At 44.0% G+C, this 273,843-nt stretch overlaps 4 protein-coding genes across 5 annotated transcripts; all 4 read left to right on the forward strand.

Moving 5' to 3' along the window:
• Positions 1–24,641: 24,641 nt before the first annotated feature.
• Positions 24,642–95,144, forward strand: SNX9 (sorting nexin 9). Of its 2 annotated transcripts, none has more exons than XM_069954453.1 (18): positions 24,642–24,750; positions 58,882–58,968; positions 67,869–67,943; positions 68,640–68,744; positions 71,115–71,265; positions 72,434–72,587; positions 74,751–74,835; positions 75,561–75,686; positions 77,199–77,316; positions 81,995–82,125; positions 83,582–83,685; positions 86,168–86,271; positions 90,118–90,195; positions 90,351–90,427; positions 91,186–91,275; positions 93,173–93,287; positions 93,427–93,518; positions 94,534–95,144. In XM_069954453.1, exons 1-18 carry the CDS (start codon positions 24,739–24,741, stop codon positions 94,579–94,581), a joined length of 1,752 nt encoding a protein of 583 aa, XP_069810554.1. In that variant the 5' UTR covers positions 24,642–24,738; the 3' UTR covers positions 94,582–95,144. The 2 variants fall into 2 exon arrangements, with proteins under 2 accessions (XP_069810554.1, XP_069810553.1); XM_069954452.1 differs by lacking the exon at positions 24,642–24,750 and adding an exon at positions 43,177–43,475.
• Positions 95,145–110,381: 15,237 nt separating this feature from the next.
• Positions 110,382–177,848, forward strand: SYNJ2 (synaptojanin 2). The gene is made up of 27 exons (XM_069954598.1): positions 110,382–110,831; positions 124,643–124,729; positions 130,335–130,608; positions 134,387–134,612; positions 138,251–138,334; positions 142,481–142,542; positions 145,494–145,590; positions 147,896–148,068; positions 151,737–151,818; positions 152,817–152,969; positions 154,423–154,588; positions 155,095–155,286; positions 156,446–156,530; positions 157,587–157,727; positions 159,957–160,149; positions 160,529–160,687; positions 163,007–163,163; positions 163,754–163,871; positions 165,281–165,499; positions 167,564–167,642; positions 169,197–169,365; positions 170,257–170,424; positions 171,106–171,237; positions 173,092–173,156; positions 174,601–174,709; positions 175,914–176,110; positions 176,853–177,848. The coding sequence occupies exons 1-27, from the start codon at positions 110,708–110,710 to the stop codon at positions 177,846–177,848; spliced, it is 4,707 nt and encodes a 1,568-aa protein (XP_069810699.1). The 5' UTR covers positions 110,382–110,707.
• Positions 177,849–188,077: 10,229 nt separating this feature from the next.
• SERAC1 (serine active site containing 1) lies at positions 188,078–228,891 on the forward strand. The gene is made up of 17 exons (XM_069954968.1): positions 188,078–188,431; positions 199,586–199,683; positions 200,562–200,598; positions 201,876–202,012; positions 202,363–202,455; positions 206,044–206,175; positions 207,054–207,175; positions 207,691–207,819; positions 209,785–209,898; positions 210,323–210,485; positions 211,772–211,922; positions 215,843–215,978; positions 220,596–220,696; positions 222,186–222,283; positions 222,978–223,160; positions 225,951–226,094; positions 228,697–228,891. Exons 2-17 carry the CDS (start codon positions 199,593–199,595, stop codon positions 228,837–228,839), a joined length of 1,974 nt encoding a protein of 657 aa, XP_069811069.1. The 5' UTR covers positions 188,078–188,431; positions 199,586–199,592; the 3' UTR covers positions 228,840–228,891.
• Positions 188,598–194,213, forward strand: GTF2H5 (general transcription factor IIH subunit 5). Its single transcript, XM_069954969.1, has 3 exons — positions 188,598–188,698; positions 190,808–190,943; positions 193,799–194,213. Exons 1-3 carry the CDS (start codon positions 188,632–188,634, stop codon positions 193,977–193,979), a joined length of 384 nt encoding a protein of 127 aa, XP_069811070.1. The 5' UTR covers positions 188,598–188,631; the 3' UTR covers positions 193,980–194,213.
• Positions 228,892–273,843: the final 44,952 nt, after the last annotated feature.

The raw sequence follows: 273,843 nt of genomic DNA on the forward strand, positions 1-273,843 counted from the left end.
AGGCGACTGGACCTGGATACAGTAAGTATAGCTGTTATATAGCAGCCTTCAGGGTACTGGATCTGGATACAGTAAGTATTGCAGTTATATAGCTGCCTTCAGGAGACTGGACCTGGATACAGTAAGTATAGCTGTTATATAGCTGCCTTCAGGAGACTGGACCTGGATACAGTAAGTATAGCTGTTATATAGCAGCCTTCAGGGTACTGGATCTGGATACAGTAAGTATTGCAGTTATATAGCTGCCTTCAGGAGACTGGACCTGGATACAGTAAGTATAGCTGTTATATAGCTGCCTTCAGGCGACTGGACCTGGATACAGTAAGTATAGCTGTTATATAGCAGCCTTCAGGGTACTGGATCTGGATACAGTAAGTATTGCAGTTATATAGCTGCCTTCAGGAGACTGGACCTGGATACAGTAAGTATAGCTGTTATATAGCTGCCTTCAGGAGACTGGACCTGGATACAGTAAGTATAGCTGTTATAGCTGCCTTCAGGAGACTGGATCTGGATACAGTAAGTATAGCTGTTATATAGCAGCCTTCAGGCGACTGGATCTGGATACTGTAAGTATTGCAGTTATATAGCTGCCTTCAGGAGACTGGACCTGGATACAGTAAGTATAGCTGTTATATAGCTGCCTTCAGGAGACTGGACCTGGATACAGTAAGTATAGCTTTGTTATATAGCTGCCTTCAGGAGACTGGACCTGGATACAGTAAGTATAGCTGTTATATAGCTGCCTTCAGGAGACTGGACCTGGATACAGTAAGTATAGCTTTGTTATATAGCTGCCTTCAGGAGACTGGACCTGGATACAGTAAGTATAGCTGTTATATAGCTGCCTTCAGGAGACTGGACCTGGAAACAGTAAGTATAGCTGTTATATAGCTGCCTTCAGGACACTGGACCTGCATACAGTAAGTATAGCTGTTATATAGCAGCCTTCAGGAGACTGGACCTGGATACAGTAAGTATAGCTGTTATATAGCAACCTTCAGGAGACTGGACCTGGATACAGTAAGTATAGCTGTTATATAGCAACCTTCAGGAGACTGGACCTGGATACAGTAAGTATAGCTGTTATATAGCTGCCTTCAGGAGACTGGACCTGGATACAGTAAGTATAGCTGTTATATAGCAGCCTTCAGGAGATTGGACCTGGATACAGTAAGTATAGTTTTGTTATATAGCTGCCTTCAGGAGACTGGACCTGGATACAGTAAGTATAGCTGTTATATAGCTGCCTTCAGGAGACTGGACCTGGATACAGTACATATAGCTGTTATATAGCAGCTTTCAGGAGACTAGACCTGGATACAGTAAGTATAGCTGTTATGTATTGGCCTGCAGGAGACTGGACCTGGAAACAGTAAGTATAGCTGGTATATAGCTGCCTTCAGGAGACTGGACCTGGATACAGTAAGTATAGCTGTTATATAGCAGCCTTCAGGAGACTGGACCTGGATACAGTAAGTATAGCTTTGTTATATAGCTGCCTTCAGGAGACTGGACCTGGATACAGTAAGTATAGCTGTAATATAGCAGCCTTTAGCAGACTGGACCTGGATACAGTAAGTATAGCTGTTATATAGCAGCCTTTAGCAGACTGGACCTGGATACAGTAAGTATAGCTGTTATATAGCTGATGTTGTGAGACTGGACCTGGATACAGTAAGTATAGCTGTTATATAGCTGCCTTCAGGAGACTGGACCTGAATACAGTAAGTATAGCTGTTATATAGCTGCCTTCAGGAGACTGGACCTGGACACAGTAAGTATAGCTGTTATATAGCTGCCTTCAGGAGACTGGACCTGGGTACAGTAAGCATAGCTTTGTTATAGCTAAATAACGGGGGGGGGGGGGGACAAAAAACAAAAAAAAGTTAATTGCAAACTTTCTTTATATCACATCCCCTGCTGATTTAGATCTTGAAAGTTAAAACTGCAGTGACACTTTAAAACATTGACTGGGGATCTATGCCAACCCAAACAATCTCTCCGAAAGGAAAGACTTCCCATCTGTAGACAGCTGTTTTGGGGTTGGTGCAGAGCAGGGTGTTGGCTGGCTAGGGAGAGGCCTATCGACCCCAGTCAAAGGGATAGTAATTCTCCTTAAGGAGAATCTGTCATCAGGTTGGGGGCAGACAGTTTACGGGCACTGTAATTGCTGCACACACGTACTCCTATAAGGGTATGTTACGTGAGAATTAATCTAAATAGTTTAGAAATTCACTTTTTAAAAAATTTTATAAAGCACGGTCTCTGTTGCGTGGGAATCTAATGAAATGTGCTCAGGAAAGAACAGGAAACATGTCCCAGCTCTGAAATCTGAGTTCTAGTAAAGCAAGACAAATCTCAGCATCTGTGAGCAATATGCTTGTACTCACTACACGAATAAATCAGTTGTCGAAGAAGAATTTTTTTGTTAATCCACAAACGTAATGAATGTCTGAACGCCATGCGATTTCCTTCTAAAAAAGATAGTATCCTATTACACACAAGCTGGCTATATAGCGATCACTAAACACCCTGTATATCATTCTGCAGTCCGGAGGATTTATTAGCCCCTTTTATTCATCATGTTAATGGCGCCATCATGCCATAAAACGGCCATTAGAATCCTATGCTATCGATATAAACGGATTTTACTGTACAAGCTGAAATCTAAGCTCTTCCTACATAGGTTTCCAAACACAAATATTTAGCTTCTTCCGTACTAGAATTCCGGGAATGGGAATTTCCCCTTCATACGTTTCTAATTTGGAGTCTTGTACATGCCTTTGGCTACAGCCTTCTAAAGGAACAAGTTTCCGAAGTGCCTGTGTGGACATCGGCTCCAGATTATGACCTAATAAGTGGCATCAGTGCCTGCGATGACACAATTATACACCGGACAAGATTCTAAAGATCAGTGCCTACAGCGGAAGATTTATGTGAGTCATTGTACTCCACCAACATATGCAATGGAGCACTGAAAAACAACAGGTCCCAACAGCGGCGCCGAGAAGTCAAAGATTAAGTAGCTGGACTGCAGGAACCGATCTGAAAATAAGTCCTAAAGCGGTGATCGTTGTGCTTAAAGGGAACCAATCACTGTAAAATTGGGCATAAAGGTAAGGAAACGTGCTGGTACATCAGCGAGCACACTTCCTAACCATCCCCCTGTCCCCCCCGTCCCATGAACATTCAGCCCGCAAAGTTAGTTTAATCGTGTCCCGCGCTCTATGCAAATTACCATACAAGTAGTCACGGTGGGCGGGACGGCTGTTCGAGTAGTCACGGTGGGCGGGGTCTTCGTTAAGTAGTCACTGGGTCCTGGGCCGGCTCCGGCGCTGTAATCACGCCCCTCCGGGCGTGTTGTAAAGCAGCGCCTGGTGACGTCACTCGGGGGGGGGGGGGGGGGGGGGCGGCATTGCACGTCGGCCACGCCGACGTCTTTACTAAGCTGCGCATGCGCAGTACAGTGGGTGAAGCCGCTGCTGTACTATGTCGCGCAAGCGCAGTACAGCAGCATCTTCTCAGGCTGGGTCACTGGTCACTGGTGACGTCACCCGGGGGGGCAGCATTGCACGTCGGCCACGCCGACGTCTTTAATAAGCTGCGCATGCGCAGTGCAGCCTGAGAAGATGCTGCTGTACTGCGCTTGCGCGACATAGTACAGCAGCGGCTTCACCCACTGTACTGCGCATGCGCAGCTTAGTAAAGACGTCGACGTGGCCGACGTGCAATGTCGCCCCCCCCCCCCCCCCCGAGTGACGTCACCAGGCGCTGCTTTACAACACGCCCAGAGGGGCGTGATTACAGCGCCGGAGCCGGCCCAGGACCCAGTGACTACTTGACGAAGACCCCGCCTACCGTGACTACTCGAACAGCTGCCCCCCCCACCGTGACTACTTGTATGGTAATTTGCATAGAGCGCGGGACACGATTAAACTAACTTTGCGGGGCTGAATGTTCATGGGACGGGGGGGACAGGGGGATGGTTAGGAAGCGTGCTGGCTGATGTACCTTTATGCCCAATTTTACTGTGATTGGTTCCCTTTAAAGGGGTTATCCAGCGCTACAAAACATGGCCACTTTCTTCCAGAGACAGCACCGCTCTTGTCTCCAGGTCAGGTGCAGTTTGCAAGTAGGCTCCATTCACTTCAATGGAACTGAGTTAAAAAAAAAAAAACCTGCACCCAAACTGGAGGCAAGAGTGGTGCTGTCTCTGGAGTGGCCATGTTTTTGTAGCGCTAAAGAATATAATGGAGAGGACAACTTAGACTCCTTTGTTAGTGGGTTTATAGCAACATAAAAAGATAAAAATTTCAGATATAGAATCAATTTTGTTAAATCTATCAACTGATACCTTAAGTTTAGGAAGAGTTTTGAAGGGGAAAGAGTCCCTTTAAGCTCTAGTAATGTCCTTAAAGGGGTAGTTCACAAAAAAATCTTTCACATTAACAGGTGCCAGAAATTTGTAATTTACTTCTGTTAAAAAAAATCTAAAATCTTAATTAGCTGCTGTATATCCTGCAGGAAGTGGTGTATTCTTTCCAGTCTGACACAGCGCTCTCTGCTGCCACCTCTGTCCATGTCAGGAACTGTCCAGAGCAGCAGCAAATCCCCATAGAAAACCTCTCCTGCTCTGGACAGTTCCTGACATGGACAGAGGTGGCAGCAGAGGGCACTGTGTAAGACTGGAAAGAATACACCACTTTCTGCTGGACATACAGCAGCGGATAAGTACTGGAAGACAAGATTTTTATTTTTTTTTTATAGAAGTAAATTATAAATCTTGCTGGGACCACTTAGTTTTTTTTTTCATGAACTACCCCTTTAAATACTGAGTAATGAGAGAATAAAGCATATCCTCGTTTTCCTAGACTCCCTAGGGCTGCATCCAGCTTCTCCAGCCACCGGTATTCAAACGACACTCAGACTTGAGTATGCTCCTGTTGTGCTAATCTTTATTAGCTTCCATGGGGGACATTAATCAAGGGCTTTGCACCTATTTTTAGGTGAATCATTTTTTCATCCCTTTTGCGTCTAAATTCTAGTTATGAAGCAGTATTTTTCAGATGCGACTCATTTATATCTGCCAGTTTTGAGTATTCACCCAAAAATTCGCATAATTCGGGATTTGCGCCCAATTTGTCATTTGCGACTTTTTAAAAGTGGTGAATGCCTACATATGTTCAGTAGCAGGTGAATTTGCGTGCGTAATTTTTTTGCAAATATTCTATTCACAAATTTATAAAAAGTTTGTTAAATTAGTCCTAATCGGCTGGGTAAAAAACAGACAAATAATCTCTAGGAAAATTGCACGTTTTTGACTCATTACCCTAACGCAGATTTCTAAGCATGTTCTGTGACCTTTGTGGTCTGTGCAGAAGTTATTATATAGGGGAACAGTGGATGAGCTCCTCTTGGCTTCTCTATATACTGGTTTTGCAGAGTTTGCTGGAATCCTTTTTGACCGCCATGAGCACTTGCAGGGACATTGAGGTTCAAAATTGCGCAAACCCCTTGAAAGGGACCCCATTACAAAAACTGCACTCCAGGGGTGCAGTGAGCGTTTAGACCCTACAGATGGAAATTTTTTACCATTTGTCTGTGAAAATAAGTTTTTGCACACAGTAGGATGTAGCAGGAAACATGCGCCATATTTAGTAGAGATATTGCTAGAATATTTTTGAGGAACAATGTCACATATGTACGATCCCTCACAAGTTAACACATTTTAGAAACACCCCTTTAAGAATTTATCCTGGGGTTTTTATATTCTGGTATCACCTTTACTGTTATTCTGTACAGATCGCTTTCCAGCATCTTCCTTATCATCACAGACAGAACAGGAAGTCTTAGCTTAGTTTTAGGCTTAGTGGTAAGAATAAATACTGCATGCTTTAGGGATTAATTTAAAATAAAATCAATAAAAATAGTTTGACTCTCAAAACTTGATTTAGATAGCAGATTTTTTTTGATGCGTTGAACCAGCAAGCTCCACAATACCTGGTCAAGCTCTTTTTCCATCTCCCTGTTCTAATAATCCATTTAATATATGGTTCCCAGATTTGTCAGATATTAAACTGATAAGAACAGATAAAAATTGTAGATAATTTTTTGAAGACACATTCTTTTTAAAAAGATTCATGAAGTGCTTGACCTGAAATCCTACACGGCTATAGGTTACCCTATACAAGAACTATGAACTATGCAGCCAAGTAGGATTAATATGGCTTTCCTGTTCTTTTCAGTCAGACATAAGAGGAAACATTCCAGCAGATGCTTCTTTTTTATTTATTTTTCACCTAATACAGTAAAATTAGCAGATATTTGCTCTTTAGTTTGACCCTCCAATTTGTTCAAGCAAAATAGTGTTCCTTTCTCAGCCATTTTTTTTTCCTTTTTTCAATTTTGGCCTTAATTTTGTACACATTTTGGGGCTACAGATCTATTTTTACATATAAAAAGCAAATAAAAATTGTTATCTAGCATAAAAAAGCAGCTTCTATGTTTTCTACTTTTCTTTTTTACTTCTAATGGTAGGCCACCTATTTTAACAGTTTGGAAACAAAAAGCCATTTTCCTGTATAAATATAGTTCTAAATAGGCACTGGTGTTTCAACAAACTTTATATAGATCAATACTACAAGCATATATAAAAAAAACGTAGCAATATATCTTAGCAGACAAAAATGCTTGCGTCTCCTGTTTTAAAGTATCTTATTCCACCCACTTCAAAACTGTCTTCCATTCTGGGAAATCAGCTGAGTAGTGCCCTGTAGTTAGCTCAGGGATCATGTTACAAGCCAAGCAACTGTATAGATGTGGGAGGAAGGAGAAGGCATTGTGGGGTGGGATTGCCTACACAGACGCAGGCTAATTGAGCATGTAAATGTAGCTGTCAAAACTGAAAGCTGCTTTTAAATGCTCTCCAAAGGCAATCCCTGGTGGTCTAGTGGACAGATTGCCCCACCACCATGCAGTTGCAGAGGGGCGATCCCTTCCTGTTGCCGAAATGTTTTTTTTTTTCATTTATAAAAAAAAATCCCATCCCACAATAAAAGTTAGAATCCCCCCTCCCCCCGGCATTTTAAAAATAAAAATATTTTAATATAATATAATAAAAAAATCGCCTGAACAATTAAATTATTACATTCCTGATCTCACACGGTAAACGCAAAAAAAAGGCCAAAGTGCAAAATTGCAGATTTTTGGTCACATAAAATCCAGAAAAATTGTTATAAAAAGTGATATATCACATAAGTGGAAGCAAGTTATGCATAGAAAGAACAGATCATGGTGGAAAAAAATGACACCTGCCGCCTCTCAGATTTCTTACAGGGCTGGACTTCTTTAACCCATAGGCGACCCTGGACGTACCCGTACGTCCAGGGCCGCCTCCACGCGTTCAGAGCGGGGCCGCGCTCTGAACCGCAGTGGTCCCGGGTGCCGCTCGTAGCCCGGGACTATTAGCGGCTATTAGCGGGCATGGTCCAATCGCCGTGCCCACTAATAAAGTAGTCAGATGCAGCTGTCAAAGTTAACAGCTGCATCCGATTATTTCATGTAGCCGTTCCCTGGTGTCTAGTGGGGAGGATCGCTCCTCCGGGACGATGTCCAGGAGGAGCGATCCACGCATCTTACCTCGTCTGGGGTCAGCGCCGTAATGGCACCGATCCTGGCTCGGCACTCCCGGCTCTGCAGCAGCCGGAAGCAATCATTGTGCCTATCTCATCGATCAATGCTGCATATCTATGCAGCATAGATCTCAATGAGAGATCAGTGCACTTATACTAGAAGTCCCCCAGGGGGAATAACCCTAACCCCAGGGGGGAATAACCCTATCCCCAGGGGGAATAACCCTAACCCCAGGGGGGAATAACCCTATCCCCAGGGGGGAATAACCCTAACCCCAGGGGGGAATAACCCTAACCCCAGGGGGGAATAACCCTAACCCCAGGGGGGAATAACCCTAACCCCAGGGGGGAATAACCCTATCCCCAGGGGGAATAACCCTAACCCCAGGGGGGAATAACCCTAACCCCAGGGGGAATAACCCTAACCCCAGGGGGGCTTCTAGTATAAGTGTAAAAGTAAAAATAAAAGTATTGTTATTAGTAAAAAGCCCCCTCCCCTAATAAAAGTCAGAATCACCCCCCTTTTCCCAGGTTATTAATAAAAATAAATAAACATATTTGGTATCGCCGCATGCATAATCGCCCAAACTATTAATTAATCACATTCCTGATCTCGCACGGTAAACAGAGTAAACGCCAAAAAATCCCAAAGTGCAAAATTGCGCATTTTTGGTCACACCAAATCCAGAAAAATTTTAATAAAAAGTGATCAAAAAGTTGCATATGCGCAATCAAGGTACCGATAGAAAGATCACATCATGGCGCAACAAATGACACCTGACACAGCCCCATAGACCAAAGGATAAAAGCGCTATAAGCCTGGGAATGGAGGGATTTTTAGGAACATATATATGTTAACAATGGTTTGACTTTTTACAGGCCATCAGATACAATATAAGTTATACATGTTACATATCGTTGTAATCGTAACGACTTGAGGAACATATATAACAAGTCAGTTTTACCCCAGGGCGAACGGCGTAAAAACGAAAAAATTAAATAAAAGAAATGGGTTTGTTTGTTTTCAATTTCACCACACTTTGAATTTTTTTCTGGTTTCGCAGTGTACTTTATAAAAAAATTCAGCCTGTCATTGCAAAGTACAATTAGTGACGCAAAAAATAAGGGCTCATGTGGGTCTCTAGGTGAAAAAAATGCAAGTGCTATGGCCTTTTAAGCACAAGGAGGAAAAAACGAAAACGCAAAAATTGAAATTGGCCCGGTCCTCTAAGGGTTAAGTACCTTGATAATTGTTGCAATTAAAATAACGTCCATTTTTGCCGCGAATTAACTGACTGCAATGGCAATACATTGAAGTCAATGGGAAGACGGACGTCCAATGCGCACAGTGTACTGAATAACAGACGTTTTTGCAGCGGACGTCACAATAATGAACATGATCGTTATTTTTCGGACGTCTTTTGCAAACAGCGGCCGTTTTTTATTAGTTGTTCACACTCAGTTTTCCTTTTGTCATCGTTCTTTCTGTCTTTACTATTAAATTAAATGGACTTTTCAATTTAGCCGCATCCAAAGGGCAATCAGTAACCAAACTAGAATAATGTACAAACAGCCGTCATTGCACTAAGGGGAGGCCAGGCTGCTAAATAACGTCCGTTATTTTAGGCTCAAAATAACAGACGTCATTTTAAACGGAGCTGAAAAAACATTGTGTGAACATAGCCTAAATCAGCCAAAAAAGGTGGCTAATCTGAAACCACGCTCCCAACTGCAAAAACTACTGAGAAATTATAAATGTGGCATAAACGGGAGAATTTGCGCTAAATTGCATTGATGAATGCTGCACAACAAAAAAAATACACTGGATGTAAAAACAAAAAAAAAAAAGTGCAAACATGTTACATATGTATCTAAAAGTTAGATGAATGAATGGAAAATAAAAGTAATAATAAAAGTTGTTAGTAAGTGCAGCGGCTCAGCCAGTGCGCGCAGGGAAGTAGCGGGACGTCGCAGCTTCTGGGGAGAAGCATTGTTTTCTTTTTTAAGAGCTGCAGATAAATTGTTAGTTTTGCTGTTTCTGTTCGTGCGGTAATTATGATGCCGCCATCACCCAGGCATAAAAATACATCAAATTACAGTGTTCCAAAAGCGAAAAATGTCAGGAATAATTTTTGTTTTGTCAAATATTGAAAAAGTAGATTATTGAATCTATTATAAAGTACAAAATAAAATAGACCAGTCATCCTTTCACTTTTAAGCTGAAGCCCCCCCCCCCCTTTTTTTTCTTTCTTTCTTTTTTTAGGTTATATGGGTCCGAAATTCCGCTATTTGCTCTTTACGTTTAGCAATATACGGTGGTACCTTGGTTTAAGAGCGTTTTGGTTTAAGAGCTCACAGTTTTTCAAAATTGTGACTTGGTTTAAGAGCATTGCTTTGGTTTAAGAGCTCCCTGTACTGGGTGGAAGGGGGAGGGGCATGGTCTGCATAGCGGGGTCTACAGCCCTGTAATCTGACCCAGGAAGTCTCTCTCACCTTCCAAATCATAGCAGATCCACCTCAGGCTGGGGCTTGCATCAGGGGACAGGACTGTGGAGGTAATCTCTCCATAGCTGTAACCCCTCTCTCCCCGGACAGAGAGTGCTGCATGTATGTGCCCCCATCTGTCCTGCTCATTCCTTCATGCTCCCTGCAGTCTCTGTCCGCCCTTGTGTTTCCCATCCTCTCCATTACTGTACAGTAACTTATAATATCACATAATCTGCTGTTTCTGAATGTTTGTTTCATCTGTTTTACATGTTATTCAGAATAATAAATCATTATTTTGAGGTGCGGAACCAATTGTCTGAATTTCTATGATTTCTTATGGGAAAATTTGCTTTGGTTTAAGAGTGGATTTGGATTACAAGCGCCGTCCTGGAACAAATTCTGCTCGTAATCCAAGGCACCACTGTATATATATATATATATATATATATATATATAAATATATGCATTATAGTTCAATGAGAGTCAGTGCTTAGGAAAAGTAATGAGTGGAGATGCCGCACTGTTCAGGTTCAGCAATGTTAACCAAACCCAAACATTCGGCATTTGACTCCCGGCAGCTGGAGATGTTGGATGCCGCCCTAGGGCTGCCAGGAAAACAGCCTATGGCCTATAATTATATCCATGTTTTCCAAGACTCCTTAGAGCTGCACCCAACCTCTGCAGCTGCGAGGAGGTGAGTGCCGAGCATTTTGGGTTCGGAGAATATTGCCAAACCCAGAACAGTTCGGCCTCTCCGCTTATTACTATTTAGGAACCTTCCTGGTGTACTGAGGCAGAAAGAAGTTCCTGATTTATTTTTTATTTAGTTTATTCACAAACACAAAACCAAGAGACATGTTTCGGTGCAGTACTTGCGCCTTCCTCAGGCTCCTATCATCTATCCTATATCCTTCTTATACTAGGGGTAGTTCACCAATTTTTTTTTTCCTTTATGAACTGGTGGCAGAAAGTACCAGAGATTTGTAAATTACTTCTATTAAAAAGAGCTCAAGTCTTACAGTACTTATGAGCTGCTGTATGTCCTGCAGGAAGTGGTGTATTCTTTCCAGTCTGGAGAGCAGGGGAGGTTTTCTATGGGGATTTGCTGCTGCTCTGGACAGTTCCTGACATGGACAGAGGTGGCAGCAGAGAGCACTGTGCCAGACTGGAAAGAATACACCACTTCCTGCAGGATATACAGCAGCTGATAAGTACTGGAAGACTAGAGATTTTTTTTTTTATTAAAAGTAATTTACAAATCTCTTATTATAAATCATGTTATTACTTAATATTTCATACAGCTCCATCTTTAAAGGGGTATTCCACACAAACGTTTGATATGTTGCTGCCCATGGTGAGACTAACCATTCCTTCCATACTGGTTATTATCTATTCAGTCTTCTTCCCCCAGTTCTGAGCTGCTGCTTTCTGCTGAAGATTTTGTCCCCCTTCCCTTCTGAGACGGCTGATGTAAACAATTCCCTGGCAGGCTTTATCTGCAAATTTGTGGCTTCTTTGTGAGGCTGTAAGGGTTATTCTGAGGTCAAGTTGCTGATAAACTCCCTGTGATTAATCCTCCTGGCATTACAAAGAAGGTACAAAGTTGCAGATAAAGCCAGCCAGTTAGGGACTTGTTTACAGCTGTCAGCTGTCCCAGAAGGGAAGGGGGTAGGAGAGGGAGACAGAGAGAAAAGCTCACACACAGATTTTTGTGTCTTCAGCAGAAAGCAGCAGCTGAGATCTGGGGGAAGGAGACTGAAGAGATAATAACAAGCATGGGAGGAATTGTTAGTCTCACCATGGGCAGCAACATATCAAACGTTATGTTTGAGCAGAATACCCCTTTAAGTAACAATAAAGTACAATTCGGTTACAGCCAGAAGGTTTTTAAATGAAAAGAACAGCTGAAGCAGATGCTGAATATAATTTTGGCATCTTGCAGAATTGTGTGGGAACAGATGTTAAACTGCTTATTTTTATATCACAGAAAACAATAATAATCCTGTCAGTTGTATAGCTATTATTCTAGTTATATCACATTAGTAATATTACAAAAGGTTTTTTTTGCAATTTTGTTTTCAATCTTTAAGTTACATTACATAATTGTTCATGGTCCATTGATTATTTATTGCGTCTCGGGTCATAAACAGAATATCTGTCACTAGAATGTTCTGTCTGTAAGTTTCCATCTACATGATGCAACTGTATCTGTTCACTTATGTTATTAGACTAAAGATAACCATACAATAAACAGCTGGAGTCCAAGTGCTTAAAGAGACAGTGTCACAATTTTTAAAAAAGAAATCACAGGGTTGTGATCACAAGCAGTTTTGCAATGTATAAAAGTTTTCTGTTTATGTTCTACGTATGGCCACTAGGTGTCACCCTCACTGCACATGCGTACAGCTGCTGCACATCAGCAATCCTGGAGGTGCTTGCATTGTATGGTCGGCTCTCCTGTCACACAGCACTAAAAGCTCTGTAATCACACAGTGACATTATACATAACACAGAGCGTTGTCTCCTGGAAAGCTGATAATAGAATTAGCAAAAGTTAATAATATAATTAGTCTAAGGTAATTGCCCTCAGCTGATATACAACCTGCATGATGGACAAGTGTCTTACCTTGTGTGAGTGCATAAAGGACGGGGACTTCCTGTGTTTGGTCTCTTTTTTTAACAGAGAAAAGACCAAATATCAGCACGGAGGAAGCATGGAGCAGTTTGGCCGCATGTATAACGTTCTAATAAACAGAAGACTGAAAAAAAAAGCAAGTATCACAACCCCTGTTGAATTCTTTAAATAAAAAAAAAAGAAAATATAACTTTTGATATGTTGCCCCCATGGCAAGACTAACAATTCTTTCCATATTTGTTATCTATTCAGTCTCCTTCCTCCAGTTCTGATCCTGCTGCTTTGTGCTAAAGACAAATAAATCTGTGTCTGAGCTGTTTTCTCCATCTCTGCTCTGAACCCCTTCTTTCTGAGAAGGCTCATATAAACAAGTCCCTGGCAGGCTGTATCTGCAACTTTGTACCAATCTATAATGCCGGGTTAATCACAGTTTATCAGCAACTTAACCTCAGATTAACCCTCCAAACATTACAAAGTTACTACAAAGTTGCAGATACAGCCTGCCAGGGACTTACACAAACCGTTTAGTGAGGGAGAGGGCAGGAGATGGAGAGAACCGCTCAGACAGATTTCTTCAGCACAAAGCAGCAGGATCAGAAAAGAGACTGAGCAGATAATAAGTACCATGGGCAGCAACATATGAAAAGTTGTGTTTGAGCGGAATACCCCTTTAAGTATGCAAGGAACATTTTGTTCAGAAAAAAACAAACACATCCGACAGTGTGAAATGTCGGGTTTAGGAGGGAATTGGCAATCTGAAAGGACAGTAAGAGGTGCGATTGGGTCAATATTCTTCTTCACGGAAAATAAATTTCATGCAGAGAAACAAGTTTTCCCTCATAAAAATAATGAGCCGTTCACTAACAAAGTACAGACTGTGCTACAGATACAGCACAAAGTTCATGCAGAAGAACAGCTGTAATACAAAAGAGCAACTCATCATCACGTTTTCTGAGAAGATTCCTCACTTATAAACCTCCATACTAGTCCAGAACCTAAAATGGAAATTATGAATCATTTAAAGGGAAACTTCAGCAATTTGTTTTTCTTTTCAATCATCTGGTGTCAGAAAATTATAAAGATTTGTAATTTACTTCTATTTAAAAAAAAAAAAAATCCAGTCTTCCGGTACTAATCAGCTGCTGTTTGTCCTGCAGGAAGTGGTGTATTGTCTCCAGTCTGACACAGTGCTCTCTGCTGCCACCTCTGTCCATGTCAGGAACTGTCCAGAGTAGTGGAAGTTTTCTATGGGGATTTTCTAAAGGACAATTCCTGTCACCAATTAATTTGAAAGAATTTTCTTTTTCTGGAGTTCCCCTTTAAGCCTTTTAGCTTTATATGAGGAAACTGAATTGGCAAATGTGCCCATTTTGCCAAGCATCACCACCTTAACTATCAACTAGGCCATGGGTCCTCAACTGGCGGACCGTGGTCCGAACGCAGACCGCGTGGACCAACTGTCCAGACCCTCGCTACAGCTCAGTACACAGGGGGGCTATATGGGAGGGGGAGTACACCGGGGGTCTATATACTACTGGGGGCGCGCACAGGGGGGGTATATACAACTGGGGAGTGCACAGGGGGGCTGTATACTACTGGGGGAGCGCACAGGGGGGGTATATACAACTGGAGAGCACAAAGCGGGGGTCTATATACTACTGGGGGCGCGTATGGGGGGGTATACACTACTGGGGAGTGCAGAGGTGGGCTGTATACTACTAGGGAAGCGCACTGGGTGGCTATATACTACGGGGGAGCACAAAGCGGGGATCCATATACTACTGGGGGCGTGCACAGGGGGGCTATATACTACTGGGAGAGCGCACAGGAGTCAATATACTACTGGGGGAGCACAACACATTGTTGGGTACCCCTGAACTAGGCAATGGCCATGGGAGGTCAAACACTTGTGAGTATAAACTTACACTAGAAGGTCGGAGGCTATATTCTGACATTTGATACAGTACCTGGGGGGAAGCTGCCCAGCACTATGGCTGTGTGCGGCAGCCTCTCTACCGAGCCGGACTGCTATCAGCTATCACTCTGCTAGCACAATGACTGGTGATACCAATACTGCTGACTGTATAGCGGCTGCTGCTCAAAGTGATAGTGTTACAGCACACGGGGGGAACAAGACCCCGCTCTGTATAGCGCTGCACCCGGCTCTCCCCATAGAGAATGAATAGAGCCGCAGGTCACGTGCCGACCCCATGGCTGTATTCAAAACAAAGAAGCCAGGGGGCGATCTGGAGAGGGGGGGGGGGGTAGCGGTTGGACCCCCTCAAATCTCTTAATTGTCCCTATCCTGTCAATAGAGGACAAGTACATTTTATTGGAGAACCCCTTTAAGGGAGGACATAATGATAGAGATGGCGGACAGACAGTCACTGGTGTTTTGTAGGAGTGCGGGGGTGATGTCACAGGAGGAGGTATACAGCTGGGGGTCAGCAATGTATAAGCCCCAACCCAGTCTGTGTGTTAATGCCACTTATGCCGACCACTGACGCCTGAAGGAAAGAAGGATCAGGAATCTAAACTATTACCCAATACCGGCCGATACATGCGGGATACGGCTGATGTATAATGGGACCATTGTACGACAGATTAGGGGGATTTGCAGAACATTTGTTGCTGTATTAACAGAATGATGAAATATGTTATAGGATTAGGAATTAAAGGGGTGTCGCGTCTCAGCATGTGCGGATTGGGGATAATATGATCAGAGGGGGGGTTAACAGCTGGGACCCCCACCAATCCTTAAAACAGAGGGGAAATGTCCTCTAAGTAAATGCACAATACATGCAAGGCCAGTGCTTTATTAAATTGTAATAAATTAATAATTTGTCTACAAGCACATGCTAATACATGTGCTTCTAGGGAAGGGACAGAGAACCTACAACTCATCAGCTGGTGCAAAACTACATCCCCATCATGCTGTATCTTGGCTATCCTGGCATGGAGCAACAACCAGAGGATGCAGCTTCCCCAGTCCTGTTCTAGGGAGAGAACCAGCTGCACTATCTCTGTTGTCATTCATCGCCATCTGGTGTTAAATTTGGAAAATGCATGCTGTCACAGTCACGAGAAGTAAGGCTATGTTCACACTATGTAAAACTACAGCCATAGTTATCGCCACAGAACTACGGCCGTAGTTTTGAGGGTGGAACATAGCCTTATTTTTAATGGGATCCCGGCCGGAGCGTACACACATCGTATGCACTCCGGCCGGGATCCCATGCAGCGCCGGGAAAAACTGACATGTCAGTTTTCTGCGGCCGGAATTCAGTGAAATCCGGCCGCAGAAAGCCCTGTCAGTTCACACAGTGAACGTGCTATGGGAAGCTCTGATGCGGGCACGCGCTGATGCGCCTGCATCAGAGCTCCGCGGCCGGAAAGATCACCCGGCCGTGATCCGGGTCACGGAACTGCCGGTCTCACACGCCGTCTCCAGGTCAGGTGTGGTTTGCAATTAAATTTTTATTAAAGTATTGTATTTCCCCCCAAAAGTTATACAAATCAGCAATATACACTTATTACGGGAAATGCTTATAAAAAAAAAATTCCCTGCACTTACTACTGCATCAAGACTTCACTTCCTGGATAACATGGTGATGTCACTTCCTGGATAACATGGTGATGTCACTTCCTGGATAACATGGTGATGTCACTTCCTGGATAACATGGTGATGTCACTTCCTGGATAACATGGTGATGTCACTTCCTGGATAACATGGTGATGTCACTTCCTGGATAACATGGTGATGTCACTTCCTGGATAACATGGTGATGTCACGATCCAACTCCCTGAGCTGTGCGGGCTGTGGCTGCTGGAGAGGATGATGGCAGGGGGACACTGAGGGACACAGGGCACTGGAGGGACATCACCCTCTCCAGCAGCCACAGCCCGCACAGCTCTGGGAGTCGGGTCGTTACATCACCATGTTATCCAGGAAGTGACATCACCATGTTATCCAGAAAGTGAAGCCTTGATGCAAGGGACAAGGACTAAGGTCAGGAACAACAGGGAGCTGGGCCAAACGCTATGGGAAGCATATAGAGGCTCCAACACCTGTAGTGGGGCAGGGTAGGAATTTATAGGGAGTGGTTGAGTGCAACACCAATTAGGGGCGGACTGGCCCTTTAAATCTGAGACAGCCGGCGCGCGCGCGCCCTAGGAGGCGGGGACGCGCGCGCCGGCCGGCACAGACGGAGACAGGAGCGGGGCCAAGTAAGGCGCCCCCCGGGGCCGAACATGTAGCAGCGCCGGGTCCCTGCACAAGGACCCCGGCAGCTGCATGGGACAGAGGGAGGTCGCGGCGGCGGCCCGGAGCACGGGACGCCGCCGCGGCCGTGACACCTGTCTCGGCCAGAGTTGTCAGCAGAGAGCACTGTCAAACAAAAAAAAAGAGAAAGCGGCTAGACTAACAAGAAGTAATGCACACTCAATAGATTAAATAGTGAAAAATAGTTTATTGACAACCAACAACAGCAGAAATGTTAAAACCACTTAAAAAGGCCTAATAGACCGTAATGAAACTACACAAGTGCCCTCACAATACACAGGGCAACAAGTAATGTGCCAGGTGGGGGAAACCCTCACAATAGATGTCCTGCCAATACTGCACTACACATTTCAGAAAACATAATAGAGGAAAGAAAAGATCAAAGTATATAAATCAAATAGTCAACAATCAAGTAATACAATAATAATCTATTCCATAATAAGAGCAATAGCCGCAGTTGCAGGACTATCCTGGCACACAGCACCTACACCCCACGCGTTCCGTTATGCCACCATAACTTCATCATACTTACTGTATCCAGGTCCAGTCTCCTGAAGGCAGCTATATAACAGTTATACTTACTGTATCCAGGTCCAGTCACCTGAAGACTGCTAAATAACAGCTATACTTACTGTATCCAGGTCCAGTCTCCTGAAGGCTGCTATATAACAGCTATACTTACCAGAAATCCAGGTCCAGTCTCCTGAAAGCTGCTATATAACAGCTATACTTACTGTATCCAGGTCCAGTCTCCTGAAGGCAGCTATATAACAGCTATACTTACTGTATCCAGGTCCAGTCTCCTGAAGGTTGCTATATAAGTTATACTTACTGTATCCAGGTCCAGTCTCCTAAAGACTGCTAAATAACAGCTATACTTATTGTATCCAGGCCCAGTCTCCTGAAGGATGCTATATAACAGCTATACTTACTGTATCCAGGTCCAGTCTCCTGAAGGCTGCTATATAACAGCTATACTTACCAGAAATCCAGGTCCAGTCTCCTGAAGGCAGCTATATAACAGCTATACTTACTGTATCCAGGTCCAGTCTCCTGAAGGCAGCTATATAACAGCTATACTTACTGTATCCAGATCCAGTCTCCTGAAGGCTGCTATATAACAGCTTTACTTACTGTATCCAGAGGTCCAGTCTCCTGAAGGCTGCTATATAACAGCTATGCTTACTGTATCCAGGTCCAGTCTCCTGAAGGCAGCTATATAACAGCTATACTTACTGTATCCAGGTCCAGTCTCCTGAAGGCAGCTATATAACAGCTATACTTACTGTATCCAGGTCCAGTCTCCTGAAGGCTGCTATATAACAGCTATACTTACTGTATCCAGGGCCAGTCTCCTGAAGGCTGCTATATAACAGCTATACTTACTTATCCAGGTCCAGTCTCCTGAAGGCGGCTATATAACAGCTATACTTACTGTATCCAGGTCCAGTCTCCTGAAGCTTTTTAGTCCTGTGCTGGTTAAAAAAAAGGGGCTAAACACATGAAGTCCTGTTCAGTACAGAGTCATGACTCACTGTGTCTATTAATCACATGACTGCCTTCTCTGTGAGTGTGCAGATTACCCAGCCTTCTTGTGTTTAGTCTTTTTTTTAGAGAGAAGTGCCATATTTTCCATGAGAACTAAATTAAAAATAGTGAATGTAAACTGCAAACTTGCCCTTACAATCAATCTGCAGAATAACTGACCCTATGTAATATATATACACTACATGGGTTCCTGAGGAATCAATGTAGTGTATAATGTTGCCCCCTAGTGGAGCAATAAGTGTAATGCAGTAAAAAAAAAAAAAAAAGTTGTTTAATAATTAAAAACTCCTTCCCATATTGGAAATTTGAATCAACCCCCTTTTCCAAATTTTTAAATATAAATAAATAAACATATTCAGTACTGCCGTGTACATAATCGCCTGAACTATTAAATTATCACATTTCGGATAATGCACGGTAAATAGCGTAAGCGCCAAAAAAATTCCAAAGTACAAAATTGCTGATTTTGTGTCACATCAAATCCAGAAAAATTGATCACAAAGTTGCATATATGCAATCAAGGTACCGATAGAGAGTACAGATCATGGCGCAAAAAATGACACCTCCCACAGCCCCATAGACCAAAGGATAAAAGCGCTATAAGCCTGGGAAGAGAGCAGTTTGAAGGAACATTTAGTTTTTTTAGGTTTTTATATTTTATAAGTAGTCAAATAAAATAAAAGTGATACAAGTTACATATCGCTGTAATCGTACTGACTTGAGGAACATATATAACATGTCAGTTTTGCTATAGGACCAACGGCGTAAACGCGGAATCCCCCAAAAATGAAAACAAATTGCCTTATTTTTATTATTTCACTGCGCAAATACTTTTTTTCTGGTTTCACAGCATATGGTATGGAAAAATGAAGTCTGGAATTTGGAAGGTACAATTGGTGTCGCAAATAATAAGTGATCCCATCCATGTAGGCATCTCTCCTGGTGCTTTGAAACCTCCTACCTCCACCATGTTATCCAGGAAGTGACATCACCATGTTATCCAGGAAGTGACATCACCGTGTTATCCAGGAAGTGACATCACCATGTTATCCAGGAAGTGACATCACCATGTTATCCAGGAAGTGACATCCCCATGTTATCCAGGAAGTGACATCACCATGTTATCCAGGAAGTGACATCACCATGTTATCCAGGAAGTGACATCACCATGTTATCCAGGAAGTGACATCACCATGTTATCCAGAAAGTGAAGCCTTGATGCAGTAGTAAATGCAGGAAAAAAGCACTTTCTAAGCATTTCCCATAATAAGTGTATATTGGTGATTTGTATAACTTTTGGGAGGCAATACAATACTTTATTAAAAATTTTCGCCGGACTTCTCCTTGCTTTGTCAGTGTAACTGGGAGCTGCATTTAACTGCGAGTGCTAATCAGGAGCGCTCCCAGTTAAAAGGTTACTTGAAGCACCCAGTACAGGAATAGCGGGACACATGGGGGGGGGGGGGGAGGTCCCAGGACATCACCCCAAAATTGTGAATCTCCATTAAGATCCAAGGCTGTTGGAAGATTTGGGTAACTGGTCCATCACTTAATCCCTTTGATCTCAGCCAATACTCAGTTTTGAAATATAGTTGTGACTGTTCCTGAGGTGTAATTTATAAAATAAAATAAAAAATCTAACAGATAAACTGCCCTTGTTACCCATAACAACCATTTAATTACATTTTTTTTTAATTTTCAAATTTAAGCCGTGCTCTCGTTGCTATGGGTAATAAAGTCAGTTGTTCCTATGTTTTTATGGAATGGCCCAATTGTTTCCGAGCTTCTGACTTCCTCTGATGGATTATGTGATTCCATAGAAGCAGAACGTTTTTTTTCCTTCTCCGCCTGGCGCTCTGAGGAGCTGTTTAGTTAATGTAAATACATTCACTGATATAATTATATGAGGGTATCGCCCCCAGGGCTGTATTAACAACTGCTGCTGCCCTAGGCACTAAACCTGAAGACGCCCCATCTTCACACACCTATTGGCGATACCAGACCTGACCAATACCACCATACCCCCCACCCCCCTGGAAAAGACACCAGATTTACTGGCAAGTCTGAACGGGAGGAGGGAAACTAAAAAAATAAAAACAAAAAAATTGTTATTTCTGTCCCCCTGCTCCCTGGTGCTGCCCTAGGCACCGGGCCACGGGTGCCTAGTGGTAAATACGGCCCTGATCGCCCTGCAATATTACTCACTAGTTTACTATTAGTGTTGTCTAGTGATATACTTGTCTAGTCGTATACTAGTCATATACAATAATAAATGATGGACATATGAAGAACAAGCAGGGTTTGTAATTTTTTATTAATTAAACATTTTTTTTCCCCGGGAAATCACTTCTTCAGGATGGAGATAGAGTGAACACGTAGCGAGCACACACGTCTCCTTCCCTCCTTGAGGTGATTTGTGAGCTCCAGTTTATTCTGGGTAGCAGCTGGTGACACCTGATAGCGCTTATCATAACTTTTTCTTTACAAGTTTGGCGTTTAGTCACGTTTAAAGCGGATCTGTCAGCTTAATATGCCGCTCTATGCAAGGATGGGAAATTACACATACGGGTTCTTACTAACAGTGTAGCAGACATAACGGCAGATAAGAAGCATACAACGGACTTATAAGTCCTCTGTATTCACGAGAGGTCCCATGCTATTCTGCAGCGGCTGCTGTGTAAGCATGTATACACCTGTCAATCACTGCAGAGGGGGGGAGAGAAGTGAGGGAACCCTGCCCTCACACTGGGCTTTTTTTTTTCTAGGAGTACAGACCTATAGATATACTGGAATATCCTGCCCTTACATTGGAACCAGTCCCTTAAAGGATAGCGTGATATCAGAGGTTTGTATCGGTGGGGGTCCAGGTGCTGAGATCCCTGCTGATTGTTAGAATGAAGGGGCAGCGGGTCTGCCCCTTCATTCTAATCATCGGCGGGGGTCTCAGCAACCAGACCCCAACTGATACAAACTAGCAGTTTGATTATATGATTGGTAACCTTTAAAGGGGATCTCCAGCGATCCCATAAACAAATTAAAATGCACAAAAAAAAAGCATATAGGTGCACTTATCCACCCACATGTCTATGGTGTTCCTAGCTTCAGAGTCAAACTTTTACAAATGATTCTAGTTTTGCATTATGGCACCTGCAGCTACATTTCCCAGCATGCATTACACCTCAGAGTCAGCTGCCGGCTACCCACCCCTGTCTAGTATCTGTCCACCACTGGCTCCATCTGCTATCTATCTATCTATCTATCTATCTATCTATCTATCTATCTATCTATCTATCTATCTATCTATCTATCAAGAGATGAAACAACAATGTCTCCTTTCCCCTATACTACTCAGGAGGCTGTTGTTTCACCTCCCTGACATCACTATGTGATGTCAGTGGTGGGCAGGGTTACAGATACGTTGTTACAGCTTGCCTGGCAACAGAAGAGACAAAGATCATGTTAACTCTGTCTCAGAAGGGAGGGGGAGGACAGAGGAGTGGAGACAGAGTAGAGCAGGCAGAGAGGATTTTCAGCAGCTTCAGTCTGTGAGTCAGGATGTGCTGCAGGAAAATGGCCCAATACATGTTATAGAAGCCTATTACACACAAGCTTAGATTATGGGTGGGGATTGGACAGAGTTAAATCTTTCTTAACCAGAGTTCCCCTTTAACTTAAAAAACTAAATGCAGTTTAAGATGTTGTCAAATAGTAAAAGAAGTAGTATTGGCCTTAGTAATCCCCTGCGACGGCCAGGGGGGTATCGTGAATGAAGTGGCAATGTCCTTGTGTGACCATTGCTCCATTCACTGCTATAAGAATGATGGAGAGTGTACCTACCAATTTCAGGCAGTCCCGCAGCAGGCATAGAGGGGCACTTCCACTTAATTTTCTATAGATCATCAGAAATCCCAGAAGTTGTACCCCCAGAGGCACTTCTATAATGTATTCTGTAAACTCCATCAATAAAAACTGTATAAATTTGTTATCGCTGTAATCGTACTGAAATGCAGAACAAGCTCAGTATCTTTCAAAATGAACTACGGGCGGAGGAAATGGGCCAAATGTAGTCACTATCTATCTAACTCAATGGGCCCACTGCCAGTACACCTTGATATACGTCAGTATCCCTTTTTGAGAAGCTTTTGACATATCCCTGTGCTGTCACAACAAGTAAGTCTAACCTGGTACGCCACTGGCAACAGAATCGTCGGACCATAACTCAACCCATTTACTTACAGGTAAAAGAAGAGGGCAAGGAACTGCTGGCTAGTCGCTCCATCACTTACCCTGTAGGCCATAGGCTGCCATGAGCTGGTGGTCTACAGAAAGCTGGGAGCAACACAAGACATGATAACATCACTTGGCATAAGGGGGTGGCATCTGGCTACCTACAGGGGACAACTACATACTAGGGGAGGCATTGCAATTTGGGGCACAGGAGGAGGCATTATTACAATTTGGAAGGCAGAGGGAGGGGATTATTGTTACTTTGGGGCACAGGAGGGGAATTATTGCTACTTGGAGGGCACAGGAGTGGGATTATTGCTATTTGAGGCAAAGAAGTTGGCATTGTTATAAATTAGAGGGGGCATTAAACTAGTGCCTAAGGGATTTTACATGCCGAAGGGATTTTATTAAATGTCAGGGCAAAAAGGCAGTGGTAACATGGTCAGGATTTAGCAGGAGAGGTTTTCTATGGGGATTTGCGTCGCCATTTGCCTTATCTGCCCAGGGCACCAACATGCCATGTCCCAGTCCTAGTGCCCATGTCCCAGCCCTAGTGTCCATGTCCCAGCCCTAGTGCCCATGTCCCAGCCCTAGTGTCCATGTCCCAGCCCTAGTGTCCATGTCCCAGCCCTTGTGTCCATGCCCCAGCCCTAGTGTCCATGCCCCGGCCCTAGTGTCCATGTCCCAGCCCTAGTGTCCATGCTCCAGCCCTAGTGCCCATGTCCCAGCCCTAGTGTCCATGTCCCAGTCCTAGTGCCCATGTCCCAGCCCTAGTGTCCATGCTCCAGCCCTAGTGCCCATGTCCCAGCCCTAGTGTCCATGTCCCAGTCCTAGTGCCCATGTCCCAGCCCTTGTGTCCATGTCCCAGCCCTAGTGTCCATGCTCCAGCCCTAGTGTCCATGTCCCAGCCCTAGTGTCCATGTCCCAGCCCTAGTGTACATGACCCAGCCCTAATGCCCATGCCCCAGCCCTAGTGTCCTTGCCCCGGCCCTAGTGTCCATGTCCCGCTGTCTGTGTCGGGGTGAGTGACCTGCCTGATCTCCAGTAATGTACAGTGTGCAATCATGGAGATGATATAATATTGCACATATGGTAACCGAGCATCGGCCTTTTCTCCTGGATGGTGAAGGTCATAAATTACTGCACACATATCACCATATACCACACTGCACACATATCACCATATACCATACTATATACTGTACATATCACCTTATACCATACTATATACATATTACCACACTGTATACATATCACCATATACCATACTGTATTCTGTTCACATATCACCATATACTATACTGTCCACATATTACCATATACCATACTGTACATATCACCGTATACTGTATACATATCACCATATACCATACTGTACATATCAACATATCTCATACTGTACACATATCATTATATAACATAATGTACACATATCACAACATTCCATATTATATTCTGTATACCATACTGTATACTGCACATATCACCGTATACCACACCATACACATATTACCATATACCATACTGTACACTGTACATATCACCATATACCATACTGTACACTGTACATATCACCATATACCATACTGTATACATATCACCATATACCATACTATACATATATATCACCATATACCATACTATATACTGTACATATCACCATATACCATACTATATACATATTACCATACTGTATACTGTACATATCACCATATTACCATACTGTATACTTATATATCACCATATACTATATACACATCAGTGAGCGGCAGCGGTAATAGCGCCGTGCTGCCGCTAGGGGGAGTCCGCGGTAGGCGCAGGCCCGTCCACACATCACAGGAGAGGCTGGGACAGGAAGAGGTAGTGCTGGCTGAGCTGCTCTGTGTCTGGCTCCCGGGGTGCAAGTGATCTGGAGGGGCACAGCATGGCCACAAAGGTAAGAGGAGCGGGCACAGGAGCGGGCAGGGCTGGGGGGCAGTGGGCAGGAGATCCGGGTGGGCAGGGAGCCGCCTGTGGACCCCACGAGGAGGCTGACAGGGCGGCACAATGAGGGGCACTGACACTGACAGAAGCCGAGGTGGTCACCCACAAACATAACACCCAGCTGGCAGTGCCCGGGCACCGTGTGAGGAGGCGAGGAGGGGGCTGCACCACAACTAATGGAGGAAGTGGAGGGGGAAAGTTCCCGGTGCAGCCAGGTGGGCGGCGGGCACCGAGCTGTCATGTCCCCCGAGTAACCATGCCAGCCGTGCCCACACCTCTGCCCCCCACTGTGTGTGCCAGGGTCACACACTGGTCAGGAGCCCGGAGGTGGGAGGGGCCAGGGCAAAGGGCAGCTCTGGGGTGGGTGCTGCCCCTGTGTGGGGTCCTGAGGAGGGTGCTGCCCCTGTCTGGGGGTCCTGAGGAGGGTGCTGCCCCTGTCTGGGGGTCCTGAGGAGGGTGCTGCCCCTGTGTGGGGTCCTGAGGAGGGTGCTGCCCCTGTGTGGGGTCCTGAGGAGGGTGCTGCCCCTGTCTGGGGGTCCTGAGGAGGGTGCTGCCCCTGTCTGGGGTCCTGAGGAGGGTGCTGCCCCTGTCTGGGGGTCCTGAGGAGGGTGCTGCCCCTGTCTGGGGGTCCTGAGGAGGGTGCTGCCCCTGTGTGGGGTCCTGAGGAGGGTGCTGCCCCTGTGTGGGGTCCTGAGGAGGGTGCTGCCCCTGTGTGGGGTCCTGAGGAGGGTGCTGCCCCTGTCTGGGGTCCTGAGGAGGGTGCTGCCCCTGTCTGGGGGTCCTGAGGAGGGTGCTGCCCCTGTGTGGGGTCCTGAGGAGGGTGCTGCCCCTGTCTGGGGGTCCTGAGGAGGGTGCTGCCCCTGTCTGGGGGTCCTGAGGAGGGTGCTGCCCCTGTCTGGGGGTCCTGAGGAGGGTGCTGCCCCTGTCTGGGGGTCCTGAGGAGGGTGCTGCCCCTGTCTGGGGGTCCTGAGGAGGGTGCTGCCCCTGTCTGGGGGTCCTGAGGAGGGTGCTGCCCCTGTCTGGGGGTCCTGAGGAGGGTGCTGCCCCTGTCTGGGGGTCCTGAGGAGGGTGCTGCCCCTGTCTGGGGGTCCTGAGGAGGGTGCTGCCCCTGTGTGGGGTCCTGAGGAGGGTGCTGCCCCTGTCTGGGGGTCCTGAGGAGGGTGCTGCCCCTGTGTGGGGTCCTGAGGAGGGTGCTACCCCTGTCTGGGGGTCCTGAGGAGGGTGCTGCCCCTGTCTGGGGGTCCTGAGGAGGGTGCTGCCCCTGTCTGGGGGTCCTGAGGAGGGTGCTGCCCCTGTCTGGGGGTCCTGAGGAGGGTGCTGCCCCTGTCTGGGGGTCCTGAGGAGGGTGCTGCCCCTGTCTGGGGGTCCTGAGGAGGGTGCTGCCCCTGTCTGGGGGTCCTGAGGAGGGTGCTGCCCCTGTCTGGGGGTCCTGAGGAGGGTGCTGCCCCTGTCTGGGGGTCCTGAGGAGGGTGCTGCCCCTGTCTGGGGGTCCTGAGGAGGGTGCTGCCCCTGTCTGGGGGTCCTGAGGAGGGTGCTGCCCCTGTCTGGGGGTCCTGAGGAGGGTGCTGCCCCTGTCTGGGGGTCCTGAGGAGGGTGCTGCCCCTGTCTGGGGGTCCTGAGGAGGGTGCTGCCCCTGTCTGGGGGTCCTGAGGAGGGTGCTGCCCCTGCCTGGGGTCCTGAGGAGGGTGCTGCCCCTGTCTGGGGGTCCTGAGGAGGGTGCTGCCCCTGTCTGGGGGTCCTGAGGAGGGTGCTGCCCCTGCGTGGGGTCCTGAGGAGGGTGCTGCCCCTGCCTGGGGTTCTGAGGAGGGTGCTGCCCCTGTCTGGGGGTCCTGAGGAGGGTGCTGCCCCTGTGTGGGGTCCTGAGCAGGGTGCTGCCCCTGTACAGGATCTTAAAGGGTGTGCGTTACTGTGTAGGACCCTGGGGGGGGGGGGGTCACTATAATAGGTGGTAACAGAATGAAGAGCAGTGGACGGCTCCATCCCCCCTCTGTGGTCCCTGGGCTCATATAGAGAACTGTGCACACAGGCACTGGGGGGGAGGGGGGTAGATGTCTCAGGTACCGCAGGTCTGCTGCACGGACACCATGACGGTAACTGATTCTGCCATGTAATATGTGATCACCGTCTCATCTTCTTCAGACCTCAGTAGTAGCTGTAGTGTAATAATAAGTCTGTGACCAGCTGTGGATGGGGGGCTCTGTGACCTGGTGGCACAGGTGGCACAGGGCTGGATACCTGGACGTCCTGTGTCCCATCCTCTAAGGGTCAGTAGTGTCACCTGGAAGCTGTGACCTTGCACGTCGATCATAGGATACGAGGACGCGGCTTATTTATTATTCATTGGCACCAACAAACTCTGCAGATGTCATCAGTCATGTCAGAGAAAACTGCCGAGATCTCACAAAAATGCGTCGGAGGTTGTGAGTGGTGAGGGTCCCACTCCTTAGGGTCACCATCCGTTGTCCCATTCCCGAGGACCACCATTCCTAGTCCCACTCCCAAGAGTCACCATCCCTAGTCCCATTCCCGAGGGCCACCGTCCCATTCCCGAGGGCCACCGTCCATTGTCCCATTCCCGAGGGCCACCGTCCATTGTCCCACTCCCGAGGGCCACCGTCCATTGTCCCATTCCCGAGGGCCACCGTCCATTGTCCCAATCCTGAGGGCCACCATCCCTTGTCCTATTCCCGAGCGCCACCAACCCTTGTCCCATTCCCGAGGGCCACCATCTATTGGCTGGACACCATGCCCCCTTGGCCCTTAGCTTTATTTGGCGATGAAGGTGACTATACACTTTTACAAGTGTTTGACACATTTTTGCACGTCATCCATGGGCTCTGTCAGCAGTTTTGACCCCTTAAATGTAAGTCTTCATAAGGTTAGGGCTACACCGCCATTCCCAGTCGCGCCACCAGGAAGCGCCATTTTGGCATCTGTTGCCGACTCCATCACATTTACAAGGGAACGGGGTTGCATTGTCAGTCAGTAGCCTGAATAGATCTTGTGTGACTGCGAGGGTCACAGTTGTGAGTTGCGGCGTGATCCCAATCACTTGTATGGTAGTTTCTGGTCACGGTGGCACAAGGCAGCGCTGTGTAGCCCAGGTCACCCACATGTTACTGCTGCTTCCAGGAGACTTCCGTGTTCCCAGTAATGTGGACATGGTTCTCGGCCGCCCATTAGGAGAGCTGGAGATTGTGTGTAAATAAGGGAAGCTGTCATGTCCGTGGGGCCTCACACACCAGGACTAGAGCGGTCAGAAGGACGATGTTCCAGCCCTTATAGCTTCTCTGTAATGCCGCTGAGAGCAGGAGGGGGGCGCTGCAGGTGTGCCGGTAACCTCTCTCTGTGGTGTAAATCCAGCGGCAGCTGTCAGGTATAGTCATCCTCCTCACTGGCATCACCGGTTTCCCTGACCTCACCGGTTCCATCTAGCAGTGTGCCAGGTGTATAGTTATACAGAGAATACACAGCTACAGGTGCTTAGTATGAGTTTGTAGGTTTTGCTGTACAACTACTAGAGGTTAAAGGGGCTCTCTGGCTTTATTCTGGCATTGATCCTGTGGATGGGCCATTAACGTATTGATCAGCAGGGTCTACCACCGCTGATCGGGGAAGCTGCTACATTGCAACCTTACACACTGAACATGAATCCCTAATCGCCATCCATTCCGTAGTGGTGTTGGGGGTTACTGCAACTCAGTTACCATTCAGTTTAAAGGGGTACTCCGACAAAAATTCTTTCAAATCAACTGGTGTCAGAAAGTTATATAGATTTGTAATTTTCTTCTATTTAAAAATCTCAAGCCTTCCAGTACTTACCAGCTGCTGTATGTCCTGCAGGAAGTGGTGTATACACTCCAGTGTCACACAGTGCTCTCTGCTGCCATCTCTGTCCATGTCAGGAACTGTCCAGAGCAGGAGAGGTTTTCGGAATTTGCTGCTGCTCTGGACAGTTCCTGACATGGACAGAGATGGCAGCAGAGAGCACTGTGTCAGACTGGCGAGTATACACCACTTCCTGCAGGACATACAGCAGCTGATAAGTACTGGAAGTTTTAAGATTTTTAAACAGAAGTAAATTTCAAATCTATATAACTTTCTGACCCAAGTTGATTTGAAAGAATTGTTTTGCCGGAGTTCTTCTTTAATAGAAGCTCAACTGTGCAGGGTGTTTGTCAATGTTTGCTGTGTATTGGCGTCGGAGCTGCGCCCCCCCCAATCATCTGATCAGTAGGGGTGTTATAATCCTGGAAACCCCCCCCTTTAAGGGCTTCCTTGTAATGGACATGCTTGTTTACCATGGATAGAGGGAGACTTGTGTAGGGTTGTAGTAGGGTGAATTCTGCTACGGGCTGTGTGTTATCACTGTGCACGGACTGCGGGCTGATGGTTGTGTGTTATCACTGTACACGGACTGCGGGCTGATGGTTGTGTGTTATCACTGTGCACGGACTGCTGGCTGGTGGTTGTGTGTTATCACTGTACACGGACTGCGGGCTGATGGTTGTGTGTTATCACTGTGCACGGACTGCGGGCTGATGGTTGTGTGTTATCACTGTGCACGGACTGCGGGCTGATGGTTGTGTGTTATCACTGTGCACGGACTGCGGGCTGATGGTTGTGTGTTATCACTGTGCACGGACTGCGGGCTGATGGTTGTGTGTTATCACTGTGCACGGACTGCTGGCTGGTGGTTGTGTGTTATCACTGTACAAGGACTGCCGGCTGATGGTTGTGTGTTATCACTGTACACGGACTGCCGGCTGATGGTTGTGTGTTATCACTGGCCGTGCGCTGTACATGGACTGCGGGCTGACGGTTGTGTGTTATCACTGTACACGGACTGCGGGCTGATGGTTGTGTGTTATCACTGTACACGGACTGCGGGCTGATGGTTGTGTGTTATCACTGTACACGGACTGCGGGCTGACGGTTGTGTGTTATCACTGATCGCACGCTGTACACGGACTGCGGGCTGATGGTTGTGTGTTATCACTGTACACGGACTGCAGGCTGATGGTTGTGTGTTATCACTGTACACGGACTGCGGGCTGATGGTTGTGTGTTATCACTGGCCGTGCACTGTACACGGACTGCGGGCTGATGGTTGTGTGTTATCACTGGCCGTGCACTGTACACGGACTGCGGGCTGATGGTTGTGTGTTATCACTGTACACGGACTGCGGGCTGATGGTTGTGTGTTATCACTGTACACGGACTGCGGGCTGATGGTTGTGTGTTATCACTGTACACGGACTGCGGGCTGACGGTTGTGTGTTATCACTGATCGCACGCTGTACACGGACTGCGGGCTGATGGTTGTGTGTTATCACTGTACACGGACTGCAGGCTGATGGTTGTGTGTTATCACTGTACACGGACTGCAGGCTGATGGTTGTATGTTATCACTGGCCGTGCACTGTACACGGACTGCGGGCTGATGGTTGTGTGTTATCACTGGCCGTGCACTGTACACGGACTGCGGGCTGATGGTTGTGTGTTATCACTGTACACGGACTGCGGGCTGACGGTTGTGTGTTATCACTGATCGCACGCTGTACACGGACTGCGGGCTGATGGTTGTGTGTTATCACTGTACACGGACTGCAGGCTGATGGTTGTGTGTTATCACTGTACACGGACTGCAGGCTGATGGTTGTGTGTTATCACTGGCCGTGCACTGTACACGGACTGCGGGCTGATGGTTGTGTGTTATCACTGGCCGTGCACTGTACACGGACTGCGGGCTGATGGTTGTGTGTTATCACTGTACACGGACTGCGGGCTGATGGTTGTGTGTTATCACTGTACACGGACTGCGGGCTGATGGTTGTGTGTTATCACTGTACACGGACTGCGGGCTGACGGTTGTGTGTTATCACTGATCGCACGCTGTACACGGACTGCGGGCTGATGGTTGTGTGTTATCACTGTACACGGACTGCAGGCTGATGGTTGTGTGTTATCACTGTACACGGACTGCAGGCTGATGGTTGTGTGTTATCACTGGCCGTGCACTGTACACGGACTGCGGGCTGATGGTTGTGTGTTATCACTGGCCGTGCACTGTACACGGACTGCGGGCTGATGGTTGTGTGTTATCACTGTACACGGACTGCGGGCTGATGGTTGTGTGTCATCACTGGCCGTGCACTGTACACGGACTGCGGGCTGATGGTTGTGTGTTATCACTGTACACGGACTGCGGGCTGATGGTTGTGTGTCATCACTGGCCGTGCACTGTACACGGACTGCGGGCTGATGGTTGTGTGTCATCACTGGCCGTGCACTGTACACGGACTGCGGGCTGATGGTTGTGTGTTATCACTGTACACGGACTGCGGGCTGATGGTTGTGTGTTATCACTGTACACGGACTGCGGGCTGATGGTTGTGTGTTATCACTGGCCGTGCACTGTACACGGACTGCGGGCTGATGGTTGTGTGTTATCACTGGCCGTGCACTGTACACGGACTGCGGGCAGAAGGTGGAATTCCTGCTGTTAGGGTGAATAATTCACAGAGATGCAGAATGTAAAGGCCCTGCTGGGTGTGGGATTGGTCAGGCCTCAGTCATGCCGGGGTTAACGCTTCATTCGCCTCGTTCACACGTGACTGGTACATGGATTGTTGTGTCTGTATCAGGCTCATTGCCTCCGGATAAGTAAAGATCCACAAAGTCCATCAGCAAAGTGAAATGTGACCCTGCACCCATCAACCTAAAGAAAATATAATGGGGGGAATTGTTGTGCTGTCTTATAATTAATTTTCTTCATTGCCCATAGTGACCAATCACAGCTCAGCTTTCATTTCATCACAGCAATATTAAACATAATTGTCTTCCAGTACTTATCAGCTGCTGTATGTCCTGCAGGAAGTGGTGTATTCTCCCCAGTCTGACACAGTACTCTCTGCTGCCACCTCTGTCCATGTCAGGAACTGTCCAGAGCAGTAGAGGTTTTCTATAGGGATTTGCTGCTGCTCTGGACAGTTCCTGACATGGACAGAGGTGGCAGCAGAGAGCAGTACGCGCCCATTGTTTTCCATTGGAATACATGCTGCAGGTGCTGATATTTATTTTACAGACACATTTCAAATACACTGGAATATGTTACATGTCATTTATACTGAGTGTATCAGTAACAGTCGACAAACGCGATCCAGACCGTCAAAATACACTGCAAAAATCCAAAGCTACTATTGGAATATCTGCTGTGTATTTTTTGTGCTGTCTGAACATATACATAGGAGCATTGCCTCCTCTGTCATACAGCAGGACCATAGCATGTGTGCATGGGGTCCGATGCCGCCTGTAGTTAGGAAAGGGAAGAGATCTGTCCTGCTGTACAGAACGTAGGCGGAGAGGTATCAGAACCAGTGCCAAGGAAAAGTTGCAATATCACTTCAACTGGACAATGTCATTTTAGCAACAAGTCCTAGAAGTTTTGAACAGTCGGGATCTGGGTATTAAGACCCCTCTTATGGTTAGATAAGGCCGGGAGAAGCGCTCGGGTAAGTGCTTCACTGCTCTTCTTGCTGCCCGCTTTTTTGACTATTTCTTCTGCCAAACTGATGCATTTCTGTCTGTAATACAAATAGGGATGGAAACCCGTCCTGTGCAGTTATCCTGTGTATGGCCGTGTAACGCCACATAGACATATGTGACTTATCTTTGTCTGACAGATTTTGGGTGGTAAAAGTGACGGCATTTCTAGCCGCCATTATAGGGAGCATATAGAAGAAGCCAGCGAGACTCCTCTCATTTATTTGATAACACATATAAGTATGTTTGGATAGATAGATAGATAGGTAGTAGATAGATAGATAGATAAAGGTACATATAGTTTGTGTGTATAGATGGATACCATATAGGCAGATATATAGGCACATATAGTATGTAAGTGTGGATCGATATTGTATAGGTCATGTAGTATGTGACTGTGAAGATAGAAATGATATAATCACATATAGTATGTGTGTGTTAATAGATGTCATAGTATCTAAGTATTTTTAACACCAGAAGTGTGTAGTAGTGTGTATTGTTGTAGTGTGTAGTAATGTGTAGTTGTGTGTTGTAGTGTGTAGTAGTAGGGTAGTAATAGTGTGTAGTAGTAGGGTAGTAATAGTGTATAGTAATGTGTAGTACTAGTAGTAGTAGGGTAGTAATAGTGTGTAGTTGTGTGTTGTAGTGTGTAGTAGTAGTAGGGTAATAGTGTGTAGTAGTGTGCAGTAGTATAGTTGTGTGTTGTAGTGTGTAGTTGTGTGTTGTAGTGTGTAGTAATGTGTAGTAGTAGTAGTAGGGTAATAGTGTGTTGTAGTGTGTAGTAATGTGTAGTAGTAGTAGTAGTAGTAGTAGGGTAATAGTGTGTTGTAGTGTGTAGTTGTGTGTTGTAGTGTGTAGGCATGTGTAGTAGTAGTAGGGTAGTAATAGTGTGTAGTAGTGTGCAGTAGTGTAGTTGTGTGTTGTGGTGTGTAGTAGTAGGGTAGTAATAGTGTGTAGTAGTGTGCAGTAGTGTGTTGTAGCTGTGTATAGTAATGTGTAGTAGTAGGGTAGTAATAGTGTGTAGTAGTGTGCAGTAGTGTGTTGTAGCTGTGTATAGTAATGTGTAGTAGTAGGGTAGTAGTAGTGTGCAGTAGTGTGTTGCTGGTTGCAGCCTCGTACAGCTGAGTTTCCTATATACACGGCCGCTGTTATGACAACATCCATTAAAAAGAAAAAAGCGTCAGGGCTAATAATCCACTTAGTCCGTCTGTCTTTGGATAAACATAATACAATACAGAGAAGAGCGCGACTCATGTGACTTCCGGCATTCTGTGTGTCACCTCAGACATGTCCCTGTGTGTCTCCAGGACTGTAAGGGCCTATTACACCGAGCCATAAGTGACCGAATGTGGACGATTATCGCTCTATGTAATGAGACTATCATCGGCCGCCGACCGTGCATCGCTACGTGTAATGGCAATGTGCGGCCTATGGCTGACAAACAGTGAGTACATCACCTGTCCATGCTCTCAGTCTTCTCCTGCGCTCAGTTTTCTCCCCAGTCCCGCGCGCTGTGGCTTCAGAGCGTCCTGTATGAGCTGACTGGCCACTCCGCAAATCACTGGCCGTGGCGGCCTCAACCACATCGGCTGAGTGACCTATTAGCTTAGACTGACCACTCTGAAGCCAGAGCGAACGGGACTGGGGAGAAAACTGAGCGCAGGAGAAAACCGCGAACGTGGAGAGGCAATGTATTAACATTCCTAACGATGTCCGTGCAACCCTTGCTAAACAGTTATTGGGCCATGTGATAGGCCCGGTAAATGAGCGCTGATTTGCCAATCTACAATATTGATCGAACCTTCATCGGCCCGTGTAATAGTACCCTAAGAGCTGTTACTACTGCGGGTGACGGCCAGGCCCATAGGCCAGGTGCTATTTGCTATCTGTCTGTATTGTGGATGACCATATGGCCACTCGCCTGTAGTCTGTGCTTTCCTCTCTGCATCCACTGTTCTTAATCGTATTTATATTTTCTTTAAGGGTTTGTTCACACTTACCGGATGCGCTGCAAATTAGCAGTGAGATCCGCTGCGGATCCCTGCCCAGTAAACTTGAATGGCAGAAAAACTCGCAGAAGGATGCACATTCCGCTGTGAGTATGTCCGCAGCCCGCCTGTTACCCCCATGGCCCCCCCCCCCCCCCCTGGCCGCTGGAGCCTATACTTCACCTGCTCTCCACTCCGGATTGCATCAGGCCTTACAGTGTCTTCATGTCCCGCTCAGCCAATCAGTGCGCTGCTGCAGGGCAGCGCACTGATTGGCCAAGCGGGACGTGCCGGGAACCCCCGAAGCAAGCCGGAGCGGGGACCAGGTGAAGTATAAGCTCTGGCAGCTGGGGGGGGGGGGTTAACGGGGCGGGCTGCTGACATACTCACAGTGGGATGTGCATCCTGCTGCGAGTTTGTCTGCCCAATCGAGTTTAGTGGACAGGGATCCGCAGTGGATCTCACTGCTAATTCGCAGCGAGATATCTGGTACGTGTGAACATACCCTAAAGGGGTATTCCCATTTCAAGTAACATATTTAAAGAGGACCTGTCACCCCCCGTGCCGGGGTGACAGGCTCCCGACCCCCAGCTAGATCCCCTTATACTGACCTCATCTGGCCGAGTCCCACTCTCCCGGAGCCGGTCCCGGGCTTCTGACCAGGATATCTCCGTCCCAGAACCGGCTCCATGAGCGGGACTCAGCCAGATGAGGTTTGTATAAGGGGATCTAGCTGGGGGTCGGGAGCCTGTTACCCCGGCACGGGGGTGACAGGTCTCCTTTAAGCTTATAGGATAATTTTGCTCATATCTGAATTCACCAAACTTGTCTCCTTCTCCTGATATGCCCCCCCCCCCCCATTTGTGACTGTTGTCTGGATAGCTGTAGTATACAAACTGATACAGTATATATTATGCAGTGTATACACTATATCTCTATACATAACACATCTCTACATAATAACTATATACACACACACACCAGCCAGACCACTGCTTTTCGAGCAGAGCAGTGGTCTGTAACCTAGACAGCGAGCTGTCAAGAATGAGACGGAAAAGAGCAGCATATCAGGAGAAGGGAACAAGTTTGGTTAATGAATGTATGCGTAAAAATGTTTATCTTGATCAATCCTACAAGTATTAGCTGAAATGGGAATATCCCTTTAGGGTACAAACCCACACACCGTATACGCAGCAAATACGCAACAAATACGCAGCAAATACGCAGCAGTTTGATGGTGAAGATTTAATGCTGAGTTCAGTTATTTAGATATAATCTGCTGCATATTTGCTGCGTGTTTGCTGCGTATTTGCTGCGTATCGCAGCAGTAAATACGCTGCTTATACGGTGTGTGGGTTTATACCCTAAAGGCCAGTTTCACAGGTATAGTATTGCAGCGTATTTCACACTGCAAGTTCCGTTCACACTGCTGGGGGGCATCTGTTATTTATTGGAGACAAGCATAGGAACACTTGTGATGGGCCGCCTGTAAATAAAATAGCAGATATCTGGCCACAGCATCTTTATTTATTTTATGTTACTGGTGTCTGAGAACCTCTTTAAAAGTACTGGCTAATATACTTATATGTATATGTGTATACATTTTTTTGTTGTTTTTTTTTAATGGCTTTTTAGGCTGCGTTCACACTACGTATATTTCAGTCAGTATATTTCAGTCAGTATTGCAACCAAAACCAGGAGTGGATTAAAAACACAGAAAGGATCTGTTCACACAATGGTGAAAATGAGTGGATGGCCGCCATATAACAGTAAATAACGGCCATTATTTCAATATAACAGCCGTTGTTTTAAAATAACAGCAAATATTTGCCATTAAATGGCGGCCATCCACTAAATTTCAACATTGTGTGAACAGAGCCTTTCTGTGTTTTTAATCCACTCCTGGTTTTGGTTGCAATACTGACTGAAATATACTGACTGAAATACACATATACTGACTGAAATATACGTTGTGTGAACGCAGCCTTAAAGTGATTTTAATGTTCTAGGTTTTGATATTAGTGTTGTGTGTTTGGGAATAATAATGTGACGATACAGGAGTGGTGTGCTAAACTGTTCCACTTCTCTTTTTCAGGCCAAATATTTGCATGTGTCTTTAATGTGAATTGTTTGTACTCTTAAATAGAAATTACTGCAAATTATAAATACACATTGGCTAATGAGTCCCCTTAAAGGGGAACTCCAGCGGGGGAAAAAAATACTTTCAAATCAGCTGATGTCAGAACATTATATGGATTTGTAATTTACTATTTAAAAATGTCAACTCTTCCAGTACTTATTAGCTGCTGTATATCCTGCAGGAAGTGGTGTATTCTTTCCAGTGTGACACAGTGCTCTCTGCTGCCACCTCTGTCCATGTCAGGAACTGTCCGGAGCAGAAGAGGTTTTCTATGGGTATTTGTTGCTGCTCTGGACAGTTCCTGACATGGACAGAGGTGGCAGCAGAGAGCACTGTGTCAGACTGAAAACAAAACATCACCGTATCTCCCCTTTAACTAGCTAAGGTAATAGAGTATGCCTGACAGGTTCTGTTCGGGGTATGGTGGCAGTTTTTTCTTTTTTTCTGTATTCTGTATATTATTTTAAATTTTTATTCAGGGATGTTGTGTAGTACAAAAAGGTAGTGTAGGATTTATAGCAGGTTACAGTAACTATTTGTACGATTTCTTACTAAATGGGATGGAAGCTTTGTGGGGCCCCTAATAATAGGGAATCGGCCCCATGTCTATCAGTTGTAGTTGTTCTGCAAGTGGAAGAATACAAGTAACTCGGCCTCATATTTTTCTCTTGCAACATAATGTTCCTCCCTTTGTGTTGTCATCAATAATTGATAGATGAGAACAATTTACCAACCATTCTAAGAGCCGGGTTGGATTCAGTTTCTATTACGTTTTTTTCTTGTTTATTGGACATTACGTTCTATTCACTATTTTATGGTTTTATAAAGACACGGTCCATAGGGGGGATCCCATTCCCATCTCATACTTGTAGGATTCGTCAAGTTAAATGTTTTTGCAAATACATTCATTTACGAGTGAACGGTGACCGACAGGCAGCCACAACTCCGAAGTCACAAAAAAAAAATTGCAGTGTGATTCCATTCACTTATAGGAGGGATGGGGGTCACATGACTGGGAGACTGGGAATCGCTGTGTATCCCCAGTCTAGCTTATTTTGCAGGTTTTTTTTCGGACTTTTTTTTTGTCTTTTGGCTTTCTTGAGACATTTAGAAGAATTTCCATTGAACTCTATGGGAGAGAAACACCACAGTTTGCAGAAAAATACATGAAAGCTTCAGCATGCTGTGTTTTGGATAAATTGTCAAAGAGAAAATGGAAAAAAACAAAATATTAAGTATGTAAGGCATTTTTCATAAAATTCCATTGACTTCCAACTAACATCTGGCTGCGGGCATTTTTACTCAAAGAGTTTCCTTCTGTACTTGAAAAGCTGTTTTCCTACCTCCCTCCTCACTTCAGGAAAAGCAGGATTTATGTGTCCATTATGGTCTATGGAGAGAGGAGGGGTCAGGGGGATGAGTGAGCATGGAAAGGAGAAAAGGCAGCCCTGCAAAACACTAGATCCTGTAATCTTCTCTCACCAAGTTCCCAGATAAGCACTGACCTTTCTGATGTGTGAGTCTAGCGTTTTATGTGCCCAGACAGTCTTCAAACTGAACAGCTGCTTCTCTGCTCTCCCTGCTCATTCATCCCCCTAGGCCCCTCCCCCTCCATAGGTTATAATAGTTACAGCAAACCAGTCTTCACTTTGCCCCTCTAATGAATACGGCTTTGCCTGATAATGCACAGATAAGAAGTGTGTGTGTTTGTGTGTGTTTGTGTGTGTGTGTGGGGGGGGGGGGGGGTAGGAAAACTGCTTTTTAAGTTCAGAAAAAGGCTTTTTTTGCCTAATAAAACCTATTACACAGTTTTTTTTTAAATCGCTTGTACTAATGATTTCTGGAAAAATATTTCAAATGACAGCTACACTTGAAGGATTAAAGGTGACCTGTTAATATTTTCATGCTGCCTGAATCACAGATAATCGGGTTTGGCACTTACCAGTGTCTGCTCAAGAAGACCAAATCTAATATTTTTTGCTTTTTTTTTTCTCATTTGGTTCTTGTTATATACTATAAAATCTGATGTAGTTGTAAGTCACATTTATGCACAAAGATTTGTGAAATACTTCTATTTACAAATCTCCAGTCTTCCAGTACTTACCAGCTGCTGTATGTCCTGCATGAAGCGGTGTATTCTCTCCAGTCTCATACAGTGCTCTCTGCTGCCCCCTTTGTCCATGTCAGGAACTGTCCAGAGCAGAAGAGGTTTTCTAAGGGGATTTGCTGCTGCTTTGGACAATTCCTGACATGGACAGAGGCAGCAGCAGAGAGCACTGTGTCAGACTGGAAACAATACACCACTTCCTGAAGGACATATAGCAGCTGATATTTACTAGAAGGCTGGCAATAGAAGTAAATTACAGATCTATATAACTTTCTGAAACCAATCAACTTAAAAGAAAAAGAGTACCCCTTTAAATTAATAAGAATTGTGACCTAGGTTTGTATGAAGGGCATCGTATAGCGTCATCAAGAAGAGGAAGGAAGTTAGAAGCCTAATATTAATAGTGGGGTCATAATGTTTAATAAACACTGTTAAAGGAGGCACTTTTTTGCTGGGACCGGGGAGGAGGTGGCAGAGGGAAAAGACGTCCACTCACCTCCCCGATTCCAGCGACGTTACATCTCAGGTCCGCTCAGCCACTCAGTGAAGGAGGCGGGATCTGAGCGGACTTGAAACGGATCCCGCCTCCTTCACTGAGTGGCTGAGCGGACCTGAGATGTCACGTCTCGGCCCGCGTCAGACACCCGGAAGCGGCCGGGAACCGGGCACCGGAGCACCGCGATGCAGGACCCGCCGCTGGAACCGGTCCCAGCAAAAAGTGCTTTATGCTTTTTTCCTACATTTTCCTTTCCCTGATACATTTGGGTATGCAGCATCAGTGCAGATCTATGTTGTAGAGAGACTGAATTGTAGTTTCAGTGGTATCCAGTATATAGTAAGCTTCTTGGCACTAAGCTTAGAACTATTCATACTTTTCGGAAAAGATTTCTTGGCAAAAAAAAAAGAAAGAAAATCAAGATTTTGCTGTAGCTGACTGTGACCTTCCCAATTTCCCATCTGGAGCGTTCACAGTCATTGTTCTCGCTGCCGTTTGCGTCTGTGACCTGTTTATTACATTACAGCCCTCTAAAAGCCCTGAAATGTCCTATTGCATCCAAGCAGAATCACCAGCAGGAAACCACAGTCTACTGAATATGTCAGGAAAATATTTCTTTGTAATATCGCTGTTAAAAATAAAAGGCAGCCAATATATGTTAGTCTGGTTCAGCTTAAAGGGGCAGTGTCATCAGAAAATGACTTTTGCATTTTTGGTGATTTTTTTTTTTAATTTTCCATTTATGTATCTATATTATAAAATAATCCTGATATCTTGCAGTTTTTATTCTCACCACTGGGGCTAAAACTCCACGGAATGATTATTGTTCGGAATGAAGCGATAATCGTTCGGTTTAATAACAGTTAACAATTAAACGAAGAACGAGAAATCGTTGATCGCTTAATAAGACTATTTTTATTATTGCTCGTTCGCAAATTGTTCCGTGTAAATAGGTGAACAGTTTCAGGTCGTTCGCAATAGCGGTCGTTTGAGATCGTTTATTGTTAACGATTATGCGAATGATAATAGTTCCGTGCAATAGGGCCCTAAGCCGAGACTTCCTGTTGTGTCTGTGGTGATAAGAGGAGTCTGCTGTAAAGGGATCTGTACAGAATTGCAGCGTCATGTGACACCAGTAGGTAGAGGAGAAAATAGCAGCTCCCTGTGGAATGATTTCTTCACAGGTCACAGAGCGCGCTTAGTAATATTTTACATTTATCTCAAGAGAACAGACCCTGTCTATTGTCGTCTATGTTCGTGAGGCTTGCTGTAAGGGCCCTATTACACAGGACGATTATCATTGCGAAAAACTGTTAAATCGTTTGAATTTAAACGATAATCGCTCTGTGTAATTGCAGGCAACGATCGAAAAATCGTTCTTATGTCGTTGATCGTTTATTTAGATCTGAACCTAAAATTATCGTTAATCGTTCGCTGTAATTCCACGTTCGTTCGCTCAAGTTCCGCGTTTTTGCACTAATCATAATAATAGCACATTGTTAATTGTTTTTCTGGAATCAGAAAGAATAAACGATCATAGTAACGATCGCAATAACTATTATAGTAACGATCGTAACTAACGATTATCGTTCTGTGTAATATGGTGAACAATTTTAGGTTAATGGTGCGTTTACACAGACAGATTTATCTGACAGATCTTTGAAGCCCAAACCAGGAACAGACTATAAACAGGGAACAGGTCATAAAGGAAAGACTGGGATCTATCCTCTTTTCAAATCCATTCCTGGTTTTGGCTTCCAAAATCTGTCTGTGTAAACGCAGCATTACGATAAACAATCTCGTTTGCAATCATTTATCGTTAGTCGTTAATTGTTAAAAATCGCTCAGGACCCTAAAGCATGACACTAAATGCTGTTAAAAACAGCCCAGGCAAGATGGCCGCTCTAAAAACAATGTACATAAAAGGAAATAAAAAAATTACAATCAGAAAATAGAAAGAGATTAGAATAAAAAAAACAAGTTTTAGCATCTGACTTTAATCAGTAAAATAAAATGTAGGTCACACCTTCCCTTTAAATAGTTATAATTTCATTATCTGACACTTTTTTCCTTAAAGGGGTATTCCAGGAGATATTTAGGTTCAGGCTGGTGTAAGATATAAAGAAAATGTATACTCCCCTTCCTTCTTCTCACACTATGGATCCCAGTCCCACTGCCTGGGGTCAGGGCTGCCTTAAGGAATTACCCACTCCCACCAGTCACTGACTGAGACGGGACACCCCTGTGGCCAATGTTTGGCTGAGTGTGCTATTCCTAGTGCCAACACTAATAAATGTGCCTAAAATTGCTCTATTCTGATCCTTATAACGTTCTTGTTGTTTGGTCTATAGGGCTGTGTGAGGCGTAATTTTTTGGGCAATAATGTGTAGTTTTTATCAATACCTCACTTGTCTATATGCGACTTTTTGATTTAGTTTTTTTAAAAAATGTTTCTGAATGTCATGTAACAAAAAACAGCAGTGTTGCACAGTGTTGGAGGTTTTTTGCACTTAGCCGTTTACAGTTCAAGGTCAGGGTTGTGATTAAACACTTTCCTCCTGAACCTTATTTATTTTTTATCAATATTTAATTTAAGAATTTTTTATTACATTTAGTATCACAATTATGTAACTTGTACATAGAAGAAGAAGTATCATGAGAATACATAAGTTGAATTTAGAATTCTGAAATAGATTCTTAGTAACAGAATGTTATAAGTGAGGAAACAGTGACAGGGTGTATCATTATACACTAGATACTAGATAAAGGGCAACTGCTAAGTTATATAACTTTGTAATGTGTGTTAATCAGCTATCTGGAGCTGTTCTGCCTCTTTTAGTCCATCTTCTATTTTACCAGTATCTTTCTGTAGGTGAGGTCTCCAGAACTGGACACAGTATTCCAGATGTGATGTCACTAGGGCTCTATACCGCGGGATCACAATCTCCCTCTTCCTACTGGTTATACCTACAGCTATACAGCCCAGCATACCATTATATATAAAGGCCAACACACCATAATATATATATATATATATATATATATATATATATATATTTATTATACAGCTGAGCATACCGTTATACAGTATATACAGCCCAGCATACCATTATATATACAGGCCAGCATACCAATATATATATATATATATATATATATATATATATATATATATATATACAGCCCAGCATACCATTATACACACACACATATATATACACAGCCCAGAATACCATTATATATACAGCCCAGCATACCATTATATGTCCAGTATACAGCCCAGCATACCATTATATTTATATATACAGCCCGGAACATCGTATGTGACTTCACACCTGAGCTGCCATCAGGGCACATCAGAGTGGTTCCAAAGACCAGAAAACCCTCTAAACATTTATAAATTTGCACATTATATATATATATATATATATATATAGGTACCTTGGATTACGAGCATAATTTGTTCCAGGACGGCGCTTATAATCCAAATCCACTCTTAAACCAAAGCAAGTTTTCCTATAAGAAATCACTGATATTTAGACAATTAGTTCCACACCCCAAAAATAATGATTTATTATTCTGAATAACATGTAAAACAAATGAAACAGCTGAATATGTGATATTATAGGTTACTGTACAGTAATGGAGAGGATGGGAAACACAAGGGCTGACAGAGACTGCAGGGAGCATGAAGGAATGAGCAGGACAGATGTGGGTAAATACATGCAGCACTCTCTGTCCGGGGAGAGAGGGGTTACAGCTATGGAGAGATTACCTCCACAGTCCTGTCCCCTGATGCAAGCCCCAGCCTGAAGTAAATCTGCTATGATTTGGAAGGTGAGGGAGACTTCCTGGGTCAGAGTACAGGGCTGTAGACCCCGCTATGCAGGCCATGCCCCTCCCCCACTCGCCATCCCACTCAGTACAGGGAGCTCTTATAGCAAAGCAATGCTCTTAAACCAAGTCACAGTTTTGAAAAATGTTAAGCTCTTAAACCAAGTTACTCTTAAACCAAGGTACCACTGTGTATATGTATATGAATATATATTTCCGCACTTGTCCGTCCTTATAAAAGGAAACTCTCTTATCTCGTTCGTAGAACACAACACATCCGATGCAGATGCAGGACGGATCTGTGTCTTACATTTTTTCTTTCCAGAGCTTTGCAGCTCTTGGTCTCCTGATCTTGCATATATCTGGGGAGCAGCCATTAAAAATAGCACCAGTGAAGGACGGGCTTGGCAGCACTTTACTAGGAAGAGGCACTTTCGTAATTTTCCTGAGCGAAGGATACACCTATGTAATGTTTAGTTTTCAGGCACTGCAAGGGTTTGTCTACAGTCACTTGGAATTGGTTGCTTGCCTAGTATCCTCGGAGCACCTACTTCCTGAACTGTACATGGTGAGTAACATTGTATCCTCCCCCCCCCCCCTTTTTCTTAATATGTTTACCTACATATGTTGGATGTTATAATTGGGTTATTTCCTGTAGTAAAATCTATGTAACAATGGTCATGAAGCATGTACGGATATGTTAAGCCTGTAAGTTTCCAGTATTAATCTTGTAATTGCCTTATGTCATTTAATAAAGACCTTACGACTCTGCATCTTTGCTGCGGGAGTGTTCCCAGCTAAGCCACACTTCTCTGCTGACAGAGATGTCCTCTGAATGTAACATAAAGGGAATTGTTTTTGAAGCTAGTCCCCAGAATGTTCCAAAAAGTAGTCTATACTTTGCCACTATACCTTTTAGTTCAGGGGAGTCAAACTCAGGCCCTTCAGCTGTTGCAAAACTACAATTCCCATCATGCCTGGACAGCCAAAGCTTTAGTGGTTAAAGTTTAAAAAAAAAAAAAATAACTGTGTAAAATAAATGTAATAAAATCCATCTATACACTACTCCAAAAGAGGTAAGGGATATTTGGCTTGTGGATAAAATTTCAGGATGAAGCTAAAAATGTGCTCTAAGCTTTACAGGTGAGCTTAAAGGGGTTATCCAACGCTACAAAAACACGGCCACTTTCTTCCAGGGACAGCACTGTCTCCAGTTTGGGTGTAAGTTTTGCTACTCGGTTCTATTGAAGTGAATGGAGCTTAATTGCAGACTACACCTGAACTGGAGACAAGAATGGCGCTGTCTCTGGAATAAAAACTATAGATCATGGCGCAAAAAACAGTCTTGTAGATGGGAAAATTAAAGTGTTATGGCTCTTAGAAGGCGAGGAGGAGAACACTGCTTCAATGGGACCTTGACATTGATGACATTTGGGTTAAAAATTAAAATTTGTTATGCAAAAAAACAAGCCCTGATATGGCTACATCTGCAAAAATAAATTAAAGGTATTGCTCTTTGAGGGCGACAATGGACAAAAAAAAAATAAGAAAAATGATTGGTTACTAAGGGGTTAACTGCAGTATTGTCCTATATTCTAAACAGCATAATGTATGTATGGATCAGGCCTAATACTGTATGTACAGATCAGGCCTTATCACTGTATGTACGGATCAGGCCTTATTAATTTATGTACGGTTTAGGTTTTTGTGCGGATCAGGCCTTATTACTGTATGTGCGGATCAGGCCTTATTACTGTATGTACGGATCAGGCCTTAGTACGGATCAGTCCTTAGTACTGTTTGTAAAGATCTGGCCTTATTACTGTATGTAGGGATCAGGCCTTATTATATTACTGTATGTACGGATCTGGCCTTATTACTGTATGTACGGATCTGGCCTTATTACTGTATGTACGGATCTGGCCTTATTACTGTATGTGCGGATCAGGCCTTATTACTGTATGTATGGATCAGGCCTTATTACTCTATGTACGGATCAGACCTTATTATATTACTGTATGTACGGCTCAGACCTTATTATATTACTGTATGTACGGATCAGGCCTTATATTACTGTATGTAGGGATCAGGCCTTATTACTGTATGTAGGGATCAGGCCTTATTACTGTATGTACGGATCAGGCCTTATTACTGTATGTACGGATCAGGCCTTATTATATTACTGTATGTACGGATCTGGCCTTATTACTGTATGTATGGATCAGGCCTTATTATATTACTGTATGTACGGATCTGGCCTTATTACTGTATGTACGGATCTGGCCTTATTACTGTATGTACGGATCTGGCCTTATTACTGTATGTGCGGATCAGGCCTTATTACTGTATGTATGGATCAGGCCTTATTACTCTATGTACGGATCAGACCTTATTATATTACTGTATGTACGGCTCAGACCTTATTATATTACTGTATGTACGGATCAGGCCTTATATTACTGTATGTAGGGATCAGGCCTTATTACTGTATGTATGGATCAGGCCTTATTACTGTATGTACGGATCAGGCCTTATTACTGTATGTACGGATCAGGCCTTATTATATTACTGTATGTACGGATCTGGCCTTATTACTGTATGTATGGATCAGGCCTTATTACTGTATGTATGGATCAGGCCTTATTACTGTATGTATGGATCAAGCCTTATTACTGTATGTATGGATCAGGCCTTATTACTGTATATACGGATCAAGCCTTATTACTGTATATACGGATCAAGCCTTATTACTGTATGTACAGATCAGGCCTTATTACTGTATGTATGGATCAGGCCTTATTACTGTATGTACGGATCAGGCCTTATTACTGTATGTATGGATCAGGCCTTATTACTGTATGTACGGATCTGGCCTTATTACTGTATGTACGGATCTGGCCTTATTACTGTATGTACGGATCAGGCCTTATTAATGTATGTACGGATCAGGCCTCATTACTGTATGTACGGATCAGGCCTTATTATATTACTGTATGTACGGATCAGGCCTTATTACTGTATGTATGGATCAGGCCTTATTACTGTATGTACGGATCAGGCCTTATTACTGTATGTATGGATCAGGCCTTAATCCTGTATGTATGGATCAGGCCTTAATCCTGTATGTATGGATCAGGCCTTATTACTGTATGTACGGATCAGGCCTTATTACTGTATATAGGGATCAGGCCTTATTACTGTATGTACGGATCAGACCTTATTACTGTATGTACGGATCAGGCCTTATTACTGTATGTACGGATCAGGCCTTATATTACTGTATGTAGGGATCAGGCCTTATTACTGTATGTAGGGATCAGGCCTTATTACTGTATGTACGGATCAGGCCTTATTACTGTATGTACGGATCAGGCCTTATTATATTACTGTATGTACGGATCTGGCCTTATTACTGTATGTATGGATCAGGCCTTATTACTGTATGTATGGATCAGGCCTTATTACTGTATGTATGGATCAAGCCTTATTACTGTATGTATGGATCAGGCCTTATTACTGTATATACGGATCAAGCCTTATTACTGTATATACGGATCAAGCCTTATTACTGTATGTACAGATCAGGCCTTATTACTGTATGTATGGATCAGGCCTTATTACTGTATGTACGGATCAGGCCTTATTACTGTATGTATGGATCAGGCCTTATTACTGTATGTACGGATCAGGCCTTATTACTGTATGTATGGATCAGGCCTTAATCCTGTATGTATGGATCAGGCCTTAATCCTGTATGTATGGATCAGGCCTTATTACTGTATGTACGGATCAGGCCTTATTACTGTATATAGGGATCAGGCCTTATTACTGTATGTACGGATCAGGCCTTATTACTGTATATAGGGATCAGGCCTTATTACTGTATGTATGGATCAGGCCTTATTACTGTATGTACGGATCAGGCCTTATTACTGTATGTATGGATCAGGCCTTAATCCTGTATGTATGGATTAGGCCTTAATCCTGTATGTATGGATCAGGCCTTATTACTGTATGTACGGATCAGGCCTTATTACTGTATATAGGGATCAGGCCTTATTATTGTATGTACGGATCAGACCTTATTACTGTATGTACGGATCAGGCCTTATTACTGTATGTATGGATCAGGCCTTAGTATGGATCAGGCCTTATTACTGTATGTACGGATCAGGCCTTATTACTGTATGTACTGATCAGGCCTTACTGTATGTACGGATCAGGCCTTATTACTGTATGTACGGATCAGACCTTATTACTGTATGTACGGATCAGGCCTTATTACTGTATGTACGGATCAGGCCTTAGTATGGATCAGACCTTATTACTGTATGTACGGATCAGGCCTTATTAATGTATGTACGGATCAGGCCTTATTAATGTATGTACGGATCTGGCCTTATTACTGTATGTACGGATCAGGCCTTAGTATGGATCAGACCTTATTACTGTATGTACGGATCAGGCCTTAGTATGGATCAGACCTTATTACTGTATGTACGGATCAGGCCTTATTACTGTATGTATGGATCAGGCCTTATTACTCTATGTACGGATCAGACCTTATTATATTACTGTATGTACGGCTCAGACCTTATTATATTACTGTATGTACGGATCAGGCCTTATATTACTGTATGTAGGGATCAGGCCTTATTACTGTATGTAGGGATCAGGCCTTATTACTGTATGTAGGGATCAGGCCTTATTACTGTATGTACGGATCAGGCCTTATTACTGTATGTACGGATCAGGCCTTATTATATTACTGTATGTACGGATCTGGCCTTATTACTGTATGTATGGATCAGGCCTTATTACTGTATGTATGGATCAGGCCTTATTACTGTATGTATGGATCAGGCCTTATTACTGTATGTATGGATCAAGCCTTATTACTGTATGTATGGATCAGGCCTTATTACTGTATATACGGATCAAGCCTTATTACTGTATATACGGATCAAGCCTTATTACTGTATGTACGGATCAGGCCTTATTACTGTATGTACGGATCAGGCCTTATTACTGTATGTACGGATCTGGCCTTATTACTGTATGTACGGATCTGGCCTTATTACTGTATGTACGGATCAGGCCTTATTAATGTATGTACGGATCAGGCCTCATTACTGTATGTACGGATCAGGCCTTATTATATTACTGTATGTACGGATCAGGCCTTATTACTGTATGTATGGATCAGGCCTTATTACTGTATGTACGGATCAGGCCTTATTACTGTATGTATGGATCAGGCCTTAATCCTGTATGTATGGATTAGGCCTTAATCCTGTATGTATGGATCAGGCCTTATTACTGTATGTACGGATCAGGCCTTATTACTGTATGTATGGATCAGGCCTTATTACTGTATGTACGGATCAGGCCTTATTACTGTATGTATGGATCAGGCCTTAATCCTGTATGTATGGATCAGGCCTTAATCCTGTATGTATGGATCAGGCCTTATTACTGTATGTACGGATCAGGCCTTATTACTGTATATAGGGATCAGGCCTTATTACTGTATGTACGGATCAGGCCTTATTACTGTATATAGGGATCAGGCCTTATTACTGTATGTATGGATCAGGCCTTATTACTGTATGTACGGATCAGGCCTTATTACTGTATGTATGGATCAGGCCTTAATCCTGTATGTATGGATTAGGCCTTAATCCTGTATGTATGGATCAGGCCTTATTACTGTATGTACGGATCAGGCCTTATTACTGTATATAGGGATCAGGCCTTATTATTGTATGTACGAATCAGACCTTATTACTGTATGTACGGATCAGGCCTTATTACTGTATGTATGGATCAGGCCTTAGTATGGATCAGGCCTTATTACTGTATGTACGGATCAGGCCTTATTACTGTATGTACGGATCAGGCCTTACTGTATGTACGGATCAGGCCTTATTACTGTATGTACGGATCAGGCCTTAGTATGGATCAGACCTTATTACTGTATGTACGGATCAGGCCTTATTAATGTATGTACGGATCAGGCCTTATTAATGTATGTACGGATCTGGCCTTATTACTGTATGTACGGATCAGGCCTTAGTATGGATCAGACCTTATTACTGTATGTACGGATCAGGCCTTATTAATGTATGTACGGATCAGGCCTTATTACTGTATGTACGGATCAGACCTTATTACTGTATGTACGGATCAGGCCTTATTACTGTATGTACGGATCAGACCTTATTACTGTATGTACGGATCAGGCCTTATTACTGTATGTACGGCTCAGGCCTTATTACTGTATGTACGGATCAGGCCTTATTACTGTATGTACGGATCAGGCCTTGATCCTGTATGTACGGATCAGGCCTTATTACTGTATGTGCGGATCTGGCCTTATTACTGTATGTATGGATCAGACCTTATTACTGTATGTACGGATCAGGCCTTATTACTGTATGTACGGATCAGGCCTTATTACTGTATGTACGGATCAGGCCTTAATCATGTATGTACGGATCAGGCCTTAATCATGTATGTACGGATCAGGCCTTATTACTGTATGTACGGATCAGGCCTTATTACTGTATGTACGGATCAGACCTTATTACTGTATGTACGGATCAGACCTTATTACTGTATGTACAGATCAGACCTTATTACTGTATGTATAGATCAGGCCTTATTATTCTAGCTTGAACGACTTGTGGTTTGTGCCTGGGATGTCCTCACACAGTTAACGTAAAATGTCAGACTGCTGACTGAAGAAAAAAGTTTGAAAACAAGTTATCATTGTGTAAGCGGGCACGTGATTCTGCCCGCTGCCGTCCTATGTGAGCACTAATAGTTTCCAGAATGAAAGTAACATTCTGTCTGAGGACGGCTTCTCTCTCCTGTTTGCGATGCTTTTCCTTTTTGAAGTTTCACAGTCGGGCATCTGTCTTTCATTGGAGCGCTGCTACACTGCTCTTCTGTAACTAAAGGATTGAGTAATCCCAACATACTCCATAACATACTCCATAACATACTCCATAGCGTACTCCATAACACCGAGCTGTATAGAAAGCTTGATCTTCAGAATACAGGCTAATATCTCCCCTTTCACTTCAGATCACTGGCAAAGACAGGTCAGTGATTGGCTAAGCAGGTATTTCATGTGTGTCCACAGAACTTGTGGGGGGGGATCAGCTTCAGGTGAGTACATTTTTTTTTTTGTGCCACTAAGGCTAATAAAAAAAAAAATAAATTATATCACTTGGTCGGCACCACTGTGCTGGTTCCTGCCATCTGTGCCAGTTTCTTCATATGCAATGAGCCTGACAGCCCAAAGTGCACCAGATATCTCCTCCCCTCTGTGATACATCTCCTTGAGAACCAATCTGGCTGCGTCACGGAGGGGACAGGATATTGGTACACTGGGGGCCTCCAGTGCATAGAGCTGCCCTATTTGTGTATGAAGAAACCAGGGAAGATGGCAGGGAGCAGGCAGTGATTTGAAAAATAGACTTCACCACCGGGATCTTCACACCAGCACTGACAAGGCCATATAAATTAAGGCTAAATTAATTAGCCTTATGCTGCGTTTACACGGAACGATAATTCGCCCGATCGTATGATTAACGATTTCGAAGTAACGAATTTTTTTTATAACGATCAACGTTTAGACGGAACGATATATCGTACGGAAAATTCGTTTTGCGATCGTTTTGCAATTGCTTAAGCATATCTCGCACATAGGTAAAATCGGTGAACGACTGTTTACACGGAACGATCTGCGAATTTTTTTGCGAACGACGATTTAAGAACATGTTGTAAGATCAAAATGAACGATTTCTCGCTCGTTGTTTGATCGTTGGCTGCGTTTACACGTACGATTATCGTTCGAATTCGATCGTTATTCGCACAATAATCGTTCCGTGTAAACTCAGCATAAGTGGTACATTCACTTTAAATATGAAAGTAACTCCCCAGACCACCCCTGCATTCTTTCCAGTCTGGAGAGCAGGAGAGGTTTTCTATGGGGATTTGCTGCTGCTCTGGACAGTTCCTGACATGGACAGAGGTGGCAGCAGGGAGCACTGTGTCAGAATGGAAAGAATACACCACTTCCTGCAGGACATACAGCAGCTTATATGTATTGGAAGACTTGAGATTTTTTAATAGAAGTAAATTAAAAATCTCTGGCTCTTTCTGCCACCAGTTCATTTAAAAGAAAAAAAAATTGTGAACAGACTTGTCTGTGTCTTCTATGTGCTCAAAAATCACTTCATTTCATCGGTGAACCTGGACGGAGCTTCACAATAGTTGGGCCCCCCTCTCCCCAGGAGAAAGGGGGCCTAACTACCTTAAGCTTAGCCCAGGTGACACTGTCTACTGCACAGAACCGCTAATAGAGTAAGGGGAGTGACAGTATCACTTTTGATGAAAAATTGGGAATATGAGTATTCAAGGCCCCAACTAGTGTAACTGTACAATAAAAAAATGGGTGATCTAAAATGTTTTATAAATATTCCTATATTGTTAGTGTGAGCTGTTTATTGCAATGCACAGTATTGTAGACAGAGCTGTAGAGATGAGACTGTGTGTGTGTAGATCAGCTGTGTGAGTCCCGGCTGAGTCAGTGTCTGCTGATCAGGACGCATCGGCCGCTGTTTGCTCTACCAGGGGATGGGCTTGTATTCTCCAGGTACAGAGACGGCTTGGTTGTTACCATACTAATCCTTGTGACTGCCGCCGTGTCTTGGTTACTGGATATAACATTGATTGCAGGAGTTATACATACAGGATCGCTGATGGTTGCCGGTAGTGAAATGTTAGATAGCTTATTGATAGAAGATGTTGAGATAGAGATGACTTTTATACTTCTCTCGGTGCCAAGGATGCAATAGTTACAGCAAACCAGAAATGCTTGTTCTAGGCTGATAGGGTAACTGTTACTTAATGCATTGAAACCAATGATGCAAAATAGTGATGAGAAGTTCATATGAGTTCTTGGTGATTGTACTCCTCCTGTGGTCCCTCTCTGAGGTGTCCTAAAGAGTAAAAAAACTGCATAAAATTCATAACTGCATGGATACAACAATAAAGAGAAATTATTTCCATATTTGCACTTAAAGGAAAAGTCCGGTGAACGTTTTTTATTAAAGTATTGTATGGCCCCCCAAAAGTTATACAAATCACCAATATAAACTATTTATAAGAAAGTCGTATAAAGTGCTTTTTTTCCCTGCACTTACTACTGCATCAAGGCTTCACTTCCTGGATAACATGGTGATGTCACGACCAGGGGCGGATTAACTTTACCATAGGCCCTGGGCTGTTCACCAAGCCTGCCCCCCCCCCCCCCACCCCACTGCACCTATGGCAGCACTAGCCTGACATTCATAGTACAGGACAGATAATGTCATGATTTGTGCAAAATTGCCATAGTGATTTTTTGCAAATCATGGCGGAAGTGTAGCCAGGAGACAGTACACCACTGAAAGTATAAGTCTTTTTGGGTGGTCATGGGCCCCCCAGGAGATCAGGGCCCCGGGCTGCCGCCCAAAACGCCCCTATTATAATCCACTACTGGTCACGACCCAACTCTCAGAGTTGTGCGGGCTGGGCCTGCTGGAGAGGATGATGGCAGAGGGATGCTCAGTGTCCTGTGTCCCTCTGCCATCATTCTCTTCAGCAGCCACAGCCCGCACAGCTCTGGGAGTCGGGTCGTGACATCACCATTTTATCCAGGAAGTGACATCACCATGTTATCCAGGAAGTGACATCACCATGTTTATCCAGGAAGTGACATCACCATGTTATCCAGGAAGTGACATCACCATTTTATCCAGGAAGTGACATCATCATGTTATCCAGGAAGTGACATCACCATGCTATCCAGGAAGTGAAGCCTTGGTGCAGTAGTAAGTGCAGGAAAAAAAAGCACTTTATAAACATTTCCTGTAATAAGTGTATATTGGTGATTTGTATATCTTTTGGGGGGCAATACAATACTTTTCACCGGACTTCTCCTTTAAAGGGAACCCATACCATAAAATGCTACCTGATCGCCGTGCCCGCTAATTTAGTAATTGGATGCAGCTGTCAAAGTTGACAACTGCATCCAATTACTGTATGCAGCACTTCCCTGGTGTCTAGTGGGGAGGATCGCGATCCACACATCCTGCTCCGGTGGGGGTCTTCGCCAAAATGGCGCTGATCCTGGCTCCGAAAGCAAACGAGTGCCGATCTCATTGATCTTTGCTGTATAAGTATACAGCAAAGATCTCAATGAGAGATCAGTGCACTTATACTAGAAGTCCCCCAGGGGGGAATAACCCTAACCCCAGGGGGAATACCCCTAATCCCAGGGGGGCTTCTAGTATAAGTGTAAAAAAAAAAAAAAAGTGTTATTAGTAAAAAGCCCCCTCCCCTAATAAAAGTTCGAATCACCCCCCTTTTCCCATGTTTTAAATAAAAGTAAATAAATAAACATGTTTGCTATCGCCGCGTGCGTAATCGCCCAAACTATTAATTAATCACATTCCTGATCTCGCACGGTAAACAGCGTAAGTGCAAAAAAATCCCAAAGTGCAAAATTGTGCATTTTTGGTTGCATCAAATCCAGAAAAAATTTAATAAAAAGCGATCAAAAAGTCGTATATGCCCAATCAAGGTACCGATAGAAAGAACACATCATGGCGCAAAAAATGACACCTGACACATCCCCATAGACCAAAGGATAAAAGCGTAATTAGCCTGGGAATGGAGTGGTTTTAAGGAACATATATTTGTTAACAATGGTTTAAAATTTTTACAAGCCATCAGATAAAAGAAAAGTTATACATGTTACATATCGTTGTAATCGTAACGACTTGAGGAACAAATATAACAAGTCAGTTTTACCCCAGGGCGAATGACGTAAAAATACATTCCCCCCAAATAAAAGAAATGCGTTTTTTTGTTCAATTTCACCACACATTGAATTTTTTCCTGGTTTCGCAGTGTACTTTATGCAAAAATTCAGCCTGTCATTGCAAAGTACAATTAGTGACGCAAAAAATAAGGGCTCATGTGGGTCTCTAGGTGGAAAAATGCAAGTGCTAAGGCCCTTTAACCCCTTAACGACAAAGGGCGTATAGGTACGCCCTATTGCCGGTAAGGGCGTTCAGAGCGGGGCCGCACGGCGACCCCGCTCTGAACCGCGGCGGTCCCGGGTGCCGCTTGTAGCCCGGGACCGTAGGTATTAGCGGGCACGGTTTGATCGCCGTGCCCGCTAATACAGTAATCAGATGCAGCTGTCAAACATGACAGCTGCATCCGATTACCGGATCCAGCGTCTCCCTGGTGTCTAGTGGCGGAGATCGCTCTTCCGGGATGTTATCCAGGAGGAGCGATCTCCGTTTCTGAAGCCGGCTGGGGACCGCTCCAAGATGGCGCCGTCCCCGACTCGGCACTCGTTTACTTCCGGCTGCAACAGCCGGAAGTAAACGAGTGCCTATCTCATGGATCTCTGCAGCATATCTATGCTGCAGAGATCTCAATGAGAGATCAAAGTGTATATACTAGAAGTCCCCCAGGGGGGCTTCTAGTATATGTGTAAAAAAAAAAATATAGTGTTGTTGTCAATAAAAAGCCCCCTCCCCTAATAAAAGTCTGAATCACCCCCCTTTTCCCAGGTTATAAATAAAAGTAAACAAATAAATAAATAAACAAACATGTTTGCTATCGCCGCGTGCGTAATCGCCCGAACTATTAATTAATCACATTCCTGATCTCGTACGGTGAACGGCGTCAGCGCAAAAAAATCCCAAAGTGCAAAATTGCGCATTTTTGGTCGCATCAAATCCAGAAAAATTGTAATAAAAAGCGATCAAAAAGTCGTATATGCGCAATCAAGGTACCGATAGAAAGAACACATCATGGCGCAAAGAATTACACCTGACACAGCCCCATAGACGAAAGGATAAAAGCGCTATAAGCCTGGGAATGGAGCGGTTTTAAGTGACGTATATTTGTTGACAATGGTTTGAATTTTTTACAGGCCATCCGATGCAATATAAGTTATACATGTTATATATCGTTTTAATTGTAACAACTTGAGGAACATGCATAACAAGTCAATTTTACCCCAGGGCGAATGGCGTAAAAACACATTTCCCCCAAATAAACAAAATGCGTTTTTTTTTTTTCAATTTCACCACACTTTGAATTTTTTTCTGGTTTCGCAGTGTACTTTATGCAAAAATTCAGCCTGTCATTGCAAAGTACAATTAGTGACGCAAAAAATAAGGGCTCATGTGGGTCTCTAGGTGGAAAAATGCAAGTGCTATGGCCTTTTAAACACAAGGAGGGGAAAACGAAAATGCAAAAATGAAAATTGTCTCCGTCCTTAAAGGGGTAGTGCACCCAAAAAAAAAATTCTTTCAAATCAACTGCTGCCATGAAGTGCTAGAGATTTGTAATTTACTTCTATTAAAAAATCTCAAGCCTTCCAGTACTTATCAGCTGCTGTATGCCCAGCAGGAAGTGGTATTATTTCCAGTCTGTAGAGCAGGAGAGGTTTTCTATGGGGATTTGCTCCTTCTCTGGACAGTTCCTGACATGGACAGAGGAGGCAACAGAGAGCACTGTGTCAGACAGGAAAGAAAACACCACTTCCTGCTGGACACACAGCAGCTGATAAGTACTGGAAGGCTTGAGATTTTTTAATAGAAGTAAATTACAAATCTCTGGCACTTCATGGCAGCAGTTGATTTGAAAGAAATTTTTTTTTGGTGCACTACCCCTTTAAGAGGTTAAGGCTGGGTTTACACTACGTATATTTCAGTCAGTATTGTGGTCCTCATATTGCAACTAAAACCAGGAGTGGATTAAAAGCACAGAAAGGCTCTGTTCACACAATGTTGAAATTGAGTGGATAGCCGCCATTTAATGGCAAATATTTGCTGTTATTTTAAAACAACGGCTGTTATATTGAAATAATGGCCGTTATTTACTGTTATATGGCGGCCATCCACTCAATTTCAACATTGTGTGAACAGAGCCTTTCTGTGTTTTTAATCCACTCCTGGTTTTAGTTGCAATATGAGGACCACAATACTGACTGAAATATACCTAGTGTGAACCCAGCCCAAAGGGGTATTCCGGCTCTAAAGTAAAAATGATTATGCCCCCCTGGGGAGCTAATGAAAACATAGCACAGGGGGGGGTTTCTTTCCACTGGGGGCAGGCCGCCCACCTCCAGTGCTCCAGCCCTGGCCCGATACCCGTGGATAGAACAACACCGTACACGGGAATGGACCACGGCACCGGCTTCCCCACGCCGGCGCCGTTCTATACATGGACTACAATAACTCCACTTCAATGCAGGTGCAACAGGCGCAGGTCCAAAAATAATGTAAAAGTATTGTAAAAAAAATAATAATGAATTTATTAGACACAACGCGGCAGACTGGAGCCATTCGGTTAGACAAATCGGCAGACTGGAGCCATTCGGTTAGACAAATCGGCAGACTGGAGCCATTCGGTTTTACACTTTTGAGCGCTAGTTATCATTTCAGTTCTATACATGGGTCACCTGGTGGTACATTCGCTTTAATATAATAACCTTGTGGTTGACTTTTCTGCAGAATATCATACTTGCGGCCTTGCCATTACTCTGCTATTATTATTAATAGCACATATTAATGTGTATTTTTTGTATCCATGTTGTTTAGTGCTTTATATGCACATTACATGTATAGTATGAACAATAAAATACATACATATCGTAGAGCCTTGTGGATAGCATCATCATCTCTGTATTACAGCCGCTCAAAATCGGAATGAAAAAGAATGTGAAGCTTAAAGGGGTTATCTTAAGATTAACAGTTATCTATTATCCAAAGTATAAGAAATAATTAACTGATTGAGGGGCTTCCGACCACTAGGACCCTCTTGCTGATCAAGAGAATAAAGGTCAGTAGTTAAAGGGGTTATCCAGCACCACAAAAACATGGCCACTTTTGCCCCGCTCTTGTCTCCAGTTTAGTTGTTTGCAATTAAGCTCCGTTTACTTCAATGGAACTGAGTTTGAAACCCCTCCCAATCTGGAGACAAGAGAGGGGGAAAAGTGGCCATGTTGTTGTACCGCTGGATAACCCCTTTAAGGGTACGTTCACACTTACCGGATCCGCAGCGTATTTTCTGCTGCGGATCCGCAGCAGATTTTATTTAAATAACTGAACACAGCATCAACTCTGCACCATCAAATCTGCTGCGGATTTGCTGCAGATCCTGTAGGTGTGAACGCACCCGAAAGGAAACAGCAGTGGACATACAGCGTGAGTTTGGCTCCCCACCCATAGGGAATGAAAGGGGCTGAGGTCAAGCAAGTGCACTTCTGCTTGTTCACTATGGGAACTATGGACCTCCTTTCTCGTGGTCGGTTGGGGTCTGACCATTGGTATCCCCGCTGGACAGAAGAACTGAGGTCAGTTGCCCCACAATAAAGCAGCTAGAGAATAACTTTTAATCTACGGTATAACCCCTTTAAGCTGGCCATACACATTACATTTAAGGGGTGTTGACCTCAACTAAAAATTTTGGGAATGCAAAAGAAGGCAAGCCGATGCTTTGCACTAGCAAAATTGCTTTCTTTTGTAGTTTGACCTCTTAGCTTACCCTTAGCTCGTTGCCTAAGTTCCCCACCACTGCTTTCCGCTCTGTGAGCGGCGGCCTGGATCCTCGGAAGCGGTAAGTATGATTTTTACTCGCTCATTCCCCTTCACTGTCTCCCTCTGAGGTCATATATGTCTCTGGGGCTTGGATTGTCCCTGGATACAAGTGTAACCTGGAAGACACAGCGATGCCGAGCTGATTCAACACTGATTTGTCCCTGTCTCCCCCCCATGCAGCGATGCCGAGCTGAAATTATGGCAGCTGGGAAAACTCTTTTATCTTTATCAGGATCTGCCATTTTTAGTGGCGTTGGTTGACCCTTTCATGTGTATAGGGACCTCTTACCCCCCTATTGATTTTAAATGTCAGGAGAGAGAAAGACTGGGCAGTTGGATTTCAGTCTTTTTGTTCTCAAGGAAGACGAGTTTCCACCATGGATGTGTGACAGTAACTTCTGGCCCTATTACATGGGCCAATGGTGAGGAGTAAGTGACCACCGACCTGTCAGATCAGCGCTCGCATACTCCTTGTTCCCTACTCGCTGCTGGGGCTTTTACATGTGCAGACAGCGAGTGGGTAAAAGTTTGAGGGCCGTGGGAGGGGCTCATAGCAGCCCATAGGACAATGCCCCTGTCGAATGGAGCAACGGCCAGCAGAGCGTCATTATCGTTCAAAAGTCTTTCATTGTGCATGTTGGCCGATCGTTGCCTTTTTTAACGGGAGTTTTTATACCAAGCGATTATCGGCCCTAACTAACCATAATTGGCTGGATATTGCTGATAATCCTTGGTGTAATAGGACCTTTACTGTTTTACCTGTTTATTACTATTTTTCTTCTTCTTGAGATTACATGAACCCTCATCCAGCTGTATAGGGGAGGGGTCTGACAGTTATGTAAAGTATAGAGCCGGCTTAATTGCAGAACTAGAAATGAAAGCCTACCCGATTTATCTTATTTTTGTCAGTAGAGGAAACATTTTGTCTTGTCTTAAGAGCGTCCTACGTGTTGTGGTCGCTGCATGTGGTTACTCTTTGATTTTTTTTTCCCACCTCCCCTTCATTCGTATCTGCTGAGAAGGTTTCAGTAAAGTACGGATGTAGTAGAGACAAAGGGCAGGGTGACTGCACAATGTGGACGAGAACCTAAATTGTTCTGAAATGTTTTGATCCACTGGTACAAACGTACGTAAGACATTTACTGTTTCTGAGGTTTTCCGATATACGTAGTACCAGAATAGAGAACAGAGAGAGGCAGATATGAATCAGCAGGTATTTTCGGATGAAATTACAAATCAATACCGGAGCTTGTTTTCGCCGTGAATGGTAATTTTATCTTTTTGTTCTATTTCCAGGCTAAAGTTTTGTACGATTTTGTCGCTGAACCTGGAAATAATGAGTTAACCGTGAAAGAAGGGGAGGTTATCACCATAACAAACAAGGTGAGAAAAATATTGAGTCAAATATTCTTATAAAAATCATTGTTAACAGGTGTTTTTTACCAAACATTGTATGTATTAGGAATGTTTTTTAATGTGTGTTTTTTCACCTACATTCGTCTTTTCTACTGAAGAATCGGAAAAACGTTATAAAAAACATCAACATATAAGTACACATGCAGTTTTTCTCTGGATTTTTCTTCCCCAATAAACAGAAAGCAATGAGGGGGACACCACAAAATCAGGGGGGGGGGGGACTCCAGGCATGCTGCCATATTGGAAACCTGACACTGATCCGTAAGATGTAAGAAACAAAAACTTAGGTCTTATTGACTCCCAGATAAGGCCCTATTTACACATCCGTACATCCGTACATCTGCGCACAGACTTTATACTACGGAACGGATCTCAGAACTCTTAGCATCATTAGTCATACTGATGCTGTGAGCTTCAAAAGAGTAAAAATTTTCACACTACTGTACTTACAATTCACGGTGCTTGTGATCGGCATCCAGTCCTCCAGCTGTATCTTTAGGCCCTGCCTCATTCCAAATGATTGACAGCCAGAGGAGGCGGGGCCTAAAGATACAGCTGGAGGACTGGTGCCGGAACTGGCCTGAAGGTACAGGCGGAAGATGGGAGAGCTGGGTGCTGGACCACAAGCCGCGCTGATGGTAAGTTTACACTGCTTGGGATCTGGAAACTGTTGGCATCTATACATATCTGCCATTACATTATAGGCCTCACATAACCCTGTCAACACCGAAAGGTGAGCGGCCGATAACAATACATTTTGAAGCCTGCTCTAAAGACTTGATCAGCCCAGGATTGGGCATTTTCCCGATCCTAGGCTGATTGCTGTCACTTTAACACGACCCGATTATCGGCTGCAGGAGCATTTCTAACACCAGTTCTGGACAATAATCCTGGTCCTATTGATAATGTGGATCTTTTTTAAATGTGGCATTTAAATGGTAAATGACTGACATCAGCGGGATTGCTGATGTCAGTCATTACTAGTAGCACATGGCAGTAAACACCTGCTGTGTATGGAGTGGCACCTGTCATTTGAACCTTCAAATGTAGCGTTTAACTAATTAAAGGAGAAGTCCGGCAACAGCTGAAAATCTGGTGCAGGCAGGGGTGTACTTACCTGTCTCCATGCCCCTGCATCATCGCTCTAGGACCGTTGTAGGCCTCTTTTATTGCCCGCTACTGCAGTGTCACGACCAGGGCTCAGGAATCCCCACTCATCCAGTCAGTGATTGAAGTGGGACACCGTAGCAGCCAGTGCTGACTAGCTGACTTTCCCCCAGATCATGACAGCAGGAATTCGGGAGAAAATTAATTATTTCTAATGATGCCTTTTTTTTTTTCTTTTTTTTTTTTTTACTCCCATACGCCTACTTCCTAAATGGAAAGGATTAGTCTGTCACCCACCACAACAGTTATTTGGCTTTTAGTTGTTTTGACGCTCTTTACTCTATTCTTTTTTTTGTCCATAACTTATGTTTTTGGTTCTGGCTTTTAAAAAAAAATAAAAATTATACCTAATGATGACAGTCTTAACTTATGTAAACAGAGTGTTAACAGCAACAAATTTCAATTGTAAGGGTCCTATTATGCAGCCCGATGCCTCCTGTAAGCAAGTGCTGATCGGTGCATCAGCCCATCGTTTAGCAAGGGCTGCATGGACACTTAGCGATGTCCATGCAGCCCTTGCTCTTAAACTGTATACATTACCCCTCTACAGTCCCTACTCTTCTGGCCTCTGCTCGCTTACTGTAGCCGCCACTGCAGCTTCAGAGCAGGTCTTTGATCTGACAGACCGCTCAGCCAAACACTGGCCAAGACCTGTCAGTTTGTTTTTTTTTACAATTCTCAGCTGCACATCGCTGTTACACGTAGCGATGTTCTGTGGGCGGTCAATGATTTTAGGTCACGACCAAAAGACACAATCAACTAATGATCGTTGTCTCTATTACACTGAGCAACAATCATGTGAATCAGTCTGATTCGGCAGATTATCGCTCTCTGTTCACACTATGCTTTTTTGCAATCAGTTTTTTTCAAAAACGGATGTAAAAGACGAATTCATTTGTGTGCACCCGTTTTGACTTTTATAAAAAAAAGGATCAAAACGCATCAGTTTTTTTTAACGTACACAAAAGTAAAGTCAGCTACGTTTTTGTGTATGTTTAAAAAAAAAAAAAGATCTGTTTTTTTGTTTTGTTTTTTTGCAATGGAAGTCAATGGAAAAACGGATTAAAACGGATGCACACAAATGCATTTGTTTTTTCCATCCGTTTTCATCCATTTTTTTTTTTTGCAAAAACGGATGAAAAAAACTGATTGCAAAAAACGTAGTGTGAACCCAGCCTTATCTGCTTCCTAGAGATGAACGAACCTCGAGCTTATTTGGGTTTGTCTGAACCTGAACGCTCGGCATTCGATTACTGAAGAACATGGATGCTGCCCTAAGGCTGCCTGGAAAACAAGGGTATAGCCTTAGGTCAAAGGCAGTATCCATGTATTGCAGGGCTGCCTGCGGCTGCATCAAGCTTCTTCAGTCGTACAGTATATTAGCAATAACTTAGTAAAAGTTGAAATGTGACTCCTGTAGAAAATGAGTGTGACTAAGGAATTCCTTGACTCATTTCCTTTTACTTGAGTTACCATTCATAGCTCTTAGGATTTCTAATATTTTTTCTGGTAAATCAGTCATGTTTAGCTTCCTCTTTTTCCTGTGATAAATTAAATGGAGTTGTTTATATGATTTGTACTAAAGGCCAGGATCATTTTTGTTGTCCGGCGAAAATTTTTATTGCCCTCAAAAAGTATTGCCCCCAAAAAGTTATACAAACCACCAATATACACTTATTGCGGGAAATGCTTATAAAGTGCTTTTTTCCCCTGCACTTACTACTGCATCAATGCATCAAGGCATAACATGGTGATGTCACTTCCTGGATAACATGGGGATGTCACTTCCTGGATAACATGGTGATGTCACTTCCTGGATAACATGGTGATGTCACGACCTGACTCCCAGAGCTGTGCGGGTTGTGGCTGATGGAGAGGATGATGGCAGAGGGATGCTCAGTGTCCCTCCAGTGCCCTGTGCCTCTTAGTGTGCTCCTGCCATCATCCTCAGCCACAGCCCGCACAGCTCTGGGAGTCAGGTCGTGACATCACCATGTTATCCAGGAAGTGACATCACCATGTTATCCAGGAAGTGACATCACCATGTTATCCAGGAAGTGACATCACCATGTTATCCAGGAAGTGACATCACCATGTTATCCAGGAAGTGACATCACCATATTATCCAGGAAGTGACATCACCATGTTATCCAGGAAGTGACATCACCATGTTATCCGGGAAGTGAAGCCTTGATGCAGTAGAAGGTGCAGGGAAAAAAGCACTTAATAAGCATTTCCAGTAATAAGTGTATATTGGGGATTTGTATAAATTTTGGGGCGGCAATACAATACTTTAATAAAAATTTTCACGGGACTTCTCCTTTAAGGGGATTTTTTTTCTATGTATTTGTGTTCAAAATCGTGATGACCCAAGCATTTCAGTAAGCGCTGCCAGTATTGTGGAACTGCATGTGAAAAAGAAGAAGGAAATAATAAATGGACAAACAAAAGATCCCAAAGTTTAGTTCTGTCATAATGGGTTAAAGTAGACCTAAGTGTTTAGACCACCACAGATTAAAAGAACAAGCAAAGACAGACTAGTCCTGCCGGATGCCTTTCTCCTTGCTGTGTGTGTGAGTGGGACGGTTCCATAGATTTACATTATGCATCTGTCAGAAGTGCTGACTTCTTGTGACTTCTCGGTTGCGGTCTGAGCACTCTAACTCCTACCGATAAAAACCTTTTGATATCAAATGATGCTGTCCTATCTCAGGGTAGCATAAACTAGTGACAGAGAAACTGAACAAAATGACATATCACTTATATTGTTCTTTGCAGCTGATCCAGAGATCTCCTCCTGAATAACATGGACAATAAGTAGTCCTCTCCATTATGTGCATGTGCTCAGTAGTCCTGGATATTCATGAACGTCATAAAACTCCGCCCACCAGCTGCTGATTTTCAGTTATCTATCCATGCTGTATATAGGCAGTCACCAGTCAATCAGCAGCTGGAGGCCGGGGAGAGGGGTGCGGCTCAAATCCCATTCACCTGCATAATAGGAGAACGGCTGAATAAAATGATATAAGTAATACACCAATGTGTTCAGCATTTCTGTCACTAGTTTATGCTGCCCTCATTTAAGGTGGAATAAACCTAGTGACAGATTCCCTTTAAGGAGATGTTCGCAATCTCAGTTATTGTTAAACGTCTTTTTCACATTCTAGTATTTTATGTCAATAATTTTAGCCAAAAATTTTAGAAAAATCGTGCACATGAAAAAGGTCAGATAGGTACACGTTCTTTTCTCTGCTTTTATGACACAGGAAAATGTCATGATGCAAGGATTTCGGTAGAGCTGTCTCAAGAAGGCATGATGTATTGCAGAATCTTACAACTTGTAATGGAATTTCCTGTTTAGTCTGCTGACTAGAATTACTTTGCATTTAGGTGCATTACTATTTTTCTGGCAAAAAAATATTTAGTGCATGTGAGCAGCATGGAGGCTGAAAGGTTAGTCCTGAGGCCTTACCTTATTGGAGTCCTGGGTCTAACAGCTGCATGGGGTTTGCATGTTTTTCCTCTTAGGCTGGGTCCACACTATGTTTTTGTGATCTGTTTTTTTTTATCCGTTTTTGATCCGTTTTTCCATTGACTTCCATTATAAAAAAAAAAAAAAAAAGATCAAAGCACGTCCGTTTTTTTTAAAATACACAAAAATAAAGTCAAGTACTTTTTTGTATGCGTTAAAAAAACAAATGCTTTTTGATCACGGATCAAAACGAATGCACACAAATGCATCCGTTTTTCTAAACGTTTTGTCATCCGTTTTTTTGCAAAAACGTGTGAACCCAGCCTTAGGTCATCATGTTCCCACGGTGTATTTCTCATTTCTTTTTCTAAGTGTATTCTGCATTGGAATATGCTTGGCCAATTTTTTTTATGGGAATATGCACCATAGTTCACATAGTTACAAGTGAAAAAATGTTGTGTGACCCTTAAAGGGGTATTCCACTCATACATAACTTTTGATATGTTGCCGCCCATGGCAAGGCTAACAATTCCTTCCCTACTTGTTATTATCTATCCGGTCTCCTTCCCCCAGTTCCTAGCTGATGCTTTTTGCTGAAAACACAAAAATCTGTGTGAACATTTCCCCCCCCCTCCCTCCTGAGACAACTGATGTAAAAAAGTCCCTGGCAGGCTTTACCTTCAACATTGTAGCTTCTTTGTAATGCTGACTGTGATTAATCCTTCTGGCATTGCAAAGTTACAGATACAGCCAGCCAGGGACATGTTTACATTAGCAGTCTCAGAAGGGAGGTGGGAGGAGGGTGAAATGGACAGAAGGGCTCACAGCCAGATTTTTGTTTTTAGCAGAAAGCGGCATCTCAGAACTGGGGGAAGGAGACTGAATAGATAATAACAAGAATGGAAGGAGTTGTTAGTCTTGCCATGGGCTGCAACATATCAAAAGTTATGTTTGAGTGGAATACCCCTTTAAGGGCTATGGACACCATTGCACTGATATTTTATTTTGGACTTTTTTTTTCTGAATGCAAATTGTAGCAAGTAGTCTTTATTCGAAATTCCCTACTATTTAGCTGCTATCCAAAGACTAGCTAAGTCCACCAGAGTCTGACAGAAGTTTTATTGCCTGCGTTAGAGAAGAAGGAGATTACAGACGAGGTCAATTAGTAGAGAGGTGAGAGAAATCTTGGAGGGAAGCTCACACAGGCTGGAAAAACAGAGGAGTGCAAATACAAGGTAGTCTGCTTAGTGTTACATGGGCTGTATGAAAATAGAAAAAAGAAAAAATAGAAAATAGAGCTCCTACAGTATATTCTAGAGGCTGTACAAGCAGAGGTTGGGGAACTTTGTAATGAGATTTTTTTTTTTTCTATTATGTATTGATTGCGCCATCGTTTGATTTGATGTTTTCTCAGTTAAAATCCTGGTCACATGCTTCTGTGATTCAGAAGGCTGCAATACATCACAGTGGGTAAAAATAGGCTGTCATGTGCTCCACCTAACATGAGATCATTTCCTGCCGAGAAATCTTATCTCTGACGTCCAGAAAGTTCATAGTCCAATCACGTTATTACTACCTCTTCAGTGGATGAGCTCACCCTGCTGCTTTACTTGTCTGATTCCATTGCGTTGAGGGTTCACCATAAGAATAACTAGTCCAAGAAGACGGCTGTATTTTTTCGCGTCCATCCATCCATGGCTTCATTATTATATTTTTTTTTAGAACGTATTATGGTACAGCCACAGATATTCCATACCAAAATCCACTCCGAGTTGTGTTACTAATTGTAGTTTTTTTCAAACAAGTGGTACTAGAAAGTTATATAGAATTGTAAATGACTTCTATTTTAAAAATCTTAAGTCTTCCAGTACTTATCAGCTGCTGTATGTCCTGCAGGAAGTGGTGTATTCTCTCCAGTCTGACACAGTTCTCTCTGCTGCCACCTTTGTCCATGTCAGGAACTGTCCAGAGCAGCAGCAAATCCCCATAGAAAACCTCTCCTGCTCTGAACAGTTCCTGTCACGGTAACAGAGCACTGTGTCAGACTGAACAGGATACACCACTTCCTGCAGGACATATAGCAGCTGATAAGTACTGGAAGACTTGAGATTTTTAAATAAAAATAATTTACAAATCTATCTAACTTTCTGACACCAGTTGATTTAAAAACAATGTTTCTTCATCGGAGTACCTCTTTAACGAAGATCTGTCAGCTTTTGACATGACTGTTTTTAAAAAAAACTTGTGTTCCCCATTGCATACTAATTCTGGAACATCTTTTCTTAGAGCTCTGTATTGTGCAGTTACTCTCTTATTTCTTTCCATATTTGTATAGAAATTGACAACTAGGTGTTACCCATTGAAGGGGGCGTGTCCTTACATACTCTGACACAGTCCATTGTGTAGTGACACACCCCTTTGACTGATTTCCTAGGCTTCTCTCTCCAGCCCTTCCTCCTTGTCCACCTCCTTGTTTTATACGCTACACAGCACTGTACAGCACACGCTTTGACCATTAATTGGTCTCATTTTCAATTGTTGATATATGGTTGTGTATTACAGTACATATTTTGTCATCGTTATTTTAGTGTCGTCCTTGCATGCGGTATTTATTTTGCAGGTATTGTGAAAATATTTTATTGAACAAAATAAACTGTGGAAATGCATTTCAATGCAGGCATATACAGTGGTTTTTTAATTATTCATAAAAAAATCAATACCCTGAGGTTTTTCAAACCAGTCTCCCCTATACAGTCATATAGTAACTTTATATATAAGACCATGTTCACGCAGCATTGTGTTACATGCTAAAATATGTGCTGTAGATTGTGTGCGATGGATATATTGTTTTCAATGGGAATGTGTGTTGTTTATTTAGGGTAGGTTCACACTACGGAACCAGAACAGAGAATTTCCGACGGATTCCCTAGCTCGTACCCATTCACGGCCGAGCGCCTCTCCGCCCGTGCCATAGGCACCATTCTATGGGCGGCCTAATTCCGCTATCTGCTGAAAGAATTGACATGTCAATTCTTTCAGTGGAATCCGCCCGTGCATAGAATGGTGTCGATGGCACAAGCGGAGAGGCGCATGTCCGCGAACGGGAATCCATGGGAAATTCTTCGCTCGAGTTCCGTAGTGTGAACCTACTCTTATTGAGCACACGTTTTAAATGTGTCAGAATAAGTGCTTTCCAATTACTCACGATATACTGTATTAATAGGAAAAGTACCGGAAGCCCATTTAAAGGGGCACAAGCAAAATCTTTTTTTTTTTTTCTCATTTTGACCGGTTTCAGGAAGTTATATAGCATTGTAATTTACTTCTATTTAAAAATCTCAAGTTTTCCCATACTTATCTGCTGCTGTATGTCCTGCAGGAAGTGGTGTATTCTCTCCAGTCTGACACAGTGCTCTCTGCTGCCACCTCTGTCCATGTCAGGAACTGTCCAGAGCAGGAGAGGTTTTCTATTGGGATTGCTGCTGCTCTGGACAGTTTCTGTCATGGACAGACTGAAAACAGAACAACATTTCCTGCAGGACATACATCAGCTGATAAATATGGGAAGACAAGATTTTGACATGGAAGTAAATTACAAATCTATATTACTTTCTGAAACCAGTTAACTTGAAAGAAAAAGATTTTCACTGGATAACCCCTTTAACCCCATTTACTGGGGCTAATGCATCCAAAATTGCAATGGTCAAAATAGTAAAATATGCAGACAGAAATCTGAGGTCACACTTTGCTACATAGTGCACTAGTGAACATACCTTAAAGGGGTAGTTAACAAAAAAACTTCTCTCAACTTAACTGGTGCCAGGGATTTGCAATTTATTTCTATTAAAAAATCTTGAGTCTAACAGTACTTATGAGCTGCTGTATGTCCTGCAGGGAGTGGTGTATTCTTCATTTCAGTCTGGAGAGCAGGAGAGATTTTTTATGGCGATTTGCTGCTGCTCTGGACAGTTCCTGACATGGACAGAGGTGGCAGCAGAGAGCACTGTGTCAGATTGGAAAGAAAACACCACTTCCTGCAGAACATACAGCAGCTGATAAGTACTGAAAGACTGGAGATTTTTTTAAAATAGAAGTAAATTACATATCTCTGGCACTTTCTGGCACCAGTTGATTGAAAGAAAAAAAATTTTTGGTAAACAACCCCTTTAATCTTATATCCAACGTCTGTTCATGAAGGTCAAACTCAAGATCATGTTATCTCTTGCAGGATGTTGGTGGAGGATGGATAGAAGCAAAGAATAACCAAGGTGAAAGGGGGCTTGTACCAACAGATTATGTTGAGGTAGGTGATACTCTTCTTTGTGAATATTTTAGAATCCCAATTCCTGAATCGGTTAAAATTCTTGTCTGATAATAAAAAGCCTTTTACACGAGTCGATTATCGGCCAGAATTGTTGCTAGAAACTCCTGTGGCCGATAATCGGTCCGTGTAAAAGCTACAGCGATCAGCTGAGGAGAGGGATGATGGTGTCCTTTGTACCTCCTTTCAAATTTATCGGCCACACACCCTCCTGTGTAAACAGGGCTTGTGCAGCCAATAACCAGGGAAACTGACAGCACGAATATGTGTGCATTGGGTTCTGGGATATGTATTTATCTGTGCTGTCAGTTTCCAGATCACAAACAGCAGTGTATACTTACCATCTGTGCTGCTTGTGATGCAGCTCTCAATCCTCCAGAATGATTGATAGCCAGAGGGGGGGGGGGGGGTCTGAAGATACAGCAAGCGGCCTTATTTCTTACACCAATATGATACCAAGAGATCATGGCGCAACCAGCCCTGTTGGTGGAAAAATATTATTGAAGCAGCTATTGGACAACAGTAAAATATTTTTTTGTTATTGTTTATTATTTCTTGAAAATTTTGTACATTTGGTGAAAAATACAAAATGGTAAAAAAAAAAGTTGCTTTTTTTTTATTATTTATTTATTTTTTTATTATTATAAACCTGCTCTTAGTTATTCCTTTTCTCTTCAGCTTTCATCAGATGGCGCCCCCTCCAGTAATACAGAGGCAGATATGGCCTTTTTTGATTCTCTTTCTGGAAGTACTGCTCAGAATGCTCCAACAAATGGTGAACAGGTACGGGGTTTTTTTTTTGCAAGAACCTTATGACAATAATTTATTGTTAGAAAGTTACTAGTCTCCAGATGCTGCAAGGTATTTACCATACACCAATGTGGGTTCCTAACATCTGGCCCTATCACATATGTATATATAAGGGCAGGTTCACACTATGACTTGGCCTTCCGTTGCTAATATGTATTAGCGACCTGCCAAAATCTGTTGCCAATGTGTACTTACCCAGAGAGCCACTGACCCGCGTTATTTCACTAACCAGAACACGGTCAGCCAGTGACAACATTTGGGTTTTTTCCCTTACATGTTCTTGTTTCTACTCTGACTCAACAGTACAGCATGCTTTTGCTTTTTAATCTGAGTAAATGGGTCCATGGCTTTCTGTTCATGTATACTTCAACACCTAAATCGCTATAACATTGATATTTGTAGGTCATTAAAATTATTTTGTGTTTTTTCTTGATAGATAGCTTTTATTTTTTTACCATTTTTGCACACATACAATTTCTTTTTTCTATTAATATTTTTTTCTTTAATAGAAATATTTGTCTGGCATAAGGCTAAAAATTTTTTATAGTTACCTGTCCCGGTGCCCACGTCCCGCTCCTGGACTCCCGGCCGTCTTCTGAGCTCCCCTATGGCTACATCACAACCCTGCTGACGGATGCCCCGCTCCGCCATCAGTGTCTGGGACGGGACACTGCTGCAGTCACTGATTGGTTGAGCGTGCTAAATCCCACCTGTCTGTCATGTCAAACCCTGGTTGTGACATACCAGGAACCCAGGGGCCCGGGAGCTCCGTGATGTGGCGCAGCGTGGGCACTGGGAGCAGTAAGCATATTGTTTTTTTTTTATTACCCCCACCTTATACCCCTTGCCCGAAATGATTTTTCGCCCCCCTTGCTGGACTTTTTTTTTAACCTCTTAATTACCATACATCAATAATCAGTAGCTAGTTATACAAAAAGTACATAGCTGAATATATTTGCTTGGGTTAAGGGTTTTTTTTTTTTTTTGCACTGGCTGGCGTAAATGTATATGTATGTTTATCTAATCAATGTCACGGTGTTTGGCACTTTGTAATACATACAGATAACATGTATGCCTAGGGTGGGGACACAACAGCCTCTCCTGAGTAGTATAGGGGAAAGGAGACACTGTTGTTTCATCTCTCTCTCTAATCTATCTATGTAGATGAACAGATAGATAGATACTGTGCTTACTGTGTAAATCAGAAGCTGACTGAACAAGACAGGGACAGGAACCCGGCAGTTGGCGCAATGTATGCTGGGAGATGTAGTTTCCCCACCAGGTGCCATGATGTAAACTTGGATGATTTGTAAAAGTTTGAATCTAGGAGAAGCGTGGACAGGTGGGAAAGGTGTCAATCAATTGGTGGGGGATCGACGAGTGCCTATATGCTTTTTGTGCCTATTATTTTTTGTGGGATTGCAGAAGTTCCCATTTATAAATTAAACAAATCGCCCTGAAAAAACAGACCCTCTGATGGCATATATGGATAAAAACAAAAAGGTTATGGTTCTTAGAAAGGGACATAAAACTTGAAATGAAAAAGAAAAAAAAAATGCTTGTCTGTTAAGACCTAAAATAAACCTGTCACTGAGGGGTTATATGGAAGGAAACTTGATAACAAGCTTCATTATTCTGCGGAGTAATGTGAAGAACTCCTGTAATAGCCCTGCCATTATGTTCTTAACAGTCGTGGCAGAGTTAGTCTTAGATAAGTGCACTCGCACCTCAGCGATGGGTCAAGGTCGGACTTGAATATAAAAAAATATGTTCTCTCAGAGAATAATTTAACAGCGTCTGTCATAACATTTCAAAGATGTAAAAAAAGTTTTTGCCTTTGAAGTCACGCAGATTATTGGATAGCCGTAAGGTCACATATAGGACTTATAGCACATATAGAAAGAGTCATGTGCAGAACAATGTATGGAAGCACACACAGCCCTTCTGACAATGTACTTTGGAGCCATTTGTGGCTATTATAGTGCTGTGTTCAGGGTCAGAGCGAAGACGGAGAAAACAGCTCACTCACAGTTTTATGTGTCTTCGGCAGAAAGCAGCAGTTTAGAACTGGCGGAAGTAGACTGGAAAGGTAATGACATGTGTGGAAAGAATTGTTAGTCTCCAGGAAGGGGGATGATTCAACATTTATTTTACTTAAGCAGAATACCCCTTTAAAAAATGTATGTGCATCTTTAAAGCTTAAACTCTTCTTTTAGTAGTTGTAATTGTTTATGTTTATTTGGAAATAAATCGATTTAATTGTTTTTATATTATACCAATCCATTATTGAGGACTTGCTTTGTAACGTTATAAAAAAAATAATCATAAATTTTAATTATTAAGATGCCCGCTACAAACGACCCCTGGTCAAGTTGGAATCCACCCAAGCCTTCTGCAACCAATTCCGGGGATCCTTGGGGTGCGAGCCAGAAAAATTCTTCATCAAACAACTGGGATTCTGCATTTGGTCACCCACAGGCATACCAGGGTCCAGGTGAGAGACACATGGTATATGGCTCCCTGTGAATATGTACTTTTATTATAACCGGATACTAATAGATAGTTTATCTCTATATAAAAATGATTGCTTTGTAAGTGTGCTCCGCGGTTGTCTCCGACCTGTGGTTTCCAGCTGTTGTAGAACTACAACTTTCAGAATACCTGGATAGTTTCTGTCTATGAGGACACATTGCAACTTTAAGTTTAAAGTGTCACTGCCGTTTACATTTTTTTTGCAGAAATCAATAGTACAGGTGATTTTAAGAAGCTGAAAAATGCATTTTTATCATGAAAAAGCAGTTTGAAGCTCTCCCCCCTGTCTTCATGATTTTCTATGGAGAGGGGAGGGGAGGGGTGGAGGGAAAACAAAGAGTTAATTTATAGCTACATCACCGGCTATATCCTCTGACAGTCAGCACTGACCTCTGAATACGGCTTTCACACAGGTCCCGCTGTGTAATCCTTTGTTGTCTGCTCTCTGCTGGCGACTAATCTCCCTCCTTCCGCCTCCCCCCTTCCCTCTCCATAGGTTAGGCAGGGCCCGACTGATGTAAAAGAGTCGAGATTTCCTGATAATGGCATATTTGCCTAATAAACCCAATTACAACGTTTCTTAAAATCTCCTGGTCTATTGATTTTTGCAAAAAAATAAAAATAAAACAACAGTCACACTTTAAGGTCCTTTTACATTAGAGTCTTATTTGATGAGCCGATGGGGGGTCTGATGAATAATGTAAACGAATTCTGATCTTCTAGATTGGCGCCCGTTTACTAGGCCTATTACACGGCCTGATAATCATTTAGCAAGGGCTACACTGACATTGTTACTGATGTCCCTGCAGCCCTTGCTTAAACAGTATACATTACCTATCCATTCTCCAGGGTTCCTCTTGCGGTCTATTTCTCCCCGGGTCCCGCGTGCTGCAGCTTCAGAGGGCCCTTAGACTATCAGCGGTCACATACGACCAGCGAGATTGGTGCTTGTTTGCAGTGCTAATACACAGCCCAATTAATCGAGTGGCTGGACCGCACAAACAAACCTTAAATCCTTTGTGCAGCCATTTAAATACATTCGCACGGGAAATTTTGCCTGGAAAACCACTTTAAGTGAATGGCAAGACGTTTTTATGTATTTAATGTATATCCTTTTTTTTTGCTATTAGGAGCTGCTGATGATGATGAGTGGGATGATGACTGGGATGAACCTAAATCCTCCCCTCCTGGGTTTCTTGGATACAAAGATTCAGAGACGTCAGATGCAGGGGCAGCCAACAGGGGAGCAGGGAAGCAAAGCTCAATGAAGATACCTCTTAACAAGTACATAATGTTTATTATTTCTACAGGATACCGAGTACATTTTTGATCTCTCCAGATTTAAGAACTAGAGACGATTTGTGAAAGGGAATATTTCGCTAATACCTTAATGTAGTTTTGTGGGGTTTCTTTTATGTACACTAGGTATACAGATCTAAGTGAGGAGATAATCACATAAAGTTATTAACTGGGAACTCACTTCCTGTCCAAGACCCCAATAGTTTCCCCTTGCTTGAAGAGGGTGGGCCTTGTCAGGCTGGGTTCACACTGCGTTTTTGCAATCTGTTTTTTGCAAAAAACGGATGAAAAAAACGGATGTATTTATGTGCATCCGTTTTGATCCGTTTTTCCATTGACTGCCTTTGTAAAAAAAACGGATCAAAGCGGACACAAAAACGTAGCTGACACTACTTTTGCGTCCGTTTAAAAAAACGGATCCATTTTGATCCGTTTTTTTTTACAATGGAAGTCAATGGAAAAACGGATCAAAATGGATGCACACAAATGCATCCGTTTTTTTTCATCCGTTTTTTGCAAAAAAACGGATGAAAAAAACGTATAGCAAAAACGCAGTGTGAACCTAGCCTCACTGAGCAGACGCTACATTGTGGCAGCTGCATGTGAGCGGAAACGATGTTGCGGCAACATTGTGTGACTATAAGACACTGTTTGTCGCTGTGGTTTCACTCACATGTGCTATCACAATAGGGAACCAAGCCAGGAAAGTGATCTGTCTGTATCAGTGCAAGGCAAGAACTGAGCTGCTGGTGTGTGGCTGTATCAGTACAGTACAGCAAAGATGTAAAGTGTAACATATATTTGTATGTCTTTTTGCAGAAATCAGTAGTATAAGCGATTTTAAGAAACTCTATAATAGATTTTATTGGGCAAAAAAGCCTCTTTCTGTACTCAAAAAGCAATTTTCCAACCTCCCCCCCCCCTCACTTCTTATGTGTGCATTATCAGGCAAATCCGTCTTCAATACATAGAAGCCAGTGAAGACAGGTTCTGCTGTGTCCATTATATCCTATGGAGGGGGGAGGGGCCGAGGGAGATGAGTGAGCAGGAAGAAAAGACATGAAGGTCCGCTGTTTGTAGACTTTCTGGGCACCTAAAATGCTGGATTCAGAGGTCAGAAAGGTCAGTGCTTATCTAGGAACTTGCTAATAGAGAAGATTGCAGGGTGATGTGCTATGCAGGACTGCTCCGTGCTCACTCCCTCTCCATAGAGCATAATGGAAACAGAAATCCTTCTTCTTCTGAAGTTAGGGGGGAGCTAGGAAAACAGCTTTTTCAGTACAGAAGGAAACTCTTTTGGTAAATAAAACCTATTACCTATTAAAATCGCTTGTACTATAGATATTTATTGTTTTCAGAAAATTGACCCTGAAATGACAGTTACACTTTAGGGTACAAACCCACACACCGTATACACAGCAGATACGCAACAAATACGCAGCAAATACGCAGCAGATTTGTTGGTACAGATTTGATGCTGTGTTCAGTTATTTAGATATAATCTGCTGCGTTTTTGCTGCGTATTTGCTGCGTATTTGCTGCGTGTTTGCTGCGTATTTGCTGCGTGTTTGCTGCGTATTTGCTGCGTGTTTGCTGCGTGTTTGCTGCGTATCGCAGCAGTAAATACACTGCTTATACGGTGTGTGGGTTTATACCCTTAAACAGATTCAGACTTCCCGGCATCATGTATCATTATGTATTCATGATTCCGGTCCACAGCACATGTTCTGTGCACAGATTATAATCACGGAATGTGGGAATAAGGCCTAAGACAGGGATGGGGAACCTTTGGCTCTCCAGCTGTTGTAAAACCACAATTCCCTTCGCGTCAGCTGTCCAGGCACGATGGAAATTGTAGTTTTACAACAGCCTGAGGGCTAAAGGTTCCCCATCCCGGCCTAAGATGTGCTGTCTTGCAGTGTACGTAGCCCAAAACGTGTTAATGTGCCTTTTTGTGCGTTTGTGTGTGTGTGACCCTTTGTACCTAAAAAGTCACAGTGCAAAACCGCACTATTACCTGTCACTTTAGGTTATAGTCTTCAGAATCACAGTCACTTTATCTACTTCTTTTACAGACTATAACGTACCTTAATTGTTTGCAACCTTACTGCTCAGCAACCATGAAAAATTTTGTTTTTGTTTCTCCAGATTTCCTGGTTTTGGAAAGTCTGGAATTGAACAGTATCTGTTATCCAAACAGACAACAAAATCCAAAGAAAAAATCCCCATTATTGTAAGTTCTCATTTCCTTGTGCTGTGTTTCTGGTTTGCCGACTAAAAGTATGAGGGTGCTGGTAAAACTTATCAAACTCACATTTGTGCCTATATGTCTGACCCAAGCAGCCAAAAAATACATTATAAAGCAATTAGTCACAAAATAATTAAAGGGGTAGTTCAGCAAAAAAAAGTTTTTTTCAAATCAACTGGTATCAGAAAGTGACCGAGATTTGTAATTGACTTCTATTAAGAAATCTCCAGTCTTCCAGTACTTATCAGCTTCTGTATGTCCTGCATGAAGTGGTGTATTCTCTCCAGTCTGACACAGTGCTCTCCGCTGCCACCTCTGTCCATGTCAGGAACTGTCCAGAGCAGTAGCAAACCCCCATAGAAAACCTCTCTTGCTGTCCAGACAGGAAAGAATACACCACTTCCTGCAGGACATGCAGCAGCTCATAAGAACTGGAAGACTTCAGACTTTTTAATAGAAGTAAATTACAAATCTTTAGCACCAGTTGATTTTAAATATTTTTTTTAATCTGAACTACCCCTTTAAAGTGATGGTCTGTTTCATATACCCTTAGCCTTGATAAGTTTAAAGTGTACTTGACACTGATCACTAGAACGAGAGTGGAGAAGAGTGTGTCAGGGCACTGCTTCTCCTCCCTGTGTATGTGCACAATTCTCCCAGCTGTATCAGACAACTTATTTAACATGACCAAACTACTCTTTTTTTTTCAGATAGGAGATTATGGGCCAATGTGGGTCTACCCTACTGCGACGTTCGACTGTGTTGTAGCTGATCCACGTAAGGGAACCAAAATGTACGGTCTGAAGAGTTACATAGAATATCAGCTGACACCAACGGTAAGTAAATCTCTTAGGGGGACATGCATCATCCGCCGTACTGATGATTTTCGGCGTAAAGTGCCGATATGCGAATGATTTTAGAAAATATAATATATAATAATATATATAATATAAAAATAATATAAAAATAAAATATTCGTATATCGGCACTTCACGCTGAGCACGCCGGAGGGGGCGTTATGGGGGGGCGCGGACTCGGAGTCCGCGCGATTTATCATTTTTTCAGCGCAAAGATACGCCGAAAACCTACTTCACCTTTGAGGTGGCATAGGTTTTCGGCTGTGCGCACCGACGCGCAAGGGATTTATGTAGAGGCAGTACGCCTCTACATAAATCTTCGTAGCGCCGGAGATGCAGGGACATTTAGAAGACCGGCGTAAAAAACGCTGGACTTAATAAATGTCCCCCATAGTGTAAAGTTTTGTTCACATTGAGTAAATCTGACGGAATCCGCCGCAGAATCCTGCCTTCCTTGGTGTGCCATAGCCCATCTATGGGAAAGTACGCACGCCTCCACTGCCACCGCTCTCCGCTCAAAGAATTGACTTGTCAATTTATGAAAGGGGTATTCCTAGAAAAATCAACTTTTCTCCTATTCACAGGATTGGGGATGAGTAGGAGATCGGGGTGGGGGGGTGTCCGAACTCTGTACCCTCCGTTGATCTCCGTATCTGGCCCCAGTTTTCTGTAGTATTAAAAGAGCCGCGGGTACAGCACGTGACCTCAGTTTATTCTTATGGAGCAATTCTGTCGGCTCCATTGGAATAAATAGAGCCAGGGGTCTTATTATTACACAGAAGTCGGGGCCCAATAAGTAGATCGGCGGGGGGTACAGAGGTCGGACCCCTCCAATCTCCTACTTTTCCCCTATCCTGTGAATAGGGGAAAAGTTGTTTTTTTTCCTGGAATACCTCTTAGGGTCCTATTCCACAGGCCGATGGGGGCCCGATCAATAATGTAAACGAGCACCGATCTGCTAGATCGGTGCTCGTTTACTGGGCCTATTACACCGCCCGATAATCGTTTAGCGAGGACTGCAGGGACATTGTTACAGATGTCCTTGCAGCCCTTGTTTAAACACCGTACTTTGCCTAGTTGCAGGTCTTCTCCTGTGCTCCTTCTTCCTCCCGGTCAGCAGCTTCAGTGCGGCCTGTCTGAGCTGACCGCTAAGCCGCTCAGACATGCTTAGGTAAAGCATGGTGCTTGTGAAATCGTCCGCCGCGCATCGCTATTCCACGCAATGGTGCGCGGTCAGTGCCCAATAATTTTAGGTTTGAACCTAAATAAACAATTAGCTGATGACACAATCATCGGCTAATCGTCTCTATTCCACGGAGCAATAATCGGCCAAATCGGGCCGATTATCACTCCGTGGAATAGGCCTCTTAAACCCCCTCCTGTTCTAAATCCATATTCTGAAATCTTCTCCCCCCGGGGTCAGAGGGCATTGATTTATTAACTCTGCTCTCCTTTGTTTATCACTCATTACTCATTTTCTGTCTTATCTAGAACACAAACCGGGCAGTGAACCACAGATACAAGCACTTTGATTGGCTGTATGAGCGTCTTTTGGTGAAGTTTGGCTTAGCTATTCCCATTCCTTCTCTTCCAGACAAACAAGTTACAGGTAACCTTTTAAGAATCCCACTCAGTTTAGATGTAAGGAGATGCTTAGGATATGTTCACAATGCATTGTATACATCTAAATGGGGACTGCATCTGCTGCATGTGCATAGAAATGTACAAACTCCATTTAGATGTACAGGACAGTCACAAAAAATTTCTACAGCCACCCGTAACATTCTGAACCATTAAAATAGGAACTTGTGAATATCTACCAATATTTCATAATGGCGATCTGGTCACGTTACCATTGGGGTCATCCTCAGGGACATTATACCAGAGTTACAAGAAAAGCTCCTGCGGCTGATAGTCAGCCCATGTACAAGTGACAGCAATCAGCTGAGGACCGGGCAAATTAAAATTTATCGTCATCATTTGCACATCTTCCTGTGTAAACGGTTATGTGAGGCCGATAATGATATATATATATATATATATATATATATATATATATATATATATCTTAGTGCTGTCAGTGACCAGATCCCACAGCAGTACATACTTAACTAGTGCACTGCTGTGTGATCCAGCATCCTATTCTTGACTCTCCCGTCCAGTCGCTGTTTTTTTAGGCCCCGTCCCAGAATTATTGACAGCCAAAGCGGCTGGATGGGAGATTCAGAGGAATCTGATGCTGGTCAGGGAGGAATAGGGTGCCGGGTCACAGCAGCAATGCACTAGGTAAGTATGTACTGCTGTGTGATCTGGAAACAGACTGCACAGGTATATGTATATCTGTGCTGTCAGTTTCCATGGCTGCATGAATGATACAAGGATCATTCATGCAGCCAAGTGTCTTCTAACCTGATGTTACTTTCCCTTTAATCCGCCATCATCAGACGGTTACGGTTACAGTTCAGTGGGTAAAAAAGACAAATTTACCTGGCAAGGTTTTGCATTGTATGATGATGGTGGATTAAATAAATACAGCTGAACAATAACTGTGATTCTTTGGTCACACTATGACCTTGTTTCTATCATGTAGTTTCATATGCATTGTATGGGGCTGGTGACCTCTCTTACTTTCCCGAGCTCCTCTTTTAACAAAAATTCCTGTCACATTATTTTTTAGTCTTTAGGATCAAGCAAAAATCATGACAATACAAGGATGTTACTAAGTGTAATCTTAACACAAGGAAATCCCTTTCCTGGATGCTTTCTACTTGATAGCTCATCACTTTTCATTTTTTTTTCTCTTTATGTTTCTTTTAGTTATTATGTTTGTGAAAGGGGGGCTTTTGTTTCAACCTTAATGGGGAACTCCATAAAAAAAAAAATTAAAAATATATATATATATATTTTTTTTTAATCAACTGGTGTCATGGAGTTATACAGAATTGTAATTTACTTCTATTTAAAAATCTATGTTCTTTCGGTACTTAACAGCTGCTGAATGTCCTGCAGGAAGTGGTGTTTTCTCTCCAGTCTGACACAGTGCTCTCTGCTGCCACCTCTGTCCATGTCAGGAACTGTCGAGAGCAGGAGAGGATTTCTATGGGGATTTCCTCCTGCTCTGGACAGTTCCTGACATGGACAGAGGTGGCAGCAGAGAGCACTGTGCGAGACTGGAAAGAATACACCACTTCCTGCATGATGTACAGCAGCTGGTAAGTACTGGTAGACTGGAGATTTTTAAATAGAAGTAAATTAATCTATACAACTTTCTGACACCAGTTAATTTAAAAGAAAAAAAATTGCTGCAGTACCCCTTAAATATTTGAGAACTGAGTGCAATATGAAAAGGAATAGCATCAGTTTACAGTCTCTTGTGGCACCATCAACGGAAGGTAACTGCTCCTAGAAAACCCCAGGTCATGATGGGAATTCGTTACGAGTAATAGAGGGAGCCACGGATTGCATAAAACTACCATAATTCGATAGCACAGCATGTGTTTTGTCCATTATGTCTGGCTCAGAGGAATGTTTTTCCTATCGAGTCTATGCCAGATGACTCAGAGACCAGACCTGAAAAGAACTCCAGTCACAAGGGGGAAGAGCGCACATCTACTACACACACTAAAGAGCGGCCTGAAGAAAATATCATTAATCTCAAAAATAATCATTATATATAAGAATATAGATAAAAGCGATCAAGCTTTATAGCTCATATTTTCATCCAAGTAATTCACATTACTGCCACACCTTGCGGTAAAGCCTGTTTACTTCCGTAAAAGCGCAATCTCTATCAGCAGATTTATTACCCAAATGGAAGAGAACATTACTTCTTGACATGAGTTAGCGTTGGCTGTCCGGGCATGATGGGAATTGTAGTTTTGCAACAGCTGGAGGGCCTGAGTTTGACACCCCTGCTTTAGGTGCTGTGCTCAGTAGTGACCACAGCATTTAAAGGAGAAGTCAGGTGAAACTTTTTATTAAAGTATTATATTGCCCCCAAAAGTTATACAGATCACCCATACACACTTATTACAGGAAATGCTTTTTTCCCTGCACTTACTACTGCATCAAGGCTTCACTTCCTGGATAACATGTCACTTCCTAGATAAAATGGGGATGTCACTTCCTGGATAACATGGCGATGTCACTTCCTAGATAAAATGGGGATGTCACTTCCTGGATAACATGGCGATGTCACTTCCTAGATAAAATGGGGATGTCACTTCCTGGATAACATGATGATGTCACTTCCTGGATAACATGATGATATCACTTCCTGGATAACATGGTGATGTCACTTCCTGGATAACATGGTGATGTCACTTCCTGGATAACATGGTGATGTCACTACCCGACTCCCAGAACTGTGCAAGCTGTGGCTGCTGGAGAGGATGATGGCAGAGGGACACTGAGCGACACAGGGCACTGGAGGGACACTGAGCATACCTCTACCATCATACTCTCCAGCAGCCACAGCCCGCACAGCTCTGAGATTCTGGTCGTGACATCACCATTTTATCCAGAAAGTGACATCACCATTTTATCCAGGAAGTGACATCCCCATGTTATCCAGGAAGTGACCTCACCATGTTATCCAGGAAGTGACCTCACCATGTTATCCAGGAAGTGACCTCACCATGTTATCCAGGAAGTGACCTCACCATGTTATCCAGGAAGTGACCTCACCATGTTATCCAGGAAGTGACCTCACCATGTTATCCAGGAAGTGACCTCACCATGTTATCCAGGAAGTGACCTCACCATGTTATCCAGGAAGTGACCTCACCATGTTATCCAGGAAGTGACATCACCATGTTATCCAGGAAGTGAAGCCTTGATGCACAAGTGAGTCCAGGGAAAAAAGTACTTTATAAGCATTTCCTGTAATAAGTGTATATTGGGGATTTGTATAACTTTTGGGGGGCAATAAAATACTTTAATTAAATTTTGCACCGGACTTCTCCTTTAAAGTGTTTAACGGTGTGGATGGGACTCATCCTATCTGGCATCGCCATACTTTAATAGCATTCAAGGCTGCCGATGCCAGACAGGGTGAGTCCCCTTCACACTGTCCAACACTTTACTATGGCAGTTGGAGGCCTCTGGTAAAGTAAATGTGCAAAAAACTGAGAATTGATCGGGGACATGTTTAAATCAATGTTATACATACGGCCAACCTGTGCTCCATGCTCCCTTTGTGCTGATATTTGGACTTTTCTCTGTTCAAAAATAGAGACCAAACACAGGAAGCCCTGTCTTTTGTGCACTCACACAAGGAGAGACACCTGTCCATCATGTATATCACCTGAGGGCAATAATTCAGGCTAATTATATTATTAACTTTTGCTAATTCTATTATCAGCTCTGCAGTTTACCAGAAGACAACGCTCTGTGTTATGTATAATGTCACTGTGTGGTTATAGAGGTTTTGGTGTTGTGTGACAGGAGAGCTGACCGGACAATGCGAGAACCCCCAGGGTTCTAGGTTTCAAGGAAGACACCTAGTGGCCATATGTATAACATTTTAAAACTTAGGAAAAAAAATAAAGAGAGTATATTTCAAAACTTCTTGCGATCACAAGCCCTGAGAAAAGCAATGGATTGGCCCTGTGGAATGACAGCAGGGCTATTTTTTGTGTGCATCCACAGTACCATCCACAGCACATTGCCATCCCTTCCACAGTATAAATTCTCTTGCAAAAACATGGGTGACATGAGACAGGAACATAGTCCAGAAGTCTGGAGCATTTGTTATTGAGGATTTCCTTGTTTACAGTGATCATATAAACCTGAGCCTGGGTTACAGCGCAATATACACAGTATAGACGGTAACATCTACATTAGATTATACAGTGAGAGATTCCTGAAGGTGGAAGAGGACAGGATGCAGCTGTCTTTTCTCTTACACGATTTACTGAATTAACACTACACATAGGATTGATCTGCCGTCCCTGCTTTATTTTCTAATGTTTACAATATGGCTGTGTGCATACATGTGTGTGTAATAAATATATATATATATTTATTGTGTCTGTGTGTTTATATATATATATATATATATATATATATATATATATTGTGTGTGTATATGTATATATATATATATATATATATATATTGTTTATATGTGTGTTGTTGTTGTTAATAATAATAATAATATTATACCAGAAATTGCTTAGTTTGTCAGATATAAATTACCCTACCCCCCAAAAAAAGAAGAAATTAAATAAATGAAAGGAAAACTATGTATGTGTTATGATTAATTATATTTATTCTATTTTTATTAGGTCGTTTTGAAGAAGAATTTATTAAAATGCGCATGGAGAGGTTACAGGCTTGGATGTCTCGAATGTGCCGGCATCCTGTTGTATCAGAGAGTGATGTTTTTCAGCAGTTTCTTAATTTCCGAGATGAGAAGGTACATTATTAATAATAATAATAATGATATGTTGTTTTAGGCTGTGTTCTCCACACACTGTAAAATACGGCCGAAATACAGATGTATTTTAAATACAATAATGCACCCCACTAAACTCAATAGGAAATTGGCCAGCAGTGCACACAATATACAGAGTAGCAGCTGTGATTGATTACTGTCCACATAACGGTCATGATCAATATTTACCACCTGCTTTTGAAAAATACAAATTTTTTTTTTATTTGTTAAGACATTTGGATTTTTTCACTCAAAATTAGTCTTATTTAGCTTGTAATTTACTGTGGGTGAACCGAGCCTTATAATAGGGAGCCAGTTACCTCCTTGGGTTGGCCGTTATAGATGCCAGCCCTCCAACACTGGGCCCGGCAGTCTCCAGCCAGGCAGCAAATTCACAACCTTCATGTTTAATCTTTGGTCCCAGCGCCCAGTAAGTGGGCATAAGGACGGAAGCAGCATCACTACATGCCACCGCAACTATGCCCGCATGCCTACTTACCGGGACCTACTGGTCACAGTGTCTGAGAGCTGTGCTCATCGGGAACAACCCCCCCCCCCCCCTCAGGGACCCGATTGGTAGGTGAGATATATATTTCACATGCAGGTTTTTGGTTTTTTTTGCATCTTTTGGTCATAATGATATTGACCATGTAAAGAAAGTGGGATAACTGCAGCCCTTAAAGTTAAACTATACCTTTAACTTACATTAACTGAGGGCACCATAACGTAGTGACAGAGAAACTAAACAGAATGATGTATTACATGCATTGTTCTGTGCAGCTGATCCTGAGATATCTTCCTGAATAGCGAGGACTCTCCTAGTCTTCTCTATTATTTGTGTGTAGTCCTTGATATTCATGAGCACCAGCTCCCTCTGCTCACCTCATTTAAAGGGGTTGTCTGGTGATCAGAAGATAGCTTCTGCTCCCCGGTGCTCACTTTCTGGGGGGGGGGGGGGGGGAGGTACAAAGTTGTTATTATTGCTTGTTGTTGAAACTATGCCCGCACACAGTTTTTTGCTCAATATTTTGCAACCAAAACCAGTAGTGAAAACACAGAAAGGCTATGTTCACACACTGTTGAAATGGCATGGATGGATGCAAATAACGGCTGTTTTTTTTTTTTGTTTTTTTTTAAATGGCTGTTATTTTCCATTTAAAGACGGCCATCCATGCCATTTCAACAGTGTGGGAACATAGCCTTTCTGTGTTTCCACTCCTGGTTTTGGTTGCAAAATATTGAGCAAAAATACTGTGTGTGAACATAGCCTTTCTGTGTTTTCCATCCACTCCTGGTTTTGGTTTCTAAATACTGAGCAAAAATTCTGCGTGGGAGCATAGCCTAAAAATAAAACACTCAAACAGCCTTGTAATATAACCTGATGCTTTGAATATAATGTTATGTAATAACGGGTAATCTTATCTTTTCACATATGAAGGAGTGGAAGACCGGAAAGAGGAAAGCAGAGAAGGATGAAGTAGTCGGCAGTATGGTTTTTACCACAATTGAACCTGAAGCACCAGACTTGGAATTAATAGAAGTGTAATTTTTTTTTTGTTTTATTTTAAGGTGTAAAGATTTATTCTCCTGGTTTTATGTCGCCATTAATTCATTTCTACCACATTAATATTTCCAGGATCTCTTTGATCTTCACTAATACATTGGCCCATATTTACACCTGGCAGTCAAAAAAAAATTCCACCTATTCTTGTTATTTTCCAAAATTGGATGAGATGTGATGTTTATGATATAGTTTAAAAAGGTATTCCCTTCTAAGCGTGTTATCCCCAGTCTATTGGAGAGAACATGCTGATTGGTGGGGATCCGACCATTGGGACCTCCATCAATCTGGATGACGGGAGTAAGGGAACTCGCATCTGTATACGGCCAATGCTCAGTTCATGCTACTGAGCATGTCCCGTGATAGAGAACCCTGGCAGTGCACACTACGCCTGCCTCCTTTACTGCGCCTCAGGTTAAAAAATGCAAGTCTTAATATATGTTAGTTACTTACTAAACTACTTAGCAGTCAGTCTGACTCAGATGTACTGGGCCCAATGTTTGGGCTGCTTAAAGGGATACTCCATTTAAACTTTTTTTTTTTAGATCAAATGGTACCAGAAAGTTATACAGATTTATAAATTACTTTTATTTAAAAATCTCCAGTTTTCCAGTTCTGCCAGCTGCTATATGTCCTTTAGAAAGAGGTGTATTCTTTCCAATCTGACACAGTGCTCTCTGCTGCCACCTCTGACCATGTCAGGAACTGTCCAGGGCAGTAGACCAGTAGCAAATCTCCGAACATCTACTGCTCTGGACAGTTTGTGACATGGGCAGAGGTGGCAGCAGAGAGCCCTGTGTTAGACTGGAAAGAATACACCACTTCCTGCAGGACATACAGCAGCTGATTAGTACTGGAAGAAGTTCGCCATAAAGATGTATGGGAATTCTGGGAAGAAAGGATATTCAAAATAGCCCCTAGGCAATTAGGTGTCACTTTAAGGCTATGTTCACACTACGTAAAAGTACTTTGTACGGGTGAACAATGCCTATTATTCTATGGGATCCCGGCCGGAACGTATACACATCGTATGCGCTCCGGCCGGGATCCTGCATGGGGCCACAAATAACTGACATGTCAGTTTTCTGCGGCCGCAATTCAATGAATCGCGGCCGTAGGAAACCCTGTCGGTTCACACAGTGATGCTAGCTTCACTGAGTGCTATGGGGAGTTCTGATGCGGGCGCGCGCTGATGCGCCTGCATCAGAACCCTGTGGCCGAAAGATCATCCGGGATGATCCGGGCAGAGACCGGCTGTTCCGTGACCAGGCCGGGTCACGGAACGGCCAGTCTCTATACGTAGTGGAAACATAGCCTAAATCCGTGTTCCATTGACAGTCACTCATTCAATGGCCAGAGTTTAGTTTATATAACATTTTTCCTCTGCAGAAGAAAAATTTTAAAAATTTTGTTTTTCTACAGTAAAATTCAACGCGGCTGCTCATACAAAAGGGAAAGTTATGTTCATACAAGTTTTCTATGTTTAAATCAGTGTTATACATATGGCCAATCTGTGCTCCATACTCCCCTCCGTGCTGATATTTGGTCTTTTTTCTGTTAAAAAAAAAAAAAAGAGCCCAAACATATGAAATCCCCATCCTTTGTGCGCTCACACAAGGAAAGACACCTGTTCATCAGGTATCAGGTATACATCATTGTATATTAACTTTTACTAATTCTAATATCAGCTCTGCAGCTTACCAGAAGACAATGCTCTTGGTTATGTATAATGTCACAGGGTTTTGGTGCTGTGTGACTGGAGAGCTGACCATACAATGTGAGAACCCCCAGAATTCTCTGCTACTGAATGTGGATGTGCAGCAGCTGTACACATGCACAGTGAAGAAAGACACCTAGTGGCCATATGTATTGCATTGATTTAAACATAGAAAACTTTAAATTTAGAATATATTGCAAAACTGCTTGTGATCACAACTACTGATTTCTTAAAAAAAAAAAAGCATTTTTTTTTTTTGGTTCGATCTAAGCTAACAATTCTAGAAAAGGATTATAAAATCACGCAGTACACCAGGATTTCCCGTTTCTTGAGTCTACATTTGGCTACAACAGCCTATAACTCATAATCTGTATACTATAAAAGCCTCTTGCTGACAACCTCTTCTAGGTCGTGACCATTGTTATATGCCAGTTTGTGAATCTTTTGTGCAGTAGCCTTATATCACATATAGATTGTACAGAAAGCTTCTTTTCTGCTTTTCTGGAATTAGTGTTGCTTTTATGTTTGGGGACTAAGTGCATCTGACAGCTGGAGCGAGACCTCAATGCCGATCACTGTTCCTCTCCGGAATCTTCTCCCCATACTAATAAGCTGATGTGGGGGTGATGGATTACTGGCTATAAACTCCTTACTTGCTATTGCACCTGATGATTGAAATAAAAAGCTTTTCGAGTTAAATATTTTTAATTTTATTTTATTTTTAATTGTGCTTTTTATTTCTACAGAGAGCAGAAGTGTGAAGCAGTCAGCAGGTTCACCAGATCTATGGATGATGGTGTGAAGGATTTGCTTAATGTAGGCCAGGAGCACTGGAAGCGATGCACAGGACGTACGTTGATCTCACACACACAAAAAGTTGAAGATAGTTACTGAGGAAATACTTATAGCAGGTTTTAAATTATTATTGCACTTATTTTGGGCCCCCACCCCCCTGACCTCATAGATTAATAACTGGATGCACTGACTTTTAGCGAACCTGTCTATCTGCTGCTTTATTTCAGTTACATTGGCAGATGCTCTTTGTATTTCAGGAAATGTTTTACCTTGGAAGCTGCTGAGGGTGTCAGGGGAAAAAAAAATAGTGTACTCACCAGCCACCAATTGCTCCACCGGTGCCATTCAGATGCTGCTGTCAGTATTGCTGTTCTTCATCCTGGCACATTAGAAATGGCAGCTCAGCCAATCCCTGGGTGAGGAAGGTCACCACTGTGTCCAGGGATTGGCTGGCTGGACATTTCCTATGTGTTTTGACACGAACAAAAGGAAGTCCTGATAGCAGGGACCATCATTATTGGGGGGTAGAGATGAGCAAATTTACAGAACATTCGTGTTCGCACAAACCAAAACGATTGGCATTTGAATCCTGCTGCCTGGAGAAGATGGATGCAGCCCGAGGACTATAGCTGTATACATGTTTTGCAGCTATAGGGCACCTTCTCTAGGCAGCGGCATTTAAATACAGATTATTCGGGTTTGTGTGAACTCAAATTTCGGCAAGTTCGCTCATCTCTAGGTCGATGACTGGATATTACATGGTTTGTTTTAATTTTTTTTCCTAACACCCTGACAGGTTTCTTCAGAGTACCCCTTTAACTGTTCATTTTGGTCCTGCTACAGCATATATCTATTTGGGCTCATGTCACAAGTTTTACAAAAATATGATATTTAGTGTTCCCTACATATTTACATTTACTGGTGCAATGTACTAGTCACAGTACTCTTAGTAATGTAGATTTTCCTTATGTCCATAAGCCTATACCCCCCCTTCCCCCTTCAAAATCATATGACTATGTTTAATTGTTGTCATGTTTTCTTCAGGAACTTCAAAAAATTCCAAGTTTGACCCCTCTAGCTATAGATGCAAAATGCATTTATTATCACCTAGGTGTTGCCTTAATTGGGAACGGCGTAATGCTGAATATTTGATGTGGTTGTGGTGCACTTAAAGGGGTTTTCCAATTTAATAATACTTGTCCCCTACCCACTGTATAGGGGACAAGCATGTAATTACGTCTGTGTCCTAATTCTGGACTCCCTCAGGATCTCTAGAGTACAGTACTCCACTCTCTCCGACGGCTCCATAGAGAATAAATGGAGCTGTGGGTCATGCACCGACTCCATTCAAAGCAAAGTGTTGGAGCGTCAGTCTTGGGATCCTTAAGGAATCCAAAGGTAGGGCCCCCTTAGATCTCATGCTTATCCCCAATCCTGTGCATAGAGGACAAGGAATATTAAATCAGAGAACCCCTTTCCCTTAATACTTAATTCCTGGTTACCTAACAGATTCCAAGTGACTAATGTGGGTCCTAGCAGTAAAACTCCTGGCAATCCGAATACTTCTAACAAAAAAGGATTGACCAGAGCAGACATCCCCTTTACATTGATTTGCAGTTGTAAACAAGGTTACCATCCTACAATGAGAATTATTCTGATTTGAACTCTCCTAGCATGTATATAGTGCTGAACGTCTGCCATGCGAGCCCCTAGAAATTATTGAAATTTCATCTCCATCATGTGGTATTAGTTAAAAAAGAAAAGCAATGGTTCAACATCTACATATTTTGAACCTGATGGTATTGACTAGAGATGAGCAAACCGAGCCTGCTGAACCCAAGTTTGTTTGGAACTTTTCAAAAAACTTGGTTCGCTACCGAAGCAAACTTTTTAAAATAAGTTTGGCAAGATGGCGGCTGCACATACCTCCCCCCCCCAAAAAAAAAAAAAAATCTGTCCACATTCCCCCGGTGTCCCTCTCCAGTCTTCTGAGTTTTCAGCCCAATCAGTCACTCACTGACAGAGATGGGACAGCGCCATGGCCAGTGATTGGTTGAGCGGGCGGTGATGCTTGTCTTTAGAGTGGCAGCCCGCTCAGCCAATCACTGACTTTTATGGACGGCACAGCACCCGCGGCCAGTGATTTGCTGAGCGGTCTGTCACCAAAGAAGAGATCGGAGAAGACAGACTTCGGTAGAGCGAGGAAAGGGTTCGGCACGAACCTGAACTTTACATTAAAGTTTGGCGAACCTGCCACACCGAACTGACTGATATTTTGGGAACTGGGAAAGTTTTTGAACAGGTAAGAAAAGAGGAACTGCAGACTGCTGGAAGGTTAGAATGATGCCAGATTCTCTTTAATGGGGTTGTGTGGGCACAAAAAAAAAAAAGTAAATCTATCTAGGGGTTGTATGAAAAATAAAGACATAGTTACCAACATGGGTCTCCTGGAGCGCCCTCTGTGTTCCCCACAGCCCCCTGCTACTTCAGTGAAGCGACATCCCACTATTCAGTGATTGGTTGTGCAGGCCAATACTATTCAGTCTATAAAAAACTTTTAATAAAATCCTTCCAATTACATTTTGAATGGAGCTTGCCACATAATTTCCTGCGGACAACAATGTAGTGCCCACGTTCCAATTATGATGCATAGTAATGTTTCCTTTAAATAACATCATTTTAGTAGAAAGTTATCTTTCACATGTACAAGTCTCAAAAAGCCCAAGAAGGTTAAATGAGCTACTGAGTCTCTGCACCTAATTAAGATGATGGCTACCTTCTCTTTTAAGAAGCCGCATTTTATCTGGGGTACATACCAGAGATGACATAAAAAAATAGATGGCCAAAAAGTTACTGCACTACTCCATTGGAAGCTGAATTCAAAGGGGTATTTGGTTTATATAATTGTGCTCAGGCAGGTGCCAAAAAGTAGAAAAAAATGCTATACTCACCTTCCTCCCTACACTGCTATGGTATCATGAAGATCCAGTTATGATGCGCAGCACTCTGTGGGTTGGCACAAGGAATTCTGTGTGCTGAGCATTGAAATGCAGCAAAGTGGGGCCAGATCTCTGATATACTGGCAGATTCAGAGGAGGGAAGCAGGTGAGTATGGCATTTTTTTTTTCTTTATAATACCTTCCTGAGTACAATTGTAGTAATAATAATAATATTAATAATAATAATAGTATAACTCCCCAAAATAGAGTATATTTTATTCATCAAAGTGTTTACAAGGCAAAGTTTTCGCTCCCTCCCAGAGCCACTTTGGATATGCATGTATAAATAGATATACATATGTTACGATATTAAAACTAATAAGCGGCACCCCTATTTAGAAGAAGGTTCTTCTTTATTCACCCATCAGTGTACAGGGTTTTCAAACCCACAATGGGATCTTTCTCAAGCTATATTGTTTAGATATACATATATATGTTTGCGTGCATATCATAATATATTAAAGGAGAAGTTCAGCGATTTCTGAAAGGCGGCAAGTAGAAACTTACCTCTCCCTGTGCCCACGGTGAGCAGCTGAAGCACCTGCGGTACGCCCGCCGGAGGTAATTTTTCCCCCGAGTTGTGATGATGTCACGACTCGGGGGGGGGGGGGGGGGGTGATTGCCTGTCCCAGTTGATGGACATCCCACTCAGCCAGTCAGTGAGCGGCCAGTCGATTAGGCAGGTCGAGACGTGGACACCCCACAGAACCTGGAGCCCTGCAGGTCCTGCAGCTGCTCACAGGGAGAGGTGAGTTTCTGCTAGTAATCAGTTTCCCCCCTGCCAGCTGCCAAATTATAGAAATCACCGGCGTTCTCCTTTAAATATATACAGTATGAGCAAATAAGATTTGGGACTGATTTTTGGAAAATCGTAATTTGTTTGGTTGTTGTTGCTTTCATAGCATTACCCAAGGAGTACCAGAAGATCGGCAAAGCATTACAGAACTTGTCTTCAGTCTTCAGCTCCAGCGGCTACCAAGGTATCTCCCAGCATGTCCTGAAGATTATATGATTAGTGGTGTTGTTGTTTTATTTAAAATATTTATACAGTAGCCATTACTGGTTCCTATTGTAACATAGTGTAGTTTACTAGTTTGTTTCAATAGTTGTAATAGACAAGTCTTCTGCTCCATAGGTGAAACTGATTTAAACAACGCTATAACAGAGGCTGGGAAAACATATGAAGCGATAGCCAGCCTGGTGGAAGAGCAGGTACGATGTCATAAAAGGAATATTACTACATCTGCGATAACAAATTGGATGTTTAAAGGGGTATTCCAATCAAAAATAACTTTTTTGATGTGTTGCTGCCCATGGTGAGACTAACAGTTCATGCTATACTGGTTTACATAAGCCATCTGGGGGTGGGGGGTTGGGGTTGAGAAAGAGAGAAAGGCTCACGCACATTTTTTGTGTTTTCAGCAGAAAGCAGCTCAGAACTAGGGGAAGGAGACAGAATTGATAATGACAAGTCCCTATCTGCAGCTTTGTAGCTTCTTTGTAGTGCTGGGAGTGAGTGCATAAGCAACTTGACCTCAGAATAACCTTCCCAGCATTTCAAAGAAGCTACAGTGTTGCAGATAAAGCCGTCCAGGGACTTGTTTACGTCAGCCGTCTCAGAAGAGGAGGGGGAGACAGAGAAGAAAGGCTCACACACATAGTTTTGTGTGTGAGGACTGGGGGAAGGAGACTAATTGGATAATAACAAGTATGGAAGGAATTGTTAGTCTCACCATTGGCAGCAACATATCAAAAGGCAGAGTAATTCTGTAGTAGACCAAAATACCTGAACATGTGGTTATTATATTATTACAGGATTTGGATTTTCATTGATATATTTTACTAGACCTTTATGTTCTTCTTGTGTGTGTACAGCCTGGACCTTATTTTATTGTGACTTAAGGAAGTGTGTATTTATTTATTTATTTATTTATTTATTGACTGATTTGTTTGTTTTTGGTTTTTTTTAGCCGAAAAAAGATCTTCATTACCTGATGGAAACCAATCATGAGTATAAGGGTTTTCTAAGCTGTTTTCCAGACATTATCTCAGCTCACAAGGTGCTTTCATAATATGTATTAATTATTATATAGTATCACATTATAAATATTAACTGTTAGTGCTTTTCCTAGTCACTGATCAATAATAGTGATTCATAAAAATAAAAAAATCCATGTTACACTTGAAATATGTCATTATTGTTTTGTAACATTAAAATCCTTAAAGCGATACTCAGGTGAAATAAAATAAATATATATACAGTGGTGCCTTGGATTACTAGTATAATTCGTTCCGGGACCGCGCTTGTAATCCAAATCCACTCTTAAACCAAAGCATATTTTCCCATAAGAAACCATAAAAATGCAGACAATTGGTTCCACACCCTAAAAATAATGATTTATTGTTCTGAATAACATGTAAAACAGATAAAACAAACATTCAGAAACAGCAGAATCTGTGATATTATAAGTTACTGTAATGGAGAGGATGGGAAACACAAGGACTGACAGAGACTGCAGGGAGCATGAAGAAATGAGCAGGGCAGATGTGGGCACATACATGCAGCACTCTCTGTCCGGGGAGAGAGGGGTTACAGCTATGGAGAGATTACCTCCACAGTCCTGTCTCCTGATGTATGCCCCAGCCTGAAGTGGATCTGCCATAATTTGGAAGGTGAGGGAGACTTCCTGGGTCAGAGTACAGGGCTGTAGACCCCACTATGTAGGCCATGCCCCTCCTCCACTCGCGTTCCCACCCAGTACAGGGAGCTCTTAAACCAAAGCAATGCTCTTACACCAAGTCACAAATTTAGAAAAACTGTGAGCTCTTAAATCAAAACGCTCTTAAACCAAGTTACTCTTAGACCAAGGTACCACTGTATATAATTTTTAAATTGTTGTTTTTTTTCCAAATCAGCTGGTATCAGAAAGTTATTTGTAATTTACTTCTATTTAAAAAGCTCAAGTCTTCCAGTACTTATTAGCTGCTGTATATCCTGCAGGAAGTCGTGTATTCTTTCCTGTCTGACACAGTGCTCTCTGCTGCCACCTCTGTCCATGTCAGGAACTGTCCAGAGCAGCAGCAAATCCCCATAGAAAACCTCTCCTGCTCTGGACAGTCCCTGACACGGACTGAGGTGGCAGCAGAGAGCACTATGTCAGACTGGAAACAATACACCGCTTACTGTAGGACGTACAGCAGCTGATAAGTACTGAAAGACTGGAGATTTTAAATTGAGGTAATTTACAAATCCATATAACTTCCTGGTACCACTTTATTTAGAAAAATAAAAATCTGTAGCATTCCTTTAATGAAAGAAGAAAGCTTCCTGCCTTTGGTTCCCAGAGCTGAACATTTGCTGTATTTCGCTTTTTTGTGGGAGGAAATCGATATTTTTTATTCTCTCTCTCAGTCCAGTCGTATTGGGTTTGATGTGACTGCAATGCATCTTGTTTTCTTTCTTGGATCACGGGACTGAAGAAGTTGTGCAACTTTAACAGTTGTCCAAGATCTAGGTGTGGCTTATGTTACTTGACTCAAACATTTAGACAACACAATCCCAGTATCCCGGCAGCCTAAAGCCCCTATTACACGGGGCGACTGAGAGGAGCAAACGAGAGTGAGTACAGGGGGAGCTGCAGGGAGGCTGCCCGGGTGATCAGGAGATCGTCCGGGCAGCCCATTGCAGATAACAGCAGTCTGCTGCCGCCGCCCGTATTCCATGGGGTTGTGGCGGCAGATCGCTGCTATATTAGTTGTTTGTCTTTTAACATGTTGAAAGATAAACGACTGCAACGATCAGCCGACATCGTTCAAGACGATTATCGGCCATATCGGCTTATATAGGTGGAATACGACCGATAATCGTTTTGTGTAATAGGGCCTCAAGAGACGTCACAGTTTATGCTGTAGGTGCAAAGATGCGTATTTTCATTGTACCGCTTCTTAACATTGCAGGCGGCCATTGATAAAGTGAAGGAGAGTGACAAGTTGGTGGCCACCAGTAAGATCACACAGCAGGACAAGATCAATATGATCAAGAGAGTGAGCACCATGTCATTTGCACTTCAAGGTAACACATACATATACATATATATATATATATATATATATATATATATATCTTTATGCACAGCATAGAAAATACACCAGCTGTGTAATATACCAATACTATTTTGTTTACCGACTTCCCGTTTTCTCTTTTCTTCCAGCCGAGATGAATCATTTTCACTCCAATCGAATTTATGATTATAACAGCGTGATCCGCCTGTACTTGGAGCAGCAGATAGAGTTTTATGAAACTGTAAGATTTCCATGTTATTTCTCTAAGAGTTGATGAAATGCTGGTGTTTTATAGGTAACATAAGGGCAATGCTAGCGGTACGATGACGTTTGGTTACACTTTGCCATCCTGTGTACTTTACATTTGGTGGATGAAGCTGAATGTGATCTTTCAATATGCTGCAAGATCCCGATCATGTTAGTGATAGTCTGCTGCTCACTACTCTGTGTAATGGGAGTGGTGGCAGCAGACCGCCGTTGACTTCAATGGGCAGTCTAAGGATGCATGTAATAGCACTGATAGCGAGGGGGAAGTGAACGCAGACATGACAGGTTAGCACTTGCTTCCCCCAGAAAGTTGTGCCGTGTGATACGCTTAAGTCGTTGTCAGATTTCTATGGTGAATTATCTCTATGAGAACAAAAGGATTAGCCACATTGAACTCCAAGTGCCTGGACCCTATCTCCCCCGTAAATTGTTGCCAGAAGGACATAGTACACAGTCAATGGCCTGACAATAGCCAGACTCTTATATGGTCATCTTAAAGGGGTTGTTCAGCAAAAGAAATTTTCTTTCAAATCTACTGCTGCCAGAAGTTACCAGAGATTTGTAATTGACTTCTAATAAAAAAATCTCATCCAATACTTATCAGCTGCTGTATGTCCTGTAGGAAGTGGTGTATTCTTTCCAGTCTAAGGAGCAAGAGAGATTTTCTATGGGGATTTGCTCCTGCTCTGGACAGTTCCTGACATGGACAGAGGTGGCAACAGAGAATATTGTGTCAGACTGGAAAAGAATGCACCACTTCCTGCAGGACATACAGCAGCTGATAAGTACTGGAAGACTTAACATTTTTAAATAGAAGCAATTTACAAATCTCTATAACTTTCTGACACCTATTCATTTGAAAACAGTAATAGCAAGTTCTGTCCTCCATGGAAGCTTAGATATAAGCTTAGAAAATAACCTAAAATGTAATAACGACATACCACGTTAATACTGTAAACAATAAACAAATTTCTTTTATTTGTTCCCAGATTGCTGAGAAGCTAAAACAAGCGCTCGCCCGTTTCCCTGTCATGTAAATAATCCGACCCCCCCATAATCGGAAGTGCCTTTCTATGTGTTTTATGTGCTGCCGGCAGAAGGATGGACTGGCCAATGACTTTGCAGATACAGAGAGATGTGTGTACATTATGCCAGATGGTCGAGATGGATTCACATATATTTTTCAGAGAAGAGCTTTTCCCAGTGCACTTACCTATACCAGTTTATGAAATGCATGTCCATGTTTAGTTACTCTCCAGACATCGCACACCACGGCCTTCTGCTTCTCAGCCAGGTCTCCGCAGGAGGACAACGAGAAACCCCCCCCCCCCCAGAAGGAGCCTCAGGTCCCTTTGGTCCCGTCTTGCCAATGACTACCACAGCTGCCTGTTTGATCAGATCCTTAATTTTCAGAAATTTGAGAAATCGGAATGTGTTCTACCTGCTAACACTAAGTGCGATTCAGTTTAAAAAATGTCTATATGCACAGCCAATAATGATTCTTAAGTTGTGCCGTATTCATTGTGCAATCTACATGTGATATACACCATTGTCTTTGCCCAGACTTGTCACAACTGCATTTTTCCCTTATGTTTAATTAAACTCAGGTTAAAAAAAAAAAAAAAAACTGAAAAAAAAGTTTCTTTTTTATTAATAAACATGGGAAACTTATATTTCACCTATGAATGGCACAATTATTTATTTGTACTGGGATATAATGCATGAATAATATCTGCCAAGAGTGTGTACAGTAGGTTTGTATGTTCTGCATTGGTGTCGTTTTTTTTTTTCCAGTTTCCAGAACATATCGGTAGGTTAATTTGAAACCAGTTGTATGTTTCTAATACTGGAAGACCCTTTCAAATCAACTGGTTATAAAAACTTAAAGAGGACCTGTCACCCGCAGTGTGGGGGTGATAAGCTCCCGACCCCCCGCTAGAGCCCCTCATACTCATAGATATCCCCGTGAGAAGCCTGGCGCGCGCACCGCTGAGATGAGTTCGATGCTCATAGAGAATGAATAGTGAGTCCGACGCTCATATGATGCACTATATTTTTAGGTATAAAAGCTTTTTATAAACCTTATGTCGGCCTTAGGTTGCATTGTAATGATTCCTACAAATCTTAAAGGGGTTATCCAGTGCTGCAAAAACATGTTCACTTTTCCCCCTCTCTTGTCTGCAGGTTGGGTGGGGTTTCAAACTCAGTTTCATTGAAGTAAATAGAGCTTAATTGCAAACCGCACCTGAACTGGAGACAAGAGAGGGGGGGGAAAGTGGCCATGTTTTTGTAGCACTGGATAACCCCTTTAATGCATCCAAATCAGAATTCTGGTGAACACCCATATGGGTAATATAATTGAGATTACAATATCTTCAGTGTAACGAATAGTGAAGGCAAAAATGAGTACACCCCACATAAAAATCACTGTATATAGTATTGTGTATGACTTCTATTTTTTAATTATGGCACCAAGTCTTGTAGGCAGAGAATGAAGAAGCTGGCAGCATAGTGCAACTCTCGTTTCTATTCTTCAAGATAGACCACTGCATGTTAGAGCCTGGCGGCTGGATGGAGAGCGATGCTCAAGATGTCTCTTCTGAATCCTCCATAAAGCCATGTTCCCTTATGTCCTATTGGCCTCACAATGGATGGGGTGTCTCCGCCCCTGTGAGACCCGCAGGACGAGAGGAAATTTTAATAAATGAATGAAACAGCTCCACCCCCTCATTGGCTATAAGTATGGTCAAACCCCCCTTACCTCCAGTTCTTTTTTCGTCCTTGCAGGACCGCAGTGAGAGGAGGTCAGGGGGACATGTTCCTCCTGACCTGGTTCGTATTATCACTAACTTCATTATTTTCATTTTTCATTTCTTCTGTAGGTGCTGGTTCAGCGCTTCTTAATGCATTGATTCATTTGTTAGAGTCTGAGGTGGCTTTTGAGTGGCAGCACCTGCGTCCCTCATGCTCAGCAAACAGATACTAGTGCGGCGCCATTTTGGTGTAGCCCGGCTAGCTGGAGGTCTCTCTCTATGGGCACCGCCATTTTGTCGTAGCCTACTTTTGTCCAGGTGGCTGCAACCTATCCGTAGTAGATGCAGGCTGATGATGCGGAGTGCGGGGGGCGTGTCTAGGCCTTTAGACATGCCATGCTCTGCTCTCTTCCCGCAGTCTCCTGAGGTCTGCTTTAGTGCAAACAAGTAGCTGCTCACAGTGTCTTGTGTACAAGCGTTACGTTCTGCCAGCAATGTAAGTCAGTGCATTTTTTTCTCTTCTTGCTAAAATGAAATTTTTGGGCTATAATATTTATTCTGATAGATGTCTTCCAGAGAGGGATCTGGGACTGGACATAAGACAAGTGCTAAGAGAAAGCATCTCACATGTGTTGAATGTGGTAAGTCCCTGACCAAAAGTTAATCATAAAGGGATATATAAGGTATTGGGGATACTATCCTACAGAAAACCTTTTACCGGATGGCTGGGAATATCTCAAGTGTCAGATATGCAGACAGCAGACGCCAGTTCAGGAGGAGATTACCCCTAATATAATGCAGGGTGATAAGGAAGAACCAACAGTGCATGATGTGGTTGTCTGGGTGAAGAACTACATGGACCAGTCGGTTGGTGGTCTAAATAAATCAATTTCGGAGCTTAGAGATGGCTGATGAGGCTTCAAGAGGATATAGACTCTAGGGGAAAGCAGAGATAAACTGCTATCTGGCTTTAAGCAGATAAATATGGGGATAGATTTTTTGGCGGATGCCAGGTCTATGTCCCTTGCGACTGCTAGTCGCAGGGCGTTATGGCTGAGACCGTGGTCTGGAGACACCAACTCAAAGTATTTTCTGTGCAACTTGGAGTATATTCCAGGTCGCTTGTTTAGCGAGGAGCTAGATAAATTAATGTTGGATCTATCTGATAAAAAGTGAAATCTTTGCCCAATAATCCGAGGTCCTTTCGGAGGCCCTTTTGTAGGGAGAGAACTCCACAGAGAACACGTCAGTTCCGCTACTCCTCCAGAGGCAGACGGTCGTACTCGGCCAGAAGAGGTAATACCAGACAGCAGCCTAAGGCCCCAGTTAAGAAGCCAGACTTTTGACTATGCAAGGGGGGCCGCCTAACCTTTTTTGTAGATGCCTGGGATTCCGAGACCATAGATCCTTGGGTAAAGAATGTAGTTCGGGAGGGGTACTCCCTATCTCTGGAACCATTGCCTCTGGAGAGATATTTAATTTCCAGTCCACCCAGACCTCCCAAAGACTGGATTCTAGAATCAGAGATTCAAACTTTAATTTTGAAGGGTGCCTTGGAGGAAGTCGCACCCCAGGAGAGGGGAAGAGGAGTTTATTCCCCTGTTTTTCTTGTACCGAAGACGTCAGGAAGGTGGAGGCTCATCATAGATTTAAGGTTTCTCAATCGGTTTATAATAAAGAAAAGGTTTCGGATGGACACTATACGTTCTGTTCAGTTTGTTTTGTTAAAACTATTTCCTTGCAGCACTGGATCTACAAGATGCGTATTTCCACGTTCCTATTTGGCCTCCCCACAGGAAATATCTAAGGATTGCAGTATGGATAGAAGGTTGCCTACACCATCTTCAGTTCAAGGTCCTTCCATTCGGGATCAGTAAGGTGCCCTATGTCTTCACCAAGGTGCTAGCCTCTGTAGTAGCAGAACTGAGACTCCAGGGAATCCGGGTCATTCCTTATCTGGACGATTGGCTGATCATAGCAGCCACAGAAGACCTCCTTCATACACATGTTCAGATTATTCTGCAGTTCTTTCAGCGTTTAGGATGGATTGTCAATATGGACAAATCAGATCTCACCCCATCCAGGTGCAAACCTTTTCTAGGATTCCTAGTAGACACGGTTCAGATGCAGTTGTTCCTCTCTCCTCACAGGAAACTCAGGATCAGACAATCATGCCAGTTTCTGTCCAGACCCAGACTAGTCCCCATAAGAACAGTGATGAAATTTCTGGGTCTCCTTTCATCCACAGCAGACGCGGTACAATGGGCACTATGGCATATGCGTACTCTCCAATTGGAAATGTTGCAGGCTTGGGACAGGTCCCTTCTGTCGATCGATGCCAAGATGATGTTGTCTCCCAACAGCAGAAGATCTCTAATCTGGTGGAAGGATCTCAAGGACGGGAAAGGTTTAGAAGAACCGGATTGGATATTCCTGACCACGGACGCCTCAGGGACGGACTGAGGAGCGCATGTACAGGACCTTCAAGTTTCAGGTCAGTGGACGCTAGAAGAATCCCAACTGTCATCCAACAGTCGAGAACTCAGAGCAATAGCCTACGTCCTCCATCACTTTACTCCTTTTCTTCTCCAGAAGGCGGTGAGAGTCCGGACCGACAATACAGCATGTGTATGGTACATAAACAAACAAGGAGGTACCAGGTCCAAATCCCTTCTGAAAGAAGTGGAAAGGATCTTCCACTGGGCAGAGGGGAAGATAACAAGGTTATCTGCAACCCATATCAAGGGAGACTTGAATACCCTGGAGGATCGCCTGAGTCGTGGCCTAACAGTACCGGGGGAGTGGTGTCTGAACGATGCTCTTTTCAACATGTTGGTACAGAAGTGGGGTCTTCCCCAAATAGATCTAATGGCAACTCGAGCAAACACAAGACTCAGCAGGTTTTGCTCCCTATACACATCAGACAGCCCAGTGGCAGTGGATGCCATGACAATTCCATGGAGGTTCAAGTTGGCCTACATTTTTCCGCCTGTAGCCATGATACCGCGAGTATTAATGAATATCAGGCAGGACCAAGCTTCGGTTATAGCCATCATCCCGTTCTGGCCAAAGAGAGCTTGGTTCCCGGTACTCATGGCAATGAGTCAAGGGAATTATTGGAGACTACCGTCATGGCCGGACCTGATAACTCAGGGGACACATCGCTGCCAGAATCTGAAGTCATTCAACTTGACAGCCTGGAAACTAGTAGGCCCTTACTAAGAACCTCAGAACTCTCACAGAGAGTTCTACATACACTCTCTCATTGGAGAAGTGAGGCAACAAATAAATCCTATTCGACAATTCACAAAGTCTTCCAGAGCTGGGGGGCATCTAAGAAGATTGATGCATCATCTCCTTCAATAGCCCAAATACTTGAATTTCTTCAAGATGGATTTCATAAAGGCTTAAGACCAAGCTCAATTAGAGTTCAGATTGCCGCCTTGTCCGTTTTTTTGGGGAGAAAATTACTTCAAGATTAACAGGTTAAGAATTTCTCCAGAGCTATTGACAGGTTAAGACCTCCTTTGCTCAGACCGGTCTCTCCCTAGGATTTGTCTTTGGTCCTAAGGTCGTTGTGTACTCATCCCTTCAAACCACTGGAAGAAGCTGACCTTAAGTTCCTTACCTTTAAAGTCACATTTTTATTGGCTATCGTAACAGCCAAAAGGGTGAGTGAGCTCCAGGCTCTAGGTTCTATGGAACCATATCTCACTTTTCTCCCGGATAAGGTTTTTTTGAGGTTCCTTCCACATTTCAGACCAAAGGTACCATCTTTTGCCAATTTAAATCAACCCATCGTTATTCCTACCTTTCAGCAGACAGCAGAAGACAACTCTTCCTTGGATGTCCCTCGCTGTCTGAAGATATACCTTTCCAGAACCAAGGACTTTAGGAAGGATGAAACCTGCTTGTGCTTTGTCACGGACGTTTCAAGGGAAAAAAGGCATCTAAACCATCCATTTCTAGATGGATCTGTGATTGCATTAGGACATGTTATTTGCTCACTGAAAACCAGATGCCAGAATTTCTACAGGCCCATTCTACAAGGGCTATTTCAACTTCGTGGGCGGAGAGATGTGCTGTTCCTATAGAGAATATTTGCTTGTCCGCCACCTGGTCCACTCCGGACACATTTATTAAACATTACCGTCTTCACTCCCTTCTCGCTAACAGAACAGCTTTTGCCAGTTCCGTTTTAAGTGCTGTAGTGTCTGAGGGCCCTCCCGATGGGGGTACTTCTCGCTAACTCCCCATCCATTGTGAGGCCAATAGGACGTAAGGGAAGTTAACATTTTGTTATGTTAATGTGTTTTCCCTGAGACCTATTGGCATCACAAGAGTTCCCCCCCCCCATGGGTTATTTTCTACTTGTTATTGAACTGGAGGTAAGGGGGGGTTTGACCATACTTATAGCCGATGAGGGGGTGGAGCTGTTTCATTCATTTATTAAAATTTCCTCTCGTCCTGCGGGTCTCACAGGGGCGGAGACACCCCATCCATTGTGATGCCAATAGGACTCAGGGAAAACACATTAATGGTGCGTTCACACCTACAGGATCTGCAGCTGATTTTCTGCAGCAGATTTCATTTAAATAACTGAACACAGCATCAAATCTGCTGCAGATCCTGTAGGTGTGAACGCACCCTAACATAACAAAATGTTAACTTCACATAGGGTAAGAACAGAGATTGTTGTTTGATACGGCCGTGTCAAACAACAACCGCTGTCTTATGTATACGACCTGTATACACTACAGCTGTAGTACCATTCGCTGCAATGGACCTAAGTACGGCCGTTGTTTGTTGCAAAACTACAGTGTGAACGTGGCCTAGATGTGCAATTTAATTTAGACCCCCCCCAGACTTGTATTGCTTGTAATCTGTAGTCTGTAGAGTATTCTATAGTTAAAACAATCCCTGCGCACCCTTCTTTTCCCCACTATACAAGCAGGTATTATTAAAGGGGTTATCCAGCGTTAGAAAAACACGGACACTTTCTTACACAGACAGAATGACTCTTGTCTCCAAGTCAGGCTTGATTTGCAATAAATCTCCATTTACTTCAATAGAATGGGGAATGGGTAAATAGGTAAAATAAAGGAAGCCCTTATATGTCTCCTACCTGCCGGATTCACTTCTGGCTTTGGCTAAAAAACTGCGGTGGCCGTTAAAAAAAAAAAAAAAAAAAAAAAAGCAATGTGTGAAGCCAACCTAAATTAGAACTTTCCTTTTTACTTTGAACATCCTCCTATCATAGATCTAAAAGTTTCCTGACCTAAAAGGTGATATCTCTAGACTTGAAAAGCTAGCATACTGAGGAAAGTATACAAGTCACATGGATTAAAAGTAGAAATATTTATTTTAAAAAAAAAAACGCATATTGTCCCAGTTAGGCTGGGTTCACACTACATTTTTGCAATCTTTTTTGCAAAAATGGATGCCTTTGTGTGCATCCGTTTTTCCATTAACTTCCATCGTTAAAAAAAGATCTGTTTTTTAACGGACACAAAAATGAGGTCGCATAATGAAAGTCAATGGAAAAATGGATGTACACAAATACATAGATTTTTTTGCAAAAAAAAAGATTAAAAAAAAATGTGTAAACCACAACCTTTCTGAGAGGATGTGTTCAGAGCAGAGCTGAAGGTTTGTGGGCCCGGGTGCAAGATTTCAGCTTGGGGCCCCCATTCAGGCGCAGTCGGGTGCAGAATGAACAGTGATATTCAGTGACACACGGGTGACGTCTTCTCTGGTTCGTTTTCTTCTCACATCTCATCTATGCAGCGTTTGCTCCCCAATTGTCTTTCGATCCTTACTATCTCCTACAATCCCACATGTGTGGTCCGTGACCTGAATATTTATGCCACTGTGAACCCTTAAAGGGATTATCTGAATAAAAAGAAATTAAAAATACAATCTGTTATTGTCAGAAAATAAAATATGGTGTGCTCACCTGTTCTATCTCCATCATGTCCAGTGCTCCGCTCCTCCCCACCACCTTAGTTTATCCCTGCAGAGATGATTCCTGTATACATTGTTGTCAATCACTGACCTCAGCAGTAGATGGCACAAAGCCCCTGAATCCAGTGACTGGGCAGGTAATCTCTGCAGGGAAGTAAACAAAGCTGGCAAGGAGGACCAGGGTGGCAGCACTGAGCATGGCGGGAATCGAAAACAGGTGAGGATAGTGTGCTGAAGAATCATAGCTTCAACTCACTTAGTGATGCCACTGTTCCCTAATGAACCATGCAACCGAAATGATGTGTACCACTGTCCCCTAATACCACAATGCCCAAATGACCTATGCCCCTGTCCCCGTCCAGGCCCCTTGAAGAAGGCATCTATTGCCAAACTCACATCGGGGTATACACCCTGCCACCAGTACAGCATGGGTAAGATCTGCATTTATATACGAACAACACAAAAAAATGCAACAGCTCGCTGCTAATGGTAAAACACAGACTCAATACACATATGAAAGCCGCCCCCAACTACTAAGAAAATCTCTATAAAAATAATGAGGCTCTTACCAAACCATTTGCAAAAAGTGTGAACCCTCCCACCATGATAAGGTGGCCTCATGCCCGGGATGGACCCTACACTGTACACTGGCCTCTCCATGGCATATAATACTCCTATGCTCTGGGCATGCAGGATCCATTTAATACTGGCAAAAATAATAATAACCACCTGGGTGGGATGGGTGGAGTGCACGACCAAGTAGAGGCAGCTGCTCCCCCATCTGGAACACAGGCAAAAAGAAAAGTTTGGTCAGCTGTCCTAGAACACCATTCACACTAGGCAGGAGCATGTTGCTATGGCTGACATTGCAGACACAAAATACTCCACCACCCAGGTGGTGATGATTTTTGCCAGTATTAGATGGATCCTGCATGCCAGTGGCGTCGCTAGGCTGTTTTATTCGGGGCTCATGCCCCGAATAAAATGCCTGCTGCCCCGGATCTCTTCTGCCCCGCTCTTGCGAGCCAGATGCGGCTCTTTTGATGGCCGCATCTGGCTCGCAGATTGCCGCTGCTGCTGTCCTCCTTACCTACTGGCCGCCCGCAGCGCCCGGACACGCTCCTCCATCCAATCAGCGGAAACCGGGAGTGTGGGGCCGCTGCGGTGGGCCATGGTGCACGCATCCAATTAACGCGCGCCACGTCCCACCGCAGCGTCCCCACGCTCCCGCTCTGAGCTGATTGAGTTGTAGGAGCACCTCCGGCCGCTACGGTAGGTGAGGCGGACAGCAGCAGCCGCGACTATCTAGGAGGAGGTGAGCAGGCACGGGGGGAGAGAAACGGGAGACAGCATGGGGGAGAGAAAGAGGGGAGAAAAGCATGGGGGAGAGAAAGAGGGGAGAAAAGCATGGGGGAGAGAAAGAGGGGAGAAAAGCATGGGGGAGAGAAAGAGGGGAGAAAAGCATGGAGGAGAGAAACAGGAGAGAAAGAGGGGAGAAAGCATGGAGGAGAGAAAGAGGGGAGAAAGCATGGGGGAGAGAAAGGGGAGAACAGCATGGGGGAGAGAAAGAGGGGAGAAAAGCATGGGGGAGAGAAAGGGGAGAACAGCATGGGGGAGAGAAAGAGGGGAGAAAAGCATGGGGGAGAGAAAGAGGGGAGAAAAGCATGGGGGAGAGAAAGAGGGGAGAAAAGCATGGGGGAGAGAAAGAGGGGAGAACAGCATGGGGGAGAGAAAGAGGGGAGAAAGCATGGGGGAGAGAAACAGGGGAGAAAAGCATGGGGGAGAGAAAGAGGGGAGAAAGCATGGGGGAGAGAAACAGGGGAGAAAAGCATGGGGGAGAGAAAGGGGAGAACAGCATGGGGGAGAGAAAGAGGGGAGAAAAGCATGGGGGAGAGAAAGAGGGGAGAAAAGCATGGGGGAGAGAAAGAGGGGAGAAAAGCATGGGGGAGAGAAAGAGGGGAGAAAAGCATGGGGGAGAGAAAGAGGGGAGAAAGCATGGGGGAGAGAAACAGGGGAGAAAGCATGGGGGAGAGAAAGGGGAGAACAGCATGGGGGAGAGAAAGAGGGGAGAAAAGCATGGGGGAGAGAAACAGGGGAGAAAGAATGGGGGAGAGAAACAGGGGAGAAAAGCATGGGGGAGAGAAAGGGGAGAACAGCATGGGGGAGAGAAAGAGGGGAGAAAAGCATGGGGGAGAGAAAGAGGGGAGAAAGCATGGGGGAGAGAAACAGGGGAGAAAAGCATGGGGGAGAGAAACGGGAGAAAGTAACAGAGGAGAGAAACAGGGGAGAAAGCATGGGGGAGAGAAACAGGGGAGAAAAGCATGGGGGAGAGAAACAGGGGAGAAAGCATGGGGGAGAGAAACAGGGGAGAAAGCATGAGGGAGAGAAACAGGGGAGAAAAGCATGGGGGAGAGAAAGAGGGGAGAAAGCATGGGGGAGAGAAACAGGGGAGAAAGCATGGGGGAGAGAAACAGGGGAGAAAGCATGAGGGAGAGAAACAGGGGAGAAAAGCATGGGGGAGAGAAACAGGGGAGAAAGCATGGGGGAGAGAAACAGGGGAGAAAGCATGGGGGAGAGAAACAGGGGAGAAAAGCATGGGGGAGAGAAACAGGGGAGAAAAGCATGGGGGAGAGAAACAGGGGAGAAAAGCATGGGGGAGAGAAACAGGGGAGAAAGCATGAGGGAGAGAAACAGTGGAGAAAAGCATGGGGGAGAGAAACAGGGGAGAAAGCATGAGGGAGAGAAACAGGGGAGAAAAGCATGGGGGAGAGAAACAGGGGAGAGAAACAGGGGAGAAAAGCATGGGGGAGAGAAAGAGGGGAGAAAGCATGGGGGAGAGAAACAGGGGAGAAAAGCATGGGGGAGAGAAACAGGGGAGAAAAGCATGGGGGAGAGAAAGAGGGAAGAAAAGCATGGGGGAGAGAAACAGGGGAGAAAAGCATGGGGGAGAGAAAGAGGGGAGAAAAGCATGGGGGAGAGAAATGGGGGAGAGAAACTCAGAGGGCCCGGGCCCCGGATGTTTTAGGACCCTAGCAACGCCCCTGCTGCATGCCCAGAGCATAGGCTTCTTATATGCCATAGAGAGTCCAAAGTACAGTGTAAGGTCAACCCCGGCATGAGGCCACCTTAGTGTGGGGGGATGGTTTACACTATTTGCAAATGGTAACCAAAAGCCTCATTATTTTTATGGGGATTTTTTTTGCTTTTAGCAATTTTCATATCTGTATTGGGTCTGTGTCTTGCCATTCGTCATTACATTTTTTTTGTGTTTGCAATTTCAGCCATAGCTACGTGCTCCTGCCTAGTGTGAATGGAAAGGAGAGCTGACCAAATTTGTCCTCTTGCCTGTATTCATATACTATTGCACTGATACCTACAGTATTGGATATGCATGGTTATTTAGGATAGTGGGCCTGGAAGAGATAGGGGTCGGTGTCTGCATTCTCATATACCAGTTTGAGACTCTGGTTGCGGTTACATAATCAAAGGGTATTGTGCAATTTTCACTTGTTTACTATTCCCATACATCTGGTGGCGGTGGTGGTCTGTAAGTAGTCAGCTGTTGTGAGCACAGGTTTAACATCTTTATATTGTTACGTTTTTTTTAATTGTATATCAATAAAGTGATCAATAAATTTCTTTTTACTATGCAAATGTATGCCCATGTGTTGTGGTTGTATATCTTGTCCTTCTGTGGTAAACTGTGCCCCTGTCCCCCTCTAGTATACTGTGCCCCTGCCCCCCTCTAGTATACTGTGCCCCTGTCCCCGTCTAGTATACTGTGCCCCTGTCCCCGTCTAGTATACTGTGCCCCTGACCCCATCTAGTATACTGTGCCCCTGCCCCCCCCCCTCTAGTATACTGTGCCCCTGACCCCATCTAGTATACTGTGCCCCTGCCCCCCCCCTCTAGTATACTGTACCCCTGTCCCCCCTCTAGTATACTGTGCCCCTGTCCCCCTCTAGTATACTGTGCCCCTGACCCCATCTAGTATACTGTGCCCCTGTCCCCCTGTCCCCCTCTAGTATACTGTGCCCCTGCCCCCCTCTAGTATACTGTGCCCCTGTCCCCGTCTAGTATACTGTGCCCCTGACCCCATCTAGTATACTGTGCCCCTGCCCCCCCCCTCTAGTATACTGTGCCCCTGACCCCATCTAGTATACTGTGCCCCTGCCCCCCCCTCTAGTATACTGTGCCCCTGTCCCCCCTCTAGTATACTGTGCCCCTGTCCCCGTCTAGTATACTGTGCCCCTGTCCCCGTCTAGTATACTGTGCCCCTGTCCCCATCTAGTATACTGTGCCCCTGACCCCTTCTACTATACTGTGCCCCTGTCCCCCTCTACTATACTGTGCCCCTGACCCCATCTAGTATACTGTGCCCCTGCCCCCCATCTAGTATACTGTGCCCCTGCCCCCCCTCTAGTATACTGTGCCCCTGTCCCCATCTAGTATACTGTGCCCCTGCCCCCCCCCTCTAGTATACTGTGCCCCTGTCCCCCATCTAGTATACTGTGCCCCTGCCCCCCCTCTAGTATACTGTGCCCCTGTCCCCGTCTAGTATACTGTGCCCCTGCCCCCCATCTAGTATACTGTGCCCCTGCCCCCCCTCTAGTATACTGTGCCCCTGTCCCGATCTAGTATACTGTGCCCCTGTCCCGATCTAGTATACTGTGCCCCTGTCCCCGTCTAGTATACTGTGCCCCTGTCCCCCCCTCTAGTATACTGTGCCCCTGTCCCCGTCTAGTATACTGTGCCCCTGTCCCCCTCTAGTATACTGTGCCCCTGCCCCCCCTCTAGTATACTGTGCCCCTGTCCCCATCTAGTATACTGTGCCCCTGCCCCCCCCTCTAGTATACTGTGCCCCTGTCCCCCATCTAGTATACTGTGCCCCTGCCCCCCCCTCTAGTATACTGTGCCCCTGTCCCCATCTAGTATACTGTGCCCGTCCCCCCCTCTAGTATACTGTGCCCCTGTCCCCCTCTAGTATACTGTGCCCCTGCCCCCCCTCTAGTATACTGTGCCCCTGCCCCCCCCTCTAGTATACTGTGCCCCTGCCCCCCCCTCTAGTATACTGTGCCCCTGTCCCCATCTAGTATACTGTGCCCCTGTCCCCCCCTCTAGTATACTGTGCCCCTGTCCCCCTCTACTATACTGTGCCCCTGTCCCCCCCTCTAGTATACTGTGCCCCTGTCCCCCTCTACTATACTGTGCCCCTGCCCCCCTCTAGTATACTGTGCCCCTGTCCCCCCCTCTAGTATACTGTGCCCCTGTCCCCCCCTCTAGTATACTGTGCCCCTGTCCCCCTCTACTATACTGTGCCCCTGCCCCCCTCTAGTATACTGTGCCCCTGTCCCCCCTCTACTATACTGTGCCCCTGCCCCCCTCTAGTATACTGTGCCTGGGTCCCCATCTAGCATACTGTGCCCCTGTCCCCCCTCTAGTATACTGTGCCCCTGTCCCCCTCTAGTATACTGTGCCCCTGTCCCCCTCTAGTATACTGTGCCCCTGTCCCCATCTAGCATACTGTGCCACTGTCTCCCTCTAGTATATTGCTCTTCTCTTCATTCTCTCATTACACTGGAAGTGACAGGAGAGGGATCTGGGGGCTCCTTGGCTCCCCCCAGCGCTCTCTTCAGTTGTGTCAGTGATCAGTGATGTGCTGAACTGCTGATACAAGTGAATAGAAGAAGAGACACTCATTCCCCTGTCATCACTATCACAGCCAACTCAGGAGAGCTGCAAAATGACAGCATGTGATGAGTGGGGGCGGCGGGCCCCCCTGGTGTACAGCCTGGTCACAATGGGCGACGGGTGCGACCCACTAGATGTGTTCCTGAAGGTGTCTTGTGATCCCTAGGTTTTATATTCCGCATGGGCTCTCCCCCCCCCATTCCTTAGATATCCCCCCCCCATTCCTTAGATATTCCTCCCCCCCCATTCCTTAGATATTCCCCCCCCCATTCCTTAGATATTCCCCCCCCATTCCTTAGATATTCCCCCCCATTCCTTAGATATTCCCCCCCCCATTCCTTAGATATTCCTCCCCCCCCATTCCTTAGATATTCCCCCCCCCCATTCCTTAGATATTCCCCCCCCCCATTCCTTAGATATTCCCCCCCCATTCCTTAGATATTCCTCCCCCCCCATTCCTTAGATATTCCCCCCCATTCCTTAGATATTCCCCCCCCCATTCCTTAGATATTCCCCCCCCCATTCCTTAGATATTCCCCCCCATTCCTTAGATATTCCCCCCCATTCCTTAGATATTCCCCCCCCATTCCTTAGATATTCCTCCCCCCCATTCCTTAGATATTCCCCCCCATTCCTTAGATATCCCCCCCCCATTCCTTAGATATTCCCCCCCCCCATTCCTTAGATATTCCTCCCCCCATTCCTTAGATATTCCCCCCCATTCCTTAGATATTCCCCCCCATTCCTTAGATATTCCCCCCCCCCATTCCTTAGATATTCCTCCCCCCCATTCCTTAGATATTCCCCCCCCATTCCTTAGATATTCCTCCCCCCATTCCTTAGATATTCCTCCCCCCCCCATTCCTTAGATATTCCCCCCCCCCCATTCCTTAGATATTCCTCCCCCCCCCCCTTAATCCTCCCTCTCCCCCCTTTTACAATACATATGTGCTGATTCGCTGGGATCGGCTCTTTATTCTTATTGATTGTTTGCACAAAAATTTAAACATTGTTTCCATTTTATGGAAGGTGGGCCGGATGAATGTAAAATACTTTAATATTAGAGAGATGACCGCTGTGTGCAGGGCTGAGAAACACACTGGAGGTATTACATAAAACACAGAAAACAAACGCTGTATGCTAGCACACAAAGCCAACACACCATATGATGAGCGCGGAGGCTCACACATGAGATTTGGGGTGTATTTTGAGGCCTAAAACTGCTGTTTTATGCCTCGGAATCAATTCATTAAATGACATTGAATTCAGTGTTAATGCTTCATGCTTTTCGCTTTGACACGGAGCGATAATTCGCCTTATTGATCGTTAAAGGATTGTGAAGCAACGATTTTGTTTCCATAACGATCAGCGGAACAATATATCGTTTGAAAAAATCGTTATTGCGACGGTTTTAAGATCGCTTAAGCCCATCTCTCACCTAGGATGAATCCTTTAAAGACTGTATACACTGAACGATCTGCGAATTTTTAGCGAACGACCAACGACGATTTGAGAATATGTTAAAAAATCTAAATGAACGTTTTCTCGCTCGTCGCTTCATTGTTCGCTGTGTTTACATGAGCCAATTATCGCTCAAATACGATGGTTATCACGAAAATTCAAACGATAATCGTTCTGTGTAAACGCACCATTACAGACAATAATTATTACAGCCAATGTATATGTTAGATTGTTTGTCAGATCTCCTCCCATCCCTAGGGGGGACCAGTGGTGAGACAGGAGCTGTATGGAGCAGTAATGAGGGGTGGGCACTATACAATTCTATGGAACGCAGAATTAAAGGGGTTGTTGACCAAAACATTTTTTATTTCAAATCAACTGGTGCCAGAAAGTGCCAGAGATTTGTAATTTTCTTCTATTAAAAAAATCTCATCTCCCAATACTTATTAGCTGCTGTATGTCCTGCAGGAAGTAGTGTATTCTTTCCAGCGGGAGAGGTTTTCTATGGGGATTTGCTGCTGCTCTGGACAGTTCCTGACATGGACAGAGATGGCAGCAGAGAGCACTGTGTCAGACTGGAAGGAATACACCACTTCCTGCAGGACATACAGCAGCTGATAAGTACCGGAAGACCTGAGATTTTTTTAATTAAAGTAAATTAAAAATCTCTGGCACTTTCGTTGATTTGAAAGATTTTTTTTTGTGAACTACCCCTGTGTTTACCTATGTATATTTGGTTAATATAAACGTTTTGCACACTGATGTACTAATGTTGTGCTGTATCCGCTTAGTAAATACAAACAACCATTTCCCAGCCATAATAAAGTGCTGTAAGAAGGGACGTAAAGCGCCAGACACTGCTGCGGTGAGCTTGCTGCTTGCAGTCTGACCAGCAGCTGCACTACCTTCACTTATCCAGCAGAGGGAGCCAGAGCACCGCGCCAGAGCCAGCCTGCAAGGAGGAGTCAGGACAGAAAGGAATTAAGAAAAAGTAAACTCCCTCCAAGCTGAGGACAAGTGATCCCCCCGCACAGATCTCTGGAATGGGGCAGGGGAAGAGATAGAGTGGGAGAAGGCGCAGGGGAGCGACGTGTTCACACGGAAGCGATACGCGGGAGGTGTCAGTGAGGATGAGGAGCGCCCGGTGATCCGGCCGGGATGTGTCAGGCAGGGCAGGGGCACCGATAATCCGGAGGGGGAGAAAAGATCGGGACTAGGGAGTGATCAGCTGATCTCCAGCGCTGGATGTGACCCCGGGAGATGTGCGGTGACCCCCGCGGGCTCCGCTCCCATCATGGCTCTCAGTAAGGGGCTGAAGATCCATGTGAAGCCGGAGCCGGGGTGTTACAGCGTCCTGCTGGAGTCCCGACATAGGGACGACTGTCTGCTCTTCGAGTCCGGGACCATCGCTGCTCTGAGTAAGTGCGGGGCCGGGAGGGAAGCACTGAGCTGCAGTCTGAGTGCAGCTCTGGAGGCACTGCCATAGAGTTCCATCAGGGCTGCCAGCTGTCACTCATTCCAGGACAGAAGATCAGCAAAGACTACTCCTGAGTGTGCAGGTCAGGCTGGGTCCCTCGAAAAGTCCATTCAATAATAGACCCAGAGAGATCCCATTGACTTCAATGGGATCACAGACCTAGTATGAGCCAGAGTGACAGATAGGTTCATAGAATGACAGATCCCTTGTTATTCTGTATTGTCCCATAGAACACAATGGGTCATATTCTGCAATCACTGACAGTTTGCAAACCGATCTTTATGGCAGTGTACCAGGGCGCTAGCTGTGATTGTAACGTATATAGACGCTGTTGTGTTCGTATCCTTATACTCATCTAGGTCCTTTGTATTACTTATATCCTTCATCATCATTATTACCTGTGTCCAATTACACTTATCATTTTATATGGATTTACACCGAGACCTAAAATCGGAGCCCATCTCTCTCTAGTGACCAAGTACAGACATGTAGAAGGTCTGAAAATGACCCCCGGAAGTAGTCATCAGCTGTCCTCATCATTAGGCCATTGACGTCAATGGGTATATGCCGGTCCGTGCTCATACACTACATCAGCCCATTTTATAAAAAAAGGTTGTTAACATATACGTACAGCTATCATATCATCATGTGACCTAGTGACATAGGAGAAGGTTTGGTAGGTAAGGATAGTGACATAGGAAAAGGTTTGGTAGGTAAGGATAGTGACATAGGAGAAGGGTTGGTAGGTAGGGATAGTGACATAGGAAAAGGTTTGGTAGGTAAGGATAGTGATATAGGAGAAGGGTTGGTAGGTAAGGATAGTGATATAGGAGAAGGTTGGGTAGGTAAGGATAGTAATATAGGAGAAGGTTTGGTAGGTAAGGATAGTGACATAAGAGAAGGTTTGGTAGGTAAGGATAGTGATATAGGAGAAGGTTTGGTAGGTAAGGATAGTGACATAGGAGAAGATTTGGTAGGTAAGGATAGTGACATAGGAGAAGGTTTGGTAGGTAAGGATAGTGACATAGAAGAAGGTTTGGTAGGTAAGGTTAGTGACATAGGAGAAGGTTTGGTAGGTAAGGATAGTAATATAGGAGAAGGTTTGGTAGGTAAGGATAGTGACATAAGAGAAGGTTTGGTAGGTAAGGATAGTGATATAGGAGAAGGGTTGGTAGGTAAGGATAGTGACATAGGAGAAGATTTGGTAGGTAAGGATAGTGACATAGGAGAAGGTTTGGTAGGTAAGGATAGTGACATAGAAGAAGGTTTGGTAGGTAAGGTTAGTGACATAGGAGAAGGTTTGGTAGGTAAGGATAGTGATATAGTAGAAGGTTTGGTAGGTAAGGATAGTGATATAGGAGAAGGGTTGGTAGGTAAGGTTAGTGACATGGAGAAGGTTTGGTAGGTAAGGATAGTGATATAGGAGAAGGTTTGGTGGGTAAGGATAGTGATATAGGAGAAGGTTTGGTGGGTAAGGACAGTGACATAGGAGAAGGGTTGGTAGGTAAGGATGGTGATATAGGAGAAGGTTTGGTAGGTAAGGATAGTAACATAGGAGAAGGTTTGGTGGGTAAGGACAGTGACATAGGAGAAGGTTTGGTAGGTAAGGATAGTGATATAGTAGAAGGTTTGGTAGGTAAGGATAGTGATATAGGAGAAGGTGTGGTAGGTAAGGTTAGTGACATAGGAGAAGGTTTGGTAGGTAAGGATAGTGATATAGTAGAAGGTTTGGTAGGTAAGGATAGTGACATAGGAGAAGGTTTGGTAGGTAAGGATAGTGACATAGGAGAAGGTTTGGTAGGTAAGGATAGTGACATAGGAGAAGGTTTGGTAGGTAAGGATAGTGACATAGGAGAAGGTTTGGTAGGTAAGGATAGTGACATAGGAGAAGGGTTGGTAGGTAAGGATAGTGACATAGGAGAAGGTTTGGTAGGTAAGGATAGTGACATAGGAGAAGGGTTGGTAGGTAAGGACAGTGACATAGGAGAAGGTGTGGTAGGTAAGGATAGTGACATAGGAGAAGGTTTGGTAGGTAAGGATAGTGACATAGGAGATGGTTTGGTAGGTAAGGATAGTGACATAAGAGAAGGTTTGGTGGGTAAGGATAGTGACATAGGAGAAGGTTTGGTAGGTAAGTATAGTGACATAGGAGAAGGGTTGATAGGTAAGGATAGTGACATAGGAGAAGGGTTGGTAGGTAAGGATAGTGACATGGGGAAGGGTTGGTAGGTAAGGATAGTGACATAGGAGAAGGGTTGGTAGGTAAGGATAGTGACATAGGAGAAGGGTTGGTAGGTAAGGATAGTGACATAGGAGAAGGTATGGTAGGTAAGGATAGTGACATAGGAGAAGGGTTGGTAGGTAAGGATAGTGACATAGGAGAAGGTTTGGTAGGTAAGGTTAGTGACATGGAGAAGGTGTGGTAGGTAAGGATAGTGATAGTTAGAGAGGAGACCTGGGATGTGTCAGCAGCCGAGGTGGAACCGTCACATCACGCCCCAGGTCTCCTCTGTTACCAGAAAGCAGCCGGGGAACAGGGGACCGGAGCTGCAGGAAACGGGCATCAGCGCTGGAGCGGGGGAGGTAAGTCTATGTTATTTTTTTTAATTTTTTCATCAAATGAAAGAAGAAAAAAAAAACAACAACCTGGAATTGCCCTTTAACGTACAAATGGCGGGCCATACAGGGTGCATGCCTGTGGCATCAGGTGGCAATAAAAGACATTAAGACATTACAGCGTGTAGGTATGTCATGCTATGTATTTCACAGTATCACATGTACAGATACTTAGAGATTTCTCAACTCCTGGAAAAACCCTTGAACTCCAGAATAAGTGATTGCTCCAATATGAAACCATTTTACAGCCTGCTATGAATTACCTTCCTTAAAGCGAATGTACCAGCAGTACATTTGCTTTAAGTTTTGCACATAGATAGAATGGTGGCGGCACGGTGAAGCCAGTGCCACGGTCCTCTTTTTGAACGGCGGCCTGATTCCCGCATACAGCGCCATTCTATTTCCGGGCACTGGTCGGAGGTGATTAAAATCAATGTAGCCGCATCATAGAGGGGCGGCGGCTTCCTCCCACTGAGGGCAGACCAGTGTCCGGGAATAGAACAATACTGTACGCGGGAATCGGGCCATGGTTCAAAAAGAGGACAGTGGCACTGGCTTTCCCGCGTCGGCGCCAATGTGTGCAACTTAAAGCGAACATACTTGTAACCTGCTGATGGATTCCCTTTAATGATATAAATATTGGGAAGTGATGATGGACGTGTAATGGTTTTCTCTGCCGCCGGGTTTTGTAGCTACAGATAACCAGGATTTCTACGTGTCTATGTTGCCAGGATTGGTCTGTAAGGCCGTATCTAATGTTTGTTAATGGTGTGCTGTACAGTTCTATTTACTTTGCACTCTACATAGTGAAATGTAATGGAAAATCCCGGGTGACCGTGATAGGAAGGGGAGGAGACGTGTCACACTCCTAAGGAAAACCGCGAAGAAGCTGATGTACTGGCGGGAATTGGAAGGGGCAGAAAATATGTAGATCCGGGTTGAGGAAAGAATTGGAAATCTATCTCAGGCTGTGTTCACATTACTTTTTTACAATCCTTTTTTTTTGCAAAAAACGGATGGAAAAAACAGATGCATGTGTATACATCCATTTTTCTATTGAATTCCATTATTAAAAAAAAAAAACGAATCAAAACGTTTCCGTTTTTTAAAAGTCGACCGCATTTTTGAGTCCGTTAAAAATAAGCGAATGTGTTTTGGTTTTTTTTAATAATGAAATTCAATAGAAAAACAGATAAAATTGGATGCATACACATGCATCCATTTTTTCTATCCGTTTTTTGCAGATCCAGATCCGGGTAAGGCCGGTTCACACTGTTTTTTTGCAAAAGAACAAAACAAAAAAACCTGATGCATTAGTCTCGGCTTAGACTCCACTCCCTGGTGGAGCCCAAAGCCTATCCAGTTGAATAGCACAGCAGGACCACACTCGCTGACTGGTAGGGGTGCTGGGTGTCAGCCAGTCGGTTGTTGATGTCTTATCCTGAGAATCGGCAATCATTCAGTTTTTCCCAGAAAACCCCTTTTAACACAGTTGGTCCAGCAAAAAACAAGCGCTTGTACAGCTCTATCAGTACAGTGGCTGGAAGATCTAAATAGTCTTGGAGCTCCTGGACCTGTTAATGCCCCCTTAATCTGCAGATGGGGATATTGGTAAAAGACGTCCTCAGACCTTTTATGGCAGGGAAAACGGCTTAGCGGGAGTTTTCGCAGCCAGGAGACGCAGCGGAGACCGGAGCTGTTATATAAGAGACGCACAGACCTGTGGCAGCTGCGTCATCTCATGTGACAGGCCGACAAAGAAGTCGTCTTTTATTTGAAGTATTTTTCTGCCAAACCCTCATGTAGGTTAAAGTGGAGCTGGTAGCGTTTATTCAGTAGATGGAGCCGGAAATCTGATGACAATAACAATTATTACTATGAGTCAAGAAGGTCTATACCTTTTGTACTCCATCCAATTTTTTTTCTTTCAAATCAACTGGTTTCAGAAAGTTATACAGATTTGTAATTTACTTCTATTTAAAAATCTCCAGTCGTCCAGTACTTATCAGTTGCTGTATATCCTGCAGGAAGTGGTATATTCTCTCCAGTCTGACACAGTGCTCTCTGCTGCCACCTCTGTCCATGTCAGAAACTGTCCAGAGCAGCAGCAAATCCCCATAGAAACCTCTCCTGCTCTGGACAGTTCCTGCCATGGACAGAGGTGGCAGCAGAGAGCACCGTGTCAGACTGGAAAGAATATGCAGCCTCCTGCAGGACATACAGCAGCTCATAAGTACTGGAAGACTGGAGGTTTTTAAATAGAGATCATTTATGAACCTTTATACATTTTTGACACCTGTTGATTTTAAGGATATTTTTCCCCTCTGGCATACCCCTTTAAGTGTCCTATAATAATGCATGAAAATTATATTTTTTCAGTTATTTGAAACTTCAGTTTTTAACCAAATATACAGAATTATCAGAAAAATGAGGACACAAATGTGACTAGTAGAAACATTTTGAAGAGACATAGTGCGTGTACAGGAGCAGCTGTATAACATAATGGTCATTTATATATGGAACCCTTTATTATTTATTTAGGAGAATATAAAAAAAAATATAGTCAAACAACATTACATAATGTTATCTAGAGAGGACAAGGGAGAAAAAACACATAAAACACAAAGTTTGCCCTGAAGTGATGGAGTCATCATCCAGCACCATCACACAGTAACACTTATTGTCTAAGAAAAATGTTTATATCTGGTATTTCCATCATCTCTTACCGTGCCGCGATGTCGTTCATACTGAAGGGTAATAATAACACTCAACTAATACAAAACCGGTTTGATTTGCTCTTCTTTGACGCCCCCCCCCCCCCCCATAAAAATGATAAAACTGTTAAATATACATATTACATGCCCCAAAATTATTTTGACAACACATGCTGCAAAAAAACTATTCCTAAGGCTGGGTTCACACTACGTTTTTGCAATTAATTTTTTTTTTTTCATACGTTCTTGCATAAAGCGGATGGAAAAACGGATGCATCTGTGTGCATCCGTTTTGATCCGTTTTTCCATTTATTTCTGTTATAACAGAAGGATCGAAACGCATCAGTTTTTTTAACCTATACAAAAAGGTAGCTGACTTTATTCGTGTGTGCCTGGAAAAAAAACACATGCATTTTATTTTTATTTTTTATTTTTTTTATAATTAAAATCAATTGAAAAACAGATTGCAAAAAACGTAGTGTGAACCCAGCCTAATGGCGGCAAGTCAACTGGAAAATAAAGAAATGATAATGTCCTTTGCCCAAAAAAGTCATCATCATTAATAGGGTGTGTCCAACCCATATACAGAGGGAAATTGCTGATATGTCCATGTAGCACACAGGGCTTACCTTCATCCTCGGCGCCCCATGTGCTATATGGATCTTTTTTTACCTTCGTCATTGCCGCTGTTTGAGGAAATTAGCAGTTTATTCCCGATGCTAATGAGGTGTCTTTGGTGCAGTGGGGGCGGAGCTACCACCTGTAGTGCATGCTCCACCCTGGGCGCCCCCCCCTCCCTTTCTAATGGATATCACAGCCGGGTCGGATGGGTGCACTGGGAGCAGTAGTCTCTAGGGTGACATCCAACTTCAGCAGCCGCCTGGAATGAAACCCCAAACAATCACATTCGGATAAAGTAGCCGAACCCGAACATTTTGACTGGTTTGCTTAACACTACATGTGACCAATTAGGCCGGTGACTGGCTGCAGTGATGACTGGGTATATATTGGGTCAGCAGGGTGGGGACACTGAAGTGGGGCTGCTGGAGGCAGTCAGGATTAAACAGGTAAGTATAACCCCCCCCCCCCAATCCCAAATAAGGGGAATGTTGCAAAATCCATTTGAGAACCCCTTATGGTGATAATATAAACAGGGTTAATAAAACATAGTAAAGGTGGCCATGTTGGAGATAAGTTGATGATGAACAGTAAAGAACATTAGTCAGTGAATGATGGTTTCCTTGATATTTTATATCCTACCGGCCATTAGCTGTTCAGACGGGTCCTACATGATCATTGATACCGAGCGACGGCAGGAACACAGTAACCTCCATTATATAATCCACATCATTTCTCTGGCTCTTTTTCTGTATATGATTTTCACAAATCTTTTTTTCTGTCCTTTTCTGTTCCTCATTTCTATGGAGCACTGCAGTATCTTAAAGGGGAACTCTATGCAGGTTAGAGGAATCTAACCTGCTGACAGCCCCCTATAGTGCACAAAGCACCGAGAAGAGAGGTATGTGTCTTACCTTCCTCCTCGGCGCCATTCCTGTGCTAGCAGTTAACAGTGTAATCCTTGATCCAGAGCGCCGTAAGGAGCACTGCCCCCGCCCCCCATAGCTCAAGGATCGGCACTATGGCCCAAGGATTACATTGTTAACTGCTAGCACAGGAACGGCGCCGAGGAGGAAGGTAAGACACATACCTCTCTTCTCGGTGCTTCGTGCACTATAGGGGGCTGTCAGCAGGTTAGATTCCTCTAACCTGCACATAGTTCCCCTTTAAGATACTGCAGTGCTCCATAGAAATGAGGAACAGATAAGGACAGAAAAGCGGATTTGTGAAAATCATATACAGAAAAAGAGCCAGAGAAATGATGTGGATGCGGATTATATAATGAAGGTTACTGTGTACGGACCGTTCCTGCTGTTCGGACATATTGGGGAAGATTTATCAAACATGGTGTAAAGTAGAATTGTCTCAGTTTCCCCTAGCAACCAATCAGATTTCACCTCTCATTTTCCAAAGAGTCTGTGAGGAATGAAAGGTGGAATCTGATTGGTTGCTAGGGGCGACTGAGCCAGTTTCACTTTACACCATGTTTGATAAATCTCCCCCAATGTGTCCGAACAGCAGGAAGGGGGGGGGAAGGGGGGCAGATTTATCAAACCTGGTGTAAAGTGAAACAGGCCCAGTTGCCCCTAGCAACCAATCAGATTCCACCTTTCATTCCTCACAGACTCTTTGGAAAATGAGAGGTGGAATCTGATTGGTTGCCAGGGGTAACTGAGCCAGTGTCACTTTACACCAGTTACACCATTTTCTTCCCCTAAATGTCTTCTGGGGGTGGCTTGCCCGGCTTCTTGGGATCTAAATGGTGGGTACCATCTGCTGCGGGATCGGTAGTCAAGTCTTATATTATGACCACCAGCTATTATCTAGAGTAACCGCCATGTGCGGCACCAGCAGCGGGTAGACTGGGTTAGGTCCTGGAAGGTGTCATGGGTATCTGGAGACATACTGACTGCAGTGCATCCCACAGCGGCTGGAGGGTGTACGGGGTGGTGGTCCCACAGGTGCTTAAAGGAGAAGACCTATGAACACTACAATCAACAGGCGGGGGGATAGAGGGGAGAATATAATAAAGTAAACTCCCCCCCCCCCCCCCCCCCCCCCCCCTCCTCCTCATGCCTTGTAGCACCGCTCCCGGGTCCCATCACAGCAGCCGGGGCCCTACAGATCTGCGAGCTGCAACATCACGACTCCGGCTGACTGATTGCCCGCTCAACCAATGACTGACTTACCTAGCGGGCAATCGCTCGGCCGAGCTGTGATGTTGCTGCTGGAAAAGACAGGGACGTGACATAGTCTGTTACCAGATGGAAATGACAGCTGGTGAACTGGACCCCGGAGCGGCGCAACAGAGGCACAAGGACGGGGGACGGGGGGGGTGTTTTTACTTATTTTCTCACCCACCCCACCCCCCGCCTGCAGATTTTGGTGTTCGTGGGATTTCCGCTTTTATATAGGTTCATGTCTGGGAAATTATAGGGCCAGGGTAGTACTTTAAAGTCTTTGCTCTTCCTACCAATGTTGGACATTTCTAGCCGTGCGACATCTCACATCGTTTTGCTGGAAGTTCCTATCTGCCCCAGGAAAGACCATTGGTACGTAATGGTGTATGTGATCTGCAGGGTGGATTCACACCCATATCCTACATGGATGAGCCTTTGGCTGTCCAGGCATGATGGGAATTGTGGTTCCCCATCCCTGATATAAACCTCCCTGCTTATTCAGTGTCTGTTCACTCTGACATTCCAGGAGAGTGAGGTCAGCAAAGACAACTACACAGAAGTCGTATACTGGCAGCACCTGCTGGGTTTTTAGGCCGATGACTGGAGGGGGGGGAGCTAGAATATTTATACAGGCAGATCTGACCTCTCTTCACAGCAGGTGATGTGTATCAGCGACGAGTGAAATTACAGTAAGGGCTGTATTACACGGCCCGACATATAAAGGGATAGTTCACCAAAATTATTTCAAATCAACTGGTGCCAGAAATTAGTCATTTACTTCTATTAAAAAATCTGCAATCTTCCAGTACTTGTCAGCTGCTATATGTCCTGCAGGAAGTGGTGTATTATTTCCAGTCTGACACAGTGCTCTCTGCTGCCACCTCTGTCCATGTCAGGAACTGTCCAGAGCAGCAGCAAATCCCCATAGAAAACCTCTGAAAACCTCTCCTGCCTACAGACTGGAAAGAATATTCGACTTTCTGCAGGACATACAGCAGCTGATAAGTACAAAAAGACTTGAGATTTTTTAGTAAATAAATTACAAATCTCTTGCACTAGGCCATTTAAAAGAAATGTATTTATTTATTTTTTTGTGAACAACTGCTTTTGATGTAAGCGAGCACCCATCAGCACTTGCTTAGCGCACCTCTTACATGTCTTGATGATTGTGAAGCAAGGGCCGTGTGTGTGTGTGTGTATATATATATTTCTTTAGTGATGTCCATGCAGCCCTTGCTGTATATTGTACATAATAAAGATATATACTCTCTACGCTCCCTTGTGTCCTTCTAGCTTCTCCCCGCTCACCTAAGCTGACGCCGACTCTGCAGAAGCAGTCTGTAAAGTACGGTTCAGGGAAGAAAAAGAGCGCTGCACCTCACACCTATGGCCGATACTAGTGCCCCTAGGCTAAATAAAAAACACATCAGAATTTTGTGTATGAATTCTCCGTGTTTTGCACTCCTCCTGGTGAGACCCACATGACTAAAATCAGCAGGAGACACCTGAGTGCTCATGGTTTTAATTCCTCCTGTCTGTCCCATTCTATCTTTGATAGCTATGGTGAGTGCAATACCTTATCCAGACTTGTGCTGTTTGGGGGCAGCTTCCTCCGCCGGTGGTGCTGGCTGGGTTTTGGTGTGGCAATTTTGGGTCTGGTCCTGTGGCATGGGGGTTGCAGGGCCGTTCCATGGCCTCCCTTCCCTGACTGTGAACGCCTGCGGGGGTGGTGGTCACTGACCGGCACAGTGTGGACTTAGTGTAGTGACCCATGTGTATCAGATACCTGCATGAGGTACATGGGGCAGTGTGGCTTGATCAATTCACATACAGAATTCTGATGTTTTTTTATACAGCCGAGAGGTACAAGTATCAGCCGTAGGTGTGAGGTGCAGCGCTCTTTTTCTTCCCTGAACCGCAGTCTCTAAAGTGACAGGCACCTCAGCCAATCACTGGATTAAAGGGGTACTCCAGCGAAAATTAGTTTTCTTTCAAATTAATTGGTTTCAGATATGTATATACTTCTATTTAAATATCTCAAGTCTTCCTTTACTTATCAGCTGCTGTATGTCCTGCAGGAAGTGGTGTATTCTTTTGAGTCTGACACAGTGCTCTCTGCCATGTCAGGAACTGTCCAGAGCAGGAAAGGTTTTCTATGGGGATTTGCTCCTGATCTGGACAGTTGCTGACATGGACAGAGGGGGCAGCAGAGAGCACTGCTGGAAAGAATAGACCACTTCCTGCACGACATCCAGCAGCTGATAAGTACTGGAAGACTGGAGATTTTTAAATAGAAGTTAATTACAAATCTATATAACTTTCTGAAACCAGTTGATTTGAAAGAAAATGATTTCCCCTTTTAAATCTTTAAAGAAATCTACACCTGCTCCAGAGCCTCTTAGTAAATCCGGTGGACTGCGCTGGGGCGGAGCTTAGGTATTTGGGGTCGGTCGTGATAAACGCCCCCCTTAGTCCTGGCTGTGTGTGTGTGTATATTAAACCTTCTGTACTATGTCTATGTATTTACCTCTCCTATATAGTCATTATTATACTATGTCCTGTATTACTATATAAACTCTTCTATCCATTTAGTTTCCTATTTACACTGTATAACTATTCCTTGGATGACTTCTTTATTGCCTGTATAACACATTGATACTTTGTGGCTCCCGTTCAGTCTCCAGTATGCAGAATATTAGGCAATGCATGTCTGGTTACACAATGACTTCATATCCTGTTTGGAAGCTATTGTGCTGTATAATCCTCTTACAGGGGAAGAACATAGAACATGCAATTAAAGGAGAGCAACAAGCATTGGGGAATTATGTTATGTAAGACTATAGAAAGTGCAAGTAAAGATATATATATATATATATATATATATATATATATATATATATATATATATGAGTATATATATGAGTATGTGTGTGTATATATATATATATATATATATATATATATATATATATATATATATATATATATATATAATTATATATATATATATAATATATATATATATCTCTGTCCATATGTCCATAGACATTACAGCAGGGTGAGACGCCTGCATGCTGAGCCCGTCTACAGCTGCGTGCCGGTGTGGCATACAGTAAACGTTGGAATGTAATGAGTGTGGGGGTCCCCGGACCCTCCCCTGACATCTGCTTTCAGTGAAGAATCAGGACACCATTATGTATGAGGAAGGATCAGCCTCGTTGGATTACAACATATCCAATCATTTGTTCCCATGGGAGATAAGCCGCAGACCCTTTCATTAGAACAAACACACTTGGCCAGGTGTGTGTGTGTTTTTTTTTTTTTTTTGTTTGTTTGTTTTTTGAGTGAATTGAATGAATGTCAATCTACAGTCAATAAAGTTTGCTGACAGCTATCTTAAAGGGGTTATCCAGCGCTACAAAAACATGGCCACTTTTCCCCCTACTCTTGTCTCCAGTTTGGGTGGGGTTTTGAAACTCAGTTCCATTGAAGTAAATGGAGCTTAATTGCAAACCGCACCTGACCTGGAGACAACAGTAGGGGGAAGAGTGGCCATGTTCTTGTAGCGTTGGATAACCCCTTTAAAGTGTATTTCCAACTTAAAGGAGTAGTTCACCAATTTTTTTTTTTTCTTTCCAATCAACCGGTGCCAGAGATTTGTAATTTACTTCTATTACAAAAAAATCTTGTCTTCCAGTACTTATCAGCTGCTGTATGTCCTGCAGGAAGTGGTGTATTCTTTCCAGTCTGACACAGTGCTCTCTGCTGCCACCTCTGTCCATGTCAGGAACTGTCCAGAGCAGGAGAGGTTTCTATGGGGATTTGCTGCTGCTCTGGACAGTTCCTGACATGGACAGAGGTGGCAGCAGAGAGCACTGTGTCAGACTGGGAAGAATACACCACTTCCTGCAGGACATACAGCAGCTAATAAGTACTGTAAGACTGGAGATTTTTTTCTTAGAAGTAAATTACAAATTTCTGGCACCAGTTGATTTGAAAGAAAAAAAACTTATTGGTGAACTACCCCTTTAAAGGGTACATGTCCCCAGGTACATCCTGAGTTCAACATACAGTAGCGACTGAGACCCATTTTCCAGCTCTAGGTCACTTAATTTTATTTTATTTTTTTGGAGTAGTATTTATATTATCACTTTATCAGCTGTAGCCAAAGCCTAGTCCCAGAGTCCCTTCAGTGATGGGCGCCTGTCTTGTAACAGGCAGTGAACATGGACCCGTACTGGTGTGACTATAAGCCTACACTCCCAGGCGTGGTCCTGAGTGCCCTCTTGCTCTTCACTCTTTATCCTTTTCCAAGCTGGACTTCTGCTATTAGAGGGTATTAGGTCTCTGCACAGCTATAGGTAGCAGCTAGCCCACCAGTGCTAATGGTCTTAGTGCAGCATAACACCAGGGGGTCAGGTGGGAGGAGTAGTCAGCAGGCTGAGTCATACACTGGAGAATTGGGGTACTACCATGGGAGACTTGTATGAACCTGGGGGGTAGGAGTCACAATACTGATGGGAATCATAATCAATATCACAGTCTTTAATATTCATGAGCTGCCGGTTACCTGTGCTGACCTGCCACTCACCGACAGCGCTCATACTGATCAGAAAGCCGTCAGTCGGCAGTGAGGGTGACGGCCATTCATGACTGCGAGGCCCACAGCGCCCTGCAGAAAAGAAACACTGCAAGAAAAGAGAGAAAAAGTAATAAAGTGCTGGATCAGGGTCTGTTACTACAAACAGGGCAGCATAAACCTATACACATGGCAGCGGGTCTGTCCAGAGCTGGCCTCTTGCCATAGTTATTTTTCTCTAGACAAACCATACCTATAGAGGGTCTCACTTCCCTCACATCTTTGACTTTGTAGGTGTGGGGTACATTTTAAAGGAGAATTCCGTTTTGTTTTGTTATTCCCCAAAACGCCTGGGGTGAGAAGGTTTGTGGTGGACACGAGCGTACTTACCTCCCTGGCTCCAATGCTGGTGCCTGATCGCTTCCTGGTCTACAGACAGTACTTGGGACATCTATAGCAGTGTCCCACCTCTGTCACTGACTGGCTGAGCGGGCCTGCAACATCACGTCCCAAGTCCCCTCTCAGCCCAGGAAGCGGTCGGGGACCAGGAAGGTGGTAGGCAGGTACCAGCGCTGGAGCCAGCACTCCCCTCCGGCTTCTTTCTCTGCCTTCCGGTTCTATGAGCGCATCATTGATGCCGCTCGTACACTGGGGGAGAGAGAGCGACCTCTTGTGGCAGAAAGAATTATTAATGCTGCCTCCAGCCTCGAGTGATTGACAGGGCCGTGAGCCAATGACTCCTCTGCGCTCCTGATTAGGAGTGTGTACGGTCATTGGGCCAACGTCGGCTGTTGCCCCGCTGCTGGTGTGGTCCAGGCTACCAAGCTTACCAAAATTCTGTCCGAATTTTTCTTGACATGTGATGACCTTAACCAGTGTTATGGGGACTGATGTCTATGATGACCATAACTGTACAGCGCTGTGGAATATGTTGCTGCTATATAAGCCACAGGGAAGTCACGGAGTGCATTCTCACCAGAACTCATATAATAGATATTAATAATAATACTTTGCTATTATAACCTTCTCCTTTTATTTCTTTAAGCCCCTGATGAAAAAGAAGCCATTAAGGGGCAGTATGAGCGGCTGCAGGAGGCCTATGGATGCCTGGGCGTGCTCCAGCTCAAGTCAGGTAACTGCTTCTAGATTGGATATGTTTTCTATGGAACCGCTGCCTCCACGCGCTGGTACGCCTCGCCAATATGCAGATCCCATTAGTTATTGTGATACACAACTATTGCTAGTGATTACACCGCGCATCACTCCTGAAAAAGCCGCTGCCATCCCCTGTACACAAAGTACATAAATCATGGGCAATTGTCTTAAAGGGCTACTCAAATCAACTGGTGTCAGAAACCTATATAGATTTGTAATTTACTTCAATTAAAAATTTTCAAGTCTTCCAGTACTTATTAGTTGCTGTATGCCCTGCAGGAAGTGGTGTATTCTTTCCACTTTGATACACTGCTCTCTGCTGCCACCTCTGTCCATATCAGGAACTGTCCAGAGCAGCAGCAAATCCCCATAGAAAACCTCTCCTGCTCTGGACAGTTCCTGACATGGACAGAGGTGGCAGCAGAGAGCACTGTGTCAGACTGGAAAAAATACACCACTTCCTGCAGGACATACAGTGGCTGATAAGTACTGGAAGACTTGAGAATTTTAAATAGAAGTAAATTGCAAGTTTATATAACTTTCTGACACCAGTTGATTTAGAAGAAAACCCCTTTCACCGAAGTACTCCTTTAGGATTTGGTGTAGCAGATGTTTAGGCTTTGCACATTACCATTCTTTACTTGGGTTAAGATAACAACAAGTTTGATGCCCTGTATAGAAGAAACTGGCACAGAGCCATGTACAGCAATGGTATGAGGATTGGTACTATGGCACAGTATATTTGTCTGGTATATATCTGTGCTGTCAGTTTCAGGATTACAAGCAGTGCGTACTTACCATGCTGCTTGTGATCTGGCTTCTGGCTTCTCCAGTCCTCCGGCTGTATCTTCATGCCCCGCCTCCTCTGGCTGTCAATCATTCTGGAGGAGGCAGTGGCCCAGAGGTACAGCCAGCCAGAACTGGAGAGACAGATGCCGGATCACAAGCAGCACGAATGGTAAGTATGCACTGCTTGTAGAACTGACAGCACAGATATACAGATATCCCAGACCCCAATATATACATATCTGTGCTGTCAGTTTAACGTTATCGGCGGCACAAACCCTGTTTTGCATCAGGCTCAAAAGACCTTATCAGCCGAGGATCAGGCGTTTTCCCCGCCCTCAGCTGATCGATGTCCCACTCCTGCCGTATATTTGTATGCTGCCTTTTTTAGTTATTACGGTTTAGCAGCCTGATCAGTGGTTTGTATTGTTTGGCGAAACCACTTCCTCACTGCGATAATGTGGTGTAATCCCTGATGGGGATCGCTGTGGTAGTGACATTTTCATCTTACACTTTTATACTTTATATTAATCATGATGATTTTATTTGTATTTTACACTAGAAAAAGTATCAGTCAGTGCCCGGGTATAGAGTGTCTCTCTGTGTCAATTTCTTTCAAATCAACTGGTGCCAGAGATTTATAATTTACTTCTATTAAAAAAATCTCCAGTCTTCCAGTACTTATCAGCTGCTGTATGTCCTGCAGGAAGTGGTGTATTCATTCTCTTCGTAGCTGGGGAGTGATGGTGTATGCCAGGCTTTAAACCAGGGATAGGGAACCTTCGGCCCTCCAGCTATCGCAAAACTGAAATTCCCATCATCCTCTGAATTCTCCTCCGGCCTCCTTGTTTCTCCTGCAGGAATCAGATGGACGTGGTGCAATCTAGTAGATCTCTAGACCATCTGCACTCCAGTGACACACAGCAAATCGTAGCTAAATTTTTTTACTATTTTTTTTTTTCCTTCCTGCGTTAAACAGGTTTTTCTGGTTTGCTGTTCCATATGAAAGTATTTGCGCAGGTGATGTGTGAAAAAAAAACAAAAAACTATTTTGGCCTTGGGGACCATTACAAGAAGCATGACCTAAGTAAATAGCTAGATTTAGAGTTTACTCAGGGTAACATTTGCAAAAATAGTAATTATTAAATTGCCTTTTTTTCCACTATGTGTAAAGGAATACTCCGGTGAAATTTATTTCAGTTCTATAGATTTGTAATTTAATTCTATTTAGAAATCTTCCAGTACTTATCAGCTGCTGTATGTCCTGCAGGAAGTGGTGTTTTCTTTCCAGTCTGACACAGTGCTCTCTGCTGCCACCTCTGTCCGTGTCAGGAACTGTCCAGAGCAGCAGCAAATCCCCATAGAAAACCTCTCCTGATCTGAACAGTTCCTGTCATGGACAGAGAGGGCAGCAGAGAGCACTGTGTCAGACTGGGAAGAATACACTACTTCCATGCGGCCGTTTTTAAAGGTGTAGTGCGGTGCTACACATTTATTCACTAAATAAACACACTTTACAAAGTTATACAACTTTGTAATGTGTGTTATTTAAGTGAATGGCCCCCTTTCCCGTGTTCCCCGTTACCCCCAGAAGTGTGGTGCATTATACTTACCAATTTACTGTTGACCCCGGCCGCCATCTTGAAACAATGACTTAACCTTCAGGAGGCCGGCCGAACCGCTCCAGCCGTCCCTCATGCCGGCCCCCCTCCGGCGCATCATCACCTGCTCAGCTGCGATTGGCTGAGCATAACTATGCTCAGCCAATCGCGGCTGAGCAGCTGATGATGCTCCTGAAGATTACATCATTGTATCAAGATGGCCGGGGTCAACAGTAATTCGGTGAGTATAATACACCATACTTCCAGGGGGACGGGGGGGGGGGGACAGGGACATGGGGAAGGGGACCATTCACTTAAATAACACAATAACACACATTACAAAGTTGTATAACTTTGTAAAGTGTGTTATCTAGTGAATAAATGTTTAGAACCGCACTACCCCTTTAAGCTCCCCCACTGTGTGCAGCGACCATACCCGGCTTATAAGACGACCCCCAGACTTGTGAGAAGATTTTTCGGGGTTAAAAAGTTGTCTTATACGCTGGAAAATACGATCTAAGGGGGAGATTTATCAAACGTGGTGTAAAGTGAAACTGGCCCAGTTGCCCCTCGCAACCAATCAGATTCCAGCTTTCATTCCTCACAGACTCTTTGGAAAATGAAAGGTGGAATCTGATTGGTTGCTAGGGGCAACTCAGCCAGTTCTACTATACACCATGTTTGATAAATCTCCATATATATCTATATCATAAAAATCAAGTCTGTCTGTCTGTCCTTCTGTCTGTCTGTCCTCTATAGACTTCCAAACGCCTGAACCGTTTGACCCCAAATTTGGCACACAGATACCCGGGAAGGTTATTACGAAGGTCCCGTCCCCGCCAGATGTACAGGAGGGGAGGGGGAGGGGAAAGAGAGGCGCCCCATAGAGATGAATGGGAAAATCTCCTCACTGCAAACACAGGTGATATAATTAGCTGCAGCAGACACGGCAGTTGGAGCCTTAGCAACCAATAGGATTACTGCTTTCATTTTCACAGGGAGCAATGGTTGCTAGGAAAGCTGCCTCACAACATCCACAGTAATAACTGGTAGACCCCCTACTCCATCTATACAGTACATGTATACAGGACCCCATACTCCATCTATACAGTACATGTATACAGGACCCCCTACTCCATCTATACAGTACATGTATATACAGGACCCCCTACTCCATCCATACAGTACATGTATATACAGGGCCCCCTACTCCATCTATGCAGTACATGTATATACAGGACCCCCTACTCCATCTATACAGTCCATGTATATACAGGACCCCCTACTCCATCTATACAGTCCATGTATATACAGGACCCCCTACTCCATCTATACAGTCCATGTATATACAGGACCCCCTACTCCATCTATACAGTACATGTATATACAGGACCCCCTACTCCATCTATACAGTACATGTATATACAGGACCCCCTACTCCATCTATACAGTATATGTATACAGGACCCCCTACTCCATCTATACAGTACATGTATATACAGGGCACAACAGGTATACCAAACTGTGACTGGGTGACACTGCCACACCAGACCTGACCAATACCGCCATACTGTGCTGGATAACACTGTCATACCAGACCTGACCAATACCGCCATACTGTGACTGGATAACACCTCCATACCAGACCTTACCAATACCGCCATACTGTGACTGGATAACACCTCCATACCAGACCTGACCAATACCGCCATACTGTGACTGGATAACACCGCTATACCAGACCTGACCAATACCACCATACCGTGACTGGATAACACCGCCACACCAGACATGACCAATACCGACACACTGTGACTGAATAACACTGCCATACAGGTAAATACAACCCTGCAGGTATACAGGACACTACAGGTATACAGGACCCCAAAACTATACACTACAGGTGCATGGGACCTCCACAAAACTATATACTACAGGTATACAGGACCCCAATCTTTACACTACAGGTATACAGGACCCCAAAACTATATACTACAGGTATACAGCACCTCCACCAACTATATACTTCAGGTATACAGGACCTCCACCAACTATATACTACAGGTATACAGGACCCCAAACTATACACTACAGGTATACAGGACCCCAAAACTATACACTACAGGTATACAGGAACTCCACCAACTATATACTACAGGTATATAGGACCCCAAACTATAGACTACAGGTATATAGGACCTCAAAACTATACACTACAGGTATACAGGACCTACATCAACTCTATAATACAGGTATACAGCACCTTCACCAACTCTATACTACAAGTATACAGGACCCCAAATATACTACAGGTATACAGGAACTCCACCAGCTATATACTACAGGTATATAGGACCCCAAACTATACACTACAGGTATACAGGACCTCCACCAACTCTATACTATAGTTTTACAGGACCCTCAAACTATTTACTACAGGTATACAGGACCCCCGAACTATATACTACAGGTATACAAGACCTCATCCAATTATACACTACAGGTATCCAGGACCCTCAAACTATAAACTACAGGTATACAAGACCTCCACCAACTATACATTACAGGTATACAGCACCAACTATATACTGCAGGTATACAGGACCCCCGAACTATACAGTACAGGTATACAGGACTTTCACCAACTGTACACTGCAGGTATACAGGACCTCCCTCAACTATACACTACAGGTATACAGCCCCCCCAAATACACACTACAGGTATACAGGACCCCCCCAACTATACACTATAGGTATACAGCCTTCCCAACTATGCACTACAGATATGCAACACCCCTAAAAACTATACATTGTGGGTATACAGAACCCCTCCAACTATGCACTACAGGTATACACTAATTCCACTGATTAACTCAGATGAAACAATACTTTTAGCTTGGCCTCCTGGGCACCTTAGAACAAATCTGATTAACACACTGACACTTTATACCCGGGCAGCGCCGGGTACATTTTCTAGTGTATGTGTGTGTATATGTATATATATATATATATATATATATATATATATATATATATATATATATATATATATATATATATATTATATATATATATATATTTATATTATGATATGTGGGAGTACCATGCAGCGTATTACACCAGTGAAATGATGCTCATTGTGATCCCTGATATTTGATTCCTCTTTAATCCTTCTTGCATTTGTTGTTCATCCAGGGAATTCTCGCTTGAACTTCCTCGTCTTGGTAAGCAATTGCGCCTCCGTCGGAAGGATTTTAGATGCTGAAGTTTACAAAATCACCTCGACTGAGTTCTGTCCGCTACAAGAAGAGGCCAAAGAGGAGGAGCGGGTCACCGCGCTCAGGAAGATTCTCAATTCAGGGATGTTTTATTTCTCTTGGCCAAATGCAGGATCACACTTTGACCTCACTGTCCGAGCCCAAGATCAGGCGGAAAAGCGAGGTTATGAGCCCGGAAACTGGTTCTTCTGGTGAGTGTGTATGTGTGTATGGCCTGTAACACTGTAAATGATGGCGGGCATAATGTGGTTATTTATCGGTCATTTGTTACATAAGACACGTTGAGCAGTTCTGTATGTTATACTTTCTCAGGCTGGGGTCACACCTGCGTTTGTCTCATTCATGAACGGATCCGTCCATATTAACTGAACAGATAGGCAGAAACTTATTGCAAAATTATCAGTATTTTTTTTAATGGTTCGTTTACATTTTGACTCTTAATTACTAGATGACCCAGGGCGTACACCCTGGAGCCGATATGGGAGTTCAGAGGGGGTCAATGTGGCGAACCTGCTCTCAACCGCCACAATCCCGGCTGCTATATGCAGCCCGGGACCGCAGCACTTAGTAGGCATGGTCCGATCGCGTTGCCTGCTAATTAGCCATTGAAATGCTGCTTTTCCCCCATACCTGGTTGTCTAGTGGGGGATGCGATACTATCGCGGAGCGGTCCATCTGGTCCGACCGAGGGTCTGCGCCATAATGTTAGTTTGTGTAAAATAAAAAAAGGGGTTTTGAAGTCCAGCGAAAATTTTTATTAAAGTATTGTATTGCCCCCCAAAAGTTATACAAATCGACAATATACACTTATTACGGGAAATGCTTATGAAGTGCTTTTTTCCCTGCACTTACTACTGCATCAAGGCTTCACTTCATGGATAACATGGTGATGTCACTTCCTGGATAACATGGTGATGTCACTTCCTGGATAACATGGTGATGTCACTTCCTGGATAACATGGTGATGTCACGAGCCGACTCCCAGAGCTGTGCGGGCTGTGACTGCTTTAAGAAACTCTGTACAAAAGAGTTTACTTCTGTACTCAAAAATCTGTTTTTACAGGCAAAACTCATAAGTCAGGGACTGGGGGAGGCCACACCTCCTGCCTGCTCATCAGGCGAGCGGGTGATATGGCTGGCGTCTGCAGGGGCTGGCTCTGTCCTCCTCTTGCTGACTCATCCCTCTCTGCCGCTCCCCCTTCCATAGGTTATAATGGGACACAGCAGAACCCGTCTTGACTATGCTCCTCTGTAATGTAGATAATCAGATAAGGAGGGGGGGGCTGCAAAACAGCTTTTTGAGTACAAAAGGAAACTCTTAATAAATCTAATTAGACACTTAAATGCAGCTGTTAAACTGGCAGCTGCATTTAAATGCCTATAAATCCCCATTCATGGCGGTCTAGTGGCTGGCTCTGTGAGAGGTCAGTGCTGTTATTATAGAAGTCCCCCAGGAGGACTTCAGATTACTTTAAAAAAGTGTTTTTCCATTAATAAAAAATAGTAGAAGGTTTAAATCACCCGCCTTTTCCCACTTTTTAAATAAATACACATTTGCTATCGCAACATGCAGAATCACCCGAACTATTATATTATGGTATTCCATATCTCGCATTATAATAAATAGAGATCAAAAAGTCGTATATATGTAGGCATGCTACCAATAGAATGTACAGATTATGGTATAAAAATGACCCCTTACTCAGCCTTATAGACCAAAAAATAAAAACAGAAGCGCAGAAAAAAATAGTTGTTGGAAAGTTATACAGATTTGTAAATTATTTCTATTAAAAAAAAATCCTTCAGTCTTGCAGTACTTATCAGCTGCTGTATGTCCTGCAGGAAGTGGTGTATTCTTTCCAGTCTGACACAGTGATCTCTGCTGCCACCTCTGTCCATGTCAGGAACTGTCCAGAGCAGGAGAGAATCCCCATAGAAAACCTCTCCTGCTCTGGACAGAGGTGGCAGCAAAGAGCACTGGAAAGAATACACCACTTCCTTCAGGGCATACAGCAGCTGAAAAGTACTGGAAAACTTGAGCTATTTAAATCGAAGTAAATTACAAACCTGTATAACTTTCTGCCACCAGTTCATTTTCAAGAAAAATAAATCGCTGGCGTTCCCCTTTAAGTCATCAGAATAACCTATAGAAAATAGAAGGTATTCCATGATTATATGTTGTTGACTGTAGCGGAGCGTGGGATGTTATTTAGACGACTTTTATCTTTTATACCGTTGCTGCCATGTTATGTTAGTCCCCATTATTGTACAGAGATGAATGTGTTTCCTGATGCATGGCCTCGGAGTAAGCAGGACACCTACATGTGCGCTATCTGTCCAGAGCAGCTATAGAAAGTGCCAATAAATATTGAATGTGGAGGCCGCATATAATACCGCCAGCAGGATAAAGGGAAACCCAGGAAGGAAGCGGCCGGCGGGATGTCTGACCAGGTGTAAGTAACAGGATAGCGGGAGGTTACTCATTAATGGCTGATCACAGAGCTGCTTCCTATTCGGTTTCACTCGTGTTACTGTGCAGTATCAGGAAAAGGAATGGATTACTTTGTGGAAACTTCTTTTTATTATTTTTAGCAAGTTGTTTCAATCAAATAAGAGACTTTATTTTTTTTTTTAGGTTTCTTAAAGGGTTTTAAAAAAACAAAAACAAAAAAAAAACACGAATCTGGTTCTTGTCCTCAGTTTGTGTATGTTGGAGCTCAGTTCCATTAAAATAAATAGAGCCGAGTTGTAATACCACACACAACCTTAGGACAGGGGTGGTGCTGTGTGCGGTGGTGGCAGTGTGTTATCACAGCTGTACAACATGGTGATTTCTGGTCACAGGGCACATTCTTAGGTCCTTAAAGGGGTACTCCGGCAAAAAAATTTTCTTTCAGATTAACTGGTTTTAGAAAGTTGTATCGATTTTGTAATTTACTTATATTTCAAAATCTCCAGTCTTCCCATACTTATCAGTTACTGTATGTCCTGAAGCAAGTTGTGTATTCCTTTCAGTCTGACACAGTGCTCTCTGCTGCCACCTCTGTCCATGTCAGGAACTGTCCAGAGCAGGAGAGGTTTTCTCTGAAGGTTTGCTACTGCTCTGGACAGTTTCCAGTGTCAGACTGGAAAGGATACGCCATGTCCTGTAGAACATACAGCAGCTGACAAGTACTGGAAGACTGGAGATTTTGAAATAGAAGTAAATTACATATCTATATAACTTTCTGACACTAGTTGATTTGAAAGAAAAAAATCTCTTGCCGGAGTATATGGCCCCATTCTTTTAAATGGGTTTGAATGGCCTTGTTTCCATGGGGCCGTGATCCATGCCACAGGAAGTACTGGCGGGTCCTAGTACAGATCTGCAGCACAGATCACTATTTATTTATGAATTGGTCCGTGTATTGCGGACAGCTACGGACGTGTCAGTGAGGCCTAGGACTTCTATAGTACATAGTCTGTGACGTGTCTGTGTTAAAGGAGAAGCCCAGTGGAAATTTTTGTTAAAGTATTGTATTGCCCCCCCAAAAGTTATACAAATCCCCAATATACACTTATTACTGGAAATGCTTATAAAGTGCTTTTCTCCCTGCACCTACTACTGCATCAAGGCTTCACTTCCTGGATAACATGGTGATGTCACTTCCTGGATAAACATGGTGATGTCACTTCCTGGATAAACATGGTGATGTCACTTCCTGGATAAACATGGTGATGTCACTTCCTGGATAACATGGTGACATCACCATGTTTACCCAGGAAGTGACATCACCATGTTTATCCAGGAAGTGAAGCCTTGATGCAGTAGTAATTGCAGGAAAAAAGCACTTTATGTGCAATTCCTGTAATAAGTGTATATTGGGGATTTGTAAAACTTTTGGGGGACAATACAATACTTTAATAAAACTTTCACCGATAGTTCTTTCTTTCGGTCCGTTCTTTCCTCACACACACTTGTACTTACAGGAACAGGCTGCTGCACGTGCCTCTGAAACACTATCAGGTCAGCTGCTCGGATTGGCTCCTGAAGGTGATCTGTGGAGGTGTGGAGATCCGCACTGTCTATGCCTCCCATCGGAAAGCCAAGGCCTGTCTCATCTCCCGCATCAGCTGTGTCCGGGCAGGCGCCAGGTTCCACATCCGCGGAGTAGATGACGACGGACACGTCTCCAACTTTGTTGAAACAGAGCAGGTATTGTAACAATGTATCCGCTTACACGCGTCACGTAACCCAAGTGACAGCACATTATTACTTTTCCTTCCAGACATAAACACTTACCCTTCCTCCTCCAAGGATGGGACAATATTCCCTCAGTTCCTCCTACAGTACAATATTGTATTTCATACGTAGAATATGACAGGTGTTTTAGCGCTGTTACCTGGATGGGTCTGTTTAGAGCCGCTGGCTGTCTTTTAGGATTAGCAGATTGTAATATCAATATTATTGATGAGATTTTTTATTAAAAATAAAAAAACTGTATAATAAAAAAATAAATAAACAATGATAATAATGTAATAATAATATTATTGGCTGAGCAGGACCTCCGGGATCCCTAGATGCGGCCGGAGCGTGGACCAGGTAAAGTATGGTCTGGCCGGCGGGGGTTGAGGGGTCGGCATTTACATACGGAATCACATTAAAACTGACAGTGAAGGGATCCGCTGCAGATACAGTATGTGTGTTTCTACCCTAAAGCTTATTTTAGGAAAAAATAGTCTTCCTGTACTTATCATCTGCTGTATGTCTTGCAGGAAGTGGTGGTTTCTTCCCAGTCTGACACAATGCTCTCTACTGCCACCTCTGTCCATGTCATGAACTGTCCAGAGCAGTAGCATATCCTCTCCTGTTCTCCAGACTGGAAAGAATACACAACTTCCTGCAGGACATACAGTAGCTGATAAGTACTAAAAGACTTTTTTAATTTTTTTTATAGAAATAAATTACAAATATCTGGCACCAGTTGATTTTGAAAGTAATTTTGTTGTTGGACTACCCCTTTTAATCCCCAGTCACGTTTCAAGGCTCCTAGAACATGGACATTACACTGCAGAGATGCAACCGCCAGTAGGTGGCAATAGGGAGCAAGTTCTCTTCCTTCTGGAGGAGAGCTTCTGGACACTCAAAACTTTTAATATGTCTGTATGATATATGAAATATAAGAGACTGGTACCCCTTAATAAGTCTCTTATGTAAACCCATCTGTTTGCAAAAAAAACCGAAGCTAGTATTTACGAGTAATAGGAGGCGGTGACATTGGGGCTTTCCCTACTGCCAAGTATGTGGACAATACAAACATCAATCTTCTGGGATGGGAATGAATAAGAATGGAGTTATAGCAGAATAGATTCAGTAGTGAGGCACAGTATTATATTGATACACGTGCAGACTGTCCTAGTTTCATCGCTTTATGTCCTATTGTCCAGCCTTTTGTTCGTAGTTGCTTCCAGCTTCATAGGGAGGGTACACGGAGGGTAGAGTGGGGTACCCTTTTATTCTCCTCGCTGGACCACTATATGTAAAAGGCTGTATGAGCCATATATATATATATATATATATATATATATATATATATATATATATATTTATTTAGGGTTACACTGACGAGAATCAACTGGTTTCAGAAAGTTATAGAATTTTAATTTACTTCTATTTAAAAATCGCCATTCTTCCAGTACTTACCAGCTGCTGTATGTCCTGCAGGTGTATTCTTTCCAGTCAGACATAGTGCTCTCTACTGCCACCTCTGTCCAGAGCAGGAGAGGTTTTCTATGGGGATTTGCTACTGCTCTAGACTGTTTCTAAAATGGACAGAGGTGGCAGCAGAGAGCACTGTGTCAGACTGGAGAGAATACACCACTTCCTGCAGGACATTCAGCAGCTGATAAGTACTGGAAGACTGGAGATTTTTAAATAGAAGTAAATTACAAATCTATATAACTTTCTGAAACCAGTTGATTTTGAAAGAGAGATTTTCATCAGAGTACCCCTTTAAAGGGATTCTGTCAGGTCGGCCCCAGGTACAGAGCTGCAGACACAGACAGATGACTCCTTTGTCCTTGCTGATGACCATTTGCACAGCTATAAAATAGCATTTTTCCTTGGAAGCTGACGTGCCCCAGAGGTGATCTCTCTGAATTCAGTAGAAAAGACTCCTCCTTTGGATGTTATTTTGGGAAATAAAACTAAGATTTTTTGGATGCATTTCATCTTGAAATATCTCCCAAAGAACAAAGAGGGAGACAAATGTGTGCGCCAGACCTTTTTTTTTTTAAATTGTGCTTTACACCGCTCTCAACAAGTGTGTGTGTGTGGGGGGGGGGGGTCTTAAATGAAAAAGTCCCAATTTTTGGCAAGGAAGTAAGGGCCTATTCCACAGGAACGATAATCGGCTGAATCGTTCCGAGTGTTAGCCAATCACAGGCCGGGACCGCCGCGGCCTGTGATTGGCTGAGTGACCTGTCAGCTGAGACAGAGCGGAGGAGAAGCCCTGAAAGGTAATGTATGATGCTGCAAGGACATCGGTAACTATGTCCCTGCAGCCCTCGCTCAACGATCATCGGGCTGTGGAATAGGCCCAGTAAATGAGCGGCGATCTAGCAGATCGCCGCTCGTTTACATCATTGCTCGACCCTTGGAATTGGACCCTAAGCGAAGTACTAAAAGGCGGGGGCAGGGGGGCTGCGCCAAGAATCCTATTCTCCTGCCTACGGGTGCGTTCACACTACGGAATCCGTGTCAATTCTTTCGGTGGAATGTGGAATCGGCCCGGCAATAGAATGGTGTCCATGGCACGGGCGGATATGTGCACTGCCACGAACAGGTACAAGCTATGGAATCTGCCAGAATTTATCTGCGTGGATTCCATAGGGTGAACCCACCCTATTAGGAGAACGGCTGAACAGAATAATATAAGTAATACACCGATCTGTACATCATTTCTATCACTAGTTTATGCCGCCCTCATGTAAGCCAGCAGAAACCTAGGGACAGATTCCCTTTAATGTTTTGCTTTAGATTGTACAGCATGTAGAGTGGTTGACGTGAATAGAAAAAGATAATAGGAAATGCAGGGCACGAAATTTTATTATAGTGCAGTGGAAAGCTATGTCTTCCAGCAGGATTCAGCTATTGGTTCCCTGTCTGTTCAGATTCCACCATGAATACCAGCATTAGAGTGGGTTCACACTGCGTTTTTACAATCCGTTTAACGAATCCGGTTTTTTTTAACGGTCAAAAAAGTAGTGTCAATAGTACTTTATTGTGCGTCAAAAGAAACGCATCCGTTTTGATCAGGTTTTTTTTTTTATAATGGAAGACAATGGAAAAACGGATCAAAAACGGATGCACACAAATGCATCGATTTTTTGCAAAAAACTGATCAGTTAAACGGATGCTGAAAACGCAGTGTGAACCTAGCCTTACTCTGACAGAAGAGGCCAAAAAAAGGACAATTAGGCTATGTTCACACAACGTACTATTTTTTTAAAAGAACAGCCGTTGTTCAATACAATGTGAGAAAACAATGGCCATTGTTGCATTGACTTCAATGCATATCATTGCAGTATGAAAAGAACAGCCGCTGTTTTACTGGAAAACGGCCATTTCTATTGAAAATAGTACAGTGTGTGAACATAGCCTAAAATTGTCATCTCAAAGTGCTTTCCAGGAAAAAAAAGTGTGTGTGTGTGTGTGAGAAAATTCTTCCATACATTTGTTAGTCAGGGAGTTGGTAACATTGCAGAGTTTCTTGTGTTTTCATAGAGAACGGACACCTTATGAGCTATATAAAATGAGCGGTACATGTGATCGTGTCTTTTATCCCTTTACAGACCATCTATGTGGATGATGATGTTTCCTCCTTTGTTCAAATCCGAGGATCCGTCCCATTATTCTGGGAACAACCAGGACTGCAGGTAAAGGGTTAATTAAAGGGAAATTCAAGTTTACCATTTTTTTTTCTAATATAAACCTGCGCTGTTTTGTTACATTAACCCTTCGTAGTGGTGATCTTAGGGCCCTATTCCACCGGACGATTATTGTTCGCATAATCGTTAACAATTTTAAAAGACCGCTATTGCGAAATACCTGAAAACGTTCACTCATTTCCATGGAACGATAATCGTTACTTATGATCGTATTTGCGATCGTTTCTTCTTCACTATTTCTTCGCTATTTCCTTCATATCTACTGCAAACGACGTCTTATTCAATGCGAACGTTTTGCGAACGAGCAACGATAAAAAAAGGGCCAGGTCTTAGGGCCCTATTCTACAAGACGATTATCGTTCGAATCTAAACTATAATCGTTCGGTTGAAATGCAGTTAATGATTAACGACCGAACGAGAAATTGTTGATCGCTTTATAAGACCCGGACCTATTTTTATCGTTTCGTATCGTTTGCATTGAATAAGACGTCATTTGGTCGTTCGCAGTAGATACGAACGCAATAGCGAAGAAAAACGATCGCAAATACAATCATAAGTAACGATTATCGTTCCATGGAAATGAGTGAACGTTTTCAGGTCTTTCGCAATAGCGGTCGTTTGAGATCTTTAATCGTTAACGATTATGCGAACGATAATCGTCCAGTGGAATAGGGCCCTTATAAAGCGATCAACGATTTCTCATTCGGTCGTTAATCGTTAACTGCTATTCAAACAAACGATTATCATTGAGATTCGAACGATTTAACGATAATCTGAACGATAATCGTCTGGTGGAATAGGGTCTTACTGCTGTTCTTGTTACCGAGAACCCCCTTTATAGTACACAGCTACACAGTCAGACAATGACTTGTCCTCTTATCCACAGAATAGAAGACAAGTAAGGGCCCTATTCCACCGGACGATTATCGTTCAGATTATCGTTAAATCGTTCGAATCTAAACGATAATCGTTTGGTTGAAATGCAGTTAACGATTAACGACCGAACGAGAAATCGTTGATCGCTTTATAAGACCTGGACCTATTTTTATCGTTGCTCGTTCGCAAATCGTTTGTATTGAATAAGACGTCGTTCGCAGTAGATACAAACGCAATAGCGAAGAAATAGCAAAGAAAAAACGATCGCAAATACGATCATAAGTAACGATTATCGTTCCATGGCAATGAGTGAACGTTTTCAGGTCAATAGCGGTCGTTTGAGATCGTTAATGATTATGCGAACGATAATCGTCCAGTGGAATAGGGCCCTAAGACATTGTGGGGGATCAGACCTCTATACCCCTGGCAATTTCTGTATCGGTCCACGGCTCCTTTGTTTTAGATACTTGGGTATGACGTGACCTGCGGCTCTATTCATTCCTGTGGAGCCGCCGGAGCGAGCGGAGTGCAGCACTTGGCTCTTTCCAACGGCTCCATTAGAATGGAAACAAAGGAGTCGTGGACCGATACGGAGATTGCCAGGGGGGTATATTAAACTCAGGTCCTCCAGCTGTTAAAAAACTACAATTCCCATCATGCCTGGACAGCCAAAGCTTTAGCTTTGGCTGTCCAGGCATGATAGGAATTGTAGTTTTGCAACAGCTGGAGGGCCTGAGTTTGCCATCTCTGGTGTATCTCATTGCTTTCTATGTAACAAGGTGCATACAGGATATGTGATTGATAGCAGGGAGTGGTCTGGTCTCCGCCCATCCCAAGAACGCGTGAAATTCAATTGATTTTCAGGTTGAACAGAGAACTCTAAGCTTCTCCCTGCTAACCTAGATACATTGCTACTGAATATTAAACAGTTCCCCTTGCCAAACCACTTTCTTTTTTGCATGTCTGTACAATACCAGGAGGATAGACAGGACTAATCTTCAGACATACAGCAGTTATCTTTATTAATATGCGTGGCTTCCCGGATAGCAGCTCGCGTGGTTGTTCTCCGCATAGTATTCCACTTGTTATAGCAGGTGTTTTGTCGCTGTTCTGAGTTAAAGAAGTTATCCAGCGCTACAAAAACATGGCCGCTTTCTTCCAGAGACAGCACCACTCTTGTCTCCAGTTTGGGTGCAGGTTTTGTAGGGGTCCATTTACACAGAAAGATTATCTGCAGAAGATTTGAAGCCAAAGCCAGGAATGGACTATAAACAGAGATCAGGTCATAAAGGAAAGCCTGAGATTTCTCCTCTTTTCAGATGTATTCCTGGCTTTGGCTTCGAATCTTTGGCAGATAATCTGTCAGATGATCTCTCTTTGTAAATGGACCCTAAAGGTGCGTTTACACAGAGAGATTTATCTGACAGATTTTGGAGGCCAAAACCAGGAATGGATTTGAAAAGAGGAGAAATCTCAGTCTTTCCTTTATGACCCGTTCCCTGTTTATGGTCTGTTCCTGGCTTTTGCTTCAAAAATCTGTCAGATAAATCTGCCTGTGTAAACACACCATAACTCCGTTCCTTTAAAGTGAATGGCGCTTAATTGCAAACCGCACCTGACCTGGAGACAAAAGCAGTGCTGCCTCTGGAAGAAAGCGGCCATGTTTTTGTAGTGCTGGAGAACCCTTTAAGGGTGCGTTCACACGTACAGGATCCGCAGGTTAAACAAAGCAAATCTGGGTCATCAAATCTGCTGCGGATCCTGTATGTGTGAACGCACCCTTAGGGTCCTATTCCACGGGCCGAGGAGGGTCCGATCAACGATGTAAACGAGCGGCGATCTGCTAGATCGCCGCTAGTTTACTGGGCCTATTCCACGGCCCGATGATCGTTGAGCGAGGGCAGCAGGGACATCGTTACCAATGTCCTTGCAGCATCATACATTACCTGCAGGTCTTCTTCTCCGCGCTGTCTTCATCCCCGGGTCCCGCGCGCTCTATCTTCAGAATGGCCGGTCAGCTGACAGGCCACTCAGCCAATCACAGGCCGCGGCGGTCCCGGCTTGTGATTAGCTGAGCGCTCCGACAGCTGACCGGCCATTCTGAAGATAAAGCGCGCGGGGCCCGGGGATGAAGACAGCGCAGAGAAGAAGCCTGGACAGGTAATGTATGATGCTGCTGCTGCTTCTCAAATCGTCGGTCGCCTGCCGCGCACCGCTATTCAACTGTAGCGATGTGCGGTGGGGGAACGATGATTTTAGGTCTGACCCTAAATGAACGATCAGCCGATGACACGATCATCGGCTGATCGTTCTCTCTATTCCACCGAACGATAATCGGCCAAATGGGGCCGATCCGGCCGATTATCGTTACTGTGGAATAGGGCCCTTAAAGTATATGAATGTGACAGATAAACCGGGACTAGGGACCGAAAACAGCTAAAGTAAACTCTACCATCAGCAAATTGTATATTAAAACGTAACCTTCATTAATACTGTTTAAATACAGATAAATTAATATTTAAAATCGTCAAAATAACGGGCGTACGATCAAAACAGTTGTTGTTTTAACTGTGTTACCTGGAATGGCCCTTATATGCCTTATATACCTTGGAGCTTGCAGGACTGCAGAATACCTTTTGCACCACTAGTTAAAAAATAGAGGAACAAGTACCTTAAAGGGGAAATCTTTTTCTTTCAAATCAACTGGTGTCATAGTTATATAGACTTGTAAATTACTTCTGTTTAAAAATCTCCAGTCTTCCAGTACTTATCAGCTACTGTATGTCCTGCAGGAAGTGGTGTATTCTTTCCAGTCTGACACAGTGCTCTCTGCTGCCACCTCTGTCCATGACAGGAACTGTCCAGAGCAAGAGCAAACCTCTCCTGTTCTGGACAGTTCCTGACATGGACAGCGGTGGCAGCAGAGAGCACTGTGTCAGACCGGAAAGAATACACCACTTCCTGCAGGACATACAGCAGCTGATAAGTACCGGAAATTTTTAAACTGAAGTAAATTACATCTCTACCATTACAATACCCCTTTCTTCTGTGGAATAGTGCAGAGGGGAAATCACATGATAGCCCGGGTGATAAAGGCCTATATAACATGTACAGGTATAACTATAGCATTCAGTTAGAGGGGATCTGTAGATAGACATGAATACATAGTGACGTATATGTGTGATGTCTACTGAATGTTTGTATCTCATTGCTGACATGTACCACAAACTTCACTAATAATCTCCCTTACATCTTCAGGTTGGTTCTCATCATCTTAAGATCACCAGAGGACTAGAGGCCAATGCACCGGCTTTTGACAGGTACAGAATTTGTACAGACAGATAATCTACTTACAGAAAGGAAAACAGAAAGATACAACAGCAGCCTGCAATTGCTAGGACTCCCTCAACCCCCCCCCCTCGTATACACAATAGACATATAGATCTCTGTTTAAAGGGAACCGATCAGAACGTTTGCACTGATTGGTGCCCTTTAAATCAACATTGTACATATGACCACTAGGTGTCTCCCTTCCCTTAAAACTGGGCTCCATGCTCCCTCCGTGCTGATAGTTGGTCTTTTCTCTGTTTAAAAAAAGAGACCAAACACAGGAAGTCCACGTCCTTTGTGCGCTCACAGACATGGCTTAGTAATGATTGACAAATTTTCCTGAGCGCACATATCTTCACTGCTCATTTGTACAGCTGCTATATGTCCACATTCAGCAGCAGAGTATCCTGTTGGTGCTTGCATTGTATGGTCAGCTCTCCTGTCACACAGCGCCAAAACCTCTGCAACCACACCTTGACATTATACATATCACAGAGCATTGTCTCCTGGTAAGCTGCAGAGCTGATAATAGAATTAGTAAAAGTTAATAATTGATATAGCAGGAAATTGGCAGGAAAGGAGACACCTAGTGGCCATATATATAATGTTGATTTAAACATCGAAAACTTCGAAAAAAAGTATGTTGCAAAACTGCTTGTGATCACAACCCCTGCTGATCTAAAAAAAAAAAAAAAATAAATATATATAAAATTTGCGGTACGCTTAAATATACAACATATAATTTTAAGTGATTTTTTTTTTTCTTTCGTCTCTAAACCGCTCTATTATAAAATGTCTTTGACCCATTTAACGTCCTTTTCAGAAAAGACCAACCCAGTAACTGTAGGAATAGAGAGTGTGTACATAAGACTCTATCGGTGACCGCCCCTCCTCCTGGGACGGCTGCCATTTCCACAGCTAAGATAAATATAGCTGTATTATCCTTCCTGGAGCATGTGACCTTATTAATCCATGGAAAATGATGACAATGTTATGTAAGTGTCGGCCGGGAACGGGAAGGATTTACATTTGCTGAACTTTTACTCTCTTGCAAAACAGAAAGCATGCACCGAATACATATAGATGGGAAGCCTCATCATACTATAATAAGAGGCCGAATATAAAGAGCCCTGAGTTAGGTAGGAAAGCACATGGCAGCCATGGGGCCGTCCTCCGACTAGCCAAAGCACAGAAAGAATACAGGGGACTCTTGATCCGCATCCTCCTCTTCATCCTTACAGTGATGGACAAGCTGATGTATATGCGTGCAGCCTGCAGCCTGGAAATCACCACCAATCGCCAGGAATAAGGCTGGGTTCACACCATGTTTTTGCAGTCCATTTTTTTTCATCCATTTTTGTAAAAAAAAAAAAAAGATGGGCAAAAAAGGATGGATTTGTTTACATCTGTTTTGATCCGGTTTTCCATTGACTTCCGTAAAAAAAAAAAAATAATAAAACAGATCAAAACGCATCTGTTTTTTAACGTACACAAAAATCAGGTCAGCTACGTTTTTGTGTACGTTAAACAAAACGGATGTGTTTTGATCTTTTTTTTTTATAATGGAAGTCAATAGGAAAAAGGATCAGAACAGATGCACCCACGCATCAGTTTTTTGCAAAAGAATAGAAAAAAATGGATTGCAAAAACATAGTGTGAACCCAGCCTTAGAGAGGAACAGAACATTGCAGATGTTCGAGTTCTTTTATGGGGAATACAAGCATTTATTACAAGAGAGGCGATGGATAGAGATTAGCAAACCTGCAGAAAGTTTGGATTTTGGATGAACCCAAATGATCAGCATTTAAATCCTGCTGCCTGAAGAAGGTGGATGCAACCCAGGGACTACCTGGAAAACACGTATAAGGCCATAGGCTGTAGGCATGTTTTTCTGGCAGTCCTTGGGCTGTATCCACCTTCTTCAGGCAGCAGGATTTAAATGCCGATCATTTGGGTTCGTCCAAAATCCGAACTTTCTGCAGGTTTGCTCATCACAAGTCAGGAAAAAAATATAGCATTTAGGTATCGGGAAGTATAATGGAAAGAGGACATTAAAAGGGGTGGTGACCTTTAAAGGGGAACTATCAGCAGGTTATATGTCCCTATTGCACAAGAAATGCAGAGGAGGAGGGCATGTCTCATACCTTCCGCCTTGGTGGTGGTCCGCTGCTGTTAGTAGTTTGCTCCATGGTTCGGTAAGGTGGCTAGGAGCACCGCAAGGAGCACTGCCTGGCTCCATAGTTCCTATCCGCCCCCTCCTATCTTGATTGGGTCTATGGGGGCAGGCAGTGCTCCTAGCGGTCTTACCGAACAGTGAAGCAAACTACTGACTGCACATGGAGCGGTGCTGAGGAGGTAAGAGACATACCTTCATCCTCGACGCCTCCCGTGCAGTAGGGACATATAAGCAGGTTAGATTTGTCTAACCTGCTGATATTTCCCCTTTAAGTTTGCCTTGTTATGTTAGATTTACTCTTTGAAGTGGTGACAAGGTTTTTAAACCCCTTCCATGGTGCACAGCTATTTCTCATTCTCTCCATTTCAGGAGATGGAACTAGAACTCTCCTGTTTGCCAGTAGTGCACACACAGTTATTTCCTTTTCCCTTTCTTCTCTGGCAAATCAAAGCACAGCACATACTCCTTTTTGCTATGCTATGACATGGTGCTGGTGAAAGGGCGCTGAACTGACCAAGCCGGCATTATGCTGAGCTGCAGCATAGTATTAGATGACATGTGCGGGGAGAAGGGGTTACCACTGCACTGGGTTTGCCAGTTGCTTTGTGAGCAGAAAGGAAAGAAACAGCAGCATTGCTGCAAGGAAAGGGTTACATGACTGCATTAGAAAGTGCAGATGCTTTTCATCATCCTCGAATGGTGTTATCAGAATATCAGCTGACTGAACTGGATACCCTCGTAATAAAAGGTTTCCTCTCTACACAGACATATGCTGTTACTGAAGGAACAATATGGAAAGCAAGTCATTGTTAATCTCCTAAGAAGCAAAGGAGGTGAAGAGGTGTTAAGTCGTGCCTTTAAGGTAGGAAGCGATAAATCTTAGTATATTTATAGCTTTTACTTTTCTAGTTTTATGTAAACAAAACTTGATAAAAGTCAAACTCGGAAACTATTACTTACCTGGTGTTTACGCATCACTTATAAAATCGCTGCTTACTTTGAGGGAATGGAAACGTTATGGTAGAAAACTTGTTCTGACTGACAGACGTTCAAGGATTATTATACATTGAGGTATATGAGGGATTCCCGAGAAGTTCCTGGCTTTGAACACAACAAATGTATTTCCCCCCTCAGGCTGATACTCTTTACATTGTTGTTGCAGCTTTTTTAGTCCATTCAAAAGGAAATCATATGATAGGTGGTCAAACCGGTTCTCGGCAGCTTGTTTGACGTCAGGAATGTCATCCGAATGACGACCCTTGAGGTGTTTCTTCAAGTTAGGAAACAGATAGGGGCCAGGTCAGGTGAATAAGAGGGGATGGTGGCCCAATAGGAGACAGAGTATTCAATTTGGCAGCCACAATTGTGCAGGTGTGTGAAGGTGCATTGTCCTGCAACAAAAGGATCCCTTTTGGTCAATTTTCCTCTTAATTGCCTCCTTCAGCTGATTAAGGAGGCAGGTGTAATACTCTCCGGTTATACTACAGCCGCGAGGGAGGTAGTCCACCAACAGAATATCATCTTTGTCCCAGAAAACAGACACCAAGACTTTTTTGGACGTTTTCTGGATGCGGAACTTCTTAGATTGCGGGGTTGTCCTGTGGCGCCATTCTTTTGACTATTTCCTGTTTTGGGGATCATAAATGTAAGGGCAGGTTTCATCCTCAGTCACTAACCTATCCAAAAAGTCCATTAAAGTGGGCCAAAAGAGCTCTGGATGGCTGAACTCATAACTTCTTTCAGCACCCATTCGCACATGTCTAGGATGTTGGTGGTAATGAATAGAGATGAGCGAACCGGGTTTGAGTCGATCCGAACCCGAACGTTCTGCTGAACTTGGATAAAGCTCTAAGGTTGTCTGGAAAACATGGATACAGCCAATGACTATATCCATGTTTTCCACATAACCTTAGGGCTTTATCCAACTTCAGCAGCCACCGCTAATCAAATGCCCAAAGTTCGGGTTCGGATGGACTCCAGCATGCTCCAGGTTCGCTCATCTCTAGTAATGAAACCTTTGTGCTCCCGGGAGATGTCCAGTATCTGGCCAATCTCTTTGGTGGATATTCGCCAGTCCTCAAGAATCAATTTATAGGCGGCTTCGCTTGTTCCGAGTCAGTTGAGGTTGTTGGGAGCCAACTGCATGGTTTATCTTCAATAGTGGGAAGCATAGTCTTAAAACAAGTAACCCAGGTTTTAACCGTTCTGTAGGACACTTCTCCCCTAGTGTATGTAACACCTCAGTGTGAATGTCATTTGCAGACTTTCCTTGGAGAAACAGAAACTTCATGACGACCCGTAACTCCAGACATGAAAATCGCTTCATCTTCTGCCATCTCAAGTTCTACCCAAAATTAAAAATAGTTATAAGAATTGTAAACCTCTAGTTGCACCATTACCTACCAGGATATCAAGCTTTCATATGGTAGTAAATTAATTTTCATTTCCAACTGGAAGAGGTCAAAGCCTGGAACTTCTCAGCCCCCCCCCCCATTATTTACACCTTCCTAAAGGCCCTATTACACCAAGCGATTATCGGCCTTTTATGGCCGATTTTCATTATCATATACCTCCTGTTAAAGCAGACCATCACTATCTTCTATGAACGTTCTTTAAAACACGGAGGGGATATCGTAGCACTGGACTGCCCCCAGTGCATAAGGCCAGTGCACTGGTAAAGAACGGCGCTGAGTCTGGAAACCCGGTGGCGTTTGGGGAAAAAAGGACCGTGCCACTGGCATCCCCACACCAGTGCCCACAGGGTAATGTAAAACAAAGAAGAAAAACTGTGTACTTGATGCATGATGTCGGCTGATCGTTGTCTTTTAACGTCTTTCAACATGTTGAAAGACTAACCATTAGGATAGCAACGATCTGACAACAACCCGCCACTATCCCCTATGGGCTCCCCGGACACTCCTGCAGCTCCCCACGGACCCCCACTCTTACCCGCTAGCTGATGATGCGTGTAATAGCATCGGCAGCGAGCTGGAAATGAGGAGCAAGTGAGCTCTGATCTGATAGGTCGGAGTTCCCCTAAAGAATTAAAATTGCTTTCAGGCATAAACATGTAACAGAAAAGCCAAAACTGGAGGCAGATTTGTGGTTTACGTGAAACCTGTGTATGGCTTACCAAAATGTTAACGGCTTTCACGTTCCTTTTGCAGAAACTGCTGTGGGCATCGCTGCATGCAGAGGATGTGCCAATGATAAACTTTGACTACCACCAGCTTGTGAAAGGAGGGAAGATAGAAAAGCTTGAGCACTTACTAAAGCCCCAGCTAAAGCTGAACATGGAAGAATTTGGCGTCTTCACCAAGAGAGAGAATCTAACCACTCGGTAACTTATGTCTTATATCTATTTCTCCTATAGTTAGGCCTCCATACTGTATACATCTCCCTCTGCAGTAAGTCCCCCAAACTGTATACCCCCTGTGTAGTTAGGCCTCCATACTGTATAACTTCTTCACCCTCTGCAGTTCTCCTCCATACCGTATACATCTCTCTGCAGCCTGCAGGTAGTATCCATACTGTATACCTGCCCCCTCTGTATTTGGCCCACGTACCTTCTATCCCCCCATATTCAGTGTCCCCTACCGTGGTTATTCTTACCCCTCATGCCTCCCCTGCGGCTTTTGTTGAGCAGGTGGGGGCGGAGCATAACAAGTCTGGCCCTGATTGGCTGATTCTCAGCACACAGTGTCAGGGATCTGGTCAGCTGACTATAACTAGGGCTTATATTTTAAGCCTCCTCCAAAAAGCCTGCAAAATCAGTGCTTTCCAAGTGTTACCAGTGAAGGTTGTATTGCTTTATTGCATAGACTGATGATTACTGTGTGTTTTCCAGCAATATATATACCGACCTCTGAGACCTGAGAAAAAAAATAGCTGAGATGCTTGTTAAAAAAATCCTGAAACAAATTCCAATCTAATTAGAGACGAAGCCGCAGTTTTACGGCATTGTTCTTTGTTGCCAGGAACTACGGGAGCATGAACGGCACCACAATGCGGAGAGGAAGCATCTAACATAATGTTCTCCGATAAAAGTGCCGCATTGCCGTTTAGTGATAGGTAGCGGTGTTATATAAGCAGGATCAGTCTCTTACTGCAAGGAATCTCTCCGCTCCTTACGTTGTACTGGTTTACAGCTTGCAGTCTAATAAATTTTGGCTGCGGGGAGTTTAGTAAAGCTGCACTTGGCGTCTAACAAACCTATGCGACTTTTTGCTGCTCCCTGTTTGACAAGAGGGTGGGCAGGGGGTGTGGCATAGAGCGAAGTGGGTGTGACCTCCGTCTGCAGCTAAATTACTACTATGCCTAGAAGCCAGCAAAACTTTATAGTAAAAATAAACTCTAGCTTAGAGCTGGTGTAGATGTCTAAAGCTGTCGCACAGCGTGGATGAGAGGGAGGGAACAGTACATGGATACGCCAGTCTTCATAATTTCTACCCAAACTTCATTTAGAATTCGGGTCTAACATAACCCCAAGCTTCTTCAGAATGTGCGTACACCATGCCGCCGAGCGTGAGAATTATCACTTAGCTTAGAACCGTGATATGCTTTCTGGCATGTGGTGAAATCCTCCCAACATCTACCTCTGATGCACACTGTAAAGAGGTCCTGCTTTTCTTCATTCTCTTTAAACAATGTTTTTGCACTTTAGGGTAATAACCATAAAGAAATAAAGTGAGATTCCAAAACCATCACTGTAACATGGGGAAATTTGTAAGGCTGAAAAAAAGCATCTGTTACCCTTAACCTCTTAAGGACATAGGACGTACCGGTACGTCCTATGTCCTCACTTGCACTTCAAAGCGGGGCCGCGCGGCGGCCCCGCTTTGAAGTGCCGCGATCCCGGGTGCCGCGTGTAGCCCGGGACCGCCGCTATTAGCGGACACGGTCTGATCGCCGTGCCCGCTAATTAGCTAATCGGAGGCAGCTGTCAAAGTTGACAGCTGCCTCCGATTACCGGAGGCAACGTTTCCCTGGTGTCTAGTGGGGGAGATCGCTCCTCCGGGACCTTGTCCCGGAGGAGCGATCTCCGTTACTGATGCCGGCCGGGGACGCGTCCAAGATGGCGCCGTCCTCGGCTCGGCACTCGTTTACTTCCGGCTGCAGCAGCCGAAAGCAAACGAGTGCCGATCTCATGGATCTCTGCAGCACATCTATGCTGCAGAGATCTCAATGAGAGATCACAGTGTATATACTAGAAGTCCCCCATGGGGGCTTCTAGTATATGTGTAAAAAAAAAAAAAAAAGTGTTGTTAATAGTAAAAAGCCCCCTCCCCTAATAAAAGTCTGAATCACCCCCCTTTTCCCAGGTTTTAAATAAAAGTAAACAAATAAATAAATAAATAAACATGTTTGCTATCGCCGCGTGCGTAATCGCCCGAACTATTAATTAATCACATTCCTGATCTCGCACGGTAAACGGCGTCAGCGCAAAAAAATCCCAAAGTGCAAAATTGCGCATTTTTGGTCGCATCAAATCCAGAAAAAATGTAATAAAAAGCGATCAAAAAGACGTATATGGGCAATCAAGGTACCGATAGAAAGATCACATCATGGCGCAAAAAATTACACCTCGCACAGCCCCATAGACCAAAGGATAAAAGCGCTATAAGCCTGGGAATGGAGCGATTTTAAGGAACGTATATTGGTTAACAACGGTTTGAATTTTTTACAGGCCATCCGATACAATATAAGTTATACATGTTATATATCGTTTTAATCGTAACGACTTGAGGAACATGCATAACAAGTCAGTTTTACCCCAGGGTGAATGGCGTAAAAACACATTTCCCCCAAATAAAAGAAATGCGTTTTTTTTTTTCAATTTCACCACACTTCGAATTTTTTTCTGGTTTCGCAGTGTACTTTATGCAAAAATTCAGCCTGTAATTGCAAAGTACAATTAGTGACGCAAAAAATAAGGGGTCATGGGGGTTTCTAGGTGGAAAAATGCAAGTGCTATGACCTTTTAAACACAAGGAGGAAAAACCGAAAACGTAAAAACGAAAATGGGCCATGTCCTTAAAGGGTTAAAGTGTCACTGTCGTTAATTTTTTCTTTTTTGCAGAAATCAATAGTACAGGCGATTTTAAGAAACTTTGTAATTGGGTTTATTAGCCGAAAAATGCATTTTTATCATGAGAAAGCAGTTTGAAGCTCTCCCCCCCCCCCCCTGTCTTCATTGTTTTCTATGGAGAGGGGAGGGGTGAAGGGAGATGAGGCACTAAAACAGGACAACAAAGAGTTAATTTACAGCTACATCACCATCTCCTCTAACAGTCAGCACTGACCTCTCTGACCTCTGAATACCGGCTTTCACACAGTTCCACTCTGTGTAATCCTTTGTTCTCTGCTGCCGACTAATCCCCCTCCTCCCCCCTCCCCTCTCCATAGAACAGACAGGGTCCAACTGATGTAAAACAGTTGAGATTTCCTGATAATGAGCAGTAGATGAGAGAGAGGAGGGGGGGGGACCTGGGTAAAGGCTTTTTGAATGCAGATAATGGCAGATTTGCCTAATAAACCCAATTACAAAGTTTCTTAAAATAGCCTGGACTATTGATCGCTGCAAAAAAAAAATTTAAACAACAGTGACACGTTAAGTGTTGTTCCAGAAGAAGGCAATACAAACCATGAGGTAGAAGCCAATTTTTCTCATCTTAGGAGGGAAAAATGATTCATGACTCCATGGATCAACAATCCTTTTCAAGAATCAAGTAGCTGTAAACTGTATTATTTTCATGCTACAAAATCACTTTTAGGGAGTTCACCATGACAGCCTCCTCTAGCAGTCCACTTACAGTGAAGAATCCCCCCACCCCACTTACAGTGAAGAATCCCCCCTTGTTAGAGATACAGCTGGGTATAAATAGACCCTTTACATATTCAGTATGTCACTAAACATCGGTTATAATAGTAAAGTAGTCGTGTATAACACCTTATCATATACATAAAAGAGCAAGAAATAAAACTTTCTTTTTATCTTTCCTTAAAAAGTTTGCAGAATGGGACATTTCGTATCAATTGTCTGGACTGCTTACACCGCACAAACGGCGTACAAGCCTACATCGCACTTGAGGTAGGTACTCCTCCGAATTAATTCTATCCTATATATGGAGTCTGTGATTTAAAACGTTTAAAGAGGCACTGTGTCCTAAATTCAACTGGGGTTGTGATCCCAAGCAGTTTTTTACGTTTAAGTCAACATTATACATACAACCACTAGATGTCTCCCTTAACTGTGTGTGTATACAACTGCTGTATGACCACATTCAGTAGCAGAGAATCCTGGAGGTGCTCGCATTGTACGGTCAGCTCTCCTGTCACACAGCACCAAAACTTCTGTAACCACTCAGTGACATTATACATAACACAGAGCATTGTCTCCTGGTAAGCTGCAGAGCTGATAATAGAATAAGTAAAAGTTAATAATATAATTAGCCTAAGGCATTTGCCATCAGCTGAAATAGAACCTGCATGATGGACAGGTGTCTCTCCTTGTGTGAGCGCAGAAAGTACGGGGACTTCCTGTGTTTGGTCTCTTCTTTTTGAACAGAGAAAAGACCAAATATCAGCACAGAGGGAGCATGGAGCACAGGTTGGCCGTATGTATAGCGTTACATAGAAGACTAAATAAATAAAGCAGGTATATTGCAAAACTGCTTACGATCAAAACCCCTGTTAATTTTGTTAAAAATTTCTGCAGGTACACTTTAATTTTTAGTTTTTTTTTATTTTTTTTTTATCTTGAAAGAATTATAGTCCTTTTATACTTGATACTTTGTGCAGTCTTACATTAGCCCGATTGTTCCAGTAATGAACGTCCGTGTATCTGGGCCGGGGCTGGAATCTGTGGAATTCTTAGTTTAATAGGTTTTGTGACCTAAGTATAGAGCTTAATATGCTACGTTCTAACAGTAGGCATTATTCCCTGTGCTTCAGCCTCGGATTATCCCTTTTATTACGTAATACAGTAATAATAGCCTATGGTTTATATTTTACTTGTAAATATTTGCCTGCCCTGGGTCAGTGTGAGTAATACTTGTTCTCCCATTCCTTCTCTTTTCATGTTTTTAGGTTCTACGGACCCAGCTTGAGAGTCTTGGGTTGGTGGATATGAAGTCTGTGGTCGAACGCTTTGATGAGTCTTACAAGTCCATGTGGTCTGTGAATGGCCACAACCTCAGCATGATCTACACTGGGAGTAGAGCTCTGGAGGGTAAAGCTAATGTATGTATAATCGGATGTAGTCAGAAACCCAAAACGTTGCCTCTAACCGTCCAATATGATGCAGGGACAGTGAGGGCCCTATTACACGGAGCGATATTAGACCAAATCGTTTCAATTCAGCCAATTATTGCTCCGTGTAATAGAGACAACGATCAGCCGATGAAACGATCATTGGCTGATGGTTTGGACCTAAAATGGTTGGGTGCCAACCGCGCATCACTACGTGTAATAGCGATGTGCGGCCGATGGCTGACGATTGCCCAAACGCCTGATACCTTACCTCTCCCCGTCCCGGTCTTCTCTCCCGTGCTCCATAGCTTCCTGGGGGCTGCAAGGTCTTAGCGTCCCCTCGGCTAACAGGCCACTCAGCCAGTCACAGGCTGCTCAGACGCTGCTGCCGCCAGGGCCGGGAGGCTGCGGAGTGCAGGAGAGAAGAACGGGACTGGAGAGAGGTAAGGTATCAGGTGTTTGGCCAAGGGCTGCATGGGCATCGCTAACAATGTCCATGCAGCCCTTACTGCCTAATTATCAGGCTGTCTAATAGGTCCAGTACACGAGTGCCGATCTAGCAGATCGGCGCTCGTTTACTAAAATGATTGGGCTTTAGTCTGCTAGTCCACCTTGCCGATCACCAAGGCAAAATAGAGTGATCAGCTACCCACAGGGTAGATCATCACTCACTGTTCACACCGATCTGCTGTTCAGTGCCTGCGTTTTACAGTGAAAGGTATTAACTGTGGAGCGGTGGTGACCTTTAAAGGGGAACTATCGGCAGGTTAGACAAATCTAACCTGTTTATTGTCCCGTATTGCGTATGGGGCACCGGGGAGGAAGGTATGTCTCTTTCCTTCCTCCTCAGCCCCTTTCCTGTGCTGTTATCAATGTAATCCTTGGTCCGGAGCACTGTTAGGAGCACTGCCCTGACCCCATCGGGCGAGCTGGCCCACTTCTTCTAATGATGATCAATGGAGCAGGTGAGCCGGATCGGCACTATAGGCACGTCAGGGCAGTGCTCCTAACGGTGCTCCAGGCCAAGGATTACACTGCTAACAACACAGGAACAGCTCCAAGGAGGAAGGTAAGAGACATACTATCCTCCTTTGTGTCCTGTGCGCAATAGGGAGCTATCAGCAGGTTAGAGTCCTCTAACCTGCTGATAGTTCCCCTTTAACTGCAGGTCCGCATGCTCTGGTCTGTCCATATCAGCATTTGATTACTGGCGGCTGCAGAAGTTGGATGCAGCCCTAAGGAGTCCTGGAAAACTTAAATACAGCCTATGGCTGTTTCCATGTTTTCCAGACAGCGTTAGGGCAGCATCCAACTTCTGCAGCCGCCAGTAATCAAGGTAAAATAGAAGGCAAAATAATGTTGTGTTTTTATGATTTACTGTCAATGTATATTTACACTACACGCTGTATTTTAAAAGTCTCTAATAACAGATCCTTTATTGAAGGTTGGAAAACTCAAAGATGGAGCACGTACAGTTTCACGGACAATACAGACAAATTTTTTTGATGGTGCAAAGCAAGAGGCTATTGATCTGCTGCTTATGGGAGATTTCTACAGTGGTGAATATGCAGACAAGGGGCGGATGCTGATGGACAGCTCCGCTCTGCTTGGTAAGACACAGCTAAGGATTTTTATTCATTCATCTAATAGTGTATGGGGTCCTTAAAGGGGTACTCCTGTGATTATATATTATTATTTTTTTATTTTTTTTTTTTCAAATTAACTGGTATCAGAAAGTTTTACAAATTTGTAAATTACATCTATTTAACAGTCTCCAGCCTTCCAGTACTTATCAGCTGCTGTATGTCCTCCAGGAAGTGGTGTATTCTTTCCAGTCTGACACAGTGCTCTCTGCTGCCACCTCTGTCCATATCAGGAACTGTCCAGAGCAGGAGAGGTTTTCTATGGGGATTTGCTGCAGCTCTGGACAGTTCCTGACATGGACAGCGGTGGCAGCAGAGAGCACTGTGTCAGACTGGAAAGAATCCACCACTTCCTGCAGGACATACAGCGGCTGATAAGTAATGGAGATCTAGACATTGCTGTCTCATCAAGCATAAAACCTTTTTTTTTTTCCTTTTTGCTTTACCTTGACATGTTCTGGTTTATGTTCTAGTTAATCCAAGCGCTTTAAAATCCATGTCAGAACGTCAGTTTGAATTTACGAATTTCAAAAAGACGCGTGTGGCCGTGGGAACCTGGAACGTGAATGGAGGGAAGCAGTTCCGAAGCAACGTCCTCAGCACGAGTGAGCTCACCGACTGGCTGCTGGATGCTCCCAAACTGTCAGGACTTCCTGATTTCCAGGGTAAGTGGAGCTGCTATGCAAAACATTCAAATCCTGCTAAGGCCATGACCACACATCTTTTTGGGCTGTTGGATGGCCGCCATTTCACGGCCAAATAACGTCCATCCAAAAGTAACCTCTGACCAAAAAAAGATGTGTGGCCGTAACTTGTAACTTTACTTGCATTTTTTTTTTATCCTTCGTGTTTAATAGAAAGTAGTTTATGGTGACTTTTTAAGTTAAGTAACGAGAATAACTTTCTACAACCGTCCTTTAAGACATAGTAACACGCTGTACCAGTGCAGAAATGTCATTGTGTTTTCTTGTGAAAGTTTCAGCAGATTTCGTTGCTTTGCTTTTTGTTGCAGTGATTAAAATCCGCAATGTGTTGTATAGGCTGTGGATTTAAAGGGGAACTCCTGATAAGAAAGATTTAACCCTGTTCAGTCCCCACCCATAATCTAGGTTTGTGTGTAATAGATTTCTATTATGTGAATTGGTCAGTTTGTCTGCAGCACATCCTGACTCACAGACTGAAGCTGCAGAAAATCCTCACTACCTGCTCCACTCTGTCTCCTCTCCTCTATCCTCCCCTCTCCCTCCTGAGACAGAGGTCACATGATCGCTATCTCTTCTGCTGCCAGGCAAGCTGTAACACCTCATCTGTAACCCTGCCCACCACTGACATCACACAGTGATCACCTGGCCAAGGGCGGGGAAACAACAGCCTCTCCTGAGTAGTATAGGGGAAAGGAAACACTGTTGTTTCATCTCTCTCCACTACATATGGATGGATGGAGCCAGTGGTGGGCAGATACTACAAGATAGGGGTGGGTACCTTGCAGCTGGCTCTGAGGTACAATGCATGCTGGGAGATGTAGGTTCCTGGCCGGATGCCATGATTTAAAGCTGGGATCATCTGGGGCTAGGAGCAGCGTAGACAAGTGGAAAAGGTGTCAAACAATCAGTGGGGGATCTGTGAGTGCCTATATGCTTTTTTTGCATTTCATGGGATTGCTGGAGTTCCCCTTTAAGATGGTGCATGTCTTCACATCTACGCAGATAACTGTCATGTGTGTGAATCAGGTTTTCTCTGCCCCCATTGATTCAGAGGTTTGTGGAGCTTTTTATTACTTTTCTGTAAAATTCCTTTTGTTGTGTATTTTGCTTTGTCTTCCAGATGATGAGAGTGGCCCTCCAGATATATTTGCTGTAGGATTTGAGGAAATGGTCGAACTGAGCGCTGGAAACATTGTTAGTGCAAGGTCAGCCATAGTTATCAAATGGAAATGAAAGTGATCTGTAAATGTATTGTTTATAATCACTCTCCACCTTCGTAACACAGAACATGGCATTCACAACTCATTTTTTTAAAGAGGACCTGTCACCCCCCATGCCGGGGTGACAGGCTCCCGACCCCCCGTTACAGCCCCCTATACTCACCTGATCCTGCCAGGTCCCGCTTTTGGATCCGGTCCGGTCACGGAGATATCAGCTCCCAAAGCCCGGCGCACACTCGCTGACAGGAGAGTCCGACGCTCATAGAGAATGAATGGGGAGTCCGATGCTCCGTCATTCTCTATGGGCATCGGACCCTCCTGTCAGCGCGCGCGCCGGGCTTCGGGAGCTGATATCTCCGTGACCCGACCGGATCCAAAAGTGGGACTCGGCGGGATCAGGTGAGTATAGGGGGCTGTAACGGGGGGTCGGGAGCCTGTCACCCTGGCACGGGGGGGTGACAGGTCTCCTTTAAAGAGACTCTGTCAGTAGGTTTATGGTGTCCTATCTCAGGGTAGCATAAACTAGTGACTGAGAAGCTGAGCAGGATGATGTATCACTCAAATTGTTCTGTGCAGCTGATCCAGAGATATCCTCCTGAATAACATGGACAATAAGTAGTCCTCTCCATTATGTGCATGAGCTCAGTAGTCCTGGATATTCATGAGAAGCTGAAAACTCCGCCTACCAGCTGCTTATTGGCAGTTATCTATTCATGCTGTGTGTATGCAGTCAACTTTTCGTTTATGCCATTTACCATGCGGGAACAATATTGTTATATATGTTATACATACTAGATAAGACAATTGGGCGCACTACAATATCAAATATGTTTGTTTAATTTTACATGTTTTATTTATAAACTGGGAAAGTGCTCACGACTGCTCTCTGAATCCCCCACCCGCACCAGGATGTACAGTTTTATTGTGATGCGGGAAGGGGTTAATGTGGCGGTTTGTGTTTAGACCAGTGCATTCTTTATAGTAAAGCGCTGATCTAGTGAAAATGTAATAAACTGAACATTTTGCTAAATTTATTTGCAGCACAAAAAATAGGAAAGTGTGGTCGGAGCAGATACAGAAAGCGATCTCCAGATCTCACCGCTACATAATGCTGACCTCAGGGCAACTTGTTGGAGTCTGCCTTTTTATTTTTGTTCGGCCATACCACATGCCTTTCATCAGGTAATGTATGCACATCTCTGTTTTTGTGTTTTTCCTTAACCCTTAGACGACCTAGGGCGTACCTGTGCCCAGAGGACCCTGAACGTACCTGTACGCCCTACCTATGAAGCGCGCTCCGGAGCGGAGTGCGCTTCATAGGAGGTGGGGTCGGCTGCAGTGAGCAGCCGGCACCTTACCGTTAATGACAGGCAGCCACAATCGTGCTGCACCGTGCCATTAATCCCTTTAAGTGTAAGTGACAGGGCGAGTCTCCTGCCACTTACCGATTGGGACCCCCGCAGTGTGACTGCGGGGGTCCCGATCGTTCTAACGGACTGCCAAAGATCTCTCACCTGCCTCCGTGCGGTCTGATCGGTGGTCTGCTCACTAAGCCTGCACAGGCAGGCTCAATGAGCAGAGCGCCGATAACACTGATCAATGCTATGCCTATGGCATAGCAATGATCAGTGTAGAAATCAGACTAATGTATGTACAAGTCCGCCAAAGGGACTACAACTGTGTTAAAAAAAAAAAAAAAAAACTAGAAAATCACTATTACACTACCCCAAAACCCCTCCCCAATAAAAGTTAAAATCCCCCCCTTTCCTATTATATAAATAAAACATATAAAAATGAATAAACATATTATATACTGTAGCGTGCGTAATTGTCTGATCTATTAAAATATAACAAGCGTCATTGTGAACTGCGTATATTACATTATATATAAAAAATAATAAAAAGTGATCAAAACATCAGATCTTCACAAATACGGTATTTAATAAAAACTAGAGATCATGGCGGAAAAAATGACACCCCATACAGCCCCATAGGTGAAAAAATAAAACTGTTATAAGCATCACAATAGGCCCATTCTATTAATAATTAATTGCCAACAAAAAGGATTTCATTAAAAAATATATATAACATTAGAGAATCTGTGTAACCTGCATATGGTTGTGTTCGGGCTGACCTATAGAATAATAGTATCATGTCGCTGTTACCATATAGTGCATAACGTAGACACAGGAACCCCCCAAACGTTACCATATTGCATTCTTTTTTACGTTTTCACCGATTTATTTCTTCATAAATAATATATTTGGGATTCCGTCATACATGTTATGGTAAAATAAAAGACGCCATTACAAAGTACAACTATTCCTGTAACAAACAAGCACTTACATGGCCCTGTAGATAGAAAACTGAGAGTGCTAGAGCTCTTAGAAGGGGAGGAGGGAAAAACGGAAACACTAAGATCAAAATTTGCGCGGTCCACTGGGTCATTTTGGGCCTGGTCCTCAAAGGGTTAAAGTTGTTCTCAAGGGCTACAAAAACATGGCCACTTCCTTCTAAAGACGGCACCACTCTCATCTCCAGGTCTGGTGCGGTTTGCATTTAAGCTTCATTCACCTCAATGGAACTGAGTTACAAAACCTGCACCCAAATTGGAGACAAGAGCGGTGCTGTCTGTGAAAGAAAGTGGCCGTGTTTTTGTAGTGCTGGATAACCTTGCTTGCCTTCTCTGGCAGCTTCTGTCTCAGACAGACTTAATGAGCAGAGAGCCGATATAACTGATCAATGCAATGCAGCAGCACAGCATTGATCAGTATATACAAGTTAATGATTGCATATTATTGCAGTTTTGCAGTATACTCTCCTTATCGCTTTTTAACATTTTCTATGTATAAATCAATGTTATACATATGGCTAAATTGTGCTCCATGCTCCCTCCGTTCAAAGAGAAAAAATCCCAGTCCCTTGTGCACTCACACAAGGAAAGTCACCTGTTCATCATGCAGGTTCTAATAATAGAATTAGTAAAAGTTTAGTAAGCTCTGCAGCTTACCAGGAGACAGTGCTCTTTGTTATGTATAATGTCACTGTGTGGTTACAGAGGTTTTGGTGCTGTGTGACAGGAGAGCTGACCATACAATGCGAGTACCCCAAGGACACTCTGCTACTGAATGTGGATGCACAGCAGCTGTACACATACACAGTGAGGGAGACACCTAGTGGCCATATGTATAGTGTTCATTAAATCATAGAAAACAGTGAGTAGATTGCAGAACTGCTTGTGATCACAACCCCTGCTCATTTTCTTTAAAAAAAAAAAAAATTGCGATAGTGTCTCTTTAAAGATTTGCATACATGTTATGGGGCATTAACAGCTTAATTTCAAGTGTAGGATATTATTTTGTGCAATATGTTGGTGCTACATAAAGAAATGATTGGTATTTCTTGGGATAGAGAATTGGCGGTGGACACGGTAAAGACTGGTATGGGAGGCAAAACCGGTAACAAAGGCGCGGTGGCCGTCCGCTTCCAGTTCTACAGCACCAGCTTCTGCTTTATATGCAGTCACTTTACTGCTGGACATACCCAAGTAAAGGAGAGAAATGAGGATTACAAAGAGATCACCCAGAAATTAAGCTTCCCCTTGGTAAGTGTCATCAGTATATTAAGATCATAGGATGACGGAAGAAAAGATGAGCGCAACTCTGGCACAGTCAGGTCCGTCCCAACCCGGAAGTCTCCGCATTTGATTACCGGTGGCTAAAGAAGTTTGATGCAGCCCATTAAGTCCTGGCGGATACAGCCTATGGCTGTATCCATGTTTTACAGGACTCCCTAGGGCTGCATCCAACTTCTTCAGCCACCGGTAATCAAATGCAAAGACTTCCGGGCTGGGACGGACCTGACTGTGCCGAGTTGCGCTCATCTCTAGTAGTGCGGCACCCCACCGTGTTATATTTTCATTTACGTTTTCCATCTGTAATAGAATTGTATGAGGCTCTATCACTTTGTTCCTGTTCACACAGGGCAGAAACGTCTTCTCACACGATTATGTGTTCTGGTGTGGAGACTTTAACTATCGGCTGGACCTCACCTACGAAGAAGTCTTCTACTTTATCAAACGTCAAGACTGGAAAAAATTGCTGGAGTTTGACCAACTTCAACTGCAGAAGGCTAATGGGAAAGTAGGTGTGAGATTGGGATCTGTTCACACCTGTGCTGTGTGGTATAGGAGTCAATGACCTGTTTTGGCCGGGTTTTGTAACGTGAAAGAAGGTTTAGCATGTGTTGCCAGAACCAAATGTATTTGTGTGTGTGAACAGAGCCGGACTATTTCATACCGATGATTTGCTGTGATGTTTTAACCCCTTAAGGACGGAGACCAAAATGGCCTTAAGGACCGGGACAATTTTCAATTTGGCGTTTTTGTTTTTTCCTCCTCAGCTTCAAAGACCCATAACTCTTTTATTTTTGCTAATAGGTGTGATTACAATGGGGCTGTACAGGCGTTTTTTTTTGTTTTTTTTTTACGGGGCTGTATGGCGTCATTTTTTGCGCCATGATCTCTAGTTTTTATTCATACCATATTTGTGTAGTTGAAATGTATTGATCTTTTTTTTTTTTTTTGTATTCATTTTATTTTAAATAAAATGTAATAAAAATAATCAATCCTGGCGGGGTTTTTGTTTACCGCTTTTTGTTTATGACATTCACCGCATGGGAACAATATCTATTATTTTAATAGATGGGACAATTACGCACTTTACGGTATATTATATGTTTATTTTTATGTGTTTTATTTATAAAATGGGAAACGGGGGGGTGATTTAAACTTTTATTGGGGGTAGGCTAAGGTGTGTTTTTTTTCCCCACACTTTTTATGTCCCCTTAGGGGATTTCTTACACTGATCATTGCTATGCCATAGCATAGCATTGATCAGTTTGATCTGCGATCATTGCGTAGAGGCTGTCTGTGCAGCGATCTGACTGCCAGGAGGAAGGTAAGAGACCTCCGGCAGTCAGATACAACGATCGGAACCCCCGCAGGCACACTGCAGGGTTGCCAATCGGTCAGCAACAGGAGCACAGTGGCACTGCAGGGGTTAATGGCGGGTGGTTGCGTGATCGCGGCGGCCCGTCATTAACAGTGAGGACCTGGCTGCATATATCAGCCGATCCCCACGTGCTTTGAAGTGAGCTCATTTCAAAGCACCGGCGGACTCCATGACGTACAGGTATGGCATGGGTCCTTAAGAGGTTAAAGGGATATTCCCATCTGGGCTTCCATGGGATAGGAGATATGCTGATTTTTGACCATTGGAATCTTCACCGCCCCTGAGAACAGGGATGCAATTACCCTGCATTGCATGGAGTGCTTAGGCCACCTGATCAGCCATCACGGCCGGCTCTCCATTTAAATTTTTTAAAAAGTCAGCGTGCTCTGCCAGATGATAGACAGGCAATAGGACAGGACAGAGAGCTGTGACTAGTCACAACCCAGATAACTAGTTTGCAGCTGCCTGTCTCGTGTGCATTTTATCAAGTCTGTGGAACACAGATCCCCCAACACCACTGGAGAGCCGACTGCCAGGTGCGAGCAGCCGTTCTTGTACTGATTCTGATGATACAGTCAGTGGCTCTTCTGCTGCAGTCAGTGCTGCCCTTCTCCGTCATTCCTTGCCGGCCCAGCACAGAACTCGATGTAGGAGCCATACATACGTATTCAGGTCTGATCTATAGGAGCAATGACCTAGTATGACAGAAATACCAGCACAATACAGCGTACAGAAGCCTGATTAAATAGATGGTAACTTTAAGTATTTTTCTCATTACCCAGATGGATCTGGTTTGAATAAGAATAGTGTGCTTGACATTCATCAGGTGGGTGCGAGCGCCTGAAGTGTTGTATAATCCGCGCGCTATTATCCAGTAATGGATGTGAGAATCGCTAGTCGTGATGAATCACAAAAGAATACATTTCCATGGCAGATCCAGGCCTGTCACTTCTACATACATAGAAAATCCAATTGTACCTGTTTAATGGTGTTTAAAGCTTTTATTGATGCATTTAACGTTTCAGATAATGTGGGAAATCTGAGACTGAAACACAAATATTCATGGCAAATTGTATCTATGTTTTATAATCAGATGTGAGGTGTATGTCCTGCAGGAGGTGGTGTACTCTTTCCAGTCTTCCAGTACTTATCAGCTGCTGTATGTCCTGCAGGAAGTGGTGTATTCTCTCCAGTCTGACACAGTGCTCTCTGCTGCCACCTCTGTCCATGTCAGGAACTGTCCAGAGCAGGAGAGGTTTTCTATAGGAATTTGCTGCTGCTCTGGACAGTTCCTGACATGGACAGAGGTGGCAGCAGAGAGCACTGTGTCAGACTGGAAAGCATACACCACTTCCTGCAGGACATACAGCAGCTGATAAGTACACAAAGACTCTTTGGAAATGTTAATATTACTTTATACTGAAGTTAGAATTTTTTTTTTATTGTTAGATATTCAAAGACTTCTATGAAGGTACAATCCACTTTGGACCAACTTACAAGTATGACATTGGGTCGGAAGCCTATGACACTAGTGAGAAGTGCAGAACACCAGCTTGGACAGACAGAGTATTATGGTGGCGGAAGAAGTTACCATTCGAGAAATCAGGTATCTGTTTTGGGTTTGGTCATGAAGAGGTTAAAGAAACAGTAGGGGTCATTTTTTTTTTTCTTTTTTTTTGTCTTTTTTCCCCATATAATGCACATTATGTCCCAGTGTTTCTGTCATCTGTGTCATTCCAGCTCCGCTACTGCCATACATTTTATATTACACTATATAAGCAAATAAGAAAAATTCCTGGCATGTAGTCTGTAATGGTCACGTGAATAACTTTTATTGCATTCTGAGTAAGAACATTTTCAGATGATGATGATGATGATAATAAAAAAAATATACATTTATTATTATTATTATTATTATTATTATTATTATTATCTTCATTTTTGTAGTAGTATGTTGTTGTTATTATAATTATATTTTTTATAGCATTACTTGGTAATAGTGGCTTATTTCTCTGGTGTCTTGGAGAAAAACAAATCTTGGTAAAAGTTTTGTACACCTAAATTTTACTCTCATCACACTTGCTATCAATAAATATTATATTGTTAATTATTATTATATAATTATATTATTATTCTATATTATTAATTATTATATTATAATATGCTTCATCTGTATTTAACCTCCTCTATGTGTAGCTGGAGACATTAATCTTCTGGACAATGATCTGGATTGGAGTTCCAAAGTAAAACACACATGGAGTCCTGGTGCTCTGATGTATTATGGGAGAGCAGAGGTTCCATCATCTGATCACAGGTATTCTTCATAGTAACTTCATGTTCTATATGTGGTCTCTGAAAATATTTTTAATTTATTTAAAGGGACAGTGTCATAAGAAAATTACTTATTGTTTAAATAATTTTTTTATGTTATATATTTTTAAAAAATTTTGGTGACATTTTTCCTAATTTTGGATTTTTCTAACCATAATATAAAATAATCCTGAGGTCAGTTTTCATTCTCACCACTGGGGCTAAAACTAAGCTGAGAAACACTTCCTGTTGTGCCTGTGGTGATAAGAGGAGTCTGCTGTAAAGGGATCGGTACAGCATTGCAGCGTCATGTGACACCAGTAGATAGAGGAGACATTAGCAGTTCCCTGAGGAATGATCTTTTTAAAGGTCACAGAGCACGCTCAATGATGTTACACACATTAATCTTAAGGGGACAGAGTCTGTCTATTGTTGTCTATGTCCATGAGTCTTGCTGTAAAGCATGTCACCAAGTGCTGTTAAAAACAGCCCAGGCAATATGGCAGCCCCCGATAACACTGTACAAAAAGTGTATAAATCAATGTTTATACATATGGCCACTAGGTGTCTCCCTCACTGCACATGTGTACTGTTGATGTGTGTCCACATTCAGTGGCAGAGAATCCTGAAGGTGCTCGCATTGTATGGTCAGCTCTCCTGTCACACAGCACTAAAACCTCTGTAACCACACAGTGACATTATACATAACATAGAGCATTGTTTCCTGGTAAGCTGCAGAGCTGATTATAGAATTAGCAAAAGTTAATAATATAATTAGTCTGTTTAATTGCGTGAGGTGATATACAACCTGCATGATGAACAGGTGTCTTTCCTTTATGTGTGCGCATCAGCCTAGGGAGCCTTTCTAGCAACTCTCCTGGCAGGTAATCGGCCTAAGTAAAAGCCCGCTGGATATGATCATTACAATATACGGAGGAGGGGGCATATTCCTCCCACTTAGTAATTGTGGAGGATGGATAAGTGTGTGAACATTGTATTCTTTTGTATGATTTTTTTTTTGCCATCGGTAACCATATAGGGGCCATAGCTGATGACATCATTGCCAAACATAAGAGTTACATTGTACATAGAGGAGGAGGCCCGACCGTTTGATGCTGGAATCACACACGGCAGTTCTTGTACCGAAGCCAGAAGTGGATTCAGATGGGATGGCAAATATAATCCTGTTGGATCCACTTCTGGTTTTGGCACAAAAATTGCATTGGTAGTTTTCCAAAAAATCTGCCATGTGTCAAACCAGCATCTAGGACCTGGCATTGGGTGAGCGTAGGGAAACCAGCCGACTGCTCTATCTGCCGCTGCTTCCTCCTGGTCTCCAGCGATGCTTTCCTTGGGGTGTTAGATCTGTAAATCTGCACATATGGACTCTTAATGTCTTTGTCTTCTGATTAGACCTGTGTTGGCCATTGTGGAGGTGGAAGTGCAGGAGGTGGATGTGCCAATGAGAGAGAAGGTATTCCAGGAGATCTCCTCCTCCCAGGGGCCTTTGGACGCCACCGTTGAAGTCCACATAGATTCTCCGACACCTGAGGAGAAGGCCGAGTTTCCGGAAGATCTAAGTTCCGAGCTGGTGGAACGGTTTCAGAATCACGGCACTGTGGTCCTCGTACGGTGAGCGCAGATTGTGTAACAAATATTGTGTGATGCGCTGAGTGGGCGGCAATCCACCATGACAGCTAAAAGCACTTAATGGAGCGAAAAGTAGAAAGCAACAAATTGGAAGTATGTTCTTACTGCTAAAAACTTAACTACTTAGTGACTGAAGCTGAATTATCCAAAAATGGCGAGAACAACCCCCATAAAGCAAGTCAGGGGAAGCAGATTATACTGGAGTTAACCAGATATCAGTTCTTACTACTTTTTTATTAAATGTTTGGAGTCTCTATTATGTTATTAGATTATTATGAGCAAAGTCTGTAGCACGGTGCTTCAACCATCATATAGGGTACCTCACAAGGGGTAGTCATTGACTTACATCGCTGATGGTTAAACCCTACTGAAGTGATGAAATTAAAGTTAAAAATGTGAAACTTAAATGATTAAGTTTCCATGGTCAAGAGGCACTTTAAAAAAAAAAAAAAAAAAAAATATATATATATGTATATACACACACACACACACACACACACATATATACACATACATACATACATACATATCAGCAGGGGTTGTGATTGCAAGAAGTTGTACAATATACTCTTTATTTTATTGTTTTAAGCTTTCTATTTTTAAGTCAAAGTTAGACGTATGGCCACTAGGTGTCCCCCTCCCTGCCAAACTGTGCTCCATGCTCCCTCCATGCCGATACTTGGTCTTTTGTCTGTTCAAAAAAACAGACCAAACACTCAGACATGGTTTGGTATTGATTGACAGCCATTCCTCGTTGTGCACAGAGCTGGGAAAGTCTTCACTGTACATGTGTACAGCTGCTGCATGTCCACATTCAGTATTAAAGAATCCTCACGTGCTTGCATTATATGGTCAGCTCTCCTGTCACACAGCACCAAAACCTCTGTAACCACACAGTGACATTATACATAACACAGAGCATTGTCTCCTGGTAAGCTGCAGAGCTGACAATAGAATTAGTAAAACTTAATAGTATAATTAGTGTAAGGTAATTGTCTCAGGTAATATACAACCTGCATGATGGACAGTTGTCCCTCCTTGTGTGAGGACGGGGCTTCCTGTGTTTGGTCTCTTTTTTTTAACAGAGAAAAGACCAAATATCGGCACGGAGGGAGCATGGAGCACAGTTTTAGCCGTATGTATAACATTGATGTAAAGAATGAAAAAAAAATAGTATATTGTAAAACTGCTGGTCATCACAACCCCAAATCAACAGTAGAGGTGAGCAAACGTCGAGCGCGCTCTGCATTTTGATAGGTGGTTGCTTATGAAGTTGGATGCAGACCTAGGAGTCTACAGCTTATGGCCTATGGCTGTATCCATGTTTTCCAGGCAGCCTTAGGGCGGCATCCAGCTTCTCCAGCCACCTGTAATTAGATGCAGGTTCGCTCATTTCTAGTCCACAGATAAAGTAAAGTCTTCTGAAAGTGTACCTGTCATTTAATTATTTTTTTTTTGCAGAAATCAATAGTACAGGCGATTTTAAGAAACTTTGTAATTGGGTTTATTAGCCGAATAATGCATTTTTATCATGAAAAAGCAGTTTGAAGCTCTCCCCCCTGTCTTCATGGTTCTTTATGGAGAAGGGAGGGGTGGAGGGAGATGAGGCACCAAAACAGGACAACAAAGAGTTAATTTATAGCTACATCACCGAGCTATCTCCTCTGAAGACAGCACTGACCTCTGAATAGCGGCTTTCACACAACTTCCACTGTGTAAACCTTGGTTCTCTGTTGCCGACTAATCTCCCTCCTCCCCCTCCCCTCTCCATAGGTTACACAGGGAACAACTGATGTAAAAGAGTGGAGATTTCCTGATAATGAGCAGTGACTGAGAGAGGGGGGGGGGGACCTGGGGAAAGTCTTTTTGAATGCAGATAATGGCAGATTTCCCAATAAACCCAATGACAAAGTTTCTTAAAATCGCCTGGACTATTGATTTCTGCAAAAAAAAACAAAAAAAAAACCTGATAGTGACACTTTAAAATATGTTCCCAACAGTCTTTAATGTCTGCAAGGATGACATATTGTGGTTTTCTATTCCTAGGTTAATTGGAGGGCAGATGATGGTGACATTCGCAGACAGCAGGGCAGCACTGAGAGTTCTGGATCTCGATGGATTGAAGGTAAATAGCCTCTCAGATAACGTATGGTACTTACAGCAGGTAATAGCCTCCAGGCTTATGGCGGTGACTGCAGAAGGTGGGAGCTGCTGGATGCAATTATGTCTTTGTGATTTGCAATCTGCACTGAATACGTCAAAGTAAATTGGAATGTATTATGTCTTTTCTGCCTTTGAACTCTTACAGTAGCTCCTCGAAATGTGATTACGGTTTATAAGTGTAATAATTCTGGGAAATAAGACTCGGGCTAGGCATTAGTTCTTTCATATGCACATTATTCCTTCACAGGAGTGTAATTTAAAGGGGTTGTTCACCCCCCAAAAAAATCTTTCAAATCAAGTGGTTTCAGAAAGTCATATAGATTTGTAATTTACTCCTATTAATATATCTCAAGTCTTCCAGTACTTATCAGCTGCTGTATGCTGTGCAGGAAGTGGTCTGACACAGTGCTCTCTGCTTCCACCTCTGTCCATGGCAGGAACTGTCCAGAGTAGGAGAGGTTTTCTATGGGAATTTTCTACTGCTCTGGACAGAGGTGGCAGCAGAGAGCACTGTGTCAGACTAGAAATAATACACCACTTCCTGCAGGACATACAGCAGCTAATAAGTACTAGAAGACAAGTTTTTTTAATAGAAGTAATTTACAAATCTCTGGCACTTTCTGGCACCAGTTAATTTGAAAAAAAATACTTTTTGGCGGAACTACCCCTTTTAAAGTGATGATCTCTAGTAGTGTTGAGTGGACTTGCCTAACTATTCAGGTTTTGCAATGTTCTCTGAATTAGAATGCTCTGCATTGGACTCCCGGCAGCTGGAGAGGTTAGATGCAGCCCCAGGGAGTCCTGGAAAACATGGATAAAACCATAGACCATGCAACCCGGTATAATCAGTTTAAATCTTTGCGGTACCGTACTGACCTGTCCGCACAGTACCACGAAGATACAAACAGTTTCGGAGCGCCCGTCATCATAATGATCACATGATGCCGGGCCCCCCGATTTGTCGTGCCGTGGAAATGTACTACAGACGAGTGCTGATCTCGCTGATCAGCAATCATTTGTGGCCCCTGTGGCTGACAAATCTATATGTGTTAAAGAACCCTTAGGGCAGAAAGGCTTGGCGTTTTGTTACACGAATGTAACCCGATGATGTGTCCCTACTGCACAGGAGACGCAAAGGAGGAAGGTTTGTCTGTTACCTTCCTCTTCTGCGCTGTTCTGTTGCAGTAAGTCATTTGTTCCGCAGTCTGGTGAGATTGTTAGGAGCACTGCCCACCCCATTCATTATCATTAGAAAGGGTCGGATCGTGCTATGGTGGTGGGCAGTGTCTCACCGGACCATTGAGTAAAAATCACACAAAAAATGACCAACTGCAACAGAACTGCGCAGAGGATGAAGGTAAGACACATACCCTCCTCCTCGACATCTCCTGTGAAATAGAGAAATATCAGCAGGTTTGATTCCTCTAACCTGCTGATAGTTCCCCTTTAAGTAGACTTGTCTATCCTCAACATTTAGTACGGACTGCAAAAGTGACATTACTACTTTTTTTGACAGGTAAAAGGAAAAACAGTAAGAGTAAGACCGAAGACGAAAGACTGGCTGAAGGGTCTACAGGAAGAAATAGCAAGAAACAGGGATAGTATGGTACTGCTGTCACCCAACGCTAACTCCTCTCTCTTAGAAGAAAATTTTGATTTCTCTAGTCTCGACTATGAATCAGAAGGTCAGTGAGTTAAATAAATATTAAAGGGGAAACTCTAGCGGGGAAAAAAATTCTTTTAGATCAACTGGTGTCAAAGATCTATAGATTTGTAATTTACCTCTAATCTTCCAGTGCTTATCAGCTGCTGTAGGTCCTGCAGGAAGTGGTGTATTCTTTCCAGTCTGACAGTGCTCTCTGCTGCCACCTCTGTCCATGTCAGGAACTGTCCAGAGCTGGAGAGGTTTTCTATGGGGAGTTGCTGCTGCTCTGGACAGTTCCTGACATGGACAGAGGTGGCGGCAGACAGCACTGTGTCAGACTGGAAAGAATACACCACCTCCTGCAGGACATACAGCAGCTGGTAAGTATTGGAAGACTGGAGATTTTTTATTAGTAGAGTTATTATTTAGAGTAGAAGGGTTATAACACTAGCGTAGGCACCCCTAAAGAAGGCTTTATTGCAGGCAACTAGAACATGGTGGGGGTAGTAGTATTTGAGGGCTGAAGTCCCCATAGAATTCCTGCTCTGGACAGTTCCTGACATGGACAGAGGTGGCAGCAGAGAGCACTGTGTCAGACTGGAAAGAATACACCACTTCCTGCAGGACATATAGCAGCTGATAAGTACTGGAGGATTAGAAGTAAATTACAAATCTCTCTCTCTCTCTCTCTCTCTCTCTCTCTCTCTCTCTCTCTCTCTCTCTCTCTCTCTCTATATATATAATGTTGTTTTTTATACACACATAATACAAATATATATAATTAGTGTGTGTGTGTATATATATATATATATAATTATATGTATGTATGTGTGTGTATATGCTGTACACATTATTCTCTCATGGCTGCATGCACCTCCTGTAGGGTTAAGCTCCTCGCTAGATTCCTGACATTTCTTGGTTCTTGCCGCAGGTGACATCCTGGATGATGATTCGGATTACGTGCTGCCTCGCCATCTAGTGACTGACAGACCAGCAGCAGATGATGTGTCCCATGGGAATGAACAGCAGTGTACAGCACAAGCACCCGGCTCATGTAAACCTCCTACTGCTAGTCCAAAGAAGCCACATTCATTTAAAGGTATACTAACTGCAAACCTAACTCATTGCTGTCAAAAGGTGTAGCTGTACATAATCTCATGAATGTGCACTGTGAGGGTGTTTTACCTATATGGTAAATATAATAAGGGAATTCAACTCTCTATGGAAGGCACAGGTATATGTATGTATGTGTGTGTGTGTGTGTGTGTGTATATATATAACCATTTTCTTTAAATGATCACCATGGTTTTAACTAGGGTTGAGTGAATTCACAGTTGGAGCGAAGTGAATTGTTTTGTTCGGATCATCCGGCAGCCCATTAGGCTGTGGGCTTGGAAGTCTGTGCTGCTCTGAGTGCCGGGAAAAGCTGGATCCAGTCCTGGGAAACAGGGGGAAGTTTCCCAGGACTGGATCCAGCTTTTCCAGCATCCAGGGGAGGAGCGGCACAGACTTCAAAGCCCCCAGCCTGATGAGCTGCCGGCTGATCCTAGCAAAACTGCTGTGATTCCAGCCCAAAGAAAAAGTTTTTGGTGAACAACCCCTCCCAGTGCTGATGGTAAACAGGACATTGAAAAAGTACAAATATCCAGTGATTCGCGACTTGTGAGTGCAAATAATTTTTTTGCCTCTCACCATCCTGGTCTCCAACAAACACACGTGATTATTGTTATAGCTGAGAACAATGTATTGTATTATACTTGTATTTTATTTCTTTTAATAGATGATGCCGATTTGTTGGCTTTAAAAAAAGAGCTGCAGGATGCTGGGGAGGTGCCTTCCCGCTCCCCTAACAGATCACTGTCTGTTCCCAATAGGCCCCGGTCACGTCCACCTCAGAGACCACCACCTCCAAGTAAGACCATATATATAAATATATAGCACAGCATATACGGCGATGAAACCATGAATGTTACTGGGCTGGGCAAATGGCTTAGAAAACCATGTCTTTCTTCAAAAGACAGCACCACCCCTGCCTTCAGTTTGTGGGTGGTATTGCAGCTTGGTTCCATTTAAGTCAATGGAGCTGTGATACCATACATAACCCAAGGACAGGGGTCCTGCTATTTTTTTTTATTTTTTTTTAATTAAGAAAGCAGACTTTTTTTTTTGTAACCTGGATAACTTTTAAAAGGGTTATTTGAGCGGAATATTTTCTATGACTATGCTCATGGAGTGGGTGGTTACAAAAACACAGAGGTGGAACCCAATTGCTGCCGCTGACTTACTGAGTGGGCATCACGTCCCTGAACCCAGAAGTGTCCCAAAGCAGGGACCAGAATTCAGGAACTCAGTGTCTGTTTGTTTTTTTAACTTCCCACTCCCAGCATATTCATAAATATGCCGCATATAAAAACATGTATACAGCTGGAGTGCCCCTTTAGGATACTGTCAGGGTCCTAAAAAAAAGAATTATTGCTTGTTCTGCCTGGAAAAAAAAAACTAACAAAAAGATGTTTGACACATAACAGATGCTTCAAAAGGACACCAGAAGTGATATAATAAACGGACTGGACTCAATGATGTATGTGTATATGGGGGTCTCCTGACTCCTCCCTGATAGGTGATGTCAGAGCGGGAAAGGTTTGGGCATGTTGGATTTCTGCTGCCTGACCCTTTTCATTTCTTCCCATGTGAACCTTCAGCTGTATGAGATGAACAGGACACATAGCAGTCACCCAATTAAAACTTCAAGGGGTTATCCAGCACTACAAAAACATGGCCACTTTCCTCCAGAGACCGCACCGCTCTTGTCTCCAGTTTGAGTGCAGGTTCTGTAACTTAGTTCCATTGAAGTGAATGGAGCTTAATTGCAAACCACACCTAACCTGGAGACAAGAGCGGTGCTGTCTCTAGAAGATGGCCATGTTTCTGTAGTGCTGGAGAACCCCTTTCAGCTGAGAGACATCTAAGAGGTCCATAGAGTGTAGCTTCTCATCCTTGTTCCCCTCAGTCCAGACAATAGCAGAGGGGACAGACTAGTGTCCCAGGCCAATGTGTTAGAAGTATTGCAATCGGTAAAGCTTAGTAAATTACAAAAATGTGTCTGTATATCAACTTATATCATGGCTGGCTTCAGCTGCATGCACACGTCCGTGTCAGTTTTTACAGTCCGGAAGCTTCAGAAAACCATCAGTAAAAACTGAAAAAACTAAAAGCCATACTTACAGTACCTGCTGCACCGATACAGCAGCGCTCTCCTCTGGCTTCTCCCTCTCCCTTCCTGCTCTGCAAGTGACGTCATGTGCCGCAGCAATGATGGGAAGAGAGCAGCCTCTTGTTGACGGAGGCATAATGCTGCCTCTGGCTACAAGAGTGATTGACAGGGCAGGGAGCCAGTGGCTCCTCGCCCTGGCAAACACAGTACTGCATTCAACTGTGTTCACTCCTAATGAGGAACGCATACTGTTAAGAAACTAGGCGTAGCACCCAGCAGCACTTACCCGAGTGCTTACCCGGCTCACCAGCGCATCCAGAATTCCGGATGAAAATAGGACAGACTTTATAATTTCCTGATCTGTTTTCCGGAATGGACACCTTAAAAAAAAAAAAATACTGAAGAGTGTCCATGCCCAATAAGAAGCCTGTGGGTCCAGAAATTTAGCCAGATTTCCTGATAAATTCGGATAAATTTATTGGATGTGTGCATTAAGCCTTATGTAGAAGGAAAGGAGTATTTTTTTGTGTGGTAACATTGTTCTCTTTGCAGAAAACAGCATTCCAGTATCTGTCCAGCCCCCAGTCAAGCTTCTCCCTGGTGCACCGCAGCAACCTGTAAGTCTTCTCTTTCAGTCATGAAGTAGTTAAATAATTGTCTTATCCAAAAAAAATACATTTTCTTTTAGTTTAAAGGGGTACTCCGGGCAGGAGGGCTTTCTTCACTATGGCCGGGGAGGGGGTGGATGAAAGCAACAATGTCCTCTCACCTCCCCGGTTCCAACGCTGGGTCCCGCATTGTGCCACTCCGGTCCCCAGGCGCTTTCTGGTCTATGATGCGGCATGGGACGTGACGTTCAGAGGCGGGACCCCACTAAGCCAATAAATGGCTGAGCGGGCTTGGAATGTCACATCATCATAGACCAGGAAGCATCTGGGGACAGGAGCGGCACAATGCGAGACCCAGTATTGGAACTGGGGAGGTAAGAGTATGTTGTTGCTTTCATCCACCCCCTCCCCGGCCATAGTAAAAAAAGCTCTCCCACCTGGAGTACCCCTTTAAATCTATTTAGGTCCAAAATGTTGTACAGAATTGTTTCATAATATTAAGCAGCTGAAAAAAGGAATAATATACAGCAAAGGGCAGATATGTGCCACTATCCCTGGGGGTCAGAGCAGAGGTGTACATGGTACACAGTGGACTCACATGAAGGGGTAATGCTTTGGCATGGCGACATCACTAAGAGACCTAAACATTTACAAGATGCCACCTCCACTTCTCCAGGAACCCAATATAGGATAGAAGAAGACTGTGGTTAGAGTAGAACCTCGGCTGGATAAAACATCTGGTGCAAACGTGTAAGCAGTTTGAAGCTCTCCCCCCTATTTTTGTGGTTCTCTATGAGAGGGGAGGGGTGGAGGGAGATGAGGCACCAAAACAGGACAACAAAGAGTTTATTTACAGCTACATCACCAGGCTATCTCCTCTGAAGTCAGCACTGACCTCTCTGACTTCTGAATACCTGCTTTCACACAGCTCCCACTGTGTAATCCTTTGTTCTCTGCTGGTGACTAATCTCCCTCCTCCCCCTTCCCCTCTCCATAGGTTACACAGGGCTCGACTGATGTAAAAGAGTCGAGATTTCCTGATAATGAGCAGTGAATGAGAGAGAGGAGGGGGGCGGGGACCTGGGGAAAGTCTTTTTGAATGTAGATAATGGCAGATTTGCCTAATAAACCCAATTACAAAGTTTCTTAAAATCGCCTGTACTATCGATTGATTGAAAAAACAACAAAAAAAAAAAAAACACACAACAGTGACACTTTAAATTATTTCACACAAACTTTTGGACTTAAAAACAAAATGTGAAAAGACGGATGTTCACTTTAATGTGTTGACATTTTGGCAGAATTACACAAAACCTTCAGAATTCTTCTGTGGTTTTCTTAATTTAGGAAAATAGAAATAGCTTGTGCAGATGACTGCTGTGTCGTATTACAAAACCATCCAGTTATTTGTCTGAACCTTGCAGAAACTTAATGTTTTCCATTTTCTTCACAGCCAAAGGACAAATCTGGGATTAGCAAACCTTACAATGTCAAGCAGATTAAAACCACGACCCCACAGGAGGCAGAAGAAACCATTAAATGGCTCATGGAGTCCAACAAAGGTGAAGGCTGGATTCAGTGACTATTATGTGATTAACAGACACCCAGGCGTCTTGTTGCATCTATTTCCCCTATCAGATCAGCACTGAAGACCCAGACGTGTACAGAGCGGTGTGCAAAGATCACTATGGCTACTTATTATCATTACAATTTCAAGTGCACAAGTGTGAGCCTATCTTTGTATTTTTTGTGTGTGTTTTGGGCAGTGTCCAGCTGAGAGTGCCATCTCTTTATTTTTTGGCACTGCGATCTCAGGATTGTAGCGGGCCTCAGCAGGAACTTTGTCTAATCAGGGATTTTTGACATGTCTGATTTACAGTAATGCCTTAAAGGGGAACTATCAGCAGGTTAGACTAATCTAACCTGCTGATAGCCTCTTATTGTGCAGGGGGCGCTGTGGAGGAAGGTATGTCTCTTACCTTACTCTTCTGCGTTGTTCCCGTTAGCAGTTGAATCCATGGTTCGGAGCACCGTTGTAGTTGAGGTCGACCTATGATGTAAATTACAGACGCCTCTCATCTTTTTAAGTGGGAGAACTTGCACTATTCGTGACTGACTAAATACTTTTTTTTTCCCCACTGTACCTTCCTCCTCAGCATCTCCTGTGCGCATCAAAAGAATATAGTGGCAGACAAGTAGATGAGATTTTACATATTTCATCCTAAGGCTATGTTCACACAGTATTTTTGCAACCAAAACCAGACGTGGATGGAAAACACAGAAAGGCTGTGTTCACACACTGTTAAACTTAAGTGGATGGCCGTCATTTAACAGCAAATAATTACTGTTATTTTAAAACAGCGGCCATTATTTGCCAATAAATGACGGCCATCCACTCAATTTCAACAGTGTGAGAACATAGCCTTTCTGTGTTTTCCATCCACTTCTGGTTTTGGCTGCAAAATACTGACCAAAAATATTGTTTGGGAACGTAGCCTTAGGATGCAGAAGTGTTCCTGCGGTGCAGATTTTAAAATCCACAGTATATCAGTTGTATTGTACATTTTCACTGTGGATGTCATCCCCTTCAATGGAGTCCAATAAACTCCGGCTTTATTAATGAGTGAAGTGACCCTTTACGTTTTACCAAGATTGTTGTTTTGTTATCCCCTTTAAGTAAATCTTGGGTTGAGCACAGAGAATAATGGAATGGCTGTAGTATCCAGTGAAATATTTCTCAATAGAATATTCTGCTTAATTTTTTAGAAAAACAAGACGAAGAAGTAAAAACGGGACTGCATCGAAACCAGAGTTTTCCAAAGGCCGAACCCAAATCTGTGTCCTTCAAGGTGTCACCTGGTTATTCGCTAGAGGCAGAGGCCGTGTTAGTCCCGCATAGACCTCCTCCTAAGGTGCCTGGTTTGAGACCAGTTCCCCATCAAAGAACGACTGTCAACGCTGAAGTAAGTCATGGTACATGTTAATGAGTTTTCCCAATTGAATTTAAATCTTTTTTTTTTTTTTCCACTATTTTTTCTGTTTTATTAATATGATACTCTGGTAGTTCGGTACACTGCGGATGTGACTGCACTCCTAGGTGCACCAATCTGTCCACCTCCTTGTGAATATGCATCCAGCACTCTGCAGTCCGGGATGACTTCCGTCCGGAGTCTGGCACCGACCGCGCATCACTACGTTTAATGGCGATGCACGGCCAACGATTGCACAAACACCTGATACCTTACCTCTCCCTGCTCCCGGTCTTCTCTACTGTGCTCCGCAGCTTCCCAGTCCCGGGTGCAGCAGCGTCTGAGCAGCCTGTCAACTGACAAGGTGCTCAGCCAATCACAGGCTGGGACCACAGCGGCCTGTGATTGGCTGAGCAGCCTGTCAGCTGCTCGGGCGATTATCGCTGCTTGTAATTGGGCCCTTACACTTTAGGAGGTGCTATCTATTAATTTTTATTTATTTTTTTTTATAGTAAGGCCTAAGCCTGTATCTAGCCAATCACAGGACAGCTTTCATTTTTGTGAACATTTCTGTAGACATAAAAGCTGCACTATTACAGGTTTATTCTTTTATTAATCCAAAAAATGTTTTTATTTACCACGTACATCATATATAACAGATTCTATAGTCACTTTTTCACCAACCTATCAACCATAAGAGATAATTAAATTGTTAATTTCTTTTCCCTTTTAATAGATTAACCAGGAACAGAGAACGGAACCGGCTGGACCCCCTGGTGCGGAGTCTCCTAAACCTTTGCATCATGGTGGGATCTCAGAGGGTGGATTACATTTGAGGCCTCCACCCAAAGTTCCTCTCAAGCCAAAACCTGAGCCTTGTGTAAACTCAGTTGATTCCAGTATCGGTGTCATACCTAAACCCGACTTGGTGTGTGATGACCTCATAATATTAGATCCTGTGGATGAGCCAGCGATAAAAGATCCTGGCCCCCTCACATCAAATAAAGTGGAATTGGCAGGTTTTATCGGACCCTCTGTATCCAGTACTGGTTTCGATGTGAATACTGGGCCTTGCCAAGCACCTATTCCAGCCCCAAAGACTGAGTTACACTCCGATACCACTATATCCTCCACATCCTTAACAGTTTCCGCGACACCTCAAAAAGAGGCCAAAACCAATGGTGACATTCCAAAAACACGACCAATACCCAAACCCAGAACAATACCGCCACCTTCTCAGATTGTAAAATCTCAGGAAATCAAGAAGAGTGATGAGACTGTGTCTACCACCCAGGATAACGTTACCTCTGAGGAGATGTCCAACCTTACTTTCACCCCGGCAGTTCCCCCTCGAAGGAAGAAGTCCGCTCCGGCAGCTTTCCACCTTCAGGTATTACAAAGCATCAACAGTTTGTCTCACCATGATGTAATGCCGAATAATAAAAACAACAACAACGGTTCGAGCGAAGAAACTTTAGCGAATGTAGATTTTGGTTTTTGCGAGACGGCAAGCACAAAGGACAATTGGGATCATCAAAATAATTTTACTCAAGTACTAGAGCCGCAAAGGAGCTGGTCTTCTGAAGGAGCTGGTTTTGATAACAATGTGACATTTCAGTCCACAAGTCCTGGTACTTCCATGGAGCGGTTCACCGGCAACGGGTTTGCTTTTCAAGATGAGGAAAAAGGTGATAATACAATTCCCAAAGAAAGTTGTGAATCTCCATGGTGACTGCAAGAACCGTATGAACATTAAAGGACTGACAAAAATAAAGTCCGTGCTGAAGAGCAGAGCTCTTTATAGTTGTCACACATACTAAGATGTATGGAAAATGTTCAGTTTATGAGTACCTGAGACTTTGCAGTAGGCATTATTCCCACGTTTCGTGTGCAGTCCGTAACGGACTTAACACGGAACATGTGCATGAGGGCGAGGTTTCACTTGTGTATGGTAACATTTTCCTAAACACACTTACTTTTCCGTCCAGTGATCCCGTTGAAGGATGCTGCAGGCAGTTTTACCTTGTTCAATATGGCACATGCTTTTGTTGTTTTTAAATGTAAAAAAGTTCCCACAGCAGCTCAACAGAGATCATGAATCTGGGAGTACCTTCTCTAAAATCTCCAAAGTCCTTTCCAGCCCCGAGATATATGGGCCAGATCACATGGAGTAAAACAGGCGGAATCCCGCCATCCTCAGTGTCATACTGGCAGTCTATGGGAGGCTCGCGTGCCTCCTCTCTCCATTTGGAAGAATTGACATGTCCGTTCGGAGAGAGGAGGTGTGTGAGCCTCCCATAGACCGGAGGATGACTCTGAACTGGCCCTAAGCCTTTTTGGTAATATGCAAATGAGGCTCAAGTGCCCAGAGGGTGTTTCTTAGCGCAGCAAGATTCTGAGTTAGCCAGCCTTTCTCCCCTTATTCACGGAATCTCTGTGAAAAAGGGTCCTATTAGACAAAGCAGTTTTTAACGATAAACAAATCTCGTTCGTGATCATTTATCGTTAACATGAAATCATTCACCATATTACACAGAACGATAGTCGTTAGTTATGATCATTACAAAGATGGTTACTACGATTGTTTGCTCCATCTGATCCCAGCAAATGAATGAACGATGCAATTACATTGAATGATTAGTGAACGAATGTGGAGATACAGTAAACGATTAACGATGATTTTAGGGTCAGATCTAAATCAATGATTTTTCGACTGTTGCCTGCAATTACATAGGACGATTATTGTTTAAATTTGAACATAATTTTAATTTTCTGCGCGATAATTGTCCCGTATAATAGGCCCCTAAGAGAAGATGGACCGACTAACCATGATCTCTTGCTGTGCTGGGGAACACTCACTGGGCACTTAAAGGAGTTATACAAGCTTAGAAAAACGTGGCCATGTTCTTCCACAAGCAGCACCAATCTTGTCTCCAGTTTGTTTGTTTTTTCAACTTCCACTGATGTAAATGGAGCTTCATTGTAATACCATACACAACCTGGGGAGAGGGGTGGTGCTGTTTTTTTTTGCCAATCTTGGATAACTCCTTCAAACCGAATTTACATATTAATATAAAGACTTATATCTCTGCTATGTGAAGGACTATGGAGAAAGATAAAGGTATGCCCAGAGTCCTGGTGAGAGGGTCTATGCAGCCACAGACTCTATTTTACACCTGTTTAGCTGCTGACGGACTGCTTTAAAGGGGTTGTCCGTGGAGCAGAATACAGCTGAAGCCTTCTGCTCCGAGGCGAGGGGGTGGGTCTAAGTCCTGATCATTCTGTGCCGGTGAAACCATGTCCAATAGCCAGAGATTTGGCCGTATTCTGCCATCCAGACAACTTTTAAGGTATGAAAACTTCTTATACTGTAGTGCACACACAGATATACTAAATTGTTATGGGTTTACAGGATCTGAGAAGACTTCTTGCAGAGAGATATTTAAAGTTTCTTTCTTGGCACTCCTAGTCACAGTGAAAACTTCTATACCACATAATGGAATGAAGAGGCAGCCCGGTCTGCAGGCATCGTGTTATAGAACTGGAGGAGCTGAGCTGGACTGATATATCGCTTTGTTAGAAATGTTCGAGTATAACTTGTCATTTACTTAAATCTCTGCTCCATTCTATGCTTAGTAGTCAAGTGGGCGGTCCTACTCAGTGATTGACTGTCTTACTTTTGATTGTATAGAGAGAGCTGTAAATCTCTGGCTAGGACCACCTGTCTAATAAGGCCGCCTTCACACGTCCGGTCAGGAAACACTGATCCGGAAGGCTTTCAGGCGGCTTTAGAGAACCATAAGTAAAAAAAAAATAAAATAATATTCTCCTGCTACAGTGGTGCCATCCTCTGGCTTCTGGTGCTGTGTGCACATAAATGACGTTACTCATACCACAAGAGGTCGCCCCCCCCCCCCCCCCTCCAGCGTTGTGGTACAATAAAGCTTCTGGCCACAAGAGTGATCATCAGCGTCAGGAGCCAACGGCTCCCGGCTCAATAAATCATAGCGCTGCATTTACCTTTATGTGCTCCTGTGTCCTATATTTGTCCAGGCTACCATGCTATGCATCCAGAGTTGAGGATTTGCATCCAGAGTTGTCCGGAATTGTGGCACAGATGCCCCATAGAACCCTATGGGGGCGTCCAGAATTCCGGACAACATCCAGCATCCCTCCAAATAATGTATAGTAAAATAAGAATTAAAAAAAAAAATTTAAATCAAAAAATAAATTAGTTTTAGCATTTGGCTTTAATTATGAAATATAGAGGGAATGGATTACAAGTTATCCAGGAACCTTTCAAACAAAGCCATACATTAGACTGCTCAGCTTATCCTGTATTTTTAATGTAATGGGTTTATTTAACTGCTGTTCTATCCATGTGAAAAACTTAAAGCGAATGTACTGCTGGTACATTCGCTTTAAAGGGGTTTAGTGCTGTATTTCCTTTTTAAAGGGGTTATCCACTTTCTTCTAAAAACTGGACCATTAAAGTAAATGTCACTGAATTGTAATACCACACACACTTTAAAGGGGTTGGCCACTTTATAGTAAAATAGTTCAGTGTACAGTATTGGTAAGTGTAGTCACAGCATTTACTGACAGCAGCTCCCTGTGTACCTCACAGAGCTAAAATCTGATGGCCAACATGAAGAAACATGTGACCATGCCCACCCCCGCCCAGTGTCCACCACTGAGTCTGTATATGCCTATAGAGGACACTGGGGGTGGGCCAGGGCATGGACACATCTTATGGACAGAATCGGTGTTCAGCATACAGAGCAAGACTCAAAAAGATGTTTTTCTACCTCCCCCCTCACTTAAGAAGAAGCAGGATTTCTGTGTACATTATGCTCTATGGAGAGGGGAGGGGCAGAGGGGGATCACTGAGCACAGAGAGGAGAAAAGGCAGCCCTGCACAACACTACATCCTGCAATCTTCTCTCACCAAGCTCCCAGATAAGCACTGACCTTTCTGACCTGTGAATACAGCATTTTATGTGCCCAGACAGGCTGCAAATTGTTGGGCTATTTCTCTCCTCTTCCTGCTCACTCACCCCCTCGGCTCCTCCCCCCTCCATAGGTTATAATGGACTCAGCAAATCCGTATTCACTTTGCTCCTCTGTAATGAAGACGGCTTTGCCTGATAATGAACAGATAAGTGAAGGGGGAGGTAGAAAAACTGCTTTTTTAGTACAGGAAGAGGCTTTTTTTACCTAATAAAACCTATTACAGAGTTTCTTAAAAATCGCTTCTGTAATAAATATTTTAAATGACCGATACACTTTAAGGCCATGTTCACACAACGTAAGTTAAGTATTAATCACGGCTGTTGTTGCGGATTTGCAACATGGCCGTGATTAATACTTAACTTACATTGTGCTGCGGCTAGAGGGAATCCTGGGCCGAGTGTATACACATAGTATACAATCCGGCTGGGATCACTAGCGGCCACGCAAAAAACTGACATGTCAGTTTTCTGTGGTCGCTATTCGTTAAATAGCGGGCGCAGAGAACCTGCCATGTTCACACATAATTGCGCATAATACGGGTGACAGGTTCCCTTTAAGGCTGGTGTTAGTGTTTCAGTATTTTCACGTACCTTACCCAATGAGTGTGACTACATGGCCCAGTACACACAGGTATTACACAAAGTTTCCCTGTAAGCGCAGAATTGCCTGTGTAACACTTTAACCATTGTTTTTTATGTGTTTTTTTATGCATAATTATCATGATGTGATTTTTCATTCATGTAATATTGTGGCTCTTTACGACCTACTTCACCCTAGTGGCGATAAAGATGAGGGGGGAGATTTATCAAACAAAGTAAAGTGAGACTGGCTCAGTTGCCCCTAGCAACCAATCAGATTCCACCTTTCATTTTCCAAAGAGTCTGTGAGGAATGTAAAGTGGAATCTGATTGGTTGCTAGGGGCAACTGGGCCAGTTTCACTTTACACCATGTATGATAAATCTCCCCCGAGATGTTTACATTTGTGGTACAGAGAACAGAATAGCACAAGTAACTATTTATATAGATAGGAGTAACCAATGTTACCAAACAGAGAGCACATTCCCTGTGGTAAGAATAGGTTCTACCCCTCCCCTTACATAGTAGTGTCCTGTATATTAAATATTCAATATTATTCTGTGTGAAGAATCCATCAAATATACTTGCAAAGCACATTCACTGCTCTATGGATGAAGACTGTTTGCCTAATGCAGAGGTAGGGAACCTTCGGCCCTCCAGCTGGTACTAAACTACAATTCCCATCATGCCTTCGGCTTTGGCTGTCCAGGCATGCTGGAAATTGTAGTTTTGCAACAGCTGGAGGACTGAAGGTTCCCCATCCCTGGCCTAAAGCTTTGTACACCGCCTCTGCTTCTCAGTGATACTTTCAGCTATACTGTGCATATAACTTTCATGTTTTTTTTCCGACCAGAACTTTACGATTCTCAAAGCAAACGATTACAATATTTTTACATGGTGTAAAAGCAAAAGACTAAATAAAACCAATTTACATTTTTACATTTGTTTCCTTTTTTTGTAAATGTTACATAATTAGTACGGTTGAAAAAAAAAGCATGTCCATTAAGTTCAGCCGAGGAGAGGATGGATGCAGGGAAGGGGGATATACAAGGAGGGGATGGATGCAGGGAAGGGGGATATACAAGGAGGGGATGGATGGAGGGAATGGGGATATACAAGGAGGGGATGGATGCAGGGAAGGGGGATATACAAGGAGGGGATGGATGCAGGGAAGGGGGATATACAAGGAGGGGATGGATGGAGGGAAGGGGGATATACACATAAGGGGATGGATGCAGGGAAGGGGGGTATACAAGGAGGGGATGGATGGAGGGAAGGGGGGTATACAAGGAGGGGATGGATGGAGGGAAGGGGGATATACAAGGAGGGGATGGATGGAGGGAAGGGGGATATACAAGGAGGGGATGGATGAATGGAATGGGGATATACAAGGAGGGGATGGATGCAGGGAAGGGGATATACAAGGAGGGGATGGATGCAGGGAAGGGGGATATACAAGGAGGGGATGGATGCAGGGAAGGGGGATATACAAAGAGGGGATGGATGGAGGGAAGGGGGATATACAAGGAGGGGATGGATACAGGGAAGGGGGATATACAAGGAGGGGATGGATGGAGGGGAAGGGGGATATACAGGGAGGGGATGGATACAGGGAAGGGGGATATACAAGGAGGGGATGGATGCAGGGAAGGGGGATATACAAGGAGGGGATGGATGCAGGGAAGGGGGATATACAAGGAGGGGATGGATGCAGGGAAGGGGGATATACAAGGAGGGGATGGATGCAGGGAAGGGGGATATACAAGGAGGGGATGGATGGAGGGAAGGGGGATATACAGGGAGGGGATGGATACAGGGAAGGGGGATATACAAGGAGGGGAGGGATGCACGGAAGGGGGATATACAAAGAGGGGATGGATGGCGGGTATGGATGGAGGGAAGGGGGATATACACATAAGGGGATGGATGGAGGGAAGGGGGATATACAAGGTGGGGATGGATACAGGGAAGGGGGATATACAAGGAGGGGATGGATGGAGGGAAGGGGGATATACAGGGAGGGGATGGATACAGGGAAGGGGGATATACAAGGAGGGGATGGATACAGGGAAGGGGGATATACAAGGAGGGGATGGATACAGGGAAGGGGGATATACAAGGAGGGAATGGGAATATACAAGGAGGGGATGGATGCAGGGAAGGGGGATATACAAGGAGGGGATGGATGCAGGGAAGGGGGATATACAAGGAGGGGATGGATGCAGGGAAGGGGGATATACAAGGAGGGGATGGATGCAGGGAAGGGGGATATACAAGGAGGGGATGGATACAGGGAAGGGGGATATACAAGGAGGGGATGGATACAGGGAAGGGGGATATACAAGGAGGGGATGGATGCAGGGAAGGGGGATATACAAGGAGGGGATGATGGAAGGAAGGGGGATATACAAGGAGGGCATGGATGGAGGGAAGGGGGATATACAAGGAGGGGATGGATGGGGGGTATGGATGCAGGGAATGGGGATATACACATAAGGGGATGGATGGAGGGAAGGGGGATATACAAGGAGGGGATGGATGGAGGGAAGGGGGATATACACATAAGGGGATGGATGGAGGGAAGGGGGATATACAAGGAGGGGATGGATGGAGGGAAGGGGGATATACACATAAGGGGATGGATGGAGGGAAGGGGGATATACAAGGAGGGGATGGATGGAGGGAAGGGGGATATACAGGGAGGGGATGGATACAGGGAAGGGGGATATACAAGGAGGGGAAAATACAAGGAGGGGGTGGATGCAGGGAAGGGGGATTTACAAGGAGGGGATGGATGATGATAGCTTCTATATATATGCATTAATATTATTTTTGTCTTAGAACTTGCCTCCACTGTTTTTTGCTGTGACCAGATCCTGTGGTAGACTGTTCCACAGATCACTGTTCTCATGATAAAGAAGACTTGTCACCTCCGGAGACTGAAACTTTTTTTTCTCCAGTCAAAGGCAGCGCCCCCTTGTCTCTCCAGGCGGAGGCCGCGCCCCCTTGTCTCTCCAGGCGGAGGCCGTGCCCCCTTGTCTCTCCAGGCGGAGGCAGTGCCCCCTTGTCCTTTGAGGGGGTTTTACCTGTAACATCTTTTCCCCATATTTCTTGTAGGGGCCATTTATATATTTATACAGATTAATCATATCTCCCTTATACGTCTCTTCTCCAGACTAAACAAATGTAATTCTATTAATCTTTTCTCATAACTAAGATGCTTCATTCTTCCCCTTATTAGTTTAGTTGCTACCTTTGTACCTTTTCCAGCTCTAGGACGTCCTATCTATGAACCTGTGGTGAGGTGGAGGTCTACGTGTTGTGACAGCTCAGCCAGAGATGGTATGTGTCGTGACGCCAGTGCTAGTCCAGCACATATCGGGTACACTATATCCACAGCCTCCCCCTATCCAGGTATACTATATCCACAGCCGCCCCCCTATCCAGGTACACTATATCCACAGCCTCCCCCTATCCAGGTTCACTATACCCATAGCCGCCCTCTATCCAGGTGTAAGCCGTGTACCGAGTTGGGCTCCCCAGAATACAGCGAAGTCAAGAGCGAGAGAGACGACTCCAACACCAAGTTAACCCAAATTGTAATTTTACTGAAATGCACCAATACTAGTACTACAGGTACCAATAACCCCCAAACCATCACAATAATACAATAATAACAATAATACAACAACTAGTGGAGACCCCTGTGCTAGATAGCTTGTCGCCACACTTTATCTAATCCAGATGTTCACAACAGCTTTTACCTATTAGCAGTCTCAGATAGACTGGACGCTATTTACCTCTTAATACCCTCACAAGACAGGAACAATTGTGTATGGATGCGTTACTCAGGCGCACTCGCGGTGTAGCACAGCGGTTTACAATCTTAACAATAAATCTAAAACCACAATTTGACAATAAGACAACAATCGGCCGAAAATATTGTCAGACAGGCAATGCTGTGCTATATGAGTCCCACACGTGTGTTCTGTGTGGCTTGTGGCCTAATAAGAACAAGAAACCTAACTAACTAACTACTTGTAGGCAGTGACTCAGTCTCTCATACGTTGGCGTGCACGCTACTGCCTCACTGTGTCCAGATGAAAAGCTCCTCTGCCAACATCCAGTCCCACGATGGCGACCACTGTTCACAGCAGCACGATCCAACTCACAGAGGATCCAATCGCCAGCAACAACAGCTGATCTCCACCGCAACTAGAAGTCCCAGCAAACCGATTCCCAGCTTGGATGGATCAGGATTTTCACCAACAGCTCTCAGGGAAAAAATGTCCAGTCACTTGTACTTAATGTTAATGCTCAACAGTGGCATCTTGTGGCCAAAATAAAGAATTGTAGGTACAGTTACAATGACATCTCTTACACAGGTACAATATATCCACAGCCTCCCCCCTATCCAGGTACACTATATCTACAGCCGCCCCCCTATCCAGGTACACTATATCCACAGCCTCCCCCCTATCCAGGTACACTATATCCACAGCCGCCCCCCTATCCAGGTACACTATACCCACAGCCGCCCCCCTATCCAGGTACACTATACCCACCGCTGCCCCCTATCCAGGTACACTATACCCACAGCCGCCCCCTATCCAGGTACACTATACCCACAGTCGCCCCCTACCCAGGTACACTATACCCACAGCCGCCCCCTATCCAGGTACACTATACCCACAGCCGCCCCCTATCCAGGTCCACTGTACCCACAGCCGCCCCCCTATCCAGGTACACTATACCCACAGCCTTCCCCCTATCCAGGTACACTATATCCACAGCCTCCCCCCTATCTATATACACTATACCCACAGCCTCCCTCCTATCCAGGTACACTATACCCACAGCCTCCCCCCTATCTATATACACTATATCCACAGCCTCCCCCCTATCTATATACACTATATCCACAGCCTCCCCCCTATCTATATACACTATACCCACTGCCTCCCCCCTATCCACGTACACTATATCCACAGCCTCCCCCCTATCTATATACACTATATCCACAGCCTCCCCCCTATCTATATACACTATACCCACAGCCTCCCCCCTATCTATATACACTATATCCACAGCCTCCCCCCTATCTATATACACTATATCCACAGCCTCCCCACTCTCCGGGCTTCTGCTCACCTCTTCATAGAAACATACTAGGTTGGTGTGACAGCTTCTATCCTTAGTAAAACCCTGCTGGTTATCACTTATAATTATTACCCCCTGTATATTACACTAGGATTGAAGATCTCTATAGAAAGTGACAAACTTTGGAACATGATTACAGTATAGATATAAGCAGGCAGTAAGACTGGGTTCCACTTAAAATATCCATTTTTAAATGGTTGTCATTAACGCACACAAAAACATGGTCTACCGCGTCTGTGTGCGCTAAAAAAAAAGGCAAAAAAAACGCCTGTTTTGATCCTTCGTTTTTTTTTTTTTTTTATAATGGAAAAACAGATCCCTACGAATTGCTCACAGTTACATCCGTTTTGTTTTTTTTTCTCTCCATAAAACGTTTACACGAAAAGGACAGCAAAAACGCAGCCTGAGGGGCATGTAAAAACCCCATGAAGTGCCACAAGAAATAGTAGCTATCATTTGGTCAAACTCCCGACATGTTAAAGTGACAGGTTATAAGTATGTATTGGTGCGGGTGCTGAGATCCCTAGAATAAAGCGCACACTGTATAATGAGCTATAGCGAGCTGTATACGGTTATAATGGAAATCTATGGAGCTTCCTGCATATGGATTTGCTGGAAGTCCCATAGGCCTCTATTATAAGTATGTAGAACGCTCACTATAACTGTTTAGAATGAATATGAACAGCACATTCAAGGGGAACTCTGGCAAACATTTATTTATTTATTTATTTCAAATCAACTGGTACCAGAAAGTTACCCAGATTTGTAAATTATTCCTATTTAAAAATCTCCAGTCTTTTAGTACTTATCAGCTGCTGTATGTCCTGCAGGAAAAGGCGTATTCTTTTCAGTCTGACACAGTGCTCTCTGCTGACACCTCTGTCCGTGTCAGGAACTGTGTATAGCAGGAGATGTTTGCGCTTGCTCTGGACAGTTCCTCATACGGACAGTGGTGGCAGCAGAGAGCATCTTCTTAGCTCTTGGCCAATACATAGGGCTCTATAAGGGAAGTAAACTAGTGGCAGTACCATTGTTACGCCACAAGGGGGCGCCTAAAAAAAGACCAACCATTCACTACACCAGGGGCAGGGAACCTTGGCTCTCCAGCTGTTGCAAAACTACAATTCCCATCATGCCTGGACAGCCAAAGCGAAGCTTTGGCTGTCCGGGCATGATGGGAATTGTAGTTTTGCCACAGCTAGAGTGCCGAAGGTTTCCTATCCCTCCACTAGACTTTCTTGGTTGTTGGGCGGCGCAGTTTCCAGCACAAATAGTTCAGGGCTGGTCGCCTCGGGTATTACCATCCTCTCCTCACCTCCTGTGACTTAACCCCCCCCCGGTCTGATGTCGATATCAGGGCCGAAGACTCTCACAGACGCTAAGCGACGTCAATCATATAGAAGCGCGCTCGCTGATTGGCTGCGCTCAGGGGCGGGGCGGGACAGGAAGAAGGAAGTATTTTCCTTGCTGTCATTAGGAGAACTTCCGGTGTGGGCACTGTGCGGGGTCACGTGGGCTCTGTCGGTGTTCCTTGTGTACAGTGGGTCGTGCTTCCTGTCTGGCAGGTAAGCCGTCTGCCGTAGCCAGGGATTGCTGATAATAGAGACGTTATAAGATGTCGTACTTATTTTGTTTAGTTTACGGCAGCGGGGGCTGCTGGGAGTTGTAGTTTTGTAGAGTATTGACTACTTTATGGCGTTGTGTCGTGTTTACTTCTGCTTCTAATTAATCTACGTCACAGTAGAGGCTTGCTGATCTTCTGGTGATGTCAGGAAGTCGTCCACAACATACAGTCATAAACCTTAAAACACTTCAAGTCCATCAATCCAGGTGTAAGAGGCGCTGCAGCTGCTGGACCGTTGTTATACTGTATGGATCCTTATGTTATAGCCTGTTGGTGGTAACACGGACGCTGCTTGGGTGTTGTCTGCTTCCTCGTGTGGATCAGTAAAGTAGCGGCATATACCATTACAAAGTGACGAAACATATAAAGTGTCGCTTCCATCTTAAGGAACATTTTCCACTGACTTTCCCATTTCAAAAGTTCAATTTAAAATTTCAGATTTTTTTTTTAACAAATCTTGTGAAATAACAAAAAAAAAAAACTTTACTCACCTCTTCTATCTCTGAGTGATGGCGTCTCTGTGTCATGTGACTGCTAAGAGCACTGATTGGCTGGAGTGATGACCTGTAATGGTAAATTATAAAAAAAAAAATAATAAAAAAAAAAAATTAAAGGTTACTGTCCCTTTAAAAAAAACAAAACTTTGACCTGTCATCACTGCTGAGACCCGCTGTGATCAGGAGATCTAGCCAGCACAACAATCCGCTCCCCAGCTGTATCTCCCAATTACAACAATGTAAGGGTCCATTTATGCTGCGTTTACACGGAACGATTATCGTTCGAATTTTCGCATAAACGATGGCATTTGAGCGATAATCGTTCTGTGTAAACGCAGCGAACGATCAAACCACGAGCGAAAAATCGTTCATTTTAATCTTTCAACATGTTCTGTGAAAATTCGCAGATCGCTTCGTGTAAACAGTCTTTCACCGATTCCCGCTATGTAAAAGATGGGCTTAAGCGATCTTAAAAACTATCGCAATAACGATTTTTTTCTTACAAATTTTCAAGCGATTTATTCGTCTAAGCACTGATCGTTATAAAAACCAAATCGTTGCTTCAAAATCGTTAAACGATCGATTGGGCGAATTATCGCCCGTGTAAACGTAGCATTACACAGACAGATTATCTGCCAAAGATTTGAAGCCAAAGCCAGAAACAGACTATAAACAGAGAAAGCCTGAAATTTCTCTTCTTTTGAAATCCATTCCTGGCTTTGGCTTCAAATCTTCAAAAAAAAAGTTAGATAATGGACCCTAAGTTTATGATGTCCGTTAGTGGACGGCACGGCTGCCGCACTCGCCTCCCCAGCTATATCTCCTGACTTCTGAGATGGCAGATGAAAAGTTATTTTTAAAGGGGTACTCCTGCAAAAAAAAAAAATCCTGTCAACTAATGTCAGAAAGTTATATAGATTTGTAATTAACTTCTTCTTAAAAATCTCCAGTCTTCCAGTACTTATCAGATGCTGTATGTCCTGCAGGAAGTGGTGTATTCTCTCCAGTCTGACACAGTGCTCTCTGCTGCCACCTCTGTCCATGTCAGGAACTGTCCAGAGCAGGAGAGGTTTTCTATGGGGATTTGCTGCTGCTCTGGACAGTTCCTGACATGGACAGAGGTGGCAGCAGAGAGCGCTGTTTCAGACTGGAAAGAATACACCACTTCCTGCAGGACATACAGCCGCTGATAAGTACTGGAAGACAGGAGATTTTTAAATAGAATTTATGATACCAGTTGATTTGATTGGAGCACCCCTTTAATGACGCTGACCCTCTTTTACGTTGTACAGTCAGGAAACCAGCCTAACGCTCCGCTGCTCTCTGTTCTATGGTATTACGCTCCAAAGACTCATTATAGAACCCAGCTTGTGCAGTGGAGTGAAGCGCTGCAATCGGCTCTTCCCCATAGAGAATGAATAGAGATAAAGTGTGCACACTTCTGTCCATGTCAGGAACTGTCCAGAGCAGGAGAGGTTTTCTATGGGGATTTGCTGCTGCTTTGGACAGTTCCTGACATGGACAGAGGTGGCAGCAGAGAGTGCTGTCAGACTAGAAAGAATACACCACTTCCTGCAGGGCATACAGCAGCTGATAAGTACTGGACGACTGGAGATTTTTAAATAGAAGTAAATTATAAATCTTTATAGCTTTCTTACATCTGTTGATCTGAAAGCTTTTTTCTCTCTCCAGAGTTCCCCTTTAAAGGAACAATACCCAAATCTAAACCTTGTAAAGCTCTTTATACAAATGGCTTTTTTCTTATAAGGTGCCGGGACTAATGCATGGCTTTCTAAGATGAGGACTACTTTTTATTTTAGATCTCCAACTCATTGTCAGTCATATCTTAATACCAGAACTCTACTCTGAAAGGAGGTGTACCACAAGGCCCAGAGCACCCTGTCAGTGTCTGGCTGTGAAGATGGTGAATGTTCTCAAGGGCGTCCTCATAGAATGGTGAGTACAGGCAATCTGATTGTATGTGAGTACTATAGAGATGTGAGAGCAATGACGGGGAAGCTGTTGTCATTTTCATGCTGCCTGAACCACAGACAGCATGAAACAGGAAGAGATTCCCTTATTACAATGGTCTATGGTTGGGAGAGGGATTTTTGTGGCTTGGTTTATAAATCTCTCCCCGTATGCAGAGACAGGAGGGGATCTCTCCCCGTATGCAGAGACAGGAGGGGATCTCTCCCCGTATGCAGAGACAGAAGGGGATCTCTCCCCGTATGCAGAGGCAGGAGGGGATCTCTCCCCGTATGCAGAGGCAGGAGGGGATCTCTCCCCGTATGCAGAGGCAGGAGGGGATCTCTCCCCGTATGCAGAGGCAGGAGGGGGATCTCTCCCCGTATGCAGAGACAGAAGGGGATCTCTCCCCGTATGCAGAGACAGAAGGGGATCTCTCCCCGTATGCAGAGACAGAAGGGGATCTCTCCCCGTATGCAGAGGCAGGAGGGGATCTCTCCCCGTATACAGAGGCAGAAGGGGATCTCTCCCCGTATGCAAAGGCAGAAGGGGATCTCTCCCCGTATGCAGAGGCAGGAGGGGATCTCTCCCCGTATGCAGAGGCAGGAGGGGGATCTCTCCCCGTATGCAGAGGCAGGAGGGGATCTCTCCCCGTATGCAGAGACAGAAGGGGATCTCTCCCCGTATGCAGAGACAGAAGGGGATCTCTCCCCGTATGCAGAGGCAGGAGGGGATCTCTCCCCATATGCAGAGGCAGGAGGGGATCTCTCCCCGTATACAGAGGCAGAAGGGGATCTCTCCCCGTATGCAAAGACAGAAGGGGATCTCTCCCCGTATGCAGAGGCAGGAGGGGATCTCTCCCCGTATGCAGAGACAGAAGGGGATCTCTCCCCGTATGCAGAGGCAGGAAGGGATCTCTCCCCGTATGCAGAGACAGAAGGGGATCTCTCCCCCTATGCAGAGACAGAAGGAGATCTCTCCCCGTATGCAGAGGCAGGAAGGGATCTCTCCCCCTATGCAGAGACAGAAGGAGATCTCTCCCCGTATGCAGAGGCAGGAGGGGGATCTCTCCCCGTATGCAGAGGCAGGAGGGGGATCTCTCCCCGTATGCAGAGGCAGGAGGGGGATCTCTCCCCGGATGCAGAGGCAGGAGGGGGATCTCTCCCCGGATGCAGAGGCAGGAGGGGGATCTCTCCCCGGATGCAGAGGCAGGAGGGGGATCTCTCCCCGGATGCAGAGGCAGGAGGGGGATCTCTCCCCGGATGCAGAGGCAGGAGGGGGATCTCTCCCCGGATGCAGAGGCAGGAGGGGGATCTCTCCCCGGATGCAGAGACAGGAGGGGGATCTCTCCCCGTACCAGTCAATTATAGACAGCTGTAATGAGAGAACCTGTTCCTGTTTAATGCTGTCCGTGGTTTAGGCCGTGTGAAAATGATGACATGTTCCCTTTAAAGGGGTACATCAAGGAAAAAAATTGTCAGAAAGTTATATATATTTGTAATTTAGTTCTGTAAAAAAAAAATCTCTAGTCTTCCAGTAGTTATCAGCTGCTGTATGTCCTGCAGGAAGTGGGGTATTCTTTCCAGTCTGACACAGTGCTCTCTGCTGCCACCTCTGTCCATGTCAGGAACTGTCCAGAGCAGTAGCAAATCCCCATAGAAAACCTCACCTGCTCTGGACAGTTCCTGACATGGACAAAGGTGGCAGCAGAGAGCACCGTGTAAGACTGGAAAGAATACACCACTTCCTGCAGGACATACAGCAGCTGATAAGTACTGGAAGACTGGAGATTTTTTTTTTTTGTGTTGCAGTGTTGCACAAAATTGTGTCTTTTTTATACTAGTTTTCTGGTGAACACGTTTATGAATTTCCTCCACAGTTTAAAAGGGTTATTCAGTGCTACAAAAACACGGCCACTTTCTTCCAGAGACAGCACCGCTCTTGTCTTCAGGTCAGGTGCGGTTTGCTATTAAGCTCAATTCACTTCTGTGGAACTGAGCAGCAAAACCTAAACTGGAGACAAGAGCGGTGCTGTCTCTGGAAGAAAGTGGCCGTGTTTTTGTATTGCTGGATAACTTCTTTAATCAATCTATCTGCAACTGCTTATGTGTGTAACTATATCGTCATTGATTTTTGTGTATAGTCTATCCATAACAGATCAGGCAGCTGGCTGCACACTTTTATTTATTCTTTACTGTATTGTAGTTGACAACACTTTTTGTGAACTGAGTATTAAAGGGGTATTCCACGCAAACATAACTTTTGATATGTTGCTGCCCATGGTTAGACTAACAACTCCTTCCCTACTTGTTATTATCTATTCAGTCTACTTCCCCCAGTTCTGAGCTGCTTTTTGCTGAAGACATAAAAATCTGTGTGTGAGCTTTTCTCTCCCTCTCCTTCCCCCTCCCTTCTGAGATGACTGATGTAAACAAGTGCCTGGCAGGCTGTATCTGCAACATTGTATCATCTTTAGTTGCTAATGAACTCACTGTGATTATCCCTCCCGACATCACAAAGATGCTACAAAGTTGCAGATAAAGCCTGCCAGGGACTTGTTTACATCAGCCGACTCAGAAGCGAGGGGGTAGGAGGGGTAGACAGAGAGAAAAGCTCACATAGAGATTTTTGTGTCTTCAGCAGAAAGCAGCAGCTCAGAACTGGGGGAAGGATACTGAATAGATAATAACAAGTATGGAAGGAATTGTTAGTCCCACCATGGGCAGCAACATATCAAAAGTTATGTTTGAGTGGAATACCCCTTTAATGCACTAGAGCGGTAAAATATACTCAGAAGTTTCTTAGTATTAGTCAGTGACCAGCATACCCTCTTGTATTGGCAGTGACCCGGCTATGAAGCAGTTCCTGTTGTATCTGGATGAGACGAACGCTTTAGGAACCAAGTTCATCATCCAGGACCTGGATGAGACGCACGTCTTTGTCTTAGCGGAGCTGGTGTCCGTTCTCCAGGACAAGGTGGGAGAGCTGATGGACCAGAACTCCTTCCCCATCACACAGAAGTGATCTCTCTGCACCTGTGCCGCTGGCCTGTCTGTTCTCCTGGATTATTTAGTGTTTATAAACCTTATTTTACTATGTTTTCCAGCCACAAGTCCTCATTTCTGTTACTATTTCTTTGTGTTATTTTCGGTGCTGTAAACTGCCAATAAAAGTCACATAATGAGACCATGTGATCATTTATTTGGATATATTTGTAAATATTTACATTTAATAAAATAATTTAAACAATTCATGTAACATTGTCTTCTTGGAGTTATGTATATAGAATGCTGTATATCAGCGATAGGGAACCTTTGGCGCTTTAGCTGTTGCAAAACTACAATTCCCATCATGCCAGGACGTCCAGGCATGATGGGAATTGTAGTTTTGCAACAGCTGGAGGTCCGAAGGTTCCCCATCCCTGCTGTATAGATTCCGGTGGGACCTCCTCAGAACAGTCAGCTAGATGCTACAACAGTCTTTGTGATACATAGAGATGAGCGCAACTGAGTCCGATTGTTCGACCTTTGATTATCGATGTCTGGAGAAGTTGGATGCCGCCCAAAGGAGTCCTGAAAACCATGGATAGACATAGGCTATATTTGTGCTTTTCAGGACTCCCTATGGCAGCATCCAACTTCTCCAGGAGTTGAATGCCCAATCCGGGCACTTTTCTGAATTTTGCTTAACACTAGTTAAAGGGGTGGTTCACAAAAAAAAAAAAATATTCGAATCAACTGGTGCAAGAAAAGGACAGGGAAATGTAATTTACTTCTAATAAAAAATTTCCAGTCTTTTAGTACTTATCAGCTGCTGTATGTCCTGCAGGAAGTGGTGTATTCTCTCCAATTTGACACAGTGCTCTCTGCTGCCACCTCTGTCCATGTCAGGAACTGTCCAGAGCAGCAGCAAATCCCCATAGAAATCCTCTCCTGCTCTCCAGACTGGAAGGAATACACCACTTCCTGCAGGACATACAGCAGCTGATCAGTACTGGAAAAGATTTTTTTAATAAAAGTGAGAAGCAAGAAATGTTCGGTAGGGCACTCACCATAAAACTTGACTTTTATTTCATATGTTAAAATCCATCATTGTTTAGCGGACAGCCATGACGCCAGCACCATGCAGCAAATGTGACAGCTGTTTCACATGCTTTAGCACGCTTCTCCAGACATCTTGAGAAGCGTGCTGACGCACGTGAAACAGCTGTCACGTTTGCTAATCTAAACAACTGAACACAGCTGAACACTGCTGCAGATCCTGTACGTGTGAACGCGCCCTAAAATGTTATGTCAGTTTTCCAATGACTGATAATGATAGGGTTGAAGGCGGTATAGAGCGCACCTTTCTCTTTGTGGGAACTGTCGGTGCTCCGAGCTCATGGACTGCTTTAATTTCAGTCGTCTGACAGTGGAAAATATTTCACAAGATGCTTTTTTAGATGGACGATTTCTTTTAAGACCTTTGTGGAAAGCTGTGGAAATGTTCCTGGGATGGAAGTGATCAGCTGTAGAATATATTAGACTTTTTAGGGGGGGGGGGGAGTACATAATGGTTAGTACATAACGGCTAACTATAGATATGACCAAGCTGGGGGAGTTCCGTATGTGATCTTATTCTGCAGGGCTCATGCATGGAAGTCATCGGCATGGACATGTACATAGTTAGGCCATGTTCTCATGACATATGAGACTGGACATTCCGTGACCCGTCCGGATGGGTCACGGCATGGCCGGTCTCTGCAAAGATCATCCCATCCGGTACTATGTGTATACGCCCCGGACGGGATCCCATAAAAGAACATACAGCATGTGAACATAGCCTTACACTGCACGCCCAGCAGGTGAAGCTGCCTAATGCCAGCAACACTTTCATTTCCCCAGTGGCATCCAGTAGAGTTCAAGTTTCGCCATTTAGTCGGCTGATATGTCCCTATTTTTTTACTGTACTGAAGTGTTGCCAAGTGTGTTATTCTATGCTGCGGCATCCCACCGCTATATACTGCAGTGTATATGGCCTCTGTTACAGTGAGAATTGGTGAGTATGCCAGTGATGGCCTCCAAAGTGTCATGTGCGAAAATACTCCGATTTTCCAGTTTTACTGATCCTGTTTTTATTTTACTATCTAGAATGCAACATAAATTTTTGTTTTGTTATATCACCATTATATCAATATTTATTTTTCTTTAGTGAGAAACTGAATATGTAACAAATATATCATTGCTAGAATATAGATATAGTCTTAAAGGTGTACTTTAAGGGGATATATATATATAATATTTATTTACTTTTTTTTTCCAAATCAGCTGGTGTCTGAACATTATACAGATTTGTAAATTACTTCAATTTAACAATTTTCAGTCTTCCAGCACTTATCAGCTGCTTTATGTCCTGCAGGAAGTGGTATATTCTTTCCTGTCTGACACAGTGCTCTCTGCTGCCACCTCTGTCCATGTCAGGAACTGTCCAGAGCAGCAGCAAATCCCCATAGAAAAGCTCTCCTGCTCTGGACAGTTCCTGACATGGACAGAGGTGGCAGCAGAGAGCACTGTGTTAGACCGGAAAGATTACACCACTTCCTGCAGGATATACAGCAGCTGATAAGTCCTGGAAGACTGGATTTACATTTACAAATCTATATAACTTTCTGACACCATCTGATTTGGAAAAAATTTTAATATGTATGTATGTATGTATAGAGGCAACCACTGGCATACTTGCTGATTCTCACTGTAACAGAAACCATTTACACTGTAGTATATAGTGCTGGGATGCCGCAGCATAGAATAACATACTTGACTATACTTAAATACAGTAAAAAAAAAAAAATACCAACATGTACCAGCCGACTAAATGGCAAGAATGGAACTCTTCTGGATCCCATTGAGGGGGTTTAACCCAGAGCAATTGTGTGACATCAGCCGTACAGTCACATGCTCATATGGGAGATTTTTGTCTTGGCCGTTTGTCAGTCATGTGCAACTTCCTCCAGAATAATTTATGCACGTCTAATTTTAGGATTCTCTGTTTCTTAAAAAAAAAAAAAAAAAAAAAAAAAAGTGTTGTGAGCCATTTTCATTTGTTAGAATTCGTGTGGAGCTGCTTAAGGTGAGTGTATTGCGGGGGCTTGGATGAGTGACTTTAAGTCTTTATTCACACAGGTCCATAGGGCTGCAGTCACCAAACTGATACCAAAACTATGTTTTATGTATTACATCGATTTTTGTATTTTTGCATGTTAACCACGCGTTTCTGTACAAAGGTTTACTGCATCAATATGCATACAGAAGAATATCTGCCATGTGAGCCAATGTATGACTATGAAGTGTGCGCAAATGTATGACTTTCAAACTTTCAAATGCATTGAGCAGTGAATCACAGGCCAACCAGCCGCTCCATAAAAAAAAAGAAAAAAAGAAAGGAGTCGGAGCATCCCGGACCCCTGCAGAGGAGTCGGGGGTCGGACCCTTGAACTCTCCTACTTGGACAACCCCTTTAAAGAAGTTACAAAACCTTGGCACCTTCCTTTTCCAGGTTGGGTGTGGGGTTTTGCAGCTCAGTCCTATAGAAGTGAATGGAGCTTGATTTCAATGTTGTGCATACCCTGAGCACAGGGGTGGCGCTGTTTTTGGAAGAAAGCTGCTGTGTTTTTTTCTAAACCCTTTCAAGCCATGTCTGCGCTTGGTAAAAACAATTTACTCTAGTGCACTTTCTGGACTCCATAAGGGTGCGTGCACACTACGGAATTCCTGCGTATGAGACGCGGCGGATTCCGTCGCTCGTACTCGCACACGGGGGCGCTCATCTCCGCCTGTGCTATAGACACTATTCTATGCACTGGTGGATTCCGCATTCCGGCGAAAAAAGTGACATGTCAATTCTTTTGGCGGAATCCGCCCGTGTAAGTACAAGCGACGGAATCCGCTGCGGGTCATACGCGGGAATTCCGTAGTGTGCACGCACCCTAACAGTCTAGTAAATCTGCCCCAATATGTCTTGCATAACTAACATACAGAAACTGGATAGCGCAGTTACTTCTATATACGGCTTCATACTAAATAACTGAACTAACAAAGTGAAATGAGAAATGTAGTTAAAGGGGAACTATCAGCAGGTTAGACGAATCTAACCTGCTGATATGTCCCTTCTGCACAGGATATGCTGAGGAGGAAGATATGTCTCTTACCTTCTTCCTCTGTGCTGTTTCGGTGCAGTTAGTTGTGTGTTTCACTGTCCGGTAAGACTGATAGGAGCACTGCCCACCCTCATATCGCTGACCTGGCCCGCTCCATTCATTCATCCGGAGGCGGATAGGTACTATGACGGCAGGCAGTGCTGCTAACAGTCTCACCGGGCCGGCACTGAGGAGGAAGGTTAAAGGGGTTCTCCAGCGCTACAAAAACATGGCCCCTTTTCCCCCTACTGTTGTCTCCAGTTCAGGTGCAGTTTGCAATTCAGCTCCATTTACTTCAATGGAACGGAGTTTCAAAACCCCACCCAAACTGGAGACAACAGTAGGGGGAAAGTGGCCATGTTCTTGTAGCGCTGGATAACCCCTTTAAAACCATCCCTTCCCCCTCAGCGTCTCCTGTGCTATAGGGACATATCAGCGGGTTAGATTTGTCTAGCCTGCTGATAGTTCCCCTTTAAACAATGCTGCATGCACGTCATTTCTCACTTTGTGCAAAAATATGCATATTACTATACATCCTATAAAAATTTGCACTAAATTGAGAAAATGCCAAAGAAAAACGGCCAGAAAAAGAGAGAAAAAAAACTGCTGGCAGTTTTTGTGGCAAAAACTGTGCAAAACGTGTCTGAGGGAAGCCTAACTAGTGTTAAAGGGATACTCCAATCTCAGCTAATACAGTTATACATTCATTTACCAGACCACTGCTTTTAGAGCAGAGTGGGGGTCTGTAACCTAGTCAACGAACTTTCAACAATGGGAGGGAAGAAGCAGCATATCAGGCCTTCTGCTTTTGAAGGGTACATGTCAGTATAGGGCTATTACCAGATCTAGCAGGTTGACGTGGAGACATCCCAGGCCGGGCGAGCCCCCATTCTAATTAATAGGGCATGTACACATAACTTACTTTGCATCGGACGTATCCACAGCAACCCTGTCCTGTGTAGAGGACTTCCTTTTCTTATCTACATTCTAGCCAGGAATTCAGCCAACTCTATCTCCCTTCCACTATGTTTAAGAAGTTATCGTATATGAGGAAGGAGTGAAAGTAGTAGTAGTAGGGATTTGGCTGGGTTCCTGGCTAGAGTGTAAACAGGAACAACGGGGCAGATTTATCAAACATGGTGTAAAGTGAAACTGGCTCAGTTGCCCCTAGCAACCAATCAGATTCCACCTTTCATTCCTCACAGACTCTTTGGAAAATGAAAGGTGGAATCTGATTGGTTGCTAGGGGCAACTGAGCCAGTCTCACTTTACACCAGTTTGATAAATCTCCCCCAATATGTCTATGAAGGTGAGAGAGTAAAATGACCAGTAAAATAACTTTACCTAACCAATATATGTTAACTTATTAGAATGGTTGAAAATAGATTTAATCAATGGACAACCCCTTTAGTGCAGTTTATTTTAATACTCTGTTTTTTTTTTTGAATGTATACAGGTAAAATATGTCGCTAGCCGCTTACTGTCTCATATGCTGCAGAAAAATAACTACCTCCGGGACTGCGTCAAGACGAGATCGCAACTGGAAAGATATCAGTACGTTCAATATCCTTTTTATTGATGCATACAGTAGCACCAACATATTCAGCAGTGCAGTACATAGATTGTAGTCACTTACATTGATCCGTGCTCCCAGTGATAATCATTCTATTGGCGACATACTCTAAAGGTTCCCGTACACTAATACATACCCGCCATCAGTGTAAGGTGTATGGGGATCTCCTGGCCGTCCACCAACAGATGATGTCGGTGGAGATAAGGGGCAGGTGTGATAGTAAAGCATTGCCTGAAACCTTTGTTTTCGGAGAGAGAAGCCGTAGTAAGAGGTCTGGCTGTGGCTTGAAGAGGTACGGTAGTGATTTTTTTTCTAATCAATTGGTGTCAGAAAGTTATACAGATTTGTAATTCGCTTTTATTTAAAAAATCTCCAGTCTTCCAGTACTTACCAGCTGCTGTATGTCCTGCAGGAAGTGGTATATTAATTCCACTCTGACACAGTGCTCTCTGCTGCCACCTCTGTCGGTGTCAGGAACTGTCCAGAGCAGGAGCAGATCCCTATAGAAAACCTCTCCTCCTCTGGACAGTTCCTGACATGGACAGAAGTGGCAGCAGAGAGCACTGTGTCAGACTGGAAAGAATACACCACTTCCTGCATGACATACAGCAGCTGATAAGTACTGGAAGACTGGAGATTTTTAAATAGAAAGATCACTTTCTTGAAGTGTTTCCATAGTCTGAACTCTGGTGTTTAACCCAAATAAATGAATCAATTATTATCAAATTCAGGAACCTGGCAAACAAAGTATTAGGAGCTATAAACCAAATCCTCCTTCATTACTTGTAATTGAATTTGCTTCTTGAGCTCCATATTACAGAGATGTCATGATGTGCTTTTTGTTCTTGTTGTCATCTAGGAAACATTGCCAGGATCACAGGGTCACTGTTTTTAGGGTAAGTAGATGATCTAGTTAAAGGGAAACTGTCGGCTAGAAAAGACGTCTCAGACTGGTAACATAGTGATTAAAGGGGAACAAATCTAACCTGCTAATAGCTCCCTAGGGGGCACAGGGTGCTGAGGATAGAGATATGTCTCTTCCCTTCCTCCTCCCTTCCCATGCTGTTAGCTGTGGAATCCTCTGTTTGAGCACTGGGGGAGGGGCTACACCCACTCCACCCCGCCCCTGCTACTGATTATCATCATGTGCTCCATGGGGCCAACAAGCAGGCACATTTGCATATTTAATCTTAAGGTATTTTTTTTGCAGAAATCAAAGTGTCATTGTCGTTAAATTTTTCTTTTTTTTTTGCAGAAATCAATAGTACAGGCGATTTTAAGAAACTTTGTAATTGGTTTTATTAGCCGAAAAATGCATTTTTATCATGAAACAGCAGTTTGAAGCTCTCCCCCCTGTCTTCATGGTTCCCTATGGAGAGGGGAGGGGTTGAGGGAGATGAGGCACCAAAACAGGACAACAAAGAGTTAATTTACAGTTACATCACCAGGCTCCTATCTCCTCTGAAGTCAGCACTGTCCTCTCTGACCTCTGAATACCGGCTTTCACACAGCTCCCACTGTGTAATTCTTTGTTCTCTGCTGGCGACTAATCTCCCTCCTCACCTCTCCCCTCTCCATAGGTTACACAGGGCCCGACTGATGTAAAAGAGTCGAGATTTCCTGATAATGAGCAGTGAATGAGAGAGAGGAGGGAGGAGGGGACCTGTGCCACCGGACTTTATCTTCTCCTGTCAATTGCACGTAATAATCAGTGACAGATACCCTTCTTTTTTCAATTGTTTCATTGCTTGAAGTCGAGGCATCCATGTAAAGGCCAGTAAGTAGGATAGTCCCCCTGCGTGCTACAAGACTTGGGTGGTTTTATATTTGGAGAATAATTTAAAAGATAGTTTTGCCCATGTGATGTGGATCAATAACTAGCCTGGAAAAACCTTCTTATATAGGCCGGGTATGAGCTGAGACTCTTGCATTTACACAGATTTATCTGACAGATTGTTGAAGCCAAAGCCAGGAATGGATTTGAAAAGAGGAGAAATCTCAGTCTTTTCTATATGACTTTTTTCCTGTTTATAGTCTTTTCCTGGCTTTGGCTTCAAAAATCTGTCTGTGTAAACGCACCCTTCCAGTTTAGTTAGTCATTATTTTAGAAGGAAAGACCCTGAGAATGAGATCTCCATTGTAACGTTCCTCCGTTATGTCTCTTTGCACTCAGAGGTTGCGTCTTTATTACATATGAGGTTCGGTCTCTCAGAAAAGCCATCACGCTCGACACGCAGGCCGTCCAGCAGGAGAAGCTGAAGTCTTACATCTATGTGCACACTCTGTCAGCTGATCAGAATGATGTCCAAGGTAAGAGATGTTCACACCTAATAGTGAGGATCCCATTTTGTGTCACCCGGTTAGCCCTCTAGTTTTTTCTTAGTAAGAAAGATGTTGAATATCATTACTAGTATGTGAGGTGTGATAAAGCAGTCCCAGTTCAATGATTGGTTGGATCCTTTTCATTGCTCCTTCTGTGCCTTATCTGTTATCTGGCTCTGACTGACAGGGCCAGGAGCCGTTGGCTCCCCGCCCTGCCAATCACTCCGGTGGCCGCAGACAGACTTTGTAATGACTAACCTACATTATTTATAAGACGTTTTCTCAATTTTACAGGTTATTCACTGATCTAATAGAAACTATTTGTATTTTGTATTTAGGCATCACAAACAAATTGAGAAAAGAGCTTCACAAAACAGTGATAAAAGCTCTGGAAATTTCTACCAGATTGTTCAGGAAAGAACATGACCGAGGTAAAGTAGTGCGGGCATGTCTTCGTTACACTATACAGCGCTCTAGAGAACATTCGGGATAGTGTGCTTAATTCCAAAGATCTTATATACAAAACAAAAGTGATAGATAGGAGATAGATAGATAGATAGGAGATAGATAGGAGATAGATAGGAGATAGATAGATAGATAGATAGATAGATAGATAGATAGATAGATAGATAGATAGATAGCAGATAGATAGGAGATAGATAGATAGGAGATAGATAGATAGATAGATAGATAGATAGATAGATAGATAGATAGATAGATAGGAGATAGATAGATAGATAGATAGATAGATAGATAGATGATAGATAGATAGATAGATAGATAGACAGATAGATAGATAGGAGATAGATAGATAGGAGATAGATAGATAGGAGATAGATAGATAGATAGAAGATAGATAGATAGATAGATAGATAGATAGATAGATAGATAGATAGGAGATAGATAGATAGATAGATAGATAGATAGATAGATAGATAGATAGGAGATAGATAGCAGATAGATAGGAGATAGATAGATAGGAGATAGATAGGAGATAGATAGATAGATAGATAGATAGATAGATAGATAGATAGGAGATAGATAGATAGATAGATAGATAGATAGGAGATAGATAGATAGATAGATAGGAGATAGAGAGATAGATAGATAGATAGATAGATAGATAGATAGATAGATAGATAGGAGATAGATAGATAGATAGATAGATAGATAGATAGATAGGAGATAGATAGATAGGAGATAGATAGATAGATAGGAGATAGATAGATAGATAGATAGATAGATAGATAGATAGATAGATAGATAGATAGATAGATAGGAAATAGATAGATAGATAGATAGATAGATAGATAGATAGGAGATAGATAGATAGATAGATAGATGATAGATAGAAGTGTATAGAAAGGTGTGTAACCCTATTGAATACATTGCTACTTCCCCATGAAGTCCCTCATCCCCTTTTTCACATAAAACAATAGATAATAAAACTAGTTTCTTGCACTGGGTAAGCCTGGTGCTTAGGAGTTTATACTATTACTGCTGAAGCTGTAACAATCCCTGTGCACTGAGAGCCCCCTAGTGGCCTCGGTAGGAAAATGCTGCTTCATCTGTATGTTAGTATGTTGGGATACAGGAGGAGTTCAGGGCCTGGCCATTCTTTTTTTTTTTTTTAAACAATATTTTATTCAAAGTTTACAACGATACAGTTATACAGTTTAGGAGACAGGCTGGGTCCATACCCTTGGCGTCGCTTTCAAGTGCGAAATCCTAATAACTTTTAGGTACACAATGTGTGGATCATGCATTCACGCGGCAGGTTGTACAAATAATGCCCGTATTGATCTGAAAATATGTCTTTACCCCGCCGGAGCTTCTCAGTCGCCTGCCTATATCATGCAGACATTGGAGTATCTTTAGCAGAAACACAATATCAAAATAGTCAAACAAAAAAAGAAAAACATATCAAACAATACAAATCCCATATGAAATCATGGCATTCCCATGTGCGAGTCTCCAAGGCGAATACTGATATAAAACATGTACAGTTACGGCAAGAGAGTTGTTATATGTACCGTCAAGTCACCTCCCAATGAACATGAGTCGACACCCGCCCCTTTAGCCTGGCCATTCTTATGGTAGTGGCCCTATGTTTGGGATTAAAGATAAATGGCATTAACCCCTATGGCTCCACCACACAGCTATTCTTAAAGAGGTACTCCGATTTTTTTACTTTTAAATCAACTGATTCAGAAAGTTATGTAGATTTGTAATTTACTTCAATTAAAAAATCTCTTTAAAAGTCATCAAGTACTTACCAGCTGCTGAGTGTCCTGCAGGAAGAGGTGTATTCTCTCCAGTCTGACACAGTGCTCTCTGCTGCCACCTCTGTCCATGTCAGGAACTGTTCAGAGCAACAGCAAGTCCCATAGAAAACCTCTCCTGCTCTGGACAGTTCCTGACATGGACAGAGGTGGCAGCAGAGAGCACTGTGTCAGTCTGAAAATAATACATCACTTCCTGCAGGACTTACAGCAGCTGATAAGTAATGGAAGACTGGAGATTTTTAAATAGACAAATAGTAAATTACAATTCTTTATAACAGTTATATAGCTGCCTTCAGGAGACCGGACCAGGATACAGCAAGTATAACTGTTATATGGCAGCCTTCAGGAGACTGGACCTGGATACAGTAAGTATAGCTGTTATATAGCTGCCTTCAGGAGACTGGACCTGGATACAGTAAGTATAGCTGTTATATAGCTGCCTTCTGGAGACTGGAACTTGATACAGTAAGTATAGCTGTTAAATAGCAGCCTTCAGGAGACTGGACCTGGATACAGTAAGTATAGCTGTTATATAGCTGCCTTCATGAGACCGGACCTGGATACAGCAAGTATAACTGTTATATAGCAGCCTTCAGGAGACTGGGCCTGGATACAGTAAGTATAGCTGTTATATAGAATGTCTTCAGGAGACTGGACCTGGATACAGTAAGTATAGCTGTTATATAGCTGCCTTCAGGAGACTGGACCTGGATACAGTAAGTATAGCTGTTATATAGCAACCTTCAAGAGGCTGGACCTAGAGACAAGTAAGTATAGCTGTTATATAGCTGCCTTCAGAAGACTGGACCTGGATACAGTAAGTATAGCTGTTATATAGCAACCTTCAGGAGACTGGACCTGGATACAGTAAGTATAGCTGTTATATAGCAGCCTTCAGGAGACTGGACCAGGATACAGTAAGTAAAGCTGTTATATAGCTGCCTTCAGGAGACTGGACCTGGATACAGTAAGTATAGCTGTTATATAGCTTCCTTCAGGAGACTGAACCTGGATACAGTAAGTATAGCTGTTATATAGCAACATTCAGGAGACTGGACCTAGAGACAAGTAAGTATAGCTGTTATATAGCTGCCTTCAGGAGACTGGACCTGGATACAGTAAGTATAGCTGTTATATAGCTTCCTTCAGGAGACTGGACCTGGATACAGTAAGTATAGCTGTTATATAGCAACATTCAGGAGACTGGACCTAGAGACAAGTAAGTATAGCTGTTATATAGCTGCCTTCAGGAGACTGGACCTGGATACAGTAAGTATAGCTGTTATATAGCTGCCTTCAGGAGACTGGACCTGGATACAGTAAGTATAGCTGTTATATAGCTGCCTTCAGGAGACTGGACCTGGATACAGTAAGTATAGCTGTTATATAGCAGCCTTCAGGAGACTGGACCTGGATACAGTAAGTATAGCTGTTATATAGCTGCCTTCAGGAGACTGGACCTAGAGACAAGTATGTATAGCTTTGTTATAAAGCATGAGAACTAAAGAAAAAGAAAAAAAGTAAATTGCAGACATGCTTTATATCACATTTATTGCTGATTTACATTTTGAAAGTTATAATGACAGCGACACTTTAAGTCCACCATACTAGAGCATTTAGAGTATACCTTGTTTGTCATAACATTAAATAATTATTTCTCCAAAACACCTTTTGACTAGAGACAATACTTTCAAGAACTTTTTGAAAAAACATATTAAATGTATTTATTTATAGAAAAAATCAGCAAAACAGACATGGAAGAGCACGAGTTTCCTCTTTGGCTTCTCTTGAAGGGCACACAGTCAGCAGATAAAAGAATCCGACTAGAAGCTGTCCAGAACATGGCGGGAATCCATTACTGGCGAGGTACAAACTCTGTAACATGAGAGAGAAAACTGATTGTATGTCTGTAATACCAGCTGATAGTACTGATGCCTAAAAACAAACACATCTATATGGTTAGTATTGTTAAAGGGGATCTCCAACCATCCCGTAGAAAAATAAAATGCACAAAAAGCTGATAGATTGTAGGTGAGGTGTGATGTGTTTTGTGATGTCATAAGACGTCGTAGTGTTACTTATCTTTGATTAAGAATAGTGGTTAATAGATAAAGATTATCTTTCTAGTTTGCTACATGTAAATTGTCATTGTTTTCCAGTTCAGCTGGGTTTGCAAAAAAACTGATGGAAAAACATGCAATTATGTGCATCCGTTTTTTCATCGACTTTCATTATTTAAAAAAAAGGATCAAAACGCATCAGTTTTTTCCATCCATTTTTTGCAGAAATGGATGAAAAAACGGATTGAAAAAAAACGTCATGTAAAACCAAACCTTTGTTTTATAATGCAAGTCGATAGAAAAACGGATCAAAACAGAGGCACACAATTACCTCCTTTTTTTCCTCTGTTTTTTCATCAGTTTTTTTTGGGGGGGTTTGGCGTAAAACGGGTGAAAAAAACAGACTGCAAAAATGAAGTGTGAACCCAGCCTTATCCTGAAAAATTACCTGAAACGACAGGTTCACTTTAAAGTGGAGATGAGCACAACTCATGCTGGAGTCCAATTGTTCGGCATTTGATTACCGGTGGCTGAAGAAGAAGGATGCAGATCTAGGAAGTCCTGGAAGAAATGTTTTCCCAGACTCCCTAGGGCTGCATCCAACTTCTTCAGCCACCGGTAATGAAATGCCAAACATGTCAACTAATAATATATCGTCAAGCACCGGACTTTGTATTTTTACAGATTACCAGTATCGGACAGTGGCACAAGCATGTGACAGAAGAACAACTGTGGGGCTAGCCAGGAGCAAAGATGTAGACCTACGATTCTTCCTTCCGCCTCCAGCACTGCCCAAAATAGATGATGTGAGTGGGGAAAAAGAATACATAGATTTCAAGGGGTATCTGTCCTGATCTTCCGCAGCTGCTGTTAACACTCTGTCAAGAACATATTGTTGTTAAAGGGGCAATCCAGCAACAACAAAAAAAATTTCAAACTGGTTTCAGAAAGTTATATAGATTTGTAATTTACTTCTATAAAAAAATCTCCAGTCTTCCTATACTTATCAGCTGCTGTATGTCCTGGAGGAAGTGGTGTATTCTTTCCAGTCTTACACAGTGCTCTCTGCTGCCACCTCTGTCCATGTCAGGAACTGTCCAAAGCAGGAGAGGTTTTCTATGGGGATTTGCTGCTGATCTGGACAGTTCCTGACATGGACAGAGGTGGCAGCAGAGGGCACTGTGTCAGACTGGAAAGAAAACACTAATATATATAAATATATATATATATATATATATATATATTTATTTATGTATTTTGTATCCTTTTATTGTATCTTTATCCTTTTATTAAACAGCCTCTTTTATTGTTTTGGTTACAGAATCTTTCCATAGAGGATGAGATACGTCGGCTGCTGTCCTCCCTCCCACAGACAGAATTTGACCAGTGTATAAAGTATTTTACGTCCTTGGCTTTGAGAGAGAGCAGTCAGTCCCTAGTAGCCCAAAGGGTGAGAGAGCATTGCACATTTTTCATATAAAAAAGTCTAATACTTTATCTATCGGTAAAACATATTGGTGTCGGCTGGATATGTTACAGGTATCATGTCCAAGAGACTAGGAAAAATGTCAAATATACATCAGGAGTCATAGATGTAGAGGGAAAAGAACCCAACAGGATTATTATAGAAAAGGTCAGGTCCAATCTGTACACACAAAAGGGCAGTGACAAGGTGTAAGATAACATTTCATCACATAGAAGACTAATTAAAAAAATACTGTACAGTAATACCTCGGTTTTCGAACGCTTTGGAATTCGAACTGCTTGGTATTCAAACGAAAATTTACCCAGAAGTAGTGTTTGGAATTTGAACTTTGCTTGGTTTTCGAACGTTTTTCGAACGTTTTTGCGAGCGTGGATGGTGGGTTGTACCTGGCGAGTTAAGCAGTGGTGAGGCTTCACATACAATACAGTGCTGTATAAGACTGCTGGAGTGCATATACAGTGCAGTAGTAGTACAGGCAGTGCACCACCATCTCCCATACATTACAGTGCTTGGATGGGGGGGACGCTATACAGTAAAGGATGGGTGAGGAGTTGGCGACTACTGTACTATAATTGCTGGTTCTGATGAACATTTCTTATGTTTAATGTCCTGTACAGTATAGTGCTGTTCTGTACTGTACTGCAGTGATTATACTGAGCACTTATCAGTGTAATAAATGAGTATTGAAGGTAATTATTGGTGGCTGCTGGAACCAATTAATCACATTTACATTATTTCCTATGGGAAGACACTGCTTGGTTTTCAAACTGCTTTGTTCTCAAACTGTCTTCCGGAGCCAATTAAGTTCGAGAACCGAGGTTCCACTGTATTATGAAACATCATGTCTTCTAGATCATGGTAAGGGATGGTATATAAGCTTATCAGTGAGTTTCAGCAGGTAATGAGGAATGAGATATCTTGGCGTGGATAAGATGGATGTGAGACCCCTAGAGGCCTGGAAATGCCAGACTCTGAGATGAGAGGCCTGGGGTGTAAATATCTATAAGATGCCTCCCTAGGTAAATCACGGTGCAGTTGTATGGGTGTGAAAGACTTCAGCATATTGTTGTCATAGACAACACTTAACCTGGTCACTCCTGACATTGTCCAGAACTGTAGATACAATGATTGTGAGAAATGTTTGGAATAGACAGAGGGAGATCAGGAAAAGTAGATCACCTCAGTACTTTTAATGATAGAAGACTGCTGTTACCTGTCAGTAGACTCTCTAATACTTGACGTACAGAATAGAGATGAACACAACATAAGTCTGATTGCTCAGCATTCGATTATCGGTGGGATGCCCCCTAAGGGGTCCTGGTAAACATGGAAACAGTCATAGGCCATTGGCTGTATCCACCAGGACTCCCTAGGGCTACATCCAACTTTTTCAGCCACCGGTAATTAAATGGGACTTGAGTTGCGCTCATCTCTAGTAGGGAATATGCACTGATATAGTGGGCTATGTGACTTTTCAAAGAGGGTAGAGTAGTAAAGTATCTTAGTTACCAAATGGAATTGTGCATTGTGAGAAAAAACTATTTTACTGATTGTGTAAACACCTGACTATAAAACCTAGCAAAAAAAAAAATCAACATCATTGACATACAGTAACTGGTAAATATATGAATGGAATATGATCAGGTGATGAAAAGCAATGGTGCTCATTTCCCCCGGCTACTAAAGGCTAACATCAAAATTTAAGGGGAACTCTAGACGAAAGAGTTTCTATGACATGCCAAACCTTTTCCCAAATGACAGGTACACGTGAAGCATAGATACCATAGGGTTGTTGTAATGGTGTGTACTCTGAGCAGAGACTGGTAATAATAATGTTATCAGACCTGTTAGGCCCAGTATTTGTGCCCTGGTCCGTTACCAGATCTGCTTACAATGTTCAGTAACGTGGTCGTCTTTATCTCCTTTCAGAGAGGATTGTGGTGCTTTGGTGGGAACGGGCTGCCATATGCCGAAAGTCTCAGCTCTGTCCCTTCAGAGAAACTGGAAGTATACAGCTTACAGGCTTTACTGAAACACTCCAGGGTAACGTACACAGATCCTCTCCTTAGTTTACTAAATTTAGAGGGAACTACTGATTGATTCATTGATTTTTCTATAATTGTTATCCAAGGATAACTTACAGTCAGGAAACACTGATGAGGAAGCCTGGACAGGTTCCAGGTGTGTATCTGGAGCTGTCCAGAATTTTGGATTCCCCCATAGGGTTCTATGGGGCATCTATGCCGATATTGCAGACAAATATAGGACATGTTCTATATTTTCCAGAGCTCTTTTCTGGCACGACACCCTTCAGAAACAATCCTGAAGGGTATCCGTGCCCAATAGAGCCCTTTGGGACTGGAAATGTATCCAGACGTGTGAAGGAGGCCTCAGTGTTATTTGCTGTTTCCTCCTAAACCTTCTGATCTGAATGTCTTTGCTCATCATTTGTGTATTTCTGCTATAGATATCCACCCATGTGGACAGTATAGTGTCAAACGGAGGGCTACAGCTGCTGCAGAGAATATATCTGCTCCGCAAGGATTCCCAGAAAATGCAAAGGAGTATAATGCGAGTAATCGGTAACCTGGCCTTACATGAGAATCTGCACCCCAGCATTGTGGACTCAGGTAATGACCGCTGGCGTGATAACCTAGAGTTACATGGATATACAGTATTATAATGTTTCAGATATTTTTGTTATAAGGCCTATCAGTCTCTAGGTCATTAAAAACATATTTGCCTAATGGCATCTCACACAGCAATAGGCTGTCAATACTCCAACCACATTGGATGGCTGAGTGAGGAGGGAAGACGGCACTCCTGTTCTTAAAGTGAATCAATCATTAAAAAAATGTGTGATTCGTGACATCAATGAGAGTCGGGCCTTTGTTTAAGAAAGACATCGGAGCGCAGCCGGCCTCTCAGTGATGCGAAGGCCTGCCTCTCAGTGACGTGAAGGTCCGCCTCTCAGTGACGTGAAGGTCCGCCTCTCATCGATGCAGCCACTTTTTAGGAAGAAATTGTCTTGCTAAAAAGGGTGTCTTATAAAATGAAAAATATTGTTTGTGTTTTTTTCAGATAAAGTTTTTATTAAAGGGAACCAATCAGCATACCAGCCACGGCTGCAGCAGTAGCTTTAGTAAGAAAAAAAGGTAGTTTTAATCAGATGCCCAAGGTCGGGAGAGGAGCGGCAACTAGTCATCTGGGTGGAGAGCCGCTCGTGACTGGTCAAGGCTCCCTCAATGGCAGCGCACAGTGCGGGGATGATTGACAGGCAGAGAGACCCATTAGTGGCCTGTCAATCATCCCCGCACTGTGTGCTGACATTCAGAGAGCCAAGACCAGTCACGAGTGGCTCCCCGCCTAGATGACTAGTTGCCGCTCCTCTCTAGGCCTCGTGCGCCCAAATAAAACGACCTTTTCTGCGCAGGAGACCTATACTGTCCTGCTGGGAACCATATCAGCATATCTAAACATACTGGCTATTATAGATATACAAACAAACATTTGCCTTGTTTCCCTCATGCAAATTACTTTGGGGGAGATTTATCAAACATGGTGTAAAGTGAAACTGGCTCAGTTGCCCCTAGCAACCAATCAGATTCCACCTTTCATTCCTCACAGACTGTTTGGAAAATGAAAGGTGGAATCTGATTGGTTGCCGGGGGCAACTGAGCCAGTTTCACTTTACACCATGTTTGATAAATCTCCTCCATTGTGTTTACACATTAAAGTAGAAATAGAAGACATCGGATACTGTACTTCTCCTCTATTACTTACTCCATTGCTATAATAAGTTGTTTGCAACAGTCATGTCCTCCAAGAGACGCCTTATAGGTTTCCAATAAATGCCAGTGTATCAGTGGATGACCCCCTCCAGCGTGGGCTTTATTGTCATTTTTTGTCTTTTAAGGCTGGGTATCTTTGCTAGTGGAAGCAATGAAATCACCTTATGTCATTCAGAAGTCGCACGCAGCCAGAGTATTGGCGAATTTGGACCGGGATACAGTGAGTGAAAAATACCCTGACGGAGTGTATGTACTTCACCCGCAATACAGAACGAGGTAAGAGGGTGTGATTGTTTGTTTCAGTGGGATCTATTAGATTCCTATAGAATGACCCACATGCAGTTGCCCTATTACACAGAGCAATAATCATGCAAATCATGCTGATCGGTACTCTTTGTAATAGAGACAACAATCGTCGGCTGACCGTGTTTTTAAAGTGTACCTGTACATTTTTTTGCAGTAATCAATAGTACAGGCGATTTTAAGAGACTTTGTAATTGGGTTTATTAACTAAAAAATGCATTTTTATCATAAAAAAGCAGTTTGAAGCTCTCCCCTGTCTTCATTGTTTTCTATGGAGAGGGGAGGGGTGGAGGGAGATGAGGCACCAAAACAGGACAACAAAGAGTTAATTTTACAGCTACATCCCTATCTCCTCTGAAGTCAGTACTGACCTCTCTAACCTCTGAATAGCGGCTTTCACACAGGACCCGCTGTGTAATCCTTTGTTCTCTGCTGCCGACTAATCTCCATCCTCCCCCCTCCTCTCTCCATAGGTTACACAGGGCCCGACTGATGTAAAAGTGTCGTGATTTCCTGATAATAGTGCAGATAATGGCATATTTGCTTAATAAATCGACTGTACTATTAATTTCTGCGAAAAAAACAAAACAAAAAAAAAAAACGACAGTGACACTTTAAGGCCGCCCATAAAATCATCGGCCACCGACCGTGCAAAGCTATGTGTAATAGTGCTGTGTGGCCAACAGCTAACTTTTGAATATACTGTTATACATTACCTCTCCACGCTCCCAGTCTTCTCCTCTGCTTCCTTTCCGGCGATGCGGCTGTAACTTCAAAGTGGGTCTTAGAGCTGACAGGCCGCTCAGCCAATCACTGGCCAGGACTGCCAGCCAGGAAGCAAGCAGAGGGCAGGAGAAGACTGGGAGCCTGGACAGGTAATGTATAACAGTTTAGGGCAAGGGCTGCACGTATATAATTACAATGTCCGTGCAGCTCTTTCTAAACAATCATTGAGCCGTGTAATAGGCTCAGTACACGAGCGCCGATGTAGCAGATGAGTGCTCGTTTACAGTATTGATCAAGTAAAAGCAAACAGTTCATCCAGCTCACCTGGTGAGTGCCCGACCTGAGGATATCCCAGTCCTCACCACAGCACGGACCAAAAAAAGAAAAGGGAGGTCGGCACGTCCTGAGATAAAAAAAAAATTCTGTACTTTATTCCAATGTGTTAAAATCTCATGGTACAAAAGTCACAAGTAAGGAGACAAAAGATGCACGATCTAGATTGGAAATTTTTAATAGAATGCTGTCCTGTTGGAAAACAGAATAAACATGTTATGCTTACCTCTCTCCACTCTAGTGTCCTGCTGTGTCCCTTGCTGACTGCAGCTGTCTGACAGCCCGCTCAGCCAATCACCAACTGAGATGGGACAGCATTGCGGCCAGTGATTGGCTGAGCAGGCTGTCACCCATGAGATGAGTTTGTCTTGAAAGTGGTGGCAGCTGCAATCAGTAGAGGACACCACAGATGCCGTAACAAAACACCAGGGGAGTTCAGAGAAGTAAGCATAACATGTTCAATATGTTTTCCAACAGGGCAACATTATATAAAAAAAACTCTAACGACTGATAACCCCTTAAGCGCTACTTTCCCCCTACTGTTGTCTCCAGTTTGGGTGGGGTTTTGAAACTAAGTTCCATTGAAGTAAATGGAGCTTAATTGCAAACCACACCTGAACTGGAGACAACAGAAGGGGGAAAAGTGGCCATGTTTTTGAAGCGCTGGATAACCCATTTAAGGTCTCTGGTCATAGAAGATCAGTCCAAGCTCCTTAAATATAAGGGAGCTGCTCGCAGTTGGACAGGCTTTAGGCATAGTCCAACATTTTAATGCAGTTTATAATAAATCCCAGAAAAATAAAACCCAGAATTCCCGCATTTTTTTCCCCGTACTTTCAAAAGTGTTTCCATATATTAAATGTACCCCAAAATGGTGCTGTTTCAAAATCAAAAGCAACTAGTCATTCTTCTAGGTCACGAATGTCAGGGCAGTGCAAAGCATCATGAAAAAGTCTGGAACAGGGGAATAAAATCATTTCGGGCAGGGGGTGGGGGGAACAGAGTCAAGAAGGTTTATTTACCCGTCCCGATGCCCGCGCAGTGCCGTGACCAGCTCCTGGACCCCACTAACAGTCTGCAGATCTCCCTTCTGCTACATCACAATTTGGCTGACGGATGCCCTGTTCAGCCAGCCAGTGACTGGGGCGGGACATTGCTGTAGTCACTGATTGGCTGAGCGGTCTAAATCCCACCCTCTGGTGACGTTTCAGCTGGGTCGTGACATACCCCAAAGCCGGGAGAAAACGACATCCGACGTGGTTCAGGAGCTCAGTGATGCAGCGCAGTGCGGGCACGAGGTCCGGTAAGTATACTTTCTTTAATATGTTCCACACACCCCCTGCCCAAAATTATTTCAATACTTCAACCAGTCAGTGGTGCGTCAGTGTCCGACATCAGCCTCTGATGCTGGCTGGATAGGTAGTTCGACATGTCCAACCTGACCGTACAAGATTTGCTGTTGTTGAGTGGGCTGAAAAGGGGAGCCAGGAAGGTAAGTTTAGTTTTTTTTCACACCTGTCTGAGCACATTTTTAAAACAAAATAATTTATTAGTAAAGCATGTCCACCTTCTTTCAGAGACAGCACCACTCTTGTCCCCAGTTTGGGTGTTAATTTTGCAGCTCAGTTCCATTGAAGTGAATGCAGCTTAAAGCGACTCTGTACCCACAATCTGCCCCCCCCCCTAAACCGCTTGTACTTTTGGATAGCTGCTTTGAATCCAAGATCTGTCCTGGGGTGCGCTCGGCAGGTGATGCAGTTATTGAGTTATTGTCCTAAAAGACTACTTTTAAACTTGCAGCCCTGTGTCAAATTGGCGTGGCCTAGAGTGTCTGTGCATTAGGCTTGCACCGCCTCTCCGTCCCTCCTCCTTACACTCCTCACCATTAGGAATGCCCCATGGCAGGATTTTTCCTATTCATCACCTGTCTCAACACTGCACATGTGATGGATCGTTAAGGCACCTGTGCACTGTTCACCCAAGTGATGAATAGGAAAAATCCTGCCCAGGAGCATTACTAGTGGTGAAGAGGGCGGGGAGGAGGGACAGAGAGGCGGTGCAAGGCTTGGGCACACACACTCTAGGCCACCTCAATTTGACACAGGGCTGCCAGTTTAAAAGTTGTTTTTTAGAATAATAACTGCATCACCTGCCGAACGGACCCCAGGACAGATCTTGGATTAAAAGCAGCTATAAGAAGGTTCAAGCGGTTAGGAGGGGGCAGATTTTGGCTACAGAGTCGCTTTAATTGCAAACTGCACCTAAACTGAAGACCAGAGTGGTGCTGTCTCTGGAAGAAAGTGGCTATGTTTTCCTAATGCTGGATAACCTTAAGGGGTTAACATACTGCCTTATGGCAATGCTTTTGAGTGCATACTTGATTCGCTCAGGATTGATATTTTTGGTAACTCATGTGCAGGAGGTAACATTACCATGTATTTGAGCGGCATGTCATCATTGTAATCACCCGAGCCCATTCTGATTACACAGTCAGATTGCATTCACAGTCCACACTCCCTTCTAAACATTCACTAACAGTAATTGCTAAGGAGAATGTAGCATTTCAAGGTGACATCTGCGGCGGCATTTATCTCAATTGATATTCCTATCAACAGCGATATATAATTTCCTTTAACTTCCCTTTTGGAGACTGTTAAAGGAATGGCTAATAGAAGCGTAGACCCTAGAGATGCCGTACAATCATAATGCAGACCCTAGCATTGCTATCTATTTATTCTCATACCCGTCTCCTCATTTGCATGCAGGTCAGTGTTCACCTTAATCCATTTTAAGAATAACAATTTTTTTTTTCTTTTCTAAAATTCCCACTGTAGCCAGGCCATAAAAGCCGATGTTCTTTTCGTCCATGGTCTGTTGGGAGCAGCTTTTAAAACCTGGCGCCAGCAAGACCGGGATCAACCATTGGAGGAGAGTGCCCAGGAAGATGACTATACCGAATGTTGGCCAAAGGTAGAATTATGACTTTCTTCACCCAGTCTAAACTTTATTACGTGATTTCAGATAATGCATAGCCATTATATTCAGTAGCTATCCCATGGTTAGTGCCCGATAAGCTCATAATACCGCAGGGAGCATATCCCAGATATATATTAAAATGACTGTCAGACGTCTGTTGTCCATGCAGAGTCAAATGACTGGACCAGTCTGCATCAAATAGGTAAATTGCACTTTAGGCAGGGTCTATAACATTAACCACAGTGTATAATATGGACATATCACCACTGGCATTACTATTTATTTCTTCACAGAACAATCCAGTAATTTTTCTTTTCCTTCTATGAATAAAGATGAGGATGCTCAACTCCGATAGTTCGACATTTTATTATTGGCAGCCCTAGGGAGTCTGTGAAAACATGCATACAGCCTACGACCTATGGCTGTATCCAAGTTTTCCCGAACTCCCTAGGGCTGCATCCAACTTCTTCAGCCCCCTGTATGTGAGCCCGGGGCTGCTATGATTTCTGGAAAAAGCAGGGACAGAGAGGGGACATAATAACCACCACTACTCCACCCGTCCCTGTGCCTGTCCAGCTCTGGGACCCCCGCCGGCCTCTGGGAGCTTCTTCTCAGCCGATGTCATGACCCAACTGATTGACAGCCCGCTCAGCCAGTCAGTGACGTAATCACAACACGGGAAAAAATGCCTTACGGCGGGGGGGGTCCTGGGGTCGGTTAGGCAACACATTTTGGGTACAGGTAGAGGTAAGAGATCGATGATGATCATTCTCTCCCCTGCCCTCCCATATGACAAAAGTTTTTATGGCCGGACTTTTTTGAATGTCGAAAGATCGGACTTGAGCTCAAGTTGTGCTCATCTCTAGCCGTGGACAGACTGTACCTATAGTGATCAATATTGGAACCTTTTCAGACCAGTCATGCTTCCAAAGAAGGAAACTTGGACCAAGAGTCCTATGGCAAAACGCATGGCACAGACATATATGTGGAAAAGAAGAGAAGTTGCTTTCAAAACAGCGTCAGTCTAAGTACAATTGCATACTGAAACCCAGCGGGGAGGTTGTCCCAAGTGTCTTGGAGAGCTAAGACCGAGCCTTCTGCTCAAATCCTTCTGTAATCCCAGACAGACTCGAAGGATGTTGACATGGACTCTGTGGGAGCCATATCGTCACTTCAGGGAGTCCTTGTTCTTAATGCTGAAGATAGTTCTTAATGACATTGTTGTATGGGGTCTTTACCATGCTGCCGATTAAATATTTAAAGATAATTAGACCTTCCTGATGGGAGACGAGACGTCTTACTTTATGCAAATCTTTTAGGCAGGTGCTGAAAAAATGCTGCACTGTTGTACATGAGTAACTTTCCTTTCTGTAAATGGAAGCTGCTCAGTGGTCAGGGCCATGTTATTGAGATAGCAAAGGGGGCAGTTACCAAGGGAATGCCACCACTAATGCCCCTCTCCAGTCATCTCAAAAATGAAGCTTACCAACATGTTTCCCTATTGTAATCATATGCGGTTCATCAGGGGAGAAAAAAACAAAAAACATCTGCAAACATATTAGTTATTTGTGGGAATAAAACTTCCTATTGATGTAGGTAGGTGTACAAGTATCTTACATTCAAGAGGGCACAGGCTATGTTCACACAACGTATATTTTTGTAAAAGTACGGCCATTGTTGCAATCGGCAACAACGGCCGTACTTTTTAACGAAAATACGCGTTGCCTTGTCTTCTATAGAAAACTGGCTGGAGCATATACTATGGGGGAGATTTATCAAAGGGTGTAAAATTTAGACTGGTACAAACTGCCCACAGCAACCAATCACAGCTCAGCTTTCCTTTCACCAGAGCTGGAAGCTAAGCTGTGATTGGTTGCTGTGGGCAGTTTGCACCAGTCTTAGGGCCCTATTCCACCGGACGATTATCGTTCAGTAAATCGTTAAATCGTTCGAATCCAAACGATAATCGTTCGGTTGAAATGCAGTTAACGATTAATGGCCGAACGAGAAATCGTTGATCGCTTTATAAGACCTGGACCTATTTTTATCGTTGCTCGTTTGCTAATCGTTCGCATTGAATAAGACGTCGTTCGGTCGTTCGCAGTAAATACGAACGCAATAGCGAAGAAATAGCGAAGAAAAAACTATTGCAAATACGATCATAAGTAACGATTATCGTTCCATTGAAATGAGTGAACGTTTTCAAGTCTTTTGCAATAGCGGTCGTTTGAGATCGTTAACGATTATGCAAACGATAATCGTACGGTGGAATAGGGCCCTAAATTTTACACCTTTTGATAAATCTCCCTCTATGTGTATACTCTGGGATCTCTCTGCAGCCGCAGAAAACCCTGTCAGTGCACACTACGGAGCGAGCGGCTCCGTACCCTTGCTCCATAGTGTGCAGTGGGGAGTTCAGATGCGGGCGCACATGGATGCGCCGGCATCAGAACTCTCTGGCTGCAAAGATCATCCAGCTGGTACTGCAGTACCGGCCGGGATGATCTTTTCAGAGATCGGCCAGGTCACGAAACAGCCGGTCTCTTACGTAGTCTGCACATGGCCTCATACTGTGACATAAACCCACAATAAATTTAAAAAGAACATTAAACATAAGTAAAGATTTGCCCCCTGATGACTCTTTTCCTGTGTCCCTTTACCATGTTGGGACTCTGAGGAGTAAGGAGGTACATTTGTGATGCCAAATCTTGTTCTCTCTTCCTTAGGGCCCTATTACATGGAGCAATTATCTGCCCAATCAGGCAGAATTGGGCAAATATTGCCCCATAATAGAGACGAGGAGCCGATCATCAGTTGATCCTTGTCTCTCAGCTAGTTTAAAAATCATCGACTGATGACTGTGCATTGCTCCATGTAATAGTGATGTGTAGTCGGTGGCTGGTAAAAGTATATATAAAATGATAAAGATTATACTTACCTGTCCACATTGCCCGGTGTCCTCCTGCCTGTTCCCTGCTCAACGCAGCCACTGCTGAAGCTCCTGAAGTCATCTCTGAAGTGACAGGCTGCTCAGCCAATCACTGGCCGTAGTGATGGCACATCTTGGCCAGTGATTGGCTGAGCGTCCTTTTACTGTATAGACAGGTTTAGAAGCTTTAGCGGTGGCTGTAGCAAGCAGGGAAATGCCAGGAGGACACCAGGGAGCGTGGAGAGGTAAGTATAAACTTTATTACTTTCTATATAAGTAAGGGCTGCACAGACATCACTAACATATATATATATATATATATATATACACTCACCGGCCACTTTATTAGGTACACCATGCTAGTAACGGGTTGGACCCCCTTTTGCCTTCAGAACTGCCTCAATTCTTCGTGGCATAGATACAACAAGGTGCTGGAAGCTTCCTCAGAGATTGCAACGATGCTCACTTGGTACCAAGGAGCCAAAGAGTGCCAAGAAAATATTCCCCACACCATGACACCACCACCAGCAGCCTGAACCCTTGATACAAGGCAGGATGGATCCATGCTTTCATGTTGTTGACGCCAAATTCTGACCCTACCATCCGAATGTGGCAGCAGAGATTGAGACTCATCAGACCAGGCAAGGTTTTTCCAATCTTCTACTGTCCAATTTCGATGAGCTTGTGCAAATTGTAGCCTCAGTTTCCTGTTCTTAGCTGAGCGGAGTGGCACCCGGTGTGGTCTTCTGCTGCTGTAGCCCATCTGCCTCAAAGTTGGAGGTACTGTGCGTTCAGAGATGCTCTTCTGCCTACCTTGGTTGTAACGGTTGGCTATTTGAGTCACTGTTGCCTTTCTATCAGCTCGAACCAGTCTGCCCATTCTCCTCTGACCTCTGGCATCAACAAGGCATTTCCGCCCACAGAACTGCCGCTCACTGGATGTTTTTTCTTTTTCGGACCATTCTTTGTAAACCCTAGAGATGGTTGTGCATGAAAATCCCAGAAGATCAGCAGTTTCTGAAATACTCAGACCAGCCCTTCTGGCACCAACAACCATGCCACGTTCAAAGGCACTAAAATCACCTTTCTTCCCCATACTGATGCTCGGTTTGAACTGCAGGAGATTGTCTTGACCATGTCTACATGCCTAAATGCACTGAGTTGCCGCCACGTGATTGGCTGATTAGAAATTAAGTGGTAACGTGCAGTTGGACAGGTGTACCTAATAAAGTGGCCGGTGAGTGTATATATATATATATATATATACATATATATATATATATATATATACACAGCCCTTGCTGCACGATCATCAGGCCATATAATAGGCTTTGTAAGCAAGATCTAGCAGATGAACGATTGCTTACCTAGGTTGTTGGGCCGTGTAATACGTCCCTTACACTTTTCTGTATAATTGTCTGTTGACCAGTTTTATACACCTCTGATCTTTTTGATAATTTTTTTTTCTAGCTTTTTGAAAATGAAAATTAAAAAAAAAAAAACATTCAAAACTACTTTTAGCCTCTACTTCCAGGCAGTTTGGCCTAAAGCCTAGCCTAAGCACAAGAGCAACCTAAGACAGCAGAGCTACGAGGGATTGATTTTGCTGACAATAAAAAAAATGTGAAAAGCTGCAGCAATGTTAATGTTTCCCTTGATCTGTCCCTGATCTTATTATTTAGGACTGGCTGGCAGAAGACTGTCCTGCTTTAAGAATCATTTCTGTGGAATATGACACTCATCTAAGTGACTGGAAAGCTAAATGCCCTGCAGACAACCACAGGTAATTGCTTCACAAGCCTGAATATTCTCATACATCCAGTGACCTTAAAGGGAATCTTCCATATAAAATATGCAATATGAGCAGCTAACAGTGTCGTGTAGTATACAAGAGATGGATACAGACAATAAGGTTGCATAATGTCTCTATATTCTGTGGAGAAATGTACTTCTATGCAGCGTTCATGTGTCACAGAGGTGTGGCCTGGGGTATGAGGTACGCTAGGCCGCAATACCTCAGCGCTGTAGTTCCTCACCCTCTCGCTTTGTGACTGACAGCCCAGACTCATCTTACTATGCCAAGCCCTATAATATATATATATATAAATCCGGCATTGTGTTTCAGTGAGCGAGCGAGGCCGAAGCCCAAGCAGGCACACTCTCCGAGCCTGCACTGCAGTGAATATCAGCTGTGCTGGTGTTGGATGAGAATAGGGATCAGCATTGTAAGCCATGTGACAGATTCACAAGTATGTGTTACTGGGTTCACCAGAAGAATATGTAGCCTATACCTGGTTTATACGGACATCTCATATTACTGTTTCCTCCAAAAATAAGACCTACCCCGAAAGTAAGTCTTTGCTTCATATTTAATGGTTTTTGGAGTAGGCTTAAAGTGTACCTGTCGCTATAACTTTCAAAATTTAAACATGCAGGAGATTGTGATATATCATGCTGTAAAACAAAAGTATACTTACTGTATCCAGGTCCAGTCTCCTAAAGGCAGCTATATAACAGCTATACTTACTGTGTCCAGGTCCAGTCTCCTGAAGGCAGCTATATAACAGCTATACTTACTGTATCCAGGTCCAGTCTCCTGAAGGCAGCTATATAACAGCTATACTTACTGTATCCAGGTCCAGTCTCCTGAAGGCAGCTATATAACAGCTATACTTACTGTATCCAGGTCCAGTCTCCCGAAGGCCACTATATAACAGCTATACTTACTGTATCCAGGTCCAGTCTCCTGAAGGCAGCTATATAACAGCTATACTTACTGTATCCAGGTCCAGTCTCCTGAAGGCTGCTATATAACAGCTATACTTACATGTATCCTGAAGGCTGCTATATAACACCTATACTTACATGCATCCAGGTTCAGTCTCCTGAAGGCACTTATATAACAGCTTTATCTGACGACTGTCTTCTATGTTTCTATGTTTCCTAGATTTCACGCTGCAAATTCGCAGTGTGAAATCCACTGCGGATCCAGTACGCGTGAAGGCACCCTAAAGTATTCTGTATGGTCTGTAGTTATGAGCTTCTATATGTAATAGTAACATAGTAAATAAGGTTGAAAGAAGACAAGAGTCCATCAGGTTCAACCTAGGGAAATCCTACTGTGTTGATCCAGATAATGAACAATGTTTCAGTTCACCGAACACAGACGGGTGTAAAATAAGTGACTATACTAGAAAGCTTGATAACTTTTCATTAATCATATCGAGTGCTGATACTTTATTTGCATAAATCCTGTTTCATTTCTCTGACAGGAAATCCATGGCTTACAGGAGCTCTGAACTCCTCAATAAGCTGAAGTTGGCTGGTGTAGGAGAGCGGCCTATAATATGGGTGTCACATAGCATGGGAGGTAAGTATTACGTAAGTAAGTAATGGTGGCAGAGAGCAGGCGGCGTAGAACCGGGCAGCGGCAGTGGTGGAACAGTAAAGGTAAGTATATATCACTAACATCTCCCACACAGCATAATCAAAGGGGTACTCTGGTGAAAATCTTTTTTTTTCAAATAAACTAGTTTCAGAAAGTTATATAGATTTGTAATTTACTTCTATTTAAAAATCTCCACTCTTCCAGTGCTTATCAGCTGCTGTATGTCCTGCAGGAAGTGGTGTATTCTTTCCAGTCTGTCACAGTGCTCTCTTCTGCCACCTCTGTCCATGTCAGGGAATGTCCAGAGAAGAAAAGGTTTTCTGTGGGGATTTGCTGCAGCTCTGGACAGTTCCTGACATGGACAGAGGTGAAGCAGCGAGCACTGTGTCAGGCTGGAAAGAATAAGAACATACAGCAGCTGATAAGTACTGGAAGACTGGTGATTTTTAAATAGAAGTAAATTACAAATCTATATAACTTTCTGAAACCAGTTGATTTGAAAGATTTTCACCGGAGTACCCCTTTAAATGTAATTTTATCCCTTAAAGTGAGAGTTGAGCTGCTGTAACCCAGCATGGCCACCACACAATGTACTGTCTGTTTCCAGATCCATTTACTCTGTTTATTGGGGCTCTTTTCTTTTTTTTATTGATAACATTTCATCATTTTCCCGTAGGACTGTTAGTGAAAAAGATGTTGGTAAATGCATCAAGGGATGAAGAAATGCAAAATTTTGTAAAGAATACAAGAGGAATTGCCTTTTATAGTGTTCCCCACCACGGCTCCCGACTGGCCGAATATTCAGTCAATGCAAGACTGTTACTTTTTCCATCGGTAGAAGTTAAGGAGCTCAGCAAAGGTGAGTTGATGAATTGCTTTGGAATTTTTAGATCATTCTTCTTCCTTAGGTTCCATAGTGGGAAGTGTAAGTGCCCTATTACACAAGACTATTATCGGGCGGAAAATCGTTACTTCATGCGAATCTAAACGATAATAGTTCTGTGGAATTGCAGGCATTTGTTCACTAATCGTTCAGTGTAATGCTGCATTTACATGGAACGATTATCGTTCAAATTTTCGCAATAACGATCGCATTTGAGCGATAATCGTTCCGTGTAAACACAGCAAACAATCAAGCGACGAGCGAGAAATCGTTCATTTTGATCTTTTAACATGTTCTCAAATCGTCATTCGTTAAAAATTCGCAGATCGCTTCGTGTAAACGTCTTTTAAAGATTCACCTTATGTGAAAGATGGGCTTAAGCAATCTTAAAACCGATTGCAATAATGATTTTTCTTACGAATTTTATAACGATTTCTTCGTCTAAATGCTGACCGTTATAAAAACCAAATAGTTGCTTCAAAATCGTGAAACTCCGTGTAAAAGCAGCATAATTCCAAATCGTTCCTTCTTTTGCTGGGATCACATGGAGTAAACTATCATAGTAACCATCATTAACACGGAAACGATTATCGTTCGAATCACATTTGAGTGATAATCGGCACGTGTAAACACAGCGAACGATCAAGCAACTAGCGATAAGTTGTTCATCGTGAATTCGTGATCTTTCAACAAGTTCTCAAATCGTCGTTGGTTGTTCACTGAAAATTTGCAGATCGCTTCGTGTAAACAGTTTTTTACCGATTCACCCTATGTGTTAGACGGGCTTAAGTGATCTTAAAACGATCGCAATAACGATTTTTTTCAAACAATACATTGTTCTGTCTAAACGCTGATCGTTATAAAAAACACATTGTTACTTCGCAATCGTTAATCGTTCGATTGGGCGAATTATCGCTTTGTGTAAATGCAGCATAACAATAAACAAACTCATCTGCGATTCTTTATTGCTAATCGTTAAAAATTGCTTTGTCTAATCCAGGGGGGTCAAACTCAGGCCCTCCATATCTGCGTAATTTTTTTTTTTTTTACCAATTGTTAATCTTTACACAATAATTTAGTCTAACAGAACTGCACAGTCTAAATTTAAAAAAGAATCACAAATATCTTAGAGACCTTAGGCTATGTTTCCACTACATATAAACAACAGCCGTTGTTTTAAATGAAAAATTGCATTAGTGTCAATGTCGTTAAATTTTTTTTCGCAGAAATCAATAGTACAGGCAGATTTTAAGAAATTTTGTAATTGGGTTTATTAGTTGAAAAATGCATTTTTATCATGAAACAGCAGTTTGAAGCTCTCCCCTCTGTCTTTATTGTTCTCTATGGAGAGGGGAGGGGTGGAGGGAGATAAGGCACCAAAACAGGACAACAAAGAATTAATTTACAGCTACATCACCGGGCTATCTCCTCTGAAGTCAGCACTGACCTCTCTAACCTCTGAATACCGGCTTTCATACAGCTCCCACTGTGTAATCCTTTGTTCTCTGCTGGTGACTAATCTCCCTCCTCCCCCCTCCCCTCTCCATAGATTACATAGGGCATGTCTGATGTAAACGAGTCGTGATTTCCTGATAATGAGCAGTGGATGAGAGAGAGGGGGGGGGGACCTGGGGAAAGTCTTTTTGAATGCAGATAATAGCATATTTGCCTAATAAACCCAATTACAAAGTTTCTTAAAATTGCCTGGACTATTGATTTCTGCCCCCCCCCCCCCCCCAAAAAAAAAAAACGACAGTAAAGTCTATGGACAACAGCCAGAAATAAATTACATGAACATCATTTCGATGGCCATAGCCAAACAACCACCATTTTTCAATAGATTGTGTGAAACAAGGGCTGTTGTTTTCGTTGACTTCTATGCAAATCATTGCATTATGAAAAGAACGGCCCCCGCTTTAATCGAAAATCATGGCCGCCCTTTTCATAACAAGTACATTGTGTGAACATAGCCTTTACCTGTAGCCTCCCTACTTAAAGCGACTCTGTACCCACAATCTGACCCCCCCCCCCCCCCCCAACCACTTGTACCATCAGATAGCTGCTTTTAATCCAAGATCTGTCCTGCGGTATGTTTGGCAGGTGATGCAGTTATTGTCTAAAAACAACTTTTAAAGTTACAACCCCGTGCCCTACAGGAGTATTTATGCCCTAACTTTGCACCACCCCTCCGTCCCTCCTCCCCACCCTCTTCATCATTAGGAATGCCACTCTCCATGCTGAACATTGCACAGGTGCCCTAACGATCCAGCCCATGTGCCATGCTGACACAGGTGGGGAATAGGAGGCAATCTGCCTGGAGCATTCCTAATGATGAGGAGGGTGGGGAGGAGGGACAGAGAGGGTGTGCCAGCCTAATGCCTACACAATCCAGGCCATTCCCGTAGAGCATGGGGCTGCCAGTTTAAAAGTAAATTTTTAGCACAATAACTGCATCACCTGCCAAACGGACCGCAGGACAGATCTTGGATTAAAAGCAGCTATCCGAAAGGTACAAGTGGTTTGGGGGGGGGGGGGTCAGATTGTGGGTACAGAGTCACTTTAAACGCGTTCACAAAAACTGCTTTTTGGATCTTAATAAGAGACTGACCGCTCGAAACAGCCTGTCTGTTACCCTGTCTTTGACAGGTTCCCTTTAAGGGGTTAATGAGCCACAAAGACATGTAAGTGTATTTGTACAAAGTCATCTTGTTATCAATTCTTTAATAATGATAAGAGTAAACATAAAAAAAACATTGCTTATTTCAGATTCCCCTGCATTGAAAGAGTTAAATGAAGAGTTCTTAGAATTTGCCAAAAACAAGGACTTCAAAGTCATCAGCTTTGCAGAAACGTTGCCAACGCGAGTAGGCAGCATGTTGAGATTGCATGTGGTGCCAGCAGAATCAGCAGGTAAGTGCATTTGTTAATCATTGTGTAGGAGACTGGAATAATGGGATGCATCTACAGTCACTTTTCAATCAAATAGCAAAATGTTGAGAATGGTGAACTCATGGAGATTGCTGAGTTTGATCCCAGTCAGTCCTATAGCAGTGTAGGAACGGCAGTGGCTGTCCTCCCTTGGCTCACCTCAATTCTGAACAATCGTAAAAGTTGTGCAGATTAAAAGTTATTCCCCCTTAAAAACAAAGATTTTGTAATGCAAACTACATGTGTAACCCTTTAAGAACCCATAATGTACCTGCTAAGTCATGGAGTCCCTAAGGGGGTACAGAAAGGGCTCGCAACAGCACCGCTCCCGGCTGCTATTAGGTGGGGACCACAGCTTATAGCCAGTTGCGGCTTAAACAAATGCAGCAGTTAATTAACCATTTAAATTCCACTTTAAAAAATGGCACCAACATTTCAATGGTTTGTAAAGGCCACTGTCCTGTCTGCAGCAGCCTGAAGCAATCGAGCCCAGAAAACATAGATCACATATAGTTATTATATGTACTGCATTGATCCATATGAGCAATCATGGTAATGCTCATAGAATTAGTGTAAAAAAAAAATAATTTTTTTAATAAATAAAAAAAACCTTACCATAATAAAAGTTTAAATCACTCCACTGTTCCTATTTTTTAAAATAAAAAAAAACAAAACCTATTTTCTATCGTCATGTGCAGAATTTTGCCTGAAATACTAAATTATTACATTCCTGATTTCACATTGTAAGGGTTTGTTCACACTGAGCAAATGTGGCGGAACTCTCCACCTGCCTCAATGTCAGACAGCGTCTATATGGGATGGCTTCTGCACCTCCGCTCTCTGCTCAATTCTTTGAGCGGAGAGTGGAAGCGCATGAGCCTTCCCATAGAGACGCCGTTTGTCACTGAGGCAGACGGGATTCCGCAGTGGAGAGTTCCGCCACATTTGCTCAGTGTGAACATACCTTAAATGTGTAAGCGCAAAAAACTCCAAAGTGCAGAACTGCAGATTTTTTCTTATCCAATTTTTCAATTTCACCATGCAAATAATTTTTCAGTTTCGCAACATATTTTATGAAAAAATTAAAAGCTCATGTGGGTCTGTAGGTTAGAAAGCGCTATGGCTTTTTAAACACAAGAAGGAAGTGCAAACACTAAAATTGGCTCGGTCCTGATAGGGATGTCAGTTGAACTCATTTTATGGGTAAAAGTGGTCAGGCTAGGGTAAAGAGAATAAAACATATATACTCACCTGCCCCCTTTAGCACCACCATTAACAATGAATGAGTTCATGAGAGTGACTGGGACCAGGAAGTGCTGCACAATGGACCAGGCAATGTCTGAACTGAGGAGTTGGCAGATCTTACACCATATACTCAATGTATTTTGACCAATCCGCAACATGCTTATACGGTAGTGCACAGAATATACAAACCTGTATAGGGGCGTTATGTGCCGGTGTATGGTGCCACCATGTTCTTTCCTGGAACCATTGCCTATGACATTCCTGGAGTATATTCATGAGAAAAAAAATAATCCCTGCACCTTCTCATGTCTGATAGTTGTATACAGCTCTGTGTGCCGTATCCATGGACTAGCTTCCTTCCACAACCCTTCTTCTGGTTTCCATGGTTATGCTCACCCTCCTGGCTTCCCAGACACTATACATAACAGTCTTTACACCCCTCCCCTGTACAAACATGGCTCTTTGTCATTTATGTCGTATTATCCTGATGAAGTGAAATGTTGTAGAAGTCTTCACCCACTAACTGGTAAACTGGTAAAAATGCCATATACAGGTTACAGGGAACCGACTGTGCTGATAAAGCTGCTAGCTGCGCTAAATAGATGTCCCAAACGGCGTCCCTACCATATCTGTTGTTTCTTCATCATTATCTTTATATCCTGGAAACACAGCTTTTATTAAAGTGCAGGGGGGGTATGCATAGAGGGACGTTATATATACATATAACATCCAGGGCCTGAGGCTTCTGGGGGCCCCATAACCATTCGAATTGCCTATATCTGACCTCACATTACTTGGTGCAGCTGCAGGGCTGTCTCAAGTGCACTAAAAAAAAAAACTCACCTCCCTCACACTCCCCCATTGTTGCAGGTCTCCCGGGGCTGCTCACCCCTGTTCTCTCTTCTGGCACAGGCAGCGTGTGTTACAGATTCTGGCTGCACAGCAAGTCCCACCTGTCTGTCAATGCTCCTGACAGGTGACCGGGACTTCCGGCACAGGCAGCGTCTGTAACACAGGGGTGAGCAGCCCTGGGAGACCTGCAACATTGGGGGAGTGTGAGGGAGGTGAGTGTTGTTTTTTTCTTTTCCATTTATCTACTTTAGGGGACCATGGACTAAAGGGGACTGCACAGGGGGCCATGTACTAAAGGGGACTGCACAGGGGGCCATTTACTAAAGGGGGACGACACAGACGGTCATCTAATTAAGTGGGGGAACTACAGAGGGGGCCATGTACTAAAGGGGGGACTACTATAATCATGATGCTACATATAGACAACCTCTTTTAGATATATATACACACACTGTTATTAAATTATCCTGTTGTTCTTTTCGTTTAGATTTGGGAATTGGTGAGATCATTCCTGTGGAAGTAAACCATCTGAACATCTGCAAACCAAGGAGCAAGGATTCATTCATCTACCAGCGTACTTTGCAATTCATTATTGATGCTTTGGATGCTGAACAGGCAGTGACCAACTAAAATACCCTCTTAACCTCTGATACTTTTACTAGAGATGAGCGAACCTGGAGCATGCTCGAGTCCATCCGAACCCGAGCATTCGGCATAGCGGGGGCTGCTGAAGTTGGATAAAGCTCTTAAGCTGTCTGGAAAACATTAATACATGGATATGTTTTCCACATAGCCTTAGGGCTTTATCCAAGTTCAGCAGCCCCCGCTATGCCGAATGCTCGGGTTCGGATGGACTCGAGCATGCTCCAGGTTCGCTCCTCTCTAACTTTTACCTCACACCTTTCTGCTAAAATAAAAGTGACTGCTAAGCTGTACGTCTAGGTTAGCAATAAAAGCAAAATAAGGCCATAAAAGAAGTCTATAAAACAGCCATAATTTTAAAGTTAAAGTCTATGGAAAAACAGTTGTGCTCACATTGTACAGTAAAAATATGGTTTCCTTTTACATTTTTCCATAGCACAATATTAGATAAGAAAAACGTCTGGTTTTAGACTTCTTTTACAGCTGTATTTTGCTTTTGTTTTATTGTAGCCTAAATTCTATGTCCCCACTAGTTGAACAATAATGTCGATGATTAAAAAAATATTCCAAATTATTGGTATTTGTGTGTTTTATTATTTACCTTAAAGTGTTAGTATGCTAGCACATAGAGATGTTGTAAAGGGTGGGCTAGCCTCACCACGAGCCAGAAAAAGAGAGAGAAGCTCAGAGTCTTGGAGTTACAGCCCATCCTTGCCATTATATGAACTAAGTGATCCTTGCCACAGTGAGCTGTGTTTTCCAAAGAATTTAGTAACAGAAAATTATATAGATTTGTAAAGTACTTCTTTTTAAAAATCACAATCCTTCCAGTACTTATCAGCTGCTGTATGTCCTGCAGGAAGTGGTGTATTCCGTACATGTCACGAACTGTTCAGAGTAGTAGCAAATCCCCATAGAAAACCTCTCCTGCTCTGGACAGTTCCTGATATGGACAGAGGTGGCAGCAGAGAGCACTTTGTCAGACTGGAAAGAATACACTAATTCCCGCAGGACATACAGTAGCTGATAAGTACCGGAAGACTGAAGATTTTTAAATAGAAGTAATTTACAAAGTTATTTATATAACTTTTTGGTACTAGTTAATTTTTTTTTAATTCACCGAAGATCTTTTTTAATGGGAGTATGGTCTACCCTTTTAATTCTTAGTTTATAGATTATTTGAGAGAAAAAAGGCTGGAGCTGAAAGAATTTACTGTATATTTTATTATAACACTATACTATACTGAAAAGTGCTTTAATGTACCCTATATATGCTGCAAATGTGAAACGTCACAGTTTGTGCAGAGAGAGACAAGTCACGCTGGACAGTCAGGTTGCCCTATGAGCCCCAGTGACTCCCTTGTGCAAGCCCTTTTCAAAGGTTTCCACCTGACTGCCCTGCATGAGCTGCTTCTCTTCATGCCATCTAGGTGTATGAGTCTTGCAGTAAAGCATGTCACTAAATGCTGTTAAAAAGCTCAGGCAAGATGGCCGCCCCCATAACAATGTACAGAATGGAAAATAAAAAAAATTACAGTCAGAAAATAGATAAAGATTAGAATAAAAGAATAGGTTTTAGTATATGACTCTAATCAGTAAAAGAAAATTTAGGTGACACATTCCCTACGAGTCCTAATAAGACCCCTTAGTCTATATCAGGGATGAGGAACCTTCGGCCATCCAGCTGTTACAAAACTACAATTCCCATCATGCCTGCACAGCCAAAGCTTTGGCAATTACCCTCTCCCCCCATAAGGATCATATTATACAACAGGGGTAGGGAACCTTGGCTCCCCAGCTGTTGTAAAACTACAACTCCCATCATGCCTGGACAGCCAAAGCTTTAGCTCTGGCTGTCCAGGCATGATGGGAAATGTAGTTCTGCAATAGCTGGAGGACTGAGGGTTCCCCATCCCTGTCTATATAGTCTTCTACAGGGAGTCCTGTGCAGGAGACGTGCGCAGCTTCTGCCTGTGATCTCCGGGGTTTTCAGCAGCTGTATAGGCGTTCATGCCATTGACGTTAATGTGTACAGACAGCCCTTCTCTGCATATTTATTGTTACTTTGTGACTATTCTCCATGACAGTTCTGAATATCTGTATATATTAAAATATTGAGCAATTCTGAGTACTCTAGTGATTTTATTGTGGTGGCTGGTCATGTACGACACGATTTCCTCATATGTGATCTATGACATAATAACGTAAGATAAACCAGACATAAATCAGAATATTTCAGGCTCCTCTCATATTCCCCAATGTCATTGTTATAGGTAAACCCATTGTTCCCAGATCTTCACTGCCAAGGAGACTGTAATTTATCTCTCCTCATGCAGACACGTTTGATGCTTGAGTTTTCAGCTGAGACTCCATGATCTGAGCCTATTCTCAAAGGAGTATGGCTACCACACACACACGAGGCGGAAGGAGAAGAAAGAGTCATAATTTATACTAAGAAGTTTTCATTTATACTATAAAGAGTTCAGAGCACTTCAAGTAATGCTTTTATTTTCTGCACTTCCTTCACGTATACAAAAATTACCCTGTAATGCAGCCAAATATCTCCAAAAGACTACCTCTTTAAGAAGCCCCAGCCATGTCAACAGGTACCTCTTCTGGAAGACTAAGGTTGAGTTCACACTTCCTTAAAGTGTCACTGTCGTTTAAATTCTTTTTGCAGAAATCAATAGTACAGGCGATTTTCAGAAACTTTGTAATTGGGTTTATTAGCTGAAAAACACATTTTTAACATGAAAAAGCAGTTTAAAGCTCTCCCCTCTGTCTTCATGGTTCTCTTATAGAGAGGGGAGGAGGGAGATGAGGCACCAAAACAAGACAACAAAGAGTTAATTTACAGCTACATCACCAGGCTATCTCCTCTGAAGTCAGCACTGACCTCTCTGACCTCTGAATACCAGCTTTCACACAACTCCTGCTGTGTAATCCTTTGTTCTCTGCTCTCTGCTGGCGACTAATCTCCCTCTTCCCCCCTCCCCTTTCCATAGGTTACACAGGGCCGACTGATGTAAAAGAGTCGAGATTTCCTGATAATATGCAGTAAATGAAGGAGGGGGGGGGGGCTTGGGGAAATGCATATAATGGCATATTTGCCTAATAAACCCAATTACAAAGTTTCTTAAAATCATCTGTACTATTGATTTTAACAGTGACACTTTACAATTTAGCTGGAAGCCAATGGAAATTTCGGAAATCCCTTAAAGGGTATGCCGAGAAAAATTAACTTGTGAATAGGGAACAAGTCAGAGATCATGGGGTTCTGACCACCGAACCTTCCAACGATCTCCCTATTGGCCCCCGACTTCTGTGTTATGAATAGAGCCGCAGGTATGGCACATGGCCTGCAGCTCTATTCATTCCTATTCCTCTAATAAGCAACATTATTCACTTGACCCGCTGGTGGTGTAAATGTTATGGCTGACCTGTGTTTATATAGAGAAGCAGGCTGGTAGAAAAGAAAAGAATCAGATCGCTGATCTTCAGTAGACTTAGGGGCCTATTACATGAGCTTTTTATCGTGCAAACTATCGTTATATCTTTAAAATTGAAATGATAATTGTTTTGTGAAAATGCTGGCAACGATCAAACGACCAACGAGAAATCGTTAATCGTTCCTTTGGTACTGAGACCAAAATAATCGTTAATCGTTGGCTGCAATTCCACAATTGTTCATTAGTTGCACATCGTTCCCTCATTTACTGGGATCAGATGGAGTAAACGATCATAGTGATAATCGTAACTAACGATTATCGTTCTGTGTAATATGGTGAACAATAAACAGTTTAGTTCACGATCGTTTATTGTTAAAAATTGCTTAGTCTAATAAGACCCTTAGACGTGGCACATGGGGAGCTGACTTACTGATGCGTGTAATGCTAAGTTTACACGAGGCGATTATTGGCCCGATCGTATGATTAACGATTTCGAAGTAACGTTTTTTTTTTATAACAATCAGCGTTTAGACGGTACGATATATCGTACGGAAAAATCGTTTTGCGATCGCGTGCCCGCAGCCCGCCCCCCCCGCTCAACCGCAGCCCCCTGCGCTGCCCCTGCCGTGCATTGATTGGCTGAAGAGGGGGGCCAGGAATTTTCAAATTTCAAATTGAAATTCCCGGCTCATCTCTTCAGCCAATCAATGCGCTGAAGAGGGGAGCCGGGTATCTCGAAGACCTGCTACGCGGAGCAGGTAATGTATGCTCTTGTCCGCGCTGGTGGGGGCGATCGGAGCGACAGTGGCGGCGGGTGGGGGTGGCGATCGGAGCGGCGGCGGCAGGGGTGGCGATCGGGGCGGCGATCGAGCCGGCACAGGGGGCTGCGGATGAGCGGGGGGGCCGGGCGGGGCTGCGGGCGGCCGGACTATCGCGCGACGACTGTTTACACGGAACGATCGGCAAATTTTTTGCGAACTACGAACAACAATTTATGAACATGCTAAAGGATCAAAATTAACGATTTTTCGATCGTTCGCCGCGTTTACACGCGTTCGAATTCGCCTGATAATCGCTCCGTGTAAATTTAGCATAAGGGTCCATTTACACAGAAAGATTATCTGACAGATTATCTGCCAAAGATTTGAAGCCAAAGCCAGGAATGGATTTGAAAGAGGAGAAATCTCAGGCTTTCCTTTATAACCTGATCTCTGATTATACTGTAGTCTGTTTCTGGATTTGGCTTCAAATCTTTCACAGATAATCTGTCAGATAATCTTTCTGTGTAAATGGACCCTTAGGGGCCAATTCCACGGAGCGATAATCGGCCGAACTGGCCCGATTCGGCAGATTATCGCCTCGTGGAGTAGAGAGAACAATCAGTCAATGATCGTGTCATCTGCTGATCGTTCATTTAGGTTCAAACCTAAAATCATCGGTCCCCACCCGCACATCGCTACGTGGAAAAGGGGACCGACGATTTCAAAACATCATACATTACCTCCCGGTCCCGGGCCGCAGCATCTTGGGAGCGGCCTGTCTGAGCTAACAGAGCGCTCAGCCAATCACTGGCCGGGAACGCCGTCTTCTCCTTCTCCCGGTCCCGCACCGCAGCAGCTTCGGAGCGCCCTGTCTGAGCTGACATAGCGCTCAGCCAATCATTGGCCGGGAACAGCGTGGCCAGTGATTGGCTGAGCGGTCTATCAGTTCAGACAGGCTGCTCCGAAGCTGCTGCGGCGCGGCACCGTGAAAAGGAGAAGACCTGCGCCTGGACAGGTAACGTATGAAACAAGGGCTGCAAGGACATCAGTAACGATGTCCCTGCAGCCCTCGCTAACGATTGTCCGGCGGTGGAATAGGCCCAGTAAACGAATGCCGATCTAGCAGATCAGCGCTCGTTAACATCGTTGATCGGGCTTCCATCGGCCCGTGGAATAGGACCCTTAGGATCCTATTACACAGGCCGATGAAAGCCCGATAATAACTGTAAATAACTGTTTACTGGGCCTATTACACGGCCCGATTATCGTTTAACAAGGGCTGCAGGGACATCGTCCTTGCAGCCCTTGCTTAACTTTATACATTACCTGTCCAGGCTGCAGGGCTCCTCTTGCTGTCTTCCTCTCCCCGTGCACTACAGCTTCAGAGCGACCTGTCTCAGCCAATCACTGGCCACGGCGGTCCAGGCCAGTGATTGGCTGAGTGACCTGTCAGCTCAGACAGGTCGCTCTGAAGCTGCAGTGCGTTGGGGAGAAGAAGACCGCAAGAGGAGTCTGGATAGGTAATGTATATCATAAGCCGCCGGCCGTGCACCGCTATTACAGATGTGCTGTCAGCGCCCGACAATTATAGGTTCAAACCTATATCAACAATCAGCCGATGATCGTTGTCATCGGCTGATCGTTGTATTTATTACACAGAGCGTTAATCGTTTGATTCGGCTTATTATCGTTCCATGTAATAGTACCCTTAGAGTGGCCTATGACAACATAGAGCAGGTGCATAAGCTTTCAATTATACTAGCGTCTATAAAGATAAATACAAGCTAATATAGGGTTTTAATACCAGCGGAGGTTAGAAGAAAGGGGAAAATAAAATCTCCTTAGAAGATGGTGGTAAAATATGCTAAATGCTTCAAATCCACCTGGAACAAAGTCTCCTGAAATGGTTTTGCTCCTCATTATGCTGCGCCATAAACGCTCTCTATATGCATAACCTCACCGTGGAATAACAGTTTACATAGCAATGAAGACATTTTGCAGTGCACTCCAGTGCGGTATGCTAACTCCTCATAAACAACATGCACACCCTGATAACCTTCACTGAGTGATAATATATATATATATATATATAAGTCCAGATCCATAAACACGTGAGTATTGAATAAACACCCTAATGCTCAACCTTCTTTGAATGTCTGAGTGGTATCCGGCAGTCCAGGTCGAGCACTTAGGTGTTTATTTGATACACATGTATTCTGATTGTATGTTTATGGATCTAGATTTTATATAGAAAAATGACAAATCAACTGGTGCCAGAAAGTGCCAGAGATTTGTAATTTAGTTCTATTAAAAAAATCTCAAGTCTTCCTGTACTTATCAGCTGCTGTATGTCCCCCAGGAAGTGGTGTATTCTTTCCAGTCTGACCCAGTGCTCTCTGCTGCCACCTCTGTCCATGTCAGGAAGTGTCCAGAGCAGGAGCAGGTTTTCTATAGGGATTTGTTGCTGTTCTGGACAGTTCCTGACATGGACAGCTGAGAGCACCGTTGGATGTCGCATCAGGTAATATCACAGGTGATATAAATATAGTCAGTGCATCAGGTAATATCACAGGTGATATAATTATAGTTAGTGCATCAGTATTATCACAGGTGGTATAACTATAGTCAGTGCATCAGGTATTATCACAGGAGATAGAATTATAGTCAGTGCATCAGGTATTATCACAGGTGGTATAATTATAGTCAGTGCATCAGGTATTATCACAGGTGATATAATTGTAGTCAGTGCATCAGGTATTATCACAGGTGATATAATTATAGTCAGTGCATCAGGTATTATCACAGGTGATATAATTATAGTCAGTGCATCAGGTATTATCACAGGTGATATAATTATAGTCAGTGCATCAGGTATTATCACAGGTGATATAATTATAGTCAGTGCATCAGGTATTATCACAGGTGATATAATTATAGTCAGTGCATCAGGTATTATCACAGGTGATATAATTATAGTCAGTGCATCAGGTATTATAACAGGTGATATAATTATAGTCAGTGCATCAGGTATTATAACAGGTGTTCTTTATATGGGATGTCCTCAAAACATGACCTATTGGTGAGGCCTGAGGACTGGAATTGAGAAGAACTGCCCTAGAGTGGCATCCAATTTCTTCAGTCACCAGGAATCAAACGCTAAGCGCTGCTGAACCTGAACATTTTGACAGGTTCGCTTAAAGGGGTTCAGTGTAAAGTATGAGGTACTGTACTGAGTGTATATACTGACAGCAACTCCCTGCGTGCCTCAAACATGTGACCATGCCCTGCCCCCAGTGTCCTCCATAGGCATATACAGGCTCAGTGGTGGACACCAGGGGGTGGGGCATGGTCACATGCTCCTCCATGTCGGCCATCTTATGGACACACTAACCACAGAGCAGGGCAGCACGGCCTGGAGGAGGGGAGTCTGATTTTAGCTCTATGAGGTACACAGGGAGCTACTGTCAGTATATACAGTGAGGACACTTACTGATACTGTACATTGAACGATTTGACTATAAAGTGGCCGACCCCTTTAACACGATGTGTATGCACAATAACATATTATAGATTACTTATATAAAGAGGGCTAAACTAGATGATTTAGATGAAGATTTAGTAGTACAGACAGTCGCTGACTGTACAGTACATGATTCAGGTCTACCAGGCCTCTTCTCTACTGCTATGGAGGGCTTCCAGTACTCGATGAGCATTGTTTCATGCAATCCATAATATATTTAGTAACGTCAGGAAGGGCTTTCATCATATACATTTTTCTACCGTTTCTGAACTGCTGGAGAATAAAACGAGATATACGGCATATCCAATTTATTTCTTAGGAGTGCAGGGAAATGTCAGCTCCATTTTAAAAGCCTAATCTCCCTGACTAATCATCCATTTAATGCTGCGCTGACTCCTCTCTATTTACATTTTCTCTTCCACTTCCTTCCAGCTATCTTTTCAAATACCGACTTAAAAAAAAATATATAAAGAATCAACTTTTAATAATACCGTAAATCTGGAAATTTGTCATAGTGTTTTAGAGAAAGGTAGCCTATTCAGCCGGTGATGGTTTGCACAGTCTGGCATGTATATGAGTACTTATCTCGGCTCGCCAGTCTTCTCATGATATTTTTCCTTTTTAAATTATTTACCATAATGTTCTGTCCGTGCTCCATCCGCAAAGCCGCTCATCACTACAGAGGGACGGATGAATATGCATGAGGTGGCGTTGTTACGGTGGTGGGCAGGAGGCTTGATCCTCCTGTCCACATGGGGGTCTAACATGGGGCCGTGCAAGGATGCAATTGAGCGCTGATCAGTGAGATTGGTGCTCGTTTGCAATGCCTTTACAAGGCAATTTATCAAGCGGCCGGGCCACATGAATGATGTTGTCAGGGCCCCAGTAGACAAAGAGACACAGGACAAGAGGGCCCCCCCCCTCACTGTCCTTGCCTACTTGCACAGCAGGTCCTAAATGACCGTCTACAACTGGGCGACAGTCCCTGCTCTAAAATAAGTGCAGACAGACGGACAAAACACGACAAGTACAGACAAAAAGACAGGCAAAAGACAAGACTCAGAATGGAATTGTCAGACAGTCCAATGGAAACTCAAAACAATGATCGTCACACCAGCTCACTGTGGAGCCCAGGGAACAATCAGATCAATGCATAAGAAATAAATCCCGGCACTCACGTTATTTGAAACAAACAAAGTCTCTGTGTTCAAGAGCCCGAACTGAAGGAAGAGAGATATCTATAAGGGAAACCAAGTCCCGGACTCGAAGCTCACAGGTTCAAGCAGAGAAACACAGATGGACTGAGGAGAAGAGTCCTGTCCATCAAAACACAGCAGACACAATTAGCAACAAGGCAACAGTAAAGGAACATACAACTGAAGCACAGACAAAAGCAAAGAACATAGAAAAACAAGGAACAGAATTTATGGACAAAAACTTAATTTTTGGCGAGGAGGGTGAAACTTCACACTAGAGGGTGACATTGATGCGTTTATCGATCATTTAAAGCTGAACTGTGATTTAAATGTAATTTTTCAGAAATCAATAAGTATCAATAGTACAAGCAATATTAAGAAACTCTGTAATAGGTTTTATTATGCAAAAGAGTTTCCTTCTGTACTCAAAAAGCTGCCCCCCCCCTTTCAGAAGAAGCAGGATTTCTGTGTCCATTATGGTCTATGGAGGGGGGGAGGGGCTGAGGGGGGATGAGTGAGCACAGAGAGGAGGAAAGGCAGTCCTGCACAGCACAACATCCTGCAATCTTCTCTCACCAAGCTTCCAGAAAAGCACTGACCATTCTGATCTTTGAATCCAGTGTTTTATGTGATCAGACAGTCTCCAAACTGTACAGCTGCTTCTCTGCTCTTCCTGCTCACTCATCCCCCTCAGCCCTCCATAGGTTATAATGGACTCAGCAAAACTTTGTGTCAGGAACTTACCCGACCGCGCTCCAGCGACGTCTGCCCCGGCCAGAGCGCAGCGACGCCTTCCTCTCCGGGTCGGGTGACGTCACGGAGACCCGACGGCGTCCTTGGTTACCGGGGACGCCGCGGTCTCCGATGACGCACGGCGGCTCAGCTGAGCGTTGTGTGCTCAGCTGAGTAGTATTAGGCTCAAGCTGAGTGGCAGACGCCTCTGCCACCCGGCTTGCAGCCTACACATGTGAATTGATCAGGACTCAGGAGTCCAGACCAATCACATCCTGGTCTGGGCTCCTGGTCCTGTATTTAAAGAGCCAGCGGTCATTCACTGATCGCTGGCTATTAGGTGTATTCCTGGTCCCAGCTCTCCCTTGAATATTCCTGCGTTCCCCGTCCTATCCCTCCTACTGCTCGACTCGTTATTCTGACCTCCCGCCTGACTTGTGACTACTCTTTTGGATTGCTGATTTTGTACTGCGTTGCCCGTGTGGTTTGACCCGGACTGGTTTACTATTCCTTATTGTGTTTGTCTGTCCGTATTGTTTTGTGTATCACGTATATAGCGCAGGGAACGTCTCTGTGGTTGTCCGCGACCGCCTAGGGTCGGCTGAGGCAATTAGGCAGGGACAGTGGGTGGTTCAGATAGGGCCCACTGTCTGGTTGTGTCTGTGTTAGTCTGACACTTTGCTCCTCTGTAATGTTCTGATAATGAACAGACAAGAAGTTAGGGGGGGGGGGGGAGGCTGCAAAACAGCTTCCTGAGTACAGAAAGAGGCTTTTTGCCTAATAAAACCTACTATATTACAGAGTTTCTTAAAATCGATTGTACTCTAAAATATTTAAAAATATTTTAAATGACAGTTACACTTTAAAGAAGGGAATCTGACAGTACAGTTAAGCATATATCCATGCTGCCAGTTTCCAGGGCCATCACATCAGCAGTGTATACTTCCCATCAGCCCTGCCGCGATCTGGCATCTTCACCTTCTTCCTAGCCCAGATGCATCCTGCTCCTGTTCTGCTCTCTGGCCACTGTATCTCCCATCCCCGCTTCTTAATTTAATCACAGCGGGTCGGGAGCAGGACGCATGTGATACTGGAAGAAGATGAAGATCCCGGATCACAGCAGTGCTGATGGTAAGTATACACTGCTGATGTGATGGTTACTGGAAACTAGCAGCATGAATATATGCATACCCGTTCTGTCAATTTCCTTTTGCTATGGCCCACACATCTCCTGTTTAATTTTTCTTTTAAATCAACTTTCAGACAGTGCCAGAGATATGTAATTTACTTCTATTAAAAAAAATCTCTAGTCTTCCAGTACTTATCAGCTGTTGTATGCCCTGCAGAAAGTGGAGTATTCTTGGCTCACAGGTGTGTGGCAGGGGACATGTGACAGGTGTATTGGACCTCACAATCAACCTCCCTGTCCCTGTGCTGTTGCATATTTCATATTTTTTTCCCCCACAAGTTACTGTATATTGGCTTTTACTCATCTGAGCCGTGCTACTTGTTTAAGCACTTGAACTTTAAGGGGCCTATTCCAAGGAGCGATTATCGGCCGAATATCGCTCGGTGGAATAGAGAAAACAATCAGCGAGTGATCGTGTCATCGGCTGATCGTTTATTTAGGCTTAAACCTAAAATCATTGGTAACCCGAGCATCTGTTTGTGGAATAGCGGAGCGCGGTGGGCTTCTCCTCCGCTCCGTCTTCCTCCCCTGGTCCTGCGGCACAGCATCAGCTTCGGTGCGGCCTGACTGAGCTGTCAGACCGCTCAGCCAATCACAGGCCGGGACCGCCGCGGGACTCGGGGAGGAAGACGGAGCGGAGGAGAAGCCCTGCTAGGTAATGTATGCTGCAAGAGCTGCAAAGACATTGGTAACAATGTCCCTGCAGCCCTCACTAACGATTGTCGGGCCGTGGAATAGGCCCAGTAAACAAGCGCCGATAATTTCGTGTGTAGGGGGGGGGAACATTGTAAGATGGCAAACTAAGCAAATAATTATTTGTCTTGGTACATAATTTTTTTGCAGTTGTGTGGTCATATGTGTCCGATTTGTAATGAATTCTTTTCATGTGAAATTGCACAGACTCCGGTTTAGGTGTCTGCGTGTGTGTGAGTTTTACATCATTTAAAATAATAAATAAAAAATATCCATATTTTCCTCATAAACGCTTTCTTTTTGTTTGTGAATAATAATTTAAAGTAAAGCAAAGTTTATGTGTCTGGAGGGAATAACTTAATGACAAACTTTAACTGAATATAATTATTAGAAAAGTATGAAAAAATCCTCGAATTTACATGAAAAAAAGATATAGACTGTAGCTTTTACTTTGTTTCTTTTTAACTATATTTCTTGGTTCCAAACTTTATATTCATGCCTCAGGTATATTATTCTCATTTTATTGAAGTCAACAGAGAACTTCCCCAGAGAAATGAAAAGGTTTCACTATATACTCTATATGATGAGCCAGAGACACTCTGATCACCCTAAAATCCAAGACATTGCTCTCTATGTATGGTGAACTTTGCTGGAGTGAAAATGGCGTCTACCTTCCTGCCTGTCTGTCTCAGAGAGATGGAGGTCATAATCGGAATGTTGATGGGGTGGAGCTTTTTCTGTTAGGGGAGGAGCCCATAAACTGAATTATTACTTTCTACAAATACATATTGACATATTTCACTTAAAGGGGTATTCCACCCAATGCAAAAAAAGAATTGTTTATTTGAATGCTAATGTACTGGAGAATTAACTGGGCCCCTGAAGTTTTTTTCCTACCATTTTTATTGGAACATCAAAGCATTGTAATAAAAACCAAAAGCAGCATAATACAAAAAGGTAAAACAGACAATAACAATTTCATACAGTGTAATAAAGGATTGTACATTTTATATAAAACACTTCCTTCCCCCCAACTCCCCTTCTACCCTCTCACTCCCCTGGCGTGACCGAGTGATTACTAGAGAGGAGCTGTGGCAAATAGGTACAACCGGGTATTCGCCTATCTGAACTTCAGCCTATTTGGACTAGGTTGGCTAAAGGGTAGAAATCTCAGGGTTGTTCTCAATAGTGTGTATTCTGAGCACAGACTGGTCACCAGTGGTGGCCACAAGGGTCTGTTCTGGGTCTTTTTCTTTGTATTATGTTTGGTAGTGACATAGGAGAAGGTTTGGTAGGTAAGTATAGTGACATAGGAGAAGGGTTGGTAGGTAAGGATAGTGACATAGGAGAAAGTTTGGTAGGTAAGGATAGTGACATAGTAGAAGGTTTGGTAGGTAAGGATAGTGACATAGGAGAAGGTTGGGTAGGTAAGGATAGTGACATAGGAGGTTTGGTAGGTAAGTATAGTGATATAGGAGAAGGTTTGGTAGGTAAGGATAGTGACATAGGAGAAGGTTTGGTAGGTAAGGATAGTGACATAGGAGGTTTGGTAGGTAAGGATAGTGATATAGGAGGATTGGAAGGTAAGGATAGTTGTATAGGAGAAGGTTTGGCAGGTAAGTGACATAGGAGAAAGTTTGGTAGGTAAGTATAGTGACATAGGAGAAGGATTGGTAGGTAAGGATAGTGACATAGGAGAAGGGTTGGTAGGTAAGGAGAGTGATATAGGAGAAGGTTTGGTAGGTAAAGATACTGACATAGGAAAAGTTTTGGTAGGTAAGGATAGTGACATAGGGGAAGGGTTGGTAGGTAAGGATAGAAACATAGGAGAAGGTTCGGTAGGTAAGGATAGTGACATTGGAGAAGGTTTGGTAGGTAAGGATAGTGACATAGGAGAAGGTTTGGTAGGTAAGGATAGTGACATAGGAGAAGGTTTGGTAGGTAAGGATAGTGACATAGGAGAAGGGTTGGTAGGTAAGGATAGTGACATAGGAGAAGGTTTGGTAGGTAAGGATAGTGACATAGGAGAAGGTTTGGTAGGTAAGGATAGTGACATAGGAGAAGGTTTGGTAGGTAAGGTTAGTGACATAGGAGAAGGTTTGGTAGGTAAGGATAGTGACATAGGAGAAGATTTGGTAGGTAAGGATAGTGACATAGGAGAAGGTTTGGTAGGTAAGGATAGTGACATAGGAGAAGGGTTGGTAGGTAAGGATTGTGACATAGGAGAAGGTTTAGTAGGTAAGGATAGTGACATAGGAGAAGGTTTGGAAGGTAAGGATAGTGACATAGGAGAAGGTTTGGTAGGTAAGTATAGTGACATAGGAGAAGGTTTGGTAGGTAAGGATAGTGACATAGGAGAAGGTTTGGTAGGTAAGGATAGTGACATAGGAGAAGGTTTGGAAGGTAAGGATAGTGACATAGGAGAAGGTTTGGTAGGTAAGTATAGTGACAGGAGAAGGTTTGGTAGGTAAGGATAGTGACATAGGAGAAGGTTTGGTAGGTAAGGATAGTGACATAGGAGAAGGTTTGGTATGGAGCTCTAGTGACACCACATCTGGAATACTGTGCCCAGTTCTGGAGACCTTATCTAAAAAAAGTATATTGATAAAATAGAACAGGTTGAAAGAACGCTATAAAAATGGTGGAAGGTGTGAGGCATAAAACATATCAGGAAAGACTTAAGGATCTAAATCTGTATAGTCTGGGGGAAGGAAAAGAGAAAGGGGGAGCATGATTAAATATATTAAAGGACTAAGGAGGATTCAGGAGGGAAGTGTTTTAATAAGAAACTGAACCCAAGAACAAGGGGACATACTCTGAGGTTAGTTGGGAGGGGGGATCAGAAGCAACATGAGAAAATACTATTTTACTGAAAAAGTAGTAGATGCTTGGAACAAACCTTCAGAAGATGTAATTGGTAAATTAATGTAAACCTGCCTGGGATAAACATATAGCTATTCTAATATATTAATAAAGGAAATAAAAGACAGACTACATAGAGCAGATGGTCTTTTTCTGCCAACAATGTTTCTATTTTTATGAAAGCATTTATGGGAGAAATAAGCTGCCACCAGAGTACTGTCTAGCAGCCGCTTACCCTTACTCTCTCCACGGAGAATACACAAATGTTCATGTATATGGGGAGATGAGGAGAGATAGCAGTGGGCCAAATGGATGACAGCTATTGAAGGTGTATAGCCACCTTGAGTAATAAGGCCCCCACCCTGAGAAGAACCCACATCTTTTTGTCCCTTCTGGAATTTCCCCCCTATGAACGGTCTACCCTTGGCTGTGTATCTTCCTTTACTGTATTATACCCTTATTCTGTCGACCGACAACTAGTGTTCAATGGACTTGCCGAACTGTTTGGGTTCAGCAATGTTCTCCAAACCTGAACGCTCGACATTTGACTTCCCTTGTCTGGAGAAGTTGGATGCCACCCTAGGGAGCCCTGAAAAATATGGATGCCGGGCGTTCAGGTTATGAGAATGCTGCTGAACGCAAACAGTTCAGCAAATCTGTGCAACTCTACTGACAATGCCAGATGGTGGCATAGCGAGCTAGTCCATGTCCATCTCTTATCCCTGGAGATAAATCACCCATTATAAGACCACAGCTGAACACAAGTAAATAAATCATAGGTTTTACTCATATAATTTAAAATTATAGTTGGTCCATAACATTCAAGGACAAATGTTACACAGAAAGCAGCTGAAAATTATAATGCTTAAAATGTCACTGTAAATTTTTTTTCCAGAAATCAATAGTACAGGCGATTTTAAGAAACTTTGTAATTGGGTTTATTAAGCAAATATGCCATTATCTGCATTCAAAAAGGCTTTGCCCAGCCCCCACCCCCTCTCTCCTCTCTCTCATTCACTGCTCAGGAAATCTCGACTCTTTTACATCAGTCAGTTCTATGAAGAAGGGAGGAGGGAGATTAGTCACCAGCAGAGAGCAGAGAACAAAGGATTACACAGCAGGACCTGTGTGAAAGCCGTTTGTGGGAACAGAGTTGCAGTTCAAAAAAAGCACAGCGGCACCGGCATCCCCGTGCCGGTCTATTAATAGTAAAAAGAGAAAAGCAATGTACCACTGGTACATTTCCTTTAAAGCGACTCCGTACCCACAATCTGACCCCCCCAAACCACTTGTACCTTCGGATAGCTGCTTTTAATCCAAGATGTGTCCTGGGGTCCGTTCGGCAGGTGATGCAGTTATTGTCCTAAAAAACAACTTTTAATCCTGCAGCGCTGTGTCTAACGGCCGGGGCTTACATTTGTATATGCATTAGGCTGGCACCACCTCTCTGTCCCTCCTGCCCACCCTCCTCCTCATTAGGAATGATCCAGGCAGATTGCTTCCTATTCCCCACCTGTGGCAGCCCGGCACATGGGCTGGATCGTTAATACACCTGTGCAAAGCTCAAACAGCAGTAAATGTTCCTGGATCATTCCTAATGATGAGGAGGGTGGGGAGGAAGGACGGAGGGGTGGTCACTGAACGGCCGGTCTCTTACGTAGTGGGAATATAGCCTTATGGTGCATTTTCACACCGAGATTTATCTGACAGATTTTTTAAGCCAAAGCCAGGAATGGATTTAAAAAGAGAAAGAAGAGGAGAAATCTCAGTCTTTCCTTAATTACCTGATCTCTGTTTATAGTCTGTTCCTGGCTTTGGATTCAAAAATCTGTCAGATAAATCTCTCTGTGTAAATGCGCCCTAAGTCACCTACACAGGTTGGAGGCATCAGCATCAGTGATAAATACTCAGAGTTTTATTTTCATTTGGATTTAGGTTATTAAACATGGATCTCTACTTTTTCAGAACAGCATTCCAACCCAAGGCTTCGTGAAGGATAGTACTATATACATTATTTATTAATAAGTTGTAATGAATAAATGATGTATGTAGAAAACGAAAGATGTAACTTAGAAAGAAAGGTTTAATTATCAATATTACTCAGAAGCCAAAAAAAACCCATAAAAAAAACAAGCACAAGCTATATATCAACACATGCCATGAGACTGAAGGGGAAAGGGGGCGCTATTGGCCAAGTTAACTCTTGGTGTTTTCACCAGGGCTGTGGAAGTGATAAGCCCTGGGCAACACACTGATTGGCTGGGCGGGAGAGCAGTACGCCGGGACCCCGTGCAGCGAGGAGAGGTAATGTATACAGCTGAGTGGGAGTGGGAGCCGGGCGGGAGCTGAAGGGGCAGAATTACATACACGCAGCGGTCGTTCAGACCGCTGCGAGTATGTAGTGCAGTGATTTTCAACCTTTTTTGAGCCGCGGCACACTTTTTTATACTTAAAAAATCCCGGGGCACACCACCAACCAAAATGGCACAAAATGACACTTAAACAGTACATATTATACATATAGTTAATAATATAGATTCTAAATGTATTTATACTCACCGTGTATTTATACTCACAGTGTGAAACCTGGGCCTGTTTTCTTCTCCCCCCTGTGCTTCTCTCCACCATACTTCTCCCCCCTACTTCTCTCCTGTGCTTCTGTCCACCATACTTCTCTCCCCCCTGCTTCTCTCCACCATACTTCTCCCCCCTACTTCTCTCCTGTGCTTCTCTCCACCATACTTCTCCCCCCTTTGCTTCTCTCAACCATACTTCTCCCCCCTACTTTTCTCCTGTGCTTCTCTCCACCATACTTCTCCCCCCTACTTCTCTCCTGTGCTTCTGTCCACCATACTTCTCTCCCCCCTGCTTCTCTCCACCATACTTCTCCCCCCTGCTTCTCTCCTGTGCTTCTATCCACCATACTTTTCCCCCCTACTTCTCTCCTGTGCTTCTGTCCACCATACTTCTCTCCCCCCTGCTTCTCTCCAACATACTTCTCTCCCCCCTGCTTCTCTCCACCATACTTCTCCCCCCTGCTTCTCTCCTGTGCTTCTATCCACCATACTTCTCCCCCCTACTTCTCTATTGTGCTTCTGTCCACCATACTTCTCCCCCTTGCTTCTCTCCACCATATTTCTCTCCCCCATGCTTCTCTCCTGTTCTTCTCTCCACCATACTTCTCTCCCCCCTGCTTCTCTCCACCATACTTCTCCCCCTGCTTCTCTCCTGTGCTTCTATCCACCATACTTCTCCCCCCTACTTCTCTCCTGTGCTTCTCTCCACCATACTTCTCTCCCCCTGCTTCTCTCCACCATACTTCTCCCCCCTTGCTTCTCTCCCCTGTGCTTCTCTCCTGTGCTTCTCTCCACCATACTTCTCTCCCCCATGCTTCTCTCCACCATATTTCTCTCCCCCATGCTTCTCTCCTGTGCTTCTCTCCACCATACTTCTCTCCCCCCTGCTTCTCTCCACCATACTTCTCCCCCCTGCTTCTCTCCTGTGCTTCCTATCCACCATACTTCTCCCCCCTACTTCTCTCCTGTGCTTCTGTCCACCATACTTCTCCCCCTTGCCTCTCTCCCCTGTGCTTCTCTCCTGTGCTTCTCTCCACCATACTTCTCTCCCCCTGCTTCTCTCCACCATACTTCTCCCCCCTTGCTTCTCTCTCCTGTGCTTCTCTCCTGTGCTTCTCTCCACCATACTTCTCTCCCCCATGCTTCTCTCCTGTGCTTCTCTCCACCATACTTCTCTCCCCCTGCTTCTCTCCACCATACTTCTCCCCCTTGCTTCTCTCCCCTGTGCTTCTCTCCTGTGCTTCTCTCCACCATACTTCTCTCCCCCATGCTTCTCTCCTGTGCTTCTCTCCACCATATTTCTCTCCACCATACTTCTCTCCCCCCTGCTTCTCTCCACCATACTTCTCCCCCCTGCTTCTATCCTGTGCTTCTATCCACCATACTTCTCCCCCCTACTTCTCTCCTGTGCTTCTCTCCACCATACTTCTCCCCCCCTGCTTCTCTCCACCATACTTCTCCCCCTTGCTTCTCTCCCCTGTGCTTCTCTCCTGTGCTTCTCTCCCCCATGCTTCTCTCCTGTGCTTCTCTCCACCATACTTCTCTCCTCCATGCTTCTCTCCTGTGCTTCTCTCCACCATACTTCTCTCCCCCCTGCTTCTCTCCCCTGTTTCTCCCCCATCCCCAGGTTTCTCTCACTCATTGTTTTCTCCTGTTTCACAGGGGCACCATAGTTTGGGGAACTTTCCCCACGGCACACCCGACCATGTGTCGCGGCACACTAGTATGCCACGGCACACTGGTTGAAAATCACTGATGTAGTGAAAGTGATCTGCCAGGACCTAGACGACTCGCAGTGTAATTTACGCTACGAGTCGCTAGGTGTGAAGGCACCCTAAAGGGAAACTATCAGCAGGTTAGACGAATCTAATGTGCCTATCACACAGGTCGTTTAGAGGAGCAAACGAGCGCTCTCAGCGCTCGTTTGCTCCTCGTTCCCCGCTCGCTGCCGCCGCTATTCAACGCGGCTGCAGCGAGCGAGTGAGTGCGGGAGGGGGCGGCGGGGAGCTGCCCGGGGGATCGCTGATCGTCCGGGCAGCCCATAGGATATAGCAGCGTCTGCTGCCGACGCTCCTATTCAATGGAGCGACGGCAGCAGATCGCTGCTATATCAGTCGCTTGTTTTTCAACATGTTGAAAAACAAGCGACTGCAACGATCAGCCGACATGAACGATGTCGGATGATCGTTGCACTCTATTCCACGGGACGATTATCGTCCGTAGCGGCCGGTGTCGGCCGAATACGAACGATAATCGTTCCGTGGAATAGGGCCTTAAGCTGCTTATAGCCCCTTGTAGCAGTGCTTCTCAATTCCAGTCCTCAGGCCTCACCAACAGGTCATATTTTGAGAATATCCCATACAAAGAACACCTGTGATAATACCTGATGCACTGACTATAATTATATCACCTGTGATAATACCTGATGAACTGACTATAATTATATCACCTGTGATAATACCTGACGCACTGACTACAATTATATCACCTGTGATACCTGATGCACTGACTATAATTATATCCCCTGTGATAATACCCGATGCACTGACTATAATTATATCACCTGTGATATTACCTGATACACTGACTATAATTATATCACCTGTGATAATACCTGACGCACTGACTACAATTATATCACCTGTGATAATACCTGATGCACTGACTACAATTATATCACCTGATGCACAGACTATAATTATATCACCTGTGATAATACCTGATGCACTCACTACAATTATATCACCTGATGCACAGACTATAATTATATCACCTGTGAAATACTAAGGAAATCCTCAAAACATGACCTGTTGGTGAGGCCTGAGGACTGGAATTGAGAAGCACTGCTTTATAGCACCCGGGACGCAGAGGAGGAAGGTGTGTGTCTTACCATCCTCCTCGGCACTGGTCCTGCACTGTTATTCGGAGTAATCTTCACTCCGGATCACTGCCGCATCAACCAGCACGCCCACTCCATTGATTATCATTAGATGGAGCAGGCCGATGAGGTGGCAGCACACCGGAGCGAAGATTACTAATGCTGCGTTTACACGGAGCGATAATTTGCCCGATCGTATGATTAACGATTTCGAAGTAACAATTTTTTTTTTTATAACGATCAGCGTTTAGACGGAACAATATATCGTATGGAAAAATCATTTTGCGATCGCTTAAGCCTATCTCACACATAGGTTAAATCGGTGAACAACTGTTTACACGGAACGATCTGCGAATTTTTTGTGAACGACCAACGACGATTTGAGAACATGTTCAAAGATCAAAATAAACGATTTCTCGCTCGTCGTTTGATCGTTCGCTGCGTTTACACGGAACGATTATCGCGCGAATTTGCACGATAACTATCGAATTCGAACGATAATCGTACGTGTAAACGCAGCGATCAAACGACGAGCGAGAAATCGCTCATTTTGATCTTTGAACATGTTCTCAAATTGGTCGTTCGCTAAAAATTTGCAGATCGTTCCGTGTAAACAGTTGTTCACCGATTTAACCTATGTGCAATTTTTCCATATTCGAAATATCGCTCCGTCTAAACGCTGATAATTATAAAAAAAAATTGTTACTTCGAAATCGTTAATCGTATGATCGGGAAAATTATCACTCTGTGTAAACGCAGCATAACGGTGCCGAGGAGGAAGGTCACTCACATACCTTCCTCCTCAGTGTCCCGGGCACTATAAGGTAGGGCTGGGCGGTATACCGCAAAAATACCGATACCGTCACTGGCGTCGGTTAACCGACTTCAACTTAGCCAGGACGGTAATTGCGGTATTTTTGTATATTTATGTCCCCGCGCCCGTCCTGTCAGAGCCCCACGCGCGCGCGCACACACACACACAAGCGGCCCGGCACGAGCGCTGCACGTCATGTGCAGGGACGCCGGTATCGCCCGCACCGCCCCCGTCTGGTCCAAGCGACCTTCCCCCCGCCCCCCCGTGCGCGCACCTGTCCAGCCGCACCGTCCATGCGCCCACCACCTGTCCGGTCCGGCGTCCCTGCTCACTGTGGGGAGTACAGGACAGCCGCCCTCACGTGCTGCTGCTCCTCCAGCGCTGACACGGCCGCATCCCTGCACACACAGGACAAAGTGTGTAGCGCTCGCCGGCCGGGTGGGGGGGTGGCACTCGGACGGGACTGTGCTGGTCCCCCCTCCCGGACCAGTCCTGTCCGAGTGCCCCCGCCCCCCCACCCGGCCGGCGAGCGCTGCACACGTTGTCCTGTGTGTGCAGGGATGCGGCCGTGTCAGAGCTGGAGGTAGAGGAGCAGCTGACCTGTCCTCTCATCCCCTCAGTAACAGTACAGGAGTGGTAACATAGGAGGAATAATGGGCTGCAGCAGGCAGGATAACTTGTAGCTGTGTGTGGTATCCTGCCAGCTGCAGCACATCCATTCCTCCTATGTTACAGTCCTGTACTGTTACTGAGAAGACTACAGTCATACACCCATGTCCGCCCCCCCCCCCCCTGTACAGTCATACACCGCTGTCCGCCCCCCCCCCCCCGTACAGTCATACACAGCTGTCCGCCCCCCCCCGTACAGTCATACACAGCTGTCCGCCCCCCCCCCGTACAGTCATACACAGCTGTCCGCCCCCCCCCGTACAGTCATACACAGCTGTCCGCCCCCCCCCCCCCGTACAGTCATACACAGCTGTCCGCCCCCCCGTACAGTCATACACCGCTGTCCGCCCCCCCCCCCGTACAGTCATACACAGCTGTCCGCCCCCCCGTACAGTCATACACCGCTGCCCGCCCCCCCCCCCGTACAGTCATACACAGCTGTCCGCCCCCCCCGTACAGTCATACACAGCTGTCCGCCCCCCCCCCGTACAGTCATACACAGCTGTCCGCCCCCCCCGTACAGTCATACACAGCTGTCCGCCCCCCCCGTACAGTCATACACAGTTTTCGGCCCCCCCCCACCAGTAAAGTCATACACAGCTGTCCGCCCCCCCCCCCACCCCGTACAGTCATACACCGCTGTCCGCCCCCCCCACCAGTAAAGTCATACACAGCTGTCTGCCCCCCCCCCCCACCAGTAAAGTCATACACAGCTGTCTGCCCCCCCCCCACCAGTACAGTCATACACAGCTGTCCGCCCCCCTACCAGTAGTCATACACCGCTGTCCGCCCCCCCCCACCAGTAAAGTCATACACAGCTGTCCGCCCCCCCCCCCCGTACAGTCATACACCGCTGTCTGCCCCCCCACCAGTAAAGTCATACACCGCTGTCCGCCCCCCCCACCAGTATAGTCATACACCGCTGTCCTCCTCCCCATAGTCATACACCCCTGTCCCCCCCGTATAGTCATACTCCCCTATCCCTATGTGCCCCCCGTATAGTCATACACCACCTGTCCCCCCCTGTATAGTCATACACCCCTATCCCCCTGTATAGTCATACACCCCTATCCCCCCTGTATAGTCATACACCCCTATCCCCCCCCTGTATAGTCATACACCCCTATCCCCCCCTGTATAGTCATACACCCCTATCCCCCCCTGTATAGTCATACACCCCTATCCCCCTGTATAGTCATACACCCCTATCCCCCCCTGTATAGTCATACACCCCTATCCCCCCCTGTATAGTCATACACCCCTGTCCGCCGTCCCTGTATAGTCATACACCCCTATCCCCCCCTGTATAGTCATACACCCCTATCCCCCTGTATAGTCATACACCCCTATCCCCCCCTGTATAGTCATACACCCCTATCCCCCCCTGTATAGTCATACACCCCTATCCCCCCCTGTATAGTCATACACCCCTGTCCGCCGTCCCTGTATAGTCATACACCCCTATCCCCCCCTGTATAGTCATACACCCCTATCCCCCCCTGTATAGTCATACACCCCTATCCCCCCCCTGTATAGTCATACACCCCTATCCCCCTGTATAGTCATACACCCCTATCCCCCCGTATAGTCATACACCCCTGTCCACCCTCCCCTGTATAGTCATACACCCCTATCCCCCCGTATAGTCATACACCCCTGTCCACCCTCCCCTGTATAGTCATACACCCCTATCCCCCCGTATAGTCATACACCCCTGTCCACCAGTGGCGGATTAAATGTACCCTGGGCCCCGGGCTGTCCACCCAACCTGGGCCCCCCCCCCCAGTCAATTCGCCCACATTATAATCTGCTACTCCGTCCCCCCCCCACTGTCCCCAATAAACACTGCCTGCCTCCCCTCCCTGCTGGCCCCAATAAACATAATGTTTGGTCCCTTGCTGCTACCCCCAGTAAGCATTGCCCACCCCACCTCCACTGCCCCCAATAAACATATCGCCACCTCACCTGGTCCCCTGATGTTGCCCCAAGGTCAAAGCAGCACAGAGGATGTCAGGAGAGGAGGGTGCTGATCTTATAGGAGAGGTCCAAGCAGCACAGAGGATGTCAGGAGAAGAGGGTGCTGATCTTATAGGAGATAGTCCCCCTTTATAGATGGTCTCCCTCTTCCCCCCTTATAGCTGGTCCCCCTCTTTCCCTCTTTATAGCTGGTCCCCCTCTTTCCCGCTTATAGCTCGTCCCCCTCTTCCCTCTCCCCCCTTATAGCTGGTCCTCCTTTCCCCCCTTATAGCTGGTCCCCCTCTTCCCTCTCCCCCCTTATAGCTGGTCCTCCTTTTCCCCCTTATAGATGGTCCCCCTCTCCCCCCTCCCTCATAGATGGTCCCCCTCTCCCCCCTCCCTTATAGATGGTCCCCCTCTCCCCCCCTCCCTTATAGATGGTCCCCCTCTCCCCCCCTCCCTCATAGATGGTCCCCCTCTCCCCCCTCCCTTATAGATGGTCCCCCTCTCCCCCCCTCCCTTATAGATGGTCCCCACTCTCCCCCCCCCTTTATAGATGGTCCCCCTCTCCCCCCTCCCTTATAGATGGTCCCCCTCTCCCCCCTCCCTTATAGATGGTCCCCCTCTCCCCCCTCCCTTATAGATGGTCCCACTCTCCCCCCCCCTTTATAGATGGTCCCCCTCTTTCCCCCCTTTATAGATGGTCCCCCTCTCCCCCCTCCCTTATAGATGGTCCCCCTCTCCCCCCCTCCCTTTATAGATGGTCCCCCTCTCCCCCTCCCTTTATAGATGGTCCCCCTCTTTCCCCCCCTTATAGCTGGTCCTCCTTCCCCCCCCTTATAGCTGGTCCTCCTTTCCCCCCTTATAGCTGGTCCACCTTTCCCCCCTTATAGCTGGTCCTCCTTTCCCCCCTTACAGATGGTCCCCCTCTCCCCCCCCCTCCCTTATAGATGGTCCCCCTCTCCCCCCCCTCCCTTTATAGATGGTCCCCTCTTTCCCCCCCTTATAGCTGGTCCTCCTCTCCCCCCTCCCTCTATAGATGGTCCCCCTCTCCCCCCTCCCTCTATAGATGGTCCCCCTCTCCCCCCTCCCTTATAGATGGTCCCCCTCTTTCCCCCCCTCCCCTTATAGATGCCCCCCAGTGAGTAAATAACACAAAAATAACAAAATATAACTCACCTACCCTGCGTTCCCCCGTCGATCCTCTCTCTGTCTGATGCGCGGCTGCCGGGGGTGTCCGGTCCTCTGCCCGGCAGCGCGCGCATCACACAGCTCCTAGTGCCGCCTGGGCCCTGACTTCCGGTACGTGCGCTCCCAGTACCGGAAGTCAGGGCCCCAGTCGGCACTAGGAGCTGTGTGATGCGCGCGCTGCCGGGGAGAGGACCGGACACCCCCGGCAGCCGCGCATCAGACGGAGGCAGCCGGCGACTCTTGTGACCGCAAGCGAAACGATGCTTGCGGTCACAAGAGTGCAGTGGCGGGGGGGGGCCTCCCGGGCGGCATTATAATGTGGGCGGCAAGGCATGGGCCCCCCCGGAGCCTCGGGCCCCGGGCGGCCGCCCAAACCGCCTACATTATAATCCGCCATTGCTGTCCACCCTCCCCTGTATAGTCATACACCCCTATCTGCCCCGCCCCCTGTATAGTCATACACCCCTATCCCTATGTGCCCCGTGTAGTCATACACTCCTATCTGCCCCTCCCCCTATGTGCCCCCTGTATAGTCATACACCCCTATCCCTATGTGCCCCCTGTATAGTCATACACCCCGATCCACCCCCATATAGTCATACACTTCTATCCCTATGTACTCCCATGTATAGTTCTGTACCCCATCCCTATGTACCTCCTGTATAGTAATACACCCCAATCCACCCCCATATAGTCATACACTTCTATCCCTATGTACCTCCTGTATAGTAATGCACCCCAATCCATCCCCCCCATATAGTCATATACACGTATCCACCCCCCATATAGTTATACACATGTATTCCTATATGACCCCCTGTGTATACACATCCTGTAAAGGCTGTATACCTGTATATACACATCCAGGTCTCTGCTGAGACCCCTAATAATGACAAATAGTAATAATGATAATAGACTAACCATGGGTTGCCGTTCAGTTCTTTTTTACTTTTTCTAATCAAAATATCGCCAGTTTGGCATGGCAAGTGGGTGTGGTTTGCTAAAAGGGGCGTGTCATAATTATCGTTGAATTATCGTTACCGCGGCTACATGTGCGATAAACCGCGATATTGATTTAGGCCAATATCGCCCAGCCCTACTATAAGGGGCTATCAGCAGGTTAGATTCGTCTAACGTGCTGATAGTTGCCCTTTAAAGCTTTGTGCGACTGTACTGATACAGCGTGTCAGTACAGTGGCGCGGAGTTAAACAGTTTTGGAGCTCCCGCCATCAAAATAAATGAAACTCTGAATTGCGCTCCGTAGCATCGTCCGTATCGTAAGGACGTGCAAGGTACATGTGAATACCTCCTAAGGGAAAAGTATTGAGATTTTTCAGGCACAACAATCAACAGAAATAAAAAAAAAATATCCTTAGTGAGCAGCCATGGGCCCCAACCAAAGGAGATTGCTCCCAGTCCAGTCTGCCCTCTCAGCTCTGCCCTCTCTATGGTAACCAGGGGTGACGAGGCCCCTCACAGTCCTGACAGACATATCATTATAATGAATTTCTGCCATGTTTTCGTGTGGGAAGGTGAGTGAGGGGGAGGGCGGCCATTGTGGCCCCCAGCACAGGCCCTGACATCACGTCCCTGTAATTCCAGTCACAGCGGAGGAGGAAGCAGGGAAGTGACAGACAGCCCGGAGCGGGGGGGGGGGGAGTCATGTGACAGGGATCACGTGTGCCGCCAGCTGAAGGAGGAGGTGGAGGAGGAGGAGGTAGTGAGGGAGGAGGAGGAGGGCGGCAGAGACATAGGCCTGCATAGAAGACACAAGACAAGCAGAGGAGAGCGGCTGCCGAGCGGAGGTGAGGAGACTACATGTCTGTCTATGTGTCTGTGTGCTCCCCGGCAGCCATGGCGCGGTCTAGTCAGGCATCAGTGTGTGCGGGTGCAGCTAATGAGCGCAGCTCCTGCGGCAGTAATGCAGCGCTCTGCGGGGACTGCACGGGGAAGTTGTTATGCCTGGTGCAGGGCGGCAGTGCGCACACTGTATATAGATGGACCTGTGTGTATAGATGGGGGGGGGCTGTGTATATAGATGGGGGGGGCTGTGTATATAGATGGGGGGGGGCTGTGTATATAGATGGGGGGGGCTGTGTATATAGATAGGGGGGGCTGTGTATATAGATAGGGGGGGCTGTGTATATAGATGGGGGCTGTGTATATAGATGGGGGCTGTGTATATAGATGGGGGGGGGCTGTGTATATAGATTGGGGGGGCTGTGTATATAGATGGGGGGGCTGTGTATATAGATGGGGGGGCTGTGTATATAGATGGGGGGGCTGTGTATATAGATGGGGGGGCTGTGTATATAGATGGGGGGGGCTGTGTATATAGATGGGGGGGGGCTGTGTATATAGATGGGGGGGGCTGTGTATATAGATGGGGGGGCTGTGTATATAGATGGGGGGGCTGTGTATATAGATGGACCTGTGTATATAGATGGGGGGGGGCTGTGTATATAGATGGGGGGGGCTGTGTATATAGATGGGGGGGCTGTGTATATAGATGGGGGGGCTGTGTATATAGATGGGGGGGGCTGTGTATATAGATGGGGGGGGCTGTGTATATAGATGGGGGGGGCTGTGTATATAGATGGGGGGGCTGTGTATATAGATGGGGGGGGCTGTGTATATAGATGGGGGGGCTGTGTATATAGATGGGGGGGCTGTGTATATAGATGGGGGGGCTGTGTATATAGATGGGGGGGCTGTGTATATAGATGGGGGGGCTGTGTATATAGATGGGGGGGCTGTGTATATAGATGGGGGGGCTGTGTATATAGATGGGGGGGCTGTGTATATAGATGGACCTGTGTATATAGATGGGGGGGCTGTGTATATAGATGGGGGGGGCTGTGTATATAGATGGGGGGGGCTGTGTATATAGATGGGGGGGGCTGTGTATATAGATGGGGGGGGCTGTGTATATAGATGGGGGGGCTGTGTATATAGATGGGGGGGCTGTGTATATAGATGAGGGGGGGGGCTGTGTATATAGATGGGCACGATGCTGTCATCTCTCCCCAGGTTATTATGGAGAGCTGTCTGTCACTGTGAGGTGCTGGCAGGGCTGGGCACTGGGTATGGTGACAGCCACCTGGAGACTCCCTGAGATCTTCTGATGCCTGGCTGTATACAGGGGGTCCCTGCTATATACTGCTATACCCTGACTGACTATGCTATCTAATATCCCCAGCCAGACTATTTATCAGTATGAATCTGTATAGATACACAGAGGATATAGTCTTTGTATCAGTATATATACACATAGGATATACTCATGTATCTGGATGTATGTGTGTATATGTGTGTATGTATATATATATATATATATATATATATATACACACACACACACACACACGATGTAGCCTATATATATACACATAGGATGTAGTCTTTGTATCCTCTGTGTATATACACATAGGATATACTTAGTATATACACACAGGATACAGTCTGTATATATACACATAGGATATAGTCTATGTATCAATATACAGTATAAACTCATAGGATATAGTCTGTGTATCAGGATGTATATACACATAGGATATACTCAGTATATACACAGAGGATACATTCTGTATATATATACATAGGATATGGTCTGTATATACATAGGATATTGTCTATGTACAGTATATACACATAGGATATAGTCTATGTACTGTATATAAACTCATAGGATATAGTCTGTGTATCAGGATGTATATACACATAGGATATGGTCTATGAATGAGGAGGTATACACAGGATATGGTCTATGTATATATACACACAAGGATATAATCTATATATATATATATAGCATGTGCAGCGCTGTTCATATAATCATCTGCTTGTTTGGCTGTGGCTTCTTCCTTCTACCTTGTTGCTTTCCCTCATTGTGAGCCGGCCACCGCTGCCACCCTGCATTCATGTGCCGATCAGCCAATCCCTCCGGCTTTAGCGGCTACTTACATCCATTGTCCTTTGAAGTAACATGTTAAAAAAGACATTGGAAGTGTGTCTGTCTAACAATAACCAGTGCTCCGATGTCTCCGGCACATGTATGATGTCATCCCGTCATAGACACATTGTCTTCCTAATGTAATATTCATGTTGTCCTCAGTGATGTCATCCATTGTCTCCGGCTCCTTTTACACACTAGGATGGGGTCTTGTAGTATCGTCAGGGATAGAGCCGCTCCATCTTGTGTTCTACTCTCCTAGCAGAATAATTTATTGATGTAATATAGATCATAGCATATGTATTTATGTATTGAATATATTGAGTGTATTTATCCCCTCCCCCCAATAAGGATCATATTATACAACAGGGGTAGGGAACCTTGGCTCTCCAGCTGTTGCAATACTACAACTCCCATCATGATGGGAGTTGTAGTTTTGCAACAGCTGGAGAGCCGAGGTTCCCTACCCCTGGAGTAGTCATTGAAAAGGACAAATAGTCAATCACATGGGGAACTTGTATATAGCAACAAGGGAAAAAAAAAGTGTTGGAATCGGAGCAGCCGGGGTTAATAAATAACTCCATAGGATGTCCGTCAGGGTATTTAATCCCACTATGCCGTGGATATTGTCGGACAGGTTACATATACAGCAGCTCTGTCATGCTCCTAGCTGTCAGCTCCAGACATGACCTTTTTACTTAGGCATCCAAGACTTTTTTGTTATTTTGCTTGTGCAGCTGTAAAAAACAAAACCAAACCAAAAAAAAAAAGTCCTTCCCTTCCTTACCTCCCGCTGTGACATCATCTTCTCCCCCGCTGGTCACTCGGCTTCCTACTTCTGAGACAGATTAGTCTGGGCAGGGGCAGCTTACTCAGTCACTGGCCGCAGCGCTGTCTGTCTGGAAGTGGTAAGTGACTAGCGGAGAGCCGGATGATGTCACAGCAGGGGATGCAGGTAGGCGAGTATGATATATATATATATATTATTTTTTTTTACAGCTGTAAAATACGTACATATCAGGATCACCCCTTTAGTGTTGTGTTGTTACACCTGTGAATTTTGCTTCTTGGGGTACTATTACACCAAGCAATTTTTCACCAAGCAACCGCTAAGACAAACAACCTGAAATCGTTCGCCCAATTACACGGAACGTTGATCGTTACTTATGATCGTTCTTGCGGTCGTTTAGTCGTCACTATTGCATACGTTTCAGCTGCGAATTCTTATTCCACCGAACGATGTGCGAATGATCAAACGATAAAAATAGTTCCGGATCCTATTAAACGATCAACGATTTCTCGTTGGTCGTTTAATCGTTGCCTGCTGTTACATGAAAAGATTATCGTTCAAATTCAAAACGATTTAACGAGTTTTCAAACGATAATCGCTCCGTGTAATACCACTCATTTTATGTCTTATGTTGACTCCCCATTAAAGGGGTAGTTCACAAAAAAAAATCTTTCAAGTCATCTAGTGCCAGAGATTTGTAATTTACTTCTATTAAAGGGACTGTACCATCAGGCCTGGGCTGAAGCACTGCAGGCGGGCTGACCCACCCCCAATAGGAGGAGACCCCCGTTCCTCTATGATACAGCTCCATTGATTCTAATCGAGCAGTGTCATAGAGGGGCTGAGGTTTCCTCCCACTGGGGGTGGGTCAGCCCGCCTCCAGTGCTTCAGCCCAGGCCTGAGGGTACAGTCCGTTTAAAAAAAATCTCAAGTCTACCAGTACGTATCAGCTGCTGTATGTCCTGCAGAAAGTGGTATATTCTTTCCAGTCTGACACAGTGCTCTCTGCTGCTACCTCTGTCCATGTCAGGAACTGTCCAGAGCAGGAGAGGTTTTCTACGGGCATTTGCTGCTGCTCCGGACAGTTCCTGACATGGACAGAGGTAGCAGCAGAGAGTGCTGTGTCAGACTGGAAAGAATATACCACTTTCTGCAGGACATACAACAGCTGATAAGTACTGGGAGACTCAAGGTTTTTAATAGAAGTAAATTACATATCTCTGGCACTATCTGGTACCAGTTGATTTGAAAGAATTTTTTGGGTGCAAAACCCATTTAACCCCCTTTAATCAGACCGGTGATTTTTTAACATTTGTTGACCTGGGGGGGGGGGGGGGGGGGGGGAGGACATGATAAACAATCATCACCTCAACTTGTGACTCACAGGCTTCGGTGCCGCCTCCAGAAGGCATTTTGCCCCGAGTTTCGTCACAACTCTGTGTAAAATACCCAACTGATGTAATTTCCCCATCAGCCAGTCAGTGACTGCAGCTGTGTTCTGTCACTGACTGGCCGAGCAGGCAGTCTATCAACCGGGTGGTGATGTTGCAGCCGAAGGAGATCCCGGAGCATGGCAGGGGGTCCCAGAGCGGTGAGACAGCGCTGCAGAGGCACGGGGAGAAGTAAGTAGTGATTGCTTATTATGTTTCCCCCTTCCGAGTGACACATGTTTTAAATCTCTGGACTTCTCTTTTAACCCCTTAAGGACAGAGCCTAAAATGGCCTTAATGACCGCGCCAATGTTGAATTTTACATTTTTGTTTTTTCCTCTTCGCCTCCTAATATCCGTAACACTTTTATTTTTCATCTAAAGGGCCATGTAAGAGCTTGTGTTTTTTAGGAACAGGTGTAAATCGTAATGGCACTATTCAATCCACCTTAAAATAAATGACGAAACCCCAAAAATATTATCTATGGGGTGAAATTGGGAAAAAAAAGCAATTCTGTAAATTTTGGGGGGTTTCTGTGTTTATGTAATGCACTTCATGGTAAAACTGGCATTTTATCTTTATTCTATAGGTAACTCTGAGTGCAGCGATATGCATTTTATATAGTTTTTCTAACAGTAAATTTTTGGGGGTATATTAAAAATGGCCCTATTGTGACTTTTATAGCACTTTTATTTTTCACCTACGAGGCTGTATGGGGTGTCATTTTTTGCACCATGATCTCTAGTTTTTATTAGTATCACATCTGTGTAGATTGTTCGTATTGATCATTTTTTATTATTTTCTCTTATAAAATGTAGTAATAAATCATCAATCCTGGCAATTAATTTTTTACTGCTTTTGCTTATGCCGTTCACTTTGCGGGTACAGTGTTATTTTATTAGATCAGGCAACTGCAAATACTACGATATATTATGTTTTTTACACTTTTTAATTCCCCCCAAGGGTTAATTACCAGGAGTCATTAGATTGCATACACTGGTCAATGCAATGCCATAGCATTGCACTGGTCAGTGTTATCTGTGATCATCTCATAGTGCCTGTCTGTGGCGATTTTTGTTTTAAAGGATACTGTCGCCCACCTGTTGTTCCAGCGGTGGGCAGTGTCACTTAGGAGTCCGCTCCCCTGCCGGAAGATGGGGACCAGCTGCTGTGAAGCCCAGTCTAGGTTACAGAGTTCCCTTTTACCAAACTGGGAAGCCCTTTCTAATCACTGGTTAACTAAACCAATAGTACCAGCCCATTTTCCTCGTCAGGCTTCTGATTGGACATTAGGCAAGATGAGAATCTATTTGTATCTCCATGATGATTTTTCAGCAGGCATTACATGATGGTAACTGAAGGAATATAAGGTCTTGGTGTCACATACAGCAATTACAGACATTCTCTTTCATGTCAACGTAAAGCCCAAAGAAGACTATTTATACATGTTAGTATAGCTGAGAAGACTCCTTTCTCTTAACTAACATTATATGGCTATGATAGGGTCCCGGCGATCTCCATATCGGCCCCAACTCCTTTGTTATAATTACAGCTGTGGGTGCGGCATGTGACCTGCGGCTCTATTTATTCCTATGGAGCAGCCAGAAAGAGCTGAGTCCCGTACTCAGTTCTCTCCAGTGGCTCTATTCATTCTCTATGGAGCCAACGGAGAGTACCAAGTACAGCACTCGCCTCTTTTCGGCACTCCATAGAGAATCAGCAAACAGACAAACCTTACTTGCCAAACCTTCTCCTATATCACTATCCTTACCTACCAAACCTTCTCCTATGTCACTATCCTTACCTACCAAACCTTCTCCTATGTCACTGTCCTTACCTACCAAACCTTCTCCTGTCACTACCCTTACCTACCAAACCTTCTCCTATGTCACTATCCTTACCTACCAAACCTCCTATGTCACTATCCTTACCTACCAACCCTTCTCCTATGTCACTACCCTTACCTACCAACCCTTCTCCTATGTCACTATCCTTACCTACCAAACCTTCTCCTATGTCACTACCCTTACCTACCAAACCTTCTCCTATGTCACTACCCTTACCTACCAAACCTTCTCCTATGTCACTATCCTTACCTACCAAACCTTCTCATATGTCACTATCTTTACCTACCAACCCTTCTCCAATTTCACTATCCTTACCTACCAAACCTTCTCCTATGTCACTGTCCTTACCTACCAAACCTTCTCCTATGTCACTATCCTTACCTACCAAACCTTCTCCTATGTCACTGTCCTTACCTACCAAACCTTCTCCTGTGTCACTATCCTTACCTACCAACCCTTCTCCTATGTCACTATCCTTACCTATCAAACCTTCTCCTATACACTATCCTTACCTACCAAACCTTCTCCTGTGTCACTATCCTTACCTACCAACCCTTCTCCTATGTCACTATCCTTACCTACCAAACCTTCTCCTATACACTATCCTTACCTACCAAACCTTCTCATATGTCACTATCTTTACCTACCAACCCTTCTCCAATTTCACTACCCTTACCTACCAAACCTTCTCCTATGTCACTATCCTTACCTACCAACCCTTCTCCTATGTCACTATCCTTACCTACCAAACCTTCTCCTATGTCACTGTCCTTACCTACCAAACCTTCTCCTATGTCACTACCCTTACCTACCAAACCTTCTCCTATGTCACTATCCTTACCTACCAAACCTCCTATGTCACTATCCTTACCTACCAACCCTTCTCCTATGTCACTACCCTTACCTACCAAACCTTCTCCTATGTCACTGTCCTTACCTACCAAACCTTCTCCTATGTCACTACCCTTACCTACCAAACCTTCTCCTATGTCACTACCCTTACCTACCAAACCTTCTCCTATGTCACTATCCTTACCTACCAAACCTCCTATGTCACTATCCTTACCTACCAACCCTTCTCCTATGTCACTACCCTTACCTACCAAACCTTCTCCTATGTCACTGTCCTTACCTACCAAACCTTCTCCTATGTCACTACCCTTACCTACCAAACCTTCTCCTATGTCACTATCCTTACCTACCAAACCTCCTATGTCACTATCCTTACCTACCAACCCTTCTCCTATGTCACTACCCTTACCTACCAAACCTTCTCCTATGTCACTACCCTTACCTACCAAACCTTCTCCTATGTCACTACCCTTACCTACCAAACCTTCTCCTATGTCAGTATCCTTACCTACCAAACCTTCTCCTTTGTCACTATCCTTACCTACCAAACCTTCTCCTTTGTTACTAGCCTTACCTACCAAACCTTCTGTGTTATGTCACTTAAAAACATGTTAATAAGTACAGATAACGTTGTCTTCTGATACATTTAGGTTTCAGTATTTTGGCCTATGTTTTTCCTATTGTAATTGTATGGAATCCCCCATAGAGAGCTTTCACAGAGGGGACAGCTTTGGGTGCCCTATTACAGCATTCTTTATTTTATTTCACCTGTTTGTGCTAGTTTTGTGGCAGTGCCTCTACGTATCCCATCTGGTTTGGAGAATGCAATTTGCTTTTTTTGATAGTTTAAAATAATTTGTTGCACACTGCCGTACCGCTATTCTGTTTTTCATTACTGGAGCATTGGCCTTAATAAAATTCTCAATCATGAATTATCAAGTTTGTGAAGTAAAATGTGATAAAGTGATTTACTGTCTAGGACGAGGCACGTTCAGAGTTGTTTTATTGTCCTCAGAAATTCTTAGAATTTTATTAAGGTAAAAAAACATACTTTCCTCGCTTTACTTCTCTGCTGCAATTCATCCAGAGCCAGTCCTGTGGCACAGCGCTGCTTTTGTTTGGGGGCTGGCATGTCCATTGCCTGCTAAGCCAATCAGCAGCTGAGGCGGGGCACCGTGGCGGTGCTGATACTTCCTGATCAGACAAACAGAAAAAGCAATGTATTTTATTACCTGCGGCTGGCCCCTTCTGAAGCTTTCTATGGCAGATGAAGGGAGACAAAGACCTGGTGTAGTAGGTTTTAAAGGGGTTATCCTTGTCTTCAGTTCAGGTGTGGTTTGTGTTTTGACTCCATTCAGTATAATAAAACGGAGTGCTGTCTCTGGAAGAAAGTTTCTAATGCTACATAACCCCCTTTAACTGCCTGACCCTTTTCTTCTCAGGGTGATAGGCAGCCATCGGAGGAGTCTGGCAGCTCTTTCTCCTCTCTTCCCATTCCACATCAGGAAAGATGGCTGCTGTTGGCTGAATGAACAAATGCTTAACAGCTATTGAAGGTGTACAGACACCTTCCTACACTAGAGGTCTGACTGTACGTCATTGGATTTAATTGTGTATTCGGTAGTAGTAGCTTTTTTGTTTTTTTGCCTAGGAAGAAGTACAGTGTTTATACTTGATTTTATAAAAAAAAAAAATGACAGCAACTTGTCTAAGCGCTGTATTAGATAGCTCAGTCTTGCATAAAGAACCTATTATACGGCTTATCATGTGGCAAGGGCTGCACAGACATTGTTAGCTATGTCCATGCAGCCCTTGCTTCAAAAAAATAAAACAAAGCTGTATGGTTACCTGTCCTGGTGTGCTCCTGCCTGTTTGCTGACCGGAATCACTTATGAAGCTTCTACACCTCTCACTTCAAAGACGGCTGTAGAAGCTTCAGCGGGGAACAGGGACAGGTAAGTATTAGAGATGAGCGAACCGGGTTCAAGTTCAAGTTGATCCGAACCCGAACGTTCGGTATTTGATTAGCTGGGGCTGCTGAACTTGGATAAAGCTCTAAGGTTGTCTGGAAAACATGGATACAGCCAATGACTATATCCATGATTTCCACATAGCCTTAGGGCTCTATCAAACTTCAGCAGCCACCGCTAATCAAATGCCGAAAGTTCAGGTTCGGATCGACTCCAGCATGCTCCAGGTTCGCTCATCTCTAGTAAGTATACATCTTATTAATTGCTATATACTTTAATCACCAATGACCGCGCACCTCCTATTACACAGAGCAATGCGCAGTCAGTGGCCAATAATTTTATAACCTGCTGAAAGACAATGATCAGTTGATGATCAGCTCCTTGACTGGCCGTTGTCTTTATTACAGGAAGCTATATCTGTCCGAATCCGCCTGATTGGAGAGATATTTGTCCTGTGTAATATGACCCTAAGGGCAGAATCACCCTTAAAGGATCTGCTGCATATATCAATGTAACTAATGCTACGTTTACACGGAGCGATTATCTGGCGATAACGGAGCGATTTTTCGCGATAACGATCAAATTCGAACGATAATCGTATGTGTAAACGCGGTGAACGATCGATAAATCATTCATTTTGATCTTTTAACATGTTCTTAAATCGTCATTCGCAAAAAATTCGCTGATCGTTCCGTGTAAACAGTCGTTCACTGATTTTACCTATGTGTGAGATAGGCTTAAACGATCGCAAAACGAATTTTCTGTACGATATATCGTTCCATCTAAACACTGATCGTTATAAAAAAAAATTGTTACTTCGAAAACGTTAATCGTACGATCGGGCCAATAATCGCCTCGTGTAAACTTAGCATTAAAGGGGTAGTTCACCCAAAAAAATTTTCTTTAAAATCAACTGCTGCCATGAAGTGCCAGAGATTTGTAATTTACTTCTATTAAAAAATCTCAAGCCTTCCAGTACTTATCAGCTGCTGTGTGTCCAGCAGGAAGTTGTATTATTTCCAGTCTGGAGAGCAGGAGAGGTTTTCTATGGGGATTTGCTCCTGCTCTGGACAGTTCCTGACATGGACAGAGGAGGTAACAGAGATCACTGTGTCAGACAGGAAAGAAAACACCACTTCCTGCTGGACACACAGCAGCTGATAAGTACTGGAAGACTTAAGATTTTTTTAATAGAAGTGAATTACAAATCTCTGGCACTTTATGGCACCAGTTGATTTGAAAGAAATTTTTTTTGGGTGGACTACCCCTTTAAGGATTCTTGTCTCCAGTTCAGGTGCGGTTTGCAATTAAGCTCCATTTACTTCAATGGAACTAAGTTTCCAACCCCACCTAATCTGGAGACAAGAGAGGGGGAAAAGTGGCCATGTTTTCGTAGCGCTGGATAACCCCTTTAAACACAATATCAGATCATCTACAAATCCTGTATGTGTGAATAGAACCCAAAGATGTATTGCATTCTTAAAGGGAACCAGTCACACTAAAATCACTGTTACAAAATCATTCATTGTGATCTTTCAACATGTTCTCAAATCATCGTTGGTCGGTCGCTAAAAATTCGCAGATCGCTCACCGATTCATCCTGTGTGTGAGATGAGCTTAAGCAATCTTAAAACGATCGCAATAACAATTTTTCCAAACGATATATTGTTCCAACTAAAAGCTGATCATTATAAAAGACACATCGTTACTCCGAAATCGTTAATAGTTCGATTGGGCGAATTATCGCTCCGTGTAAACGAACCATAAAACTCACCCATCCAGTCGTTTGGGCGGTCCGGAGTTCCTAAGTAATCATGGCTGGCGGGAGATCCTGCCGGCATCCACACCTCCCTGGGAGGGTTGGTGTATAGGAGCCTGGCAGCATCACGTATGGGCCGTCTCTGATCGCCGAAACTGCCAGGGAGGCGTGATGGCCGGCAAGGTTTTCTGCCAGCGTTGACTACTTAAAGGGGAGCTAACAGCTGGCTAGACTAATCTAACCTGCTGATAGTCCCCTAATTCTCACGGGACGTATGAGGGTAAGGTATGTCTCTTACATCCCTTCTCTGCGCCTTTCCCATGCTGTTAGCAGTGTAATCCTCTGTCCAGAGCACTGCCCCGTTCCCCATAGCGCCTGCCCGCTCCATTGATTATCATTACAAGGAAGCAGCTGGCTTGCCGTGATGTGGACGGGGCAGTGCTCCTAACTGTGCTCCGGATCGTGGATTACACTGCTAACATCACGGCAACGGAGCTGAGGAAGGTAAGAGACCCACCTTACCCCTCTGTGCCGCATGCACTATAAGGGGCTATCAGCAGGTTAGATTCGTCTAACCTGCTCATAGTTCCCTTTTAAGAGCCCCAGGCCGTCCACATGACTAGATGGGCGAGTTTTACAAAGTCGTTTTTCAGGGACGTTTAAATAAACGCTGTGAGCGTTACTTATATGTCCGTCAACAGTGCTGGGGGTCATTTTGTAATGTATTTAGAGCTGTAAATCAATAGTACAGGCGATTTTAAGAAACTTTGTAATTGGGTTTATTAGCCGAAAAATGCATTTTTATCATGAGAAAGCAGTTTGAAGCTCTCCCCCCTGTCTTCATTGTCCTCTATGGAGAGGGGAGAGGTGGGGTATATGAGGCAACAAAACAGGACAACAAAGAGTTAATTTACAGCTACATCACTGGGCTATCTCCTCTGAAGTCAGCACTGACCTCTGAATATCTGCTTTCACACAGTTCCCGCTGTGTAATCCTTTTGTTTTCTGCTGGCGACTAATCTCCCCCCTCCCCTCTCCATAGGTTACACAGGGCCCGACTGATGTAAAAGATTTGAGATTTCCTGATAATGAGCAGTGAATGAGAGGGAGGAGGGAGGGGGTGACCTGGGGAAAGTCTTTTTGAATGCAGATAATGGCCTAATAAACCCAATTACAAAGTTTCTTAAAATAACCTGGACTATTGATTTCTGCAAAAAAAAGAGAAAAAAAAGAAAAGAAACAACAGTGGCACTTTAAGGCAATTTTTACGCAGGACGATTATGGCTGATGAGCTAAGGAGGAACGCTTAATCAGCCGATAATTATCCTGTGTGATCATTGATCAGCCAATAACGTGGAAACTCTCGATTGTTGGCTAATTCAATCTTTTCCGTGGCCGTAAAAATTGTCGTTTCCGACCGCAAGATGTAGGCACATCTGCCTAAATCTGTGTAAATCGCCATCAGTGGTTTGTAAAGATACTGCAATCTCACTGATCGGCGCTAGCTTGCTGCAGCACATGGCCGAATATCACATACAGTAAAGCCTTCTCAAGCACACAGTGTTAATGATCTACATCAATACTCAGGACAGTCGGGAGGACCAGCAAATGTCACCCTGATTTCATCAAGCCAATAAAAAAATTAAATGACAAATTAACAGATACGCTCAGGCAAAATGATGAAATCAGCGTCTGACCTTTTCAGGAGCACGTCAACCAGTCATTTCTAGGTGGCCTGCAATAATGATTTCTTCTTGGGTGAATTCAACCAGAAAACTTCTGGAATAATCAATGTTGGGTCCTGAAGTACATACTAAATGTGTCTATGGGCCTGTGTGCGGCAGGTGTATGAGGACTGTCAGGAACAGGGATGTCAAACACTTTAGCTTTGGCTGTCAAGGCATGATGGGAATTGTAGTTTTATAACAGCTGAAGGGCCTGAGTTTGACACGTGTGGTCTGGAATGTATCCAACCAATGTAGTATGAAGATACAAGACACATTTGGGGGATTTATCAAACATGGGTTAAAGTGAAACTGGCTCAGTCGCCTCTAGCAACCAATCAGATTCCACCTCTCATTCCTCACAGACTTTTTGGAAAATAAAAGGTGGAATCCGATCTAACTTCGTCGGCCACCGGCAATCAAATGCCGAATTATCGGACGCTCTAGTGGTGCTGATTAAAGGAAGCACCAAAAACACATCCGTCTATTGAAATATCTTTATCCACATTTTGTACTACTTTGACTTATTAAAGGGGTACTTTACAATTTTTTTCCCCCCTTCAAATCAACTGTTTTCAAAAAATGATATAGATTTGTAATTTACTTCCATTTAAAGGGGATATCCGGATAAGAAAAACTTGTTTTCTATTAAAAGTACATTAAAAGTTAAATATATGTCTATACAATGTATTACCATATCTGTGCGGTTCTGCCACACTGGTAGCAGGAAGTGAAAAAAATGGCCTCTGTGCCAATCCACATTGTCTCCTGCTCCTTAAGCTCTCCCCCCTTAGGAGACAAATCTTCCATGCTTCTGTCTCACATTGTGTGTGTCTGCTGAGCACAGGCTGATGATGCAGACAGGGGACAGGGCGTGATGTCACTTGAGGCGCGGCTGGATCCCCCAATCCCCTGAGTTATTCACCATCGCGGGGGGGAGATCCGTCCCACTAGACACCAGGGACGTGAGGTCTGAAGCACTTCAATGCAACTGTCAGGTTTGACAGCTGCATTGAAGTGCTTAATTAGCCGACCCGGCAACGGGACCCGCGCTGGCTAATAGAGGCGCTTCTCGGCTGCAGGCCACAGCCACAGCGGGGTCCCAGATACGTACAAGATACGTCATGGGTCGCTAAGGGGTTAAAGTCTTTCAGAGTGAAGTGGTATGCGATGCCTGAGGTATATACTATTTTTGTATAGCAGGTTAATGCTGCATTTACACGGAACGATTATCGTGCAAAATCGCAAGATAACGACCGAATTCGAACGATAATCATACGTGTAAACACAGCGAACTATCAAACGACGAGCGAGAAATCGTTCATTTTGATCTTTCAACAACTTCTCAAATCGTTGTTGATCGTTTGCAAAAAAATCGCAGATCATTCGTTCGCTGATTTAACCAATGTGTGAGGCTTAAAACGATTTCAAAACGAATTTCCGTACGATATATCGTACCGTCTAAACGCTGATCGTTATGAACAAAAAACGTTACTCAGACATCGTTAATCGTACGATCGGGTGAATTATCGCTCTGTGTAAACGTAGCATTAGTGTTAGATATATTCTTAGAATATTTAGCAGTGATTTGGATACAGCATGTTATCTCCGTTCTTTGCTGTGCAGACTGTATCTTCAGTGAAGAATACTTATTTGTGTATTGTGCCTAAATTTGCTAATGCTGCTTTTCCATCTTGCTGCTCCCCTGGGTTATAGCGTGTCCTGATAGCTTACTCCCTGGGGGACAGATTTATGCTTTTGAAAAGTTGCTTTGATCTTGCGGAGCGCTGTGTGCTCTATGTGAGGGTCATGTTACTGCTGTGTTACACTTAGTTTGTGTTCTCAGACCAGATTATGCACAGGCGTTCGTGTCTCTTCAAAGATAAACTGGATTTTTATGGTCGTTATTCCTGGCGAAGGGTCTTGGCTCTTTCTTGTTTTATATAATTGGCCGTCAGACCTACAGCCTTTATGAATTGTTGGAGATTGATGCATTCACATGCATTGGACATCGCTGGGGAAGAGAGATCCATAAGCTCTTGATTGTCTCATTTTAAGGACGCCGTAGCCTTAAAGCCTTCATTTTCCAGAAGCTTTGGCTCTCAGAGCTGTTAATAAAGACTAGTTATATCTGTATTGGTGCACATTGGGCTTCAGATGACCGGTGGATGTCCCAAGGATGATGTAAGCGGGCACGTTGCTGAGGGGCAATTCCAGGAGCGGGCTGCAGTGACCACCACAGTACCCAATAACTATAGGCCCAGCTTTATCAACCTGTGTGAAACAAAAACTGTTTTATTTGTCGGGAACAACGGATGTGAGCCAACTGTGCCACGTGTCCATTTATCCTTAAAGGGGTAGTCCACCCAAAAAAATTTTCTTTCAAATCAACTGGTGCCATAAAGTGCCAGAGATTTGTAATTCACTTCTATTAAAAAATCTTAAGTCTTCCAGTACTTATCAGCTGCTGTTTGTCCAGCAGGAAGTGGTGTTTTCTTTCCTGTCTGACCCAGTGCTCTCTGTTGCCTCCTCTGTCCATGTCAGGAACTGTCCAAAGCAGGAGCAAATCCCCATAGAAAACCTCTCCTGCTCTCCAGACTGGGAATAATACAACTTCCTGTTGGGCATACAGCAGCTGATAAGTACTGGAAGGCTTGAGATTTTTTAATAGAAGTAAATTACAAATCTCTGGCACTTCATGGCAGCAGTTGATTTGAAAGAAAATTTTTTTTGGTGGACTACCCCTTTAAGGATGTTGTCTCAGCGTATCCTCAGTTCTTTACAAGATACTCCTGATGGTGTAGATAGGCTTTCCTGGAGGACACGCCAGGTTGCCACCTTTTGCGACAAATGGAACACATGACAGCTGATCCAGGCAGACCAGATGGCAAGAGGTGTAACCACCGACAGTACGATCGCAACGGATATAGTAGACAGACACGGGTAGGTTCAGAAATCACCTCAGGACAGACACGGACAGACAGCATCCGGGAACCAACCAGGAGTATAGCGCCAGACAGCAGGAACACTGGAATACGGGAACACCACTAAATAATATATTTTGATGTGTGTGATACATCAGATACTGACGCACTTGGTTTTGTTTATACCTCTGAAATTTTGAGGTGCAGGGTCCCTACCTGGACCGGACATCAGCAAACAGCAGGGACACTAAATCAGAGGCTAGGATGGGATGGGAGTTGTAGTTTTGCAACAGCTGGAGAGCCGAAAGTTCCCAATCCCTGGTCTGGAGCAGGGCTGTGGAGTCGGTAAGCCGCAGCTCCGACTCCAACTCCGACTCCACAGCCCTGGTCTGGAGGGTTCTCCCCTTTTCCCTCCCCTTTTCGCTCCTCCTCTTCTGTTATCATCTTCTACACGGAAACCGATCCTGCTTGTAAAGTGAACGGGGATGAAGGTTACACATGAAGTAAATGTTACATATGACGGCATAATGTGAAATGCATATCATAAATAATCTCCGCCATCGTGTCATATACTAATAGGACAATGTGTTGATCTGTCATCCAAGGAGTTAATTTTCTCCCATTCCCAGATGTCTGAGTACTTCTTATGTTTGGCTGGTTATGTTAGTCAGGGAGCCATATCTTTTTGCTCTCACTATTAATATTCAAGGTGGATGTATGTGATACCTTGTCATTTAGTAGGTTTCTAGTCAGAGCCCTTACAACTAGCTGTAGCCATCTGCCTTTTGTATTACCCGAGCATACACCGTATCATATAGAGGCCGGACGTGCACATCTCTCGGGATCTTGTGGTTACACCGTTTGGTTAATGAGGCTTATTTGTTTACATTCTTTTGCTTTGTTTCTTTATTTGCATGTCAACGTAATATTTTTGTGTTTTTTCTTTAAAGTGCCACTGTTGCAATTTTTTTTTAAAGGGGTAAATAAACTGGTGTCAGAAAGTTCCAAAGATTTGTAATTTTTAAAACTCTCAAGTCTTCCAGTACTTATCAGCTGCTGTATGTAGGAAGGAAGTGCTGTATTATTTCCAGTCTGACACAGTGCTCTCTGCTGCCACCTCTGTCCATAGCAGGAGAGGTTTTCTATGGGGATTTTCTCTTGCTCTGGACAGTTCCTGAAGTGGACAAAGGTGGCAGCAGAGAACACTGTCAGCCTGGAGAGAATCCACCACTTCCTGCAGGACGTACAGCAGCTTATAAGTACTTGAATTAGAAGTAAATTACATATCTATATAACTTTTTGACGCCTGTTCATCTGAAAAACAAAAACATTTACACTGGAGTTCCTCTTTAACTAGTTCTGTATGCAGGATATTAAAATATCACAATTGCTCAGAATTTTTTTTTTGCTCTTTAATAAAACCGTGCAGGTTTTTAAAAGTATTTTCAATTGACCGATAGCATTTGTTCAGGTTTCGTACTGTTTTGCTCAGTTTTACAGGATACATGTGCTGTGTATGTAAAGCTTATTAAAGGGGTATTCTGGAACATTAATAATGTGTATAAGAAAGAAAAAAAATCCTGCTTGCCTACCCCCAGGCTCCTGCAGGTCCCGCTGTGGCTCCTTCTAATTTTCTGCTGCTCATCTCTTTTTATGTACAAGATACCATGATGGCGCAGGAACTGTCACTGGTTGCACCGCCATCCTGCCTTGGCCACTGGTTGGCTGAGCAGTCAGGTGAACACATAACCTAGACGTCAGACTCCCACAGATCATATATCATATTCTGGAGATACGCCATTATTTAAGCATGGTAACCATCGCTGTAGCTGCTTTGTGCCTGCTAGTTTTACCCGATGACCAGTCGCTTATTCATCCTCGTACCTAAGTAGGTTGAATGGTCGCTCTCATAGAGGTCACTGATCAATGTGACGGTGCTCCTAGTCACTAGATGTAACTTTAGTCCGTGTAGAGAGCAGCTGTTTCCGGCCTGCCGCCGGCAGCAGTAGTCAGAAGATCCTGGCATCTGTCGTCCATAGGCTTATACAATATCTGTCTACCGCTTAAGGATCTGGAAGTAGGGGGTAGCATTGTAAACTGGATTTTAGTTTTGTTGTATATTAATGTGGAAGCCACAATGACTCTTTTGGTATTCTCCGACAGTATATCTGACATGTCTGCCAGGGGCTATTCAGATCTACGTGGTAAATATAGGGGTAAGCTGGACGTGAATGGGGACTAACACATAGGCGGAATTTACTAAGACTGGCGTATCGCATGTAGACGCTCTGCTGCTGTTCATCTAGGCAGATATATTAAAGTATGAGCAGGTTTGAAGCATCTAACGTGTTATGGCCCTATAGAGCAAGGGGCGCCGAGGATGAGGGCAATTTTCTGACCATCTACTATCTGACTATCTCTGGCGCTGTTTCTGTGCTATTAGGAGTTTAATCTTTATGCTACTTAGGCATGTTGGTGCATTAGGACCGGCCGGCCCTGCTGATATTCAGTAGGAAGGGTGCCCTGGATGTGGGCGGATTGGTGCACTCAGGCTGGTAGTCCCACCCCCAGTGCACCATAATCCATAATTAGCATAATGGCTTTTACACAGGTCCCACTGTGTAATACTTTGTTCTATGCTGGCGACTAGTCTCCCTCCTCCCCCCCTCCCCTCTCCATAGGTTACACAGGGCTGAACTGATATAAAACAGTCGTGATTTCCTGATAATGAGCAGTGAATGAGAGAGAGGAGGAAGGAGGGGCTGGGGAAAGTCTTTTTTAAATGCAGATAATGGCAGATTTGCCTAATAAACCCAATTACAAAGTTTCTTAAAATCGCCTGTACTATTGATTTCTGCAAAAAAAAAAAAAAAAAATACAACAGTGACACTTTAAAGAAACATTTCTTTGGGTGAACTTCCCTATAATTGCTTGATGTAAACTTATTGAAATACTTATTGGAAGCCCGTTTGTTATCATTATATGAAGCTCCTTGATTGTAACAATTTTTTCCCTTTCTTTTTGCAGGCAGCCACAAGATTGCACCCGGTCTAACGTACCTCCTCAAAACCCCTACAGCGCAACACTGCCAAAGCCATCTTTATTCTATCGCACAGTGGACATCATGCCGGCAGCCGTGCACACCTCTTTCTTCATCAAACCATTTACACTCTCATCCCCAGCTACCATAGAGTAGACTGGAGCGTTGTACTAACTCATAAAACCGAAGCGGCAACACAGACATTCAGCAAGAA

Source organism: Dendropsophus ebraccatus, chromosome 15, assembly GCF_027789765.1.
Source record: "Dendropsophus ebraccatus isolate aDenEbr1 chromosome 15, aDenEbr1.pat, whole genome shotgun sequence".
Taxonomy (NCBI): Eukaryota; Metazoa; Chordata; class Amphibia; order Anura; family Hylidae; genus Dendropsophus; species Dendropsophus ebraccatus.

Bases quoted from the DNA above. Each gene is read 5' to 3' on its own strand.
- GTF2H5 (XM_069954969.1), top strand. From the start codon at position 188,632: ATGTCAGGAAGTCGTCCACAACATACAGTCATAAACCTTAAAACACTT. The intron at 188,699-190,807 runs GTAAGAGGCGCT...TTTTTATTTTAG, and splicing joins TCAAGTCCATCAATCCAGGT to ATCTCCAACTCATTGTCAGT. The intron at 190,944-193,798 runs GTGAGTACAGGC...TTGTATTGGCAG, and splicing joins AAGGGCGTCCTCATAGAATG to TGACCCGGCTATGAAGCAGT.
- SERAC1 (XM_069954968.1), top strand. From the start codon at position 199,593: ATGTCGCTAGCCGCTTACTGTCTCATATGCTGCAGAAAAATAACTACC. The intron at 207,176-207,690 runs GTGAGTGGGGAA...TTTTGGTTACAG, and splicing joins CACTGCCCAAAATAGATGAT to AATCTTTCCATAGAGGATGA. The intron at 207,820-209,784 runs GTGAGAGAGCAT...ATCTCCTTTCAG, and splicing joins AGTCCCTAGTAGCCCAAAGG to AGAGGATTGTGGTGCTTTGG.
- SNX9 (XM_069954452.1), top strand. From the start codon at position 43,188: ATGCAGATGCAGGACGGATCTGTGTCTTACATTTTTTCTTTCCAGAGC. The intron at 68,745-71,114 runs GTACGGGGTTTT...TTAATTATTAAG, and splicing joins CTCCAACAAATGGTGAACAG to ATGCCCGCTACAAACGACCC. The intron at 75,687-77,198 runs GTAAGTAAATCT...TGTCTTATCTAG, and splicing joins AATATCAGCTGACACCAACG to AACACAAACCGGGCAGTGAA.
- SYNJ2 (XM_069954598.1), top strand. From the start codon at position 110,708: ATGGCTCTCAGTAAGGGGCTGAAGATCCATGTGAAGCCGGAGCCGGGG. The intron at 157,728-159,956 runs GTAATGTATGCA...TTCTTGGGATAG, and splicing joins TACCACATGCCTTTCATCAG to AGAATTGGCGGTGGACACGG. The intron at 167,643-169,196 runs GTAAATAGCCTC...TTTTTTTGACAG, and splicing joins TGGATCTCGATGGATTGAAG to GTAAAAGGAAAAACAGTAAG.